General features: G+C 40.7%; 6 protein-coding genes and 1 non-coding gene across 17 annotated transcripts in view; 4 read left to right on the forward strand and 3 right to left on the reverse strand.

Annotated features, from left to right (window-relative positions):
- Window positions 1–25,632: 25,632 nt before the first annotated feature.
- Window positions 25,633–40,240, reverse strand: PMPCA (peptidase, mitochondrial processing subunit alpha). Of its 2 annotated transcripts, XM_007475317.3 has the most exons (13): window positions 39,864–40,240; window positions 36,179–36,381; window positions 35,844–35,923; window positions 34,724–34,806; window positions 33,555–33,649; window positions 32,799–32,899; window positions 31,669–31,932; window positions 30,004–30,096; window positions 29,797–29,915; window positions 29,535–29,625; window positions 28,846–28,908; window positions 28,133–28,277; window positions 25,633–26,884 (listed from the first exon to the last, which is right to left on the reverse strand). In XM_007475317.3, exons 1-13 carry the CDS (start codon window positions 40,238–40,240, stop codon window positions 26,715–26,717), a joined length of 1,884 nt encoding a protein of 627 aa, XP_007475379.3. In that variant the 3' UTR covers window positions 25,633–26,714. The 2 variants fall into 2 exon arrangements, with proteins under 2 accessions (XP_007475379.3, XP_016279772.1); XM_016424286.2 differs by lacking the exons at window positions 36,179–36,381; window positions 39,864–40,240 and having other exon boundaries at window positions 34,720–34,806; window positions 35,844–35,899.
- ENTR1 (endosome associated trafficking regulator 1) lies at window positions 40,239–52,692 on the forward strand. 2 transcript variants are annotated; one of them, XM_007475315.3, is made up of 8 exons: window positions 40,239–40,377; window positions 42,767–42,882; window positions 43,250–43,654; window positions 44,085–44,158; window positions 45,415–45,526; window positions 47,744–47,806; window positions 48,486–48,625; window positions 52,389–52,692. In XM_007475315.3, the coding sequence occupies exons 1-8, from the start codon at window positions 40,308–40,310 to the stop codon at window positions 52,504–52,506; spliced, it is 1,098 nt and encodes a 365-aa protein (XP_007475377.1). In that variant the 5' UTR covers window positions 40,239–40,307; the 3' UTR covers window positions 52,507–52,692. The 2 variants fall into 2 exon arrangements, with proteins under 2 accessions (XP_007475377.1, XP_001372882.1); XM_001372845.5 differs by lacking the exon at window positions 52,389–52,692 and adding an exon at window positions 49,155–49,720.
- Window positions 52,693–53,218: 526 nt separating this feature from the next.
- SNAPC4 (small nuclear RNA activating complex polypeptide 4) lies at window positions 53,219–112,882 on the forward strand. 7 transcript variants are annotated; one of them, XM_007475314.3, is made up of 24 exons: window positions 53,219–53,551; window positions 67,952–68,099; window positions 70,758–70,798; window positions 71,888–72,049; window positions 73,454–73,579; window positions 73,970–74,048; window positions 75,706–75,787; window positions 77,295–77,399; window positions 77,494–77,566; window positions 81,707–81,871; window positions 89,766–89,913; window positions 90,288–90,394; window positions 90,963–91,057; window positions 96,523–96,617; window positions 97,361–97,440; window positions 97,963–98,406; window positions 98,786–98,878; window positions 99,567–99,813; window positions 102,060–102,130; window positions 103,139–103,246; window positions 103,581–103,608; window positions 106,170–108,217; window positions 111,247–111,375; window positions 112,155–112,882. In XM_007475314.3, exons 2-23 carry the CDS (start codon window positions 67,961–67,963, stop codon window positions 111,355–111,357), a joined length of 4,647 nt encoding a protein of 1,548 aa, XP_007475376.1. In that variant the 5' UTR covers window positions 53,219–53,551; window positions 67,952–67,960; the 3' UTR covers window positions 111,358–111,375; window positions 112,155–112,882. The 7 variants fall into 7 exon arrangements, with proteins under 7 accessions (XP_007475376.1, XP_007475375.1, XP_007475372.1 ...); XM_007475313.3 differs by having other exon boundaries at window positions 53,233–53,551; window positions 98,783–98,878; window positions 112,237–112,882; XM_007475310.3 differs by having other exon boundaries at window positions 53,237–53,551; window positions 98,783–98,878.
- A 3,534-nt stretch (window positions 112,883–116,416) lies between these two features.
- On the forward strand, window positions 116,417–154,508 carry CARD9 (caspase recruitment domain family member 9). Of its 3 annotated transcripts, XM_056812694.1 has the most exons (14): window positions 116,418–117,223; window positions 128,856–128,961; window positions 130,463–130,719; window positions 131,972–132,109; window positions 133,540–133,844; window positions 134,501–134,680; window positions 138,213–138,356; window positions 139,947–140,072; window positions 142,039–142,230; window positions 145,567–145,608; window positions 147,045–147,093; window positions 152,121–152,182; window positions 152,653–152,729; window positions 153,347–154,508. In XM_056812694.1, the coding sequence occupies exons 3-14, from the start codon at window positions 130,536–130,538 to the stop codon at window positions 153,444–153,446; spliced, it is 1,599 nt and encodes a 532-aa protein (XP_056668672.1). In that variant the 5' UTR covers window positions 116,418–117,223; window positions 128,856–128,961; window positions 130,463–130,535; the 3' UTR covers window positions 153,447–154,508. The 3 variants fall into 3 exon arrangements, 2 of the variants coding, with proteins under 2 accessions (XP_056668672.1, XP_056668673.1); XR_008915371.1 differs by lacking the exon at window positions 147,045–147,093 and having other exon boundaries at window positions 116,417–117,223; window positions 153,347–153,407; XM_056812695.1 differs by having other exon boundaries at window positions 116,418–128,961.
- An 8,813-nt stretch (window positions 154,509–163,321) lies between these two features.
- Window positions 163,322–170,815, forward strand: DNLZ (DNL-type zinc finger). Its single transcript, XM_001372974.4, has 3 exons — window positions 163,322–163,618; window positions 166,291–166,430; window positions 170,539–170,815. Exons 1-3 carry the CDS (start codon window positions 163,373–163,375, stop codon window positions 170,699–170,701), a joined length of 549 nt encoding a protein of 182 aa, XP_001373011.2. The 5' UTR covers window positions 163,322–163,372; the 3' UTR covers window positions 170,702–170,815.
- Window positions 170,816–196,463: 25,648 nt separating this feature from the next.
- GPSM1 (G protein signaling modulator 1) overlaps window positions 196,464–248,171 on the reverse strand; it is a 151,235-nt gene continuing 99,527 nt past the window's right edge. The window contains 5 exon segments of the mRNA XM_056812696.1: window positions 196,464–199,633; window positions 202,673–202,881; window positions 204,366–204,522; window positions 236,413–236,574; window positions 240,796–240,866. Of these exon segments, the coding sequence (XP_056668674.1) occupies window positions 199,424–199,633; window positions 202,673–202,881; window positions 204,366–204,522; window positions 236,413–236,574; window positions 240,796–240,866 (809 nt within the window). The 3' untranslated portion in view covers window positions 196,464–199,423.
- Window positions 230,696–230,753, reverse strand: MIR12307 (microRNA mir-12307). The gene has a single exon (NR_162835.1). It is a non-coding gene; the product is annotated as a microRNA mir-12307 (primary transcript).

Genomic DNA, 248,171 nt, shown 5'->3' on the forward strand with positions numbered 1-248,171 from the left:
TCCTATAAACCTCATTCCTCTTGTTATTTATTCAATAGAATGCCATATGGACAGCAAGTTATTTGCTTTAATGGCCCATTTCTTCCCTTACCTAGGGCATCAGATTATGGGGGCTGTTTATCAGTTGTGCCTTGAGGAATTTTTAGAGGCTAAACTTGTGGCTTAAGACCACCTAGGATTGTCCCCAAATCCAAGAGACATTATTAAAAGGACAAGAGGCAACAATCTGGTTGCCCTTACCAAAATGACAATTTAACTCCAGAGAGGGAGAGTACATAAAGTGGTTATTCTCCAAGATTAGTACAGTACAGGCAGTGTCATCACAGAACTTTATTGTTTATCCTTAAGAATCTTATCAGCTGCAAAGATATCCATGAAGGTTACCTCCAAGTACCATTTTGTAGAACCACTTCAAAATTTTGGGGCAATGGGAACGTTTTAGAAAGGACGTGCCTGCAGATAGTCTTGTTGTTTGCCCTGTTCTTGTCATTTGCCTTTTTTATTCAAAGAATCAGCCATAGTATAGCATTATTATAAATCCTTTTCAATTATTTGTCTGATGGTTTGGATATTTGGAATGTCATTATTTTGCATTAATCTTGGAGAATCAACTAGAGATTTTTAAGAAGGTTTATAACTATTACTATTATTTTCTTGTCTCGTATCCAAAAAATGTTATGCCTTGAATATGTGGCAATCAAGGTATATTCAATCTAGACTTATAAATATTTATTTTTCATATTTATATATTAAAATAAATATATATATATATATATATTACAGTTTTTTAAGTGAACCTAGGTCTTACATGTAGGTGTGTTTCCTTAGTGATTTTAGAATGCTCACAGAAAAATAGATGTAATATTAAAAGTTAAGATTAAAAAACAACTGACCAGAATCTTTCTGTATTTCAGTTAAATGATTTTTGCTTACTAATCCATAAATAAAATTTAATGTAAATACATCGGAAAATAAAGCATATTTAAGTAAGACTCCCAGTTTCTGCCATAGGAATAGGTTACAATATTTGAATTTCCAGATATAAACTTCTGTTTCAATCAACAAAGGACTTTTAAAAAACAAAATATAGCATTTAAGACATTGGGAGAAATCCTATTTTATAGATAAGATCCTATTAGGAAGAATTCTAAGGAGCTGTTCAATTTATTTTGCTGGAATATTGTTTAAAATATTGCTTGAATAAGAGGGCCATACATTTCACTTAAAAAAGCTTTGTTATATTGGTTTTTGTTGTAAAGATTTGACAGAAAAATGTTTTTCCTCCCCAAATAATGTAGAGTAGGAATAAATTTTAGTTTTTCAACTTACAAGTATAATACATGAATTCACTTATATAGTAGTTTGTGATTAAGAACTTGAGAGGAAAAGCACTATATAAACCTGGTTTTTAAAATCACTGGTTCTATGTTGAGTAAATTACTTAACCAGGAACATTCAGATTCTTTGTGAAATAAGCCACTCCTGGAAAATTATAGTTAAAGTAATTTTGAGCAAAAATTACAATTGTACAAATTCTCCCTGAAAAGTAAGTTATTTGCCAATTTCCCAAACAATAATCAAATCTGCTTAATATTCTGATTAGTCTGAGTTGATTATTTAAAAGATTTTTGTGTGTCAGGTCTCTGATAAATTGTTTTTATCTTCGTTTTTTTTTTACTTAAGCTACACATTTTTTGTACTTATAGAATTAAAACTGAGTTGCCAAGAAACAAACCTAAAATGTGGTCTGTGGTTTCCTAATCTTCCCTTGTATTTCCTTTTTGATGAACAAAAATGTATGTTTTCCTTACCCACCCTTCCTCATAATATGGGTAAAAAGTATTTGTAGTCAAGCAAACAATTCCCATATTTTGAGCATATACAAAAAAAGTAAGTCTGATTCTGCATCTTGAGTTTATCACTTCTCTGTCATGAGGCAGGTAGCATGTTTCATCATGGATCCTCTGGAATTGTGGTTGATCAGATTTATTAAGTATTTCAGTTGTCTTTCCAGTGTCTTTCCAATAAACCTCTAAAAAAATATAATACTCCTTGCAGAGAGAAACTAATTTCTACCTGTCTCAGTCTCCCCAGTCTCCCCTAAATTTTAATCTTTACAACATAAGGCGAAGTTAAGAATTATAAGGATAATAGTGGTAATTTTATTTAGAATAGAATAAATTTGGGTTAGTTAGAGCAGGGGGTTAAGGTAGCTTGTGAAACACAGGAGAAACAGTTCCTTGTGGAACCAGAGAGTTTATTTGGGTGGATTTAGAATTCCTTAGAATTAGAAATCCTTTTTATCCTTATATATTTCAATAAATATTTTATTTTTTGTAATAAGAGTCTCTTTAGCATCCTTGCACCCAGTCCTGAAGAGTTGACCTTCACTTCATCACTAAAGATACTTTTGATTACATATATCAAAAGTATCTGAACAGTTTTGAACTTGTATTGGCATAGTTTTCCCATCTATTTTTATGTAACTCACCAATATTATTTTACAACACAAAAACTCAAATAGTATGAAGTAGAGATAACAATTTTATATAAAATTTTCTTGATGGATAATCAAGGCAGAACAAGATGGAAGTGAAACTACACAGATTCATCTGATCTCTATCAAACTACCCTACAAAAAACTGATGTAATGCCTCAGAATAAATTCAGGAGCAGCATAATCCACAAAAAGATGAGGTAAAGTAAAGTTTCAGCCCAAAATAACTTAGAAGGCAGGCATGAGGGATCTAATACACTGGATAGAGGTGAAGTGTAGCATGCTAGGGCCCCAGGGAAGACCCTACTATGGCTACAGCAACAGGCCCTGGGTGCAGCTGAAGCAACAGCAAAGGCTTCTGGAGCTCTCACCCACAGACTTAAGAAGGGAGGTCAAACAACTGCTCAGAAAGATATTACAGGAGTCCTTTTGCTGGTTCTGGGAATAAGACTTTTGTTCCACTGCTTATATCCAGATTCAGGATACAATCCTGAATAGTGCATACACAGGGGGAAGAGGATACCAGCACATACCAGTGCTTGTAGTCACAGGGAAGCAGGAAAGCCTGGTCACAATTGGGGTTACTTACAGACCAGAGCACAGGCCTGAAGAGTATTACATATACCTCTCCTTAGATCATACCACCTTGGAGGAATTGAAAGCAAATGGATTCCCAGAGCCAGTCTTGAAGGCAGCTGCACAAAAAACCTGAAGCTTGGCGCAATGATTACTTCATCTCAGTTACAAAGCCCAATTTTAACAGGTTTTTGTTTTTAATTAAAAGAAAATGACTGGAAAATGAGCAAAAAACAAAAAAAGGAACAACATAGAAAGTTATTCTGGTGACAGGGAAGAAGACCAAAACAAACTCAGGAAAAGACAACAAAGCCAATACTGTTGAATCCAAAGCCTCCAAGAAAAATAGAAATTGCTTTCAAACCCAAAATGAATTAGTGGAGGAGTTCAAAGAGGCTTTTAAAAATCAAGAGAGGAAGAAGAAAAGTTGGGGAAAGAAATGAAAATGATACAGGAAAATCATGAAAGAAGGGTCAACAGGGTTGGTAAAGGAGGCACAAAAAACTGAAGAAATTTGTATTTTAAAAAAATAGAATAGGCCAATTTGGTAACAGAGGCACAAAAATCCAACTAAGGGAAAAACTCCTTTGAAGGAATCACAAGGAATGAAATACCATGAGAAAAATGATGTTGCCACACTGGATCTAATAGCCAAAGCAAGGATTCAACAAAAAACAAGATATTGTTGCAAAAGCATCTTTCTTGCTATGACAATGTCAGAAAACCATGAGTTAATGAGCCCTGACCTTGTACCTACAAAAAAGAATTGGGGGACAATTCAAATTCCTAAAAGTCCATCCTTTGTAATACTGGCTGAGTAAACAATTAACCTTCTGTTTTTTTCTAAAGGTGTTTACATTAGCATTGAGATAATCAAGAGAGGAAACTTCCCATTTAGTATTTCAAACATTCTTAGATTCTTCCTATTTTTCATATCAGACATCCTTAACAGCAGTTGGACCTTGTGAACCTTAAAAATTCCCAGACCCTACTTCATAAGATTGGATTAAGACCATTCATTCCCCATTTGGGCAGAGAACTCTACTTAGATCAGGAATGTGAGAACTCTACTTCACCTACTTAAGTCTGCCCTAGGGGAAGATAAAGTTGTAAACTCTTTTCTGAACAATGAAAAGTACTTAAACCCATACTTATAATAAGGCAAAAAGTTCTTAAGATAAGTACCTATAAAGGTCAAGCAACTTGTGAATTTACAAGGAACAAAGAGCTGAGAAACTTACTCAGAGCTTTCCTGGTGTGAATTACTCAAAAATGTACACCTTCTTAGATGTGGACTAAGAATGGTCTGTCCTTTGAAAAATGTCTACTGTGATTGGTAGATGGAAGAACTTAGGGGAGGTGACATAGGAGAAAATTCCCTATATAAGGAGATGACAGGCTCTTAAAAAAGAAGGCAGTCTCTAAGGAGGCTGTTGGGAGAGAGCTCTGGAAACCAGCTCTTGGGACAGTCTCTGGCTGAAACTCCCTTTGAGGACTCAGGCTGGAACTCCCTCTGAGGAGACTCTGTCTCTCTCAGGACTCTCTCAGGGACATTCGGATTTACATTCAGATTCAGATTCAGGATTGAGCTGGTGAAGTCAGTTGAGATGATGCTGGCCTAGTGTCACTAGAATCCTTGCTTGGACAAATCTTGTGGTGAGTGATTAAAGACTGACTGATCTCTCTCTTAAGACTCAGGTCTAGGCCATGTTGGCTTAAGACCCTTCATACTTATTCCTTTCTTACTCTTTCTCTCTTTCTTTAATTCCTCATTGTATTATTAATTAAATTCTCTATAAAACACAGCTGACTTGGGTATATTTTAATAATTGGGAGATTCCTACAGTCACAACTTACTCATCCACTCTTATATCTACTACAATTTAAGTCTTCCACTATTTTAATCACTACAGTTTATGGCATATACTATTTTAATTATTATAACCTCTAATTTGGCTTTTTGTCAATGGGCCTAGAAAAACATTGGTTTTGCTTTCTCTATTTTCTATTTCTCCCTAGCTATTGTAATTTCCTCTTAGAAACTGAATATTGTATACATCTGAAATTAGAAATGTTTAGGACTACAAGATGATTATGTTAAATGATCAATGGGGAGACTAGTAGACTAGTCTCCCATTGGTCATCAGGGGGGATTGTGAACTTGGAAATTACTCCACCCTAATTAGACATACTTTAGGGGAAGTTAAAGTTGTAAACTCCTGATTGAACAATGAAGGTACTTAACTCATCTTATAGTGAAGCTAAAACTTAAGCTAAGTCTATTTTTAGATCTCATACAAAAAGGTGTTAAGTACCTATAAAGTTCAATTAATCACAAAAAAGTCAAGTAACTCACTAAAGGTAAGCTTAACAAAGAAGTGTGAAGTACCTCAGAAGATATAATCTAACCAGAGAAGGTGAGAACTAAAGAGTGGACAGTACTGGAGAAAATCTAATCAAAGAAGGTGAGAACTAAAGAATAGGCAGTCCTGGAAAAAGTGCCTACTGTGATTGGTAGACATGAAAATTTAGGGGAGGTGACATAAGAGAAAATTTCTTTAAAAGGAGGCTAAAAAGTCAGTTCAGGAAAATGAATTCAGTTAGGATTGAAATCAGTTCGGAGTGCAATTTGGGAATTGAGTTCAGTTTGGGACTGGAACTCAGCCTGGAGGATCTCCCTCAGACAGCTTCCTTGGAGACGGTCTCATGGTGAGTGATAAGACTGACTCCCTTTCCCTTAGACTCAGGGAGGCCACTTTGGTCAAGGCCTTTAAGTACTGCCTGGCTCAGCCTGAGCCAGAGCAGTTTAAATTAATTCTCTCTCTCTCTCTCTCTCTCTCTCTCTCTCTCTCTCTCTCTCTCTCTCTCTCTCTCTCTCTCTCTCTCTGTCTCTCTCTCTCTCTCTCTCACCCCCCTTCTCTCTTTTCTTTAATTCCTTCTCTCTATATTAATTAAATCACCAAAATTACATCTGACTTGAGTATTTTATAATTTGGGAATTTTCTCTGGTGACCAATTATTTAGATTTCAAGTCACAAAGCTAAAATTATCCTACACAAGTTAGAAACTTCCACAGATGGTCAATATCTCCCAGACTTCAAAGGCACCTCACCATAACCTCTGCATTTGTTCTTAGGGATCTTCTCACTCCCCATCCTCTTTATCCCTAGTCACATAGCCATGAGTTTATGAGCTTTACCTGTAATAAAAATTGGGGCAAACATGTTTAATTTGGACTTTGTATCTTGAAAATATTCCTTTGAAGTAGCTATCTGTATTGCTACATGTCACCAACCCACATCCATCAGGTATCAATGTGTAATGATTTTCCTATAAATACTTCAAGCTAGAGCATCAGCTCCAGCACTCTGCTCAATCTTTCCTTTGGCTCTCCACTTCATTCTTTCATGCTGAGCTGTCCTCCTCGTCAAAGAACCCTACCTTGGCCTGATTATGTGGGACATAACACTTCTTAAAAAGTAAAATTAGACAAATGTAAAAATATATACATGAATGCACTGAAAAGAACCTCTTAAAAGACAGGATTGGCCATATCAGAAAAGAGGTATACAGATTGACTGAGGAAAAGAACTCTTTACAAAGTAGAATTGGCCAAATGGAAAAGGAGGTGGAAAAACTTTCTCAAGAAAATCATGCATTAAAAATTAGAATTGGGCAAGTGGAAGCTAATGGCTCCTTGAGGCATCAAGAAACAATCAAAGAAAGTCAAAAGAAAAAAAAGAATTTAAAATATCTCGTTAGAAAAAAACTGGCCTGGAAAATAAATCTAGGAGAGAGAATCTAACAATTACTGAATTATCTGAAAGCCATGATCAAAAAAAATAGCTGACATTATTTTTCAAGAAATAATTAAGGAGACATTGAGAGGGGGTGAAGCCTCTCTGACAATGCTTCCAAACCAATCTTTAAAAAGCACCTCAAAACTTTAAAAAAAAATAAAAAATAAAAAACACCTCAAAATGCCAGGACTCAAGAACCAACAGCAAAATGGAGTATGGGGGCTCTCCTGCTGAACACAAGTTAAAAGATAGGAGGCAGAGAGAGTTGGCTTTCGTGGGATAAGGTGAACCAGAAACAAAACTACAGAGGAGTCCTGGCCAACACTCCCCATCCTCCCACTGTGCTAGGTTCTGCAATTGGGCATAAGATAATTACAGGGAACCCCAGGAAAGAGACTACATCAGCAAAAGAGCACCTCCAACCCATCCCCTTGAAGTTCCAGGCCCTGGCCCCAGCCTGCAGTGAGATCTAGGAGTCTATAGCACTGGGTTCTTTCAAGCCTGCATTGCTGTAGTGAAGATCTAGCTGGGGGCTACATGGCAAAATAGCTCACCCTGCTGAACCCAGTAAGTCAGCAGCAGAGGAGACAGATTCAGCAGCAGCTTTCAGAATTCCAAAACCATAGGCAAAAAAAGGCTAGAAAAGTGAGAAAATAGCAAAAGAAACAAAAATTTCTATGGGGACAAACAACAAAGGGTATGGTGAGATATAAGCAACTGCATGCACAGAATTTCAAAAATAATGGGAATTTGGTCTCAATCTCTGGAAGAATTTAAAAAATCAAATAAGACAGGTTGAAGAAAAATGGGAAAAAGAAATGAAAGTAATGCAAAAAAGAAAACAGCTTAAAAAGCAAAATTGGTCAACTGGGGAAAGAGGCACAAAAATCCAATGAAGAAAAGAGTGCAGTGATCCACAAGCAGAGGACAAACTGTGGAAGTAAAAACACTGAGGAAAACCAACTGCTAGACTACAGGGGTTGAGGGGATATGACTGAGGAGAGATTCTAAATGAACACTCTGGTGCAAACACCAACGACATGGAAATGAGTTCGAATCAAGGACAATTGTGATACCCAGGGGAATCGCGCTTCAGCTATGGGATAGGTTGGGGGTGGGTGGGGGGGGAATGATCTTTGTCTCCAATGAATAATGCTCAGAAATGACCAAATAAAATAATGTTTAAAAAAAGAGAGTTCATGAATTTAGAAAATAAGATGACAAATGGGAATTTAAAATGTATTTGCCTTTTAATATTTAGAGAGATAATGTGTTTTGCTTTTGGCCGAATAAAACAAATCATAAATGGAAAAAAAAGAGTGCAGTGAAAAGAAAAGGAGGATCAAAAAGTCATGGAAGAAATTCAATCTTTTAAAAATTAGAATTGGGCAAATGGAAGCTAATGACTTTAAGAGACATCAATTTTAGGTTAAAACTAATACTTTCAAGTTCTTATTTTCCATTAAGTTTATTAACAATCACTTGAAATAGAAAAAGCAGATAAGCACAGATTTATTCTCTTTCTTACTCTAATTCTGACCATGTGTATCTTATGCTTCAAGATTTTCCATCCATCTCATCTGCCTGCTCAGGGAAGTAGAGGCCCAGCAGGGTCCACCCACACCCTTTTATTTATGTTCATGGACACAGCACTGTGTAAAATGGGATTGGGGGGACTAGTCTCCTCAATTGATCACTAAACATAAGTGTCCTGCACCCCAAAAATTCCCAACTGCAGGTGTATACAAAATTTTACATTCTAAGAAGAGAACTACAATAGTTAGATAAGGGGGAAATAGAAGAGAGAGAGAGAGAGAGAGAGAGAGACAGCAAAACGCTGGGCGCGTTGACAAAAGCCAATTGGGGGCAGTCCCCTTTGGCATAAGAGTGTACATTCAAAATAAATGTTCAATCAAGCTTCAGTTCAATCAACCACACCCCAAGGTTCATTCTGGATCTTCCTGTAGTGTAAAGGTTTAGGTATCTTTCTGCAAACAGTTCATTCTCTGGGTTTAGGAGTTAGCTAGCTTCTTCTCTGAAGAGCTTTCTTGAACAAATTTTTTAAATCTTGGATTTTATGAAAATACAACACCCCCCTCCCCCCCAGTAGAAGGTGTTGAAAAACACTCAGGTCAGATCAGGATGCAAGGTTTAGTTATGGGGTTGTGTGTGTCAATTAAAAAAAAACAACAACTGTTATTTTGTGAAATTCATTTGCTCATACTCACAGTGGATCATGGCCAGATATGAAGAGGAAATGGATCTCATTTTTGGTGAGAAACCTTTGTATTCTATATTTTCTTAGCTGACACAGTGTTTCAATGATTATAAGCTATATTTTTGAAATTTAAAACTCTTTTATGATATTTTTCTTGCATGTGCAAGATATATACTATTTCATTTTTTCTCTCCTTTTTATATTTGAAGCACATGTCACCAGTATTAAGATTTTCTTTAACTTTTTTGACTTTGCAGTAATATGTTTAAAATACATTTGCTATAATGTCAATGCATGCTCCAAAAGCCTGAGACTATAAAAATGATGCCATTGATTGTTTTAAAAAATTATGGGACTTTGCTTAATGATTCTGTCTGATCCCAGGACAAGATATACAAAAGAGCCACTGCACAGGGCCAAAGAAGCACAAAGCTAAACCTGAATTGTGCCAAAAGAGCACACAGGTCAAAAGAGAACAAACCAATTCAGTTAGGATTGATGCACTTCTAAGCCAATACAAAGTATTTGAACCTAGTGTGAGACTCAAGGTGGCAATGCTTGATATACATTAAGATGTAGGCCTTCCTTGTGTCCACTCTTTGTGAAAATATTTACAGACAAGTATCTCAAATTTTGCTCCTACCTGGCTCCTATAAACTAGTCCCTTTTCTGTCTTTCATAGTGTGGCAACTTTCTGTAGTCCTGGCTACTGACTGGGTAAATGCTTAATTGCTTATATCATTTTAATTGGGCCCTGATTCAAGGACCTGTTATAGATTTATTTTCCCTATACTTAGACTTTTTACACATAAGACTTTGATAGTATATATTTCATCCAGAAATTATCTTTTTTTAATTTGGATTTTTAAAATTTGACTTCTCTTACCAATTGATTCATATACCTCATAACTCAGCCATACATCCCTAAGTGATCCCTGTGTTTTTCAATCACCCTCTTGGGGGGGGGGGATGTAAAATTACTATTATTTTAAATTGCAAAGTTTAAATTCCTTGAGAGAGAAATTTTAGGTTAAGAAACATGATACCTCTATGAATCCAGAAACTGAACTGTTTGGAGAAGACACCATGAAGATGCCTCCACAGACCACAAGCTGCAAGAGAAGATCAAGAATGAATTTTGGGTATGGTTGATTGAACATTTATTTGTATGTATACTTTCATGCCAAAGGGAACTGCCTCCTAACTGGCTTTTTGTCAATGTGTCTAGCAATTATTGGTTTTGTTCTCTTTTCTTCTTATCCTCAAATTATTGTAATTTCAAAGTTGGTATGTTTACAAGACCCAGCAGAGAGACTAGTCTTCCTCAAGCCTCAGGGGGAATGTAAAATGAAGATTTAAACCCTAGACTTCAATCCCCAGAAGTCCTTGGTATTTCCCAGAATTCCCTATAATCTCACCTGAGTCTCCACCTGGGCGAGATCACAAGGAGTATTTAACTGGCTCTCTGCCTCACACGCAGGCTCTCGGCCATTGCAATGATGTAGTAAGTAAGCTAAGCGCAGGCACTCTGAATGGGTTAATCAGCCCTAGGCACGTGGTTTTCTTATTTTGTATTTCTTTGTTCCTTGATTTCTAATAATCGTTAATAAACCTCATAAAATATAATATTTCTATTACTATAGACTAATTATTACAACTGGCATGTAAAAAATGGGATGGAATGGGTTGGCAATTCAGTAGGGGGAGGGGATGAAATTCCCTCCACACAATCCTCCTTATGATCCTTTGGGAGACTAGTCTTTCTACATTTTGTAAATAAATTGTAAATAAAATCTCTTTGGAATTAATTAAATTCATGGCGACCACACTCATAAAATATAATGTCCAATGCTTTCAAAATTAACTCCCTGTCTCCCTTACAGTCTAAAATGTCACCAAGAATCTAGATTCTACCTTGTGTAAAGGTAGAATAAACTGAAGAGTTACAAATATAATAAACCCATTTCAAAGCCACTAGGCTTTTTCCTTCACAGGAAAAATCATTCCCATCTCCTGAATGAGATTATAACCCATTTTGAGGTAACTAAGCCTCTTGGGAAACCTTCCTCCTTCTGGTATGAGACTGTAACAGCATAAAAGGACTGTCTCCAATATGTCCCATCCATTTCAATGTGGAGCCAAGGAGAAAAATAGTGAAAATCACTTCAGATGTCTCATCCATTACATTTTCAATAAATGCTTACATGCAAAAATACAAAAGTGCCATTGTACTCCACTTCAACTACAATGGACCCTTACCTCTTGTTACAAACAACTCAGAGGCAGGCAAATGATCAGTCAGAGGTAGGGATGCTACTAGATATCTAAAAATCACTTCTGAAGACCCATTAAAATCAATTGAGATATTTAGCTCATTAAGTTCTACAAAGGTAACTGATACAGGTTGTAACCAGTTTGATGGAGTCTATCCATCATCATCTATGTGACAATTAATCAAGGCAAAATGGAACAAAAGGCTGTTAAGGCAACATTTGATCTTGCTGAATCTTGTGACAAACCCAGCATCCATAAGGACTTATGGTTTTGCCAGGAAAAGGATTTTTGCAAGATGCTTATGGGCTTTTACAATGATATGTCCTTCAGTACAGTCATAGGGGAAGTACAAATAAAAATAATAAAAATAATGTAATAGAATATATAACTAATAGCCAAAAAACAGTAGCTGAAAATGACATAGTATAATGGAATGTGATAGATTAGATTAATATGTGAAATTAAAAACAAAATTAAATCTTAAAAGAAATAATCAGCAAATACAATATATGTGACAAGATACAGTCACTCGGTGTCAATACAAGGTACCCATGTGAGCAATGAATCCAAAAGTTCTTTTTTTTCCAATTTCAATAGTGCCGCGGGCAAAGTTCACCCTTGCCCACAACTCCAGGGTATCCCAACTGGTCGTGAACAATCAGTCAAAAATAACAAATGGAAGACAGCTTAATCATTACAGCCATGGGATTGCTTTGCATCTCAGAGATGTTCCACTATCCTGATGTCTGATCTTTATTTTTATACCCATTTTTTTTGGCATGCAGATACACAAAATCAAAGAGAGATAATTGGAAAAGTGATACATCAACTTTTAACAAATCACTTGATTAACATTCTATATTTTTTGTATTGTGATTACAGCCAGAATAAATACACACAAGATAAATGATTTTAATCACAGGTGGCTTAATTTTCTCATTACCCTGTGAGAAGTTTTGAGCTTACAAACAATCAAGGAAAATTACATATTGCTTTTAGTAAAATGGAATAATTAATCAGCAGTTCTGAGAAGACAATTCAACAATCATACCATTGAGGCTGAGGGGTGCTGGGAACACAATTCAAATTTAGACTAGTAGCTTCTAGGGAGTTCCTGATTTGTGTGATCGAGTCACTGAGGCATACTGAAACTTGATGTACTTGTACTTATCGCTTGGGCCTCTATGATTGATTTGTGTGTTGAGTTCATGAGAATAGGCTTCTGTGAGTGGGAAAGTTTGGGGTTTGGCCTGTAGCTGCAGTTTTGCTGGGAATTATGTACCTAAGTAAAAGTTAACCCATGATAGTCTTTTTGGGATTGGGTTTAAGGGTCTGGTCTTTTGGTGATGTTTTGGAGAATTAGGGTACAGGTGTTTTGCTCTTGCATTATTTCTTTTGAGCTTAGGGGGAATAATAATCATACCAATTCATAGGAAAGGGGCATTGATGAAAGAGGTCATGTAAAGGGGATTGAGTGGGCAATCACATCTCACCAAGGACTATTCTGTGGTCTCCCCAGTTACCACACGTGACTCTGTTAAGGCGTTGTGGTCTGATGGCTCCCAGCACAATAGTTTATGGAGTGGTTAACAATACTTGAAATGGACCTTCCCAAATAGGCTGAGTTCCTCCAGGGTTGTAGAGTTCTCACAATTTGACCTGTAAATCCTGAATACAGGAGAAAAAGATTTAGCCTGTTTGGGGGAGATGCCCAAAAAGCATCTCAAATGGTAAGATGTGTACATCTTCCCTAGGTCTGCTACAAAGATTAAACAAAGATAAGGGGAGGACTTTAGGCCATTTTAAGTGAGTCTCAGTACACAATTTTCCAATCATGGTCTCAAGGTCTCTCTATTCATTCTCTCAACTTGGCCTAATTCTGGGGGTGATATGGTACATGGAATTGGGGAATGATCCCTAGACAAGAATAAACCTGAGACAAAACAGAATCAGTAAAATGAGTTCCCCTGTCTGAATCAAATTGTGCTGGTGTGCCAAAGCAAGGACAATCTCCCTTCAGAGCATCTCAGCAACAAAAACTACTGTGGCCAGACAAAATGTATAATGTCCAACCTTAAGTATGGTAATAAAGTCAATTTGTCAATGATCAAAAGGTGTGTAAGCCAGGATGCCCATAGAAAGCTTTGTTACAAAAAGCATGTTGAGTGGGACAAGCTGCACACACTTTAGAGGCTATGGTGATTATACCAGAGGCTATCCATATGTTTTTAACAGAGTTTACAATATCCTGAGTGCCAAAGTGACCATTCTTATGAACAGATAAGCATATTTGGTGATAAAAACTTCTAGGCAGTAGGGGAATTCCCAATACCCCATTGTTTTGTTTTAAACTTTTATTTCCACACTTCCACTTCTTGTTCATTTTATAAGAGAGAGATAAATTTTTTGTCATTACTAAGTGTCAAAGTTAAAATCAATTCAGGTCCTTCTAAGGCAGCAAGCTTTCCTGCAATAACTGCCTAGTGGTTCCCTCTAGAGACAGAGTCAGTTCCATCTGTAGGGGCAGAGCAATGAACTATAGCTGGAGCTTCAGGTAGTTGGAGAGCAGAAAATTCTTCATTAATGGTCTCTGTGTCTGTGATACACTTTCCAGGAAGGGTTTCTGTCAGCAGGACCATGGGGTTATAAGAGGGGTAAATGCTTTCAAAATTAGTTGTCATTTCCTTAAAGCTCTCAATGTCTTGTGGAGAGAAAGGTGTATGATGGCCAATGTTCACCAAGCTCTCCTGCTTATTATGAGGGATCATCCCCTAGAGGGAATAGGCCTCCACTTGAATTGTTTGTGATAACTGCTGCTTGGCTCATAGACTGGATTGCAATGGAGTGGGTTGTAGTGTGGGTTGTTGTGGAGTGGGTAGGGGAAGGGGGAGGAGTGGGTGAGCAGAGAGGGAGGAGGGGGTGGAGAGGCAGGGCAAAAGGATCAGGGGTGGGATTGGGGGCAGAGTGGAGAGGAGATGGGGTGGGACCAGGGGCGGGGTAGAAAGTAACGGGTAGGGATGTGGGCAGGGAGGAGATTGAAGTTGGGGATTGGGAGGAGGAGAAGAACAAGGGAAGACTTATGGGGTGGGGAAGACAAAAAGAGGAGGAGCGAGAATAGACTGAGCAGGGTCAGGGAGGAGGAGGAGGAAAGGAGGAGTGAGGATAGACTCAGTTGGGGTGGGACCAGGTAGGAGAGGAGGAGATATAGTAGGAGGGTGGGGTCAAAAGGAGGAGTCATAGTAAGGTGGGTGTGGTCAGTGAGGGTAAGGAGGGCAGGGAAAAGGATGGCCAAGAGAACAAGGATAGGAATAGTTTGGGGAGAGATAGGGAAGATAGTTGGGGACTGGGTAAGGAGGGGGGAAGAAATTCTCTAGACTAAGGGTAGATTGAGAGTTATATGGTAAGTGAGGGTAGAGAGGTAGACTGGGAAGAAAGGAGATAGGAGGAGTGGGGGATGAGTGAGATCTGACAGGGGTTGGGGCTGGAGGGTCCAAGTCCTGATTTAGGTCAGTAGGAGGAGAAACTTTCTCAAAGTACAGGTGTGATGATAGGGTGTATTTCTTGCTAGATCTAATCAAGGGTTCAGGAGGAGGAACTGAAAGAGTTAAACCAGAATGGTCTGGTTCCAAAGAAAGAATGGTTTCCTCACTGGAGGGCATGGTTGATTTATCAATATGATATGCCAACAAAAGCAAGTATTTATGATCTGTGGAGTCTTTATATTTATAGTCTTTGGAATCTTTGTTTTTAATGGATAACTTTAAATCTTTTAATATCTTGAATTCAAAGGAACCATACTTTGGCCAGGTATAAGACTTGTCTGTCCAGGCTTTACAAAGTTTTGTAGCTTCCTTTTTTGTTAGCCAATCCTCCTTAGGAAGATTAGGATCACCCCAAGAATTTAAAAGTTTATGTGGGGTGAATCTGGAGAAATTTTTCCTGATTTCCCTTGATTTGATACAGTATTTCCCATAGTGTCTAGTCTGTCTGTCTTAATCTGCCTATTTAAGCTAGTCTGAGTATTACTGAATGGTCAATTTACACAATGAAAGTTTCCTAAAGCATAAAAAATGGAGACACAAATTTCTTCAATGTTATTGTGGAAAGCAACGAGAGTGGTGTTAAATCAGAAGCTAATGTAACACACTAAGTAATTATTGCATGGCAATAGTACCAATAATGAATATATATTATAATTATTATTGACATTAATAATAATAGTCAATAATAATAAACAGCTATCTATTAATAATTATTGATCATTAATGAGTCATTATCATAAGTAATTAGTTACTAATAATAGTTATTTTCAATTATTACATTGAATTAGTTTGGTTTAATTTTGGTTTGTTCAATTTTATAAAGTTGTTTTAAATTTAATTCAATATTATTATTAATTATTAATAATTATTTTATTTAAAAGTATTCAATTTTGTTATTATTTTAGATTATTATTAGTAGTAGTAGTATTTCAAATTGCCAGCAGCTTTTAATTCTCACCTGTGGGTGGTGCTATACTAGTGTATGGAGTGTAGGATACTCTCTAAGGGTGGGATTTCCTAAAGATTAGGGAGAGAGAGAAAAAGAATGAAAAAAAATGGTATGGTTGTAGATAAGCCCTAGGGAGCATGGTCAGTCTTTAAGGAATGTTTGAGGAGAGTAATAAGGAGGGTTGTAAGGAAGGTTAAACCAAAATATATATAAAAACAGGTTTATTAACTAAAGGGATAAGGGATTTGGAAGGGGAATCAGGAAGTGATTTATTTCTAACCCACCCAGATATTAAAATTTTAGCCTTTCTAAATAACCTTAAACTAAATAAATAAAAGGGGTAATACAAGATAAAGGGGTTAGTAAAGTTCACAGGGCCCAGATTCTTACAACTCCAGAGTCCTTGGTTGGGTCAAACTACAGTATCAAGATGAATAGTCCTCCCAAAGTTCAGTAAGGGAGGAGGTTCACACCCACTCACAGTGTCCACCAGTGTGAAAGTGTACACTCACTCAACCTCTCCTTAAAGATGATCTAAGTCTCTGGCAGCTCCAAAGTTGGTTTCCTTCAGAAAGACACTTTCACACTCACCCTCTGTCTGCTTCCCAGAGAGAGAGTCCCAGTTGCCAGTTTTCCAACTGCCTTAGAATGCTGACCCAGCCAGCTCTGTGGAATCTTTGTTTGAAAGGCTATCAGCCTTGCATGATTCCCTTGCTACAGGTGGTAAAAAACAAACACCCCCCCCCCCAATCCCTCCAAAAAACAAAACCTTCCTTGTAAAAGTTCTGTCCTTTCCCCTTCCCCAGAGGTAAAGCCAGTGGCCATGTGTTTTCAAGGTTGGGGGGCTAGGCGTTAGGGGAACTTGGTAAGGAGCTTCTAAGTGCCAGTGGTTTGCCCAGTGTCTGAGGCCAGATTTTGAACCCCGGACCTCCTGTCTGTAGGTCTGGCTCTCAATCCATTGAGCTAGCCAGCTACCCCTAGGTGGGATCAGGGTTTAGAGGGTCTAATGTGAGTCCCTCATGTGAGCTAACACCTCAGTCTCCTCACCTCCCCCCCCCCCCCAAGACAGGTAGCACCCCCAGGTTAATTTACTGTTGGTTTGGATGGGCTGCTTCCTGGGCTGTGCAGTGTTGAGCCCAGTGGGAGCTAGGAGCCTGCATCAATTTCCAGTGGGGTAGGGGGCTGGGAAGGATTAGGAGTTCCTTCTGGGTCCCAGAGTCACTTGGGATTCAAGTGGCTTTTTGGTACAGTTCAGCCTAGGCTCATCAATACAAACCTCAAGGTTTGGGCTCCTTTCTCCGACAACAACCCCCCCCCCCATCTAAGCTAAAAAGAGGAATGGGGGACCACATGGGGGAGAGTTCTTAACAATCCATGTGGCAATGCTCTCAAGGAAAGCCTCAGATTTAGAAATGGAGGCAGCAGCTTATCTGTCTCAGCAAAGGTGTTTCCAGCACATGAAAGTGGATGGAGCAAGCAGGTGAGGCTTTGTAAATGTAGCAGTCCAGCCCATAGGTATTATGGAGAGACAAGGATTGTGAGTGAGCACATGGCCATCCTGCGCATGGCAATGGGCTCTATTCCCAGCGTGGCTGAGGTTAGGCGCGAAACCTTGCTTCCTCCTGTCTCACTCACCTGAGGATAATAACCCCAACTTCACCTTGTCATAATTTGCAATTATCCAATGGCAATACACTAGGCAACTCATCCATATGTATTGAGGCATCATGTAACTGATCAATATGTATTGAGCTCATTTGTATATCAAAGAGAATAAAAGGAACGGGACGCAGCCAGCTCCGCCCACTTGGAGGACGTGGACAGGTTTGCAAAGGAGCAACTTCTCCCCTTTCTCTCTCCTCTCTGTCTTTCTCCCTGAGGCCTGGCCCTTCAGTCAGGCCTTCCTGTCTCTCTCTCTTTTCCAATGCTAATACCTAGCATTATCTACCTCCTTTAGTTTCTAATCTCCTTTCCTTCTGAGCTAGCATTATCCTCTGACCAGTGCAGTGTTAAATTGAGATCATTGGGTGGAATAGCCTGGATAGTAATGCCCAGTGGTCGGAGCAGGCTGTGGCTCCCGAATATTAATAATTGATTACTGACTCGTTTGTTTACATCTCTAAAGCTGGCTCGTTCACGCCCTTTGCGGAATCCAAAACTTCTATCCTGTTTCTATTTTCCTTCCTTAAAACCTCTCGCGGGCCAGGAGGTTTTAGTAAAAGTCACCCAATTCTATACTCAAAGACTTTCTCAAAAGAAAATTAAGAATTCTTTTTTCTGATAATGGTTGCCATTTTGTTAGGTTAAAATTAATATCTTCAAGTTCTTATTTTGCATAAAGTTTATTAATAATCACTTGAAATAGAAAAAGTAGAAAAACATAGATTTAAAGTCTCTTAGTCTACGTCTGACCACATGCAGCTTGCAGGATTCTCTGTCCATCTCACCTGCCTGCTGTAAGGATAATTTTAGCTTTGTGACTTGAAATCTAAATAATTGGTCACCAGAGAAAATTCCCAAATAATAAAATACCCAAGTCAGCTGGGAATTATGGTGATTTTAATTAATAGAGAGAAGGAATTAAAGAAAAGAGGGAGAGAGAGAGAGAGAGGAAAAGAGAGGGAGGGGAGAGAGAGAGAGAGAGAGAGAGAGAGAGAGAGAGAGAGAGAGAGAGAGAGAGAGAGAGAGAGAGAGAGAGAGAGAGAGAGAGAGAGAGAGAGAGAATTAATTTAAACTGCTCTGGCTCAGGCTGAGCCAGGAAGTAGTTAAAGGAAAGTGGCCTCCCTGAGCCTAAGGGAAAGGGAATCAGTCTTATCACTCACCATGAGACCGTCTCCAAGGAAGCTGTCTGAGGGAGATCCTCCAGGCTGAGTTCCAGTCCCAAACTGAACTCAATTCCCAAATTGCACTCCGAACTGATTTCAATCCTAACTGAATTCATTTTCCTGAACTGACTTTTTAGCCTCCTTTTAAAGAAATTTTCTCTTATGTCACCTCCCCTAAATTTTCATGTCTACCAATCACAGTAGGCACTTTTTCCAGGACTGTCTATTCTTTAGAGTTCTCACCTTCTTTGATTAGATTTTCTCCAGTACTGTCCACTCTTTAGTTCTCACCTTCTCTGATTAGATTATATCTTCTGAGGTACTTCACACTTCTTTGTTAAGCTTACCTTTAGTGAGTTACTTGACTTTTTTGTGATTAATTGAACTTTATAGGTACTTAACACCTTTTTGTATGAGATCTAAAAATAGACAGCTTAAGTTTTAGCTTCACTATAAGATGAGTTAAGTACCTTCATTGTTCAATCAGGAGTTTACAACTTTAACTTCCCCTAAAGTATGTCTAATTAGGGTGGAGTAATTTCCAAGTTCACAATCCCCCCTGATGAACAATGGGAGACTAGTCTACTAGTCTCCCCATTGATCATTTAACATAATCATCTTGTAGTCCTAAACATTTCTAATTTCAGATGTATACAATATTCAGTTTCTAAGAGGAAATTACAATAGCTAGGGAGGAATAGAAAAGAGAGAAAGCAAAACCAATGTTTTTCTAGGCATATTGACAAAAAGCCAAATTATATAGATCCAAATATATAGATCTTTCACCCTTATGTCCCCTCCTCTAAATTTTCACATCTACAAATCATATCAAAGGCTTTTCTCCAGGACTGCCCATACTTTTAGTTCTCATCTTTTGATTAGATTATATCTTTAGTTACTTAACACTTCTTTGTTAAGTTCACCTTTTGTTAGTTACTTGACCTTTTTGATTAATTTAACCTTTATAGTTACTGAACAACTTTTTGTATTACGATACTTGACCCTTTTGTGATTAATTTAACCTTTATAGTTACTAAACACCTTTTTGTATTAAGATCTTAAAATAGACTTAAAGTTCTAGCTTCACTATAAGATAAGAGTTAAGTACCTTCATTGTTCAATCAGGAGATTACAACTTTATCTTCCCATAAAGTACATCTAAGTAGGGTGGAGTAATTTAAAGTTCCCGAGACATTCCTGATTTTGTCAAACTAAGTATTTTCATTGTTACAAATTAGGAAATAGCTAAATCCAATCTTCACAATAGGGAAATAGAACCCAGTGGGGTCCACCCACACCCTTTTTATTTATGTTCATGAATGCAGCACTGGCAGGTAAAAAATGGGATGAACTGGGTTGGCAATCCAGGAGGGGGAGGGGATGAAATTCCCTCTACACATCAAGAAACAATAAAGTCAAATCAAAAGAATGAAAAAATAAAAGAAAATATGATTTTACTAAAAAAAAAAGAAAAAGAAAAAAAAACAGAGTTGGAAAATAGATCCAGGACAGACAATTTAAGAATTATTGGACTACCTGAAATGACCAAAAAAACCACCTAGACATCATATTACAAGAAATTATCCAGGAAACTGCCCTTATATGAATAAGAGGGTAAAATAGAAATAGAAAGAAGCCACAGATAAGTTCCTGAAATAAATCCACAAATGAAAACTCCTAGGAATGTTATAGCCAAGTTTAAGAGCTCCTAGGCTAAGGAGAAAAAAACTGTAAGCAGCCAGAAAGAAACAATTCAAATATCATGGAGCCAAAGTCAAGATTACACAGGATCTAGCAACTTCCACATTGAAGGATCACAAGGTTGGAATATATTCCAGAAGGCAAGAGAATTGGATTTACAACCAAAAATCACCTACCCAGCAAAACCCTCTATATTATGGCCATTTAATAAAAGATTTTCAAGCACTCCTGAAGAAAAGACCAGACTTAGAAAATGTGATGTCCAAATACTAAATATAAGTGAAGCAAAAAAAGGTAAATAAGAGAAAAAATTTAAGGGCTTCAATAAGGTCAAATTATTTATATTTAGATATTTAAATAGATATTACATATCTATAACTCTTAAAAATTATAATTATCATAGTAGTTAGATGTATACAGAGTGCAGTAGTAAAGCTGTTTAGGATATGTAAAAAAAAAAACAAACAAATCTAGAATTGAAAAAGAGGACTGTACCAAGAGAAATGGAAAGAGAGAAATAAAATGGGGTAAATTATATCACCTAAAGAGGTGTGTGTATATGAGGAGAGTTTGAGGTGGTGATGGAAACACTTAAAACGTTACTCTCATTGGAATTGGCTCAGAGAGGCAAGAATAGCCAGATTCATTGGGGTATGGAAATCTCTTATCCTTGAGAGAAATAGAAAGGGCGTAAGGATGTGGTGGGGAGGTGAATAATATAAGGGTGTTCAGTTCCAGGATGCTGAATGGGTCTTCACTTTGCTGGAGAAGCTTAGGACCAGTAGACTTGTTAAGAATCTGTCACTTTATCTACATTTCCCACTTTCAATTGTTCTACCTTTATAAGTAAAAGATAAGTCATTTTGACTCAAGCTTTATTTTAAAATCGGTGAACACAATATTACTTTATAACTCTCTTATTGAAACAAATAGCCCAATTTTAATCCTTATAAGGGCAATTTAGAATTGTGCCCAAAGTGCTAAATAAGAATGAATACCTTTTGATTCAGCAATACCACTCCTGGGTCTATATCTCAGAGATTTAAAAAAATTGGAAAAGGACCTGTTTATAAAAAAATATCTATAGCTGCTCTTTTTGTGATTGCAAAGAATTAGAAACTAAAGGGATGTCCCTCAATTGGGGAATGGTGGAATAAATTGTGGTAAATGATAGTGATGGAAAAACTACTGTGCTATATAAGGAACAATGAACAGGATTTCAGAGACAGCTTGAAAGATCTATGTGAACTAATGCAGTGAAACAAGCAGAACCTGAAACATTATGGGATGACCAAATGTAATAGACTTTCCTACTCATAGCAATGCAATGATCGAGGACAATTCTGAGGGACTTGTGCAGATGAAAACATGATTCATCACTTGTTTATTGGGGTAAATGACTTGGGGTTTGTAAATCTTGAAATCTCTCAGACTTGTGAATGTTAAAAATTTCCCCATCAGGGAATTCTTAATTGGAACAAATTCCCTACTGAGAAACATTCCCCATTTTGATGTGAGAACTCGCCAGGATCAGAAATGGGAGGACCTCTACTCCACCCATACTTAAGACTGCTTTAGGGGAGAAAACTCATTGCTAAACAAAGAAAGTACTTGGATCCATGCTTATGGTGGGGCAAAGAGTTCTTTGAGCCAGGCCTGTTTTTTAGAATTGATACAATGGGATGCTAAGTGCCTATAAACTTAGACCTAAAAGGTGAAAACTTACTCAGAGGTTTTCTCTTAATGAAATTAGTCAACACAACAGCATTTTTTTTCCCCCTCTTACTAAAGAGATTAATCTACTCAGCTGTGAATTCAAAATGGGCTGTCTTTTGGAAAACATCTACAGTGATTGGTAGATGTAGGGACTTAGGGGAGGTGACATGGGAGAAAAATCCCTATATAAGAAAAAACAGAATCTCTTGATATATATTCCTTTTGGAGAATTCCTTTTAGAGGATCTCTGATGAGGACCACTTGGGAATAATCTCTTGAGAGAGGCTCTGGAGAAGGGAAACTCTTGGAGGACAATCTCTAAGGAGGTCTCCCTGGAGCTCCTCTAAGAGGACTCTGTCCCTCTGGAGGCTCTGGAGAGAGGCCCTTTGGAACAGTCTCTGGCTGGAAGGCTCTCTGGTGAAGCCAGCTGAGATGGAGCTGGCCTGGTGTTACTAGAATCCTTGTTTAGTCAGACCTTGTGGTGAGTGTTAAAAAACTGACTGATTTCTCTTTTAAGACTCAGGTCTAGGCCATATTGGCTTGAGGCCCTTCATACTTACTCCTTTCTTACTCTCTCTTTCTTTGATTACTCATTGTATTGTTAATTAAAATCTCTATAAAACCCAATTGACTTGGGTATTTGAATTTGAATTGTGAATTGTGAATATTTCCCTGGCGACCACCTTATATTTGATTTTAAAACCCAAGACACTGTAGTGAAACATATTTCTTCGGTCAAATTTACTCACCCTCTCTTATATCTATCACAATTTATATCTTCCACTATTTTAATCACTACAGTTTAAGACCTCAACCATTTTAAATCTCACAGGTTTTGGTTTTATTAGTATTCACTTTCAAAAAAGGATAATATTGAAATGTTTTGCATGATAATACAAATATAACCCAGATTGAATTGTTTATCAATTTTAGGAGGGGGGAAGAAATGAGAAAGACAACACAAATCATATAACTTTGGAAAACTTATGTGGAAATTTATTAAAATAAAATAAAGGTGCAGTTGGGTGGCTCAATGCATTGAGAGCCAGGCCCAGGGATGGGAGATCCTATGTTCAAACTTGGCCTCACTCTTCCAAGTTGGGTGATCCTGGGCAAGTCACTTAATCCCCATTGCCTAGCCCTTACTGCTCTTCTGCCTTGGAACCAAAACACAGTGTTGATTCTAAGACAGAAGGTAAGAATACAAAATAAAATAAAACAAAAACCAAAAGTTTAAGAAATAATCAAGGAAAACTGCCTTGATATTCCAGAACCAGAGGGCAAAATAGAAAGAATCATCTCTTGAAAGATATCCCCTAAGTATAATTCCCAGGAATATAATAGCCAAATTCCAGAACTCCCAGGTCAAGGAGAAAATATTATAAGCAGCCAAAAGAAACAATTCATATATTGTGGAGCCATGGTCAGGTTAACACAAGATTTAGCAGCTTCTACATTAAAGGATCAGAGGGCCTAGAATATTATATTCTAGAGCAAAAGAGCTAGTATCTGAACTACCCAGCAAAACTGAGCATAATACTTTAGGGGGAAAAATGGGTATTCAATGAAATGGAAGACTTTCAATCATTCCTAATGAAAAGACTAGAGCTGAATGGAAATTTGATTCTCAAATACAAGACTCAAGAGAAGTAAAAAAGGTAAAAAGGAAAACAATTAAGACATTCAATGAATAAAATGTTATTACCCTTGTATAGAGAGAAGAGATCATTCTTATAACTCCAAAGACATTTTGTATTATTATTAGAGGAGTTAGAAGAAATATTTTTAGACAGAGTTCAAGGGGATGAATTAAGTATGATGGGAAGATAAAAAATTAAGGCATGAGAAAGAGGAATGCAGTGGGAAGAGGGGGAAGGGAAAAAACAGAACGGGGTAAATTATCTCACATAAAAGAGGCAGGAAAGAGTGCTTACAGTAGAGGGTAAGATGGAAGAGGTGAAAAGGATATGTGAACCTTACCGTCACTGGAACTGGGTTAATGAAGGAGAAATCTATCTTACCCTACAGGTAAGTAGGAGGGGAAGAGTTTTAAGAAAATGGGGATGGGGCTGATAGAAAAGAGAGCAAATTGGTGGAGGTATGGTCAGAAACTAAACAAGGGTAAATAGGACAGAGAGCAATACACAATAATCATAATAATGCAATTTTTTACAAGTCTCTTTAATAAATGCCTCATTTCTCAAATACATAGAGAAATGAGTCAAATATATAAAAATATAAGTTATTCCCCAATTGATAAATGGTCAAAGGATATGAACAGGCAGATCTCAAAGTAATTAATGCTCTCTATAGTTATGCAAAAATTCTAAATTGCTGTTAGAGAAAAGCACATTAAGCAGACTAAGGTACTACTTCACACCTGTCAGACTGATTATGTGAGAAAAGGAAAATTAAAAAACTTGGAGGTGAGACAGGAAAACTGATATGCTAATATACTATTAGGAGAGTTGTGAAATGATTCAAGCATTCTGGAGAGCAATTTATAGCTATGCCCAAAGGGCTATAAAACAGTATATACCTGTTGACCCTGCAATACCATTTCTAGGTTTGGATCCCAAAGAGACAAAGCACAAAAAGGACTTCTATGTACAAAAATATTTTTTGTGGGGGCAAACAACTGGAAAGTGAGGGGATACCCATCAATTGGGGAATGGCTAAGTTATAGTATATGTTTATAATGAAATACTATTGTGCTCCAAGAAATGACAAGCAAGAAGAGCTGAGAAAAACCTGAAAATACATGAACTGAAGCAGAGTTTGAAATAAGCAGAACCAGGAAAACTTTGGGCAGTGACAGGAATATTGTACAATCAACTGTGAAAAACTTAGCTATTTTCAGTAATAAAAATGATCCAAAACCATCCCCAAAGGATTCATGATAAAAAGTGCCATCCACTTCCAGTGAAAAAGAACCAATAGAGCTTGAATACAGACCAAAACAAACTTTTTTCACTTTCTCTCTTAATATGGAATAGAGAAAATTAATTATGGAAGATTAATATTGAAAAATGTTCTACATCATTGCACATGTAAAATCTATGAGACTGCTTACTTCAGTGAGGATAGAATTTGAAACTCAGTATTCTTTGAAAACTATTAGAAACTGTTTTTACACTTGAGGGGAAAAAATAAAATCCTTTTGATATTCCATTGTGTATATGGAAACGCTCTCATGTGTTTAAGTTAAAAATTAAAACAATACACAAACATTTCTAGCAACTGTAAAATCCACACATTGTATGTATCTACTATGTGATTTAAAAGTTTTGCTTCCTATTATGTGTGGCATAAGACCTGATATTAAAAGAATACCCCAGTTAAAATTTTATGTAGATATAACCAATCGGCCCCCTTTTTCTATGGGGTAAATGGGTTATTGTGGAAGAGGGGATTACAGATTTCATTGCAAAGACTTGATTACAAAAAATTGGTCCCTGACCCTCTAGAACATTATAAACAGAATACGTGGCCAAAAGGATAATTTTAAGCAAAATATAGATTACTTAGCATTAGTCATTTAAAAAAATCTTTATTTTATTTCCTTGAAATGTCAACCACAGATGAGACAAATTAGCATGACTGGCTATACCAATTCAGAAAGCTTTCAAAGAGTCAGGCTTTCTAACTATTAGTAAAAATGTTCGAGGGTCCATTCTGTTTTACAGAACAACAAAATACTTCTCCTTGATCATCATTTCATTTTGAATGCCATGTACATTAGAGTTTAGCACAGTGTTTGCTATTTCAATCAGCCATTCTGTTTTTTTTTAATATATTTCAAATATAAAAGTTGCACAAACATTTACTACAATTCTTTCTCCTGATAATATATTACCAATGATTCCTATAGCTGTCCTAAGTCTTTTAATTAAAAGTTTACTTTTCTTACAAATCATGCTACTATCCAGGTTTAAAATATCCAGATTAGATTTACTAATTATATATATTTAGTAACATACTATTCTAACCAGGCTTAAATTATTCTGAACAGATTTGCTAATGTTTGGGTCAAACAAGGCAGTTTCAAGGAAACCAAGAAAAAAAGTCTTCACTTATCCATTGCCTATGAAGTCCTAGGAAAGCTATAGGCTCTTCTGAGGTTAGTTCCCAAGAATGTGGACTAACTTTGGCTATACTTTCTTAGTTAAGGGATTTGTTTGCATGCTTACTGATGAAGTGGAAGAATTGTGTCTCATTATCATCACCAAGATCCATTAGATTGGAAAAGCCATACTCTTCTTACCTGATTCAAGACATCAATCATTTAAAAGAACAAGATTAAAGTTAAATAAATACTGATTCATCTCTACCATCAGAGATTACTTTTAGCTATTAGCAACCGCTTCTTTGCCATACAGAAAGAAAGCATTATGCATTTAGGTTATTAAACAAACATTTATTCCAATGGCCATCACAATTAATCTTGAGGGAGTTATACTTAAGTTGTGTGGTCTGGAAAGGTTTAAGTCTCATTTGTTTTATTCTGTATAATAAAAAAAAAATTTTTTTCATACTAAATTACAACATTTCCACAAATAATATGTAAAAACCATGCTCCCCTGGATTCTTGGGCTGGCTTAAGCTTCATCAGTTCCTTATCGGAAAAGCCTGTACATTCTTGGCAGTCTTCCATCTTTACTAGCTAGTGCTGCTTGAATGTGTTCATATGTGGGCAGATCTGTCAAGTCTCCCAGGGCAGCAACTGCAGGCTTACCCCGAAGCATCTTAGCAGCTACTCGTCTGATATCATCTGACTTCACATTACCTAGAACAGAGGAAAACAAGGAATCCTGAAAACTACTTTGATCTGAATATACTTTGGCTTAAAAACTAGAGCTGCTATTTTCAAGATGAAATTCATTTTGAGGACAACAAATAAAGAATACACAAAGATCCAACTAAGAGAGAGATGAGAATTTCCATGGGTTAAGAGGCAGCTAAGAGGGGCATTTGGGTGGCTCAGTAGACAGAGAACCAGGCCTGAGGATGGGAGGTCCTGAATTTAAATTTGGCCTCAGACCCTTCCTAGCTGTGTGACCTTGGGTAAATCACTTAATCCCAACTGCCTACCCCTTACCACTCTTCTGCCTTTGAACCAATGCTCAGAATTAATTCTAAGACAGAAGGTAAGGGTTAAAAAAAAAAAAGCAGCTAAGAGTTGCTTGTGCTACAATGAATTGGTCAAAAAGGGGTTTGGACAGTTGGGAAAGCTGGAGCTCTTTCCTGTTCTAATTAAAATCTACCTTTAAACTCATGGCAGCCAAGTGGCACAGTGGATAGAAAGCCAGGTCTGGAGTCAGGCACTCATCTTCCCAAATTCAAATTTGGCCTCCAGATACTTACTATCAATTATGACCCCAGGCAAGTCATTTAACTATGTGCCTCAGTTCAGAAAATGAACAGGAGAAAGAAATGGCAAACCACTTCAGGATCTTTACCAAGAAAATGCCAAATGAGGTCATATAGAGTCAGCCATAACTAAAATGACTGGACAACAACCACTTTTACTCCATATACGTTATGAAGGTTTTTTTTTACCATCTCAAAGCGACAACCTTCAATCCCTTGAGTGATATAAGGGTTAATGTGACTCAATAAAATGCTTAAATAATATAAAGTTTTCTGGTGATGAGTTCTGCACATAGTAGGTACTCCACTAATATTTTTTTTAAGATTATGAGGATGAAAAATCATCTAAGTTCTTTATTTAAAGGCAAATTAAAAGACAGCTAGGTGGCTCAGTGGATTGAGAGCCAGGCCTACAGATAGGAGGTCCTGGATTCAAATCTGTTTCTGGACACTTACCAGTTATGTGACCCTGGGCAAGTCACTTAACCCCCACTGCCTAGCCTTACTGCTCTTCTGCCTTAGCATCATTACACAGTATTGATCCTAAGATGGAAGGTAAGGGTTTTTAAAAAATGAAGTAATTAGTATGACAACAATGACTCTGTTATAATCCTTTGAGTCAACATAATTGCTGAATGTAACACATATAACATGTAATACTCACGAATGAGAGCACACAATTCATGAGGTAGTTTTCTGGAGTTTGTTGCCAGCACCTGCCTCCCTACATCCTCAAAAATTACAGGTCTGGATTCTAGGTTCATCATGAGCATTGACATAAGTTGTGTCTTGGCTCTCTCAAGCTCCACCTGGAGGTTTAAATAACCATTTTACAAGAATATAAGCTATGTTTAAGTTTATAAACAATACTGAATGCAATCAACTTTTTCTATTCACTTATGTCTATAATTGAGAATAAGCATGACCACAAAATCCTCAGAAGATGGAATGTTTTCCTAAGTTAAAAATCAGGAAAAGGTGAGACTGATTTCACCAATGTCCATGTTTACAAAACCAAGACAGGTTTTTTTCTCTTTTAACAAATTTTGGTAATATCTTTCCATTTACATTGATACTTCCTCAAATATCTTGGCATCAATTCCTATGACCTTTAACTTTATTCCACATCAAATACGGTTATATCTTAATTCTCATTATCACTCCTACCAAAATACCTCCATAATCCTGAACTCTGAATCTCAAATTCCAATTGTACTTCAACCCCTCTGCTACCTACCCCTTATTTCCATTTAATACTTAAATTGAGCAATGTTTTTGAGATAGTAAGAACAATGTTTTGCCTTCAGGGTTGAAAGTAGCTAAGATGTTGTAGCTGACTCTTCCAACTGCAAGATATAGAGAAAAGCATTAGCTTACCTCACCCACAGCTCCACCCATTGAAATAAATTCCCTTGTAATGATCTCTACCATTTCTCGAACCTAAAAAAAGATTATATTGGAGATACTCATTAAAAAGCAATGGTTTGTTCTTTAACTAGCTGGATCATCTCAATAACATTCTTAAATGCAATCTAAATGTTTAGCTTCTCATTGTGATAACTAACATTTGTACAGTATTACAGTTTACAAAGCACCATGTCAAAATATATAATCTCATATAATAATCAAACTACTCTATAAGTGTGCACATACATATACACATGCTCTCCATATATTATCAGTCTTATCTAACATATTTAAGACATTGTTAAGACACAATGACGTTCAATAATTTGTCTAAGGTCACAAAGCTAATAAATGGCGGAGCCAGCAATCAAATCTAGGTCTTTATATTCCCAAATTCAGTGTTTTTTCCATTACAGCACAGCTGCTTTACTGTATTTCTAAGGGACTCCCTAGGAAAGCTGAAAGCAGATCATATATATATTGAATAATGTACTTTAACATTTAATGAATTTGGCTGCCTAAATTAAATTAGTGAATTTAATGAAGATAAATGAATAAATAAAATTAAAATTAATAAAAAATTAACTAATTAATAAGATAAACCTCAGAGACTTTACTAAAGGCTTTATTTTAGAAATGACAAATGAACTACCAGTTACCTGTCTAGGATCAGCACTGGCATGAATACACAAGAGACCTGTATCTTCATAACTGTGGTGATAGGAGGTTGCATTGTACATCCAATGGTGCCTATAAACAAAAACTCAAATTTTAACCTGAGTGGATGGCTTTTCTTGCCAAACATAAAACGTGGGTATAAGAAAAACAAAACCTCCAAGGTATCATGGGTATCCTAAAATGCAATGGTTTACTTTGGCTTAAGATCCTTGAAAAAAACTGTTTTCTAAGATTCCCACCAACCTGTTTAGCACATTGAGATAGAGTCTGGTAAACATTCCCTTTCCTGGTCCACCAGCTGAAAAAGAACCTCCTCCTCCCATCATCATGTTTAGCACTGCAAAGGGGATGAAATCTTCCTCCTGCAGATCACAGAAAAAAGAACCATGTTATTGAGTAGATTAAACATTAAACAGCATAAAATCAGGCATGGTCCTACTTAACACTTACCAAAAAAGAACAGCTCTCCAAGCCTATCATGATATGTGTGAGTTCAGGAATTGGTGTGGGCCCCAGACTCACATCTGACATGTCTCTTTCTATCTGCAATGAACAGAAGTAAAAATGAGCCCAGCACACCTGAACAACTGGGTCTTACAAACAAGAGGTAGCAAATACAATGCTCATCATCTGAGCCAGTTTAAACAGATATAAGTTGAAACAGTTTTTTTTTTTTCTAGACATTAGCAAACTTCAGTAAATATACTCAAATTAAACTTAAAAAACTTTTAAGCCTCTATTAAAAAGAACAACAACTTATCAATATAGAGAGCTAAGACTGAAGATCCTGGGTTCAAATCTGAACTCAGACACTTCCTAGCTGTGTGACTCAGGGCAAGTCATTTTTTTTTTAAACATTATTTTATTCGGTCATTTCCAAACATTATTCATTGGAAACAAAAATCATTTTCTTTTCCTGCCCCCCTCCCCCCGCCCTAGCCGACGCATGATTCCACTGTGTATCACATGTGTTCTTGACTCGAACCCATTTCCGTGTTGTTGGTATTTGCATTAGAGTGTTCATTTAGAGCTGTCATTTCCCCTCCACCCCTGTAGTCAAGCAGTTGCATTTCTTCGGTGTTTTTACTCTCACAGTTTATCCTCTGTTTGTGGATAGTGTTTTTTAGATCTCAGGGCAAGTCATTTAACACCAATTGCCTAAGCCATCCCACTCTTCTGCATTGGAACCAATATTTAGTATTGATTCTAAGACAGAAGGTAAAAGGTTAGGGAAAAAAAAGACTTAGCTAAATAATAGTATGATGGAAAGAGTCTTGGATTAGAGGTCAGGAGACCTAAGTTCTAGGGTCACCTAGAATACCGAATAGCTGTCTAGCTTCAGTTTCCGCATTTATAAAAGCCTGTTCACACCACAGGGTTTATGACAAATGTGAAAGTCCTTTATAAACTAAAGTATGTACATATGTAACCAGCAATAGTAGCTTCATCATTAATACTGCAAGTAAACACTTTTCCAAGTGTCTGTAACAAATTTTAATCCTGAGTAAAATGTCAACTAAATCTATTGAATTAACTTCCAAAGGTGGAATCTAATTTTTAATTCTTTTTATAAAATTTCCTTAGTTTTACTGATGCCTTTTGTTTTCATATTACAGCTATATCTAGCTACTTTCTTCTACATCCTTCCCCAGAATTAAACCATTCCCTATAACCAAGAAAAACAGTTTGGCAAAATACGTTTTATTATTCAGTGCAGTGACTGAGCCTAAGAATGCATGCAGCATTCTATGCTTATATTCTACTACCTCAATTTTCAATCCATTAGTAATAAATATTTAAAAGTAATCTAGGGGGCAGCTGGGTAGTTTGGTGGATTGAGAGCCAGGCCTAGGTTTAAATCTGGCCCCAGACACTTACTAGCTGTGTGACCCTAGGCAAGTCACTTAACTCTCATTGCCTATAGCCCTTGCCATTCTTCCTGCTTTGGAACCAATATACACTATTGATTCCAAGATGGAAGGTAAAGGTTAAAAAAAATTTTTTTTTAAGTAATCTAAATCAGAATACAATTAAAAAGCTTTATGATGTCACTGAAAGTAGTTCCCCCCCCCCCCCCCCAAAGGGCTTTAATAGTTCACTTGGGCTTGGCATTACCTTGATAATCCCTCCGGTATACTGTGCAATAGATCTGTCAACATCCTTGGCCTGCCCACTACTCCAAACTGGATCTGTTCCAAGGAGATATTTTCTGGCACACTCCACCAATTGCTCATGTTCAATCCCTACACCAGCCAGTACCATGCGGTCAGGAGTGTAGTAGTTTCTCAGGTATGAATGGAGTACTTTTTGATCAATTTTGGGAATATTTTCTGCTGGACAAAAACGGTGCAAGCCTACTGTATTTTCCCTGTATGCAGCCTGATAAGAGAAGCATGAAGAACTGAATAGGAAAGAATTTTGCATTTGTCCAAATGTCAAAATAAACATTAACCTTGCTCTGACTTTTATCATTACAATGAATTTGAGAAAACATTACATGTTTATCATTGCCTACCTATTTCTAGTATATAAACTATATTTAGAAGTATCTAACTAATAAAAGTGCAATCACCTACTTATGTACAGTTAATAGTTCAAGAATCCATGATGGCATAAGACTCCTTTCACCTATGCAAAGCCCAGATTTTATTCTCTTTTTCCATGTCTTGGAAGACAGTCTTCATGTGTTGGTGGGGCCAAAAAATATTGATCACTTAGCAATCAACCTTCAGGTGATAATTGTCTCTGAATTTAGCTGGTTTGGTCTTTACAGGAAAACACATAAGTATTCTATTGGAAGGCCTGTATATGTATATGTATATCCTTTTCACTCAGTGTGATCAGTTAAAGCTCAATTTCCATTGCAATAACTTCTGAGAATTCCATTTTCTAGATTCTAGATGAGGCATCTAGAAAGTTTTTGGCATGTGTTATCAATATAATGATTAAATCTACCTCTCCAGGTGAAAATGTTAAAACTACACATTTTTTGAAGGAGGTATTTTAAAAGACAAATATAGGAAGTCTTTAACCTTTTTATATATAAGATATATATTCACACAAGATTTATAAGTTGTATAACTAATTCTAAGGAAGTTTTGCTTTCATATACAATGATAACAGATTTGTAATGGGTTCATTTGTGTGGATGAATTAACAGGTAAAAACCTGGGGGTAGGGAGTTGTCTTTTGGTGCTAACAACAGAAATAGATGATGGGTCTAAACCAACCATGGCTTATCTTACTTCATGAATCATTTCTGTGAGTAGTGGCTCTGGATCAGGCCTCATATTTAGGTCCTCTAATTCAAACTGGACAGCCATTCGAGTCATTTCAATTTCTTCATCTACAAAAACACCAAAAAATCCAAAGCATAAGAGCCACTATCCCCCTAGCCAAGAAAAGACACAAAAGTGTGAAGCTTACTCATTTGAGTCAAGGAACAAAGGAACATAGTATTAAAAATAGTCAAAACAACACATTATTTAATTTCTGCCTCCTCCAACTATATTTCTATGTGCTCTAGACACAGACGATCAGAAAATACTTAATGTGGTATCAGGTGAAAAGGAGGGAACTGGGACATATTCTACTTCTAGCTCTGTCCCTATCCACCTAAATGACCACAACTAAGTCAACTTCTATCTGCCTCACTTTCCTCATCTAGAATTTAGGATATTATCTTTCAGCCTATTTCATGGGATTATCAAAGGCTTAAGTGAAATAAAGAATGAGAAAATCTTTTAAAGTGTTGTGCACTTTAGTACATTAAGTAGCAATGGTCAACAAAAGGATCGATCCTGTCAACATATCAAGGATCTATAATTTCAGTGCTGTGGAAATTCTTTACACACACACAGGCTCAATAACTAGGAAGAAAAGTCTATACTATGTATTCTGAAGTAGAAGAGAGGTAAGGGCTATAGGCAATGGTAGTTAATTGGAATCAATACTCTAAGATACTAGGTAAGGGTTAAAAAAAAAGTTTGAACAATTCATACCTGATAACTTTGGTTGCAACACTACATCAGCTAATAAGCCAACCACAGTATCCAATCCTTTTGTATCAGCAGATACTGCATACATGGTAGTATCCCTGAAAAAAATAACAAATGACTCTTATAAATCTGGATGGTTATGTTTGCTTTTTTAAAAAGTCCTGTCACTTAGGCTGAAACATCCTAAAGGGAAGTTACTATTTCTGTGGAAAAGTCTCATTCTCAGTCATAAAATTATTATTTATTGGGTCAAAACAGAGTCAGTAAATACTGATGATAGTTTTATGAACACTGGAACTTTCTTGTTCCTTCCTATCAACCCAGGCATTTTTATTCTGTACCTTAAAATTTTACTGCTAAACATTTATGGAAGATATGCTCCATCCATGTAGTAGGTGCTAAGAGGAGGAGAGAAAGAGAAATGCAAACCAGAACTGAAGGAACCTAGAGCAGTCGAGGAGACAGTGAACTGACAAATTTGGCTGAGTGTAAAGTTCTTGCCACAGAGCAAGGATAGGTAAAGACAGAAGGGAAGAAACCAAATTTTTAAAAGTATTTGAATATAAATGTTCAGTTTGAGTATAAATTTTATCACATAGGCAGCGGAGAGTCACTGAAGGTTTAACCAGGAAAAACTGATTTTGATATGCTGAAACCACCTTATAATTTCTCTCTTGCTCTATATATTTGAGCTCACTAATATATAGCATTCTATTTTCCATAGAGATATGTTATTACCATTTTGTCTCTCCTAGCTTACAAAAATTGTAATTTAGGCAGTAACTTCATCTTACTTTGTAAAAACCTTGTGGCATCTTCCAGAGTACTATACAAAGAAGTTCCTTGTATAGTTTGAATGATGACCAAAATTATGACCTTTGTAGTTTCATCTAGCTCTAAATCTATGATCTTATCATTATCAAAAATGAAACAAAAGCATTATTTAAAAGCAGCTAATTTTTCTGTTAATAAGTAGTAAACTATAAAAGTAAAAAAAGATGGCATATCAGTATCTCATGCTATTAAGCAACATTGCTTAATAGTTTTAAGGGAAAGTGCTTTGAAGGGAATGTTTGGGAAATTTTTGAGAAGTATCTTTTATGTAAAAAATGAGCTGTGTTAAAAAGTAATCCCTTTAAAAAAAAAGTATTTTAGGCAAACAGCTGACATACCTTGATGTCTGGCAATCACAAATGCCCCCATGCTTTTCCAAGGTAAGGAGAATTTCATCTTTGCTGCCAAATCTGGCAGTAGACTAGGGTAAAAAAAAATTCCTTGTGAGTTCAAATTTTAAAAAACAATCTACTTTTAATTTCAAAGCACCTAAAAATAAGCATCTCCAGCTAAACTGCTTAAAAAGTCCTCTTTTTTGTGTTATTTGGTTATTTTGTGTTAATTTGGTTTCTTTAATGATTTCCTTTGGCTTTCTTTGCTGAGGTAAAAATTCTGTTGAAATGTATCCCTCCTATTTCACCAAGGTTGTTTTTAGTTATTAATATTGCTTCTTTACTGTTTCTATAGTAATCATGAAGTCTGGCTTGAAAAATCAACAAATGGCAAGCATTTAGGAGGTGCCTAATCTATGGTAAAGCTCTATGCCAGGCCCTGGGGACAGAAAGGCAAAATTGAAATGGTCTCTTCCCTCAAGGTGTTTCCCTTATATTCTGAAGACAACACAAACATATATGATTATAAGTAGATTATGTACAAAATGAATGCTAGATCATTTTAAGAGCAGGGGGTGCAAGGGGGAGAGAACTAGAAGTTGGGGGAAGAGGGAGAATTAAGGAAGGCTTCATGAGGAATATAGTACTTTAGTGGTTTTAAAGGAAATCAAGAATTCTAAGAGGTTGACATAAAAAGGAAATCAATTCCAGGTACAGGGGACAGCCAGTGCAGAGGCACAGATACAGGAGATAGGTAATGTGTGAGGGATTAGTAAATTTTGGTTGGCCTACAGAATGTGAGGAGAAGAGTGTATATATTAAGATTAGAAAAGTAGGCCAGCGCCCATGTTGTAAAGAGTTAAAGCCAAACATAAGCTTCTATTGGAGGCAACAGGGGACCACTGGAATTTATTGAGTAGGATACAATCAGACTTACACTTTAGGGCAAATCATTTGGCAGCTTGGTTTAGGAGGGATTGGAGAGAGAAGAGACTTAAAGGAGGAAGACCAATTAGGAGGCAATTGTAATGATCAAAATATGAGGTGAGGAGGGCTTCATAAGCAGACTATCTACTCAATAACCTTTTATAAGCACATTCTTCCAAATCACAAGCCAGATACTGACCGAAAATGCCAGTTTTTCCAGAAAGTGAGCAATTCCACCAACATATTTTGCTTCATGTCTTGATCCTGAATTAATTAGAACTGATAATAGAAAAAGAAAATTAACAAGTTAAATGAGATTTTCTAGATTGAACAAATGAGAGTGCTATCATTTAACCTATTTTATAAAATAACTAATGACTTTAACTATGTCTAAATAAAACAAACCTTTCCATCATTACAATGTCCAGTATATAAGATATATAGTCTATACAATTAACTGTTTACTAGTAAAAGACATTTATGTACAAATTAAATGAGGCAAACAATTGGCCACTGAACAGCCAATGTACTTACTTCCTACTGTACAAAATTGTCCAAATTTATTTTGGGATGCCACACGAAGTCCATTCTCCAGAGTTGTGACTTTGGTTTCAAATTTTTCCTGTCCATCTACTGTTGCAAAAACAGGTTTGGGCACTCCAGGTAGAGGAGAAGAGAGAGGAATGTTGGGGTACGCACTGCCACTACTAAACCGTCTGTACGTAGTCAGTCCAAACCTAAAACAGTGATGCATGCTCAATTAAAACAGTCACTCTTGATAACCAGTGATAGTTGATAAACCAGATCTGTTGATAAACAGATAACCAGTGATAGTCACCTTGATAGATGGTTAAGATGTATGCACGACCAAGATCTTTCTTTCTAGAGTATCACACACATATTTGTATCCTAAGGGAAAGATTACTAGTCCAGGAATCAGGCAACCTAAGTTTAAATCCCAGCTCTTGCACTTAAGAATAATCACCATGAGCAGGTCAGTTCACTTCTAGAGAGAACCTCAGTTTCTTCACCCTTGAAATGGGATGGTACTTGTTAAAGTCATTATGGGAAAAATGCCTTGTAAGTTGAAATGCATGATATAAATTAAATTGGTGGGTTTTTTGAGGCATTGTGCAAACAACAATGGATTTGGAGTCAGAGGAACGTATCTGGAGTACCATGTCCTTGGTGCCATGCTTTTGGAAAGACACTTGATAAGCAGGAGAATGTTCAGGAAGGCAAACCAAAACAAGGGTACTGAGTTAATGCTGTATGGAGATCAGTATAAAAAACCAGAGGTATTTAGCAAGCAGAAGTGAATACTTAAGGGAAAGATAATAGTTACATTCAAGTATCTGAAGAGTAGGACAAGAAAAATGATTAGATTCGTTCTACTTGGCCCTGTAGGGCAAAAGCAATGGGTGAAGTTGCAAAAGGACACATTTAGGCTTGATGTAAAGAAAGACAACAGAGCTCTCCAAAATTGAACTGGGTTGTATAGAGAGGAAATAGATTCTACCTCATGGAAGATCTTCAAACAAAAGCCAGATGACCACTCAGTCAGGTAGGAGATACAGTGTCTGTTTCCTTTCTCTCTTCACTACAACCCATATTCCATAGAGCTGTCAAAATGACAATTCTAAAAGAGTTGTGACCACACCTCTCGTTCAGTTGTTTTTTGAGTCATGTCCAACTCTTTATGACCCTATTTGGGATTTTCTTGGCAAAGTTACTAGAGTGGCTTGCCATTTCCTTCTCCAATTCATTTTACAGATGAGGAAACTGAGGCTAATGTGGTTAAGTGAGACTTGCCCAGGGTCACACTGTTACTGTCTGAGGACATATTTGAACTCAGGAAGAATCTTCCTGAAACTATGCTGGGTACTATATCTATATATCTATCCACTGCACCACCTAGATGCTCTGGGCCCTATTGAAGCTCCAGTGGAATTTCATTGTTTTTTAATTTTCAACATACATTTCTCAAAATTATAAGATCCAAATTGATATAAGATCCAAAATTCCCTTCCTTACCTCTTTCCTCAGAAATGGTAAGTAATTTGATCTGGATTATACATATATTATCATACAAAACATACTTCTATGTTGGTTATAAAGAGAATATGTAAGTCTCTAACTTCCCCAGATCTGAGTTTCTTCTTCATTTTAGAGTTAAGACTACATAGCCTATGATGTCATTTCCAGTACCAGAGCTATGATACTATGATTTCAAATAGAACTTTTGACTGTCCTGTGATGACATACAATGAAAAATCAAAGGGAACCAAATTATGCTGCAGTCCCCTCCAGCAACATCTGGTGGGTGAGAATTCTCTAATATCTATGACTCTATACATAAGTTCAAGTTGACTGGTATTCCTGAGAGAAATAAGGAAAGTAGCATAGTGAAAAGGGTAATAGTTTAGACACCAGAAACTTTAGAGTCAAGTCATAGCTCTGCTACTAATCTGCTGTATTACATTTAGTCATCAATTTACCCACCAACGCCTCAAGGTTTTTTTCTGTTTAAAAGTGAGGGCATTGGGCAAGGAATTCACTAGGTTGTTTATAGTTCCAATGCTCTTATGACATATGGGTTTGCCTAAAGACCTGTGTGGGATGATGGCTAGATAAAGTCTTTTTATCTTAGTTGCCAGCACAGTCTTAGAAGAAAAGCTGACTGCCTCTGAGAATTTCTGGCATATGGGCATCAGAGAAGGCTTACAGGGCTGATCAAGCCACATAGTTCTTGATTCAGGTCATAAAAGTACAGAGTGAACAACAACTCATTTAAAGAAGAGATTGCACAGCTCATGTCCAAGATGAAAAAAAGTCATTAATCAATCTACTGGCTCCCCAGTCATGGGGACAAAATCCTCAGGAGTAATAACAGTAGGAATGTCATCTGTGAATCCAACTAAGGAAAGACACATATATGTGGAAGAAATAGGAAGGCTTTTATGACAAAAATATTTGTACCCTGCTTCAATTCCAAGACAACCAGTAGAAATCAAGGAAGAAGGAATCAGAGCCTTTTATAGCTGGAAGGAACCAGGTAAATCATCTAGTCCAGCTCTTTTTGGTTCAATTTAACTCAACAAACATTTACAAATCACCTATTGTGTGTGCTATTAATACTAAACTGGGTCCTGGGAGATACAAAGTTTAAACACCACATGGTCTATATCACATATAGATTCGTTTACAGTCTATTATTGAAATAAGTCACATTAAATAATAATAATAATGCACAGTACCTGGAAAAAAATCTGGAAAAGTCTAAAACTAAAAAAAAAAAAAAGTCCCAGGTGTGTGACACTATACCACCTGAGGAAGAATAAAGAAAGTCTCCATGGAGAAGATGACTTTTAACCCGGACTTTAGGAAGATGGGCTCCAGCACAAACAGGAAGGGCAAAGAAGAATATTTCAAGTTTAGAGAATTTTAAGTAAAAGCACGAAGGTAGGGGAACTGACGTCGTTTACAGGGGGTTGCAAGCAATATATAGTATTACCAGTTCTTCTGAAAGAGGTATGGATAAAGATAGGAAAGCCATTCTAGGCAGAAAGAATCAAATAATGACAAGAAAATGAGAAAGCACAGGGCATGTGATGGTATACTCTGGTAGATGGAGTGCCTCATTTTTGTTATCTGAACCCGGTCCTTATGGACTCACGGAGGCTTTCAATGTGAAAAGACTAGCAGCATACTGCTTGAAAAACTGCATGTTTACAGGGAAGCTTAATCTTCAAGGCACCGAACGAAGAATTGAAATATATCTAAGAGCAACTATGGGTAAGTCGCGTTAGCCACACACATAATCAAGTTTTCTCCTCTGTTAAATACGGGCGTCTTTTACAGTTCGCCCAGTCCCACATCTAAGACTTTGCACATGGTCATACAGCAAGGTCTCGGTTTCCCATGTGCCCACTTCCTGTGGAAACGGCTCTGATTGGTCCGATGGCCGGCCCAGAGAAGGGGAATGGATGAAACGACCGCTGGCAGGCAGAGAATGATAGAGATTCCAGAGGGCTGCGCCACGAGCGCCAGGAGTGAGGCTGTAGGTACTGGCCGAGTCCTTAGAAGGGAGCCTCCCATAGGAGTCTCCGTCAGTCTCACCCGAGGTGCCCGAGACTGGGCCAGGTAGCCCTAATCTTCCCCCACTCTTGGCCCTGGCTTCTCCATCTGTCTGTCAGTCCTTCAGCCTCATCCCTCTCACCTCAAGCGAGAGCGACCCCAGACGCTCCTTCCACGCAACACGACCCCTCCAGCAGCTCCGGTTATGGACCCCACCGCCGCCGCCATCTTGAGCCTCCGCCCAGCGCTTCTGCGGTCACTTCCGCTTCCCCGCCCCTCTTGGCCACGCCCCCAAGGTCTGACCGCGGCGGCCTTCGCCGCCGCCGCTGCGCGGGTCAAGAACGCGCTTCCGGCGCCCGGTGGGCGGAGCGGAAGCGGCCGCGCGCGCGCGGGGAACCGCGGAGGGGAAAGGGGGAGGAGGCAGGAGGAGGGCCCGACCCTGGGCAGGAGCCGAGGGTATCTGAACCGGGCGGAGCCAAGGCGAGCTGAGCTGAGCCGAAAGGGGCTGAGCTGAGACATGGAACCGTCGCTGCCCAGGTAGTGGAGGTCTGGCCCCTTCCGCGGGCAGAAGCGAGGCCGTTCGGGGATGTCCGGCTACACCCGCCGCACGGGGCTCACTCCGCTTTCCCGAGCCCGGACCCTCGTCATTCAGGACGGTGAGACCTAGCGACCGAGACTGGCAGAGCCTCTTCCCGACTGTGGCGACGAATGCTTTGCCTTAGGAGCTAGCGCTGTAAGAAAGAGTGCTTAAGAGATTATCTAGCCAATCTCCGCCTAGTAAAGACATGAAAATTGAGGTTCAAGATTGGCCCAAACTGGGACGCCCCTCCTCCGGGGGTGGGGGAGTCGGGGAGCTGGCCTGGTTCCTAACAGCTCAAGGCCTAACCCAACTTTGTCGTCTGATTAAGTGAGTGAGAAGTTATCCACCGGGATTGCAAGTTATTTTATAGACCCAGTGTTGGCGAAAGCCCATTTTATGTAAGAGGAAACAGCTGGTGAGGGGACCGGGCTTGCCTAATTTAAAAGACATTTCTCTTAACTCCTAACTAAGCTTTCCCTTTGCCCCTTAATTTTGCATCTTAGTATTGAATCACAGAATCATTTAGCGTGTAAGGGACTCTAAAGTCCCAACCACTGTACAAATGGGGAAATTGAGGCCCAGAACAGGCAAAGGATTTGCCTAGATTGCTACTAGTATTAATTGGAAGCACCCATCTCTGAAGCCATAATCAGCCTAACCCTCTGGGCTTTGCAATCAGTTCATTGCCCTCTAATAGTCCGTACAGGGCCACAGAATCACCCTTTAATGAAAGGAACTTAGAAAAATCTAGACCCAATCCCTTTCTTTGATAGGACGGGAAAATCAGGAGGAAAAACATCCCATAAGTAGTTGGTGACAGAACTGTGAATTAAACTCAAGCTTTCTAGGCTAGTTACCTTTTAATCCCCACCACACTTATGCATTCGGGTCTTTCAAATGGGTGTACTCAATAAATGTTCAAATTGAATTGTGACTTATGTTGTAGTCATTTGAGTTCCTGTTGTGTGCCCTATGCTACATGGAACTTAAGAAGGAATAGAGCACTTAAACTTCCCATTTGGCTTATCAGGTATTGGTTCACGACATCTCTTGTATTATTTAATCTTTAATGTATACCATGTAATTGCAGCTGTGACTCAAACATTTACCTTAGCAGAGGCTACTCTGGGTAACATACTGTCTCTGCTATCAAGGAACTTATTCTATAGCACTAATCCTGAAGCACTTTTGTGACATGTTACATTTTTTACCTTTTTACTTTATTCCCCCAACTAAACTCTTGGGACTGTGTCTTTTCCATTTTTATCCTCTTCACCTAGTGCTATGTAGATACTCAGTGAAACACTTAGAAGAGATGCTGTGAAGTGGTGAGATCTGGGAAGGATAAAGGGAGATTTGATTTAGGCCTTGAAATATGGGTAGAATTTGCATAGGGCCAGACAAGCAGGAGGAGAAAGGCATGGGCAAAAGTATAGAGGTGGGAAAATGAAAAAGCAGGTGTGGATGACTAAATAAATGAGCCTTCAACACTTGGGGAGGGAGGGTGGAGTATCCCAAGTCAGGAGTGGGATGGAGCTAGACTTTTTTTTAAATTGAAAATTGTTAATTAATTTAGAATATTTTTCCATGCTTACACGATTCATGTTCTTCCCCCCGCCGATGCACAATTCCACTGGGTTTTATATGTGTCATTGATCAAGACTGATTTCCATATTATTGATAATTGCACTAGGGTGCTCCTTTAGGGTCTACATCCCTAACCATATACCCATCAACCCATGTGATCAAGCAGTTGTTTTTCTTCTATGTTTTTACTCCCACAGTTGTTCTTCTGGATGTGGATAGCATTCTTTCTCATAAGTCTCTCAGAATTGTCCTGGGTCATTGTGTTGCTGCTAGTAGAGAAGTCCATTACATTCCATTGTACCATAGTGTATCAGTCTCTGTGTATAATGCGGAACTAGACTCTTAACAAAAAAAAAGAATTGAAGATTAGATCTTGGATTGAGGAAGGAAGGATAAGGAAAACAAGATTGGAGATGTGTCAGTTGACAAAAATGCATAGAAAAACTAGAGGGAAGTTAATGAAGAGGCAACAGAGCTTAGGAGGTTCTGGAAATCAAGATAGTACTGTTTATATATAGGAGAGTGAAAGAAGTTAGAAGGTAGAAAAGTGAAGCAAGTCACAAAGTAGATATGGAAATTTGAGACAGTTGTCAGGTAAAGTCCTCTAAGGTAAAGGAAAAAGAATGATAGAATTTAGAACAGAGTTACTTGTAGAGGTGTCTTCTTGCTACTAAGTTTTAAGTTTCTTATGTTTTAATGGCACCTTAGTTCACTTCAGTTCAACACTTGATAAAATCAGTTATCCTGGGTCAATATGGAGTGTGGTGTTCTAAGTTTGGATTAGATAAAATATTGCTTATTAAAAACTAAAAGGAAAGTTTCCTTTTGATATCACTAAATGACTTAAGCATTTATGAAATACTATTTTCTTATTTTAGAAGATAATCTTGAAGATCTGGATGAGGCAAATCCATTTTCCTTTAAAGAATTTCTGAAAACCAAGAACCTTGGCCTGTCCAAAGAGGAGGCAACCAATGCTAGAATTTACACTAAGGTAAATTAAAGGGATTGTAATGAAGATCAATAAGGAGAAAAAAAATCTCATTTTTCTGGACTGGCTTATGTTTTCCCTTAGGATGTTGTTAATCACAGAATAGCTTGGTGGCAATGTTGCCATAAAACTGATTCATATAACTCATTTTAGATAAGTTTTACAGTAATGCCACATGCAGGTGATATATTCTTCTAGTGTTCCATATACCTTCTCAACTTACCTTTTTTTAAAGGAAGTGAGGTATTTTGTTATAATTCTGAAATCAAAACTACATTGAACAAGACTGCAAAAATTATTAACCCACTATTATTAACCTAGACTAATAAAGAAACTCTTTGTTGTAACTTTTGATTTTCTTCTTCTTTAGGAATCTACAAGACATACATTAGGACTTGAAAATAATTGCCTAACTTCTAAATATGGTTTAGACTATGAGGAACCTTTTTTTCAAGATCCAACTGGTGCTGGAGATTTGTTGGAAGAAGATGAAGATGATGATAACTGGAGTGGAACTTATCTGCCATCTGCCATGGAACAAACTCATGCTTCTAGACTTGCTACTAGCACATCACCACGTAGTTCATATATTTCCTTTTTTTCCAATCCATCTGATCTGTCAGGCATCGAGTCTCTAGCTCCATGGACCTTAAGTGAAAGTGACCCATGTATTTCTCCTTCATCTCAAGTGAACAACACAAACAAAGAATTTGCTGGTCATGGGGAATACTTGGGAGATAGGCATTTTCGGTCACTGCAGATAAACTATGAAACAGTAAGTGTGGATGGAATAGTCTTCACCTACCTGATAAATCTCAAATATCTTGGGAAGTTTCTCATGGAGAAAAACTAGTGATCTTGCTTTCCTAATGGCCTCTATGCCTTTGGAGTAAAGGACACAGTCAGCCCTGATGTGCTGCTGCAGCTTGTTGATGGTTACTATGGCTAGTTATATTGGTGTTGCTCACCACACAGATATGAATACAGCTGCTTTAAACAGTACTGTGTAATGAATGCAAGTACAGGAGATGTGAGTATAGTAGAATACTTCTGTCATGTTTGGATAAAACATCTTAAAAACCTAACCATCTTGATATACTGTCTTAGATTTTTTGCCTTTATAAATAAGAAATTTCTTGACTGTGTGCAGGTTATTTACCAATTTATAACCTTGAGTTTCTAATTTCAATTTTCTTTTTCTGCAGCTTAAAGAAGAAAACTCTAAGCTAAGAAGAAAAATTAGTGAGATTCAGAACTTCTCTGAATCTCAGACAGAAATGTATGTACACTTATATTCAGAAATATGAGTTTCATATCTCTTTCTAAAGTATTGATTTATGTAAATGATGGCAATAGCTTTGCTGTTACAGTCCACATTCCAAGGGATAACATGATACATTTCCTTTCAGTTATAAGATTTCCTGTGGAATTCTTTATACAGTTTTTTTGTTGAATTATTTAATAGAGGTACTGTGTGAAATGTAGCATGGCAGAGTAGATAAAGTGCTAGGCTTGGAGTTAACAACACAGGAGTTCCAGTCCTAGGTCTGCTACTACCTATGAGACCTTGCAGAACCCCATTTTCTCTTCCGTAAAATGGGAACATTTAATAAACCTGCAATATCTATTTCGCCCAAATGACAATGTGTATAGTGTGTTACAAACTTTAAAGCAGTACATAAATGTCAGATAGTATTAGAAATAAACATTTCACTCCTTAAATAATAAAATTGTCAGGACAAACTGACTAAACAAGAGGCATTATGCAGAGTGGAGAGACAATGGATTTGGACTCAGAGCAATCTGAGGGTCTTCAAGTTAGAACAAGACGGTATTTTAGAATGCATGTAGTCTTAAGTTCTTCATTTTACAGATGAAGAAACTGAGGCCCCAAAGGTTACATGGCTTTCCCAATTTTACATAGAAAGTGTAAGTGGCAGAACAAGGATTTGAACTCCTGTTCTTTGACTAGATATACTTTATCTTTTTCCAAATCTTCTTTGGAGCACAATGTCACTCTGATCAAGTCACTTAAACTCTCCGAGGCTCTATTTTCTCATTTCTAAAGTGGGGATCACAAGGTTGGTATGAGAAGCTATGAGATATATGTAAAGAACTTTGCACTCTTTTTTAATCCTTACTTTTCGTCTTTGAATCAATACTGTGTATTGGTTCCAAGGCAGAAGAATGGTAAGGATTAGGCAATGGGGATTAAGTGACTTGCCTAGGGTCACACAGCTGGGAAGTGTCAGAGGTCAGATTTGAACCTAGGACCTCCTGTCTCTAGGCCTGGCTCTCAATCCACTGACCACCAAGCTGTCCCCAAACTTTGCACTCTTAAAATAGTAATCAGCTTTCTTTTTAATTAAATGATGCTAATAAATTATTTGTGATCCAGTAATTCTCCTAATAGTTAGTGTGCTACAATTATCCCATTATGTTAAATACTCTTTGAAAAACTTCAGTTTTATTGAAGAACCTTTTTGAATGAACAATAGTCAATAAAATAACCCATTTTTTCCTTGTCCCAATAAGGGTAAGAACACTTGAACGGAAATTAGAAGCAAAAATGATAAAAGAGGAAAGCGACTATCATGATCTTGAATCGGTGGTACAACAAGTGGAAAAGAATCTCGAGTTGATGACTGTAAAAATTTTTTTTAAATTTTCTTTGAATTTATTTTTTTGGATTCTGTAAGGTAGATGGGCATGCTAAGAAAATTACTTTGGAGGAATGAATTATTATCTGTCAACTAGAAGATAGATCTAGCATCATCTCAATATTTTGTGACTTTTGTTCAACCCTACTATTGCTTATGTTACTAGTTGTACTTGGCAAAACACTTTCTACTTAATGTCCCAGAGTTGCTGAGTGGGTGCCTTATTTGCACATATTATGGGAGTTTCCTTATTGGAAGTCCTTTATGTCAATGAAATTCTAGCAAAATGTGCCAGGTACTCCCCTAGATTTTACATAACTTTTTGTAGTTCACTTGACTTACAATATCCATATGTAAAATAGGTTAAAAATAGGATCTTGTATATCAGATTTTTGGGGAAAGGTGATAAGAGAACTATGTTTGACCATTCAAGATGCCTGCAGAATACAAGAGTTGGCTTCTCCTGTCTAAGCTTACTAGGGCAGGAGTAGGATCTATTAATAAAGGTTTCAACATTTCTGCTTGATAGAAGTTAGAATTTTCTCATAATCCAAGCTATTCCAGAATGGAATGAACAAGAAATGAATATCTTGTCATTAGAAGTTCTCAGACAGTGATAAATGCCTATTTGGAATGTTTTAAAAATAGTTCCTTCTATGGGTAGGCAATTTGGAAAGGAACTCTTAAGGTCAATGCCTAGAAAATTGCATGGACTGCCTATATTTTAAGTGTATAAACTTCTTTTAGAGGGTTTTGTGGGAAAAATATCAATTTTACTTAACTATTTTAGTTTGAAAATTAATAAGCCGACAGTTTGGTATTAACCTGCAACATATATTATTTTGATGCTTAATTACTTCTATTGTGATAAATGCTCATGGGAAATGAACATGATTCTACAAGCATTTTTTAAGCATCAAGGACTGGAAAACATGTTAAAGCCAAGGCTTTTGCTTTCAAAGACCTATAATACCTTTTTTTGACAGTTGAGATTATTTCACAGGCAATTAATTTCCTGGGTAAAGAGCTTGCAAATTTAACTTTTCCCAAAATTTGGTTGCTAAGAATATTCAGGTGTTCTAGTAAGCCAGTAATAAAACAGTAGGCTTCCATTTCCTTACAGATATAACCAACTGTGTGGACATATAAGGAGAAACCATATTAAATTGCTTAGGAAACTTTATCAAATTTGCACATAACTAGCATTATCAAAACTTTTTTCATTTTTAACCTTCTGTCTTAGTACCAATTCTAAGAGAAAAGAATGGCAAGGGCCATTAGTCAATTAGATTAGTCAATTAGTCTGATTAGTCAATCAGAGTTAAATGTCTTTCCCAGGGTCCCACAACTAGAATGTGTCTTGAGGCCAGATTTGAACCCACATTCTCCCAACACCAGGCCTGGTGCTCTTTCTATTGGGCTACCTCATTGCCCTATCTTCTGAATTTTCTCATTCCTCACATCCAATCATTGGTCAAGTCTTGTTGATTATTTCTATAGTGTACCACCCCTTCTCTCCAGTCATATAGCCACCACTCGTGTTCAGACCCTTACCACTTCTTGACTTTTACTATTACGATAAATCTCCTAATTGATCCACGTGCCTTCAGCCTCTTTTTCCAGTCTATCCTTTACATAGATAGTAAAGTGGAATTCCTAAGGCATGGGACTGACCATATCATTTTTTCTGCTCAAGAAGCTCCAGGACCCATTCCCTCTTACTCTTCAGTTAGACTTTCACAATCTGGAAATCAGCCAGCCTTTATACTCTCAGCATTCTAGCTACTCAGACAGCTTGCTGTTCCTCATACACATGATATTCCATCTCCCCTTTTTGTGCCTTTGTAGACTGTTCCCCCCTCTGACCTGTGCTTCCCTCTACCATCTCTACCTGTAGAAACCCTTGACTTCTTTCAAAGCTCAGCTCAAATGCCACCTCTAGAAATCTAACCTAATACTCCCCAGTTGCTAATGACTCCTCTTGGAAATTGCTTTTATATATTTTGTATTTAATTTTTTAAATGTATATTTTACTTCCCGCAATAGAATAAATTCCCTGAGAGTGGCAACCATGTTGTTTTTATTTCTAGTGCTTGGCATATAGTAGACAATGAATGCTTGTTGAACAAATAAGTTAATAACCATTTTGTTTTAAATGGCTTTTAGAATTTCCCATTATAATATCAGTGGTTTTTTTGTAACAGAAGCGGGCTGTGAAGGCAGAAAATCAAGTTACAAAACTGAAGCAGGAAATAAATATGCTCCAGGTAAATTACATTTTTACTTCATCCCTGGAGGCATATTGTGTGTCACTATGCTATGCCACAAAACAATGCAAGAAAGAAAACATGGAAATGAACATTTTCCTCTTTCCTTTCCTTCACTCTTGGACCAAATTCAAAGGAATGGGGGATAAGTCCTACAATTATTCCATAACTTTAATTTTTACTTAAGTAAATTCAGGTCTACCAACACTTATCAAGCACCTAATATATAGGTAGGGAAGGAGATACAAATAACACTAATACTCTCACGTCTGTATTATTTACAATTTACAGATGTACAGTTGTAAAACAAATAACTTGTGAAAGGTCACACAGACAATAAGTGACAGGATTGAGATTCTGAACCTAAAATCAGTGCTCTTGTCACTATACTGTGCTACTTTAAAGATGACAAAGACAGTCCCCACCCTCAAAAAACTTACGAATTAGTAGAGGTAATAAAATGTGTACTCGAGTAGAATGTGGATGTGCCTAAGAGTTCCAAAGATCACTCAAAGGGAGAATGTAAGACATAGGGACATATTTTTATCATCTGATAACTCTATTTTGAGATTTCTAATGAGAAAACTATCATATGAATGCCCTTTTCCCCAGTGTTTTACTTTGTCATATGTCTTATGAACTAACTAATCTTAATTAGAACATATTTTTTCTTCTAAAGGCTCAGCTTACTAATTCAAAGAGAGAGAATGAAGCCCTGCGATCTGGTCAATGTTCCAATTTGACAGTAGTTAAACAAAACACAGATGTTGCCTTGCAAAATCTCCGAGCTGTCATGAACAATGCACATAGTTCGATAAAGTAAGTTTTGTGTATGGTATATGGAATATTGCTACAGGTGGGAGGTATCCAGTTATTAAAAAAAAATCTTCCTAGGACAGCTTGGTATGATGTGCAAGCTTAATGGGAATAAGAAGGATACTGTTCTTCCTGTCACTTGTGATGTATTCAATAGATGGATTTTTTTTTTTTAAGTCATAGGAAAAGAGAGCTAGTATAGTTGTTATCTTTTTGAGTGAGCCCATGATTTTATCTTATTGGTTTTATTTAAAACAAATATGAGCTAATCTAAATTTTTTTCTATTTTACTTGATCTATTTTCTTGGATTATAGAATTCTCTGCCTTTCTTTTACTATCTTTATGATTACAGTTGGGCATTGTAAATGACATGCTGATTAATTTTGCAAATATTTATTGCATGCCTACTATATACAGGGCTCTGCCATGATGGAAGAATTAAAGATGAATGAGATTTATCCTCAAGGAGCTTACAATCAAGTAAAGAGAGAAAAATTGTACATTTTATGTTTGTTTATGTTTTCATTCTAGGCAGTTGCTTTCTGGAGCTGAAACATTGAATCTTGTTGCTGAAATCCTTAAATCCATAGACAGAATTTCTGAAATTAAAGAAGAGCCTTGACAAACCGCTGAAATGTCTTCTGGCTTAAAGCTCTGCTTAAGTGCTGAAATCACTTCTTGCTTTACTTGGGGAATACAATTGTGTCTTTAAATATGCAGTTGTCTTCCTCAGTATTTATCATGAAATACAAATTTCATGACCTAAAATATGGTTATTAGCCTTAAAACTCAGTTGGGTGGTAACTGTTGGACTTGAGGTGCGTCTTTGATTTACATTAACTCTTTTAGGTAAAGTGTCATTTTTCACTAATTCTAATAAACAGAGATTCTCTTGCCAACAGTTGAAGAAGAAAGGGGGAAATTAATGTTTTTAGGGAATTTTCTAAACATGGAAATGAGTTCTGGAATAAGTATTGCTTTCTACTGTCTGTTATAGTATTTCCTGGATATTAATTGCAAGATTGAGCCCAATTTGAGTGTCATTTGTTAGCACTCCTTTAAAGAAAAAAAGAATAAAAATTATAACACAAAATGTACATAATAGAGACTATTGACTTTTGCCTAGAGAATCTGTGCCTCTTAAATATCTCCTGGTGTTCCTAAAGACTTGAAGGTTCACACTTGTGCCTTTAAGAAATATAGCTTAAAAAAAAAATACACACACACACATATACACACATACACACACATACACATATCCATAGATACAGGTAATAAGAATCAATTAAAGTGCTACAAGTTCTTTCAGATTCACTAAGTTTGCTGCAGGAATTGTTAATATTCCAGTGTTAAACTCATGAAGTGTATCTTTTTTCCTGGCTTAATATTTAAATACCAACTCTCCTGCTGTAGTGTATTGCTTAGCTTTTTCAAATCACTTTTATGCAGCAAAATTTAGGATGCAAAGGTTTTAAGATAATTCCAGGTTGGCATGGGAAAGTGCCTTTCCAGAATTTTTCTGTGATTTGGATAAGGGCACTGAAATTCTATAGGTCTTTTGCTGTTTATTGTTAAGTGTTGTTTTTTTTTTAAATAAATTGTAGTTTTTTTGACCTGTATAATGTGACAACTTTTGTGTTTGCTAAAATAGGATGTGATTGTAACTTCATTTCTTGCAAAATCAGCAGCCCTTCATTTCCAAAACATATTACTATTTCATCACCAGCAGGGTATTCCCTTTCAGCTGATTTTTTAAAAAACCAAATCAGTTATACACTTATTTGTTGGCAGGCTGCCTGATGCTTGGGACCAGCAGGGTGAATCTGCTAGACAACTGGCAGATATTAAGGGGATATAATCTGCAATTATTAAATAGTGAAGCTAATTGGCCCATCTGTGGATGCCTAAGCCTTGATGGTGTCCTTTTTTTTAGTACCATGTAGATAACTTTTTGCAATTTTGATTCTTACAGATCATATTGATCTTCCTGAGGATAAAAAAATTGGGTTTCAAACAAGAAATTTGTAAAATGCACACTGCTGCTAGGCATTATAATTTTGGTTTGCAGAAATGCCAGTCAAAGTACCCTGTCTGCTTGAATACAGAGTACAGACCACCTAATCTGATGGATACAACTGTTAAAATATAATCTGCTGCTTTTATCAAAATAGACTTCTGTCTCTTACAGTATGTCTAGTGGGAAAAGCACTGAACCAGAGACTAGGAGACTTGAGTTCTTGGGGTACTAAAAAGTACAATCTTAAATAATGCTTTAACTTTTTGGATTCTTATTCCCCATTTGTAAAAAGGGATAGTACCTTTGCTATTTACACCGACTTCTTACTGACAGTGAGATTATGTGAAAGTTATAATGCAACCTTTTATTATACGGTTGCCATATATTTCTTGTTTTCAGATGTTTAGTTTGGTATTTTTCTAAGAACATCCTGCATTGTGGTGGTAATGGGATGTCTCTTCAGTTATCTTACATTGGAAAGAACTTCAGGCTCACAGACTTCTATATAGGAGTAGACAGGAATTACAGGGCTACAGTTAGCAAGAGATAAGTAGTAATGGTAACTATAGAATGGTTTTCTAACAGGCCCCATTAACACCAAATACTAATCTCTACTCTCCCCACAATGCAGTCAGCAAAAGTTTGCCAGGTCAGCAGATTTCAGAGACAAATTACTATCACTGTTAGTCAATCAACAAATATTTATTAAGCCCCATTTGAATCCTTGCAAGATTGTTTCTGGTCATATCCCTTAAGAACCCCCAAAAGACCTTTAGATAACTTACAATGAAGGAAACTCATAGAAGGAAGTACTTGATTTGGAGTCAGAAGACCTGGGTTCCAACCCATCTCTACTAACTAGTTAAGTGATTTGTTCAATGTCACAGCTAATGAAACACTATATAAATCTAGCTGTTACCAATGTGTCAAGTTGAGATCAGGAACCAGGTCTTCTGGTTCCTAAGAATATTCACTATGGATATAGTCTAACCACTATGCTAAGCTACCTCCTTAGGATCATGTTTAGCTTTGACATTTTTTGCTTCTGGGAAAACCTCCCTCCTCTCCCAGGAGCATCATCATCCTAGTCCTAATAGAACTCGACCCTTGTAGAAGCATATTTATAATCTTGCTTATAACAAATTGAAGATGTCAAAAAGTACTATTTGCTACCTGTTGTAAAGGTGGCTGAATAGCTTTTCTTAGGGAAATGAATTAAGGGTGGTACCATATCTTTTAAACAAAGAATAATCTTAAGAATCATTGCTGTCCCTGCCTCCAAAGTATTTTGGTCATTGACTCATCTGTGGCCTTTTACCATTACAGTGATATACTAGCTAGCTCCAACTTGTCTCTATTTGGAAAGGATTCCAATAACTATGAAAGAGAACTGGCCACTTAGTTTAATTCCAGGAGTATAGTAGTTCAGGAGGAATGCAATAGTAAACTTTTTTTGCTCAATTTTAGAATGTTAAGCTATATTTTTCGATATCTTTTCCTAGTACAAGATTATTATATTATTTGAAATCTTGTGGCAGTCATACTTGAGTGTGTGGGGGAATATGCCTGATTGGACATCTCTCCAAACTAGAAATGGCTCAGTTACTGATTAATGTTGAATTAAATGATTTCTATAAGCCTTAAGCCTAAGTCTTAGTACAGTATTGGTATTAATATTTTTTCTTCAACACCCCAAGCCTACCTACATTTTTTTGTTAACCTCACCTTTTCCTTTCTCTCCACTAAAGTCCTACTCTAATGGCTCATCATGGATGGCATGGAGGTGATCCTGAATTCTTGAAGGCTGTGGCATCTGTGACAGCAGTTTTTTCAAGCTGGAAAGTGTTGGGGACGTGGGCCCAGTGATGGACTACAGGTGTCTTGTTCCAGCACCAGTCTAGTTCGGTTTGGAGAGGCTCATCAACAGAATGACGGCAGGATGAATAATTTTTCAGCCAAAGCAGCTCCCCACGAATACTAAATTATAGAATGGCTTTGCATTGTTGATAGAAGTACCCAAACTAATGAAATTATAGTTCTTGAAGCATTTAAGTGTCCTTAGCCTTTCCCGTACCCTCTCCCTTCGTCCTTTCAATTCCACAGGACTCGGATGCCAGGCGGGCGTTATAACTCGGATGCCAGGCGGATGCCAGGCGGATGCCAGGGGAGCATTGGCTTCCATGAGCGAAGACCTGACTGTAAGATCTGACTTCATCATTGGCTGTGTGGCTCTGGGTGCTTTTCTTCATCAGTATTAAAGGAAGCGAGGTTTCCCGACCTTCCGGGGTGGTGAGGAGGTGCGCCTCTCACAGGGATAAGGTCTGGATCATGATTTCTCTGGTGCGAGAGCTCCCGGGGGAGGAAATGCTCCGGACCAATTGAATCAACTTCTGCACCCGGTCTTGGAGACCCAAAGCAAGCAAAGGGGTGGTGCCGTGCCCAGAGCTACACATCCAGGGGCTGTCATAGAGCGGACAGTAACTGAAGTCTCACTGACTTCCGCCCCGCACGGCCTCTTCAAGTGACCAGGGTGTCGCGGTAGCAGTCACGGGGACACGCTGCCTCTTGGGCACTGGCCAAGTCATTTGGCGCATGCGCCGTGGCGATGGGAAGCCAACGACCTTGCGGTCGGAGATCCTACTGCCCGGGGATGGGGCCTCCCACCCGGAAAAGAAAGGAAAGGAAGAGATCCTTCTTTGGGCGAGGGTCGCTTTGGGTTCCTACCGCCTCCCAGCATTAAGGCTTTTTCCGCCTCCTCCCACGCCAGCGACCAGTGCTGCGCAGACTTTACACCGGCCTGCTGGCGCCGCGGCCGGGCCTTCCGGTACGTAAGAGGGGGCGTGAGCACCTTCCGCTCAAAGCCGGAAGACCGTTGACCTGGGTCTTTCCCCGGTTTTTTTGGAGCTGAAAGGTGAGCAGCAGCGCCCCAAGGTAGCGGGTACTGGATTGGGGTGAGACGGGAAGGGGATGGTGGCGGGGGGAGATAGGAAGATACCTGAAGCGAAATAATGATTGAGGTGGGGAGGATGCGAGATGAAGAGGAGAGGGACGCCCAGGCGGAGAGGTCGAAGGAGGCCCGACATGGAAATTGAGGACAATTTGGGGCAGAATAAAATGCTTCCAGGGGAGGGATTTGCTCAAAGCCACATGCAAACAACGGAGCCACAACGAACCCAATTGCTCATTTCCTAATGTAACCGTAGGCTAGTCACTTATCTCTGGGCCTGTTTCCTCATCTGCAGATACCTCTCTGGGCTGAAAGGAAAGCATTTAAAAAAACTTTAATAACAAAGTAAAATTAAACACCTACTCTGTGCCAAGCAAAGAAAGACAAAAGCCTTCCCTGTCTTGCCTTCAAGAAGCTGTCTAATGGGGGCAGAAGACACTGTATAAATGAGATATACAGAATGATTTGGAGATAATCAACAGAAGAAAGTCATTAGCATTAATGGGGATCAGCAAGGGCTTCTTGCAGGAAGAATTTTGGTTGACACTTGAAGGAAATCTGGAGGCTAAGGCTAAAAGGGAGAGAATTCTAGGCATGGAGAGACAACAGAGAAAATTCCTGGAGTAGGAAGATGGAGTGCCATATTTGAGGAACAGCAAGGCCAATGTCATTAAGTACTAAAGTAAGAGGAGTAAGAAGACTAGAAAGGTAAGAAGAGGCCAGATTATGAAGGGCTTTAAAAGCCAAACAAGATTTTATATTTGATCCTGCCATTGGGAGTCACTGTAGTTTATTGAATGGAGGGGAGAGAGGAACAGCATTTTGACAGCTAAGTGACAGATGGACTGGAGTGAGTAGAGACTGGTGATAGGGTAATCATGCTGAAGTCTATTTTAATGCCAGTTTAGAGATAATGAAAGCTTTTGCCAGGGGCATTGTATGGTAAGAGAAGGTACTAATGTAAACAGGACATGGCAATAGAGTGGTTAGGGAAGTTAGAAAGAGAGATGTTAATTCGGGGATGGTGAGATCAGGGTCTTGTCCAAATAATTAACAGCTCAGGCAATCTTCATGTCAGTCAAGCTTTATTGTTTTTAGGGGAAAATGGCAATGGTTTGGCCATGGGGATGGAAAGGGCCCGAGGTGATGGAGTGGTCTTGGCAATGGAAACACCTGGTGATAGACTGAACCTGACAGGTTTTCAGGAATGCTTTTTATCTTGATTAGTGACTAAGGAAGGAGGCATTCATTTGGATGGTTGTTCCCTGCTGTTTGATGTCACTTTACCCTTGGTCCACTTTGGTCTGCATGGCCTTATCCATGATTCACTCTGTTTGCTCATGCAGTGGTGGTGGGGAGAGAACAAACTGCAACGTAAATGGGATTCTCATGATATATTAAGGGCCTCAGGGCAACTTTAAGTCAAATTTTGCTCTTTTTCTGCACAGACCCTAAGGAAAGCAATGATTGTAGAAATTGAGCATTGTTTGAATCTAGTCCTGTATTACTGGGAGTCTGAACCCCCTTAACCAAGGACTTAAGTTATGTGATATAAGAAGTTTTTTCATAATTGTAAATCTAACCAACCCATAGGTCTTATCTGAAAGGTGTCCCAGCTATTGTTTCCATGTTCTTTTGATTGTTTACAGCTACTTGGCAGGATTAGTGGGACATTTCAGCCCACATCATTCCCCACTGCAAATAATATAAGCCCAGAACTGGGATAGAGGTGAAGGTCAGTCTTCTGGAACTACTTCCTGCTGAGTAGAGGTACAGGATCAGAGATGAGCACAGAGTCCTGTATTATTTGGTGGCATGGGGTTTATCACAAGACTCCTGGGAATGGAAGCGGTATTCAACAATTAGAGGTGTACTTGTTGCTCAGTCACTATTATCTGTAATTGGAATTGGGAAAGTTAAGAGGCCACAAATTTAACAAAGCAATTAAACAAGTAAAGGCCAAAAAGCAAGGAAAGCAATAGTAAGAACAAACAGGATATGAGGGAATACCACTAAATGCTCAAAGGATTTGAGGGAATCCCAATGGGATACTGGGTGGTATTTCTGATCCATTATGGTATTCCAGCAGTCTGTATGGATATAAATAAGAGAAAGGGGAACCAAATGCACTGTATACTTAGTCTAGAGAAAAGAAAACAGTTCATCTGATTGTAGGAATTCTCTTTAAAGTGTGGTTCTTAGATATCTTCTCTTGGACATTCTGGAATTGGCTTCATTCTCCAGACAGCTTTGATTCAATATAATCAAAATTATTCATTTTATATCTTATAATGTTCTCTATCTCTTATTTTGTCTTAAATTCCTCCCTTTTCCATAAATATGACAGTTAAACTACTCTATATTCACCTAATTTACTGATAATATCACTCTTTATGTTTAAGTCATATACTCATTTTGAACTTATTTTGATATAGGGTGTGAGATGTTGATCTAAACCTAATTTTTGCCGTACTGTTTTCCAATTTTCCCAGCAGTTTTTGTCAAATAGTGAATTCTTATCCCCAAAGCTGGGATCTTTGGGTTTATCAAACACTAGATTGCTTAAGGTCATTTATCCCCAGTCTATTCCATGGGTACACCCTTCTATCTCTTAACCAGTACCAGATTGTTTTGATGATCATCCAGACAGCTTTGAAGGAGGCTTTGCTTCTCTGGTTCCAAATCACTCGTAGAGATTCCTAGATTAAAATCTGTCAAATTCTGCCAGTAACAAGACAACACAATTTAGTACAATCTCTTCAATATGTTTCTGTATCCCTGAAACTTCAGAGAATTTCGGTTTTGCATACCATTTGCTATTTACATGACATAAAAATCTTTAAAAGTTTATGAGGGCCTAATTTGTAAAATGAACTCTTCTTTCCATACTAAATGCATTTGGAGAATATCATTCCTGTATTACAGTTTCACCACTTAAATTCCAAGATTTTTTCATACTTGCACTCTATTATAGTAACTCAGAGATGTTCCAGTACTTAAAAAAAACTTCTACTTCTTATCTATCTTGAAGATAGAAATTTTCTATGAAAGGAAGAAGTGGGGCATAGTTATAATAATGTCATATATCACAACAAGGGAAAATCTCCTTCATTTCCAGTTCCTTTAGGACAGCAGTTCTCAACCTCTCAATTTGTAGCAATGAGAATACATAATGCATATCAGGTATTTACATTCTGTATCATAACTGTAGCAAAATTACAGTTTTGAAGTAGCCACCCAAATAATTTTTTGGTTTGGGGTCACTGCAACATGAGGAACTGTATTGCAGGGTCATGGCATTAGAAAGGTTGAGAACCACTGCTTTAGGAGAATCAGATGCTATTTGAGATCTAGCCCTATGGCTGCACATATAAGCAACAAGAGATTTTTGCAAATAAATTTCTCCTTCCCTAGGTTCAGTCATTATACAAATGAATTAACTTACAAAAGATTGTACTAAAATTGAAACAAAAACTTGGGATGGAGTTACACTTACACTTAAGTATCTCTCAATTGTATATCGAGAATATGTGTATACCAAATAGGTTGCCTATAGTAAAACATGTGTATTCAAATGCACTGACTCTGATGGACTATGTATTAATAGGCAGATGACAAGTCCAAGTAATAATTTACTCTAGTTGTTCCCTACAGATTCAGATTGAAAACAGCTTACATATTTGCATTGGCTCATATCTTCTATTAACCACTTGTTTTAATTATAGAAATTTGCTATAAAAGGAAAAAGCAGGGACAGGATTATAACAGCATCAACACAATTCTGTTTGAGTCCAGTTAGAGTCATGGTTGACAATCATTCACTCAGTAGCAATTCCACCTCACAGTCAGACTCAAGAATAATTAGGTGGGAACACATACCCTCCAGGAACATCCTGTAAATCAGGAGGATCCCATCTTAGCTATGCTGAGATTGTTCTCTCAAGTTTTTCCAGATAAGGGCTTTCACCTATCATTATTCAGAATCACACTTCTCAGTAGTTTCTGTTTTATCAGACAACTGAACCTGAATTCAGGACTCAAAATATTATTAGTTGTAGTCTCAAGAATTTTTACTTCAAATAATAAAATCTTATTAATCATAAAACAGAAGTGATAAATCAAATCCAGCATGTTAGCTCAAAAATGCTGTGTTTGATATGAGTTAAGGAGGGCCTCCACAGAGTGAGGAGTGTGACCTGATAGCCTCTCACAACCACATCCATATTATAGCTAGAGGATCTTAACAGGTGGAAATTGTCTCCATGCTTTTATGCTAAGACTTGGGGTGCCAAGGCTTCAATGTGCCCCCCCCCCGCCCTTTAAATACCAGAAAAAGGTGAAATGGGGTTGCATGATTGGGTGACCTGTGGCAGGGCAGGGAGAGCAAGGTAAACTTCAGTTTCTTGCTAATAAATTAAAACTCACATCACTCAAAACATGTTTCCATATTATTCATGTTTGTAAGTGAATAATCTTATAAAATCCAAACCCTAAAACAAATAACCAATCAAACAAGTGATAAATCATATGCTTCCATCTGCATTCTTACTCCAGCAGTTTTTTCTCTGGAGGTGGGTAGTATTTCTTTTTCATAAGTCCTTAGAATTGTTCTGGATCATTGTATTGCTGTTAATAGTGAAATCTATAACATTCAATTGTTGTGCAATATTGTTGTTACGGTGTAAAATGTTTTCCTGAAGTAGGAGGTAAATTTAAACTGCAAACTGCCTGTATTTTTTCCCCTTTACTCTAGATATCTAGGGATTTTTGTTTTTGTTTTGTTCAATCCTGGGATTACTTCCAAACTAGCTTTCCTTAATTGCACTAAAACAATGGGGCAATCTTCAAGGGTACAGAATTTAACTTTTATTTTCCCTAATACAACTTCTACAGAGTAGTACTCCAAAACTTCACTGTCATGTTCTCTCTGTAATTCCAAGGTGGCTAGGTTATAATGACAAAGAGAAACTTGCAGGATCTTTATAACCGAATTTTCCACTAAGGTGGGAGTCAGTTCTGTTCACTGGGACAATACTTTCTTTTTTTATAAATTAATTAATAATATTTTCCCATGGTTACATGATTCATGTTCTTTCCATCCCCTCTTCCTTCCCCCCCTCTCAGAGCTGACAAGCGATTCCACTGGATTATACATGTAGGGACAATACTTTCTTAAGTATGAAAGTTCAATAATCTTTCCCAGCTTTTTGACTTCAGCTGTTTAGCAGTCTGTTTGACTACATTTTCACTTTCTAGAAATCTTTCAAGGTAGAAGATGTACAAATAACACTAAACAGGACACAAAACAAAGGTTCTCCTACAAAGCAATATAGCCAAATTAATCAAAACAAATTAACACATACTTGCTAGCCTTAACTTTTTCAATTTGTAATAATAAAAAGAACCAAATTTAGCTAAGATAAATTATCACCTGAATTTATTAAAGACCAGAGTTAAGTTTAGCTGTAAGGAGCAGAGTTGGTCCTTCATCTTGCAGCTGTCTGCTTTCAAAAGTATTCTTTTAACTAAAACCAGATTATTTATGGCAGCGGTTCTCAACCTCTGAATTTGTAGCAATGAGAATACATAATGCACATCAGGTATTTACATTCCAAATCATAACTGTAGCAAAATTACAGTTTTGAAGTAGCCACCAAAATAATTTTTTGGTTTGGGGTCACTGCAACATGAACTGTATTGCGGGGTCACGGCATTAGAAAGGTTGAGAACCACTGATTTATGGCTTCTTTTTTTAGGTTTTTTTAATTGCCATTTGTTAAAAGGCAATCATTTGAATGGTTTCATTTTCTTTCCTGACTGAGTCCCAAAGAAGTTTGGGAAAGAAGAGCAGGGAGAGATGGAGAGAGAGAGAGAGAGATGACATGAGATGACATGAGTCCTGCCAGGCCTCAAACAGGTGCAGCAGTTGTCAGCCCTAGCCCCAGGTGCAGCACCAGAACGAACTCTGCCAAGACTCTAAAACACAAGGTTCTAGTAGGGCCTCCCTTCCAAATAGGAACTTGCCAGCCATGAAGCCCAACCCAGACCCTCAACAAAACTAGTGTTCCAGGGGATGGAAAGAAAAAAGATAAAGGAGGGAGTAAGTAAGGGGGACAGAGCAAGGGGGTGCCTCTTATCTCAGGATTTTTTTTTCACCTTTTAGACTTCTGTTCACCTTTGTGCTTTGGCATTTTGTAGAGGAGAGGGATGCGTGGAAGAAACTGGTAGCACAGAGGTGGGGAGAGTTATCCAATATCCTCTCACTTTTCCTTACCCCACTCATAAAAGAAGGTACACAAAGATGGAACAAGGGGAAATGGAGGTGGGGTGTAACTGCGTGCGCACACACACACACACACACTCACACTCACACTTGCATTCACACGCACACTTTTTCTCTCTCACATTCATTGTCTCTTCCCTGAAGGGTCTAAGCAAAGGTACACCAAGAATCAAAAACAGAGTGGAAAAGGGTGTGGAAGACAGAAGGGGAATTGAAAAGATCTCATTATGGGAAGATCCTTTCCCCCTTTGCCCTCAGTATGTAGGGATGACCCCTACATTCCAAATTTCCCCTTAACTCAGCCATTTCCTCAAGGCCTATCTCAAGGATACTATAAGGCTGTGTTGGCAAACCTATGGCACATTTGTGCCAGAGGGAGCTGCTCCATTCCCCCTCTTCACAAGCATCTGGGAAAATTTCTGTCATCACCCATGCATCTGCCTAGCAGCCCAATGGGAGTACTTCCTCCCTCCCCTGTCTGGGGTAAGGGGCAGGGTTGAGGGGATGGCAGCTTGGGCACTTGGTCTCTAAAAGGTTCACCATCACTGCTATAAGGGATAGAAAGAGAAGATGAATGAGGAGAAGAACTGGGGTTCCTTTCCCTATCCAGCCTTTCCTCATGCCAGTGGTCTGTGGTCTACTGCTTTGCCTCCATTTTCAGGAGGAGGTGAGACAGTGTAGGCTCTTAACTGGTCACTCTCTGGTAGAAGTAAATATAGCCCAGGTCCTTAGGTGGCTTCTCTGATGCTTCCTGGTCATTGTAGATAACCCACTTGTTCTTGATATTGCAGGCATAATGACCTCATATAGTAGAAGTATCCATGTGACTGATGAAGGCAAAGAGCTGATACTTTATAGAACTATCTCAGACTTTGGGTCCCATAAGCACAGATTCAAAAGTGGAATCTAGCTGAGTGCCCCTCTGAAATATCCATAACAACCTCTGCATCCAGGTCATCAACGTGGCTAAAGATCCAGTCCACAGTCTGTACAAGATCATTGTTCATAACCTGAAGAGCGTTAATGGTCTTGTTCTAGGTGAAGCCCATGAAGACAATAGTAACCACACAATCTTCTGATGGTGGAGTCAGCCACTGCTAATAGAACCAGGACCCCTGGAGCCGGGCAGGACAGTGGGTTTGCAAAGTCTGGATCATCCATATGAGACATGATCCAGTTCATAGCGGCTTCAGCTCCACTCTTGTCAGTGTAGTAGACAGCTTTGGTAGAGGCATTCACGGAGAAGCCAATCTCCACTAACTAAATGACAAGGGGCCCCTTGCTAGGTGTCAAAAATGATGTGAGAGAAGCAAAATCAGGGTCTTGTCCAAATAGTTGACAACTCAGTCAATCTTCATGTCAAGCAAGTTTTATTGTTTTTAGGGAATAAGTGCAATGGTTTGGGTGGTTTCATCATAGTAATGAAAAAGACCCATGGTGATGGAGTAGTTTTAGTAATGGAAACACCTGGTGGTAGACTGGGCCTGACAGGTTCCAGGAATGCTTTTTTTTTTTATTAGTGACTAGGGAAGGAGTCATTCATTTGGGTGGTTGTTCCCTGCTGTTTAATGTCACTTTACCCATGGTTCATTCTGTTTGCCCATGCAGTGGTGGTAGTAGTGGGGAGAGAACAAATTGCAATGTAAATGGGATGCTAATAATATATTAAGCACCTCAGGGCAACTTTAAGTCAAATTTTGCTCTTTTTCTGCCCAGACCCTAAGGAAAGCAGTGATTGTGGAAACTGAGCACTGCTTGAATCTAGTCCTATGTGACTAGGAATCTGAACCCCCTTAACCAAGGACTTAGGTTATGTGATATAAGAAGTTTTTTCATAACTCTAACCAACCCATAGGTCTTATCTGAAAGGTGGCCCAGCTATTGTTTCTATGTTCTTTTGATTGTTTTTAACTACTTGGCAGGATTAGTGGGACATTTCAACCCATATGAATGATACCTAGATTATAGATTATTATACACCAGCCTGGGTGACTGGTAAGATAATGATGTCTTTGACAATAATAGTAAGTTAAGAAAAGGAAGATCATTTTAGAGAAAAGATAATGAATTTTGGATCTATTGGGAGCCTGTCTATAGGACATCTATTTTGAGATGTCTAATAGGCAGTTGTAGTTATGAGAATAGAGATCATGAGAAAGGTTAGGCCTGCATAAATAGATCTTATTTGCATAAAGTTAATTATTGAATCTATGGCAGCTGCTGAGTTCACCAAGAGAAGAACTATAAAGGGAGAAGAGAAGAGAGCCCAATACTATTTCCATTTAATACAAGTTAATCCAGACATATTGGGCTAGTGACTAAAGTGAGAGAATCAAGACTAGTGTTTAGGACTTCTGTCTCATAGGCCATAGTTCTTGTAACTTGTACTTTTCTCAGTAGAAGCTCACCATGTTATTTAGCCTGAAGGGGTTTGATCCATGTACTTTTTCCCAAAAAAAATTCAGGCAAGAAGCATTTTTGGGGGACAGGTAGTTGACTCATTGGATAGAGAGCCAGACCTAGAAATGGGATGTCCTGGCTTCAAATCTGACCTCAGATATTTCCTAGCTTGTGACCCTGGGCAAATCACTTAACCCCAATTGTCTAGACCTTTTACCTTGGAATTGATATTTAGTATTGATTCTAAGACAGAGTAGGATTCTTTAAAAAGAAGAAGAAAAAGCATTTTTGAGCACCTACTATGTGCTAGGCCCTATGTTAGATGCTGAGGTTAAAAATATACAAATACAGCAAATCCCTGCTCTTAAGAACTTACATTCTTCTAGGTTAAATAACAGCTGAAAACGTTTCATTTAAAAAGTTATTTAATGAACGTGGAAACACACATGTAATATATAAATTAGTTCTATGATACTTTCCACAAGGAAATACTTTCAGCTTGAATTTAAAAAATATATAATTAGTTCATGTTTTTTAAAAGCTGGTAATGAATTTACAAATTAATAGTTCATTTATCAGGTACTTTACAGTTTCAAAGCATGCTCATATCTCTTATCTCATTTGACTGACCTGGGGAACCAAGGAGTATAAATATTAACCCTGTTTTGTATACAGGGAAACTGAGACCAAGAAAAGGAAAACACCAAGGGCCAAGGTCACACAACAAGTAAGTGTTAGGGTTGACATTGGAATATACACCTGACTTCTGTGGAGATTGGATTTGGCTCTCTCCTGATTGTAACAATGAAGGTACTTAGCTCTCCCTTGATTGTGAAGATTAAATTGTAACCCCATCTATTTCTAGATTTTAATTCCCCAAAATGTAAGAACAGTACTTACCGTTCTTACAGTACTTACTGAGAATGGAGATCTACCCATTTTGGATTTTATCCACAAAAAGGTGTTAACACCCATATCATACATTTAGTGGGAGGTCTGTGACCCACGTGTGAAAGAGTGGGCAGTCCTGAAGTGGAGCATCGGCTGTGATTGGTAGACGTAAAAATTTGGGGGAAGTGACACAAGAGAAAAAGGTCTTTAAAAGTGGAAACAGAGATACACACAGACACACTTGGAGTGGAGAGGGACACTTGGAATGAAGACTCACACTTGGAGTGAAACCTCCTGTAAGAAGCAGTACTACTGGAGTTAAGGCTGATAAAGAATCTTCTGATTGAATTGACATGTGGTGAGTGTTAAGGCTGACTTTAGTAATTAATTTTGGGGATTTAGTAATTAAATCCCTGGCAACCAATTAAATCTATTCAGTCCAACCATTAATTTAACACTCCTAAGTCCGTTAGCTCTAATACAATGACTAAGTCATTTGTTGATGTTCTTTATTACATTGTTATCCTTATGAGGGCAGTGACTAGACTTTTTATTTTTTCCCTTAATGTCCTTTGTTCATGGAGCTGGGTAGTTTATACCTGCAAATTCATGTCATATAAAATTGGACAGAGTAAGATAAATCCTTGGAAGGCAGCATGGCATAGTGAATAGAGAGCTGACCTCTACCTCTATCATACACTAGCTGTGTGATACTGAGTAAATCACTTAACTTCTCTGTGTCCCAGGTATCTTTTAAAGACTAAAATTGCAGACCAGGTACAAATCTGCATTAGTAGAGTGAGTTTTTTCATTTGGAGTTTCCTGTTTCAATGAAATCATAAGCCTAGTTAAAAAAAACCTATGCGAAATCTAGGGGCAATGACAGAGGTCCAAGCCTGTGAGTTCATTGCTGGTAGCACTGATTATTTTTGGCAGTGTTGGCTTTTATTTCTTGGGAAAACCAAGGATCGGTCCATTCAGTAGAACTTTTAAAAATCCTTTCTGTGCATGTGACATTGAAAGATATAAAAATGAAATGAGATATAATCCTTACTTTATTTTTTATTTTAAATTTTATTTATATTTTTTCCATGGTTACATGATCCATGTTGTTTTTCTCCCCTCTTCCCTCTCCTCTCTCATAGTCCTTACTTTAAAGGAGTTTAAAGTCTATGTTTTCATCCTCTTGATTTGAAAGAAGAATTTGGAGAGAGACCAAACACATGTCATTAAGAGAAGTTGCTTTTTTGGGACAAAACTTATAGTGACTTGAATTCAGTTGCTCATCTCTTCATCAGTCCAATTCATTAAACATTTATTAAGCTCCTGTGTGCCAAACATTGTACTAAATATTGGGGTTCCAATAACAATTTTTAAAGCAGCCCCTGCCCTCAAAGAACTTACAGTCTAACTGGGGAGTTAAAATACACAAAAGAGAGATGGAGCAGGAGGACATAACAAATGGTACTGAGCTTGGAGGCATCATGTTGCCTCAAGTTAAACCAGAGAGAGTAGCAAATGGAAAGTGGAGTGAGCTCAAAAATTCAATTTCTGCCCTCAATAAAGCAAGACTTTGATAGGTGTTTCGTATGCTACCTTCCAGCCCTCTTAATCAGAGGGGAGAGGAGTCTGAGGGTGGTGGTATCAGTCAAGGCTTGAGTTAGTAGGTTGGTGGTGACATTAGAAGTTATAAGGTTATCCACATCCAGAGAAAGAACTGTGCGAGTAGAAACACAGAAGAAAAATATTTCCTTGATTACATGGTTTGATGGGGATACGATTGGGGATGTAGACTCTAAATGATCACTCTATTGCAAATATTAATACTATGGAAATAGGTCTTCATCAATGTAAATGTAAAACCCAGTGGAATTGCTCATTGGCAGGGGGGAGGGGAGAAGGAATGGAGGGAAAGAACATAAATCATGTGACCATGGGAAAACATTATTAAATAAATAAATTGAAAACAAGTCCTTTAAAAAAAGAAGTGATGAACTTAACTTGAGAGGAACAATTTATTCCCTGGAGTTGAAACTAGGCAGGGTACCAGGTACAGAGTGAAGCCTGGAAAGACAATATTACTACTCTGCCATCAAGACATGTATTTGGAGTCCTCACTTCAGGGTAGACAAAGGCTGCAGTAAACTCTGATTCAGTTTCCTTAATTCTCCATTTGTAGGATGACTATTAAGGGTATAATTGATTTCCCGAGTTAGGTGAGAGTCAGCCTGTGGCTGCATTTAGAGTCTTGGTCTGTGGACTAAAGTTAAGTGTAGTTGGTTGCCAGAGTTAAGAGTTCAGTCTAGGCAAGGAACAAAATAAAACCTACTTACTTATCATTTAGTACTGTGCTAAATAACTCTTCTGAGGTAGTGAGGAGGGGGGAGTAGAAAATGTACCGATATTTTGTAACTTGTCTTTTTCTTCAGGTGTTAAATATGCATGGTTCAAAATAAAACATTCTTTTACTTGTCTATAAGAAATTACATACAATTTGCTTTTATCTACATACACAGAGGCCCAGTGAGTAGATAGAAAGCCAGCTTTGGAGTTGGGAAGACATAGCCTCACCTCTGATACATACTAGTAGCAAATCATTTAATTGCTTAGTGTCCCAAGCATCTCTCTGATCTTATTAATTGTATATTTACATCAGTGAATGAAATTTCCATACTGAGAGCTTCCCATACAGATTACAGGTCTAGATCTGAAAAAGAAAATTGAAAGGTCCATTTTAAAAATATGTATTTTGAGGGGGCAGCTGGGTGGCTTAGTGGATTGAGAGCCAGACCTACAGATGGGAGGTCCTAGGTTCAAATTTGGCCTTAGACACTTCCCACCTACCTACTTGGGCAAGTCACTTAACCCCCATTGCCTAGCCCTCATCACTCTTCTGCCTTGGAATCAATACAGTATTGATTCCAAGACAGAAGGTAAGTGTTTAAAATATATATATGTGTGTATTTTGAGATTGATAGAATGTGTGACATTTGGGGAATGCTTCAAAAGTTTAGAATGCAAGTCTAGCAAAAAAAACTATATTGTCCAACACCTAACCTTGTTAAATTTGGAGTGTTCATTGTCAAGTTGATCACATGATTCATTTCTTAATGTTTTAATTATTTTTATTTTAATAACAAATTTCCATATAAGTTTTTTGAAGTTATATGATCCAAATTGTTTCCCTCTCTTCTTCCCTTTCCCCTTCTGGAGCTGGCAAGCAATTCAGTATGGGATATTCATGTATTATCATACAAAACATTTCCCTATTATTCATTTTTGTAAGTGAATAATCTTATGAAACCTAAACTCCAAAACATATACCTAATAAAATGATAAATAAGATGTTTTCATCTGCATTCCTACATTCCTACCCCAACAGTTTTTTCTCTGGAGGTGGGTAACATTCTTTTTCTTCAGTCCCTTGGAATTGTTCTGGATCATTGTATTGCTGTTAGTAGCAAAGTTTATCACATTTGATCATTCCACAATATTGTTATTGTGTGCAGTGTTCTACTTTGACTGCATGAGTTTATGTAGGTCTTTCCATCTCTTTCTGAAATCATCCAATTCATCATTCTTTATAGCAAAATAGTATTCCATCATCATCATATACCATAATTTGTTCAGCCATTCCCCAGTTGAGGAATATCCCTTTAGTTTCCAATTCTTTGCTATCACAGAAAGAGTAGCTATAAATATTTTTGTATAAATAAGTACTTTCCCATTTTTTGGAATAAACCTAGTGATGTTACTAGATCAAAGGATATGCATTGTTTTATAGCCCTTTGGGCATAATTCCAGATTGCTTTCCAGAATGCTTAGATTATTTCACTTTAACAGTTTTTTAAAAATTGATTTTATTATTTTGTTCATTTCACAAGCATTTGATTTTTCACCCTCCAACTGCTCACCCCTTTTTAATAAACATTTTTTAAGAGGGAGGAAAAGAAAACCCTCATATGCACACTCAAAGCCAATTCCCCAATTGGTCATGTCCAAAAATGTATGTCTCATTCTACATCTTGAGTCCATCAGCTCTCTTGCAGAAGGTGGAGAGTAAGCCTTATCTTCAGATATCTGGAATCATGGTTTGTCATTATATTGATCAGTGTTCTCAAGTCTTTCAGGGTTGTGTAGATATTGTATAGATTGTTATTCTCTTTCTGTTCACTTCACTTTATATCAGTTCACTTAGGTCTTTCTACTTTTCTCAGAAACTGCCCCATAATTTGCTTAGCCATTTTCTAGTTGATGGGAATCCCCTTACTTTTCAGATTTTGCTACTACAAAAAGAGCTATGCTAGATATATTTTTAATAGACATGAGTCTTTTTCTTTCTTTGATCTCTTGGGGGCATAGGCCTAGTAGTGGTATCACTGGGTCAAATGTGCCCATGCATATTGGGCACATAGTTCCAAATTGCTTTCCACTATGATTAGATCAATTCAAAGCTCTGCAGTGCAGTAGTGGTCCACAGGAATTTTCAAAGACTGTTTGCTGTCACAGAAGGATTGTGATCTGTGTGGCTAGAAGGAGTACCCATACTGAAATCAGAAAATTCTTGAAATATTGAATTAAGTTCAAAGTAGGGAAAGATTGCATTGTTACAGTTTATTGGGAGTGATGTTGTACTAAGTTAATTTTTGCCTCTTTATGAAATATAATGAAGTCATTGTTAAAGTAAAAGTTCTTCCATCTAAAATGTACTGTAGCCACATTCATCTCAAAAATTAAGAAATTAATTGAACCGTATGTTAATATTAATGCTTATTGTATTTTGGGAGCAGGCCAAAGTTATGTCAGACATGGATTTAGTTGCAGAAAGAGAGAAGATAACAAAACAAATCAAGAATCTGGAAAAGATTTTGGATCCTAACATTGCAACAATTGAAGTGGTTGTCTCTGATTCGAATCTTGATTCTACTTCAGAAGCAGGTGAGTTTATACCTGACTTTCTTCTTGTCACAGATCATTTTTGTTTAGTCATTTCAGTTATGTCCAACTCTTTGTGACCCCATTTGGAGTTTTTTTGGCGAAGATACTGGAATGGTTTGCCATTTCTTTCTCCAACTTATTTTACAGATGAGGAAACTGAAGCAAACAGGACTAAATGACTTGCCCATGGTCATACAAGCTAGTAAGTCTGAAACCAAATTTGAACTTGGGAAGATGAGTCTTCCTGACTGCAGGGCCAGCACTCCATCTTCTGTACTACCTCTCATAAATATAGGTGTAGAAATTTCAAGAACCTTAAAGACCAATCTTTGCCAATCCTATCATGTCTAAGGTTACACAGGTAGTCAGTGGCAGATCTGGGATTTGAACTCAAGGTCTTCTGACTAAAATTTTTCTGCCATACCACACTGTTATTCTCCTTGAAGGTACAAAGTTTGAGAAGTTCTTTTGGGCTTCCAAATGAATCTGTCTTTATTATTACTTTTGTACAGATTTCTTTTAAACTATTTGGAATTTTTTTTATCATTTTTTACTTAAAAAAAATTTATGTGGGAGGGCAGCTTGGTGGCTTAGTGGATTGAGAGCCAGACCTAGAGACGGGAGGTCTTAGGTTCAAATCTGGTCTCAGACACTTCCTAGCTGTGTGACCCTGGGTAAGTCACTTGACCCCCATTGCCTAAACCTTACCACTCTTCTGCCTTGGAACCAATACACAGTATTGATTCCAAGACAGAAGGTAAGGGTTTAAAAAAAAAGTTACATGCTTTTGACTAAGATGATACTGATGATAAGTATATATTTTAAGATTCAAATATTTTGAGATTTAGTATCCATTTTCTTTACTTTAAACCTTTATTTTCTGTCTTAGTATTAGTTCTAAGAAGGACTAAGCATTGGAAATTAAATAACTTGCCCAGGGTCACATAGCTAGGAAGTGTCTGAGGCTAGATTTGAACCCAGGTCCTCCCAACTCCAGGCCAGGTGTTCTATCCTCTATGCTACCTAGCTACCCCTTGAGTAGGGGGTATTATTATTTCTTTTTTACTATCACTATAATTTTTTACTATTACTATATCCTTTAATCAAGGAAAAAGAAGAAAAAAGACTGTTCCTCTTATCTTAGGAAATGGGATTGTTGATTATGCTATTTGTTTCCAAAAGGTTTAGGGGTTGAACCTAGGTTCATGTTTATCAAGGTAGTTCTGTGCCCAAGTTGTCTTCATCGAGGCAGGTTCTTTCACCATTAAAGGATAATTCAAAATCATGTTAGTTTTGCATGTCAGGTAGACTGTGCATTAAATGCCTGTCCTGTGCCAACCCTTAAATCACATGTTACAGGAATGAGCTCTAAAAAAACCTGATTCCAGATATTTATAATTTCATTTATTGTGTTTATAATCTAGATGGTACAGTAGGTAGAATTGTTGGACTTGAGAGGCAGGAAGACCTGAGTTCAAATCCTGCTTCACATGCTTACTAACTATGTAATCTTGGGCAAATTGCTCTCTTAATATCCTTCAGCTTCAGTTTCCCCCCCTCTGTAAAATTGGGATAGTAATGCACCTACCTCACATGATTATTGTGTATAATGAAATAACATGTAAAAGTGCTTTGCAAACTCTTGAAGCACTATGTAAATAAATTCTAGCCTACTCTCACTTATCAGACATATCCAGTTACTTATTAAATCGTATAATTTTCTTGTCACAGCATTCCTCAAATATGTCCCATTTTTTCTACTCCCAAGCTACCACTTCAGTTCAAGTCTTTCTCACTTCATGCCTGGACTTTTATTCTAGTCTTCTAATTGGTCTTCTTGCCTCATATATTCTTCCCTCTAGTCAGTACAGGTCTAATCATGTCACATCTTCTACACAATTAATTCCAGAGTTTCCCTTTTACCTTTGGGATCAACTATAAGTTCCCAACATTTAAAGTTCTTACAGCTTACCTTTATAGTCTTTTTACAGATACTATGCCTTAATATGCACTTTGTAATCCAGATATTAATGGTTTACTAGCTCTTTTGTACCCATGATGCTCCACTTCCTGTCTCTATAGCTTTACACTGACTTTTCCCCCATGCCTGGAAAGCATTTCGTCCTCATCTCTGCCTCTTGTGATCCCTGGTTTCATTCAAAACCCAGCTCAGCACCTAGTTCTTGAAGACTTCCCTGATTTCTCCCCTTTCCTCTCTGCCCAGCTTTCTGATAGTGTACTACTCAAACTACTTTGTATTCATTTTATATATTTCCTCAAAGGAATGTAAACTTTTTGAAGGCAGGGACTGTTGTCTTTGTATCACCAGCATTTTGCACAGTTCCTGGAATATCATAAAAGCTTATTTTACTTATTGCCTGTTTAAACTTGTATTTAGATACCTATTCTATACAAAACACTTGCTAGGCAGTGAAGATTCATAAAATAAATTAGATACAGCCTCTGCCCTCAAAGAAGTGACTATACCTGTCATCATAATGTGATTCCAGTCATATACATAAATTAAAAAAAAAACCAAAACCCATGCATGAGCAGAGGGTGTAGAAAAACTCATTATCCAAGTATGGCATATGACTTTGTAGTATATCATGTTTTCACCATTCATTCACCTAAACTCTTTACTTGCATTTCTAACAGATTCCCTGGAAGATGACGATTGGGATGAACACATTCCTATGGTAACCAAACTGCCTTACCCATCACTAACTGATGATGTCCTCTATGTCATTAGAGAGGAAAGAGGCAGAATGTTCTGGGATCCATTTGGGCTTGTCAGAAATCTTCAGGGACGGAGAATTTGTGCATATGTAAATGTTTCTGAGAGGTCATAGGATGAATGAAATAGAAAGAATTTTCAGGTTTCAGTAAGACAACATCTTTAAAATACACAAGACTTTTGTATTTTCCCAGGATGGCCAAATTATCTTATGCTTCACCATAAATATCCATTCATTCTTGAAATATGCAGTACTTTTCCAACTTCCATATTTATGTTAGCTCGTGTTTAGTTTATTGTGAAACCAAGATCAATTTACAGACATAAAGATGCATACAGCAACTTATTAAGCTGCACTTTAAAATTTGGGTGGTATGTGAACTAACTCCAAGTTTGTATTTGGAAACTTGTGGTACAGATGATGGCAAGCATCATTTAACCAAAAAACTATAGCTATTGTTTGCTGAGAATGCTACACTAAGATCCCTGGCTTCTAACCCATTTAAAATTTGGGTTGGTATACCTGTTAGGACTTGGACTAGATAACCTTCCTTATTTCCATCTGGAATCTGCTTTCTAATCTTACTTCTGGCATAGGCCCTTGATTGAAGAAAACTTTCATGTAGTGAAGGACCCAGAATTGAAACAGGAAGGAAAGCTTGTTTTGTTGTGACACCTCCTGGGAAACTAATATCAAGACTTCCTTGGGAGGAAAAAGTATCTTGGAGATGTTCAAATTGATATTAGATGTCCACTTGTAAGCTATATTATAACAGGGATTCATGCTTTGGGTGGGGCTTGAATCAGATGACATCTAAGATCACTTCCAGTTCTGAGATTCTGTAATTCCTTGAGAGTGTGATGAAAACTTCTAGTATTAAGTATATCTGAACGGTACTGGTCTGTAAAACAATCATAGAAAGTCAACACAAAAGGAAAGAGAGGATATTACATTGATTCAGGAAGAGGAGCTTGTCAGAAGCTGGAAGTAGAGAGTTCAGAGGGGGATTATATTTCATTTTCCTGCACATGATTTTCTGCTTTTAATCAGGAGGAAGAAAGTTGGGGAGAAAGCGATGAAGATGACTCAAAGGACCAAGCCCTTCCCAAAGACCCAGAGACCTGTTTACAGTTGAACATGGTATATCAAGAAGTCCTTCAGGAGAAGATAGCAGAAATTGACTTGCTGCTGGCTCAGAATAAAGAGCAACAGGTATGACTGATGATGGGGGTGAATGCATTCCTGAATTTGTAGATAGGGTTAAACCAAGGGAAACCTCCAGCCTTTTCCATGCTTATGAGTGTAGTTGTGTGTGATGGTACCAGTTGTCTAACTTAAATGAGATCTCTGTGTCAGTGATGTCCAACATGGCCCTATCCCACGCTGTCCTTCAAGTTTGTGTAAATAGAAATTTTGTACCTCTGAACTACATTACCCAGCAATCCTTTCCTTTTTGTCTCCAAGTTGCCTCCTTGTGTGTGTAGTCCTGCCCTCTGGCTCTTTTTCTGATGGTGCTCTGTGTCCACCCCCACCCCCCCAAGGGTGTGGTCCTAGGAAGCTTCTTTTCTTTACTGAGGCTATCACTTTCCTTTTGCTTCAAGTTATTATTAATAAACTTTATAAAATATAATACTTAGAGTATTTGGCTATTAATTTTTAATCTTACATAATTTTCAATCCAGCATCACCAGTTAATTGCCTAGTAGGCTTTTAACTAGATGTCCTGTTGACCTCTGAAACTCACTATGTCCAAAATAGAACATACTACTTTTCTGCCCAAACCCACTGCTCTTTTATTAGAGTTCCCTGTTTCTTTCAGAGATGCCATGATTCTTCCCATTTCCCAGTTCATAATCTTGACATTTTCTTTGATTCCGTATTCCCCCTCTTTATATTCAGTTGGTCATCAATCTTGTTGTTTCTGCTTCCAAAACCTGTTTCAATTCTGACCCTTCTTTAAATTTATACAACTACCAACTTATTGCCTCTTGCCTGGGTTATTGTAACTTCTGTCTAATTGGTCACCCTACTGCAAGTCTCTCTCCATTTTAATTCCTCTTCCTTCAAGCTACCAAAATGTTTCTCCTTTAGCAGTATGACTGTATCATCCCCTTGCTCAAAAAACTCCAGTGGTTTCCTATTTCCTCCAGGATCAACTGTAAAATCTTCTTCACAACTTGCCATTATTTCCAACCTCATTATCTCCACTCTGCAATCCAGCCAAAATAGCTTCCTCTCTGTCCTTCACACTATTCCATCTCCTATATTCATTCCAGGAATGCACTTCCTTCTCATCTCTACCTTACTTTAACAGCTACTGCTACCTTCCCCCCAAATCACTTTATATTGAACTACTTTATAGTTCTCCTTAGGCTTCTTTTCTGTCTATTCATTTATGTAATTGTTATCTCCCGTATTAGAATGTAAGCTCCTCAAGAGAGCAGAGATTGTTTCATTGTATTTCTATCTCCCATACCTGGCATGGAGTTCAGCACTAAATAAATACTTGTTAATTGATTGAATTTCTTTCTGATCCCAGGGCCAGTTTTGATTGGTCCCAGTGAGTTCATATTAATTACTTGGAGGAATTCCCATCTATCTGTGTCTATGTCACAGGAAGAAGTCATGTGGGATCTGGCTGGTTCCAAAGCCTCAAAGACAAAAGATGGAAAGAGCCTCCCTTCAAATGTGTTTGTGGGTCATTTTATGAAGCCATACTTCAAGGATAAGGTCACAGGAATTGTGAGTAACTTGTGCCTCTTCTTTGGTTGTGAAAAGAATGTGGATTTTGTACTTTCTTTTAGAATTACTATTATATGTGGATATCCTTTAATTCATTTTGGTTAATAAGTAGTGGAGCTCAGCCCTGGCTTGGCCAACCTGTGGCCTGGCCCCGCCCTTGAATGCAGAGGATGAAGCATGGCATGCAATGGGGGGGGGGGGGCAGGGCATGGCATGTAATGGCAGGGTGGGGCACAGCACTGAGTCCCTAAAAAGTTCTAAAAGGTTTGCCATCACTGCTCTATGACATCTCAAATGAAGGGAAACTGACCATTAGCATGGGATCCTGAGATGTACTTGTGTTGACTGCTTAGGTAAGTAAGCACTGACCTACATGATATTTTCCAACAGGGACCTCCAGCCAATGAAGATACCCGGGAAAAGGCTACACAGGGCATCAAGTCTTTTGAAGAACTGATTGTGACCAAATGTAAGAATTTGGGGTCACTTGATGACTATACCAGACGTAAATTAACCTTTACTTTTACCAATAGATAGATGCTGTTAGTTCTCTTCCTTGAGGTTTTCTTTTGGAGCTTTGACTCAAGCTGATCAGTGTTGTGACCCTTATGGAAGATAGGGCAATTGCAGACATACATTTACTTATAACTGTGTAGTGTAAGGATAATTTAGGGTTGTGACCTAATCTAAATTAATTTTGGTCACCAGGGAATGTCCCAAATAAAATACCCAAGTCAGCTTGGAAATTTATGGTGGTTTAATTAATATAGAGGGAAAAAATAAGAAGAGATAGGGAAAGGTATAGGATTTCTCCCACCTGGCCTGTGCCGGGGGAGTTCAAAATCCTCCACCACGAGGTCTTTGAAGATTAGAAGCTTTTTTTGAGAGGGTAGTGTTTGGAAGGCAAAGGAGGAAAGAATCAACCTAAAACTCCAAGAGAGCTCAGAGAAGACGCCTCACCTGAACTAGGTTACTAGACTTCTTCCAGTATGGTATCAAGGAAAACTCACCGCTAACCCGGATAATAGCTGCCTCCACACCAAGATGCTGAAATGCTCAGCATTCTGCCACCAGCCACCTCTCCACCGCCAAAGAGGCCAGAGAGAGGAAGTGACACGAAATATATAGATGGTGTTTATATCACTTTCCTGCATCTCACATGTACCAATGGTAGCTTAAGCTTGACTTAGGACAGCCCAGGGGTTTGTCAGTTGTTTCTGATTTGTCATTTGCTAGCACATGTCTGTCATAGTCCGTCCTCCTAAATACTTAATCCTTTAGTATGAGTGTAGACATTCCTGTTTTTGTTAGACTAGGGTGGGGTAATCTAAAGTTCACAGTAGGTACTCTCAGCCCAGTCACATTTTTGTTACTTAGTTTTTTCAATCTTGCCAATTCTTCATGACCTAATTTTTTTTTTTTTTGGCAAAGATTTGGAGTGATTTGCCATTTCCTTTTCCAACTCATTTTACGAATGAGGGATCTGAAGCCTGCAAGGTTAAGTGACTTGTTGAGGGTCACACAACTATAAAGTGTCTGAAGCCAGATTTGAACTCAGAAAACTGATTCTTCCTGATTTCAGGTGCAGCACCATATCTGTTATGTCACATTTTTACTAGCTTCTAAATTCTCTTCCTGCCTTTCCTATAATTAATAAAGCCTTGTCATAATGGATTTATAGATCTGGGAGAAATAAAGTAGTATAATACTAGTATTGTTACTGCTCTCCCTTTTTATTTTCAGTTAGCCTCTTACTGCTTTGATGAGGAAATTTCATGTTTTAAGAGAAGCAGAGGAAATGCTGGGTGGCTCAGTGTATTGAGAGCCAGGCCTAGAGATGAGAGGTCCTAGGTTCAAATCTGGTCTCAGACACTTCCTAGCTATGTGACCCTAGGCAAGTCACTTGACCCCCATTGCCAAGCCTTACCACTCTTCTGCCTTGGAGCACTGACTCCAAGATGGAAGGTAAGGGTTTAAAAAAAAAAAAGGGAGAAGCATAATTTTGTTAAGATTCTAGCCTAATGAGATGAAATAGTAATGGGTAGGAGTGGACCTTCTTATTTATCCCTCATCAGCTCTCCTTTTTCAAGGTCATTGCCCAAATACGTAATGCTATTTTTTTCCAGGGAAAACTTGGGAAAAGACTTTACTTAGGAAGTCGGTGATAAGTGACCATCTGCAGCGATTACTTCAACCCAAGTTATTAAAGTAAGGTATTTATTTAAATGTTTAATTTCCAGCCAGTTCTAGATTACAGTTTAAATTCCCATATCTGTTTCCTTTGCTGGTCTCCAAAAGACATAAGGGAAATTGCAATTCATTGGTATGGGGTATTCATGCTTCTTTTCCCATAGAGATTTTGGATGACTCAAAATAACTAATCTTTGGGTAAATGCTTGAAATTAATTATAAATATGGAAAATTAGTGGAGTGAAAGATAAGAATAGTACTTGGAAAAGAGAAAAATCTCACATGTTACATCATAGACTTAGACTCTATAAAACCCATGTTTTTAACTAACTGAAATGACTATATTGATACTTTGCTCCTGTGTACACAGCACTAGCCAACTATTAAAGACTGCATACTCTGCAGCATTTGAATAATTGTTTTAAATGTTGATTTTTACTCTTTGATTTGTTTACTCTTTGTTTTAAGCCTTTGTTTGAAATTTAGGATCAGAAAAGTAAAATGGTTAATGACCATCTTTTCAGTCTAGTTTGGATGATATCTTAAAGGTACCTTCAAGTATGATTAAACCTAAGATCAAATTTACATCTGTCACTACTTGTGGCTTAAAACAGTCAAAAGTTGGCTGTTGAAATATGGTGGAGAGGACTTGATTTTGCCATCTTTTATTTGTTTTGAATTGAAATTTATAGTTTACTTAAACAGGCAGTTACAGATTTTTAAAAAGTATCCCTTTCCCTGTCTTGCCTTGCCTTAGAAGGATTCTGTGACTTTGTTTAATCATTGGGCACTAAGGCTAGTGGATGTATGGGGGATTTCCTGCTTCAGATATATGTCAGACTGGATCATTGGTTCTCAAACCTTTTGGTTTCAGGACCCCAATTATTCTTTTAAAAATACTGAAGACCCCAAAGAGCTTTTATTTTTGTATTATATCTATTAGTATTTTCCATATTAGAAATGAAAACTCATACATTTTAAAAATATTTAATTCTTCTAAAATAATAATAAACTTATTATGTTAACAAAAATAACTTTTTATTACAAATAGCTATATTTTCCAAAACCAAAAAATTTTAGTGAAAAAGAATGACATTGTTTTATGTTTTTACAAATATCTCTAAAGTCTGACTTAACAAAAAACAGCTGTTTCTCACATGTACTTTCACATTCAATTTGTTACAATATATTTCAGCTGACAAATATGAAGAAAATCTGGCCTCACACAAATATCTATTAGAAAAGGAAAGAGTATTTAATAAGCAAATACTATCTTAGTATTATCATGAAAATTGTTTTGACCTCATAGGTCTTCCACGTGTCTCAGGGACCCCTGTGGGGATCATAGTTTGGAAGTAGCTGGATTAAATGATGTGTGAAATCACTTCCAACTTGTATATTGCATGATTGCATAGAACACCTTGTGATAGCATGGAAAAGTAACCTCTACCAAAGAGATTACAACATAGCTTGCCATCTCTTTCACTTTAATCCCCACTTCATCATGTTTCTAATTCTTCAACAGGCTTGAATACTTAAATCAAAAACTTGACAAAGTCAGTGACTCAGTGGAGAAGCAGATTTTGGAGAAGCAAATTAAAAACACTGAGAAGGAAATTGAGGATATCAAGTGAGATGAGACTTTACTGTGCCATAATTTCTTCGCCTGTAAATAGTAATAGATATGCCAGCATTAATGATATTTCTCTTGTCCCTGATTCTAGTCAGCTACCGGAAGAGTCTTTATTGGGGGACAGACTGGATGAAAGGGATTGGGAGAAGATCTCCAACATTAATGTGAGTAGATATGATGAAATTTAAATTATCCTAGGAGCAAACAGAGCATTGTATCATGGAGGAATAGGAAAATTTGGCAGTGTTGCTATTGTTGGCATCAGACTAAGAAAATACGCTGCTTTTTGTTGCATGTGTGTTACTCCTGACACACTTTTAGGTTCTGAACTTTTAATTTTGTCTTTAGTAGTGGGGATGACCTTCCCTTGCCTAGCCTCTTTCTTTCTTTTTAAAATTATTTTTATTTCGTTAAATATTTCCAATTTCATGTAAAAATTTTTAACAATAATTTTTTTAAATCTTGAGTTCTAAATTCTTCCCTTCCCACTCCCATCCCTCTTCCCTTCATCAGAAGGCAAGCAGTTTGATTTTATTTACACATATGATGTCATGCAAAACACATTTCCATATTGTTTAGTCTGTTTGTGACCTTCGTGACCTCATTTGGCGTTTTCTTGGCAAATTTACTGGAATGGTTTATTTCCTTCTCCAGCTCATTTTACAGATGAGGAAAATGAGGTAAGCAGGGCTAAGTTACTTGCCAAGAGTCAAAATTGCCATATTAACCATTTTGCAAAAGAAAATAAAACAATAATATAATAATACTAAAAAAAATTTTTTTTTAATATACCTCAGTCTGTTTGAAGTTTTATCAGTTCCTTCTCTGGAGGTGGATATCATTTTTCATCCTAATTCTTTCTGAATTGACTTAGATCATTAATCTTGCTCAAAGTAGCTAAGTCTTTAACAATTGATCATTGTACACTGTTGCTATTACTGTTTACAACACTCCTATTTCTGCTCACTTCACTTTGCTTTAGTTCATATAAAATTTCTCACTTTTTTAAAGCATTCTGCTAATCATTTCTTATAGCACAATAATATTCTATCACAATCTTATACCACAACTTATTCAGCCATTCTCCAGTTGATGGGCATCCCCCCCAATTTCTATTCTTTGCCACCACAAAAAGAGCTATTATAAAATTTTTTGTACTACCCCTTTTCTTTGATCTTTTTGGGATACAGGCCTCGTATTAGTATTGCTGGGTCAAAGATTATAACGTTTTTGGCATAGTTCCAAATTGCTCTCCAAAATGGTTGGAAGAGTTCACAGCTCCACCAGCAGTATATTAGTATCCCAATTTTTCCTCATTCCTCTCAGCATTTGTCATTTTTTTTTGTCATGTTAGCCAGTATGATAGGTATGAGATGGTATTTTGTAGTTGTTTTAATTTGTCTTTCTCTTAATCAGTAGTGATTTAAAGCAGTTTTTTTATGACTATAGAGAGCTTTGATTTCTTCTTTTGAAAATTGCCTGTTTATATCCATTGATAATATATCAACTGAGCAATGACTTATTTTTTATAAGTTTGAGAAATAAGACCTTTTACAGAAAAACTTGTTGAAAAAAATTTTCCTTAATTTCCTGTTTTCTGTCTAATTTTGTTCTCCTGAATTTTATTTGTGCAAAATTTTTTAAATTTCTTAAAATTATCTGTTTTACTTCCCTGTATCTCTTCTATCTCTTGTTTGGTGAAAGAGTCTTCCCTTGTCCATAAATCTGACAGGATCATTTTTTTTTCTTGCTCCCCCAATTTACTTATGATATCACCCATGGTGTTTAAATCATTTATCCATTTTTTAAAATAACTCTTACTTTCCATTTTAGAATCAATATTGTATATTGGTTCCAAGGCAGAAGAGCAGTAAGGGCTAGACAGTAGACATTAAAGTGACTTTCCCAGGATCACACTACTAGGAAGTATCTGAGACCAGATTTGGAAAAGATGATTTTAGGGTTGTGACTTAAAATCTAGATTTAATTGGTCGCCAAAATAAATACCCAAGTCAGTCTGGAAATTTATGTAAATTTAATTAACATAGAGGGAAGGAATTTAAAGAGCAGGAGGGAAGAGGATATAGGATTTCTCCCGCTTGCCCTGTGCTAGGAGGAAATTTAAAATCCTTGCCTCTATGTCTCTGATGAAGATTAGAGGCTTCTAAAAGGATAAAGTTGGAAAGTAAAGGAGGAAAACTCAACCAGAAACTCACCACCGAACCAGACAAATAGCTTGTAGCCATGCTAAGATGCCAGAAGGCTCAGTACACTGCTCTCAGCTAACTCTCCACCGCCAACAAGGGTTCTTTTTTTTTTTTTCTGGACACAGCTAGGGAGCCAAATATATAGACCTTTCACCCTTGTGTCTCCTCCTCTAAATGTCCATTCCTAGTTCTCATCTTCTTTTGATTAGATTATATCTTTAGAGTTACTTAATACTTCTTTGTAAAGTTCACCTTTTGTTAGTTACTTGACCTCTTTGTGAGTAATTTAACCTTTATAGTTACTTAACACCTTTTTGTATTAAGAGCTAAAAATAGACTTAGCTTAAAGTTCTAGCTTCACTATATAAGATGAGAACTAAGTACCTTCATTGTTCAATCAGGAGATTACAACTTTATCTAAGTAGGGTGGAGTAATTTTAAAGTTCACAGAATCAAGGATCTCCCATCTCTGTGCCTAGCTCTCAATCCACTGAACCACTTAGCTGCTCCCCATTTATCCATTTTGACCTGGTTTATGATGTGAGATGTTGGTCTGTGGCTAGCTTCTGCCAAACTGCTCTCCACTTTTCCTAGTAATTTTTCTCAAGTGGTAAGTTCTTGCCTCAAAAGCATGAATCTTTGGGTTTATAGTTTCTCCCCTATCCATTTTTTTAACATTATCCCAACATAATTGACTCACTTCCATATTGTCTTTCTTTGTAGAATTCTAACTTATAATAAAGTTCTCAACAGATACATGCATCATCTTCCTTGGAAAGGCATACATTTTAACCTTATTGAGTCCCTTATGATTTCTCTGACATGTTAACCTTTTTATGCTTCTCTTGAGTTTTGTATTTGAAAGTCAGATTTTTCTGTTCAGTTCTAGTCTTTTGCCTAATCTCTTTCCTGACCCTCAACATGCATTTATTAAATAATTATATAGAGGTTTATTTTCTCCTTGTGTTGTTGGAATGCAGCAGGGATTTTTCTCTGTGCAGAATTAAACAAGTTATTTTTTTTAATTTCTTTTTTTTCCTTTTAAACATTTTATTTGGTCATTTTCAAACATTATTCATTGGGGAAAAAAAGATCATTTTCTTTTCCTCCCCCCTCCCACCACCCCTCCTGTAGCTGACACACGTTTCCACTGGGTATCACATGTGTCCTTGATTTGAACCCATTTCCGTATTGTTGGTATTTGCATTAGGGTGTTCATTTAGAGTCTCTCCTCAATCACATTCCCTCAACCCCTGTAGTCAAGCAGTTGCTTTTCCTTGGTGTTTTTACTTCCACAGTTTGTCCTCTGCTTGTGGATAGTGTTTTTTCTCCATGATCCCTGCAGATTGTTCAGGGACATTGCATTGATACTAATGGAGAAGTCCATTACGTTCGATTGAACCACAGTGTATCAGTCTCTGTGTACAATGTTCTTCTGGTTCTGCTCCTCTCACTCTGCATCACTTCCTGGAGGTTGTTCCAATCTCCATGGAATTCTTCCACTTTATTATTCCTTTTAGCACAATAGTATTCCATCACCAACATATACCACAATTTGTTCAGCCATTCTCCAATTGATGGGCATCCCCTCATTTTCCAATTTTTGACCACCACAAAGAGCGCAGCTATGAATATTCTTGTACAAGTCTTTTTCCTTATTATCTCTTTGGGATACAAGCCCATCAGTGCTATGGCTGGATCAAAGGGCAGACAGTCTTTTATCGCCCTTTGGGCATAGTTCCAAACTGCCCTCCAGAATGGTTGGATCAATTCACAACTCCACCAGCAATGCATTAATGTCCCTACTTTGCTACATCCCCTCCAACATTACTTTCCTTTGCTGTCATGTTAGCCAATCTGCTAGGTGTGAGGTGATACCTCAGAGTCAGAATTAAACAACTTATATAGTGATTACTTTGCAAAAGAGACCTGCCTTTATTTTTACTGTGCAGAAGACTGGGATTGCAGTCCTCCGAAAGATAAAAACTATGTCTATATTAACCTTCTTTTAAAATTTCAAATACCACCTACACAAATGCTAGTGACAAAGATTAATTTGGTCATGTCTTTACAAAGTGTATTTCTGCTTTGGTGCAGTTTGAAGGCAGCCGAAGTGCTGATGAGATTCGGAAATTTTGGCAGAATTGTGAGCACCCAAGCATCAACAAGCAAGCATGGGTTGAGGAAGAGACCAAGCGCCTGAAAGAGATTGCCGCAAAGCACAATTATTTGGAGTGGCAGAAAATCGCAGCAGAGCTGGGAGTAAGGCTCTTTTCATCTTGATCCTAGTAGATTAGGCTTTCATTGCTACTTCTCTGGAGAATTCAGAAGGCTGATCATTAGAGAGAAGAAAATCTTCTACTGTATTATTGACTTATTCTGTCTTCCAGGTTGCTGGGATGAGGACCTTCCAATGGAATAGGAAAATTTCCCTAAAGCTGGCCTATTCATCAAGGCCAAGCATATAGGGATTGCTATTATCTTTACTATGAGAAAAGTAGAGGCCCTCTCCTATTTCCAGATGCTGATGCAGGATATTTGTCCCTCTGTCCTCAGGGAAAATTAAATCCTATATACCTTATGTTTTTTCTTAAAGGCAGAGTTTTTTTTAATGTTTTTTTTCCAATTAAAAATAATTTTCTTTTCCTTTCACCCTTCTAACCATTGAAACAAAAATTCTTAATAACAAAATATTTGTAGTCATGTAGACCAAATTCTTGCATTGGCCATGCCCAGTCAGTAAATGAACTAGCATTTATTAAGCACTTACTGTGTGCCTGGCACTATGATAAGTTCTAGGGATACAGTGAAAAGACCTCCAAAATCATATTAAAAAAGCATATACAATGCAAATATATTAAATTTTTTTAAATTTCATATTCTACTTCCTGAATTTATCACCTGTCTGGTGGGAAATACATAGCATATTTCCTCATCAGTTCTCTAAAATCATGCCATTGTACGTCATGGTCATTTGTATGTCATAATTTATTTGGCAGTTCTCAAGTTATGGGGGCTAAAACTGTAGGAGATGAGGTACCCATGATGTATGTCATATAACTCTTTAAAAACACTCTAAAACTTTATTTCTTCCTCAGGTAAATAATCTCAGATTTTTAGCTGATACCATGAGCTCCTTTATAAGTATCTAATTTATTTAACAGCCTTAGTGTCTGATACCTAGCAGCTGTAGGCACCTCTGTGGAGGGTTTGATATCCTTTCATATGTTATTTATGCCCTATCTTTTGGTTTGGATCTCTCTGGAATAGTTCAGTTGCAGAAGAGGAATAATAAGTCTAATGTCAATATATTTGTAATTTTTTATTTTTATAGTCTGTGTGCACCAGAATGCAACTTTTTTTGTTACTACAAAAAAATGCTATTTGTAAATATTTTTGTAAATCTGGGTCCTTTTCCTCTTTCTTTGATCTCTATGGGATACAAGTAGTACCAATAAGAATCAATCACTTAGGCATTCTCCATGGTGAGGGATCAAGCTTTATTGAGAGGGGGAGGAAAGAAATGGCCCTAGTGATAGAAAGGGTTCTCAAGGAAAAGATGTAGCTATGGAAAGGGCCCCAAGAGATTTGGGGGAATGCTTTTTATCTTCATTACTTAATAAGAAAGGGGTCGTTTGTTTGGGCAGTTGTTGTCCTATGTTTCCAGGGGACTGATGCCACTTTATTCATGCTCTACTTTGGTCTTTGTGGTACCGTGGTTCACTCTCTTTGGGGGGAGGAGGAATGGAGAGGGGGAGCAAAGTACAACATAAATGGGATGCTAATGATATGTTAAATACCCCAGGGCAACTTTCAGCCAAATTTTGCTCTTTTCTATGCAGCCTCTAAGGAAGGCAGTGATTGTGGAAATTAAGCATTGTCTGAATCTAGTCCTGTGTGACTGGAAAACTGAACCACCTCTACTTGCTGTCCAGAGACCCCCAATCAAGGACCTAGGTTATGTCTAAAGGTTGATGTGAGGAGTTTTCTCATAATTGTGAAACTAAGCAACCTATATGTCTTATTTGAGAGGTAGCCACATTCTAATTGACTAGTTATTTTCCATGTTCTTTTAATTGTTTACAACTATTTGGCAGGGTTTGTGGGACATTTCAGATCACATCATTCCCCGCTCCAAATAACAAAAGGCCCAGAACCAGGACAGGGCTATGGTCAGTCATCTGGAACTATTTCCTGCTGAATAAGGGCACAGGATCAGGGATGAGCACAGAATCCCATATTACTTGGTGGAGCAGGGATCATCACAAGACTCCTAGGAATAGAAAGAAGCAGCAATAGTGGCCAGTGGTCAGAAGGGTACTTGTTGCTCAGTAACTACCATCTGGAACTAGAACTGGGAAAGTCAAGAGGAAACAAATTTAACAAAGCAACTAAACAGGCAAGGACAAGATAGCAAAGGAATCAATAGTAAGAACAAAGAGGATATAAGGGAATACCATCAGATGCCCAAGGAGAGGAAGGACTTAAGGGTTCTCAAAGGAATAATAGACTATTAAACATTTGGTAAGATTCTCTCCATGGGCCACAGTTCTGGAGAGCTGGAAGATTGCATTTTGGGTCCATTGTGGTATTACAACAGTCTGTATTGATGCAAATAAGAGAAGGGGGAATCAAATGCACCTAACTTAGGGAAAGAAAACAGTTAATCTGATAGTTGAAATCTGGAATTGACTTCATTTTCCAGACAGCTTTGAAAGGAGGCGTTGCTTCTGTGGTTCCAAGTCATTTGTAGAGGTTCCTAGATTAAAATCTGCCAGTAACAAGACAGTACAATTTAGTACAATCTCTTAAATATGCTTCTCTAACCCTGAAACTAAAGGGAATTTCAGTTTTACATACTACTTGCTATTTGCCTGGCATAAAAATCTTCTGTATAAGTACTTTTAAAATGGTACTTGTTAAAAGATTGGTACGGAAGAATAGTCAGAGGGTTTTTGGCTTTTGCTGCTATTAAGCCACCATCTTCACTCCACCACCCAGTACTTTAAAAATGGGAAAATAAATTTACTTTCTTTAGGATTATCCATATTAAATTCATTTGGGGGAGAGTGTCAACCCTATATACCACAGATTAAAATTCCAAGATTTTTCATACTTACAGCTTATAGTAACTTAGAGATGTTCCAGAATCAACTTATCAATTAATAGGTTTAATATTGTACTTACAAAACTACCACTTATCTGTCTTGATGAAAGAAATTTGCTATGAAAAGAAAAGAAAAGGGACATAGTTATAACAATGTCATATCACAAAGAGGAAAAACTCTCAATTCCTTTAGGAGGATCAGATGCTATTAGAAATCTAGTTCTATAGATAAAAACATAAGCAGCAATACTTTTTTGCAAATAAGTTTCTCCATCATTAGGTTCAATGATTACACAAATGTATTAGCTTACAAAAGACTGATTATATGCCATTTGAAACAAAAACTTGGGGTGGGGTGCAGATACACTTAAGTAGGTGATTCCCAATGGTATACAGAGAACAGTGTATACTAAATGGGTTGCCTTTAGTAAAACATTTCTAGTTGCTAACCATATTCAAAGGAACTGAATCTTACGGACTGTGTGTTAATAAGCAAATGACAAGTCCAAATATTATTTTACTCTAGATGTTTAATACACATTCAGATTGAAAACAGCTTGCATATTTGCATTGCCTCATATCTTCTATTACTTACTTGCTTTGATTATAGAAATTTGCTATAAAAGGAAAAAGCAAGGACAGGATTGTAATAGTATCAAAACTAGTCCCTTTAGGTACAAGCTGGAAAGGCACAGCGTGGTTCATCACATGTAAACTAGCACCTTTAACTCTGAGTTCACGTAAGTATCACAGTTGACAATTAGTCATGCATTAACAATTCTGCCTCATAGCAGACTCAGGATTAATCAGTCAGGTGGGAACATTCCTATTCACATAAGTCAGGAGGATCCCATCTCAGCTGTCTTCTCAACTTTTTTCAGATAAAGACTTCACATATCATTCAGGATCACATTTCTTCTGAGTAACTTGTAGCTTTTTCTCTTGTGGTAGATTTCCAACTTAATGATCTATCGGACAACTATACCTGAATTCAAAACTCAAAATAACATTAGTTGCAGTCTGAAGAGTTTTTACTTCAAATGGTAAAATTTCACCAATCATGGAACAGAAGTGATGGCTCAAATTAGTTAGCATGTTAGCTCAAAAATGCTGTTTGATGTGAGTTAAGGAGGGCCTCCACAGTGTGGGGAGTGTGACCTGATAGCCCTCTCACAACCACATCCACATTATAACTAGAGGATTTTAACATGTAGAAATTGTCTCCATGCTTTTGTGCCAAGACTCCCAGTGCATTCTCCCCTTTTAATAACAGGAAAAGATGGAATGGGGGTGCATGTTTAAGTGGCCTGTGGTGGAGTAGGGCAAGTAAGGCAGACTTCAGTTTCATACTTTTAATTAAAACTAAACACATTTTGATATCGCAGCAAATATAGCAATAATTGGCTCATATTAACATATTGAAGTTACATCTTTAAACATTTTTACAATTTTTAAGGTAACTATAATTTTCATCATTAGGAAAGGGTTAAGTACTAAGTTAAATTTAAACTGTAAGCTGTTCATTTTTTTTCCCACTCTGGATACCTATCTTTTTTCCCATTCTTGGATTACTTCCAAACTAGCTTAACTTCATTGCCCTAAAACAATGAGCCAATCAATCATCAGGGATACAAAATTTAACTCTTTATTTTTCCTTAATTGTAGTAGTTGTAGTAGTACTTGTAGTACTCCAAAATTTCAACATGATTTTTCTCTGTAATTTCTACATAGCCAGGCTTGCAATGACAGAAGCTTGCAGATTTTTTTTACTGTATTACCACATTTACTGTTTATTTACTCCTTGGGCATAATTCCAAATTGTTAAAGCCAGTATTGTACTTTGAATGTGAGAAGTGCCTTCAATGTACTAACCTGCCTTGAATGTAAGATGTTATCCATGCAAGCACAAAACCATAGCAGTCTAGAAAGAATCTCCTGTCTTTGATTTCTATAATGAGACCAGCCACCCTGACTTAGTTATTTTTTCTGTGATTGAAATACAGTGGCCCAGAAGGGAGAATCTCTCATTCATTTAGGAGAGAAGAAGCAGCAATGGCCTTAATTGTACCCAGGATAGTTTAGATTAAACATTAGGAAAATATTCATGCTAAGAATTGCACAGAACACAAAATGCAGTATTGGGGGAGGTTATAATGACTTTACCACCTTAAATATTTATGACCTCAGGGAAACACTCATTCCTAGGTTAGAGGCACATGCTGTTCAGAGTCACAGGAAAAAAAAAAGTAAATTCAAAGACCCTATAGTCCTTTGATTCCTTGAAAGCTGTTCTCTTACCTGGAAGATCTCAGTTTGGTCATCATAGCTGTGGCCTGCAGACAAGGTGGAGCTTTACATTTGTTACCTTGAGAATTTTTTAAAATCAAGATGAATGAAATTGAGTTCTATAAATCTATTTGAAAAAGCAGGAGGAAAATTTATTTTCTTTGTCTAACCTGAAATGGCCCACATTACTTGTTTTTTCAAGGCTTTGCTAGGGAGTTGGGGGCAGAGTCATTTCCCCTTTGCAAACTCCTCTTCCCCTTTCTGCTCCTTAAATTATTTTAATGAAAAGAGATGGATTTCTTCTGAGAAATTTTTTTACTCTAGCAATTTACATTTTTACCACTGGAGGGCAGGCCACACATGATTTGGGTTAAGGGCATTTAGTTATGGAGTATTCAGCTGATGTTTCTGAACCAGTAGGTTTAAACTCTGATAGATACAATCTTTTTCTCTATTAGTCAAGGAGTTCTTTACATTTTGAAGTGAAACAAGGGGGCAGCTAGGTGGCTCAGTGTATTGAGAACCAGGCCTAGAGACAGGAGGTCCTGGGTTCCAATCTGGCCTCAGACACTTCCTAGCTGTGTGACCCTGGGCAAGTCATTTAACCCCCATTGCCTAGCTCTTACCACTCTTCTGCCTTAGAACCAATACACAGTATTGATTCCAAGACAGATGGTAAGGGTTTAAAAAAAAAAGTGAAACACTTCTAGATAGAGAAATCATTTTCATTATTAGGTCAAGTGCTGAGGATACAAATACAAAAATACCCCTGCCCTTAAGAAGCTTACATGCTATGGTAGGGACACAGTAGAATATAAATACATATAAATAAATAGAGGAAATAAATATGTATTGATTTTGACAGAGGGATAATGGGTGATATTAAAAAGAATTAAGAAGGACTGGAGATTCCAAGAGATGAAAATGAGAAAAAGCATTCCCAGCATGCAGATACTGTTGATGATGAAATATCATGTAAAACAAATAGCATCTAACCAGTTTGGTGAAAGCAGAGAATACTTGGGTGGTAATTCTTTGTGATCAGCTTAAAGAATAGTAGAGCTTAGAAAGGGCTGCAAATGCCAAGTAGAGGAGTTTGTATTAAGCATGTGAGTGTGTACCAAACTCAAGTGTTGTTAGGTATTAGAGATTAGTAAAAGCTTGCAGTAGGGTAGCCCAGGATAAAGGAATGGATTGTTAATTTCTGTTACTCAGAGAATTTAGAGAATATGTTTTCAACGCTGACATGAAATTCATGGGGAGAACTATGACTGATGTACTTTTTAAAATTGCAAAAACTTAGGAACACACATTGTTCTCTGTATTAGAAAGCTTGCAAAAAGGTATAGATTCAAATAGTGTTAGACATTTCTTAAATTTTTTCAGATTTGGGGCAGCAAGGCAGCTCAGTAGATAGAAAGCGAGGCCTGGAGATAGGAAGACTTGGGTTTAGATCTGGCCATAGATACTTCCTAGCTATATGACTCTGGGCAAGTCACTTAACCCCCATTGCCTAGCTCTCACTTGTCCTTTGCCTTAGATGGTGGAAGGTAAAGGTTTTTTTAAAAATCTTTCAAGATCCGCATAAAGATATAAGGAAGCAGAAAAATTCTTTGCCTTGAAGGTTTATTCACTGAAAGGAAAGTATACACAAGTTAAGAAGTAACAAATTTTAGGAAACATCTTTTTATTGGCTGGATGGATATAAATAATTTTTGCATTGTTATCAGGTTTGTTAAAAATAAATCATAATTGCATTCTGTTGCTCACAGACTGTAAAAATGGAAAATCACAAATTTATAGATATTAGACTTACTACTTCTCTTCTGCAACCAAACCATTCCAGAGAGATCCAACCTCAAAAGATAGGGCACAAATAATGTACAAAGGGATATCAAAACCTCCGTCTAGGTATCTACAGCTGTTAAGTATCAGACACTAAGGCTATTAAAACAAATCAGATTCTTATAAAGGAGCTCCTGGTATCAGTTAAAAATTTGAAATTATTTTCCTGGGAAAGAAATTAAGTTTTAGATTGCTTTTAAAGAGTCATAGTACATATATCATGGATACTTCACCTATAGTTTTGGCCTAAAAGTGTTAAGGTTTCTCTGATTTTGATTTGTGGTTTGGCAATGCTCTTTTGTGACCTATTAAATATCAATGTTTTATCAGAAATTTCAAAGTTAACATAGCCAAAGTAGTCACCAACCTCTGGTGATGAAGCTCTGAACTTGGACTAATTCTTGGATAGTAGATAATATTGTCTGTCACTGGGACCATGCTCAAAACTTGGTTGAAGCTGTCAGACAGATCTTTTCCCCTCTGCTCAGGAGCCCTCAGAAACCCAGAGTCACTTCTACGCAGGAGGAGACATCAAAGAGCTTTTTCATAGCTGTAATTTAAAATTTGCTACATTATTAGGCCATTCTTTTTTTCAATTCTTTGGTATGCATTTTTCCACCTGGGAATACATTTCCAGTTTTAAAATGGTAGTTGCTAAAAAAATATGATTTGATGTATAGAAGTCACAATGACTTCTCAGAAAGTTGTTCACTATTTTTCTGCATTATATCTGTTTAATCATTGTTCCTCCACTTAGCCCTGCCTCCTCATACCTCATCAGTTATACCAAACTTAGTGTTAAGGGCTCTTGAGAATTGGTGGAGGGAATTTAAGAAGGAGATGCTTTATACTCTGTCTTTTCACACTCAGACAGTGGAGTAATTTTCTCTTTACTTTCAATTTGGGTTTCTTCAAAAGACCAACCGAAGTGCCTTCCAGTGTCTACAAATGTACCAGCAGTATAACAAAGACTTGAAGCGGAAGGAATGGACAAAAGAAGAAGACCATATGCTCACACAATTAGTTGAGGAAATGAGAGTTGGAAACCATATCCCTTATCGTAAAAGTAAGTCTGTTACTTCTTCACTCCTCTCATTCTACTTCTCTCTCAAGGTAGTGCTCTACTATAGAATGTCTGTGGTTGAGAAGCATTGGGTTTAAATCTTAGATGTTGCATTCTTTTTTTTTTTAACCCTTACCTTCCATCTTGGAGTCAGTACTGTGTATAAAATATTCTTTATGAGCATTGTTCATGAGAATAGGATTCTCATGAGAAGTATATAAATGACATACATTTGAGACATTCATTATATAAATAAATAAATGAAAAATGTGTGTGAGCACAGATTATAGATTTTAATAAGTCATGAAAATTGTATTTAGCCATCAATCTAGAAACATGCTTTTCAGAATTTGTTTCAAAACAATCCTGTTTCCTAGTTGTCTACTACATGGAGGGTAGAGATTCAATGCAGTTGATCTATCGTTGGACCAAGAGCCTAAATCCCAATTTGAAAAAAGGATTCTGGACACCAGAAGAAGATGCTGTAAGCTTGTTCACCCCTTATTCTCTATCATTGTATACCCATCACCATTTCATGTTTCAACTTCTATGTCTGTATGCATTTTACGTCAAAAAGATTATTTTTCTAGGCCAGTATGCTGGCTCCATCTATGATGCCAAAGGACTTTTTGTGGCAAAGCTTGATTGCCCTCTGTAAAGTTATGCTTATTGTATTAAGTCAGAGGTGCCACATACATGGATTACAGGACATATTCAGCTCACATTCAGATCACAGGACACTCTTGAGGGCAGCCAAAACCAAATTAAAATGTAATGGGGACATATTTAACAAAATAAATAGCAATACAATATAACACAGCTCATGTTAACATGTGGTTTTCTCAGTCACTATATATCTGCAAGAATCCTTGTGTATGGTTTGGTGACCCCTATTTCTATTTGAGTTTGACACCACTGTTCTAAGTGGTTAATTCTGTCTTTGCTGCTGTTTCTGGATTCCAAGACCTTTTCTAAGTCATCTTCCATTCATCTAAAAACTGGATGTAGGCAAATTGTAAATTTCCTTTTGATTTGTGTATTCCTGCCCACAGAAATTACTCCAAGCTGTTGCCAAATATGGAGAACGTGATTGGTTTAAAATTCGGGAAGAGGTGCCAGGTAGGAGTGATGCCCAGTGTCGAGATCGGTGAGTTGGATTGAGCTTTGTGGCAAATGAAGTCTCCCTATTGGTGTGTTATTTTAAAATGTTTCCGGAGTATAGGAGGCCTTATCTATTGTGAAGTAGAAGGCCTGGGGTTTTTGAAGCCAAGTGACATGATTGAGGATGTTTGCCATTTGGTGACCTCATGTTTGCTTAACAATCACAGTCTGACTGGAGAAGTGCTCTTAGAATTCATTTCTTGAAGGGATGTCTTTTGGGCAAGATGTACAATTCCCAGTTGGATTGAGAACTAACTTGGCAGCATAGTCTACGCTTTGAGCACAAAGACCCTGAAGCTGCTATCTCCCATACATTTTCCTATGTAAAAATTGGATAATCTTCCTTTGCTCTCTCCTTTGTCAGGGCAAATGAATAATTTATCTGAAACTTCTGTAATTTCTCCAAAGAAACTACTTTTCTTTTTAACCCTTATCTTCCATCTTAGAATCAATATTGTGTATTAGTTCTATGGCAGAAGAGTGGTAAGGGCTAGGCAATGGGGGTTAAATGACTTGCCCAGAGTTACCCAGCTAGGAAGCATCTGAGACCAGATTTGAAGCCAGGACCTCCCATCCCTATGTCTGACTCTCTATCCACTGAGCCACCTAGCTGCGCCATGAACTACTTTTTAAAGTTGGTCATGGGATAGTTTTTCCTTTCATCAAACCTTGGAAATTTGGTATGACATATATCATCCATTCCTGTAGCAAAACTGAGGCTATGAGTGAAGGATTAAATGAATGGTTCCCTTTAGAACAAAAAGTAGAATTGCAAAGTTGAATTGTTGTGATCTTAGTGGCAGTAGCAGATGTAGCTGGAAACTTTACTCGATTCTTATTCTCTTCTCTCTTCTGGAATAGTTAATAATGGTAATTTTAATATGATTAAAGCTTGGTGATTTTAACAAGTAAACTTGTCATAAATGGGAGGGTTTTTCCCAGCCATCATTATTGGGTGCCACCTGAATAAAGTTTACAATAAAATCTTTGGGACATATTAGTTCTTGTTGATTCTTTTTTTTCAATTCACCATACTTTTCCTTGAATTTCATTTCATTAAGACTTTTACATAATTGTATAGTTGGGAGACTTCAGTGTATGTCAGAGCTGACATGCTAATTGGTCTGCCAGCTACTCTTCCTTTCTAGCCTATCTTCCACACCCCTATTAAAATGACATTTCAAAAGTATAAATGTGACCATGTTTCTCCTTTGCTCAAAAAGTTTTAATGCCTCCTTGTCTATAAAATGCTTTTTTGATTTTTAAAGCCCTCATAGCTTTCAGCTTATTTATATTAACTGGTATTACTCTTCATCATACAGTTTGTTCCAAATTAGCCTGCTTGGAGTAGCAATCATGATCTCAGATGAATCTAAAGCAAAAATAGATATGATTAAAAGGAAATTATATCTTGATTAAAGGCAATATAGACAATGAAGCAATATCAGTACTTAACATATATGCACCAAATGGTATATAGCCTCCAGATGTTTAAAGGAGAAACTAAAGGAACTTAAGGAGGAAATAGAAAGTAAAACTATACTAATGGAGGCTCTCAGCCTTTCCCTTTCAGAAGTAGATAAATTTAACCAAAAAATCAATAAGAAAGAAGTCAAGGAAGTGAATGAAATTTTAGAAAAGTTAGATTTAATAGCTATCTGGAGAAAATTGAATAGGGATAAAAAGGAATATACCTTCTTTTAAGCAGCACATACTTCATATACAACAATTGACCATGTACCAGAGCATAAAAACTTCACAACCAAATGCTGAAAAGCAGAAATAATAAATGCAACTTCTTCAGATAATAATAGTACAATACAAATTATAATCAGTAAGGATTCATAGAAAGGCAAATTAAAAATTAATTGGAAACTAAATAATCTAATTTTTTTTATAAACTACCTTCTGTCTTAGAATCCTGTATATTGGTTATAAGGCAGAAGAATGGTAAGGGTTAGGCGGTGGGGGGTGGGGGGTGGGGGTGGGGTGGGAGGGTTAAGTGACTTGCCCAGGTTTGCACAGCTAGGAAATGTCTGAGGTCAGATTCAAACCTAGGACCTACCATCTCTAGGTCTGGCTGTCAATCACTGAACCACCCTACTGCCCCCTAAATAATCGAATTCTTCAAAACTGGTGGGCCAAAGAACAAATCATAGAAACAATCATTGATTTCATTCAGAAGAGAATGACAATGAGGTGATAACATAGATTTTATGGTCTATAGCTGAAGGTGGGGTGGGGGGAGATTTATATCCTTTGAAAGGGAATTTTTTATCTTAACTTAATCAAGTACTTGGAGCAGTCCACCCTTTTAACTTAATCAGTCAGAAACTTGTGAATCCTTTTGATAAGAGTTCACACCCTCAGAGGAGGAAAGGTAGATCCCATAGACATGGACCTCTGGGCAGTGCTAGGCAAATTGAGAGACTTTGATTGGTTCCTGAGATGTGATAGACCAGCCCACAGTGAAAGGAAGGAGGAACCAGAGAGATAGGAAGTGATAAAAGCCAACCCAGGGCATTCTGGGTCACTTCTGCTTCTGCTGTGCTGGTGGCTCTTTGCTGAGGGAGGACCTCTGCACTGTTTTCTGTGCACTGGAGGACTTCTGCTTTGGAGGTTGAGACTCTCCTGCTCCTCTGGCTCGAGATTGGAACTTAGAGTGGTAGGTAGTTAGATTTCTTCAGAGCAGACTTAGAGTGGTAGGCTAGACAATGTATAGTGGTGAGTATTCCCACCTGTCATGTGGGAGACTGGGGTTCAATTCCCTGAAGGGGGAGCCACCACCAGGGGCGGTTGTGTAGCCTACCACTCTAAGTCTGCTCTGAAGAAATCTAACTCACTCCCTGACAAAGTTCCAATCTACAGCCAGAGGAGCAGGAGAGTCTCAACCTCCAAAGCAGAAGTCCTCCAGTGCAGAAGTCCTCCCTCAGCAAGAGCCACCAGCACAGCAGAAGCAGAAGTGACCCAGAATGCTCTTGGTTGGCTTTTATAAACAGTTTTCTGCATGTCACTTCCTGTCTCTCTGATTCCTCCTTCCTTTCACTGTGGGCCGATCTATCACATCTCGGGAACCAATCAAAGTCTCTCAATTTGCCTAGCACTGCCCAGAGGTCCATGTCTATGGGATCTACCTTCCCTCCTCTGAGGGTATGAACTCTTATTAAAAGGATTCACAAGTTTCTGACTGATTAAGTTAAAAGGGTGGACTGCTCCAAGTACTTGATTAAGTTAAGATAAAAAAATTCCCTTTCCCACTTACATCAATAAAATTGAGAAAAAGCAGATCAATGAATTGGGCATGCAACCAAATATGCCTACTTGCTATTTAGAGAACACAACACTGCAGCTTTCGTTATGTTTTTGCCCAGACTGCCCCCACCATGCTTGGAATATATCTTTTCCTCATTAGAATTCCTAGCTCAAATGTTGCCTTGTGCAGGAAGCCTAATTTTATCCTCTCTAGTTGCTGGTAACAACCTTGTGGTAAATAATTACTTTGTATATGTTTTGCTTAATTTTCTATATAATATGTGTTTCCTGATCCCTCCCACCCAGAACAAGGCAGGAATTGTATGTTTGTCTTAGTATCCCTGGCTTCAGATGGCACTTGGAGTATGCTCAGCTACCTAGCACATAGTAGGTGCTGTCATCTATAGACCCCCAAATCATTCCCCGTCTTTCTTCAACAAGTTTGGTATTTTATTTACAATTTCTCTTTCCTCCTAACATTTGCCCTCTTACCTTGAGACCTCAGCATCTGTATTTACTTTCTTTCTAACACTGACCACTTGGTTACTCAGCCTATTTACTTCCTATGATCTTCTCCACCCTACTTCAACCATGTGAAAGAGAGTCATACTCTTGATCTTGCCATTACCCACAGATATTCTACCTTTATGTTCAAGAATTCTAAAAATTTCCTTATCTGACCATAATTTGTTGGCTTTTCACCTTTCTCACTGCCTTATCTTACTTTATCTAGCCCTACTCCTCATTCATGTCCTGACCCTTTACTTCCCTTCTGGGACTTCTCCCCTAACTAGGCACTCTCTCCTCTTTTCCCCCTATTAACTCCTAGGTGAGCCAGTTCAGCTCTGCATTGTCCTCTTTCCTTGAGTCCTCAGCCCCTTATCATTTTGTGACCATTGTGCTGAACTTCAGTTTTCCATCTTCAACTTCCTTCAGACAAGTCAAACTGGATGTCCAGTAAACATCTTAAACTCAGTGTATCCAAAACAGACCTCATTATCTTTCCTCCTAAATGCTCCCTCCTCCTTCCTTTCCTTTTTCTCCAGAGGGCAACATCATCCTCCCAGTCTCTCAGACTCACAACCTAGGTGTATCCTAGACTCATCACTTACTTTCACCCTCCATATTCCAGCTGTTGCTAAGATTGTAGATTTCACCCTTGTAACCTCTTTCCACCATTTCCCTATCTCTTATAGCACTGCCACCATCCTAGTGCAGGCCCTCCTTACTTCATGACTGTTGCAGTCAGCCTGTTCTCTACTCCAATTCCTCTTCCACTCATCTGTCAAAATGATTTTCTTAAGGTTCAATTTTAATTCTGTCTCTGTCTCCCTCTCCCTCTCCCTCTCCCTCTCCCTCTCTCCAACTCTCCTTCCCTCTCCACTTCTCCCTCCCCTTTTAGTTATTTCCTCTAAACTCTGTACATAGCTATATATATCCTTTATAGATTGGTTTCTTTGTTATCTCCTTCATTAGACTGCAAACTCCTTAAGGGCAGGGACTATCTTTTACCTCTTTTTCTATCCCTAGGGTTTAACATAATGCCTGGCACTTAGTAGTAGTTTAATATTTATTGGCTGACTTAAGTGTTATGGAATGAATAAAGGAAATCAGAATACAGATAGCCCAATTGAATTTTTAAGCCTTCTTCTGACTGCCTTCTGTTTCTGTATTTAGCTTATTTCTGAGGGCAAAATGCTTTTTTTTCTCTTGTAGATTAATTTCTTTTTTGGCTTTCTATCACATTGCTTGGAACATTGTGCTAGCAATAGGCATGGTAAAGTTTATGCTCTAGTTCATTTTTTTCCCCCTAGCTTCATGTTATAATTTTAAGGCCCAACCTCAGAGTTGAGTGCTTACCTTGTCAAACATTCTCCCATTTGATGCTGATCATATGAAAGGTGAGAGAATGTAGATGTGTCATCGAGATTCATTTCCTCTTGCTATGGCAGCACTTTCAAAGAATTGTTGATGGTGGTGATGTATGTCATGTCAGATAGATCTTATTTCCTGATGTCTAGATTCTTACTAAAGAAATTATAACTAAGAATAATGCACTAAAGAACAATCGAATCCTAATCTACTTTTAGAAGAAAATGGGACTTGTAATCCTTTGACTTTAAGGCCTAACTAGCCTGTAGAAAGAGGAGCAAGAACAGACAACTTCTAAAATGTCCATTATCTGTCTTTGACTTTTAGATATCTAAGAAGATTACATTTCAGCTTAAAGAAAGGGAGGTGGAATGCAAAGGAAGAAGAAAAATTAATTGAATTAATAGAAAAATATGGTGCTGGTAAGTTAGTGCTTGTGTATTTTCTTTCACTATCTAACAAATTTGAATTCATTTCCATTTGCATTAAAAGTTTAGGGAAAAAATGTAGTAATAACACCGCTTCGACTTGAAAAACAGATCATAATGTGTAGCATATCTTGTTAGTGATTTTACATACTACAGTTCTCATTTCCTATTAATAGATCAAGGTTCAACTGTTAGACGTGTCATTTTTAATAAATTCAGTTAAATTCAGCAACTTCTGCTTTGTGTTAGGCACTAGGGTTACATAGATGAACAGAGATACAGTCCCTGCTCTCCTGCTTTATTTCCTGTCAAAGGAAAGAGGTGGGGAGTTTTAGATCTGAAATACTGGTTGCAGTGGGTGTACAAAAGCCACTTCTAGGCTACAAATGAAATTCATTGTGATCTAGGGAGTTGTTTTCCTCTCCCTAATTCTATAATTGCCACAACTTGGGTGAAGGGTAGAATGTATAAGTCAGAAGGTGTCCTTGCTGTCCCCCAGCAGAATGGTCACTAAATCTGGTCTCCATTTCACTGGGGTTTCTCTGATCACATTGTTGTGATGGAGTGTGGCATAACTATGCCATAGGAAGCTCTAAAATCACCACTTTCTAATGTTTCAAAAAGCATAAAGCCCCATACTAGAAAGTTGCCCTTCAAGTATGGATTCTTTTGCTCTGGTCTGTAAGCCCCAGTCCCTTAAGAAAGATTCTCTGTGTTGTTTTCTTTGATGTTGCTAGGTCACTGGGCAAAGATAGCCTCTGAATTGCCTCATCGGACAGGCTCCCAATGTTTGAGCAAATGGAAAGCCTTGATTAGGGTAAGGCGTGGGAGTTGTTTTTTTGTTTTTGTTTTTTAATTAATTTCCTCCTTTGCCAAGACCTAGGAGCACAGCATCTGACAGAGAAGGCTATTATGGTCTTTAGAGCTGGAAGGGACCTTAGATGACATCCTGGAAAGCATGGTGAAGGTCAGGGAGCTTTTCCTTCCAGAGAAAAGGCTTCTTAACTCTGTTGATTCATAAGCAAAAGAGCTTTGCCAAACTCTACCTTGTTGAGTTTTTTAACTTGACTTAGAGCTGTCAAGCCTCTGTTTAATGAGCCTCTAAGTAGCTTAGTAGTGATATTACTGCTTTGTAAGAGGGGCAATCTCTCCAGAACCATGCCCAATTTCTAGGTGGAAATTCTTCATCCTTGAAAAGTCCCCTTTTGTTATTCAGTTATTTGTTATTTGTTATTCAAATTATTCATTTGTAGGATTGAGCTTTATTATTGTTTCTTAGCAAAAGAGGGAGAAATAGAGACTGGAAAAAGATAGAAGCCAAACCTTTCCTTTCCCACAGAAAAAGAAAAGGCCCCGAAAACGTCAGAAGTCTCGGAAGAAATGCAGCTCTTGTTCCTCCAGTAGCAGTAGCAGCAGCAGCAGTGAGGATGCTCAGCTGGAGTGGCACAATGACCTGGAGAAAGAGAAAGATGCTGAAGGAGCACTAGATGAACACCAGTACACAGTGCCCAGCATAGACTTGTGGATGCCTACCAGACACAGTCATTCTGAGCCATGCAAAGATCCAGGATGGTGCTATTCCAGGCCCTCCACTATTTCCCCTTGCCTTTCCAAAGCATCAGGGCCTTCCAAAGATGGCAGCCAGGCAATTCCAAGTGTAGCAGTGGCAAAAAGAAGGGACTTTAGCCAAGACAAAGACATTTTGACCCCCACTATGGACATGGAGTGCACAACACTTTCAGCTGACATTGGTCTGGAGAAGCCACAGGAAGAATTAGAAGAGGTAAGCCATTTGACCAGATGGGATGTCTCAGTACATACTGTCCAGAAGAAGACATTTCAATGTGTGTAGAAGAGGGGCTGTTCATATTCCTTGACAGTTACTGACCCTTGAGTTTAGATTCAGTATTTACTGAATCTGATATTCTTGTCACTTGATGGAGAATGAAGCCAGTGTGTCCTCTCGAGAATGGAGTACAAACTTCAGAAATAAAATGCAACTTTTATGTACACAGTGTAATTGTGTATTGGAAAGGCTTAGCTTTCTGGGAGGAAAAAAGAACTCATTGCAACATGGTGAATGAAGGGTTTTTCTACAGTTAGTAAGTAGAGCCAGCTACTCTTTTTTTCTCTTGATTATGTTTATTTGCTTTTTCAAGCAGGCCTCCAAAACTGGGAAGCGTATCTTAAAAGTTCCCCTGAATGATGTGAAAAAGGTGATAAGGATCAATACCTGTCTAGAATACCAGAAACTAGTAAGAACCTTTGTTTGTGTGATTATTATTATTTTTTTTTTTGCTTTGACTAAGAATATTGAGTTTTCATATTGCTTGGTTTTGCCAGTTTCACTCTTCTTTCCAGCCATAACCATGACAAATCATATGCAACCTATGTTGGTTTCTTTGTTTTTGTCCACATTTTGAGTGCCCTTCAGGGACTCACTCTCATTTTGGATATATCCTATGCTTGGACAGATTTTTTTTTTCTGGGCTTTCCCATTTGTATGAGAAAGATGAAATAGGCAGAAAGATCTCTTTGTGCTATAATAAGGAGAGGGATGGGGAGAGCAGGACTTAGGAGTGAAAGGTGTCTTTTGGATAACAAATACCACCACTATCATCTGGACCTAGAGGCAAATGGTTCACCACAGGTTGCCATCTCTCCTCCAATCCAGTATTCAGTACCATTACCTTTATTCTAGTCAAGTCTTTTCTGGCACCTAAAAGTAGATAGCTACAGAGAAAATTTGAGGTGGCCAGAGTAAATATGAACTGTGATTCTCCTGATTTTGACTCAAGTTCATGTTTGGAACTTGCCACAAATATAACAATGGTGATTTGGAGGAAAATGTCTTCTATTGCATGTGTCCAAAAAGTACTTCCAAGAAGTGCTGTGGTGTTGTAAGATAATCCTGAGCACCCCTCCCCTGTTTCTGCTTCATAGAAAGAGAGGCTAAAGAAGACCCATCTATTCACCTCATCTCTGGCATCCAAAATTGACAATGGAATGGCTATAGAGAAAGTGGTACAGGTGTGGCACAAAACTTTTCTGAATAGACAGCGGCAACAGAAGGTTGGCATACAGAGGAAGAGACTGGACCGCAAGCTCTTAATGGCCGTGACTCCTTGGGTGGGTGATATCGTCATCCCTTGTTGGAGTTCCAGGAAGGCTGTAACAGTGCAGACTCGAGGTACTACATAGGGATAAGGGAGCAGGGGGTAGTCAAGGGTTTCCTTCTAAGCCTTTTGTCCTGGGCAAGAGAAGTCAGATCAGTTGGACTGATATATATCTTTTGGACTAGTACTTTCTGAAATCAGAGGATTAATAAATTAGGTGATACATGGAGATAACTGTTTTTAAGAGAATACCAAAATGTTTTAAGAAAATTAAAGTTCCAGGGGAAAACTCCAGATCATGAAAGAGGAAAAAAAACAAATTAAATTCTAGGTAACCAGAGTAGTTAATATACATGGAATCTTATCATGTGTAGAATAGTTCATAGGATCCTAGGATTTGGAGTAGGAAGGAGGATATAAAGAATATCTAGTTCAGAGGTTCTCAGAGTGTCATCCCCAAAACCATTTCAGGAGATCCACAAAGTCAAAACTATTTTAATAATAGTATAAAGATTTTTTCATTTTAAATGCAGTGAATATTGATAGATATAATCCACATAATTAAACTGAAGCTGTGGTGAGGGAAGGGAAGAGAAAGAATTTCCTTAGTAATTTTTAAGTTTGAAGAGATCCTGAGACCTATAAGTTGGAGAAATACTGATCTAGTCCTATAGGTCATTTTAGAGATAGGAAAATGAGTCTCGATGTTAAGTGACCAGCCTAACATGAAATAGCTAGTGAGTAGCTAAAATCGGACATGTTTAAGACTGAAAGGGAAAACAGTTGGGTGGTGGTGTAGAAGATGCTTATAGTTGCCTTTTTTATAAATTTGGAGAGAGAATTGTCACATGGAAGATGGGTTAGTTTCAGAGGATAGAATGGAACCTGTGGGTAAAAGACCCAAGGAAGCAGAATTTGGCTTAATATAAGGAAGAAATTTAACTGTCCAAAAATGGAACAACTCCTTTGCAAAGTAAGGAGTATTCAAGTAAAAATTCCAGACACTAGAAGAGTTGGAAAAAAGAGACTAGGTAGATAAACCAGATACTACCAAGAATGTTCATAGATGAGATTTTTCTATACTAAGTGGGAGGTTAGACTTGATGACTTCTAAGGTATCCTTAAGACCAATTCTTTGGGATCCCATTTCACTGGAATGGGAACTTTTAGAAGACATAGGGCAGTTTTTCAAAGATTTTAATATCCCTGTTGGTTCTCAAGCCTGTGATCCTATTCTTGCCTATATGCATTCCTAAAAGAATAAAAGAAAAATTTCATAATTATTGAGTGCAGAGCACTGGGGTATAATTAGGAAAGCACGATCAGTCACTCTTGGACATTCTGACTGGGACAGGATAGGGACACAACAAATAAAGGAAGCTTCAGCTACCACTCTGATGGAAAGGCCATGTGGTCCTTAGAGTGCAGCAGCAAGGCAGGTCATAAGGCTTCTTTCTTTCATATTATCTTACCACTGATAAAACCTTCTTCCCTTCTGATATTGAACTTTTGACAAGGTCAAGGCATGAGACCTTTTCTTTACCAGGTCTTCTCATGGTAGCTGCTAAAGAAGCAGGGGTTATATAGCCCCTACAGAAGTCATTGCCAAGTCCTCTCTCCATAAGGGTCAATTCTTCTGGCTGCAGGCCCTGGGATGGAAGTAGGCCCAATGTCCTGAGGGTGCTGCTTAATGTAGCAGCCAATTTAATTTTTAAAAAATATAAAATTAATATCTCACAAGAGTTGAATTAGGGTCTGTTGGTGATTGTTTTAACTGGAATTAAGTTCCTCAAGGGTAGAAACCTTATCTCAGGCTTTTCTCTATACTTGGCACAGTGTTCCTTTGCATAATAAATGTTTGTGAGGAAAAGAGCCCTCAAAGAGGGATATTTCCATGTTGTCTTTTCCAACAACACTTTAATATTAGAGGAAGGTTAATGATAATCTGCCTTCCTTGCTGTTCTCAACTCAGTAGGTAGCCAAATTTGGAAGTCTGCAGGAGTTGGGAATGACTGTGACAGGTCCACAGTTTGGTAATTTCTTGATCTCTTCAAAGTATCTGGATAGATAGTACAGTCAATAGTGTCAAACTTCCTAATTATGGGACCCTGAGCAAGTCACTTTTGCTGCTCTCCTGTCTTAGATTTAACTCTAAGACAGAAAGTATAGGTTTTAGCCTTGTTCCCTCTCACTCCTGAAGATGAGACTCTCCTTTAACCTCTCCTCTTAGTTTACAAACCAGGGAGCCCCCAGAGATTGCTGAAGGAGAGAGGTTTTGTGGCTGCAATTATTTTTACATTGGACTTTTTCCTTTCCACAGCAGAAGCCATCATGACAAAGTTGCAGACTATCCATCTGACAAGTACACCTGTGTTTACATTGTTTATTCAGGTAAGCAGAGGTTGGCTTGGCTCTGATGAGTTTTTGAAGATTACACTAACCTATTGGAGTAGGAAAAAATAAGGAAAGGATAAAGGGATAGTAGTTTGATAAATCTTGTACTAGTGGGAAATGGCTCCCAGAGATTGTCAGAAGTGATGTCCCTAGGACACGTATCCTAATGCCATGAAATTGCAAATGAAAGCAAAGTTGAATAATTGAGTCCATCCCATGAAGTCAGGGATCTAAGTCCAAGTTGGATAGAGGGAAGCATTTATGAAATGTAGGTGTATTCCACTGAAGGACTCCTGGTGGATTCAGGTTCTCCTCATCAGAGTTACTTCTTGCTTTCCACTTCGTTTTCTTGTATCTTGTTGTTTCATAAAGTCATTCAAAAGGCAATGCCCTGGCATTCTTCTTCACTCAGAGTCTAGCAAGAAGCATCACCTCAATCCCTTGTACCCAGAACTGAGACTGAGATCTCAATCCACTCTCTATGGTCAGAGAGATGGTATTGGGGCCTCCCTGGGTTTTGGTCTGTAATTATGGCCCACCCCTCTCCCTGTTTACTTGCCCATGATAAAATTTCTGATATTATGCTGGAAAAATGACCCACTACTTTCTCCATAGATTTCCTATCACTACCCAGCTGGCATTCTCAGATCTTTGTTGGAATAGCTGAGCTACACCTCTTTCTCCTCTTCCTCTTGGTTCCTAATATTTCTGGTTAATCTCCCTACTTTTGTAGCATTCTTAACGACCTTGTTTAGTGTCATTTGAACTCATGGTCTAAATCCCTGGTTCTTTAAGCATTTCAGAAGAATCTGAAACCCAGATGCCCACCCACTGACATCCTGCCCACTTTGAACATTGTGATTGTTGTGTAAACCCTAGCATACATCATTATCTTAGCCATTTGGTAGGATCAGTTTTGACAGGGCTGAGTTACCATGTCCACAGCAAATCAGAAGAGTATCTTCTCCCTTCTTTTAAAGATTAACTAATGGATTATGCCATTAGCTGTTGCAGATTGATACTGATGGCTGCATGAAGGTGATTGGAGAGAGGAAGACCAAGCAGTCAGAGCTGCTCTGGGCTATTACTGGAAATCCACAGCGACCTCAGCAGGTAGGGGGTAGGAAATGGAGCACTTGAATCCTATTTTTAAAAACTAGAAACTAAATAAGTAGTTTGCTCTTCTTACCTATTATATCCAACCAAAATGGGCAACATGGACCTTGGACAAGTCAGTGAACCTCTAGGCATCAAAAGCCTCATTAGTGAAATAAGAGACTTTTACCTTGCTGTCTCTAAGCAGGTGGTCTGACCAGATTATCTCATAAACATTCATACTTTTCTGGACTGTGTAACTTGAAAGAATTTTTCTGCAAGCTTTTAAGTCTAGAAAAACCTTGACAAATAACATATTGTTAATTAGTTTGCATCTTTTCTGTTTTTCTAGGCATCCTCCAGTTTACAGAAAACTTCAGGTACAGTTGTGTTTTCTCCTTGCTTTTTGCCATTTACATTTTACAAAGGAATTTCCACAGATGGAGCACTGTGGTTTAATTTCAATACCTTTTTAAAATTCATAAAATTTTTTAGGCTTTTATTATGTTTCCACATAAGTTTTCCAAAGTCATATGATCCATACCATCTCTCTCTGTTCTTCGCTCCCCACTCCCAGACCTGACATACAGTTCAATCTGAGTTGATTTTATTATCATGCAAAATATATTTCCATATTCATTTTTGTAAGCAGTCTTTTAGAGCCCAAACCCAAAAACATATGCCCAAATAAACAAGTGATGTATCTTATATTTTCATCTGCATTTCTACTTCAACAGTTCTTTCTGTGTAGGTGGATAGCATTCTTTTTCATAAGTCCCCATAATTGTCCTGGATCATTATATTGCTATTAGTAGTAAAGTCTTATCACATTTGATGGTTCCACAGTATTTCAGTTACTATGTATTATCTCCTGGTTCTATTTATTTCACTCTGCATCAGTTCACATAGGTCTTTCTGAAATCATCCTGTTCATTATTCCTTATAGCACAATAGTATTCCATCCCCATCATATACCACAATTTGTTCAGCCATTCCCCAGTTGAGGGATGTCCCTTTAGTTTCCCATTCTTTGCCACCACAAAAAGAGCAACTATAAATATTTTTGTACAAAGAGGTCCTTTCTCATTTTTTAAATGAGACCCAGTAGTAGTATTACTGGATCAAAGGGTTTGTATTCTTTTAAATTCCAAACTGTGTTCCACAATAGTTGTATTAGCTTACAACCACCAGCAATGCATTGGTGTTCCAATTTTGCCACATCCCCTCCAACATTTATCATTTTCCTTTACTGTCATATTGGCCAATCTGATAGGTGAGAGGTTGTACCTCAGAGTTGTTTTAATATGCACTTCTCTAATCGAGAGATTTAGAACATTTTTTCATGTGATTATTGATAGCTATTATTTCTTCATCTGAAAACTGCCTATTCATATCCTTTGACCTTTTATGAATTAGGGAATGATTTGGATTCTTATAAATTTGACTTAGTTATTTATATATTTGAGAATTGAGACCTTTAGAGAAATTTGTCAGAAAAATTTTTTCCAGTTTGTTGTTTTCCTTCTAATCTTGGTTGTATTGGTTTTGTTTGTACAACCCCTTTTTAACTTAATATGATAAAAATTATTCATTTTATACCATCTTGTAATGTTCTCTGTCTCTTGTTTGGTCATAAATTCTTCCCTTCTCCATAGATCTGACAGGTAAACTGTTCTATGTTCTCCTAATTTACTTAAAATACCACTCTTAAATCATATACCCATTTTTTTAGGGTGTGAGATATTGATTTAAACCTAATTTTTGCTGTATTGTTTTCCAGTTTTCCCAGCAGTTAATACCTTCTTGATTATGATCCTTTCCCTGTTTCCCCCATCCCAACCCCCCCCCCCCCAATTAACTAGTGTGGTATTGTCTCACATCAGCAAGGTTGAGTGCTAGGTTCCAACAAGGTTGTATTAATTCTCTTGAATAGAAATAGCAGCTTTCCAGGCAGAATCCATTGAGATCTCCTCAGCACAGCTTGTCATTCATTACCTCTTGGGCTCCTTCTGACCAAAGGAAGGAATAGCTGGAACTATGGTTCTTACCATAGTTCTTACCACATTTGACAAAATGAGAATAGAGTTTTGGATTCCTACATTAGCTGTGCTCATCATTAGTGAGAGAGAGTTGATTCTCCCTTTTCCATGATAGTGAAGGGGAACTCTATTTCATGTAATCTCAAAGTAATTTTTCTTTGGAATGTTTGGTATGATCTTTTTTTGGAGAGATTTGCCTAGATCACAGTAGGCTTCAGGCTAAGTTTAAAATAAATTTCCCTTTGAATACACACAATCTCTGATACATGAAGTCCAAGAAGCATGCTGAATATGCAGAGAAGACAGGCTAGGAATAAACATTTGAACTGGTCAATTTATATTTGGATATTTAAAAGTTAATGTTAGAAACTAAATAGGCATATTTGGCCTAACATCTTGTTCCCCTCCCAAATAGAAAAAAAAAAACAACCCGAAAACTTTGAGCTGATTCTGAGACAACTGTATTTTCGAAGTGTGTCTTGTACCTAAAGGTAATAGTTAAAGTTTCTGGTGCAGAGGGGAAAAAAATAAGCATCTGCCAAATATATTCACCATTTAATTCGTTTCAGGACCTGAATCACATTTATGTCCCATTTTCTCAGACATGATTGTACACTTGTTAAAATATGGTCCCTTCCACATTTGCTCCATTCTGGCTCAGCATAGTGTCTAGAGAAGCTGCCTTCTCCCCTATAACTAGATTAACTTCTTAAGAACAAGTATTTTACTTTGTCTTCTTTCTTTCCTACAGTACCTGACATATGACTGATCATATAGTAGGTACATAAATGCTTGTTGAATGAATATTATAAGAGGTTCCAGGGTTTATTTAGGCAGTGGTTTCTGAGATTGGATTATGATTGGTCTGCCCTCAATCTACATATTTTTTGTGTCTCTCACAGGCTGTCTGATGATGAAGGGAGTGAGCAAAGAAACACAGAAGAAATCTATCTCTAAGATGAAAGATTTGCCAGAGTCTACCCAGCCTGGGCCAACAGTGTTACCAACTTCTTTCGGTCCCATATCAAAGCCCAAGACTGTCTCAGAACTTCTGAGGGAGAAGAGGCTAAGGGAATCCAGAGCCAGAAAGGCCTTGGAGAGCACAGTGATCCTTGCCCCTCAGGTGCTGATCACCCCACCTGTGATCCTTCAGCAATCTCTACAACCACTTATCCCTTCTACTCTTGCTATGACCCAGCCACTGGGATCAGGGTCAGCTGGGAAACCAGTTGCTGTGGCTTCAAGCCCAGTAGCCACATTTCAAACACCTTCCCCCATCATAGCTTCCACCAAATCCCCTGAGAAAAGTTCTAATACAAATAACTCTGGCTCCTCCCAGGGAAATGAGGTAATTGCTAAAGAGAAAGTAAATGAAACAGAGGGTACCTCTGCTCCCCAGGTTGGGGCCCTCATCTCAGGTCAGTCCTCATCAATGAGGTCTGAAGGACACTCTGTTCCTAGTGAGAGCCCAGTCCCTGCAATAGCAGCTAATCCAGTCCCAGGAATAAGCCAAATTTCTACCAGCTCAGGGCCAGCTAACCTCCTGTCTTCCCAAGCCACTACTGCCTCAAAGAAACAGGAATTGCCCAATGCTCCTGTTCTAGCTCCATCTCAAGTCTCTATGCAACAGCCCAAGCCCATCAGCCTGGTGCCTGCCCTTTCAGTTCCTACCTGTGGTCCACAGGTTATCTCCAGCAACATGTTTCCTATCACTTGGGTAGTTACTACACAAGGGCTTGTCCCTATGTCCATGTCAACCTTTGTTGGCCTTCCTGGACCAGGCAAGCCAGCTGGAACCCCTGTGCTTCCCATTGTTGGGGGAGTAGCCAGAAATCAGTCTACCCTGAAGCTATTGCCTTCATCAATAGTTAAGCAGAGCTTTAGGGCCCCTCAACCAAGCCCCACTTTAGCCAAAAGACCACTTATTGCCAGTAAAACTCTTACAGGAGAATTGCCCTCAGGCATAGCTGGACCAAATCTTCCAATACAGCTTCCCACCACAGCTTCATTAAATACAGGAAATCACTCAGGAAAAAATAGTCTTCCTGAAGATCAACCTTCTTCCAGAGAAGTGAAGACAGCTAGAGAGATGTCAGCACCCCTTTCCCAGCCTGAGACACAGCCCCAGACCAAAAGTCCCACAAACCAACCAAGGACAGAGCCTGATGGCTGCGATTGTGCACCCACCCCAGAGGTAGAAAACCCAACTGGAGTGACTATAGGAGGCCCAGATCCCATGCAGAAAAGCCTTTTACTGGAGACAAAAGACCATCTTCCTGCTCAAAATGGTAATCCTGGAAAATCATTTCCCATTTCAACAGAGATACCTAAGCCCATTACCCAGCAACAAGAAGGGTTGGCTGCCCAAGACAGTCAACCTAAAGCCATGGAGCCTGGGAAAAGTATTCTGGACCTGAATCTCCTCTCATTAGAGAATGAGGCTTCCATACGGGAGTGGCTTAAAGGAAAGCAAGGTGTCTGCTTGCCCCCACTTCAGAGTACCCTACCCTATCTGCCTCCCTTTCTGTGTAATCTGAAGACCCTTTCAGGGCTTCTGCTCCAAAAGAAATCTCTGGAGCAGAAAGCAGTTACCATAGTGGCACAGGGAAGTATCCAAGACAAGAATGATGTATCCAGAGAAGATGTACAATCAGCTCGGCATCTGGTGCAACAGCAGCTTAAGGAGAACCCTGCATATCTCCTTCTGAAAGCCAGATTTTTGGCAGCTTTTGCCCTCCCAGCTTTTCTTGCCACTCTTCCCCCACCTAGGGTTCCAACTACCCTTTCACAGATCTTGGACAGAAACAGTGGGAGTGAGGAGGAAAAGGAGGAAGAGGAATACTCTCAGTCAAAGACAAGACCCAAGGACAGGGATTGTGGTGAAAAGGAACAGTTAGTGAGCACAGCTGGAGATACCCAATCCACCCCAGAGACTGTGGCTTCTATCCAGGTAAGGTCAATAAATGGACAGGGAAGCTACCTCAGGGAGGCTGTTGTCTAGGAAGGTTAGGAAGGATATAGAAAGCTGGAGAGGAGCAATTCCACTTAATGGATTTCCAGCTGTCACCCGTATAATCCAGTTAGATTAGGGAGAGTAAGAATACTTTCCCATTATCTTTGCTGTTCTGTTACCTGTCCATATTGACCAGAACTCAACCATGGCCCAGATCTACTAAAGGTGTCCAGGAATGGGAAACAGCCTTATTTAAATACTGTCTTCATTTAGCATGTGTCTGGGGTCTCATTTCTTTAGAAGAAGGAGCCTTGTTCCAAACCAGCCTAGGTTTGTGTAGGCATTGCCTCCAGAATTCGGCTAGTTTTAAAGATGAGTGATTGCTTCTCTCTCTCAACTCCTTGAATTTTGTATGATTTCATCACATTTCATTCTCTGCAAAGTTACCAGTGATCTCTTAATTACCAAATTTAATGGCCTTTTCTCAGTCCTCATCCTTCCTGACCTCTCTATAATATTTGACATGATTGATCCACCCTCTTCTCTGATTGGTCTTGCTCCTCTTAGTTTTCTTGATATTGCTCTCTTTGGGTTCCTCTGTCTGTTTGGATGTCAACTCCTCGGACCCCTCTACTGGGTCATCGATCTATATTTACCCCCTTACTGAATATGCCCCCCCCCCCATCTCTGACGTAGGCCCTTTTCTATCTCTAGTGATCTCATTGGCTCCCAGGAATTTAATTATCATCTCAATGTAGATGACTCCCAGATCTATATATTCATCCCTTTTCTGTTTACTGTGTCCAACATCAACAATTGCTCACTAATATTTCCAACTGAATGTTCCTCAGACTTAACATGTCTGTAACAGAACTCATTCTTTATCCCCTAAGCCTTATCTTTTCTCAGTTATTGCTGTCAAGGGCATTATTGTCCTTTAGTCTTCCAGATTTGAAGCCTCAGAATTATCCAAGACTTCTGACTCTTTCACTCCCCTATATCTAAGCAGGATAACATGTATGCTCCTTGAGGGCAGAGATGGTTTTCTTTCACTTTTGTATTCCCAGTATTTATTGGTAAGTGTACTTTAACAAATGTCTTATTGATTATTACCTTGTACAAGTCAATCTCCTGGGCCACAGTTGCCTCATCTACAAAATGACTCTAGATCAAGGGTTCTTAACTTTTCTGTGTCCTGGACCCCTCTCTGAGTCTGCTGAAGCCTGTAGACCTCTTCTTGGAATAATATTTTTAAATACATAAATCACATAGGATCACAAAGCAAACCAGTTATATAAAGAATTCACAAACACCAGGTTTAGAACCCTTGCTCCAACAAGATCTTTTGGCTCTTGCTGTTTTGAACTTTGTGATTATGTATGTGTGTGTTTCTTTGTTTATATACCTTCTGACAGCTGTTGTTTGTTCAAAACAGTTTCCTTTTTTCCTGATTGTGGTTAGTTCCTGTCAATAGGAGGTAATATGCTTAGACCTCAGAAGAATGCATAAGTTGCATAACTTGTGTTTTGATAGAGGAACATAGCCTCTGTGTGGGGCGATGTTATGGTGTAATGATTGCTAGAATGATACTGAAGCGACTCGAGTTCTATTACCAGCCAACACAATATAGCTCACTAGGTGGGAAAGCATGTTGTCTTTCTGTTCTACTGGAAAATAAGGGTTAGATTAAATGATCACTAAAGTTCTTTTCAGCTATAAATCCTGTTCATATTTTAATGTAATTCCTGCTCTCCTCATACTGTCTTCCTTGATTGTTATTTAAAGAAAACTATAGATAATCTGTGTTTTTCCAATATCTAGTCCTTTATTTATTGGTGTTCTTTAACCATTAATTAGTAATTATGTTCATCATATTTTTCCCCTTGAGATCAAGCACATTTTCTTGGTTCCCACCCTCAAAATGATAATCTCTTTCTGAGATAGCTGGTTTTTACCATAGAAAGAAACTTTAGCATTTTCTTTAGCATTTTCCTAGGTTGTCAGAGCAGAAGCTCTTTGTATTATGGCAGGGATGTTCTCAACAACCTTGACAAACAACACTCACAGGAATCATGGAGTTTGATAGTCTCATGCTCTCTCAGGGCTTTTGTGACCTCATCCACAGCTTTGAAAGGTATTTAAGATATTGGGGAGGAAAGCAATGGCAAATTTGAGAAAATTATCTTAGAGGTACTGCTCTAGTCACCTTGCCTTCTTTTACTGATGTAGGGAATTTTTGGAGTGGAATACTGCATATAATGTCATATATATTCATTAGGGTTTTTTCCCTCTTATTTATTGTTGTAAGAGATAATTCTCAGGGTGGGAAAAGAGTTTAGGAAAAATTGTGAAATGTAAGTAATATAAACCCCAAAGATCAATACAAAAAGTTCATAGTGGTACTGGTTTGTTTGTTTTTTTTAACCAACAACAAAAAAGTGGTACTTACTGCGTTGAAAATCTACCTCCTTAAGTTGGTACTGCTGAACACTTTTTTTTTTTTTTATAACCCTTACCTTCCATTTTGGAATCAATACTGTATATTGTTCCAAGGCAGAAGAGTGGTAAGGGCTAGGTGACAGGGGTCAAGTGACTTGCCCAGGGTCACACAGCTAGGAAGTGTCTGGGGCCAGATTTGAACCTAGGACCTCCTGCCTTTAAGCCTGGCTCTCAATCCACTGAGCCACCCAGCTATCCCCTTGCTGAGCCGTTTTCATACCATGACATAACTGAACACAAGAGAAAGAAAGATAACCTTTCTCTCCATCCCCAACCACCAAACCTAGACATGAGGCAAACCTATAGCTCTAGATTCTATTTGTGGAAACCTCCTTAAACACTCCCTGGGTTGGGGTGGGGAAGAGGGGGATCGGTGTGGGTTGGGACAGGATGACTGGCAGGCCATTGGGCCAGATCTTGTCTTCCTTGTAGCCCTACAAGGGGAATTACATAATTCCTTTCCCTCTACTTTCCTCTTTGTCACTCTGGTACTTTTGATTACTCTTTTTTTCTGGATTTTGCTTTAGGTTTCTCCCCATCCTGACCCACATGCCATGTCCAGTGCCCTTGATGCTGCTGATTTCAATGTGCTGAAGACTAGAAATGCTATACATGCCAGGAAGCGGAGGAGGGTATGAGAAGGGGCAGGGCTGGAGGTAGGTCAATTGTAAATGGGTTCAAAGAGTCCTGAACACAGAAATAATGCCATGATGATATCTTACAGTGATTTTGTACCCTCCATTTCCTCCTCCCTCTCCTTTTCCTCCATCCTCTCTTCTTTCTTCTCCTCCTCCTCTTGCCTTGTTGCCATCACTTTGCTTTGGAAGCAGACAAATTCTACCTTTAAAAAATTCCACTGCAGGGAACATCTAAATGTCTCAGTGAATTGAGAGCCAGGCCCAGAGATGGGAGGTTCAATTCTGGCCTTAGCCACTTCTTAGCTGTATGATCCTGGGCAAGTCATTTAACTCCCATTGCCTAGCCCTCACTGCTCTTCTGCCATGGAACCAATCCACAGTATTGATTCTAAGACAGAAGGTAAGGGTTTAAAAAATTCCACTGTACTTTTCATGTAGATGAGGAAGAGGAGGCCTAAGGCCCTCTCCACTGATGCCTTCAGAAAATATGTTCTCTGTTCTCTCTTAAACCCTTACAGCAGGGGCTCTTAATCTGGGCTTTGTAAAAATGGTTTTTAATATTTTGATAATTTCAATATTTTGATTGATATTTCAAGATAATTTAATTCCTTTATAATTCTGCATATTCTATTTAAATTAAATAAAAACATTATTCTGGCTTCACCTGACTACCAGAGAGAATCAGGACACAAAAACAGTTAAGAGAACCACTGGGAAACTTGTGGGATAGCTAGTTTGTCTGGAGTTGTCCACTTAATAAAGTCCTTAATGACACTTCTCCTCATCCATTCTGTCAGATTGCTTGTGTTCTACATATCAACAGTTGGATGGAAGCATTTTGGCAATCCTTGGCAGCCCCTGCTTGTTCTTCTATTGCAGGATACCTAGCCATGAAAACTGCCTTTGGAGCTGAGAAAATCTTAAACTTGCTTAAAACCTACTGACTGTGCAAAAATTAAGAAAAGGAAAAAATCCAAGAAACCATGAAGGATCAGAAGGCCTTTTCCTCAAGAAGGTTTCCTCTGTACAAACAGTATTGAGTCAACATTTCTCACATAGCTCCTCACTGAAGACCAGTTATCACACTAATCACCCTGGATTATCATTCATACTGTAAACCCTGGAAATTGGACTCTTCTACAAAAGGCTCATGCCACTGCTCTGTTGCACTAGCACACAGGAAGGCCAGGAGCCCCAGCAGGGCTGTGGGCTAGGAAGGAGGAAGAAGAGAGAAATGGAAGATTATTTATTTTTGCTGTCAAAGCTCTATTTTGTGTGAACACTTGGTGTTGGATCAGAAGAGATGACTGGGATTCTCAGTTCTTCCATCTTCATTGATGTTGGTAATGGTCCTTTGGCTGCTTTGAAGTGATAACACTTCTTTAACTGGAGGGGTTATTTTTTTATGCAAATAACAAGTCTGAATGTTTGGAGGGAAAGATATAAGTATTTATATATATGTGTGCGTGTATGTGTGTGCATAGATGCTAGATGTTCTATTTTCTCATTAAAAACCAAAAAATTAGCTTTATTTTCTCAGTGGTGTAACTGTAAGTATTCACACACTCACAATCAGCCTCACACTTAGCAATATTAAGTTATACATAAAAGCCTCAGACTGGTGCTCAAGGCCTCCCATACTTCCTAGTTGGTCATAAACATGTGAAAAGTGGCTAAATATGAGAGCTAGAAGAGACCTTGAAGGCGGGTGTCTGGAATCAGAACATGGATCTGTATCTTTTCCTTGTGTAGAATCTTGGGTAGAACTATAACTGGGTATTTTCTTCATTTAGTCAAACCATTTAGGAGTGGGGACAGATGGGGAAGGTGGGGGAGAGAAATGTACCATTGGATATCAGTCTGGCAGGGTTGATTGGACAGTAGTGGTAGTACAGAGAAAACAGTCTAGCAAACAGTGGGTAGGTAGGGTGTGGTCATAGAGGACAGTTCATTCTTCAGAGACCTGCCACTGTCTCCAGTGAGCCCTGGGAAAGGAACATACATGGTAGATCCTGTCTCCCCCCTGTCCCTTGTCAGAAACCTGGTACAAAGCTTTGGTTACTTTACCCTAGTTATAGCTCTGGTCCTTTACAAGACATTTAATGAGTCTGGGCCTCAGTTTTTTCATCCATAAAGAACAGGGAAGAATAATACTTGCACCATCTGTATCACTGGGTTTTTGTAGGGAAAGCACCATGTAAACCCTAGTCCTATATGAGGTTTAGACAAGATCAAAGATGTCAGATCAACTTGAACTCAATAAAAGTGTAATTAGGAATATTTAATAAAACAAAAATACAATAAAACATAAATAATGTTACATTTTAAAACTAAGTTAAAGGATCTTTATTTATAGATTAGCGTGACACCACTGGGCTTTCAGTCATGTCTAACTCTTCATGACTCCATTTGGAGTTTTCTTGGCAAGGATACTTGAGTGGTTTGACATTTCCTTCTTCAGCTCATTTTACAGATGAGAAAACAGGCAAATAGAGTTAAGTGAATTGCCCAGGGTCATACAGCTAGATTTAAACCTAGCAAGATGAGTCTTCCTAACTATAGGCCAGGCACTATCCATTATTCCACCTAACTGCCCAACACTGGATTAGATGATCTCTAAAAGTATCTTCCATTCTAAATCCTGTTACTCCTTTATGTGGTCTGGGCCCTTGTCTTCATATACATAATGACTAGCCATCGTGGATTTTTGAGTTCTTTGTTTGTTAGACAAAATGGGGAAGTAGATTGTTTTTTTAATTGTCAAAAACTGGTTAGTTCTAATAGGCTAGAAAATGCTCAAAATAAGTAAGGGCCTCTGGAAGAAAATCAAGGCATGAGATCAGGCTGAGCAGAAAATGAAATCATGGCATCCTTTCAAGAGGGGAAGAAGACAGTCAAGTGCCTTTCCTCCTCAGTTCACTATATAACAGAGAGGAAGATGTCTCTATTCCTTTTTCCCTTCCAGACAATAGAGACTGATATCATTCTTGTTTTCCTAGAATCTGATGGTAGTTGGGCCTTGGTATAGTGCAATTCTGTCTAGAATTACATCTTTCAGAGTGCTTTGAGCCAGTCCTGGTGTTGACTCATGCTACGAACATACTATACTCACACTCCCTGGAAGAGTGATGGTTTTCAGAGCTCTTACATTTTCTTTTTCTTGCCCTCTTCCTAAATCATTATATTATAGGGTTTGCTTTTATTTGGACACCTGACCAAACTCATTGCCAAACTTAGAATAATAACCTTTCAGATTTCTCTTTCTTTATAAAAAATAATACCTGGTAGTTTATTTTTGTGTGTGGTCCTATGATTTAATCCTCATAGGGAAATTCTCTTCACTGGTGCAGAGCAATTCATGTGGACCTTTTAAAGACTTTTCAGTCAGCTAGGAAGGACAACTAAGATAGCACAGTGGATAGAGAGAGTTGGGAGGCCTGGAGTTGGGAGTTGGGAGGACCTGGGTTCAAATCTGTCCTCAGACACCTCTTAACTGTGTGAGCCTGGGCAAGTCACTTAACCCCAGTTGCCTAGCCCTTACTGCTCTTCAGTCTTAGAATTGATAAGACAGAAGGTACGGGTGAAAAAAAAGTTAACGGGGCCACTGAGAAGTTAAGATGTACTCATGGTTACACAACTAATACCAGTCTGAGCAGGACTTGGGCTCAGATCTTCCCAGTTCTATTGCCTCTGATAAAATTATTTTGGTTTCTTAAGTTTCATTCACATTCCTCCAGTAAGTCCCATGTGCTTTTTTCTTTTCAACCTTTAACTTGGAATCAATACTAAGTATTGGTTCCAGGGCAAAAGAATTACTGCAAGGCAGTTGAGGTTAAGTGACTTGCCCAGGGTCATACCTAGGAAGTATCTGAGGCCAAATTTGAACCCACCTTCTGATTCCAGGCCTGGCTCTCTATCCACTGAGCCACCTGGCTGCCACCCCCCACCCCCATCCACTTTAAAAATAAGGGCAGCTGGTTGAACTAGAGATCTCAGAGCCCCTTTGAAATTCTGCTTCCTGTGCCACAAAAGCAACAATTTCACCTTTCCACTCAAATGAATTTCTGTTCATTATTTCTGATATTATTTCCACATTATTATCAAGTTGGTTTCAGAGCACATTCCATTTCTGCTTGCCTCCAGGCAGCATTTGCCCCAGCCTAGTTATGGCACTGGAAAATAATGTAGATTTTGGAATTAAATGACTTGGGTTTTAATCCTGATACTACTACTCATTACCTCTATGACCTTGGATGAGTCACTTAAAATTCTTTGGGTCTCAGTTTCCTGATTTGTAAAAGAGACGTGACTAGGTGACCTTTAAATACTCCATCCGTACTCCTAGGATTTCACTCTTTTTCTGACTTCTCAGGTGGGAGAGATACAGCTGTTGACAGCTTTTGAGCAGAGCCTGAAGGGGGAATTCTTTCTTTGGGAAAAGTATGTGTGTCAGTTGCCAACTTGTGGCCACCCATATCTCTTTCAAGTATCAGGAGAGGGGATGGTAATGGCACAACCCAGTTACCCATGTGATGATAAAAAGCAAGCGGGCCATCTTTGGCACCTAAGTAAACCATACGTTGCTAATCTCTGGGCCTGCTATTGCTTATGGTGTTGGCAAGTTCACTGATAATGCAAAATAAAAATGTGCCAGTGGCTGCTTAAAATGTGACCAAGGCCACAACCAGGGGTTTAGTCTTTGTTGTTTAACCTGACTATAGTCTATACTCCTTAACCAGAGCTGTGACTAGAAATTCTTTTACCTGGGAAGAATGCTAAAGGTAGTGTCAGCATAAAGGATGCTCTAACCCCAGAAAGGGGTGGCCGTGACAGCTCAGACAACAATCTGCCCATGAGAGTGAAGGGAAGGCCTGTCCCCGAGGAAATACTATCTGTGCCCACTTTGGTTTGGGCCGCAAACAAGAAACACTGTGGTGATGGAACCTGCTGAAACAAAGTTGGCACAAGCCAGCAGAAGACCTTGAGGTGTGAAGTAAGGAGGGAGGGAGGGAGGGGTCTGTGGAGGAGGAGACCATGAAAAAGGGAAAGACCTCCCCAGTCACAAAATGTTGGTGCCCTGAAGTAAAGCCCCAACAATCCTACCCTAGTTACAGTTACTGTTTACAAACAGGGCAGGAGGAGCAGCTAGGTGGCTCAATGGATAGAGTACCAGCCCTGAAGTCAGGAGGACCTGGGTTCAAATCAGGCCTCAGATACTTCCTAACTGTGTGACTCTGGGCAATTCACTTAACTTCAATTGCGTAGCTCTTGCTGCTCTTCTGCCTTAGAATCAATACTTAGTATCAACTTTAAGACAGAAAGTATGGGTTTAAAAAGAAGTGACAAGAGAACTGGCATCCATCCTTCCTCCTGAAGTACCTTAGTACTCCAGACTTTAGTACAGCTGGCAGGTCATTCGCATTAATGCTTGACAGGACACTCGCCTTGCTTGGAAGTTTATGATGCACAGCCAGAGATCTGGAGTTTCTATGTGGATCTTAATCCCCCATAGAACACAACTAAGGAGCCCAGAAGTGCCCTTTGTGCAAAATATTACCCCAAAGAGTGTTGAAATAGCACATGCCTCCGACAAAAAGACTACTTCTCCTTTCCTATACTCCGCCTCCCACCCCCTCCAACTCTGGTGGACGAATCAGAAGAAATGCCATCAAGGAATGTCTGTCTCTTGGTTATAACCCCATCAGGAAGTGCCTTATAGCAGAGGTTTTCCCAGCTGACTCCACCCTCCCCAAGTTCCCATATTATTTGTAGGGTTTCCTATTAAGCTTTGAGGTCCAAGGAAATGCTCCAGGACATGGAAGGCAGAATTATAGCCAAGCTAGAAGCTCCAAGAATCAATTGAAAGGTATGATGGTTTTGTTATCCTAACGGAGAAGTGGGGGAGGGATAGGTGAAGAAAGTGGGAAATGTTTGGTCAGAAGAAATTCACTCAAATTGAGGCAAAGCCATTCACTCATCTCTCAATGAGTGGTCTCATAGGATGGATGGATGGAAAGATCACTGACAGGAGCCAAAGGATCTGGGCTCAAGCTCTACTTCCAAAACTTTCTATCCATGTGACATTAGCCATGTCGCTTAGCCTCGTTGGCCCTCAGTTTCCTCATATGCAATACGATGAGGTTGGACTAGATGACTTCTGAGGTCCCTTCCAGCTCTAGAACTTCTTCAAAGATGCTGTGATAGGGTCTCATATCCCCAAAGAATCAGCCAACCCAGCTGCTCCCAGGCAAGACCAGAAACTTCTATGCTGATTTCCTCTCACCCCAAATTAGAATCCTGGATATCAGTTGCTTAATATCTATTTGTTACTTTGAACCAAATTAAATGTCACGAAGTTGTGTGATGCTTTTGGATTTGGCCCAGCAAGAACAATGAGGTTCATCTATCAAGTCCCTCTGACAAAAAGGGCTGGTGTTCTCAGTGCCAGTCTCTCGTTGATTATAAGAAGCAACTATTATTTTTGACTGAGGTCCTATAGGAAAAGGAAAAACAGGTGAAAGTTGAGAAACTAAGATAAAAGGTCTCTTTCAAGTTGTCAGCCAAAGCTGACTGGGGTGGATTTCAACAATAACTTGAGTCCAAAATCTACTCTGACCAAGACCAGCTGGCTGATCCACATAAAAGCCAAGGTTTCATCTGGGTTATGAAATGTCACTGGCTCACACTGCCCAACCTTGTGCTAAGCACTGGAGATTTAAATAAAAAAGGCTCTCAAGGAGCTCCAATCTAATGGAAATTGCTTGTCTCCCTTGCTTTAGCCTCAATCCTTCCAATCACTTCTGTGACTGACTCACATAGCTGAAGATCTTCAATGTCTCTGGTTAGTGAAAAAGAATTCCCAGAGCTTATAATAGTAATAGAAATAGCATTCTAGAAACTATGATGAATTATGAAAGTAATCTTAGTCCTAGAAAACTGCTCATGAAACATACCTCCTTCCTCTCAAATCAAGGGATGAGGGATATGATACATGCTGCCAGATGAGACACTTGGTTGACTTTGCTGAAATGTTAAGGTTATTGGTTAGAGGGGAGAGTGGAGAGGGGGAAGTTAAGGGAAAATGTAGTATGAAAACAAAAGGTAACAATAAAGCTTTAATAATATTCATAAAACTACCTATGAATGCAACAAAAACTGCCACTACATGGTCTCTCCAAGCCCCTATTTCTAGGTAGTTTGAGGTAAATGATTAGGTTTGTATTTTCAATGAGTTATATAAAATTCAGAACAGGAAAAAAAAAGGCTCCAGAACCATAAATTATTAGAACTGAAATTAATCTTAGAGCTTTTCTAGACCAGTGATGGTGAACTTTTTGGAGACTGTGTGCCCAAACTGCAACTCTCATGCCATGTGAGCTGCTGCTACCCCGACCCCTTACCCCAGATGGGAGGGAGGAAGAGCTCCCATTGGGCTGCTGGGCAGAGGAGTGGGTCATGTGAGAAATGCCCTGAGGTGCACATTGAGCAGAGGGGAGCAGCCCCCTCTGGCATGCTTTGGCACACGGTCCTATGTTCTTCAACACAGTTCTAGACCAAACAACCACCTTATTTTACAGATGAGGAAATCATGACTCTATGAGATTACATGACTTGGCCTACTTTTTTTTTTAAACCCTTATCTTCCATCTTGGAGTCAATACTGTGCATTGGCTCCAAGGCAGAAGAGTGGTAAGGGCTAGGCAATGGGGGTTAAGTGACTTGTCCAGGATCACACAACTGGGAAGTGACTAAGGCCAGATTTGAACCTAGGACCTCCCATCTCTAGGTCAAGCTCTCAATCCACTGAGCTACCCAGCTACCCCTTGGCCTACTCTTATAGGGCAAACCAAGGACAGGATCTCAAGTCCAGCTTCTCTTCTTTTCCTTCCTTCCTTCCTTCCTTCCTTCCTTCCTTCTTTCCTTCCTTCCTTCCTTCCTTCCTTCCTTCCTTCCTTCCTTCCTTCCTTCCTTCCTTCCTTCCTTCCTTCCTTCCTTCTTTCTTCCCTCCCTTCCTTCCTTCCTTCTTCCCTCCCTTCCTTCCTATCTTTTTTTCTTTCTTTCCCTTAGCTTTGGAATAGATACAAAGGACCAATTTTAAGGCAGAAGAACAGTAAGAGCTAGGCAATTGAGATTAAGTGACTTGACTTAGAAAGTGTCTGAGGCTACCTTTGAACCCAAGACCTCCCATCTCCAGGTCTGGTTCTCTATTCACTGAACAACTTAGCTGCCCCTCCACTTTCCCTTCTAATACTTTTTCTTGAAGAGACCAGTCAGATGGGCTTACCATGTGCTTCTGAAGCCTTTTTTTTAAGGCTAGTTCCTTAAGAAAGAAAGAAGATTGGGGGAATTGAGTGCCTGCATCTCCGTATTTAGTACTAATCCAGCACTTTCCATTTTTGCTAAAGGGTCAAGTTTAATGCCCTGGCTTTTGGGGAGACAAAGATCATAAAAAGATATTTCATCACCCCACAGCTAGACAATAAGAAAGAAAAAAGGCAATGGAAAAGAATGAGAGGAAATGAATTTGATCTAAGTCAGAGGACAGAGAGGTGGGTCCCTGCCTCTCTAATGAGGAAGTTGCCTTGCATAGCTGATTTCCTTTATCAGCTGTAAATAGTGGGAAAGTTTCTTTCAAAAAGTAGAAGGTTCTCCTGTCCCCATTGGACAACATGCTTCGGGGAGAGAAGTCAAGCTTGCAAGTATTTATTAATGCACCTACTACATGCCCAGTGTTTAAAATCTTGTTGAGGAGATGAGACTTATGTACTCCCATTTAAAGTAAATTGGGTTGTTTGTTTTTTAAACCCTTACCTTCTGGAGCCAATACTGTGTACTGGCTCCAAGGCAGAAGAGTGGTAAGGGCTAGGCAATGGGGGTTAAGTGACTTGCCCAGGGTCACACAGCTGGGAAGTGGCTGAGGTCAGATTTGAACCCAGGACCTCCCGTCTCTAGTCCTGGCTCTCCATCCACTGAGCCACCCAGCTGCCCCCTAAAGTAAATTGTGTATGACACATTTACATTGAAAGTAAATGAAACACTACAAAACAGAGTGTTGGTATAGATAATATGTTCTTTAGGATTCTAGTGAAGGCTGAGGTCATTGGGACTGGAAAAGCTGGAAAAGGCTTCTTTGTGCAGACCTCACATAGCACTTTTTAAACATTTAATAATGGAAGAAGATTTTTTGTAAACCCTTACTTTCCATCTTAGAATTGATACTATGTATTGGTTCTAAGGCAGAAGAGCAGTAAAGACTAGTCAGTGGAGGTCAAGTGACTTGCCCAGGGTCACATAGCTGGGAAGTATCTGAGGCCAAATTTGAACCCAGGACCCTCCTGTCTCTGGGCCTGACTCTGAATCCATTGAGCTACCCAGCTGCTCCACCACAAAGTCTTTTGCTAATTAATCAATCAATCAATCAGCGTTTAATAGGCACCTACTATATGCCAGGCACTATGCTAAGCACTGGAGATGCTTTAAAGAGGCAACAGATAGTCCCTATCTTCAAGGAATTTGCAATCTAATAGAAGTCTCTCTCTCCCTTGCTCTGTCCCCAATCCCTTCCAATCAAATTTGCCCTAGATGTTGGAATTCCTGATTATAGCTCTGCATACAGTAAGTGCTTGCTCTTTTTTTTTTTTTAATTTAATTGAATGAGTTGGAATGTAAGTTGACAAATCTGAACTGGGCTGAGCAAAGGAAAGTGGGAGTGGGCATTCCAGGCAGCAAGCCTTTCTGCCATTCAGAAGGCATCTCCGAATGGACTGTGCAAGTAGCTCTTTAAACCCACTCACTAGGACATACTCAGTTTTAGAGACTTGCAGGTCAGGGAAGCTTGGATCATCCAGAGGCATTAATTACCTTGGTTCTTTTTCTGGGTTGCTGCTAGAAGCACCAAAAAACAATCTGGGATCATGAACCAAGGAAATGGGCCAGATTTTATGACTTGGCAGGAAGTCAAAGACTAACATGAATTAGATGGAAGGGACCGAAGGTCCTCTAATTCCGCTCCTCATTTAACAGATAAGGAAACTGAGGTTTAGGGTCACACAGATACTAAACATCTGAGACAAGAATCGAACCCAGCGCCTCAAATTCCAGAGTCAATACTCTTCACTACACCAGAGGAGTTTTCAGGAGTGAATTAGTGGTGATTTGATCAGGGTTCTAACACGGAGTCCCTGCTTTTAAATATACAGGGGTTGGGGGTGCACAATCTGAGAATCTGAGCAAAAATTTTTTGGCCCTCTCTTTGTGCCAAAGAAGGCTGAATTTTTTTCTTTTTCTTTTATGGGATGTTTACAGTACCTTATTGTAAAATCTGGGCCCAGTATTCTGTCATAGGCTAAATCTGGCTTTCCACTCTTAACTAACTTTTTGATTCTGGCAAATCACTGATCTCAGTTTGCCTCAATTCTCCGATGTCTAAAATGAGCTGGAGAAGGAAATGCTAAGCCAAGAAAACCCTAAATGAGGTTTCAGAGAGTCAGATACAGTGAAATGACTGAACAGCAAAGATGTGCCAGGCAGGATTCCTCTAGGTGGCTCAGTAGATTGAGAGCCAGGCGTAGAGATGGGAGATCCTGGATTCAAATCTGAACTCGGACACTTCCTAGTTTTATTTAACTCCCATTGCCTGGCCCTGATGGCCCTTCTACCTTAGAACCAATACATAGTACTGATTCTAAGACAGCAGATAGGGTTTTTGAAAAAATGTGCCAGGCACCGAAGATTAAAAAAAAAAAAGTAAAATTATCCCAGAGCTTGTCTGTGGAAGAGATGACATATATGTATAGACAAAATAAATACTAGGTAATTTTGTGGGGTGATGGCAGTAGCAGTTTGGAAGACTGCAAAGAGCTCTGCAAAGAAGATGGTGTTTGAGATGAATTTCAAAGGAAACAAGAGATTTCAAGAAACATAGGTAAAGGAGAACATTCCAGGCATGGGACACAGTCAGTGCAAAAGTGTGGAGAGAGGAGATGAAGTATCTGGTATGGAATAAGAAGCTAGTTTCACTAGGGCCAGGGAGCATGTGAAGGGGAGTCAGGTGTGATTAGTTCGGAAAGGGGGGCAGGTTGTAAAGGACTTTAACTGTCACAAAGAGGATTTTGTATTTTATCCTGGAGCCAATAAGATCCCACTGGCACTATTGAGCAGGGGAGCAAGGTCAACTCTGAGCTTCAGGGAAAAAAATAAGCATATTCTTGTGGGTTCCTCAAGAGACCAGTGCCATTCCTACACCAAGACTAAGGCCTACAGAGTTGGAACCTACTCTTGTTCTATAGGTACCCAAGAGGTACAACTGGTCAAAGACAGGCCAGGGGTAATCGGCCTCCCTTCCTGCCAAAATTCAGCCTATGAGATCCACACCCCTAAACCAGGAGAACCCTTCTTCCCCCGTTCCAAGGCTGATTTGACTCCATGTCACCCCAAGAGGCAAGGCCTTCTAGGAGTAGCTCTCTCTAGAGGCACAATTTTCTAACGGAGGCTCCCTGAGTCTCATAACAGCTCACCCTGTCAAGAAGCTCTTCCTTCCACCTATCCTGATCCTTTCCTCTGTAGTTTAAGCCCATTTGTACTTATTTGGTTTCATCCTCTAGAATGCTTTACCACCTCCAGTAGTGTAATGTTTCATACCCATTTCAAGATAAGGGAAAAGGGGAAGAAGAGAACTTAGTGGGGTAATGTGAAGGCTTCAAGCCCTCTCTCTGTCTCTGTGTCTGTGTCTCTGTGTCTTTCTCTCTTCCTCCCTCTCTCTCTCCCCTCCCCTCTCCTGATTTTGGGGGTATCTCCTTGATCTTTCTAGTGGCAAGAACATATAAGGAGAGGACTCCATAAAAATGAAGGGTTCTGTTGAGATAAAAGCTATAGCCATGCAGCGATGACCCTTGCTGAGACTGGCAAATATTTGGGTAAAAACAAGTAAAATACAGTTCTAGCTTAGCAGCCAATCAAAAGGCTTTTTTTTTTTTGCCATACAGTAATTGGTTAGGAAACAGTCCTACAGTAGCACTACATGCTCAAAAATAAGGAGTATTTTTTTTAAATTTTTATTTAATTAGATGCTTTAGAATATTTTTCCATGGTTACAAGACTCGTGTTCTTCCCCCCCCTCCTATATCTGAACCACAATTCCACTGGGTTTAACATGTGTCATTGTCCAAGACCCATTTCCATATTATTAATATTTGCACTAGGGGGATCATTTAGAGTCTACTTTCCCAATCATGTCCCCATCAACCCATGAGATCAAGCAGTTGTTTTTCTTCTGTGTTTCCACTCCCACAGTTCTTCCTCTGGATGTGGATAATGTTCTTTCTCATAAGTCCCTCAGAATTGTCCTGGATCACTGCATTGCTGTTAGTATAGAAGTCCATTACGTTCGATTATACCACAGTGTATTAGTCTCTGTGTACAATGTTCTCCTGGTTCTGCTCCTCTCGCTCTGCATCACTTCCTGGAGGTTGTTCCAGTCTCCATGGAATTCCTCCACTTTATTATTCCTTTTAGCACAATAGTATTCCATCACCAACATATACCACAATTTGTTCAGCCATTCCCCAATTGAAGGGCATCCCCTCGTTTTCTAATTTTCTGCCACCACAAAGAGCGCAGCTATGAATACTCTTGTACATGTCTTTTTCCTTATTTTCTCTTTGGGGTACAAACCCAGCAGTGCTCTGGCTGGATCAAAGGGCAGGCAGTTAAAGAGTATTTTTTTTTAATATTATATCAAGTGCTTCCAGAAGTCAGCTCATGCATCCAGGATTCGAGCCCTCATTGACCAGTTCCCTGTAACATTATTCCAAGTTGACAGAGAAAAAGGTACCCTCCCCATGAATCAGTCCTGGACTATTGAAATTCCATGATTTTATTGCTATTCTTTCTGCTTTCCCCATCTTCTGACTTCAAAGTCTGCACTCAATAGTATTATTCACTGAGAGGTTCCAGCTACTTCTTGGTTTTTCACCCAAAATGCCAAAGAAGTAGGATGTCCCCTTGTTGCTCCAAGATGTTGCTACTGACCTCTGGGGAAACCCTCCCCCAACCTCTTTTCTCTCCAACACTGGACACTGTCTAGTCTAACCATACCCACTAGCTCTGGGTTAGAGAATGAGATCAGAGTTTATCTCTAATTCTTTTCCCTGAAGGCCTAGATGATGGAAGAAAGGGTAAGGACAGCTATCTCAAAGCCCTGTGAATAGACTTGAAAGTGAGTGTTGAACTTACTTGACATGTAAATGAACTGGCTAGCCCAGAGACAAAATCTGTAGGTAGATATGGCAGAATGCCCCCAGTGGGAAGCAGCACATGCATGATGTCTTGGCCAGGCAGTGAATATCCTCTATGTGTGTGTGCCCCCTAGGCATGACCACTCTTCCCACTAATAGTATATTTGTAGGAGGGTGAACCACAGAGTTTCCAGAGGAGGAATTTCCTTCTTTTCTTCCTTCTCCTTTTCTTCCTCCTCTTTTTTCCCTATTTCATTAATCATCTTTACTTTTAACAAATTGTATCCTCTGACAGAGGCTCCTAAGCAATGGTTGTGAGTGAATATGGAACCCTGGAGTTCATTTTTCTGGAGGTGCATGTATGAAAGTTCATGTCAGGTGCCACACTCACTTTGTTTCTTTGGGTTGGGAAAGCACAGAAGCATTCAGACCCTGCCACTTTAAAAACATATTTTTCAGCAACTCCCCCCTCATCTCTGAAAGCTGGTCCCTCTGAAATAGCATTCAAAGATAACCATGGCCTGATACAGGACAGTCCTACTCTCCTTTGGCCTGGTCAAACCAAGAATGAGGTTCTGTGTTTAGCCCTAGCCTCTACCTTTTAAGAAAGACTCTGGCAAATTGCAGAGGTGTCTAAGTAAAGTTAGAGGATGAGGAGGTGCCTAGAGAACAAAAATTAGTCAATTCAAATCAGCAAACATTTATTAAGTGCCTACTTATGCTAGGCACTTTGTTAAGTACTGGTAGTATCTTCAAGGTGGTATATTCTACTTGAAGCATACAGGGTATATTTAGCTTAGAGAAGAAAAATCCTAGAGCAGACAAGATCACTGGATTAAAAAATCTAAAGGCAGTCTTGTAAAATAAGGATATAACATTGTTCTGGCTAACTAGGAGTAAGAACAATAGGTAGAAATTTCAGCAACTTGAAGTGGGGTTGTCCAACTTTTCTCAGCATCAGAGGGCAAGACATGAATGATGAGATCTAGCAAAGGAGACTGAGAAGAAATGATTAGATAGATGGGAGGAAAGATCAGTGTCATGAAAGTGCACAAAGAGCCGAACTCTCCCACATGTATCTCAGCAATGATCTAAAAAGAGCTCCATATCCAAAATTATCAAATTGCCCAAAGTGAAACATTAGTGTTTTCCTTATCTATGTCCCATAATTGGAGTACTTTGACAAGAAGAGTATAAAAATATGGAGGGAAAGAGAAGGGAAGTAAGTATCTAGTGAACCTCACTTTCATCTGAACTGGTCAAAGGAGAGCTGAAACCATATGCATGCACATAAAGTCTTTTGTAAATGCCATCTAATCTGATGCTTCAGGCAACCAAAAGGAATAAAAAGAAACCATTTTATGCTTTTAAAAAGCACTTTCACTTTTGACAATGAAACTATGTCTACTTAATAGTGTACTGGGTGTCTTAGCATCTTAAAAAAAGTTAATTAGATTATAAGAAGAAATAACAAAAATCAGTAGTTGGGAACCTCAATGTACCCCTCTCAAACACTGGCGATTTTAACAAAAAAAGATAAACACAGCAAGTGGTAAAGATTGGAATAGGACTTTAGGAAATTAGATAATAGATCTTTGATGATTAGTGAAATAGGAAACGGAAGGAATTGACTAATTTCTAGGCTGTACATGACATGACACTTTTACAATAATTGTTCTTGTGCTAGGGTATAAAAATCTTATAAAAGCAAAAAAAGCAAAAATATTATTGAAAAACATCCTTTATTTGATCATACCACAATAAAACTTATAATCACTAAAGGACCTTTAATGAAAGGATTTGAACTGAAATGATGACTTGAACTTTAAGAGTTTGTGGGTCAAAGAAATCAGAGAAACAATTTCATCAGAAATAACAAATATTGTATTTTCAAATGGCAATAGTAAGACAACATACCAAAATTTTGTGGATGTGGCCAAAAAATCTCTGTGGGAAATTTATATCTGTAAACACGAACAAAAGAGAAAAAGAACAAATAATTGAATTAGATATACAACCAAAAAAAATAGGGAAGTGACAAAAACCCAACTAATTAAGCATTTAAGTAACTATTATGTACCAAACCCTTATACTAAGCACTGGGAATATGCACAAAGAAAGATAGGGCCTGCCTTCAAGGAACTCATATTTTAGCACCTCTAGGGAACTGAAAAGCAACTGAGTAGAGAAGAGATGAAGGTGCTAGGTTAGAGGAAGCCTTACAGTCAAGAGTAAAACTTAGAGAGAAATAAAAACATAGTTGGCCAGACCTGGGTTCAAATGTGGCCTTAGATACTGTCCAGCTGTGTGGCCCTGGACAAGTTAAAAAAAAAAATACATAATTAGCTTGGGTAATCTCCTTATGAAAGTTCCAGGAGGAAACAGCCAAACATAGGGAGAAGGTGTAGAGGTATTTCCAGTGTGTGAGGACCAGAGATGGAATGAATTTGCGGAGAAGATATTTCTATGGCATGGTAGGGAAGGTACAGTTCAGAGAGTCAGGAGTGCATCATGTGGAGGATTGAATGAACTAAATACTAAAATAGAAACTCTGAACATAAAAGATTAACAAAACTGAAAGAAAACAATTGAATTGACAAATATGTGCCTTTTTTTCTAAAGTAAATTTTCTATTTATACTTTCTGTTTTTATATCAGTTATTTCCAAATATACTTCTACCTACCATTCCAGTGAGTTGTCCATTGTAACAAAGAAAAATAATTAAGAGGGCAGCTGGGTGGCTCAGTGAATTGAGAGCCAAACCCAGAGACAGAAAGGAGGTCCAGGGTTCAAATGTGACCTCAGACACTTCCTAGCTGTGTGATCTTCTGCCTTGGAACCAATACACAGGATTGATTCTAAGATGGAAGGTAAAGGTTTAAAAAAAAGAAAAAAGAAAAAAATAATTAAGCAAAACTAAACAACTTAGTGGGGCATCTAGGTGCTACAAATAGAATACCGGGTCAGGGGTCAGAAAGACTCATCTTCTTGAGTTTAAATTTGGCCTCAGACACTTATTATCTTTGTGACCCTAAGTGAGTCATTTAACCCTATTTGCCTCAGTTTCCTCACTTATAAAATAAGCTGGAGAAGGAAATGGCAAATTACTCCAATCTCTTTACTAAGAAAACCCCAAATAGAGGTTTGAAGAGTTGGACACAACAACAACAAAAAACCAACATAGCGGCTACATCACCCAGCGTGTCATTCCCCTCCATAGCTTCCCACCACTCCAACAAAGGAGATGGATTCCTTTCTTAATCTCTTCTATAGGGCCAAGTTTGGGCACTATAATACAAGTGTTCAGCTTGGTTTTAATGTTTACATTTTTTTTTAAACTCTTACCTTCCATCTGGGAGTCAATACTGTGTATTGGCTCCAAGGCAGAAGAGTGGTAAGGGCTAGGCAATGGGGCTCAAGTGACTTGTCCAGGATCACACAACTGGGAAGTGACTAAGGCCAGATTTGAACCTAGGACCTCCCGTCTCTAGGCCTGGCTCTCAATCCACTCAGCTACCCAGCTACCCAGCTGCCCCCGATGTTTACATTTTTGTGGGCATTTTATACAGTATTTTCTTGGATCTTATTTCATTGTATAAAACTTCATATTGAGTCCTCTCATCTGTGAATTCCTCATATTCCTTTCTTATGGTGCAAATATTATTCTGTTAGCAATTTGTTGTTTTTGGTTTTTAGCTACCACAAAAAGTCTTACTATAAATCTTTTGGGATATATAGGACCTTTCTTTCTGCTTTTGACTTTTCTGAGATAAATGGCTAGTAGTGGGATCTGTGGCTCAAAGGATATTAATAGCTAAGTGAATTTTCTCCCAGCCAATTTTTCAGAACCATCTCCCCAGTGCAATATGAGAGCAAAAAAAACCCCTTGAGTCAGGCCCCTTTCCCTTAATTGCTACTACTCCCTCCTCAATTGATTTATCATCTTCATATCCCACCCATCATCATGTATTGTAATAACTCACATTTATATAATACTTTATGAACAAAATACATTTGTAGGTAGTTCATTTATTACTTCCATTTTGTTGATGAGGAAGTCGAGGTTCACAGAATGATATGCTTAGATGGGTAGGTCCAAATTATCACTTACTATGAAGATATCCTGGGTGAGCAGGTAGCTCAGTGGATAGAGTGCCAGATCTGGAGATGGAAGGTATATACTATCAAGATCTTCGATACATATTCATACACTGTTAATAACAAGCCTTTCATTTTAAATTCATACCGCCCTTCCAATGCAGGCTCTCTGAAGCTCTTTAGCACTCGCTTTTGCATTTCTGTGTCTGACATCCAGAGCTGGAACTAATCCAGGCAACCGGACCTTTGCCCTGAGTGCCACCATCTAAGGTAATGTGCTTCCTCCTACCTGGCAGAACACCTGTTCTCATGACCAGCCTCTGGACAGATACCCCTGTACCCAGGTTCTCATGACTGTCGAAGGCCCTCTTCTGCAGCTCACCTTCCCACGAGGATGTATTTTCCCTATGATGTGGCCTGACCTGGGTCCTGTATCCAACAGATGCTGAAGTAGGAGAAAAGAAGGGAATCATATGGGCTCCTTCCACTCTCCACTTAGTAAACTCATCCTTAGCTCTTGTCCCTATTCTTTCTCTGCCCTCCCTTCCCATTGTGCCCTCTTAAATTGTCTTTTATTGTTATGTTGGGATTTTTTCAAACCCTTACTTTCTATCCTAGTAACATCTGTAAGACAGCAGAGAAAGGGCTATAGACAATTGGGGTTAATTGACTTGACCAGTGTCAGAAATCTAGGAAGTATCTGAGACCACATTTGAACCCAAATCCTTCCAATCCCAGCCAGCTCTCTATCTAGTGAGCCATCTAGCTGTCCTGAATTGTCCTTTATTGTTAACAAACTCCACCTCATTCTAGGTGTCCTCCTCTCATGCTTCCTTCTCCTGGCGCTACCAGGAGTAGCTTTCTCCTGAAGTTACCATAAATCTCTTGGTGCCATCTTCAAAACCAGATATTCCTCCCCTCTTACCCCTAGACAGCTAAGGACTGAGAAGAAAAGATGCCATCTTCTTCCCTCTCCACTTTTTTCTGACTCCTTTCACCATTGTCATTGAGCAACTTTCTCTTCCACCTTTACAGTCTTTCTTGAATTGTATACTATACAACTCTTTTGCGCCATTGAGGGACCACATGCTCTCACTCCTCCCACTCCTAATAAGTTCAGGACCTGGCTCAGTCTTTTTTTCTGTGTAATTCTCTTTCCTCTTCAACCTCCTCACCTCCTATGGCCTCTATCTATTACTCTAACTGTGTATAGTAATTATTGCATCTTATACCCTACTCCTTTAACTGAATATGCCCCAGAAATCAGAATTCTTAGTTATGATCCTGCTGATACCTACCATTCTTGGAGCATCTTCAGCAAATCATTTCCCTTTTCTGTTTCAGTTTTCCTTGTCTACAAAATGGGAGGACAGGCTGTTTAGATTTTCTCAATGGTTCCCCTCTCTCTCTTCTCTCTCTCTCTCTCTCTCTCTCTCTCTCTCTCTCTCTCTCTCTCTCTCTCTCTCTCTCTCTCTCACTCTCTCTCTCTCTCTCTTCCTCTCCCTCTCTCTCCTTTCTCTCTCTCACACACACATACTCTCTCTCTCTCTCTTTCCTCTCTTTCACCACCTCTCATTACCCCTCTCCCTTCCTCTCTTGCTTTCTTTCTATCTCTTTATCTATCTACACACACACACACACACACACACACACACACACACACACACACACACACACACACACACACACTCTTACACCTCTATGATCTTTGAGGAATGGATTGTATAACCAAAGCAGTGAAGGATTTGAAGTTCTTTATACATGTCCACAGGTGATTTGGTCCAGCTCCTGTTTGGCTTTCTCCAGCATCAGTGGTTATTTCCCAGGAAGTCATCTTTCCCACCATGTCGGACTATGAAAATGATGAAGAATGTTGGAATATGCTTGAGGGCTTTCGGGTGAAGCTTATCTCCATCATCGACCCTTCTAGGATTACACCATACCTCCGACAGTGTAAGGTCATTAATCTAGATGATGAGGAACAGGTTCTCAGTGATCCCAACCTGGTCATTCGAAAAAGGAAAGTAGGTCAGTATCCTTCCTTCTTCCCTCCCTCCCTCCATTCCTTCCTTCCTTCCATCCTCTCTCTCTCTCTTTCTCTCTCTCTCTCTCTCTCTCTCTCTCTCTCTCTCTCTCTCTCTCTCTCTCTCTCTCTCTCTCTCTCTCTCTCTCTCTCTCCCCCCACTCTCTTTTTCTTGTTTGTTTTTGACCGTGTGCCAAGCAGCAGATCACCCTGACAATCTAATACACATATGTGGACTTGTAACCTTAAAGCATTTTGGTAAGATAGTTTATGTCCTATGAGTTTCAAGTGCTCAGGTTTGGACAGTTTCTTATTGAACCAAGATCTCAAAGCATAGCTCAGTTCTAATTGGAACATGTAGGAAATTTGTTTTGATTTCACTGCCCCCTTCTGAATCTGTGCCTGACTCATCTTGATCACCATAATAATTTTCTATGGTTGTAGGTTTTTGTTTTTGTTTTTTGCTGTTTGTTCATTTTTCCAGCCCCCCCCCGCCCCCCTTTTTTAACCTTTATCTCAAAGATGGGCTCTATTCTCAAGGGAAACTCTCTTAAACTTCAGTTTTTCCTTGATGAGACCCTGAGCTTTAGTTCTGCAAGCTTTGATTCTTCCAAAGTGGTATGATGGCTTGTGGGCTAGGAGTTCTGAAAGCTGTTGATTCAATCTCCTTGAGGGACTGTTGATGGCTTGTAGGGCTCAGAGCACTGTGAGCTACCTTGTGCTGGGGCTCAGGGCCTCACCTCAAGCCTGGGCAGGGGCTCTGGGCCTCACTCTGGGATTACACAAGCCAGTTGCACTACAGAATGTCTTCCACTGGGGCTTGAGGCCTTAAAGAAGACTTGCACTATGGCTTGGAACTTCAAGTGGTGGGTGTGGGGTGCTTTGCTGTTGGCTTAGGCAGTCTTGGAGTCTCGAAGTTGGCTTGGGCCCAGGTTCAGAACCTGGAGCAGAGGGGTGGGTGGCTTGCTGTTGGCTTGTGCCAGTACTCCTTGGTACAACTTTGCAATGGCTGCTCTTCCTTTTCACCCCAGTGAAATAGATCCTTTTTGCCTATCTTCCAAGTTATTTTCTGCAGGATAGTTGGTTCATTTTGGCCCCTTATTGGTTCTGTCACTCTAGTATTCATTTTAAAGTTCATTCAAGAGGATTCTTAGAGCAGTCCCAAATTTCCATGCTTCTACTCTGCCATCTTGGCTCTGCCTCTCCATTTTAGGAAATTTGTCTCCAGTTTTACCCCTAGTTCTCTTTGTTTTTTAGGTGTTCTCTTGGACATTCTCCAAAGGACCGGCCACAAGGGATATGTGGCCTTTCTGGAAAGTTTGGAACTTTACTATCCACAGCTATATAAGAAGATCACTGGGAAGGAACCCACCAGGGTTTTCTCCATGATAATAGGTAAGGTTGGTCCAGACAGTAAAGCTCAGCTTAGAGTAATAGAAAGTGTGGTTTAAGGTTAGTCAGGAGCCTTGGATTTCAGTCTCATCTTTGTTACTGACTTTCTGTGACTTTGGACAAATAATTTAAACTCTCAGGATTTGTTTCTCCCTTTGTAAAATGGAGATTATAATCCCTGCCTGTCTTCTAGGATTTATGAGAACACCATAGGAGTTTATGGAGATAAAAATATTCTGATATGGTAAAAGTTTTATACAAAAGTACATGATCTATACTTTGAACTGATCTTTATTTGTCCTGGAGACATAAATAATCTAGAGAACAAAGTGATGTTATTCTTTAGGGTATTTAGATGGCAGAGTGGGGGTGGAGAAATTCTTAAGCAGCCATTTAGAAAGTTGGTAAGAGGGTTATGAGTTCCATTCTCAACCTTGTCCCAAATCATCCAAGTCCCCCTTTGCTTATGTGTTCTTTTCCGCAAAATGTGCATAAATATCTTAGCTCTTGCCTTGAGGGGAGGTATTATGAAGATAAATGCTGCCTCATGTAGAATCTTGAGTCCTTTTATTTTTAATGAATGAAAATAGGCAACGGCAATAGCTCCCATTTCTATAATTCTTTAAGATTTATAAAACCTTTTCTTTCTTTCTTTCTTTTTAAATTCATTTAAAAAATTTTGAGTTCCAAATACTCTCCCTCTCTTTAGCCCCATTGAGAAGGCAAACAACATGATATATGTGAAGTCACACAAGACATATTTTCATATTTGCCATGTTAAAATACTTTTCTTATAATGGCATTGTAAAGGTAGATAGACCCCAAGTAATATTATCCCCATTTTACAGATGAGGAAGTTTTAGCTCAAAGATTGTGATGTCCACAGTCCCATCACAAATCATGTACTCAGGTCTTTTGACCATTAAACTAATACTGCACTTTCAGTACTCTGAGCATATTGGAAAAAGGTAAGGACATATACTTACTAAATAATGTCATAGAAATGATCATATTGGGCCTTGATTTCCTCTTCTCTGAAATGGGCAGTATAGCCATGGAAATTATTTCATTACTAATCTGTGTGAGGTCTACTTGCTCTTGGTGGATCCTTTCGGAGGATTTGGAACATGTCCTGTTGGTGATTTTCCATCAGAGAGGAGATGGAATCAAAATGGCCTTGATTCTTTTTTTTTTTTTAATTTTTTTTTTGGCCTTGATTCTTAAGCCTTCTACCTGGCCTCCTGGGGAGAGGGTTAGACACCCTTATGTTCTCTAAAGCAGGAATAAATATTAACTGTATGCAGTTATGAACAATGAGTGCAAGTGTGGGCCTCTCTTGACAGAAAGCTGGTGGTAGGGGGTAAGTGAAGGATAGATAGGCTTGAACCAAGAGGGATATAACTGTGTGTTTGGTAATTCCTATGCCTGGACAGATGCTTCTGGGGAGTCAGGCCTGACACAGCTGCTCATGAATGAAGTCATGAAGCTTCAGAAGAAGGTACAGGACCTGAACGTGATGCTTAGTGCTAAGGATGACTTCATCAAGGAAATGCGGGTGAAAGACAGCATGTTGCGCAAGCATCAGGAGCGTGTGCAGAAGATGAAGGATGAGTGTGAGGCCTTCAGCCATGAGCTCAAGCGGTGCAAGGATGAGAACTATGACTTAGCCATGCTCTACGCCAGGCAGAGTGAGGAAAAAAACATGGCGCTCATGAGGAATCGTGACCTGCAGCTGGAGGTGGGCCCTTCCATCTCCCAACCCGCATGTTCGGGCTGTCTCTGGGCTTGGATTGGTCTGTCTCTCTGTCAGCCTCTGGCTCTGTAACTCTGGATATCAGTCTTTCCATTTCTGGTTGTCTAACTCTAGATTGGGCTTTATCTCTGCCTTTGGACCTAGATCAGTTTATGTGTCTATCTCTAGGTCTGTTTCTTGATCTGAGTCTTGGCTTTGGGTCTGCCACTAACTTTTTGTCTGCCTCTGAATCTAGGTTAGTTTATTGGTCTCTAGATCTCACCTTCTGGGTCTATCTTGATTTAAACCTGTGTCTATCTGTCAGTCTCTCATTTTTCCTAGTTATCAGTGTGGTCTAAAGCAAGAGTTTTAACCCTTTCTGACACTTGGAAGTGGAGTAAATCTCCCTAGTTCATAGGTAACTTTCATCCCAACTATGCCATTCCCATGCTCTCATCCAAAAGAATTCCAAGCCTAGTGAAGGCACCATGGCTATTATTTCTGGATAAAAACTAAGGTGAGAGCAAATAGAACTGCTAATAAGTTGAGTGAGGGTCTTTTCCCTTTGACCTCTCAGAGAGCAGAAACAAAACCAGCCAGAACTTCAAGGTCCTGGAGGGTATGGGAAGAATCTAATGGAGGTGAATAATCCTGTTTTACAGATAGACCGATTAAGGCACAACCTGATGAAGGCTGAGGATGACTGCAATGTAGAAAGGAAGCACACAATGAAGCTTAGGCATGCCATGGAACAGAGGCCAAGTCAGGAGGTTGTGTGGGAGATACAGCAGGAGAAGGATCTTCTTCAGGCAAAGATCCAAGAACTGGAGAGCTCCATCAGGGTAGGTAAGCCACCTGGTTCCAAGAATTCAGATCTTATTCACAGAAGAATTAAGAGAATGCTTTGATGATATCTTGGGATCTGTAAAATGATCTTCAAGAGGGAATAATAATATGTGCAAAATATTTATAGTAGTTCTTTTGTGGTGACAAAGAATTGGAAACTGGGAGGTGCTAATTAATTGGAAGATTGCTGAACAAGTTATGAAATATGAATGTGAGGAAGGTTTGAGAGAAGCTTGGGAAGACTTGTATGACCTGATGCAAAGTGAAGTGAGAAGAACCAGAAACCTTTTATACAATAACAGTATTGTAAAGACAAATAATTCTATCTTTCCAAAATAGACTTAGGAATTCTGGTTGACACAATGACTAACCATGATGACACAGAACTCCTGAAAACACACCACCCACATCCCGATAGAGAAGTGATAGAGCAACGACTGAGACAATTTTTTGGACTTGGTCAATGGGACAATTTGTTTTGCTTGACTATAGTTATGTTTGTAATGGAAGGAGGTGTGTGATTATTTTTCTTGCTTTCTCAATTTTGGGGCAGGGAGATAGGTCAGAAAGAATGAAGACTTAAAAACAAAATAAAATTGAATTAAACTAAGAATTAAATTAAATCGAATAATTTATAATAATTAAAATCAGTTAATAAAATTGAATTAACTAAATATCAGTTCAAAGGCAGAAGAGTGGTAAGGGCTTTACAACTGAGGCTGAGTCATGCCCACACACAACTAGGAAGTATCTGAAGGTAAATCCTGGACCTCCAGGTTCCAGGCCTAGCTCTTTATGTATTGAGCTACCTAGAAGCCCCAAAGTGGAATTTTTTTGAAAAGGCAGAAGGAATATTAACAGGTTTCAGATTCCCCTAAAAGCTCCAAGACCTATTTCCCAAATAGATTAACCAGATCACAAGCTCCCTAAGGATAGGACCCGTGTCTCATACTTCTTTATATTTCCCATACTTCCCCAGCAGAATTAATAATAATAACTTATTATTATTAGATCTTATTTCAACTTCAGACTTTTAATTTCATATGACCCTATCCCTAACTCCTTGCAGCCCCCAATCCACTAATATAGCTCATAGCTTCTCTGTGACTTTGGAGATGATTTTAAGAGTTGCTACAACACCCCTACCTTACCCCCCCAAAAAAAAGCACTCTGCTGCTGCCATTCTAGTGATGATTCTTGAACAGGAGGCATATGTTCCCTCACTGGGTCTTTATTGAAAAGCTCCCCAGTTTGGCACAATCCACCAGAGCTTGCATTCTTCTGGTATGGTCTTCAAAAACCCAGGGTTGCATCCAAACTATGAGGATATATCAGAGTAGGACTGAAGTAGAGAAATAATAATAGTACCAATTTTGATGGTGCTTTAAAGTTGAGAAAGCATTTTCCTCAAATTTCTGCTAAGTGGGGTGTACAAGCATGATAGACCCCATTTTTTGCAGATGAGGAAAATGAAACCCCAAAATGAGATGTGACTTGTTAAGGTCACATAGCTAGGAAATCTCTTCAAAGCCAGAACTTCATCCAACGAAGTTTAATGTTTTGGATGCTCAGCAAATATATCTTGAAATAAATAAATGAATAGATGACTCTCCAAGACATTATACTATAGACTTCTTGAGGGCAGGGGCTGCTTTTTGTCCCCTTTTGTATCCTCAACACTTAGTACAGTGTCTGGCATATAGGAAATGCTTAATAATTTTTTTCTTTATTTTAATAATAAATCTCCACAAAAGTTTCCCAAAGTTATATGATTCATGTTGTTTCCTTCCTTCTTCCCTACCCCCTCCCAGAGCAGACAAGCAATTCAATCTGGGTTATACAAATATGATGCAAAATTTTTTTCTATATTATTCATTTTTATAAGTGAATAATCTTATAAAGCCAAAACCTCAAATTATATACCCAAATAAACAAGTGATAAATGATATGTTTTCATCTGCATTTATACTCTAACAGTTCTGTCTCTAGAAGTGGGTAGCATTCTTTTTCATAAGTCCCCTAGAATTATCCTGGATCATCGTATTGCCATTCATTACTAGCAAAGTCTATCACAGTTGATCATTCCACAGTATTGCTGGTAGTGTGTATAATGTTCTCCTGGTTCTGCTTATTTCACTCTGCATCAGTTATGTAGGCTTTCACTGTGCTTTCTGAAATCATCTTGTTCATCATTCCTTATAGCATAATCATATTCATTAATATATGTTTTTTTAATGTGTCCTGGGTTCCTGAGCATCCCTTTGCAATGTAAAATGAGAAAGATATTGCCCAGAGCCCACAGTGAATATGTGAAGTTAGCAGAATTAATCCTTGCAGACTTTCCCTTCTGGTCTCTTAGCTCCTCCTGTAGTGGACATCTGGCCATTGCAGAAGAGACAAAGCTTAATTTTCACAAATTGACCTTTGTCAAGCCTGGGATATACAACCCTGGACTACAGAAATGCCCTTTCCTCAGAATTGGTCTTCCCACTTCAAACAGTTCTTTTCATCTTTAAACCCTGTGATCTCCAGGAGGCCAATTTAGTCATTAGACAGCAGTCAGTCGACCAGTTGATAAATTTTTATTAAGCTTCTACTATGTGCCAGGTACTATTCTAAGAAAGAAAGATCCTGCCCTCTAAGAGTTTACATTCTAATGGGGAAGACAGTACACATTAGAAAACTGAAAAAGGAAAGAGGAAAAGAAGGTGCCCACACCAGAGGCCTGAGGGGAATGTCCAGTGGGAAATGAAGAAATGGCTGGCCTGGGGGCCTTGCTCTGAGATCTAGAGCTCAGGCCACTGCTGCTCCTGTGCCTCACCCCTCCTGCTGACTTTGTCCAGGAAAAGGCCAGAAGGGGAAGGCTCCTCCTTACCTCCTTCCAAGATGCATTTCCCATTGTCCCCTAAGGGAAATTCCCCTCACACTCCCCACCTCAGTCTCTCCTAATGTCCCCTTGTCCCATGGATCCCTCCAGACCTGAATGCCACTTGCTATGGCAGAAAGATTCAGAAAAAAATGAATCATTAATGGTAGGATTTCATGCACCCAGAGAAGTGGGTATAAGGAGACTTCCTTAGGCAGCAGGACCTAGCACTCATTTTGGGATCAAACAGCATGATTCAGGGGAATGAGTCCTGTGAAGTCAGAGGACCTGCTCTACCCACATCTTACCTATGTGACCTTGGATAAGTCATTTATTCTCTAAGGCTTCAGATTCCTTCTCTGTAAAATGTAGAGGTTGGACTAGATGATTCCCAATGCCCCTTCCACCTCTAAATATAAGATTCTTGATTCTTATGACCTGAACTCATGTCTTGGCTTAACCACTATCTGTAATGAACTTGGACAAATAATTTTTCCTTCCCTCTGCCTCAGTTTCTTTATCTATAAAATGAGGATAATAATATTTGTTTTATGTGTTTGGGGATAATAATATTTGTGCTACTTACATTAAAGGATTTATTGAAGTGCATATGATTATGATTATTAAGCTATTTTCTCCCTGCTGGCTCCCACATCATTCAGGAAGGAAGACGGGATAAGAATAATGCTTACATCCAGGTTCTGGAAGAAGACTGGAGGGAGGCCCTGAAGGATCACCAGGAAAAGGAAAACACAATTTTCCACCTGCGAAAGGAGCTTCGGCAAGCCGAGGCACTTCGGAACAAGGTGGGCTCCTTGGAGGACAAGGCTCCATTCTCCTCCGAGCAGGGTCTCTTTTGCAGTATGGTGCCTTGTCCCAAAACAGGCCAATCCAGAGCTCAGCTGTGGGTGACTTTGGGCCCAGACGCTGCTCAGCGCCCCAGCCTGTCCTGGAGTTGGTCAAGTAGTCAGAAACTCCTGAGTGCCACAAACCACTTTGGATTCCCCAAGTAGGAGAGCAGAATTAGAAGAAAAGGGAGGGAGATGCAGAAGCAGATTTAGATTTAATGTAAAGCAAAGCTTCCCAACAGATAGAGCTGCCCAAAGCTGTCCTGGGGACTGAGGAAGGAGTTCTCCCTGCTTGGAGATTTTTGAGTGACGGCTCCATGAGCAGTTGTTGAGCGTATTGGAGAGTGTTCCGAGTGTTGGTTGAATTAGATGACCTGGAAGACTTCTTTCAGTCCTGAGGATCTGTGGTACCTGTGATACCTTGCGAGCGAGGGAAGGGCTTGGAGAGGACTTGGGTTCCGCATCACAACTTCACATGCTCCTGGGGGCAGAGGGAGCTCTTCTCTGTCCTTCTCATTTACTCATATCTCAGCAGCTGCATGTCTCTGACCCATTAGTTTACTTTGCCAACAGTCAGGGGACACCAAGCAAAATAATTTATATTTGGGCATATATAAATTCAGGGCAGCTAGATGGCACAGTGGGCAGAATGCAGGGCCTGGAGTTAAGAAGACTTGAGTTCCTCGTCTGTCAAAATGAACCAGAAAAGGAAATGATAAAATACTCCAGTATCCTTGCCAAGAAAATCCCAGCTAGAGTCAGGAAGAGTCAAACACAACTAAAATGACTGAACAACAACAACACGTATAAATATAATTCATTAAGTAAATATAAATATAGGAATATTTGATATAGGTTTACATATTTAATAAAATGTAAATATAAAGCATAAGATAATTTACATTGGCTCTTTTAACTCTTCAAAGCACTTTTATACCTAATATTTGTCTTTGGCACCCCTAAAACTTATCTCTGCATACTTTTCTCTGTATCTCTTTTCCTCCTCCCTCCCTCCCACTCCTCACAGAATAGCACTATCATAAATTCCTTCATACTGAAGTATGAGAGACTGAATGTGTTGACAGGGGGATGATGTCTTAAAAGAGGAGTCAGGAGAGGGCAGTGCCAAATCCCCATGGAATGAAGCCCTCCTGGTGGGGTTTCAGGCATTGGGGCAAGTGGAGATAGGGAGATTCTTGTGGGTAGAAGGCCTTTGAGGGATCTCTCAAATTAAAAAAAAAAAGGTAACAGTCTCTACATCCTCCAGCAATGCATAAAATCCTCTTTTTATACACCAAGCTCAACCTTAAACAGTTTTGTCACCCCCCTCCTTTTCCTGTCTGTACTTCCTGTTTTTCCTTCCTTAATCTGATCTGTCAGGCTGCTTCTGGGAATGATGCCTCTTACCTTCTTTTACCGAATTGTTGGGGTGAGGAAGAGGGAAAAGCACGATGAAGATGGTCCTTCCCTGCCATGTGCTCAGAGGGGCTGGGGGAAGATGTCCAGCTGGAACCCCTCTGATGCCCATGACTTCTCCTTTCTCCTCAGAGTATAGAAGAGAAGGAAATGTTTGAGCTGCAGGGCATGGCCCTGCGCAAGGATTCAAAGATGTACAAAGAGCGCATCGAAGCTATCTTGCAGCAGATGGAAGAAGTAGCGATAGAGAGGGACCAGGTAGGTGCAGGCAGGCCACCCAGGCTTGCCCCTTGGCAGCCAATATCTGAAAGTTCTGGCAGCAGAAATGCAGCTGGGCTGGGTGGCTCAGTAGATTGAGAGCCAGGCCTAGAAGTGGGAGGTCCTGGATTCAAATGTGACATCAGACACTTCCTAGCTGTGTGACCCTAGGCAAGTCATTTGATTCCCATTACCTAGCCCTTATTTCTTTTCTGCCTTGAAACCAATACACAGGGTTGATTCTAAGATGGAAGATAAGGGTTTAAAAAATTAAATTTAATAAAAAAAAAGGAAGAAAGAAATGCAGCTGGGGTTTCCAGGCCCCTGCGCAGTGGGAGCAATGCCAGCTGGAAGTCACGCTAATTTCTTAGTGAGCTGGTTGAGGTGTGCCTCCCCTTCTCTCTGGCATGGTTTAGGAGATTCCCCCTCCCCCTGCCCACCCGATAGAGAATCGGCAAAGGGCAGGCTGTTAACCATGGGGAGGATTACAGTGAGAAACGGGAAGTGTTCTGGATTTGGGGTCAGAGGCCCTACGTCTGAATCCTGGGTCTACCATTCCTCACGCAAGTTTGGGCCAGGCAGTTTCCTCATGTAGAAATACAGTGGTTGGTGGATTAGCTGTCCTCTAAAGTTCCTTCCGTAAGGGCACCTAGGTGGTGCAATGGACAGAGGATGGACTTACAATCAGGAAGATTCATCTTCATAAGTTCAAATCCAGCCACAGATACTTACTAGCTACGTGACCCTGGGCAAGTCCCTCAACCCTATTGTCTCAGAGCTGAAGAAGGAAATGGCCAAGCACTCTAGGACCCCTGCCCAGACAACCCCAAATGGGATCACAGAGTCTGCCACAACCAAAAAACTAAAAAGAAGGGCAGCTAGGTAGCACAGTGGATAGAGTGCCAGGCCTGGAGTCTGGAGGGCCTGGGTGACCCTGGGCAAGTCACTTAACTCCAATAGCCAGGCCTTTACAGCTCTTCTGTCTTAGAACTGTTGCTAAGACAGAAGGTGGGATTAAAACAGTAACACAAAGGGGCCTTCCAACTCTCATTCTATGCTCCTCTGACTTTTTCATCTGCCTTGAGATGGGAAAATGTCCTAATTCATGAGAGGGGGAGTGGGGGCAGCAGAAATAACAATGGGTGGGGATTCCTTAGACCTGAGTTCTAGTATCCCTTAGGCTCTGGAAACTTGGGAAAGTCATTTCCTATGGCCGTCCTGGGATGTCTCTGGGCCACATTCTCCCATGTATAAGGCTGAAATGATCGGCCTTCCTTCCAGCTCAGGACTCTTGTGACTCCTCACTGACTGTCACTGGTCTTCAAACACTAAGGATGAACAACAAATATTCTGTTCCCCTTTTTGAACAAGATCTTTTCATAGTAGATCTAGAGCCGGAAGGGACCTCAGAGGACATCTAGTTCAATTCCCTCATTTCTCATGTGGAAAAACTGAGGACCAGAAAAGTTGTGGCATGCCCAAGATCACACTGCTGTTTCAGAAGCAGGATTTGAACTTTGGTCCTCTGGCTCTAAAGCTTCTTTCTTTCCTTTTTTAAAACCCTTACCTTCTGACTCAGAATAAATACTAAGCATCTCTTCAAAGGCAGAGGAGGGGTTACAGCTAGGTGATTGGGGTTAAGTGACTTGCCCAGGATCCCACTGATAGGAAATATCTAAGGTCACATTTGAATCCAGGATCTCCAGTCTGTAGACCTGGCTCTTTACCCACTGAGCCACCTGCCATCTAGCGAGCTCTGCTATTTGTCCACAATGCTGCCACCAGGGAAGTCAGACCCTGGTGCCCATCTCTGTGCTGGCATCCCACCGTCTTTATCAGGCCCCAAAGTTCAGGATGCATCCGGGCAGCTGCCCTACCTCCAGTAGGGTTAAGAACTCTGCTCTGAGTGTGGCGGGGGTCCTGGGACATCTCCCAGCTTCCCCGTGTGCCACCCTTCCCACCCTAGGCCATCATGACGAGGGAGGAGTTCCACCTGCAGTATTCGAATAGCCTGAAGGAAAAGGATGAGCTGCGGAAGCAGATCCGGGAGCTGGGGGAGAAGTGTGATGAGCTGCAGCTCCAGCTGTTTAAGAAGGAAGGCGAGTTGCTGTTTATGGAGAGCAAGCTGAAGCGGCTCCAGCTGGAGACCCCCATCCTGGTATGCCTGTGTGGGAGGGATTGTTCGGGCCCCCAGGTGATTTACTCTCTCCCTCCAGACCCGGGGCTGCCCTGTCCCTCTTTCTGGAAGGCCAGTGGCATTCCGTCCCTCACCCCCAGGATTCTGTTTTCTTTGGAGTCCACTTTTTATCCGTCATGCCTGAAGGCATTTCTTTGAGTGTCAGGGGATCAGGTTCTAGTTCTGAGTCTGCTACTAACTCACCTATGGTCTTAGGCAAACCACTGACGCTCTGGGAGCCTCAGGTTCCTCATCTGTTAAGTGGAGACGTTGGGCTAGTTCATTGAACCACTGGTGTTCTGGGACTTTTTGAGGGGGCAGTGAGGTGGCTCAGTGGAAAGAGAGTCAGGCCTAGAGGCAGGAAGTCCTGGGTTCAAATTTGACCTCATACACTTCTTACCTGTGTATAACCCTGAGCAAATCACTGAACTCCTATTGCCTATCCTTGACCACTCTTCTGCCTTGGGACCAACGCACAGTCTTGATTCTAAGGTGGAAGGTAAGAGTTTTTTTAAGTAGACTTTTTGAGACAAAGATAGTTCAGGCCTTCGTCACCCCTTGACGGATCACTTATACAACCTTCTACTTTGACCCTGGGCTTCACCTCTTTCCCCACTCGAATTCATCCACCACATCATTGCCAATTGGATTCTCCTAAATCATAGATTTGATGACGTAACTTTTATTCCTTCAATAAACTTGGACAGCTTTTTATTACCTCTAGAACCAAATCTGAAGTGGTCTCTTTGGAATTCAAGGCTCTTCACCACCTGATCCCTTCCTACCTTCCTAGTCTTCTTCCTGACACACTCTTTGCAGTCTGAAGGTGATAGCAGCCTGCTTGTTGTGCCTTGCACATGAAAATGGCTCCTACTTTTTCACTGCCTGTTCCTTCAGCTTTCCCTCCTCACCTTTTTTTTTTAAACCCTTACCTTCCATCTTGGAGTCAATACTGTGTATTGGTTCTAAGACAGAAGAGCAGTAAGGGCTAGGCAATGGGGGTTAAGGGACTTGCCCAGGGTCACACAGCTGGGAAGTGTCTGAGGTCAAATTTGAACCCAGGACCTCCCGTCTCTAGGCCTGGCTCTCCATCCACTGAGCTACCCAACTGCCCCCCCCCCCCTCACCTTTTGACATCCCTAGCTTCCTTCAAGACTCAGTTCAAATATTACCATCCAAGGGCCTTCCTGGTCCTCCCCCTTTTCCATCCCTTTCCCCCAGCCTTCACTTGTCCCTTCACCTCCCACCTCCAATTATCCATGTATAGACCCACTTATTTATATGGTATCTTTCCCATTAGCATGGAAACTCCTTGGGGCTAGGAACTTTTTTGTCCTTTTGCCTTTCTTTGCATCTCTAGCTGGGAACATATGTACAGGTATCCCTTCCAGACTGCAGCTTTCCCCATCACAGTTTTGATATATCACAGGTCAGCATAAGAAATCAAATGGGAATTTGGGGGGAGTTTTGGAGAAGCAGTAAATGACACAGAAGAAGTTTAGAAACTCAGAAATGTATAAAACATACACAGAGTATTGTATAATAGCAACATATTTTATCTTTTGATATCATAAATATATGCAGTTTCTTTTATTGTAAACACCCCATAAAAGAAAAAGAAACAATTGCAATTTCTTTTCTGGTATGAAGGGAGGAGCAAAAAAATCTCAACATGAATTTTCCAGATTGTGGGGGTGCCATGATGTGGAAGGGATGTCTATACTTAACAGCTTAATGACTAATTCAACCAACCCTACAGGTGTCAGTGTTAATCAATGAAGAGATGAGAGAGAAGGGAAAACTCTATAGAAAAGCTTATAATAGAGAAAGCAAAAGAAGACTGACTCACAAGAGAAACTATACCTGGCATAGGATCCTTACCCAAAACTGGCTCAGTAAATGTGTAAACAGAATAAGGAAACAATAGGAAGCCACATGAAATTAAGTGCTAACCTTAAATGGGGGGGCAGGTCAGGGGTAGGACTTAAGCTGGAGGCTTTAAAGAATAGAGAAAATTGGGAACTGGTAAGTAGAAAGGAGGAGAGAGGATATTTATTGAATCAATCCATAAACATTTATTAAGCACCTACTATGTGCCAAGCACTGTGCTAAACATGAAGATGCAAAAAGTGGCAAAGGGCCGCCCCTGCTCTCAAGGAGTTTACAGTCTAATGGGAGAGACCACATGTAAACAAACATGTACAAAGCAAACTCTATACAGGATGAGTAGGAATAATTAACAGAGAAAGGGCACTGGAGGCAAGAGGGGTTATAAAAGACTTCCTGTAGAAGGTAGGAGGAGAACCAGGACACAATAGTGTCCTGAAAATCCAGAGAGAAAAGAATACCAAGGAGACGAGAATGATCAACCATGTCAAAGGCTGCAGAGAGGTCAGGGAGAATAAGGAAAGAGGAATGAGAAAGGGTCATTATATTTGGCAACTAAGAGATGATTAGTAACTGGAGAGAGCAGTTTAGTGGAATGATAAAAAGGCCAGAGTGTAAGGAGTTACATTGTGTTTAGTATATGCCGTGCATTGCGCTAAGTTCTGGGGAATACAGAGAAAAGTAAAAATAGCCCCTGCCTTCAAGGAGTTTACAGTCTAATGGGGAAGACAACATGTATATAGAACTAAGTATGTACAAGATAAATCTGAAGGGGGAGGCAGGGAGCACGGCGGGGGGCAGAGTTGGAAAGTTGAAGGGAGGATGGGATGAATAAAGGCAAGAAGGGATGGGAATGAGGTGTGTGCAAGTGTGCGTGTTGAAGACTCAGAGCAAGCTGAGTAGAGGGAACATGACCATGAATTGTGGAATATATGGCAACAATCACCTCTAGTCCAAATGTTCTTTTTTGTATGGCCTAGAACCCTTTGACAGTCTGGTAAACCTTATGGACTCGTCTCTGTATTAAAATGCATTAAATATTTAAAATATATCGAATGTAAAAAATAAATAAAATGCATTAAATAAAAAACATAGGATTATAATGAAAGCTAATTCTACTGAAATAAAATTATCAAAAAAAATTTTAAGCCAAGTTCATAATCTTCAGGTCAAGAGCCCCTGATGACAGAAATAGGAATGTAGTAAAAGGGCTTAGAATTCTTCCTTCTTTCCTTGTTTTAGAGAATGTCTGTGAATGATTTGCCTTTGGATCCCAGTCGCCATCATGCTGTCTCTTGTCCCAAGCCCATTCTCCCATCATGCTGTCTCTTGTCCCAAGCCCATTCTCTTCTTTTCCTCTTTCTTTTCCCCCTCTCTACACAGGAGGGACAAAGGCCCTGATAAATTTTTTTCTCTTTTCTTGTGACCCAGAGTTCAGACTTAGAGGACAGCTCACCCAGAAATTCTCAGGAGGTGAGTATTATGATTCTTCAACATTAGTTTAATTCTGAGTATTATCTTTCCCTTCCTCACTAGACCCATAACTTTGCCTAGACCAAGAGTTAGTGAAGAACTATCTTTCACCTTCCTCACTCTAAAGAGTTTTGGATTATCCAGTGTCTATTGACTCATAATAAATGACTGTCCTATAAAAAAAAGCAAGGATTTTAGAGTCAGAGGAGGATCTGGATTCTCCTCCCATCTCTGCCATTTAACAATTGTATGACCAAGGGCAGATCACTCTACTTTGAAGCTTCTAGTCTTCTTTTGAAATAATAGCAACAAACCATTTCCAAAGCATTTTAAGGTTTACAAAGCCCTGTGAGATGGTAGTATAAATATTAAGTTCATAAATGCATTTTAAATGTGTATTATATAGATATAAATTAAATTTATAAATATAAAAATATGAATATTTATAATAAATAAACTATACATTATTATTCCCATTTAGCAAACAAAGAAATTGAGGATTAGGGAGGAGAAATGTCTTTACCATGATTACATATCTTGGAACTCAATTCAAGTCAACAAATATTTAGGAATTTATTGGGGATAAATAGGTAGCACAGTGGCTAGAGCAGCAGGCCTGGAGCCTGGAGGATCTGGGTTCAAATCTGGCTTCAGATACTTCTTAGCCATGTGACCCAATTGTCTAGACCTTACCGTATCACTCTTCTGCCTTGAAACCTGTTTAGTACCTATTCTAAAATAGAAGGTAAGGATTTTTTTAAAGAGTCTATTGTATATGACACCACTATAAACGTCAAAGGCAGAATGTTCAAACCCAGATCTCTGCTGACTCAAAATTTAGTGTTCTCTCCATTATTTCCAAGCTTAAGTACTCTGTGACTCCTGGGGATGTTGGGGGAATTGAGGAAGATCATGTGAGAAGGTACTTTACAAAGCAGAAAGTACTGACAGCGGGAAGTTTGGAGGCTGGGGCCAGGCTGATAGAAACGTAAGAGGGACAAGCTGGTGGTGTAACCCAGAAAGACTGTAATTCAGTGACAGGCCAAAAAAAAAAAGGAACACTCCGACTATGACGGTTTGTGGGCTCCAAGGGTGAGGAGGGGTGGGAGAGGAGTGGGAAAGCTATAGTCTCAGGAAGGAGTTTAGGGCTATTCAGAAAGGTCTGTTGGAGGCCTCACTCTTTATGTGGGCTAAAAGGAGAAGTTAAGGGCCAGCAGGACCCTCTGGTACACCTCTTTCACATTCCTCGGATTTTGTTACATGATTTTTGATATTTTTGTGGGGTCTCAAATACATCAGCAAGTTTGGGGGGAGGTGTGCCTTGTAGAGAGCCTAAAAGGGGATAAAGTTGGCAGAAGTTATTGTATTCTAGTTTGAGGTTATGGGTGAGGGTCAGTATTGAGGTCTAAACTAGGCTGTTTATCTCTTTCCCAAAGTTAACTCTTCCCAGGGACCTGGAGGAGGATGCACAACTCTCCAACAAAAGTGAGCCCATCTCTACACTTCAGCTCCCCAGCAGTGTGGTACAGTGGGAAGGGAACTAATTCAGAAGACTTTGGTTCTCCAATTCCATTTTTATCTCTAATACCTACTACCTGTTTGTCTTTGAATACATACCTTCATCTCCCTGGGACTCGGTTTCCTTATCTGTAAAATAAGAATTGAACTACTTAATCTCTAGTCTCTTTCACTCCAAATTCTATGGTTGTCCTATGTCTTTAAGCAGCCACCTTGGGAGACTTTGGGAGAGTCTGCATATATGGTTGGTAGACTGTATGGGTATGTAGAGGCTATCATGTGGTACAAACTGAGAGGATATAAGTCTCTCTCAGACCCTTCCCTCACCTCCCCCCCCTCCACTAGCCTGTTACTGATGCCTAAAATACTACTACCATTAGGGTCTCTCCTTTTGGTCAGGGATCTGAGAGCCTGATTCAGATGCAATGAATTACCCCTAGAAAAGAGAACTTGCTTAGTCACGATCATCACTCACTTTCACTTTTAGCATGATTTTGTGTGACACCCTTTTTCCATCCTGGCAATATCTGGGGGTGGGTAGGGGTAGGGAGAAGTTGCAAAGGCCTGTGAACCAGTTTCCTCATTTCACATATCTGTCCATGCTGGACCTCAGCTCTAATTTCTTGGGAGAGAACCATTCACATTCCCCACACACAGAGTAAAGGTGTCAAAAAGATAAAGAGCTATGTGTGGCTAAATAACTAGCTGTTGTTCAGCTGGATCTGGGAGGGAAATCAGACAGGAACTGAGTTTTTCTTCTGCTAGACTGTTTGGGACAGAGCAGGAAGGCTTGAGGAAGAATGGAAGGAGCCCTTGAGTTGGCAAGGGCAGCAAGGGAGATGCATCCTAGGGCACAAGTTTAGAAGGATCTTTAGTCTGGAGGAATATCATGAGTTCAGCTTCTCATTTGGCAAGGCTCTGAGAAGGTTAAGCTCTGACCCCCAGGTGCCATGGCCATGGGAAGGCAGCTTGTGTGGGCTTCTCAATCTTTCCAGCATGCAGAGCTCCTTTCAAAAGGAGATCATCTACTGAGAGAAATCACTTGTGAGGAGCCTCAAGGAGAGAGAAGACAAAATCACAGAATTTCAGAGTAGGGAGGAACCTCAGACATTCATCAAATCTTTCCTGTTCCTATAGATATGGGGGTTCCTGCCACCTCTACTCCTTCCCCAAGAAGTGCTCATCCAGCCTTCCCTGTGAAGCTCCAGAGCTGGGAAGAAGCTCCTTTCTCTTAGAGCCAGCTCTGGCTGTTACAAAGTTTGTCTTTACATTTAGCTTAAAGCAACTTTGGTGTAACTTCTACCCAAAGTTCCTTGTTTGGTTCTCTGGGGTGGAGCAGAACAAAACCCAATTCCTCTTTCACATGATGGATTGTCATGACTTAGAGACAGTAATTATTTTTATTTGAAATTTTTTATTTAATTAATTGATTTAGAATATTTGTCCATGGTCACATGATTCATGTTCTTTCCATCCCCTCCTCCCACTCCCCTCCCATAGCCAACTAGCAGTTCCACTGGGCTCTATATGTGACATTGATCAAGACCTATTTCCATATTATTAATATTTACACTAGGGTGATCTCTTAGAGTCTACATCCCCAGTCATATCCCCATTGACCCATGTGACCAAGCAGTTGTTTTTCTTCTGTGTTTTTGCTCCCACAGTTCTTTCTCTGGATGTGGATAGTGTTTTCTTGTAAATCCCTCCTAATAGTTCTGGATCATTGCATTGCTGCTAGTAGAGAAGTCCATTACATTCAATTGTGCCACAGTGTATCCGTCTCTATGTATAAGGTTCTCCTGGTTCTGCTCCTTTCACTCTGCATCAATTTCTGTAGGTCTTTCCAGTTCACATGGAATTCCTCTAGTTCATTATTTCTTTTTTTTTTAATTATAAAAAATTTTAAACCCTTACCTTCCATCTTAGAATCAATACTGTGTATTGGTTCTAAGACAGAAGAGCAGTAAGGGCTAGGCAATGGGGGTTAAGTGACTTGCCCAGGGTCACACAGCTAGGAAGTGTCTGAGACCAGATTTGAACCCAGGATCTCCCATCTCTGGGCCTGTCTCTAAATCCACTGAGCCACCCAGATGCCCCCTCATTATTCCTTTGAGCACAATAGTATTCCATCACCAACAGATACCACAATTTGTTCAGCCATTCCCCAATTGAAAGCATCCCCACAATTTCCAATTTTTGCCACCACAAACATCACAGCTATAAATATTTTTGTTCAAGTCTTTTCCCTTATTATCTCTTTGGGGTAAAAACCCAGCAGTGGAATGGCTGGATCAAAGGGCAGACAGTCTTTTAAAGCCCTTTGGGCAGAGTTCCAAATTGCCATCCAGAATGGTTGGATCAATTCACAACTCCACCAGCAATGCATTCATGTTCCAATTTTGCCACATCCCTTCCAACATTTATTACTTTCCCTTGCCAATCAGCTAGGTGTGAGGTGGTACCTCAGAGTTGTTTTGATTTACATTTCTCTAATTATAAGAGATTTAGAACACTTTTTCATGTGCTTAATGATAGTTTTGATTTCTTTATCTGAAAATTGCTTATTTATGTCCCTTGCCCATTTCTCATAGCTTGATTTTTTGTACAATTGATTTAGTTCCTTATAAATTTGAGTAATTAGACCTTTGTCAGAGGTTTTTGTTATAAAGATTTTTTCCAATTTGTTGCTTCCCTTCTAATTTTGATTGCATTGGTTTTGTTTGTACAAACCCTTTTTAATTTAATGTAATCAAAATTATTTATTTTACATTTTATATTTATATTTACATATATTTTCTAACTCTTGCTTGGTCTTAAAATCTTTCCTTTCCCTTGGATCTGACAGGTATACTATTCTATGTTCACCAAATTTACTTATAGTTTCCTTCTTTATATTCAAATCATTCACTCATTCAGAGTTTATCTTGGTGTAGGGTGTGAGATGTTGATCTAAACCTAATCTCTCCCATACTATTTTCCAATTTTCCCAGCAGTTTTTGTCAAATAGTGGATTCTTGTCCCAAAAGCTGGGCTCTTTGGGTTTATCCACACTGTCTTGCTGAGGTCATTTACCCAAGTCTATTCCACTGATCCTGTCTTCTGTCTTAGAGACAGTAATTATGCCCACTCCTAAATCTTCTCAGAGCAAAATAGCCACAGTTCCTTCAACCAGTCCCCAGAAAGCATGATCTTCACATGTTTTTACACTTAGCTCAGCTCCTCTGTCTTGCCTATCTTAATGCTCCCATTACTAGTATCCTTCAAAATTATTTTGTATTTATTTGGTGTCTCTTTTATATTTATGTGTGCATATATTGCTATGTAATCCACCTCCCATGGAATGTAAACTCCCTGAGGACAGGGATTATTTTATGTTTTCTTTTTGTATCTCTTGAGCCTAGGATGCTTAATATGTTTAATTAATTGATTACTCTCTAGTTTCTTCACCACTTTGTTCATCTTCTCTGAACACTCTCTAATTTATTAATATCTTTACTAAAATTGTAACAACCAGTGGGGAAGAGATATTATCAGAAAATGACTGCCTGAAAAGGATTAAATTACATCCAGTTCAGTTCAATTCAACAAACCTTCAATGAAGGCTTAATATGTAGGGGAAGCTGGATGACTCGATGGATGAAGAGCCAGACCTAGAGATGGGGTTCCTGGGTTCAAATCTAGCCTTGGACACTTCTTATATGTACAGCTCTGGGCAAGTCACTTAATCTTAATTGCCTAGCCCTTACTGCTCCTCTGCCTTGGAACAAAGACTTAGTATTGATTCTGGGACAGAAGGTAAAGGTTTTTTAAAAAATATAAAAGCCTCACATGGGATTCTGTAGCTGGACTCCTGGTGAACTCCTCCTCCTCCTCTTGCAATTCCCAGTGAGGAAACTCCCTCTGACCAATGCAGATTGACACTTACTTGAAGACTTAAGAGTCTTTCACAGTGGCTTGAGCACTGAGAGATCAAGTACCTGGTCCTTGGGTCCACAGCTAGTAGAAGTCAGAGGCTGGACTCATACCCAAGGCTTTTCTGACTCCAAAGCATGGCTTCTCCTCACAATGCAACAGTACTGCTCTCATTTATATTGGCATAAGAGTTTTCCATTACATTCATGTCAACCTGTTAGTCAACAAGCATTTATAAAGGGCCTCCTCTGTCTGGCACCGGGCTAACTAAGCTCTAGGGATACTAGAAAGACCAACGATAGTCCTTGTCCTCAAGGAGCTCATGGTCTAATGGAGGAGGCAACATGCAAACCACTATGTGCAAACAAGACCAGATAAACTGGAGGTAATCGGCAGAAGAGGAGATTTAGGAAAGGAGAATTAGGAAAGGCTTTTTGGGGAAGATGGTATTTTAGCAGAAGCCAGAAAAGCCAGGAGGTGGAGATGAGGAGGGAGGCTTATGCAGTTTTTGTGCCTATCTTGATTCCAGTTCTTTGTTAATACAAAATAAAAAGACTGTCATAAATATTCACAGGGATCTTTTCCCTCAATTTTTTACCGTTTGAGAAATAGAGTCAACTACATGGTATAACAGATAGAATATTAGACTTGAAGTCAGGTTGACCCAAATTCAAATCCTTCCTCTGATACTGAGTCACTTGTCCCTGGGTAAGTTACTTGTTCTCTTTCAACCTCAGTTTCCTTATCTGTAAAATGTCTCACCAAGGTCACATGTATATATCAGAAAACCAAAAAGAAATAGTATCTTATGCTGTTAGAGAGTAGTTGGGATAAGTTTATTAAAGAAAAGTGATTTTGCGAATATCAAATAAAATAACATCTCTAAAGAGCTTTGGGAAATTAAAAGCACTCCATAAATTGTCATTGTTATTAATATCATTATATTATGTCTAGTGAGGCATGACTGTTATTTCAGGGCACACTGCTGGCAGGAGACCTGTAGTGTAGAGCTATATTACCGGACCCCGTGCCTAGCCCTATGGACTGACGACACTGTGGTTCCCTATTGTATGTTTCAGGTCATCCAGCTAAGGAGAACCTTCTTGCCACCACGAAGGAGAAGCTTTTTCTGGCCCAAAATGTAAGAGAAATTGAGTGACCCCTGGATGAATCGAAACTAGATGCAGTATGTCTGATGCTCACACAAGTCAGCAAGCTTCCCCCTGTGGTGGATCCTGGTTCCTTTGTGTAATCCTGTGGCTCTGTGTTGGCATGCATACGAGATTGTATTTTTGCTTTCACATGTGCACACAGCTTTGTCTTTTTTTTTTTAACTTTTACTATTCATTAGGTCTAAGGCAGGAGAACAGTAAGGGCTTAAAAAAACAAACAAACAACGTTCAGAGTTCTTTCTCTGATCAGCTCATCTGAGCTGAACAAGAGATTCATGGCTAGAGCAATAACCGCGGGAAAGGGCCTGGAAGATAGGAAGAAAAGAACTAAAGATGGAACCCAAATCATCCTCAGTCTAGGCTCTCTGAAATGGTGCCAGTTTTTAGCCCAGATCTACCCCACTCACCTGACTACCACCTCATTCTTTTCTCTTTCCAGGGAAGTAGATTGAGCAATGGAGATCACCAAGAGAAGGAACGACGCCGTATCAAAGAAAGCTTTGAGAATTATCGTAGGTAAGAGTGATTTGGTTCAAAGGAAGGAAGGTGCCCAGTTGGTGTCATGCATTTGGATTTTAAATGCTCCTAATAAGTTCCCACCCATATGACTTTGAGCAAATCACTAAGCCTCTTTTGACCTCGGTTTCCCTACATGTAAAATGAAGGGGGCAGGGCACCTAGGTTATACAGTGGATAAAGCACCAGACCTGGAGTTGAGACACCCTAGATTCAAGTCTGGGCTCAGATGCTTCCTAGCAATTGCCCTGGGCAAGTCAATTAACTCCAGTTGCCTAGACCTTGTCAATCTTATGTCTTAGAATTGATACTAAGACAAAAGGTAAGGGTTTTAGATGAATGGATGGATGAATGGATGGGTAGATAGATAGATAGATAGATAGATAGATAGATAGATAGATAGATAGATAGATAAACAGATGTACAGGTAGATAGATAGGTAGACAGACACAAATGGATGGATGGATGGATGGATGGATGGATGAGGGAGTTGGGCTATAAATTCTTTTCCAATTTGTCCATAGTTGAGTTACCATCAGTTCTTTATTTGTGGTTCAGACTTTCAATGAAATACTGAAATGTGTTCTCACTTTTGCACCCATTTCTCACTTTCACAGGAAGTGGGCACACAGAAAGGTTCACCATAGCACTCGGCAGGGAGAAGTTGACTGGGAAAACACCACAGGAAGTGACAACACAGATACTGAGGGCTCCTAGCTCTATATTTGCCTGTTGAACGCACAGTCTGAAATCCCCCCAGGCAGTTATTTAAACTCTTTAAGAAGCCCTGTACTTCCAGCACCATGTGGACAGAATGGAGTAGGAAGGTAATTTATCAACAACTTCATCTAAGCATAAAAACCATTTCTGTTTGGCTTAGATTTAAGAAGAAAAGTCATTTATTTTGGACTATTGAATCCAAGGTCCTAAACCCAAAGATTTCTGTTCTGAATTAGGATTGACTTTAGATTGGTATTAAAATGGATTTGTGACTTTAATGAAGGATTGATATGAAGAATTCTGAGAAAATAAAAAGCAGACTAAATAAAGAAGACTGAGGCAAAAAAAACTATAACCATGTGTTTGAAGAAAATATTAAACAGCAACAAAACTCAGATCAAATCCAATAGAAAACAGTGGAACCAAATTATCAAAGTTAAAGGATGTGACCATTTTTTTTTGTTAAATAAAAAAACTGCAAAAAAATGGAAAGTAGTCTGTGCTGTCAGTGTACTCAATCTTTGAGGCTGTTTTGCTCAGTTGTTTGGGGCTAATACATGTGTCCCTTCCACATTGCAATGACTTCTTCATTTTGGTTTTGATATATCTTGGGTCACCATAAGAAATTAAATAGGAATTTGGGGGGGAGACACTCAAAAGTCAACAGACAATACAGAAAAAGTGTAGAAACTCAGAAATGCATTAAATATATGTATAGTATTGTATAATATCAATATATTTTATCTCTTAATACCATAAATAGACATGATTTCTTTTTAAAAGTTAAAACAGAAAGAAGTTAAGGTTTGTGAAAAGAATGTAAAAGCCAGCACATGATATACAAAGGCTAGAAATGTAGAGATATCTTAACATCAACCTACATATAGCCTATGACCAAATACTGAACCCACATTTTACAATGAAGTACTGTAAATATCCCATAAGAGAAAAAGAAAAAGTCAAACCTTCTCTGGTACAAAAGGAAAGCCAAAAAAAAATTTACTTGGATTTTCCAGATTGCCAGGCACTATACTCATAACCCCCATGGTGTGAAAGGAATATCTCTATACAGGAGGGGTCTTTGGTTGGGATGTCTGTCAAAATTTAAAAAAATTTTTTAAATGGATTTGTGTTTAAAAAACAATGAACAGTTGGAGGCATGGCAAACTATCTTCCACAGATAATGTTTTTAGTACTCTTCTTAATCATCACAAAGCAGATAAGTGAGAATTTATTGTAACTTTAGTGGTCTGCTTACAAAAAGATCTGGATGTGTTCTATTGTTTTCCTTGCCTACTTGGCTGTAGGATGATGGGAAATCAATTGTTTATAATAATAATTAGAATTGTGGGACAGTATATTATAGTAGAATATATAATTATATATATATAAAATAATAGAACATTTGCTGAAGTTCAGGCCAGGAGAAGGCTGGGTTTGAATCCCGATGACTCTTAATAGTTGTGTCACATCAGTCAGTCAGTTAACTGACATTAAAATAAATACCTACTTTGGGCCAGATATGGTGATAAGAATACAAAGAAAGGCCAAAAGCCTGGTCCCTGCTCTCAGAGAGCTTCGAGTCTAATGGAGGAGACAACATGCAAACAAAAATGTGAAAAAAAGAGACAGACAGGAAAAATAGGAGTAGGAAGTAGGGAGGTTTGACCCCAGGTCTTCCTGACTGCAGTCCCACTGTGCCACCTAGCTGCCTTTATCCTTTTGGAGGATTACAGTGGCAGTGGCAGCCCAGGGAAGCAAGGCAGCACAGTAAATAGGGCCTGGAATCAGGAAGGCTCCTCTTCCCGAGTTCAAGTCTGTCCTCAGATACTTATTAGCTGTGTGACCCTGGGCAAGTCACTAAAATCTATTTGCCTCCATTTCCTCATCTGTAAAATGACCTCCAGAAGGAAATGGCAAACCACTCCAGTATCTCTACCAAGAAAACCCCAAATGAGGTTGACTGAAATGACTGAACAACAAAAATATTTCAATATATTTTGTTTCCTTTGTAATTATTGGTTTTGAGAAGCGGTTCCTAGACTTTCCTGTGGTCTAAGATACAAAAAAGATTAAAGACTCCTGGCTCAGGGGATGGAGGGCCAACCTTTCTTTGCTCAGGTCTTTGCTTTGGGCTCTTAGTCACTGTGTGACCATGGGCAAGTCTAGCTAGGTAACCATTCTCTATGAATATAAAGATGAGTCCTCATTCTGCAACAGAGAAAGCAGTTTCCACACAAAAGAGTTCCTTAAATCGATGCACTCACAAGCCCAAATCAAATATAGTATTAAGAATAGCACCATTAAACCATCTTATTAAATATCTGTGCTATGCAAGTAATTGTGCTGGGCACATGAGTTATATTGGCTTTCAAGGAACTCACTGGGGGCAGTTAGGTGGCTCAGCAGATAGAGTCAGGCTCCGACTCACAAGTCATTTGTCTGCCTCGATCTCTTTATTTGTAAAATGGGGATAACGTTGAGAGTCAAATCAGATATTTGTAAAATGCTTAGCATAGTGCCTGGCACATAAAAAGCAATGGATAAATGTTTATTCTTTTCCCCATTACTTGAGAAGGAAGAAAGAGATCTACTTCAGGGCATCAAGGAAGACTTCCTGGAAAAGGCATCATCTCATCATCTGAACCGAGCCTTCCAATAAGATAAATCTTCTGGGAGGCGGCTTTGAGTAGGAAATGCATTCTTCACATCAGGATGACTGAGAATCAGGAGAAGCAGGTCAAATTTAGAGGAAAATTAGTAGTTCAATTCATAATAATTCTTATCTATTCTCCATAGTGATACAATGCATTTTACATTTCTTCAACAGTCCTGTGAAGTATCCAGTACCAGGCTTATTATCATGAGATAAATTACCACGTGCCTAAAGACTCTTGGCCTTATTCTTCATTCGGAGTATGGATAGCTTTCCCTCATTTCATTTTTAAAATTTTTTCATTTTTTCCCCATAGTTACATGATTCTTGTTGTCTCCATCTCCTCTTCCCTCTCCCCTCCCAGAGTTGACAAGCAATTTCACTGGGTTATACATACATTATCACTTTCATTCATTTTAAATAGTATACACAAGTGTGTGTATTTACTCCTTTGTCCCAAGATACCCTCTGCTCCCTGAGGGGAGAATGGAAAGATTTTAGTCACTCACTGACCTACTTGTACAGAAGGAAGAAAATATGTTCTGAATCTGTCTTCAGGAATGAGTAGGAGGGGTAGTCAAATTTTGTCTTTTTTCTTTTCTAATGTTAGGTTCATAAGCTTTTTTTTCTTCTTCTAAAACCTTCGATGGGGATATGATAGGGGATGCAGACTCTAACACCCTGGTGCAATTATCAATAACAGGGAAATAGGTCTTGATCAATGATACATGTAAAACCCAGTGGAATTGCTTGTTGGCTATGGGGGGGGGGGTGTAAGGGGAGGGAAAGAACATGAACCATGTAACCATGGAAAAATACTCTAAATTAATTAAATAAAAAATTTCAATTAAAAAATTTGAATTAAAAAAAATAAAACCCTGACCTTCTCTCTTAGAATAAATACTAAATATTGTTCCAAGGCAGAAGAGCGGTAAGGGTTAGCCAATGGGGATTAAGGGACTGGTCCAGGGTCACACAGCTAGAAAGTGTCTGAGGCCAAATTGGAACTCAAGAACTTCCACCTCCAGGTCTGGCCCTCTATCTACTGAGCCACCTCACTATCCCAAGTCCACAAGCCTTTATTAAGTACATATCAAGTGCCAGGCATTGTGCTAAGCTCCAGCAATGCAAAGAAAGGCAAAGAACAGTTCTTATTCTCAGAGGAGCTCACAGTCTAATGGGGGAGACAGCATACAGACAATTATTCACAAACGCACTAAATTAAAGATCATCTTAGAGGGAAGGCACTAACATTAAGAAAGGTTTTTATGTGGAAGGTGGGATTTTAGCTGGGACTTGAAGGAAGCCAGGTAGAAAGGAAGAGGGAGAGAACCCCAGGTACAGGAGACAGTCAATGACAATTCCTGGAGTCAGGAGATGGAGTGTTCTAAAGCAGGAAGAGCAACACCAGTTAGGAAGTAAGATCAGAAGGGTAGGAAGGGGCCAAGTTTTGAAGAGTTTTAGAAGCCAAACAGGAGTTTCTCTCTGATCCATGGGAGGTGATAGAGTCAGTTTAGGAAGATCATGTTAACAGATGAGTGGATGATGGATTGGAGTGGGAAGAGGCTTGAGACAGAGCGACTAATCAACTACCAGTAGGGTATGGTGGAAGTGTCAGAGAAGGGTGAATATTCTAGAGATATTGTGAAGTCAATTTGACAGGTCTTGGCAACAGATTAGATAAGGGGGATGAAAGTAAGAAGTCAAGGATAACACACATCTAGGCTGTAAGCCTAGATGAAGAGGAGAATGTTGGTACCTTGACAATAATAGAGGGGCAACCAGGTGGCTAAGTGGATAGAGAGCAAGGCATAAAGTCTGGAGGACCAGGGTGGGTGATTCTGGGAAAGTTACAATCCTGATTGCCTGGCCCTTGCCCTTCTGTCTTAGAAATGATACTAACACAGAAGGTAAGGGTTTGTAAAAAGAGAGAGACAATAATGGAGAAATTTGGAAAAGAGAAGAGTTTGGGAGGAAATAGGAGTTCATGTTGAGTTTGTCTGTAAGGAATCCATTTTGAGAGGTCCAACAGGCAATTGGAAACATGATAATGGTGGTGGGGAGAAAGGTTAGGACTGGAGCATCATTAGCATGGAACAGTGTTGGTGAACCTATGACACAAGTGCCAGAGGGAGCTGCTCCCCTCCCCCTCTCCACTAAGCTTGAAGACATCTCACCTGACCCACCCCTCTGCCCAGCAGCCCATTGGGAGCTCTTCCCCCCTCCCCTGTCTAGGGTAAGGAGGGATTCACATGAGGTGTGAGGGTTATAGTTTGGGCACTCGATCTCTAAAAGATTTGCCTTCACTGGCCTAGAGAAAGAAATGAGCTAAAGACAGAAAGGAGAGGACAGGAGAGAGACAGGAGAGAAGATGAGCTAGAGACAGAGAAAGAGAGAGGAGAGGACAGAGAGAGGGAGAGGGAGAGAGAAAGAGAGGTTCTTCATGTGAGAAGACCAGAAATAATGTGTACTAGGCCTGGAAAAGTAGGTTGGATATAACTTGTGAAGGGTATAAAGTTTGGTTTTAGGGAGCTACTAAGGTTTCTTGAGTAGGTCACACTTGGGCTTTAAGCATGGCACTCTGTTATCTGTAGTTAGGTTAGCCTGAAAAGGGAGAGAGACTTGCTTGAGACAAGGAAACCAATTAGGAGGCTACTATAGTAACTTTGAAGGTAACTAGAAATTCTGATGAGGACCTGAATTAAAGTGATCTCTGAGTGAATTAAATGTTGTGTTTAAGAGATATATGGAGAGAATGGATACAACCTGGAAGGTGATTGGGGGGTGGGGGGTGGCTCAGTGGATTGAGGGCCAGACCTGGAGATGGGAGGTCCTGGGTTCAAATCTAGCCTCAGACACTTCCTAGCTGTGTTATCCTGGGCAAGTCACTTACCCCCCCCACCCCCCACCCCCATTGCCTAGCCCTTACTGCTCTTCTGCCTTGGAACCAATACATAGTGTTAATTCTAAAACAGAAGGTAAGGATTTTTTTAAAGTGATTAAATGGGAATAAGGTTGGCAGTGGTAAATGGTGCTTTAAAATCTTAGAAACATTTTCAAATCATTTTTCTTTAATGGTGCTTTTAGATCTTATGCTTTTTTCTAGGTAGCAGATGTTAGAAACTCTGTACTTTCCCAGCTACTCCCAGCTGATAAGCACTTGCAAGGTCAAGCCTGGAGGGGGAAAGCACCTGGAATATTATGACTTTGATAAGAGTTTTATGAGGCTGAGAAAGGACACTCAAGCATTAAAACAAGCTTAACAAATACATGGGACATGGGAGGTGGACTGGGAATCTTAGCATTCCTTCCCTGTCCCTTCCTCTGGAATGTCCTGGGAGGAATAATCTGAGTGGAGGGCAGTACCCCAGACCCATAATAAAAAAAAAAGGCTAGAAACCTGAAATCCCCACTATGGCTTTTCCATCACCCTGACTACACTATGTGTAACATCTTTAAACAAATGCTGTCATTCCTCAAGATGGAGTCTGAGCTGCGATTCTTTGGGTGAGAACCCAAACGTATTCACTCTCCCACAACAAAATTTGCTCTCCTACATCAGGAAGTAGAAATTATAAAAGTGAGGAGGCAAGAATGATTTCTAGTTTGTGATCCCATACAACTGGAAAGGCGATCCCTTGACAAAAGTAGCTAAGTTCAGAGGGCAGCTGGGTGACTCAGTGAATAGAGAGCTGGTCCTGGACACAGAAGGCCTTAGATGCAAATGTGACCTCAGATACTTCCTAGCTGTGTGACCCTGGGTGAGTCACTTAACTCCAATTGCCTAATCCTTACTGCTCTTCTGTATTGGAAACAATGTTTCTAAGAGCTCTTTCAGCTCTAAACTCTCAGAAGCTAAGGTCTTGAGGTAATGAGTCTCTAAGGTACTTCCAGGAGTGTGTTAATTCCATGTGAGCATTTGCACAAAAATGAGCAAATACTATAAATCAAGGCTTGATCTGTTTTACTATTGTCTGAGTAATCGATGGGAAAAAAAGATGTTAATAGATTGAGAGCCAGGCCTAGTGATGGGAGGTCCTGGGTTCAAATCTGGCCTTAGACACTTCCTAGCTGTGTGATCTTGGGTAAGTCACTTAACCCCCATTGTCTAGTCCTTATAATTCTGCCTTGAAATGGATATTTAATATTTATTCTAAGATAGAAGGTAAGGGTTTAAAATTTTAAAAAGTTCATAAGACAGTTGAGCTCTTGGAGAAAGCTAATGAATTCTGTTTTGGAAATGTTGAATTTGAGAATCCTATGAAGCATCCAGTTCAAAATGACTACTAGGTAGTTGGTGATGTTGGGCTGGAGCCCAGGAGATAGTCTAGGGATGACTAGATAGAGTTATTTACACAGAAATGACAATTAAATTCATGGGAATTGATGAGGCCATTGAGAGAGAAAACAGAAATAAGAAGAGGACCCCAGATGAAATTCTGAGGTACATAGTTCAGGGGCAAAATATAGAAAATGATCCAGCAAAGAAAGCAGAAGAGATCACAGGTAGGAGAATAGAGAGAGCAGAATGCAGGAAGGGAAGGTATTCAACAGTGTCAAATGTTGCAGAATGGTTGAGAAGGAATTAGGATAGAGAAAAAGCTTTTAGATTGGCAATTGAGGCTATTAAGTACCTGGAGAGAATAGTTTCAGTGGTGTGATGAAGTTAGAAAGCAGGTAATAACTTGGTTATCAATTTAACCTGAATGCTCTCAGACAAAGTATTTTGAATGCTTACCAAAAATGAAGGAATGTGACAGCCCATGTACCTAATGGAAGCTATGCCTACTCCTTTTCAAAAGCTCCTGAAAGAGCTTAACAAATACTAGGATCAAGCAGAAGGAGCAAGATCAATTCCAGAACCACGTTACATCACCTGGAGTAGAGAGGAACTCCCCCCTTGTGAACTGCTCTGCTTCACTAGAATACCCAGGGCTCAATTTCTTGTTGTTCATTGTTTATTTTTTCCCCCAATTACCTGTAAAAGCAATAAATATTTTGAGTTCCAAATTCTGTTCTTCCCATTCTCCCTCCCTGAGATGGTAAGCAATCTGATAGCAATTTTACATGATAAAACACTGTTTGTATTAGCTGTTTTATAAAAGAAAACTCAAAGAAAAAAGAAAAAAATGAAGTGAATATACTATATTTCAGTCTGCATTGACTCCATCAGTTCTTTCTCTGGAGGAGGATGGCATTTTTTATCATGAGTTCTTTCCAGTGGTGATTTTACAAATAGTCAAGGAAGAGAGTACACAGTTCTCTATGACCTCCAGGAGCAAATCTAAACTCTTTTGTTTGGTCTTTAAAGTCCTCCATAATTTGGTTACAGCTTACTTTTCTATCCTTATTGAATGTTATTTTGTTATTTCCCATCATGCACACTGTACTCTACTTGGACAGGCCTTCTTCCTTTTTCTCATCCATGACCTGGTTTCACTCCCCTTTCAACTTTTTCCCTCAGAATTACTGGCTTCCTTCAAGGTTCAGCTTGTGTAACCTTCAACATGGTGCCTTAACATGATGCCTAACTGTTAGCACCTTCCCCTCAAAATCCCCTTTTTATCTATTTTGTCTCTACCTAAATATGGACATGGCAGCTAGGTGATGCAGTAAATAGAGCATAAGGTCTGGAATCAGGAAGACTCATTTTCCTGAGTTCAAATCTGGTTTCAAGACACTTACTAGCTGGGTGACCCTGGGCAAGATTCAACCTTGTTTGCCTCAATTTCCTCATCTGTAAAATAAGCTGGAGAAGGAAATGGCAAACCACTCCCATATCTCTGGTAAGAACACCCCAGCATGATGAAGAGTTGGACATGATTGAAATGAACAACAGCAACAACAAAATATGGACATCTCTCCCAGGTCTCAACTCTATGTTCCTAGAGGGGATTGCTTTTCATTTTTGTATTACCAGTGCCTGGCATTTGGAAGGTGCTTAAGAAATGCTTGCCAATTGATTAGTTGACAATATAGGCCTGGTTTGTTGCCTTCCTGCAGCCTAGGTCTTCCCATGTTCTCCAGATGTTCTCACCTCATCTCCCTGAGTGGAGATTGACAATGAGGACTTTAGAGGGAGCAATGCTGTCACTTGGGGGAAGACAGGCCAGAGAGGTCCTACTTGAACTTATCTTCTTGGCTATGGTGCTCAGTAGGGTGTTGTTTTTTGTTTTTGTTTTTTTGCTGTGTCTAGATCACAGCAGGCACTTTAAGAATTGTCAAAACAAGAGTTGTCACTCCTCTAAAACAGGTTCTGACCTGAAGAGGAAGTCTCTTGACTTGTACTCTTAACCCCTAGTCACAAACTGTCTCATGAATGTTGGTTACCAGAGAGCTATGGGAAGCAAGTTGGTGATAACAGGTTCTAGAGCTGGAAGGGATCTCAAATCAGCTAATGCAACTCCATTTTACAGATGCAGACACTGAGGTCCAGAGAGGTAGCACAGAATACTGAAATGAATTCTAGCTCTGCAGTTAGTCAGACCTGGGTTCAAAATCTTATCTCTGATGTTTGGGCAAATAACCTCACCTTTCCTCATCAGTAAAATGAAAGAATGGGATCAAATCCACTCTGAGCCCTCTCCCAGCTCTAAATCCATCATATAAGGATCCTTTCTTTCTCTAGATTCTGCAGTCCTACCCCAGAACTGGAGAGTTTGAAAGAAAATATTTGTGGATTGATCTCATCAGTCATTTAGTAGAATCCACACATCAAAGAAATCTGCTCAGAGGAGCCTCTGAAAGGAACCCATTCCACTTTTGGACAGTTCTTTACAAGCTGAAATTGGCCACTTTGCAACTTCTACTGGTTGTTCCTGGTTCTTCCCTCTGGAATCAAAGAGAACAAATACATGAAAACAGTTATCAGATTCCCCCTGTCTGATCCTCTAGCGTCTTCTTTCCAGGCTAAATCCCCCCCCCCCCCCCCAAGTCCCTTCAACCATCCTTATGACAAACGACTCAAATCCCTTCTCCATCCTGGTTGCCCTCCTCTGGACATTCTCCAGGTTATCAGTATCCTTCTTAAACTAGGACGTCCAGAACTTTGAAGGTCTTGAAGAGTCCTCTCTACCCCTAATCCTAAAAATCCCAGGAAGTCTTCCCTCCTTCAGCGAGGATGGCGCTGCAGAGTCCAGCCAGCCAGGAGAGGGCAGCGCGACAGGAAGCTTGTCAGCCGGCTGAAGTTGCCCTAGGCAACGGCGTTGCCCAACTCCAAGATGGCGGCGCTGCGGCTTCATCCGCCCTTCCGGGAGTGGGCGGAAACATGCAGCGGGCGGCGGCGTGGGGCTGGCGGTTACTGCAACTCTCCCGGACCCTAGTCCCCGGTGCTGGGCCAGGCCCACGGCAGGGGTGCGTTCGACATGCCATTGGGAGAAGGTGGCTATGCCCCAGCCCGGAGGAAGGGAGGCGGTGCTGGCGGCGCCTGTTGAGTTCCGGGCCAGAGTCAGGACACGGGACTGAGCTGGGCAGGATACAGGCCTCTCATTACCAGCTGGTCTACACCTGCAAGGTGGGCCTGCGGTTTAGGGATGCAGATTGAAGTCTGCGGCGGGGGAAAGTTGTTTCTCGAACCCGAGCTGGGCAGGGCGGGAAGGGATTTCGGACTGTTGGATTACGCGGCATTCGAACCTCGTGAGCAGCCGAGCGGAAGCCGCGTGGCTGTGAAACTGTCAAGAAGCCCAGCAGAGAGGGGCCAGGCGGAGCTGCTGCATTCCCCGCCCCTTTGCCTTTTGTGCGCACCTCTGGGAGCCTAGGTTTTGTGGTTCTATGCCCAGAATCCAATGTATTAGAGAATAAGGTGTCATTGAAGTATTAGGAAAAAAATCTTGGCCTTCAAAGATTCCCAGAAGTGGGCTCAAGGACCCTCTCAAGGCTGCACTTGGAGAACTGTTAACTTGGGATTTAAGTTTTATCTAGTTTCTAAAATTACTATCTTTAAATCGCTCATTTTTCAGATATAGAAAATGACTTGCTCAGGGTAACACGGTAGAGTTGGAAGCGGAGCCAGAACTAGAATCCACTTCTGACTCCCTTTTTGTGGTGCTCTTCCCATAGCAAATGTTGGCCTCTTCCATGGAATGAACTCGAGGGATAGAATTATACTACTACTAATAGCTAATATTTTGATGTCATTATGTGCCTGGCATTGTGCTGAGTGATTTACAATTATTATCTAAATAATAGCTTATATTTATATAGCATTCTCTTTGTGCCCGGGGCAACTAGGTAGCCAAGGGGCCTGGACTCCAGGCCAGGACTGGAATCAGAAAGACCATAGTTCAAATGTGGCCTCAGGCACCGGCTGTGTGATCCTGGGCAAGTGAAGTAACATTGCTTGCCTCAGTTTCCTCATGTGTAAAATGAGCTGGAGAAGGAGGTGGCAAATCACTCCAGTATCTTTGCTAAGAAAACCCCAAATGGGGTCACAAAGAGTCAGATACAACAGCATGACAAAAATGTACCAGGCACTATGCTTAACGCTTTATATTTAACTCATTTAAAATTAATGATAATAGCTAATGTTTATATAATGCTTACTATATTCCAGGCATTGTGGTAAGCATATTACAATTATTGTCTCATTTAATAATAATAGTCAATATTTATATAGTGCTTGTTATATGCTAGGCACTGTGGTAAGCACTTTACATTTAATGTCTTTAATAAAAACTAATATTTATATAGTACTTACTATGTGCCAGGAATTATGCAAAGCTCTTTACAATTCACAACAACCATGGGAGGCAGGAGCTATTATTATCCCCATTTTACAGATATGGAAACTGAGGCAGAGGTTTAAATGATTTGCCCAGGGTCACCCTGCTAGTGAGGGTCTAAGATTGGATTTAAATTCAGGTCTTCCTGACTCCAGGCCCTTCCAGTCCCTGTAGCTGCCCTTAGGGCAGAGGTAAGGCTGAGGTAGGGGCTCTGGAAACCAGAGGCATTGTGATTGTAATAACTCATATTTCTATTGCTTTAAAGGTATCCAAGGGCTTTGGGCTGGGGGAAGAGGAGGGAGGAATAAGCCCCAGAACTAGGAACCAAAGTTTGTGGGTAACAGGGACTTTAAATTGGGGAGAAAAATCTACAGGCCCAGGCCCAGGGATTGTCACAGGTGGGGCAGGCCTGAGGCTGGATAAGGCAGGGAGCATTAAGAGGAAGAGGAGAAGTGGGGCTGAGGGATTTGGGAAGATAGTTTGGCATAGTGCTTAGAGGAAGGTGTGGCTCAGGGCACACCAGGTTGAGGGATAAAGGGCAAATAGGAGGGGAATGGAACCCCTAGCACTATACTTGGTACTTACAACAAATATTAGCTGTTAGTAGTAGTGCAAGCACAAGCCCAATGGGGGCCAAGAAGGTAGGAGTGAGTCGCAGGGCACCGGATGCCTCAGTGGGAGTGGGACTTGGAGTATGTAGGGGCTGTAGGTGATTTCAAGGCAAAGGAGGAAGTGGGCAAGCCTCTTCCCTCTGATCCTTCATTTATTCATCTGTAGGATGGAAATAGTATTCCCACCATCTGCTTACTACATTATTGGGAGTGGGGCAAAAGGCCTTATAAACCCTAAAAGCATTATTAATATGAGGTATTATTAGTGTTCAAGGCAAATGGTGGGAGAAGAGCCAAGATAGGCTGGGGGAATGGCCTGGAAGACACTGATGGCGAGAATAGGGACATGGTGAGACAGCGTTGGGCAAGAGGCATAAGCTACATGCGAGGATACCTGTGCTGCTATGCCTATGCTGGGATGCTCATAAAACATTATGTGAATTTGGGGAGCACCTGTTTAAGTTTAGCCCTGACCAAGGCAGTCAAAGGAAGAGTAATAAAACTGTTCAAGTTTTACATAGCACTTTTGTTATAACAATGTGTGAGGGAGATAGTGAAAGTAACTATTATACCCATTTTATAGGTGAGGAAATGAAGGCTGAATTTCAGCAACTTTCCCAGGGTCACATACAACTAGTAAACAAGAGTCAGGTTGGACTGTCCGGGTCTCTGGACACCAAGTCCAATATTTTTTCCCTTAACTACATCATGCCTCCTGTCTCAGCATGTATGTCCCCCACGTAGAGGGCAATAGCGCCAAGGCCAAGCTGTTTCAAGGACAGAATGTTGTTGGGATGGGCCATGGGTGGGAGTCAATGATGGTGGCAGGTTCACAATCCTGCTTTCTCTCCAAGGTCTGTTGGACAAGGTCAGCTAAAAGGATCTCCAAGCTTGCCTATCATAATGGCGTGGTGATTGTGACGTGTCCCAGCTGCCAGAACCACCACATCATTGCTGACAACCTGGGCTGGTTTTCAGACCTGGATGGGAAGAAGTGAGTACTCAGTTCCCACAGAAATCAGTTGAATCCCTTTGGGTGTGAGTGTTGGAATCAATCCCAGCAATGATCTAGAAATGAGCTCCTTTTGGTTTTTTAAAAGGAAGTTTGCCACACAACATCCAAACTCATGAACTCATCAATAGCCACAATTCTGATACCCACCAGAACACGATATGTGAAAACATGTGATAAATATAGATGCCCTTCATGATAGTTACCATTCCTTTCACCTTTGAAAGTTTGCCAAGTGTTTTATCTTTGCAGTAATAATGAGAGGTAGGCAGTACAAGCATTATCCCCATTTTGTAGATTAGAAAACTGAGGCTTGACTAGAGACATCCAGTCGACCTAGTAAATGGCAGTTCTGACTGGAACTTGGTTCTTCTGACACACAGTCTGGTACACTGTCTTTCCCAGATTTACTGTGAATGTCATTTATTTCTCCCACAGTCACATCCACATCATTTGAAATACTTAGAAACCAGTTAAAACAATTATAAGAAAAATCTTTCAAGATATATTGTTAGTCCTGTATTAAACTGCTTGCTTTCTCAATGAGGGGAGGAGACGGGAAGGAGAGAATTTGGAACTCAATATTTTAAAAATTATATATATATCACATATATATAATTGGTTTTACATGTAATTAAAAAATATTGAAGTGAATCTTTAAAAAAAAACATTCTGGAGTTAGCTATACAGAGAGTTCTCCCTTACTTACAGCTGTCACTACAGGGTTTCTTTCACTGCTTGTCATTGTGAATAGCAAGGACTTATTAGGAGAACTGATCATATGAAGGTCAGATTTCTGGCACTACTATTGCCTTTTTTTAAAAATTCAGAGATCTTTTATTTTCCCAATTACATGTAATAATAATTTTCAGCATATATTTTTCAAAATTATAAAATCCAAACTGTCTCTTGCCCTTCCCTCAGAGATGGTAAATAATCTGACCTGGGCCATACATATATTAACTTGCAAAAAGCACTTCCATATTGGTCATTGTTAAGAGTACACTCATCCATAACCAAAACAAAACCCCAAAATATAACCCTAAATACACTGATGTGAAATATGACTCCACCAGTTCTTTCTCTGGAGGTGGAGAGCATTCCCCATGATGTCTTTCAGGATTGTCCCACCTCATTGCACTGCTGAGAGCAGCCACGTTTTCACAGTTGATCATTGTGCAATATTGCTGTTACTGTGTACAGTGTTCTCCTGGTTCTGTTTATTTTTCTCTGTATCAGTTCATTTAGATCTTTCCAGCTTTTTCCAAAATGATCCTGTTTATTTCTTATAGCACAAAAGTATTCTATCACCATCATATACCACAACTTGTTCAGCCATTCCTCAGTGGATGGACATCCCCTCAATCTCTAATTCTTTGCCACCACAAAAAGAGCAGCTATAAATATTTTTGTACAAGTAGGTCCTTTCCTGTTTTTTATTATCTCTTTAGGATACAGACCTAATCATGATATTATTGGATCAAAGGGGATGGATATGCCCTTTGTAAAGATTAAAATTTTGGGGATACTGAGGCAGGTAGAAATTAGTTTCTCTCTGCAAGGAGTATTATATTTTTATGAGGTTTATTAAAGGTTAAGGATTAAAGAAAATACAGAATAAGAAAGCACATGTCTAGGCCAGAGAGGCCTAGACAAGATAACCTCACATCATGAAAGAGATGCGTCTGCTCCAAAACGGAAGTCCAAAAGAGCCTGAGCCTATTCACAACCAGGTTTAAATACCCCATCTCGCTCTCAGCCCAGGTGAGAATTCAGTGAGATTAGAGGGCATTCTGGGGAAGTGGAGCAAGGATTTCTGGGGATTGAAGTACTGGATTCGAGTCTATTTTTACACCTTTGGGCATAGTTCCAAAATGCCCTCCAGATGGTTGGATCAGTTCACAACTCCACCAACAATGCATTAGTGTCCCAATTTTGCCACATTTTCTCCAACATTTACCACTTTACTGTTGTATTGGCCAGTCTGCTGGGTGTGAGTTGGTACCTTAGCATTTTCATTTGCATTTCTCTGATGGAGTAGTAAAGAACATTTTTTCATATGATTATTATTTTTTTAAATTTTAAACCCTTACCTTCCGTCTTGGAATCAATACTATGTATTGGTTCCAAGGCAGAAGAGTGGTAAGGGCTAGGCAATGGGGGTCAAGTGACTTGCTCAGGGTCACACAGCTGGGAAGTGTCTGAGGCCAGATTTGAATCTAGGACCTCCTGTCTCTAGGCCTAGCTCTCCATCCACTGAGCTACCCAGTTGCCCTCTATCATATGATTATTGATAACTTTGATTTCTTCATCTGAAAACTGCTTGTTCATATCCTTTGACCAAAGACTGGCTTTTCTATGTGGTGTCCCTTTTGCCCAAGACTATTATTCCCCTCTTGGTTTGAGTTTTGCACTTCCTTTGTTAAGCCGCCTAGAATGCTAACAACTACAATAATTTTATTGAAATAACATTGTGTTAAAAAATGAAAAATGTTCTTCTGAGAGTTATGGGGATGTCATTAATTATGCCTTAGTGAGAATTAGTTCAGGAAGTTTGGTTTTCTCCAACATCTATTTGTGAGAGCTACACTTATGGATTAACAGTTTTTGATTAGGGAATGTGGAGGTGAGAGGGAGAGAACAAAGCATTTATTAAGTGCCTACTGTATACTAATGTAAAGGATAATTTTAGCATTGTGACCTAAACTATATTAATTATTTGGTCGCCATGGATATCCCAAATAAAAAAAATACCCATCAGCTGGAAATTTATGGTGATTTAATTAATATAGTGGAAAGAAATTAAGAAGAAGGGAGAAGGAAAGGGTGTAGGATTTCTCTCGCCTGGCTAGTGATTAGAGGCTTTAGGAAGGTAAGGTATTGGAGAGTAAAAGAGGAAGGAATCAGCCTGAACTCCAAGAGGGCTCAGCCAAGATGCCTGAACCTGAATTAGCTTAACGGAAAACTCACTGCCAAAACCCAGTCAAATAGCTGCCACGCTTAACACGCTGCCAACCAGAGCCACCTCTCCGGGGAAAGAGCCTGAATAGAGGAAGTGACGTACCCTATATAGACGGTTTTATGTTGCTTTTTTGCGTCTCATCTGTACCAATGTTAGCTTAGCTTGACTTAGGAAAGCCCAGGGGTCTGTCAGCTGTTTCTGCACATGTCTGTTGAAGGCCATCTTAGATTCTTAATCCTTGAGTATGGGTGCAGACATTCCTGACCTTGTTAAACTAAATAGGGTGGAGCAATGTAGAGTTTCCAAGATCTGATTCTATTAGACCAAGTATCTCCATTGTTACAAATCAGGAAATAGCTAAATCAAATCTTCTAACGTACGGTCTGAGTGGGGTGGAGTAGTTTTAAAATTCACACTAAGGATAGCAAAAATCTCATTTGAACCTTCATTTTCCTTGAGAATTAGGTACTCTTATTATCCCCATTTTTACAATTGAGGAAACTGAGGCAGATAGAAATTAAATTACTTGCCCAGGTCACAAAGCTAATGCCTAAGGCTGAATCTGAATTCAGATCTTCTGGATTCCAGACCCAGCACCCTATCTTCTGTGCCACCTAGCTTCCTATGCTGGTATTTTGGAATTTGGAGTTTTTTGTGATGGCTTGTTAGGCCTCTTTTGGGTTGCTTCAAATTTTGTGGACTTTCTAAGGGCTAGGACCCTGGAAAGAAGGTTTCCTCAATATAGAGAAAGGTGTGGGAGAATATGGAAACTAACTCTTCCTATTTGAAAATTTTGTTTATGGGCAGTCCTGAACTTAGGAAGGAATATTTAAATCTTTCTTCTAGTACTACATGGCTCCCTGTTTGCAGATCAGAAACTTAAGTGGTGACAGTTTGATTTGTTTGTTCATTAAGCAAACCATTTTTCAACCCTGCCATAGGTCTTCTACTCTTGAGATAGGAGGTGATGCTGGCAGAGACCAGCTAGAGTGAGCAGGAATAGGGCAATGGGTTTGCATCTGGTCAGTGAAGCCAAAGGCCCAGGCCTGAGCATTGTTCTTCAGGAGCAGATCTCATGGGGAGGGAAGCTAACAGCTCTGGCCTAACATTGGGACATTTTGTCTTTAGGAACATTGAAGAAATCCTGGCAGCTCGAGGGGAGAAGGTGACCCGTTTGACTGGTGAGGAGATTCTGGAAGTTGTTTTGGAGTCTGAGGCCCAGCCTGCTTCTCCCTCGGAGGGGGAAAGCAGCTCAGATCCTGTAGGGGCCACGAGGAAGGATCCGGCCTGATCCAGATGAATGTTGACTTTTTTCCCCATTTTCTCTCTGTGCTATAAAAGAAAGGAATCTTGGCTCTGAGTTTCCTTTGTTTGTTTTTATAAACAAAAATGAATCATCTTCAAATTCCAGTGTCTGTTGTCTAGTTTGAGGCTTCATAAGCTGTTTAGTCTCAGGTCTTAGAACTTGGCAGTCAAAAAATCAGAACTCTGAAAATGCTCTCAGGCCTTGGGTGACCACACTAGCCTGTATGGGCCACAGGGCACTTAAGTCACAGACATATGCCTTTTAAAAAATTATTTCTATTTACCTTTTTTTTTTAATAAACTCTTACACCTTCCATCTTAGAATCAATACTGTGTATTGGTTCCAAGTCTGAAGAGCTTTTTAATTTTCTTAAAATTTTAATTATTTTTTAAAGGTATTTTTTAAAAAAAGGCATTGTGCTGCACTCTCCTTACCATCTGTTAGTGGGGTTATGAGGATCAAAGGAGACTATATAGAGGGGGTGTCCCAAAAGTCTTACTGCAGTTTTACACTTACTAAATAAGGCTTAAGTGTAGACTTCAAGCTTATTAATGCTTGAAACTGAAGTAAGACTTTTAGAAGACCCCAGAGTAGGTGTGCTTTACAAACCTTAAAGTGATATATAAATGCGATTTATTTTCAAATGAGGAAAGTGAGCCTGAATGATTCAGTGATTTTGATCAGATGGGATATTAACAATGTTACAATAATTAAATTAAACAGTCATTTCATCGTTTATTTAAATGCTATTTTCTATCAATAATAATCAATACAATAATAATATCATAAATAAAATGATATTTTAATCAACAGTAATAATCATGGCCAATGGAGGTTGATCTGGTAGTAGAGGCCAGATTGGGATATTCCTCCCACCAATCTAATATTACTTCCGGTGGCCCGCCCCCGGGATGAGAGGCCCCCATTCCGCCTGTCTCAGGCAATGCTGTCCAGGTTCCACAGGGCTGACTCCCAGTTTTCCCACTCAAGACCCGGGCACAGCCGGCTTTAGGAAACTCCTGTGGCAGCCTCCCATAAATATCACGCTTTACAATCGAAAGACTTTGCTTCATTTGACCCTGGTGAGGACTCTCGGAGGAGGAGGTGGCACAAGGACCTCGACCCCTTTTTATAGATGAGAAAGGCTCGAGCAGAGAAAAGCACTTTAGAAAGGGGACGGAACTAGGCCAGCGCCGCACAGTAGGTAGCACAGCCACATCTGCCTTCCAGGCCTAGGGGAGTCCCTTCTCTTTCGCCTAGACAGGGACTGAAACCATCCTCTTAAATCCATCTCCAGGGCTTTACCAGGTGCTAAAAATGTATTTATTCCTACAAGTGCCCTGGCACGTGTGCCCTTCAGCATTAATTGCGGAGGACTTTCTCCTACAGATATAAACTCCGCCCAAGTCAGAGAGCTGGAGAATTAGCAATTTAAATGAACACAATGGTCCCAGAATGCCTAGGCAATTATTCTTGCCCAGGAATAGGCCTGGGGGGTTGAGCAGTGCCCGGGTGGGAGGCAGAAGAATGCTTCTCCATTGTTCTCTGCAGGGTTTGGGGGGAGTTCTATGGCGGATCTGTTACCCTACCCTGTCCTTCCCTTGGTGAACAACCAGCTATTATTCCCCTCCACTGTAACCTTTCCCCAGATGGGAGGTTTGGGGTGGTGGGGTAAGGGGACTATTATCGTGTCCTTTACTCATTTATTTCTGAAGCTGAGCAATGCCTATGCCATCAACTGCCAACCCCATGTTGAAAGGATACAGGACTGAAAGGGCACCTTAGAGAATAGTAGTTCAACCTTTTAATTATACAGAGGAAAAATGGAGGCCCAGATAGGTAAAACGATTTGCTCAAGATCATGCAGAAAGTAGTAGGATTTGAACTCAGGACTTTTGACTTAAAATTCTACATTCTTTATTCCTTCTTGGGGTTTCCTGAAGGTCTTGCTTTTCCCAAGCTGATCCATCCAGAAGTAGACTCCTTTAGAGGCAGGAAAAGAAGTAAAGATAGGGAACATTATTTTGAATGACGAATTTATCAACTTTTATTATTTACTTTTCATAGTTATATTTTATATTTATGTATATTATTTATATTGTAATATTTATTGTTAAAGATAGGGGAGTGAAAAAAACAGGGAATAACGATAGCTTCCTTTCCACAATATATAATTTTTTTTTTTAAACCCTTACCTTCCATCTTGGAGTTAATACTGTGTATTGGTTCCAAGGCAGAAGAGTGGTAAGGGCTAGGCAATGGGGGTCAAGTGACTTGCCCAGGGTCACACAGCTGGGAAGTGTCTGGGGACAGATTTGAACCCAGGACCTCCCATCTCTAGGCCTGGCTCTCAATCCACTGAGCTACCCAGCTGCCCCCCCCCACAATATGTAATTTAATATACATTTATTTATATAATTACAATTTACATTTAAATTTACATTACATTTTATTAACTACTTGTTATCAGGTAGTATGCTAAATGTTAGGGATACAAATGAAATAGACTATCCTTACTCTGAGGGAATTAACATTCTGATAGGGGAGACAACACCTATAGGGTGAATGGTGGCCTAGGAAGGGTGTTTTGTTCTGGAAAGTCACAGGAATGAAAAATGGGGTCACAAAGAAAACTTGATAAACCCTTTCCAGAAGTAGCCATAGTGTTAATTTTAATACTCTTCCCTGAGCAAGAGAGGAAAAGGGAGTGAGAGCATAATATGAATGGCGGCCTGGCCAGAAGGTTGCTGGAGTAGAGTATAGTCTAGGATCTGAGGTTGCCTAGATAAAGTTGACTTTGTGAGAATTTACCAGGCAAGACAGCATGACCTTAGGTGAGAATTCCCTGGCTGCATGCCCTATTGAAAAAGAAAGAAAAAGGGGGCAGCTGGGTAGCTCAGTGGATTGAGAGCCAGGCCTAGAAATGGGAGGTCCTGGGTTCAAATTTGTCTCCAGACACTTCCCAGCTGTGTGACCCTGGGCAAGTCACTTAGCCCCCATTACCTAGCCTTTACCACTCTTCTGCCTTGGAGCCAATACACAGTATTGACTTCAAGACAGAGGGTAAGAGAGAAAGAAGGAAAGGAAGGAAGGAAGGAAGGAAGGAAGGAAGGAACGAAGGAACGAAGGAAGGAAGTAGGGAGGGAGGGAGGGAGGGAAGAAAGGGAGAGTAACAAATTTAGCCAATTGTCTCCTGAGAGAATCAAATTCATTTATTAATCCTGGAAATATTATCTTTTATTATTTGGGACTCAGGGCCATTCCTCCTGCAAATTTTGTTTAACTAATAATCTGTTTTCTGTTAATATTAACCTTGCCTGGCTGAAATCTAAGTCATGGAATAATAATATTATGGGAAGATCAGAGCCATTTATCCAAGTTAAAAAACTCTTGAGTTGACCAAAACATCCATGGGATGTGAAAATGTACTGAAGCCTTCAATATTACTTAGACAAGAAGCCAGAGGAAGCAGCTTAACTATTCCTGAATCCATGGCAATGTGGGAATCTTTCTTCTCTCAGTCTATTTGTGAACCTTCTAAATGTATTTGTTTCTTTAGGGAATATATGAGATTATGTCTTTAATTGTTTGTTCAACTTTTATGACATTGAAAGAAGTATATTGTTATGAATTTATATTTTTTAAACTTCTATGAAATAAGACTGCAATTTGTAAACAAATTATTTTTCTGTCACTGACATAATTTTGCTTATAAGAGGACTTGACAATCCTAATGGTCGTTCAGGTTTTCTCTGGACCTATGTTTGAGCATAATAATAAAACCCAAGTTTTTACTTCTTAGGTTTACTTATGATTTCTGTGTGGAGGTAAATATATTTTGGTGATGGTTATCCACCATATGAACTCAGAGAGGAGATATTTCTCCCATAACAGTCTCAATGATGCCCTCTAATTTCTGTTTCAGCCATCAGTCACACAGTGTGGTCTCTGAATCTTTGGTTCTCAGGATAAACCAGCAGTAACTTGGTACATGGCAGGAAGGTTGTGGGAGTAACTAGCTTGCCTATCTGACTGCCTCACAGCCTTATCCTCCACTTTAGGATCTGGAATCTGGCATGACTCCATTCTTGACCCTTTTTACTTGTCACTACTCTAATCTCTGTATGTTCCCTGTATGTTTTCTGATGTTACCTAAGTAGAATATCTCAATCAGACCTTCTATTTAGGCAAAATCTTACGTACGTATTTCAACTCCAATCCCTCTTTGGCCATCTTCCTATTGAGTCTTAGATTCATAGGCTTGGGAGGGGAATGTTCCTTAAAATACCAGGAGATGGTCAATGCTTGCCAGTATAGAAAGCATTGTAGTTGCTCATACCACTGGGATGAGGTGAGAGTCAACATGTCTGTTTCTTCCAGTGCCACCAAGCCTGAAACTGCTTTAAAGGGTCGCCATTCATTTTAGGTTTGGTTGGGGGGTTTGGGGAGATTTTTAATCATCTAATCAGTTTTAAGGTTATCTTCAGAACCTCTTTCTTGAGTTACCCCACATGGCTAAGATCTCAAAACTGGATGATCGTTGAAGATTCCAGGGGGTGCCAACCAATTAGGAAAGCTTTTAGTTTGGAAGGGAATCTAGAATCGCAGAGGTGAGTGACCTGAGAGCTTGACCCCACAAGGAAATACCAGGGAATCTAGCTCTCTGTGGTTTCTTGGCCAGTAGCAAGAATTAGCACTCCTGGTCCCACTCAGTGTTTAGGAATGGGCCAGGATCCCTGAGATCAGTCCTTAGTTGTTACTCCAATATTCATTCAGTGCACCTGAGTTTTCTGGCACTACTCCTGTTGTGTTGCTTTGGAAACCCGGAATTGCTATCACCTTATTATACCTCTTGAACAGGTTTAAATAGATCTTTAATTCATTGTCTCTCTCCCTCTGTCTCTCTGTCTCTCTTCCTCTCCCTCTTCCTCTCCTTCTCTCTTATTTTTATTTTAAATTTATTAATTATTATTACTATCAAATTTACTTTAAATATTTAAATAAATAAATGTATCTGTTTACATCATTGGGCATTTACCCTGTGATTGAATCCTAAGGTTGTCTGACCACCTTTTCTGAATCAATACCTTCCAGACCCTTGACATTATCATCTGATCTACCACTAATGTGCCCCAAGGACCCCATGTCCTTCCATCATGCCTTCCCATTGTATTCTGAGGAATTCTGGGTCTTCCCACTTGCCTTATAGCTTCCCAGTTGAGGTATGAGCTCATTGGGGTCAGTTACTGTCTCATTTAATACATAGTAAGTACTTAATAAAAGTTTTTCATTTCCTTTCAAATAAATTCATTCATTCACCTTCTGCTAGAGGCCTTTCCTAGTCCCCTTAAGTTGCTTGGGATCTGCCCATTGTTAGATTTTAAATGGTTGATGTCTTAAACTGTAGTGAGTTAAAATGGTGGAAGATATAGAGAGGGTGAGTAAATTTGACCGCAGAAAATATGTTTCACTACAGCGTCTTGGTTTTTAAATCAAATATAAGGTGGTCGCCAGGGAAATATTCCCAATTATTCAAATACCCAAGTCAACTGGGTTTTATAGAGATTTTTAATTAATAATATAATGAGGAATTAGAGAAAGAGAGAAAGAGTAGGAAAGGAATAATTATGAAGGGCCTCAAGCCAATATGGCCTAGACCTGAGTCTTAAGAGAGAGAATCAGTCAGTCAGTCTTTTAACACTCACCACAAGGTCTGCCTAAACAAGGATTCTAGTGACACCAGGCCAGCTCCATCTCAGCTGACTTCACCAGAGAGCCTTCCAGCCAGAGACTGTTCCAAAGGGCCTCTCTCCAGAGCCTCCAGAGGGACAGAGTCCCCTTAGAGGAGCTCCAGGGGGACCTCCTTAGAGATTGTCCTCCAAGAGTTTCCCTTCTCCAGAGCCTCTCTCAAGAGATTCTTCCCAAGTGGTCCTCATCAGAGATCCTCCAAAAGGAATTCCTCCAAAAGGATCTCTCCTCAAGAGATTCTGCTTTTTCTTATATAGGGGTTTTTCTCCCATGTCACCTCCCCTAAGTCCCTACATCTACCAATCACTGTAGACGCTTTCCAAAGGACTGCCTATCTGAATTCCTGCTAAGTGGACCAATCTCCTCAGTAAGTCTGAATCAGAAAAAATGCTGCTGTGTCGACCAATCTCCTCAGTAAGTCTGAACTAGAGAAAACACAGCTGAGTCAACTAATCTCATCAAGAGAAAACTTGCCCGACCCTTTTAGGTACCTAGCATCCCATTGTATCAATTCTAAAAACAGGCATGGCTCAAAGAACTCCTTGCCTTATTATAAGCATGGGTCCAAGTACTTTCATTGTTTAGCAAGGAGTTTTCTCTCCTAAAGCAGTCTTAAGTAGAGGTCCTCCCATTTTTGATCCTGGCGAGTTCTCTCATCAAAATGGGGAATGTTTCTCAGTAGGGAATTTGTTCCAATGGAGGATTCCTCAATGTGGAAATTTTTAACATTCACAAGTCTGAGAGATTTCAAGATTTACACCATCCAAGGTGCTGGGAGCCATGACGCCTTGACAGAGTGAGGTGTGGTAGCTGGGGAGATCACAGAGTGGTCCTTGGCAAGATGTGATTGCCCACCCAGTCCCCCTTTTACATGTTCTCTTTCATCAATGCCCTTTACCTATGAATTGACATGATTATGATTCCCCCTGGTCTCAAAAGAAATAATGCAAGAGCAAAACACCTGTACCCTAATTCCCCAAAACATCACCAAAAGACCAGACCGTTAAACCCAATCCCAAAAAGACTATCAATGGTTAACTTTTATTTGGTACACAATCCCCAGCAAAACCGTAGCTACAGGCCAAGCCAAAAACTCTCACATACAGAAGCCTATTCTCATGAAGTCAGCACACAAATCAATCATAGAGGCCCAAGTGATAAGTACAAGCACATCAAGCTTCAGTATGCCTCAGTGACTCGATCACACAAATCAGTAACTCCCTAGAAGCCACCAGTCTAAATTTGAATTGTGTTCCCAGACCCCTCAGCCTCCATGATATGATTGTTGAATTGTCTTCTAAGAACTGCTGATTAATTATTCCATTTTATTAAAAGCAATACATAATTTTCCTTGATTGTTTGTAAGCTCAAAACTTCTCACAGGGTAATGAGAAAATTAAGCCACCTGTGACAAAAATCATTTATCTTGTATGCAATCTTTATTCTGGCTGTAATCACAATACAAAAAATATAGAATGTTAATCAAGTGATTTGTTAAAAGTTGATGTATCACTTTTCCAATTATATCTCTTTGATTTTGTGTATATGCGTGCCAAGAGAATGGGTATAAAAATAAAGATTAGACATCGGGAAAGTGGAGCAGCTGTCAGATGCAAAGCAATCCCATGGTTGTTATGATTAAGCTGTCTTCTGTTTGTTATTTTTGTTGACTGATCGTTTGCCACCAGTTGGGATACCCTGGAGTCTTGGGCAAGGGTGGACTTTGCCCGTGGCACCAAGGCTCTCTTGATTGACTCTATTCTGATGTATCTTGTACATATGCACCTATCCATGGGTACTTTGTTTCCTTCCTTAGAATGTAAACTCCTTAAGGTCAGAAACTGTTTATCTTTCCTTTCACCTTGAACTGTGCCTGGTGCATGATCGATGTTCCATAGATACTTGTTAATTGATTAATTGGCATTCCTTGCTCCTTAATGCCACTTTTAGATCTTCCCTTTGATGCCGTTCTCCAGCAAATACCTTTAAAGGGAGCTCATCCTGTCCATATCCCTGTTACTATTATCTATGAACCTATGGACCATTCTCCCTCCTACCCAATAAGTGTATTACCTGTCTCAGTATTTTTCTTCACCCAAATTCCTTCCCTTTCAAATTTCGTGCCCTCCCAGGTTCTCAGCTTCCTAAACTTTCCTCCTCCTCCTTCTCCTCCTCACTGGCATTTCCATAGCATATTAAGGTTTACAAAATCCTTTACAAATATTATCTCATTTATTACTACAACAATCCTAGGAGGTAGGTGCTATTAGCCCCATTTTACAGATGAGGAAACTGAGGCAGGGAGGGATTAAATGACTTGTCCAGCATTGCACACCTCATAAGCATCTCAGACCAGATTTGAATCCAGCTCTCACCTCTCTCTTCAGTTTACTTCAACTGCTCGCAGGAATATTTGTACCATACGCTTTCCCCTTCCATCCCCAATTTACTTTGATTCCTGCAATTTCTAGTGATGACTATACTCCTATCACACCCACAGTGGAATATAAAGGGAGTGTCAGTGCTCAGGTAGATGGTAGGTCCTAAATATATGCTTAGTGAATTGAAGAGCTCCAATTTCTACCACGTGGACTTTTACACAGACTGTCTCCCATGCCAGGCAGGAAGGGGGCCCAGGAGGAAGAAGGAAAACCTGAGCTTAAATCTGGTCTCAGGTGTTACTAGCTGTGTGACCTTGGATAAGTCCCTTAGCCCTGTTTGTCCCCATTTCTTCATCTTCTGTGGCCATAGATCAGAGGTTGACTTGGAGATGCTCCATGGAGCATGCATGCCCACATGTGCCCGGGGATAGGTTTTCACTGACTCCTGCATCCCCTTGAATGCAACCCCCCCATCTCCTCCTCTCCCACCCTTCCTTCAGGGCCCCACTCACTTGTTCCTTCCTTTCTTGATATTTGGAGTTCTTGGTGCTCCTCTGGGGGTTACTTTGCATTTACTTATGTACATGTGCTCTTCCCCTAGGACTGTGATGGCAAACCTACAGCATTTGTGCCAAAGATGGCATGTAGACCTCTCTGTGGGCATGTGCATCGTCCCTGACAGAGGAAGTTACTAGAAAGGCAGAGGACTCTGGCAGGGTTGCTCTGGTCCCCCTCTTCCCCTTGCCTCCCCCCTTCTCTGGGCTTCCTCCCTCCCCTGAGCGGAGCACTCAGGCCACTCTCCTCCCTTTTCCCTACCCTGTTTGGGGTAAGGAGGGTGTGGGACACAGCGTGTGGTCTTGAAAAGTTGCTAACAAGTTAGCCATCACTGCTCTAGGAGAAGGTAAACTGGAAGGCAGGGACAATTTTGTCTTTCTATGTACATAGTAGATTCTTTTTGGAAACCCTTGGTATTGGTTCCAAGGCAGAAGAGTGGTAAGGGCTAGGCAATGGGGGTTAAGTGACTTGCCCAGGGTCACATAGCTAGGAAGTGTCTGAGGATAGATTTGAACCCAGGACCTTCAGTCTCCAGGCCTGGCTCTCTCACTGAGCCACCCAGCTGCCCCCTTGTACATAGCTGATTCTGAATAAATGTTTATTACATTTAACTGAGGGCATGCCTATGGCCCAAGCCCTACCTCTCTTGCAGTGGACCCAGGGGCTTTAAGTTGGGGTTAAATTGTACAGAACAAACTAGTCTAGATGCCCTTCCCTTGGAGCTTGGATAGGTGGGAACTCTTCTTCACTTCTATTTCCCTATTAATCCTCATTTCGACCTTGAATTTTGCCTCATGCTGTGATTTTGTGAGCAAGCATGTGACTTCTGGGCAAGACGATGATCCCTCTGAGGTCAGAGTTTTTTATTTTATTTCTGTCCTTTCTGACCCTCAGTTCTGAGCACAGAGCATTTCACTTAATAGATACTTAATAAACATTTGTTGAATTAAATTGCCTCTTAAAGCAAGACGGCAATGTGCCATAATAACAAGAACCCCAGAATGGGGACAGATGCTCCTGCTTGTCCACTTAAGAGGCCTGACATCTTTGGCAGATCATTTGACTTTTCTAGGCCTTAATTTCATCATCGGTAAAGTGTCTGGGGGGTAAAAATATGTGCATTGCCTACTTCGAAAGGCTATATGAGGATCAAATGGGATAATGTATGTAAAGTGCTTTTAATCTAATCTCATTGTTACATAAATGTGAATTTTAATAATTAGAAATAGATACAACAGATATTAAGGAGGCAGAGAGGTGATGGTTTTGGCTTTAGAGAAATCTGCATTTAAATCCTGCCCCAGACATCTAATAGCTGTATGACACGAGTTCTCCTATCTTTATTTACTTCATCTGCAAAATGGGGATAATAGCAGCCCCTACCTCACAAAGTAGTGGTGTGCATCAAATGAAATAAGATAGGGAGCAGCTGGGTGGCTCAGTGAATTGAGAGCCAGACATGGAGTTGGGAGGTCCTGGGTTCAAAACTGGTCTCAGACCCTTCCTAGCTGTGTGACACTGGGCAAGTCATTTAACCCCCAATGCTTAGCCCTTGTTACCCTTCTCCGTTAGAATCGATTCACAATTCTAAGAAAAAAGGTAAGGTTAAAAAAAAAGGAATGTGAAAAAAAGTATCAAGGATCATAGGATGCCAGATTTGGTTCTGTAAAGAATGAAAAAGATCATCTAGTCCAACGTGCTCATTTAACAGATAGGGAAACTGAGGCTCAGAGAGAGAGGAAGTCACTTTCCAAAGTTTATATAACTAGTAAATAATAAGTCACATTTGAACTCAGATCCTCTATTGTCAAATACAGAGATCTTTCCTTTATACCACAACAGCAGAAACATCCAAAGGACATAGTAGAAATAGAGGGTAAAGAAGGGTAAGGGCAAAGGATAAGTAGTGCTGGGTTTATTTCAGAGGGGCAAAGCAAGAGGAGGCAAGCTGGAGCCCTTTGCCAATGGTCCCTTTCATCACTCCCTGGAATGGTTCCTCAGGCCAGGGAACAGCAAGTAAGTGATCCCACTCTAGTAAGAAAGCAGCCAGGCCAGGGAAATAGACATGAGGGCCACAGGATCCTGGGGGTTGGGGGGAGTGACCCAGCATCCAGGAGAGAGAAAGCAAAGGGAGCAGATCTGTTCTAAGACCTAGCCAGTATGGGAAGTCCCTTCACTGGCATGTGGTCTGTAATCATTTTCTGTTAGTTCTGTAATAAATCTGGAAAGGTAAAAGGAAACCAGAATGTGAGGGCTTTAAATGTTATACTAAAGGGTTTGTATTTTATTTCAGAAGCACCAGAGAGCCACTGAAAATTATTTTGAGTGAGTGAGTGACTGGATCAGACTTAATTTGACAGCTATGCGGCTGATGGATTGGAGAGAGGAGAGGTGGAAACAGGGATTACAATGGGAGGGGATTATGATGAATCAGGCAAGAGGCCATGATGCCCTTAACAAAGGGTGGTGGTACTGTGAGAGGAGAGAAAGGGAAAGATGTAAAAAATTGTGGAGGTAGAATCAACTGGACTTGGCAACTGATCCGAGTGAGGTTGGACAGTGATGAAGAGAGGAAGAGTCAACTAACATCATAATTCTATAAATTAGAAGCATGCTGCTGCTTTGGCAGAGATACAGAAGAGAGATGGGTGGGATTTGGAAAGGTGGTTTTCATTTGTCCTTTGTTTTCAAAGAGGATCTGTGACAGTAGGGGGTGACGTCTTGACGTGTGTGAATTGAATTTAAAAGAGATAGAGTTGTACAAAGTCCTCAGCCTCACCCTCTCTTCTAGATTTCTACGAGTCCAATAGTGATACAAGTCAGGGCAACTGATGCAGTGGATGACCTCTTCAATGTCTGACCAAGCTCTAAGCCCTCCACAGATCCTGTTTCAACTGCCTTCATGACTGTTGGAACAAATTGTTTTCATCTACCTATTCCACCAGAGGTAGTCTTCACATGCTTGGGGTAGACACCCCCTTGGCAACAGACTGGTTTGAAGCCTGTTGTTACCTTCAACCTGGTTTAGCTCATCTGCCAACTGGCTTTTACCAAGGTGTGGCTTCTGGGCCAGCTACAGCTTCTTGGAGCCACAAGTTGGAGTTGGGTGACAAGTGAACACCAAAGGTGAAAGAGTCACCCTGAAAAGTTCTCAGCAACCCTTACACCAGAGGTGCTAGTCATACCTGAACACCCCATACACTCCATTTGGAAAGGTGAGGAGTAAAGGAGAGCCTAGAGCCTGGAAAACACAAGACAATAGCCAGTCACTGGATTTTGAGATTGAAGCTACCTTATTTTATTTTTGTTTATCATTGTCACTATTATTATTACCAGAAGTCACATAGGTACCAAGTGGCAGAACTAGGATTTGACCAAAGGTCTTTTGGTTTGAAACTCCTCCATCTTCACTACAACATCTGTTTTCTTAATCTAAATCTTATTCAATGCACTCCTGGGACTATCTCTTTTGAATTTAAAATCTCCAAAACAAAAATTCTCATCTCTTAAATTTTCTCATATCTTGGACCCTTGTCATCAGAGGCACCCTTTTTGTATGTTTCTCATTGTTTTTTAGACCACATCGGAGTTTTCTTTTTTTTTTTTATTTTTAGAGGATACTAAGTGCTTTTTTTTTTTCATTTTAATTGTCATGAAAAACAAACTTCTCTATTGGTCATTGTTGTAAGAGCAAAGTCATATATAATCAAAACTCCAAAATAAAACCAAAGATACCCTGATGTGGAAGATGATTTCAATAGTTCTTTCTCTGGAGGTGGATAACATTCTTTGCAAGTCATTCTGAATTGTCCTGGATCATTTTATTGCGAAAAGTAGCTAGGTCTTTCATAGTTGATCATTGTATAATATTGCTGTTACTGTGTATAATATTCTCCAGGTTCTGCTTATTTCGCTCTGTATCCATTCCTGCAGATTTTTCTGGAGTCATCTTGCTTATCATTCCTTATAGAACAATAGTATTCCATCACCAACATATACCATAATTTGTTCAGGCATTCCCCAACTGATGGACATTACCTCAATTTCCAATTCTTTGCACCACAAAAAGAGAAGCTATAAATATTTCTGTACAAGTAGATCCTTTCCCCTTTTTTATTATCTCTTTGGGATACAAACCCAGTAATGGTATTACCTAAGCAAAGGGGATATTCAATTTTGTGGCCCTTTAGGTATAGTTCCATGTTGCCCTCCAGAATGATTGGATCAGTTCACAAGAGTTTAATATTATTAACATGCTCTCTCTTACTTCTAGACTAGTTACTTCCCAACCACCCAAGCCCTAGGCTGTATGACACTGTGTAAAGAATCCCAGATTTGGAGTCAAAGCATTGCAACTCTATGACTTACTACCTGTATGATCTTGATCAGGTCACTTCATTTTTCTGGGTTTCAGTTTATCAATATATAGCACCTCTGGGGCACTCTCTCAACATGAACTTGCATTAGCAGGTGTGCCCCCACAGTACTGCTACTCATACTCTAATCATCTGGAGCAGGCCACCAGGAGAGGTTGTTGTTTTAGTACTATTGTTCTGTGTCCCCACTGGTGTGTTCCCCATCAACATTCAACCAGTTGGCTCTATTACTGAGATTTTTTGAGAAGGTATAATAAGAACAGCTGAAACATTCTCCTTAAAAATTTGGGGCATATGCACACAGAATCTTTGGGGGAATAGGCATTAACTTAAAGAATAATGGTAGGGAAATACAGAGAGAAAAACATGTATGGCAGAAGAATATCTCTAGACTCTTGGGTCTGGAAGTCTTTATTTTCCCTTTGTAAGGGTTAAATTAAGGAGTTTGACAAAGTGAGAGCAGTTTAACAGAAACTTTGTTTAATTAAAGAAGTATAAATAGAAAGATAGAAAAGAGGAAAGAGAGATTATTAATCTTAAGCCCTATAAATATACCTAAAATTCCTAATAACTACCTAAAATTTCCTAAAACTATCTCTGTCTTCTCAAGACAGGTTCTTCTGCCTGGCATACCAGGCCTAATCTACTCTATCTGTAAAATATCAACTACCTAACTCCCTAAAATAATAGACAGCTACCACTCACTCCTTCAATCAGTTTTTATAGCAGCCCAACTGTCAGTTGCCAACTACCAGCAGATCCTTGCCTCAAAGACAGACCTCCCATTCTCTAGGGATCTCAGAAGCAAAAGACCCTTTCCCTCAGGGGCTAGCTACTTCCTTTATCACCTCACTGATCAACTGTCCCCCCCTAACTTCCTGTCAGAGGGTTGGCTACTTCCTCTCCTCAGTCCTGGTCACCCTGGTAACTGAATCTTCAGCTCTCACTCACTGACTCCTTTAGAAATTCTGCTCTCTAGCCTCTTAAGGAGACAGAGGGAGAGATTAAGAAAATCCCTTTAACACCTTGTAGAGTTCTCATGAAGTTTGCTATGGTTTATGAAAAGTTCCCGATATAAATGAATCATGAAGATATTAAAGATGTATTCAAAAGCTGACTCTTATGAGCAAAGTGTTCATGGACCAGACTTATGGATATCTTTTTAATATTTCACATGATTGATTTCTGAATCCTGAAATTGGATGGGGCTCAAATTTTGTGGAACTCAAACCTCTACTAATATCTGCAATCTGGAAGGCTGGCAAGCAATTTCAATAGCTTCTTTGTAATGTCAACATCTGAATGAGATGGTGCCAGTGCTCTGGAGGAATAAGGACTTTAAAATGAGCTTCTTTTTGGGGGCACTGGCTATACCATTGTGTTGGTATCCCTTTATCTTGTAATTGATTGCCAATATTATGCTAATATTTCTGTTATGTCACCTGTTTGACAATTTCACATCCCCCATTCCTTGAAGCCTCAATAAAAATCAGTTCAACTGACTCACCATATGAGGAAGAACTGACAGGCTGAACATGACAATGATGACTGCTGTGTCTCCTTGTCTATTTCCTCTACTTATGTCCTTCCTCCCTTAATTTTTAACCTTTCTACTGTAATAGGTAGTTGTTCTTTAAGGATTATGGTAAGGAGGAATCAGATCTTCCACCCTCCTCCCTTGGTCTCCTTCCTCCCTTCTCCCTCCCTCTTCAGTTAGTCTCTTCAATTGATGACAAACTGGAAGTCAGTTCTGAGTAAGTTTCTTGGTATATATAATAGATAGCTCACTCTTTGAATGCTTGGAACAAGGGTTTTATTTAGGGAAGGGGAAGGAAAAGGAAATTGAATAGGAGAGAGGGTTTAGGGTTTCCCTGATCTTAAATAATCCTAAATTGAGAATAATATTGTAGAGTCTTGAATGAGGGATGTGGCTAACAGAGTTGAAGATCTTTGAGTCATTTCCTGATACAATAGAGAGAAATCAGTAAGAAAAGGATCTTTTCAGTCCTTACTCCTTTCTGTCTCAGAAGAAAGAGATCTCCAACAGTTTTGGTGTTTCTTTTTAACAGTCTCCTTCCAGTCACATTCTCTTCTGGAATGCTCCTTGATTGACAGCTTCTGCAAACCTTCATCCATTGCCTCTGTTTGCAGGCTTTCTTCAATTTACTCATCCACAACACCCATATTCCTCAGTTCCTGGCTTCCCTTTCAGGTGCTCAAACCCACGCAAGGAGATCATGGAGTGACTGGACTGCGTCAGTTTATGGTACCAGTGATGGATAAGTCACTCTATTATCAAATCGTCAAAAAGCATGGCATTGTGCTGGATGGACTGAACCAATCTGTGGCTTGGCTAGGTCACTTTGCTGTTGATAGGCTAGGTTCACATTGGTGAAGCCATGGCACACATGCAGAGCTGGCATTCAGGGAGCTACTCCATTGCCTCTCTCCCCAACACTGAAGGACATTTTTTGCATGCCCAGTGGCCTAAAGCTAGCACTTTCTCCCTCAGTTCTCTCTGGTAATCTGGGGGCTTACAGATAGCTTGAATTTGCCATCTGGGCACTCAACTGGGAAAAAGTTCACCAACCATGGGGCTAGGTCACTTGGCTGTTGCTGGTATTCTCCCTCCACCTTCTGCTCCTGTGCCCTAGAAGGGGAAAATACTAGCAGTCTTCCTGAAGGCTCTCCAGATTTGCAATGCTCACAAGATTACTGCTATGCATGTTGGGAGCAAACACAAAAGAAAAAGAGCAGATGTGCTAGTTGGGAGAGAGGGCTACTGCCTCTGTCTTACTCAATTCTCAGGACCAGCTTTAGATTGCCTCCTTGTAACCTCCAAAGAAAGAGAGCAAAGAAAGGGCACATTGCCCCTTAGGTATTCCCATTCAGTTCTGACTCACCAATCCCTGAGTCATCAATTATTTCAGTTCTTCAGCCAATTAGAAAGCTTTTTATCATTCTCTATTACAAATCCCTGAGTCATCAACATGGTCTCTTGGACTGAAATCAGGCAGAGGATAACTACATATTCTCCAAGGATTGTTCTTATAGGCCAGCCGGTCTTCTAATGCCCCTGACAAAATGGGAAGATTGAACTAAATGTCTTCAAAGGGCACCTTCCACTTCTAAGTCCACAATTCTGATTCTAGTCATATAACTGACTATAAGAGGGCTGGTCATATATCAAGATTGGAGATGACATAAATAGTCCAGGAATTTTACTGGTATTTACAAAATATTAAAAGAGTCAAAGGGGAAGGCAGCTGGGTAGCTCAGTGGATTGAGTCATACCTAGAGATGGGAGGTCCTAGGTTCAAATCTGACCTCAGATACTTCTCAGCTGTATGACCCTGGGTAAGTCACTTAACCCCCATTGCCTAGCCCTTACCATCTTCTGCCTTGAAACCAATACACAGTATTGATTCCAAGATGGAAGGTAAGGTTTAAAAAATAAAAGAGTCAAAGGGAAGTCTCATTGGGTAGCTCTTCTAGGGAAGATTTATGGAAAGATAGGAGGGGCAGCTGGATGGCTCAGTGGATAGAGAACCAGATCTAGAGTCAAGAGAATCTGGGTTCAAATCTGGCCTCAGGCATTTATTTTATATATAGCTATATTACTGAGCAAAGTTACTTAATCCCAATTACCTGGCCCTTACTACTTTTTGATATTGATTCTAAGGCAAAAGAGTAGTAAGGTCTGGGAAGTTGGGGTTTAAAAAAAAAGAAAGAAAGAAAGATAGGAACACCAATTATATAAAATGAGACAATGTGGATGGGTTTTAGTCCACACAGGATTTAGTACCCACACATAATATCCCCCCAAAATCTAAATGAACATCCTGGTGCAAACATCAACAACATGAAAATAGGTTCTCATCAAGGACACATGTAAAACCCAGTGGAATTGTACCTTGGCTATGGGAAGGGGTAGAGGGAGGGGAGGGAGGCAAAGAATATGATTCTTGTAACCAAGGAATAATGTTCTAAATTGATTAAAAAAAGAAAAAGAAAAAAACAAAACTGCAAATAAGTAAATGAAAAATAAAAAGGCACCAGAATAGGAAAAAAAATTCCCCAAATCTTAGTGCAATTTTAAGCTTTAGAGCATATGTATATGGACATAAATCAAGTCATAAAGTCTATTGGTATGAAGAGTCCTCTTCTCACTGGTTGGAGATCAGTATCCCACCTCTCATATAGGCTGTGATAAAGGATGAAACGTTTGCAAACACTGTTGCAAAAACTGAGAGATGCAAACCTTAGAGATTGATTGATTGACAGGAGCATGTGACAGGGTCACATGAGAGCCTGAGCCTTGGGATCTGGCAAAATTCTATTGCCCAGCAGTTTCATCTCAGAGTCTGCCCTCTTGTAAGGACCTAAGGCTTGAAGAGGATTTTCCTGTGACCAACAGGGGAACAGAGTTTTCTGGACCTGGCTGCTGGCAGCATCTGTGGGAAGATCTCTGGACCTACTTGGACATCTATCAACTTAAGATCCTGATCCTATTGTATTGGACTCCTGGTGTGAGACTTGGATTTGGGGAAGTTAATTTTTAGCTTAATAATATATTTTAGTTAGTTATAGATATTAGCTTTTAAATTAAGTATAAATTTATTCCTAAACCCTTATTCCTTCCTATCCTTCCCAAACAATAAATCAAATTTTATTTATATGTTTCCTCTCATTTTTTCCTCACCCCAAATCCTACTATAACAAGGCAAAGGTCATTGATCTCCACCACTGACGAGAGAGTCCCATAGCAATGGTCTTTGGTTCTCAGGTTACATGTGTGTACATATGTTGTCTTCCCTGACAGAAGGGAACTCCTTGAAGTCAGAGGTTATTTGATAACTGTACCTTCAACCCCTGACAGTGCCCCGGACACACCCTAGATACTTAGTACATGCTTATTGATTCACTGATTGAATGGGTAGAGGGCTCAAAGGAGGGACTATCAATTCATGCCAGTCAGCTTTTGTTTCCTCCCAAAGGTGGACATAAGGACAAATCAGCTCACAGCAGCCACAAAGGACTAGAGTTAAACAAACACCTCAAAAGCCCCAATCAAAAACCAGGGTTGTAAAACTGGAGAGGAACTTAGAGAGTCCAACTCATGTCTAAATTAGTTATCTCCTCTCTAACATCCCTATGAAGTGCTCAGTCAGCACTTCCTTTTCTGGAAGTCCAATTATTCTTAAATTATCTCTTCTCCCTCTATTTTCCAGATCTGTCACCTTGTCGGTGAGATATTTTATGTTCTCTTCTAATTTCTTGGTATTTTGGCTTTGCTTTATTAATTCTTGCTCTTTTACACGATCGTTGTCTTCCAGTTGCCTGATTCTGGCCTTTAAAGCCTGGTTTTCCTTTTCAGTTTGATCACACCGGTTTTGTAGATGTGTGAATTTCTTTTGCATTATTTCCCATTTTTCCTCCCAGAAGGCTTCCATCTTTTTGGTCATTTCTGATTCAAATTCTTCATGGGTTTGTGGAGAGTTTCCATTTCCTTTGGGAGGTTTCAGAGCATTTTCTTGTGTATCGTAGTCTATCTCCTCTGTATTTTGTATTTTGGCTCCATAGAATGTGTCCAAAGTCGCCCCTTTCTTCTTATTTTTCTTGGTATTTTGTGGCTTCTGTGCTTCTGTGGAGTTTGCCATCTCTGAATCTGGAGGATTAGCTTTTCTTATCTCTGTCTGGTGTTCAGAGGCTTTAGTCCTGGGCAGATTGTCGGTTCTATGAGCTTTCCCTGGGTTGAACTGAGTATGCCTTAAGGCAGTGACTTTCACTGGAACTGGAATGGAAGGATCCGGCCAGGGGGTTACACTCTCCCCCAGCTCTCTCTGTTTCCCTGCTGTTTGGGTGCCCCCTCGACTGGGTCGGGTTGCTTTCCGGAAGTTGCCTTCAGTTGCCGGCCGTGAGGCTGTCTTTTGGCCCTGAGGGTTACTGTTGTTTCAGATGACCCTGCTCTCTGTGGGGGGAGGGGCCGCGGCTTCCTGGAGCTCCGAGGGCAGTGACTTTCACTGAGACTCGGATAGAAGGATCCGGCCAGGGGGTTACACTCTCCCCCGGCTCTCTCTGTTTCCCTGATGATTGGGTGCCCCCTCGACTGGGTCAGGTTGCTTTCCGGAAGTTGCCTTCAGAATAGCTGGCCGTGAGACTGTCTTGTCGGCCCTGAGGGTTACTGTTGTTTCCGAGGACCCTGCTCTCTGAGGGGGGAGGGGCCGCGGCTTCCCGGAGCTCCGAGGGCAGTGACTTTCACTGGAACTCAGATGGAAGGATCCGGCCAGGGGGTTACAATCTTGGGTCTAAGTTTCCCTCTGTAGCCTTGGACTTGGCGCTCCTACCCCTTAGGTCCGAGTGATCTCGGGTTCTGGCTTTTGAGGGGGGCCGTACCTTTTGATCCAGGTCCAGGACAAGGAGGAGGATTCCCAGGGTCTATGCTGTTGATCATTTTGAATTTCGGCGCCCTAGGAGTATATAGTTTGAGATCGGTAGGGAAGGGTTTCCGGAGATCTGAACTTTAGCTTTCTCTAAGCCGCCATCTTGACCGGAAGTCCAGTCAGCACTTCCATTGGAGGACCTTCAATGATGGACCACTCGCTTCCTCCTGAGACTGCCCCTTCCATTCTTGGGCAGCTCTAATTGTTAGGAAGTCTTCCCTTATGATGAGTCAGAGATAAAACAATTTCTACCCATTGTCCTCTAGGGTGAAAAATAAGTTAAATATCTTTTCTCTTGTCTGTCTTTTCATTGCCCTCTCCTGTGCTCTCCATCAACTTTCTCTCCTCTAGGCTAAATATTACTGTCTATCTCACTATTCTGGTTACTATCTTTTGGATATGTCCTAGCATGTCAATGTCCTCCTGTGATAGTTAAAAAAAAACAAACAAACAACTCAGCAACTTCGGGATTGATGGGTCTGTCCCATAGGACTCTCTTGTAGACAGCTGTCTCTTCTCTGGATAATTGGTATAACCTCTCTTCCTAACAATCTTGTTCTGGTATTTTCTTTTCTTTTCTTTTATAAACCTTACCTTCCATTTTAGAATCAATACTATGTGAGTTCCAAGGCAGAGAAGCAATAATGGCTAGGCACAGGAAGTGTCTGAGGTCACATTTGAACCTAGGACTTCCCATCTCCAGGTCTGGCTCTGTCCCGGTATTTTCTAGAATCTTCCAAGCTATAAATTACACTCCCATATTTATTCTCTAGGCAATACCTAATGTTTTTCTGTGTGTGATGTCAGAGAAAGTGATGAGCTCTATAGTTATATTCTCTCTCTATTCTCTATATAACTCTATAATTTTATGTATTATTAATATATGTATATATATAAACTCTATAGTTAATCCACTTTTAAACTCTTCTAGCCCCCATATTTAGACTGTCTGAGTGACTGTGGTATTCAAGGTTAGTCATTGCAACCTAAGTGGGGGGTGGGGTATTCCATTTAAAAATCTGAAGGGACTTCAGAAATCTTTTGGGGATGGGGAATACATTTGTGAGATGTTGAGAAGTGGTAAGATCTTTGCCTAGGTACGCAGGATTCTAGAGTTCCCAATTTCCTTCCTTTGCCCCTGAGAGAGACTTCCTGTCAGCAGCTAATGATGGAATACTATTGTGCTGAAAAGAATGATGAACTGGAGGAATTCCATGTGAACTGGAATGACCTTCAGGAATTGATGCAGAGTGAAAGGAGCAGAACCAGGAGAACATTGCACACAGAGACAGATACACTGTGGTACAATCAAATGTAATGAACTTCTCTACTAGCAAGCAATGCAATGACCCAGGACAATTCAGAGGAACTTGTGAGAAAGAATGCTATCCACATCCAGAGAAAGAACTGTGGGAGCGGAAATGCAGAAGAAAACATATAATTGATCACATGGTTCTATAGTGATATGATTGGGGAAGTAGACTCTACATGACTGCAAATATTAATAGTATGGAAATAGGTCTTGATCAATGATACAAGTAAAACCCAGTGGAATTACTTGATGGCTCTGAGAAGGGGGAGGGAAGAAGGGAGGGAAATAAAAATCATGTAACCATGGAAAAATATTCAAAATTAATTAATTAAATAAATGAATTTTTAAAAATTTTGAAAGAAAAAAAAACACTTCAAGGTCCAGAGCTGGGATCCAAAACTCAGACAACTACCTTTTTATTACCCCTCCGTGAACTGTAGTCAGGAATATTTCAAGATCTTGTCCAGGACCTGAGAAAGAGCAGGTTAGTTGGAAGGAACTACAGGGGACAGTTGAATGGAGGCTTAATCATTTCTCTCGAATTTTTGATAAGTCTAATAAACCATGTGTCCATAGTAAATTGAATGACTATATTCTATGAGTATGTTGAATTTCCAGATCTGGGTTGGAAGCTGGAAAATTCATCTATTTTTCATATTCAAGAGCAGTGTGTAAAGGAAGCTAGGTAGTGCTAGGTCTGGAGACAGCAAGATTTGAGTTCATCAGACAGTTGATAAATATTTTTTTAGCATCTCTCATGTACCAGGCATTGTGCTAAGAGCTGGGATGCAAATACAAGTTTAAAAAAAGATAATTCTTGCCCTCAAGGGGCTTACAGTCTAAAGGGGAAAGACAATGCACAAAAGGAAGCCGAAAAGGGAGATAAGGAAGGAGGGAAAGGTACTGCTATTAGTAGCAATCAATCACATTTGATTGTCCCACAATGTTTCAGTTACTGTGTACAACTGATTCTGCTTATTTCAGGGAGTCAGCTAATTTAATAGGGGCAGGTCCTTCTCTGATTCTTTATCCTACTCAGAGTGGCAGAAGTAGCAGATCAGGAGGAGGAGGGAAGAGCTGCTGTTCCTACTGAATAATGAATGAGAACTCAGAGTGTTAATCAGAGCATCCCTCCTTGCGAATCTCCATTTTGGGGTTGGGAGATGGAGCCTAGGAAGGCACAGTCCTGGGTACCTATTAGCATCCCTTGTCCAGCTTTCTCAGGAGTATTTTACACTATTCCTTTCCAGGACCTGAAGAAGGGCAAACCTGAAGCCCTGAAATGTTCTCATCCTACTAGGCCTGGGACTGGAGGCAATAGAACCTTTAAAAAAAAAAAAAGCCCTGCTCCCTCCATAAACATTTTTCTTAATTAGTCCTTTTCCTCTAACTTGTCATTATTTCCTTCAAAATCCAGCTTCACTGTAGTAGTTGGTCAATATGTTTAGTAATAGAACCTGGGACAGATTATTCTTTATTCTCCCACAACTTCTGGATAAGACCTCATGTTTGTTGTGTATATGAAGATGTGCTTTTGTGTGTGTGTGTGTGTGTGTGTGTGTGTGTAAGTTCAGAATCAAGAAATGTTAATAAAGAAATTAAAGGTCCAGATGGAAATAAATTACACCCATCCTGACCTGCTTGGGGCGGCTCTATAGTGATGGATCCAGCCCTGCCCTTCCACAGAATGAATGAAAGCAGGACGATTCTAACTAGCCTGATGGTAAACTGAAACTTTTTCTACCAAGACAGGGAGACTTAATAGAGTCCATCATTGTACTACAGCCAAACCTATTGCTGCCAACACACCTGATCTAGTGCTGTTTTCTGGGAAGATCTTGGTGGGAGATGAGACTAGATCTGTTGGAAAAATTCAGCCAAGCTCTGGCTGATCTCTCTGTGCTCAAACACCCCGGCTCGTGGCATTGTTCTCACCGAACTGGATAGCGCTGACGACGAGATGGGTGCTGTCACTGCTCTGATGTGCATCCTGAGCAAAGCCAGTGTCTTTGTTGGGACTAGACAGGCCTACAGTGACCTATGTGGCCTCAGTGCCAAGCTGTGGTGGCTCTCCTTGAGAAGGTCTAACTTGGTGCAGCACCCCACACCAAATCACCACTTTCTCCTGCTCTTTCCACAGGAACATTTTTTGAGGGGCAGCTAGGTAGCACGGACCTGGAGTTGGGAGGACCTGAGTTCGAATCTAGCCTCAGCTAGATAGCTGTGTGACTGTGGGCAAGTCACTTAACCCTAATAACCTAGTCCTTGTTGCTCTTCTGACTTAAGACAGAAAGTAAAGGGTTTATTTTTAAAAAATCATTCTTTGGGGATATGAGATCAGTTTGTTGTGAATGTACTGCAAACATAGAATAAAGGAGACTTGCAAATTTTCCCAGAACCTCCCCAGTCAGCCTAGATTCTCCTTCTGCAAGGAGGGCCCAGTCCTGTTTCAGTCGCTGCCTGTTGTCCCTCAGAGCAATCCTGTGGTCCTCCTCTAGTCACCTCAGGGATCCCCTTCCCCCTGCCTATGCCATGCTGCTTCCTTACAGTTCTGACTCTGTGCCCAACGAGCAGCTTCAGATCCAGGCTCAGTTTGGGACTGCTTCCGAAGCCTTGATAGGCACTCATTTTTGAGACATAAGCAACTTTCACTGTTGATTTAGGTGCTGTGACTTCAGTTTAAGGCATATTCTTTTTTTAAACCCTTACCATCTTGGAATCAATACTAAATATTAGTATTTAGTAAGTATCTGAACTAAGTATTTGAAGTCAGATTTGAACCCAGAAACTCCCATCTCCGGGTCTAGCTCTCTATCCACTGAGCCACCTACCTGCCCCAAGACATATTGTTAATGGCTGACTCCAACAACCGTAGCTCACCCATAGCTTAAAAAAAAAACCCCTGGTATTAAATATTAGTTCCGAGGCAGAGGAGTGGTAGGGGCTAAGCAATGGGGGGAGGGGGAGTTCAGTGACTTGCCCAGGGTGACACAACTAGGAAGTGTCCGATGCCACATTTGAACCCAGGACCTCCTGACTCTAGTCCTGGCTCTCTATCCACTGAGCCACCAGCTGCCCCCTCACCCATAGCTTTTAAAACATGCAATAGGCCACAGTGACCTGTTACAAGTAAAAAGGCAGAAATGAGTTCCTGTTTCCTTCAGAGCTCAACTTCCCAAACAAGGGCAAGTGAGCTGGGGTGTGTGTGCATTGGGCTTGTTGACCCTTTGACACTCTCTCCCGGCCTTTCCTTAGTGGTCATCTGGGAGCTTTGCATGCAGCCCTTCCCAGGATCCTGTTAAGGGAGGCTGACTTGACTTTATCTCCTTCTCCGGAGTGCCTGGTACCCAAGTGCTCTGCTGAAGAATACCAGCTCTGCTTAAGATTTGTCTTGTGGCCCAGGGTTGCAGATATGCTGTTAGTGCAATAAGGTAAAGGCTAGGTGGCCCAGAAAAACCCCCACATAATTTATACAAATAAATTAAATTGCATAAATAATGCTGCCAAAGAGTTCATTGCTAGAGCTTTCTTTACCACTGGGAGCTTTTATTTTTGCATCTATTCCCCCCCCCCCTGCTTTTTTTTGCACAATCCTCAAGGAATCCTTTTAAAGTTAGTATTATGAGTACCAGGTCTGCAGACACTGAAGTCCTGGGTTCAAATTTGGCCTCAGAAAATGCCTAGCTGTGTAACTCTGGGCAAGTCACTTAACCCTGACTACTTAGTCCTTGCTCCTCTTCTGTCCTAAGACTGAAAAAATATATAGTTAGTATCATTCTTATTTTGCAGATGAGGAAACTGAGAAACAAAAAATGTTCTAATACAGTAATGTTATCTATGGAGTCAGGTCTCAAACCCAAGTCTCCTAATTCTCAATGTACCCTTCTTTATCTAATATGCCTATAGAATGAAGTGGTAAAGTTAAGGTAGATTCGTGGCTACTATAGGATTGGATAAAGAGTACAGACTAAATTAGTTGAATTGTGATGGCAATTATTAGGGAGGTCCTATAAAGTCACACTACCTTGGACATGGGTGGCAAACAGTGGATGGATTGTGGATCTTCCTGCAACCCCCAAACCAAATTATCTCATTAAACTGCTTCTTCCAGGGGGCTATCAGAACCTCATGAAATGATAACCTCTTTTTTGTAAGTTCTGGTCCTCAATTTTGCTTCAGGTTTCTCCTAATATGCTGACTATTCATTAAGGGGTGGCTCAGTGGATTGAGAGACAGGCCTAGAGAGGGGAGGTTCTGGGTTCAAATGCGGACTCAGATACTTCCCAGCTGTGTGACCTTGGACAAGTCACTTAACCCCCATTGCCTAGCCCTTATTGCTCTTCTGACTTAGAATCAATACAGTGTTGTTTCTAAGGTGGAAGGTAAGGGTTTAAAAAATACTCATTAATTTAGAATTTGTCATTTTTTGCAGACCACGGCAAAATGACTATTTCAATAAATAAATTATTTACCAAGTAAATTAACACAGTAAACAAAATTACAGAAGAACTACTGAACCCATTTAAGAGGATGTTTCAAGCACCCACCTTATACAATTAATACACTAATAAATCACTCATCTATTTTTTCAAGCAGATCCTCTAAGGAGCTCTACTATGAAGATCACTCTGGTTTCTTTGTGTGTTTGAAAGAACAAACTTCAATTCTGTAAAAATCTATAATTCAAGCCTGCTATTGGTTCCAACTAACCTTGGTCCCTTGCCTTAGAGGGACGGGGACAGTCTGCTAAAGGAGGTCGAGCACACATCCCAGGATTGGTGGTACTCGGTGTATTCCAAGGTCCTCTCCAGCAGGCCGCCTGATGGGTTGGAGAAGTCACATCGATTCTGAAGGATGCAGGTTAAACCACAAAAATCTTTTATTGTGCACAAACCCCCCAAGGCTTTAATTACATACTTACACATATATTAATTCGTTTGGCAGATCTTATTTATTTTTAGAGAAAACAAAATGTACCTCCAGGAATGGGAATGGCCCACTTACAACACAACCAATGCAGATGTAAAAAATAAATAAACTTCAACATTCAAGTATATAATGTTTTGCTTGTTTTATTATTATTATTATTGTTGTTTTCCCCTTTTTTGAAAGCCAGCCCCTCCATTTCCGTTTTTTTCTGCTTAGGTAGTGATACATCCAACTTCGGTCCAGACTCTGCTTTTTGTCCTTTGGCCCCTTAAGGTAGGGTCCTTTATGTTCATGACTTGATGGCTAATGAGTCAGGCCCAGGCCTCGGTAACACCTGACCCTTCTCTCTTCATGCCAGGATAGTAGAGAGAAGGGAATGGATTGTCAGTCAGCAAACCTGGGTTCAACACTTATACATTTGCTCTATGACCTTGGGCCATTTTCTTTTAATTTTGCCACTGTTGGAACTGTTCTACCAACTTCTCAGGCCTTTTGTGATAATCAAATAACACACTGGTTGTAAAACTGATGACTTATTAACTTTATAGTTACTAGATCCCTAAGATAAGCCAGAAACCATCTAATTGTTCACCTAGGACTTGGAAACCAAACCAGAAAAGGGGAAAGATATTGGACTGTCAGCTTAGTGAGGGAAAGGACCTTGCCTTCCTCTTCTGTCTTATTTTCTCGTCTCCCCAAGCTTCTCGTGGAGGAGGTGGCAGAGAAGCTGAAACCTCAGGGGTGGGGAAGAGAAATAGAGCAAGGGAAATCTTGGCCCTGAGCTCCGGTCAGCATCTCCCATGACGGCCCTAACCCAGATTCCTCATTCCCAGTGAGGAAGACCCTCTTTGTGGCTCATTGCCCTGCTAAGACACACAGCTCTTGCAAACTGACTGAAGGAACGTCATTCCAGCCTTTCCCAAGCAGCCCAGGGCACCAAAAGATTTCATAGAATCTGGGTGTCAATGGCCCGAGGTAAATGCTCTTGCTGGGAGCCAAGCCTCGGGAAGCACTATCTGTAAAAAGCCTAGGAACACAAAGAACTGGCCTTGGCCAACAACCAAAGCGGCTGTCCTTATCTTGAGGGACGGTGCTGGGTTGCCTTCAAAATCCCAAACTCTGCTGGGAAGCACGTGAGAGGGCTCAGGGTCATAAGTCCACTCTTATCCCTCTCACCCCAGATCATCCTTTCTCTATTTCTACCCTGCAGTTTCCTCTTGAGATTTAGCTGGACGGGAAGGTTGACTCATGTTTTTCACGTTGGTGGAGTGAAGAGCTTCTACGCTTACCCTGGAGTCGACCAAGGGTGAAAGTTAGCATTCCCGGGGTGGAGACACAAAGGACAAGCGCACTTTAGTTCATTTCCCGGCTCCCCCCACTCTCCTTCTGGGACCTTGCTGATGGAGGGAGGGTGGAGGGCCGGGTGACTGCGGGAGAGCTAACCGAGTCCCCCTTCCCCCGGAGAGGAGGCGGTAGAGAGTCCGTCTGGTTCAGACCTTTTAAGTCCAACTTCACTGTTAGTCTTCTGTTCCCCAACTAGATCTTCCCAAAGTCTGGGCAACCCATGAATATCTTTGCAAGTCTGAGGAGCCCACAAACGCCAGGGCAATGGGTAAATAGAGCGCTGGCCCGCTGGCATTCCTGGGCTTTAAAAACAGTGCCCGGATTGATCACAGTCCAGTGTTTACACTGGGTCCATGTGGATGCAGGATTCTTTTTCAAGCTTTAAAGGGAAAAAAGAGAAGCCCAAAGAGCCCTTCCTCCAGCAGCCCTTCCTCCAGCTCCTGCGGGAAGAAGCCTGGAGGGCCCGAGCGGCGGAAGAGGCCCCAGGAAGGCCTCCTGATAACCTGGGCAGGCATGACGCATTGGTCTTTTCTTGGCCACCCAGGACTGCCACGCATGCCTAGGCTCTATCAATCCCCGTCCCACCTCCCACTTAGGAGATTACAGTTTCATGGCTGAACTGGCAGCACTGCCGGGCTCCTGGTGGGGGCATCTCTTCCTAACACCCTGTTGGTACGGGATCTTCCTTTTGGTGCTCTTGGTGGCTGGGGAGTTCAAATGGATGCTGGGAAAACTGCCAGCCAGAGAGGCGCTAGGAAGAAGGGCATCCGGGCTTTGGCTGTGGATTGACCGGGCACAGATGAGGTGTGAGGGTTGCGTGGCCACTTAGCCGGCGACCCTCAGTGGGCACACAACTGGACAAGAACGTCTTCCCCCCTTGATCCCGCGCCTCAGGAGGCGGCTTTAGTTCTGGGATAGAATCCTCTGCCGGCATGCCAGGTGGGGACAGGAGAGGATCCTGGGAGCGGAGGGGCACAGTGGGCTCACAGGGGCTCACACTCTATTGCACTTTGTCAGGCTTCTGGTCTCAGGGGATTGGCTGGAGGTTGGGCCGAGGGGAGGAGTGGCCAAGGGGGATTACATGGGCAGAGAGCCAGGGCCAGCTTGGCTGCTTTGTCAAGGCATCTCCTGCCTACCTCTTACTACTCATGCACCAGGGCAGGGAAAGCAGCAGCGATGAAGCCACCAGCACAGGAGGGGCCCCATCCTTCCCTGTGCTTAAGTCTGGGATTTCTGGGCTTGAGAGGGTCAAGGAGAGGCTCCGTCACTTCCGTGTAAGATTCTAGCATGTGCTGTCTCCCCAGACACCTACCCCTGCCTGAACCCCGGGAATGCCCCCCCGAAGCTACGGTGAGAAGGGCCAGCTGTTCACATCTCTCTGGGTGTCCAGTGCCTAGCCATGACCATATCAAGCTCAGCCATAAGTTCACTGGGGTTTCTTGGCCTCTCCTGGAACATGAGGATCTGCACATGGTTGGTGGTTTCCCCTAGTGGCTGGAGACAGACAGGTGGAAGAAGATAAGGTCGTCCCTCTTTCCCCAGATCCTAGGTGAAGGCTCAGGGATGCGCAGGTGTGTTCCAGCGGCACCTGTCCTGGGGTGTCCTCCGGCAGAGGGGCCTTAGCTGGCACTAGGCCGGCACTGCTGCGGGGCGTCTGACCGCATGTTGGCCGCCTCCTCCTCCTGGCCAGAGGCAAGATCCACTCGCTGCTCATCCATCCGCTTGGCTTGCACCCTCTGTATGAGGCTGAAGAAGTCTTCATCTGGCATGGTGGGGCCATGGGGCATGGTGTCAGGTGGGGCGCAGCGCTGGTCGTCTATTCTGGAGGACTGCACCGAGCAAGAAAAAAGGGACAGGGTTAAAAACATTCTGCACCCGGCCATACAGACTCCACTTGGGCCGCCTCTGGTAAAACAGGCTGTTTTTTGGTTTGTTTCTGGTGTCCAGGATGCCTCTTTGCTGTCCACAGTTTGGCCTGGGTTCCCCGATAGCTCTCTTGTTCACCCCCATCCTTATCAAAATTCACCCTTCCCGTGGCCCTTGGAAACCCTGCTCTCAGCTAGGTGACTGTCAACCAGTCTGGTAATAATAACTACTACCAACCCGCGTATAGCATATGAAGATTCACAAAGGCCTTTCCTCATCAACGTACGGTAGATAGTATAGGTATCTTACAAATTTCATAGAGATATTTTACTTTACCAATTACACGTAATGACAAATTTATAAGTTTTCCAAGGTTATTTGATCCAAATTGTCCGTTTCCTCCCTTCCTTCCCCACTCTTAGAGCTGGCAAACAATTTGAACTGGGTTACACATATGCAAAACATACTTCCATAGTATTCATTTCTGCAAAAGAATAATCATTAGTATAAATATTTTAATTAATTATAATTTTTGCCAACTAGGTTGTCATTTACACAGTTGAGTTCTATGTCCCTTATTTTCTTTTTTAAAAAAAAATCTGCCTGGGGGGGTCATTTTATAGTTTTAGGAGCTCCCTTCGGTGCTTCGGTCTCGTCCCCATCTGTGCCTGGGGGGGTCATTTTATAGTTTTAGGAGCTCCCTTCGGTGCTTCGGTCTCGTCCCCATCTGTGCCTGGGCACTCTCAAAAACATCCTACAGCAGCCACAGGGGGTCCAGCCACTATAAGCCATATCACCAGAGCTAAAATTCCCTGCGAGCCACACCACCCATAATTGGGCTGTTTCCCTCTGGATCCTGTAACGGCCTAAGTGGAGCGCCACTAGACAGAGAGAGAAATAAACAAGAAGAGGAGAATGGAGCCAGAGGTTCAGGAAGAGAACTCCTCGTTTATCTGGTTGGAGGGAGCTGCACTGGGGGCAGGATGGATGGTGCTTCATCCCAGAGCCCAGACCTGGCAGCTGCGGATGATGGGGGTTTTGCTCGTCCTCTGGGTTTCTGGCTCTCTCAAAGCATAATTCATAGGTGGCTCCTGCCCTGGAGCCAGCTTAGTGTAAATTGTCCATGACGGAAAAGGGCAGTGCTTACTTCACTGACATACAAATGGTGATGGGATAGCCAAGTATGAGGGAGACCACCTCAAGGCTGCATTGCACACCAAACTGAGGGCCAAAGGCATCCAGGGGACCCGGGTTCTAATCCTGCCTCTACCACTAACTTTCTGTGCAACTCTGCCAATGAGGCAGTGTGGCTAAATGGGTAGAGTGACGTCAAACAGAGGCCCCTAAATTGTATAGAAGGAACCCTGGAGGACACACATTGACAGCATTAAGTAGGCAGTTTTTACACATGTAGATTTCATGGTTCAGTGCACCTGTAGTGGGGTTTCTTTGTTTCTAGGAATTTTTTTTGCTATTTTTTCTGAAATAAGTTTGGACCACAGGGCTTCCTCTGTTGGCTCACTGAAACTTGTATTTTGTTGGTTTGTTTGGTTTCTGTTGAAACAAACAAATTCTGTGCTTGGTGGAACGTAGCCCCGCCTTCATCACTGCCGGTTTGGGTCAGGAGACCCTGAGATGTCACAATTTTTTCCGAAAGCCCAATGGATCGGAATCTTTCCTTTCTTTCTCCTCTCTTTTCCTTCTAGTTCTAAACCTCTGATTCCTGTCTCCTTGGCTCTCTTTCCTAGTTTCTGCTATTCTCCTAGCCTGGGGCATCCTTCCTCTTCCTCTTCTTCCCAAGTATCCAAATCCTGTCTAAATTGAACTGTGTGGGGCAGACCCTGTGGCTTATTCATCTCTAGCTTCTATTACATCTAGTGTAAGAGGCACACAAGAAAAATTTGCTTCTGCCCCCATGAAGCCTGCCCTGACTGTTCTGACCCACAACGGTCCTGTCTCCTGAGCCCTTGAGGCAGTTTCACAGCAGATCATGGACTATCTTTATAGCTTTCCAATTGTTCTAAGTAGGTTAACTTAATCTGTGCTAGGGAGCCTGTAAATTTCGCATGGGCGGGAATTTTAATATCCCTGGAATCATTTGCTCCTCTGAATTCCTGGAGCACTTACTTATTGCTTGTATTTTTCCTAATAGACTTTTTTGCTCTATGGGCTTTTTAGAGAACAGGCTACAGGAAGTATGCCTCTCTGTAGATTTGCTGGGACGTGGGGTTTTGAGCACAGCCTGCCCAGGATTTCTTTCTTTTTCTTTCTCAGCAAAATCTCTCCTGTCTTCTTGGCCTGCCTCATTTTCTAACTATTCCTTGTGTGCCTTCTCTCCCCAATGGGACTGTTTAAGTTCCATAGAGGCAAGGATTGTGTCTCCTCCTTCTTTGTCTTCCCCCAAATGTAACTTGTTGCAGAACCAGAAATACAGTGGGTGCTTAGGAAATGCTTGTTAAATGGGTAACCAGCCAAGCCCCTTCTTTTTTCTGGGCCTCAATTTTCTCCTCTATAAAATGAAGTAGTTGGACTAGAATCAGAGTTATAATCTTAAGTTCATTAGTTTGTGTTTAAAAAAAAATTAAACCCCTTCCCTTCTGAGTAAGAACCAATACTGCGTATTGGCTCCAAGGCAGAAGAGCAATAAAGGGCCAGGCAATGGGGGTTATTATATGACTTGCCCAGGGTCACCCAGCTAGGAATGTGTGAGGCTAGATTTGAACTTGAGACCTCCCATCTCTAGGCCTGGCTCCTAGAGCCACCTAGCTGTTCCCCAAACTTGCTTTTTAAATGTTCTGATAACTGTATTTCAGTATAATTGATTTCCTTTATAGTTCTCTACACTTTATGTTATGCATTTAAAAACCTTATTCCCAAAAGAGGCAAGTAAGGTTCACCGGGCAGCCAAAGTGATCCATGATACAGAAAAAGTTGAGTTCCTGGCCTCAATGATCCCTAAAGTTCTTTTTGGTTCTACATCTATTTATTATTTCTGCTCCTACCTGGCACTTGATCAGCATGTTGAAGAATTCATCTCCGGGCTCCTGAGCATCACCCTCCCCACGAAGGTGGCCCAAATTGTTATGGGTGATCCGAAGGCCTGGCAGGCTGCCCACACTGGCACGCTGGTCATCCAGCCGGCGGCTCTGGGAGCTGGCAATGAGGTCAAAGAACTCCTCTGTCTGAGGGGAGGCCATCAGGGACGACTGAGCTGGTGGAGAGACAGAACTGTGAGAAGTGAACGAAGTGGGGAAGGTCCCCCTGGGGCTGGACACCTTCCTGCAGCCTTCCTCCGACAACTCCAGAGGGAAGGAGGACCCCTCCTGGCTGTAAAGCCTTTAAGGCCTCCTCAGGGGCTTTTGAATTCTTGGCCTTATTTGGAGTCACCAGAGGCCGGGGAAGTAGGCAGGCCAGAGGTTACTGCCTCAGTTTTATATCTGGGGAAACTGAGAACCAGAGAGCAGGAGGAGGAGCCCAGGCTTCCTAAGTCCCAGGCAAATGCTGTTCCTAGAGAGCTCTGGCTAGCACAAGGGTATCTGCTGAACAGACGTCACCCCACCACGGCTATCCCTGCGTCTCCGTGGGGGCTGGGTGCGTCCTCGTGATCGGCTGTGACTTTTCCTAGTATCAACTACGGTTACCGCCACGGTTAGCGAGCGGGGAAGGGGGAACGAGGGGAGTGTTTCTGAGGTGCGGGTCCGAGCAGGCCAGATAGGCTTATTCTGTTCTCCTCACACTCACACGGATGAATGGACGGAGGATTTCCCTCACAGCTGTTGAAACTGCGATCGTTTCCCTTGCAACTGTGTGTGCGAAACCCTAAGTGCCTTTCCATCTGGTTCCCTGGGAATCTGGGCACATCTGTGTGTCCCCTGGCCTCAGCTCCTTAGCCTGTCAGAAGGTGACAGAAGGGGATGGCCTTTCTCCTCCCACACACGCTCTGGGGGACGTGTCTCCTGTGCCCTGATTGCAGGAGTGTGCTAGCAGGGTGGGGGGTAGGGAACAATGTAATTACATGCTTTCTCCCCATTATTAAACCTAACTTTAGGGTATGGGGGATGGGTGGGGGAGTGGGGGAGGTCCCTGATATTGCTTCCAAAAAACCCTCTGCCATTGATTTGCATGGGTTCTTTCTTTGTAAATCGAGGAGCTTTCTGTTTTGCACATTTACAACCCTGTAACAGCCACCCAATCATTACAAGGAACTGGGTGTAATTATGGTCCTCTAATCAGCAAAGGGAAAGCAGGACTGCATGATTCACCCATCTGCCTGCCCTTTCCTCAGCTCTTTAATCCCCCCGTCTCAGAATCTCTGGTGCTGATGCTGCCTCCATCCGCATGGACGAAAACATCAATGCAGTCGTGGCTGAGGCGAGGGGCCTTTGGACTCAGGCCGCCCCATAAGCTTCTCAGGTTGGTCCCGTTTAAATCAGACTCAGAGAAATCTTCCTGCCCAGAAATGGAGTGAGGGGCTGAGTGGAACCTCGAGTTTTAGCTCTAGGTCTGTCACTGAGTAACTGTCATCTTGGCAATTCAGTTCTCCAGTTTGGGCCTCTGATTTGGCCCCATCAGGAACGTGGGAGGCTTGGGCTTATCGGGACGGACCCTTCAAGTCTGTGACCGCTCCGATAGTCCATGACCCCAACTTCTATGGTTCCATGACCTGCCTTCCTCCCTCAGCCCTCTTCCACTTACATATTCTTTCGTCCAGGGTGGGAGTAGGGGTGCTGGCCTCAGCTGCCCCAGCTTGGCCCTCTTCTAGTGGGCAGCGTTGATCATCCATCCGGTTGCTCTGAAACTTACTCAGTAGGTCAAAGAAACATTCCTCATCAGATGGTGCTCGTGGGATTTTCTGGAAGGATAGGAGGGATGGAAGAGACGTCAACACGGTCGAAGAGGGAGGGCAATAGTCCCTGGAGTCCCCTCTCCTTTTGCTTTCTCTCTTCTGGCCTCTAGCTCGAGGCAGTTCAATGGCTAGAGTATAGGCCAATGAAACCACACTTAGATCTTCCTATTTCTAGAACCCTGTCCTCCTGGGACAGTCAAATGCACCCCAATCTTTCCCAGAGTGACTCTTGTGTCATTTTTTTTCCTTTTTTGGCATGGGGCAGGGATTCTCTCCTTTAGTACTTGGAAAGAATTAATATTCATGTAGGAGGTATTCCGTAAATATCTATCTGGTTGATTTATTTGGAGTCTTTTGTGAACAGAATATTGTTGTTGAACATTGGGAGATAAACAGCTAATATACTTAACTGAAGATTTTATATGAGCAGACAAGAAAGAGATGATGTGGGGAGAAGAGTGTTGGTCTTGAAGTGTCTGATGTTTTGCTTTTTTCTTTGGACTTCTAGGTTTAGGGGCTCTCAGTGGACTGAGAGCCAGGCCTAGAGACAGGAGGTCCGGGGTTCAAGTCTGGTCTCAGACCCTTCCTAGTTGTGTGATCCTGGAAAAGTCACTTAACCTTGACTGCCAAGCCTTACCACTCTTCTGCCTTGGGTCCAATACATAGTATTAATTCTAAGATGGAAGGTAGGGTTTTAAATAAGTAAAATAAACTTCTAGGTTCATCCCACTTCCCACCCCCATGTCCTTATGATGCTCTATCTTTGTTCAATGTTGTAGACCAAAACTGGGTTGTGAAAGTGAAGGCAGAAATCAGTGACTGGCATAACTCAGATTTCCCCAATAATTCAATACCATTCTGGATGATCTCAGGAAGGAGCTACAACTCATCAAAGTCAAAATGAAATCCATTCTCTTGCTTGATTCCTAAGGGGAACATCCATCTGGGCATCTCTAGGTCACGGCCAAAATCCATTTAAATACTTAGTAAGCACCAAATGGAGGAGAAAACTTCCTTTGGACTATTTGCAGATAGCTCAGGCCTCAGGCAGCCATTTATGGTCATTCAGAACCAACCAGGGTACCATACCAACATTCTTGGAAAGAAAGCTAATGGATAGCAATGCAAAGGCCAAGTTGCTTCTAGCTTGTGATAAGCAGAACAAACAACTGGTTCTTTAATTGTTTTCAAGTGTTTGAAAGCGGGAAGCTTAGATGACTTTGCAAAGTGAAGAAAGACACCCAGTCTAGTGCCAACGAGGGTTTATCTGGCTTATTTCATGCTGGAGCTAAAGATTCTAAAAGTTTCGAACGACCCTAACCATTCTCTCAATTTGGTCCTGGTCTATAGGACACTCTCAGCCTATGTGAGTGTGAGTTGTGTGCAAGTTGTGTACACACACACACACAATAATATATATAAATAAATGAATCTGTATAAATAAATAATAAAAACTTTTAAGCCTTACTTTTTGTCTTAGAATTAATACCGTGCATTGGTTCCAAGGCAGAAGAGTGGTCAGGGCTAGGCAATAAGGGTCAAGAGACTTGCCCAGGGTCACCCAGCTGGGGAGTGTCTGAGGCCACATTTGAACCCAGGACATCCCATCTTTAGGCTTGGCTCTCCATCCATTGAGACACCTAGATGTCCCAGGAGCTAAAGATTCTAAAGGTTCTGAAGCTCCCTAAACTGTTGTCTCAATTTGGTCCGGGGCTACAGGATACTCTCAGTCAATCTTTCTGCACAGAGATTGTAAAAGGACAAGTGATGGGAGCAGAAAGGTGGGAAAGAGACCTTACTGGCCAGAAGCTTCCAGCACCGAGAGATTGTGACTCCCTCTGGGTCACAGTCAGCACCTGTATCCAGATGTTCCTGGCTCAGCAGCCAGCTGCCTAGCCGCCATACCACAGTGCCTCTCTACTACGGGGGCTTCTTGGGTGTGGGTGGGGATGGCTCCCACTACCTGAACAGGAGAGCGTTCAAAGGCTGAAGAAGGGAAAAGGAGGGTGAGGAAAAGCCCTGTCTGGGTAACTTGGATCCCAGAGCCAATAGAAGGCTCTCCTTATGTTTGATTCCTTTCATGGCCATCTATCCATCGTGGACAACGGCGTCGGGGGCAGAAGCTCTGATCTAGAGCCCCGAAAACGGCTTCTAGCGATTCTGGTGGCTGGTACCATTCCTCTGGGGCTCTACCATTGCTCTGGGGCTCTACCATTGCTCTGGGGCTCTACCCTTCCCCCAAACTCCCGTCCCACCAGCCGCAAACGTCAGACTCACTAGCACCAAATTGTAGGTTTGGAGGCTTCGGTAAAGGAGTCTTTAAATGACTCCTGTCCTATATTTAGTCTGGGTCCCCGGAGAAGCCACGGCTGCTGGCCTGAGCAGGCTGGACAGAGCAGGGCTTGAGACCCTGGAGCCAATCCAGCCGCAGAGCCGCATTCAGGGGGCTCGGGAGGGCATGCCCTCCTATTGGAAGTTCTCCTCCCTGTTACCTTCTTGGAGGAAGCCTTTGGGTCAGTTTTACAATGATACTCCTTCATGAGTGTGCAAGACTTTACATTTTCCAAAGCAGCCTTCAAAGCTCTGCTCAAAGGCTGCCTCCTTCGTGAAGCCTCTCTTAATTCTTTCTGTTGTTAGCGCTTCTCCCTCTCCTCCATTCCCACCAATCACTCAGGATTTATTTTGCCTGTGTTTAGATGGACACGGGTTGTAACGTAAAAAAAATAGTTCCATGAGGGTAGGGGCTATTTCCTTTCTTTTTCTTTATATCCTTAGTGCCAGTACACAGTTGTCAATTAATTAATGCTTGTAGGTTGACTGATGAATGTTTTGAGAGGTTACTATTCTTTGTTTTACAAATGAGGAAAGTAGGTCTTAGAAAGGAGAAATGACTTGTCTACAGAAAGGTTAGTGGTCAGGCTAGGGGGTCCTTTCCTGGATTTAGAACCAGGAAGACCTTAGGTACTTACTAATTGTGGAGAGAACACTGGGCTTGGGGTCAGGAAGACCAGAATTCAGATCCAGCTTCAGATGCTTTCTACCTGTGTGACCTTGGACAAGTCACTTAATTTCTGCCCAGGAGGCAACCAGGTGGCTCAGTGGGCAGTATTCTGGGCCTGGAGTCAGGAAGACTGGAGTTCTTTCTAGCTGATTGCCTGACAAAAGGATCCACTGGAAAATGAAATGGCAAACCACTCCAGTATCCTGGCCAAGTAAACTCCAAGGGGTCCAGAAGAGTTGGACAAAACTGAACAACAATGACCCTGAGCAACCCATACCCTTCTGTGACTCAGCTTCCTATTCTGTAAAATGAGAGTTGGAATCCACGGTCTCTAAGGTCCCTTTCAGCTCTCGATGATTTTATTATCAAAAAGTCTTGAGAGGAATAAACTCCGCTGGGCTCATTACCCGGCCCCAGACCTCAGAGCAAGGCCAGGCGCCAAATCCTCGGGTCTCCCCTCTTAGCTAACCCCCACCAGGGATCCCACCTATTGAAAGGGTTGGAGTCTGAGGATTGTGCCCACTTATTTCCCCCCTATAATCAACATCCAGAGCCGGAGGGGAGAGGGGATGAGAGAGGAGAGAAGGAAAGAGATCCAGGGGAGCTGCTGTCCTCCGTCGTCATCCTGACCGAGGCTGAAAGCAACGTTTCTGGCCCCTCAAGCCAGGGTGGAAGGGGGCTGCCTTGAAAGAGGACAGAGGCAGGAATAGGCTGGACTCTGGGGTGTGTCCTGCTTTGGGGATGATGCTAGATCAGAGTCCTGGAAAGAGAGTCAGTGCGGAGAGAGTGGGACAATCACTGGCCTGGGAACGGGGAGATCTAGTTCTCGTCTCTTTCCTGTTATGAGGATGCTGCATGATCGACCCTCCTCCATAAAATAAGCCTGCTGGACAAGATGTTGGTTAAGGTCTCCTTCTGAGCAGCTAGGTAGCCCAGTGGATAGTGCCAGGAAGACATGAGTTCAAACCCAGCCTTGGAGACTTCCTAGTTGTATGACCCTGGGAAAATCCCTTCACTCAGCTTGCTTTGGTTTCCTCATCTGTAAAATGAGCTGGAGAAGGAAATGGAAAAGCGCTCCAGAATCTTGGCCAAGGAAACCCCAAATAGGGTCATGAAGAGTCAGACACGACTGAACAACAAAGTCTCCTTTGGCTCTGCCACACTCTGTCCTATGATTCTATGATCTTTTTTTTTTTTTTAACCCTTACCCTCCATCTTAGAATCAATACTGTGATTGATTCCAAGGCAGAAGAGTGGTCAGGGCTAGGCAATGGGGGTTAAGTGACTTGCCCAGGGTCACACATCAAGATGTCTGATCCAGATTTGAACCCAGGACCTCCCTGACTGAGTCTCTTGCTACCCCCTGAATCTATGATTTTGAGATTCTAAGATTATATATAACAACCCAGGATTCTGCTTCTCCTCAAAAGGAAAGACTAAATGATGTTTCTTCAATCTGAAGAGTTAGCAGTGAAGAAAGACTGAGTAAAGTCTAGAGATTAGGAAAGGGGGAGGGAAGAAGCATGCTTAAGTTCTCACCAAGTGCTAGGAACTGTTTAAAGCACTTTACGGATGTTATTTATCTGATCCTCACAACAGGTAGGCATTGTACTCACTCTCATTTTATAGTTAAGGAAACTGAGGACAGAGAGATTAAGTGACTTGCCCAAGGTCACACAGCTAGGACGCATATAAATCAGGACTTAAACTCAGGTCTTCCTCACTTCAGACCCAGCCCTCTATCCTAGCTGCCAGACTTGGCTCCTTCCAAGTTATGGGGAGGAGAGGGACCAGTCTTAGGAGAATTAGGAGGCCCTTACATCCTGAAGGAGGTAGTCACATATAGGGTGGGGGGGTCAGTGAGGTGGCTCCGTGGATTGAGAGCCAGGCCTAGAGATAGGAGGTCCTGGGTTCAAATCTGGCCTCAGACACTTCCCAGCTGTGTGACCCTGGGCAAGTCACTTAACCCTCATTGCCTAACCCTTACCACTCTTCTGTCTTGGCACCAACATCAAGTATTGATTCTAAGATGGAAAGTAAGGGTTAAAAAAATAAAAATAAATAAATAAAATCAATCTCATGAGCTGTCACCCTTCCACTCGGCAATGAAGAGACTTAGGAAACTAGTTCTCCAAGAGGTAAGACAGGATGGGAGTGTAAACAGGCTCCAGACAGGTTTGGGTAAATCCCTGGATGACAGATTGATGGCAGGTTATAATGAAAGTTAGGGATGTTTGGGGATGGCAGCAGGGGGTGATCTCCGCTCCCCACAAGTCGCCCCTTAGAGGGAGTGAGGCAGGTGGCTTGGAGGGAAGGTGAGGTTGACCCAGAGGGTGTTACTCACATCCTTAGGATCTCCCACTTTCCAAGTTCAAGCAGCCCAGCAGCATTTTCCTCCCCCTGGAGTTACGGGCTGAGGCCATCTCCTCAAGCCCCAAATCACTGACCCACAACCACCTTTTCGGAGGCACCAGGGAACTCCCCACAGAGCTAATCCCAGGGAAGGGACTGCGCCACAACCAGAAATACTTGTCCCTGACCCAAGCAGATGGTGGTTTACAGGCGAACAGAGCTTTGTGAGGCCCAACTATTTTTGTAGCTAAGGTCAAGGAGAAGTGGCAGTGTACTCCTTTGTTTTGACACTGACCTTTAAAGAGGGAGGTTGGTTTGAAGTCACATTATTCCACTGGCCTCTACCCCCTCAATCCGTCTTTGGCTTAATCTGACTTGGACTCGGACCCTGCCAATCTTAGGTCTAGCTCCCCTGATCTCCTACTTGGAAAAATTCCCCAAAGCCCTTAAAAAGGAAAGAATAGGGGGAGCTGGTAATAAGCATTTAGGGAGGAAGGGAGGGAGGGAATGAAACATTTATTAAGCACCTTCAATGTTTCAGGCACTAAGCTCAGCACTTTAAAAATATTATTTCATTTGATCTTCATAATAACACTGTGATTTGAGTGCTATTATGATTCCCAAGTAGAGGAAGCTGAGGAAGAAAGAGATTAAGTGACTTGCCCAGGGTCACACAACCATTACCTTTCTGAGGCTGGATTTGAACTCTGGTCTCCCTGACTTCAGGACTAGGACACTCTGCTCATCTAGCTGCCTCTCAGACTGAGAACAGACCTTGTCACCAAAGGAAATGTGACACTGACATTCTTAGGTTGGTGGGGCAACTCCAAATCCAATACCCAGAGATGGCATGTCCTGGAATCTACAACTGGGGCTTCATTCCTTATGCACTGCCCCTTGACTCCATGAAAATCCAAATCCTCTGGGAAGGAGCATGTACATGACTGAGTTTCAGACATTGGTTTGCTCCTTTGATGGAAAGGCTGAAACATCATGAGAGCACCAAGAGCCTCTGATGAAAATGGTAGGAAACGTAGTTTTAAAAAATGGTCCAGAAAAGCACAGGAAGCCCTGAAGGCAAACCTTGCCAACATCATCACTCTTTCCCATCATCTCTCTCTGGCTTTCTGGGTAATGGCAAGAGTTCTCCCACTCACTTTCTCCTTGAGAATTAGAGTTAAAAAACAAACCGACAAACCCTTGTTTAAAATCCTTGGGGGACAGAGAATGGTGCTGATCTGGGAGGAAACCAGGTGGCCACTGGACTGTTTGTTTTTCCTGGGCACCTGGCCTAGGACAAGATGCTGAAGAAGCCGAAGCTGCCTCCGGGGGAATTTTCACTGTCTCTTTTGTTACCAGCAGACATAGAAGAAGCAGGTAGGAGTGAGCTGAGCTTAGAGCAGACTCCACCTTACTCCTGATAGGGTGAGGAGAAAGGTTTGATCAGACCTTAGGAGCAGGGAGAAGTATATTCCCTTCCCCCAATTTCCCATTCCTGGGGAGTTTCTGGCATAGCATATGAGTCTTTCAATTTGCTCTCGGAATCTGTTCATGACCTTTGGGATGGGATGATTTTACTAGATCCCACAAAACTAGGACTTGAGCTCACAGCATTCAGGGTTTCCCAAAGAGGAGGCATGGGGCAAAGGTGACACCTGTGATCTACTCTGAAGAAATCTTAGTAAAGCAAGAAGTGCAAAGGACTAAGCTTACATCAGAATGGAGCCCTACAGGTTGGAGGCCAGGCAGGATGTTTAGCCCTCCTCATTCCCATTGTGGTCTGGGTTGCTCACTTTTCAAGGCTTCAGTTCCTTTCTCCCCACTTCTGGACTGCCTTTTCTCTCTTTTCTGACTTTGAGATCATGGTCTTTTCTGGATTTAACAACATCCAAGATGCCCTTCGAGATCCAGGATTCCTCAGACCAACATATTTTCTCTTGTGAAAACACCAGGAGAGACCCAGTTGTGGGTGTCCCGACCTCAGCAAAGCCTTGGAATCTTTCACCTGCTCATTACCCAGACTAAATGAAGCTGTGGATTCATTTTCAGGATGTCCTGTGGTCCTCACCAGAGTTGGTCCTGAGCCAGCTGAGTTGTAGAATGCCTACTTACAGAATGCCCAAGCTGGCGTCCCTTCGTCTTTCTCAAAGATCCTCTTTTCTTCCCAACCTCTGCTCCCCAGACCTGGACAGTTTTCTGTCAGTGAGTCTGATTCAAGGTTCCCTTCTAAACACTGACAAGGTTATAAACTGATGTTAACATTTTAGAGCACACACAATTTGAAGGTCAATTCATATCCTTATTCCAGCTACCAGTGCAATTTACAATTAGCTCATGACACTAGTTACTTAGCAATGACCATTTCCATCCAGGCAGGCTTAGGAGCTCAGCAGAAATTTGACCCATCAGGCAGAGGGATAGACAGGGCACTCACTCATATTGCAAAGTACTGATATTATCCTGATTTTGAATCAAGAAAACATATTTCAAAGCTATGTGTAACTATATGAAAAAAGCTCTAAATCATTATTTATTAGAAAAATGAAAATCAAAACAAAACTTTGAGATATCATCTTATACCTGACAATTTAGCTAAAATGATAAAAGGGCAAAGTGGCAAACACTGAAGGGGATGTGGAAAAATGAGGACACTCATACATTGTTGGTGGAACTATGAACTGATCCAGCCATTATGGAAAGAATTCTAGAATAACGATCAAAGAATTTCAAATCTGTGGATACTTTTTGATCTAGCAATACCATTAGGTATATTTCCTAAGATGATCATAGGAAAAAGACTTATATGTTCTAAAATATCTATAGCATCTCTCTATGGTGGCAAAGAATTGGAAATTAAAGAGATACCCATTGCCTGGGGAATGGCTAAATGAGCCACAGCATATGATTGTGATGGAATGCTGCTGAACCATAAGAAATAATGAGCAGGTTAATTTTGGAAAAATATGGAAAGACCTACTTGAAATTATGAAGACTGAAACTAGCAGAACCAAGAGAAAATTATGTATGGCAACAGAAATATTGTTTGAAAATTGACTTGTATATGTCTATCCTAGAGAAAGAACTGAAAAAGAGAAATAAGTAAGACATAGTTTTATATATAGATATCTTCTTGTCTAATGATACCTTTTCTAATGCAGGGAGGGTAAGGAGGGAGGAACTTGACTGGGTATTTTAATGTAAGAAACAAATAAATAAATTTAAATTAAAAAATAAAACATAGAGTTAGAGTCTTTTTGAAGTAGTAGAAAGAGAGCTAGGGCCTCCATACTATTCTAGATCAGTCACAATTCTAGATTAGCTGTGTAGTCATGAATAAATCACTAAATCCAACCTTGGTTTTCTCATGGATAAAACGTGGATAATAATCCTAATGATCACCTTATTAGTCTGTTCTTTGTAAATGAAGGTTGTTAGTATTAGCCCATCTCCTTAACACTAATATTTTCCCCCTAGTGTTACCATATAATACCATAGCTCAGAAAAATCAACATTGTATTTGTTATAAGTGAGGGTTCTTCTCTGTGGAGTGGGAGGAGGTTGGGGGTGGAAGGGAGTCATTGGGAAGTGACAGCCATGTACAAAAAAGAGCATCAATAAGAGGATTTTTAAAAAAAGAAATAAAATTACAGATGACTCAAAGGGTACCAGAAAGACACCTGGTGGTAAGTACGATTCAGCATGTTACTAATGACAACTTACATGTGAAAGATAGCAAATAATATATCATCAAGAAGGCATATTATTGGGAAAAGAGGTAGACGGGTCATGTCGCAAGAGTGAGAGATCACAGATAGACTGATTGTTGTCTTGGTATCCCCCAAATAGTAAAAGAACAGCTTGAGGAAATTCCTAGCTATATAGTACAGTGTAGTCCAATATGTTACAAATCATGAAGATCTGAGTTTAAATCAAGGCTCAAATACTTAGTAGCTTTGTGACTCTGGGTGAATCATTTAAACTGTCTGCCTTAGTTTCCTCAACTATAAAATGGGGATCACAATAGCACCTCCCTCACAAGGTAGTTGTGAAGATAAATTAATATCCATAAAGCACTTAGTTATATAGTATATCCTTTCTTCCTTCCCTGGGTCATAAAGAAGATAGCACAGGATGAGAAGGCACAAATAGGTCTCAATATATACCACCTGAGGGACTATCTTGGCTACAAGTATTAACAGTATTAACTTGACAAGATTAGCTAGGGATGAGTTAAAGTTTATAGCCAACATGTCTGCTGCTCCTGGGACATTATTTAGGCACTCTCTCTGTCTCTCACACATACAGACACATTCATATCCTGATCCCCTCATTTAGTAAGACCAAATGCTCACAGTAGTTCCAATAGTATTTTGCCTGATCCTTTCCTCACTGATGAAAGCCAGACCATTATGAACCTGTGGTGGGAATCTCTCTGCAGGATCATGGTGGGGGGAAGGGGATGATCTATTCTCTTAGTGCTCACTGAAATAGTTCTCTTCCTTCAGATGGTCCAGAGACTGTTCTTGCCTCCTGAAAAGCTGCAGGGGGAAATACCCTATATATTCCAGATCCTCCTAGGTATACATTTTATGGCCCCAAAGGAGACCATAGTGAGGAAACTGATTAGAATAAAATACTTCTAGTTTCCAAGTTTTTTGACCTAACAGTGGGGATCACTTCCCATGGTCCTGTTTCCACTCCAGGAACAAAGATGCTGTTCAGCCAATGTTGATGACTCCATGGACAGATGCAAACAAAGATGGCACTTGGTACTGGAATCTCTTATTTCCACCCCTACCCCCAGACCCAGACTTGGAAGCCATCCCCTTCCTACCTCCTTTTCATGAGGAACACATAAGATTTAGTGTGTCTATATCTTTAATAACAACCAGCGGAATGCCTGCGTGACAAACTTTCTCAAGAAAATCAGGTTGTGAGAGTCGGAAGGGGCTTTGAGAGGGCATTGATTCCAGCCTCACTGCCTACAGGTTGGTAACAACTACCTAAACCACCTGCGTGGCCCAGACGAATGAACAGATTGGAGTAAAAGGGGTAAGATCCCAGCTCGGCCACCACTACCTGGATGACTCTGAGAAAGTCATTTAATGCTTCTGGGCTTCAATGCCATCATCTGTCAAATAGGGAATTTGGAGAAGATGGTTTTTAAGGTCCCTTCTAGCTCTATGAAACCCAGATGGTCAGGAAGTTCTTCTTTAATGAATTATTCAAATCTTTCTTGCTTTAACCTAGCTTCTTTCCATCCCCAATCATGGATAAAGTGCCTAAGTGTCACCCAAGCCTCCCCACCAGTCCGTGTATAAAGAAAGTGCCTAGCAGCCCTCTCACTGGAGCTCTTTACTGCAATCAAGTCTCAGAATAGTATTATCCCACAGCCCCCACCTCTTATGACTAAACAACTGTACTCTTCCCTTTTAGGTGGCTCTCTCTTTTTTCTTTCTTTCTTTTTTTCCCCCCAACCTCCTGTGCCCAGCTCTCTCACTCTCGCAGGTATAGACCTCCTGAGAACCAAAATGGAGAAAGCAGGAACTCTTTTAAAGTGGATAGACTCCAAATTCCCTCCACTCCTCTCCCGCCGGCCCCCTCAATGGGCCAGCCTCAGAGAATGTAACCGTCCAACTCCAGGGTTAAAACATGGGATAATAGGCACTCACTCAGATGCAAATGTCTTTCCTGACAAAAGGGAGGGAGACTGGCTTTGGGGCACTTTCTGGTAAGCAGGGACCTCTCAGTGCAGGCACAGCTAGAGCCCCAGACCAAATACACACAAGGCAGGAAGGATAACAGGGCACCCCACGGGCTCTTCCCCTCCCCAGGGAAAGGCGAGGTCTTTATTAAGCTGTCGGATCAAGTTTGGAGAGGGCAAGGGAGCTTCGGAATTTCTCCTGGAGGGGGTTGTTCCAGCATCCCAAATTCCACACAACAAAAGAGACAATGCCCCCGCTCCCAAGCCTCCATCTGTCAGCCTGCTCGCTTTCCCAGGGGCCAGGGGACACTTACCCAGAACAGAAGTCAATTGCTTGTTCTCTGGTCTGCAGCCAGCCAGGGCCAGGCTCTGGGAGCAAGGTCAGGTTGGGCTCAGCTGAGCTTGGCTAATTTAGCGCTCCTCTGGGCTGGCCAGTCCAGCTCCCGCGGCGGCCACAGCGCAGGGAGCGAGCAGCTGGAGCGCCCCAGCCATGTGAAAGGCGACCCCCGTGCCAAGATTCACCGGCGGCAGCCGGGAGTGCCACCACCGCCCGCTGGAGGCTTAAAGAGACAGCCGAGTTCTCCCGGAGCCAGGGAATTGTATACTGGCGCTCAGAGCAGGGATGGCGAGGGGTCCCTCCCACTCTCCAGCTCCCCGCCCACCTTCTCCAAGCGCGCACACACAAGCCTCTTAGAAATCAATTCAAAACGATTTCCCCCTCCAGCCCCCGGGGCATAGAGACCTTGACTCCTACAGCTCCCAGCCCCTCCGGGGGCCACAAGTTGACCCTTCCTTTGGCTTCTTTGCTGGAAACTCAAAGCTAGCCCCTATCACTCCAACAGGAGAAAGCCCAGTGTATCTGAGATGAACACCTCTTCTCTCCCTACCTATCCGGAATTCTGGAAAGCTCAGAATCCTGTCCTGGGCTTGGGGAGTGAAAAGAACAGGCTTGGGCCCAAAGAAAAACGAGGATAATCCTTTCTCCCCTTTCTTTTGCAGAAGTGAGAGGAGGAGGGGGTCCACGGGCGGGTAATATTGCATTCACTGTCAAAGCTTTTCTATGTATTGATCTGTTCTGCTTATTTTTTCCTCTTCTTTTTCTTTTGTCTTTTTGTTAAAAGAAAATCTTTGTTGTAAGGCATAGCACTGGAAAGGGAAACAGAGAGGTCATGCAGGTGTATTTAGAGGGGACTTGTAAAGCCAAAATATGGCAATAGAATTTATTTTAAAATAAGGCTGAAGTGGGGAGACAGGCTAAATCCTCAGATGATCTCAACATTTTACTGAAACGAATGCTTTGCAGAGAGTGGGGAGGCTTCCCAAACTCTATGAACCTATCATGCATAACCATCTAGTCAAGCCACAAATGGGTGAATAGAGGCTCCCTGAGATGGAAGGAGGACCACTAATGAGCCTTTATTTCAAACCAAGTTTGTAGTCTTTGTTGGATGCCAGGCTTCCACCTACTGTTCTGACTGGCCAAATCCAACATTTGCAAATAGGATATTTCCTGCTAAAGGAAGACTAAGGAAAGTATTGAGCGTAGTTGTCACCGGGGCTGGGATAGATCCTGCTGGACTTGGATTCAGGTGATAGACAGGGTTTACATCTTAGAATTGCCTCAATAGTTTGGGGCCCATATGCAAGTCATTTGTTCCCTCAGAACCTCAGTTTTGTCATCTCTAAAATGGGAATAATAAAAATCTCACTTGTTGTGAAGAAAGAACTCTGTAACCCTATATGCAACAACGAGCTGTTTTAGTGTTCTGAAAATGAACTGATTTCAGTGATATGAGAATTGACACACTGGTCACTCCCATTTCTCCTGGCCCAGATCTTGTCCAGAGTAATTTCCTGGCATCATCTCAGATTAGGGACATCCTCAAACAACCTACTCAACACTTTAATAGCTCTACCTACCCCACTGCTGTGGATCCAAGGATTTATATAGATTCATTTAGAATTGTTTATACTCATTAAAAATGCCATAAATTCATTCCCTTCTTGGCTAAAGTAAGATGTCTTGAGATTTGTTCTTCAGACTTCAAGGAGTCTTTCCTAGTAGCTGACCCATCTCCTTTTCCAACCCTTTCATGAGACATTGCTACTCTGGTTAGCTGTGCTGTGAGAGCAGGTCAATAATGAGTACTTAAACAAGTTGGCAGAATAGAAAAAACAGACAAGGACTATCAGGAGACCTGGTTTTATCCCTGATCATTCCAAAAGGTGGACCTTTTGACCAAAGATCCACAAAGGACAAAATTTCTCATCCTGCCATTCAAGGCTCTCCATGTCCTGGCTTCAACCTAACTCTCCTAGTTTATTTAACATGATTCCCTTTTATGCAAACATTCTCTGTCCCAGGTCAACTCGACAACCTGATGCTCCTTGAACTTGACATTCTATCTCCTGTCACTAAGCACTTGCACCCTATGTCAGGGAAATGTTTTCTCATCTCTCTGTTTTAGAATTGTTATCTTTCTTCAAGTATTCCCTCATCCCCCTTTCTTCTTCTCTCTCTTCTCACATTACTTTCTTTCTTGTTTTAAACTCTTACCTTCCATCTTGGAATCAATACTATGTATTGTAAGGGCTAGGCAATGGGGGGTTAAGTGACTTGCCCAGGGTCACACAGTTGGGAAGTGTCTGAGGCTAGATTTGAACCTAGGACCTCCCATTTCTAGGCCTGGCTCTCAATCCACTGAGCTAGCCAGCTGCCCCCCTCACATTACTTTCTATTGAACTTCTCTGATCATAGAATAATAGAGGGGATGGTAGGGATGATGGTAGAACTGGAACCAAGACCCAATTGTTAATTTTCTTTCTTTTTTTTTTTTAAAACATTACCTTCTGTCTTAGAATTGATGCTAAGTATCACTTCCAAGGAAGAAGAGTGGTAAAGGCTAAGCAATGGGGGTTCAGTGACTTGCCCAGGGTCCCACAGCTAGGAAGTATCTGAGGACATATTTGAACCCAGGACCTCCAGTCTCCAGGTCTGGATCTCTATCTACTGAACCACCTACCTGTGCCCACTTCCCCCCATACTGGTTAATTTTTAGTGTGAGCATTTACAACTCAGAAATTGGTAAATGTCACAAATCAGAGCTTGATATATTGTTTTATTGATTGTCTAGATTTTAGAAAATAATGGAGAAAATGTTAATGCAGATTAATGTTAAAAGTGTGACCTAGGTGCATTTTTCTTCCCCAGAGAGTTGGCTGTTAACTATTTATCAGCATACCCCTGATTCTAGAGCTGGAAGGGACCTCAGAAGCTAGCTGGTCTAACACTCTTCATTTTACAGATTAGGAAACTGAGGTTCAGGCAAGTTCGGTGTATTTGATGCCCACTGAAAACCAAAATTTTTTGACAGCAAATATTTTGTCTTCTAAAATTTGTAGCCCAATTCCCAGCACATTAAGTGCTCACTGTTTGTTGAATTAACAAGGTTACAAAGGTAATCTTCTGGCATTAATTTTGTGACCCACGTGTTTCCCTATCTGGAAAATGGGGAAAATAATTCCATTGTGCTAGCTTCACAGGGGTTTTCTGAAGATCAGGTAACAAAACAAACATGAATGTCCTTTGAAAAAAGTTCCATAAGTTATATAAGCATAGAGGGTAGTTTTTCCCCCCTTGAACTCATGTCCTATTTGTCCAAATCTCCCCAAAGACCAGGTGTATCATTGCAGTGACAACCAATGTGGGGAAGAATGGGATCAGGTGGTTGGGAGGGGACCCTTGGAAGGAAGAGGAAGTGGAAAAATAAATAGTTTTATAGGGAACTAAAGCTGGTAAGAGAGATCTGAAACCTAACAACAGCCTTACTAGATACCTCCAAGAATAGGCAGTGCAAAAAACTAGACATTTATGGAGTGCTTTAAGGTTTACAAGTGTTTTTCCAATTTATTTCATTTGATCTTTATACTCACCTTGTGAGATGAGTGCCACTGTTATTATTCCCATTTTATAGACGAGGAACTTGGGGCTGAGAGAGGTTAAGTGATTTGCCCAGGATCACACAGCTAGTGAGTGTCTAAAGTAGGATTTGAGCTTACACCTTCCACACTATAAGTCTACCGTGCCACCCACCCACTGTGCCATCTAGCTGCCCTGCTGCCTCATTGCCAACCTTCTGTCGATCAATCAGATTCTTGCCTCTCACTCTTCAGCAGGCCAGAAGATCTCCTTTGGGGCAATCTCAGAGACTTGCTGCAGACATCAAATATCTTCTAAAATCCCAGGAAAGGGTTTCTGAGCTACACCTGCACGCTGTATTTTTTGGAGATCTATTTTCTTGGAACAACTTTAAAAACACACACACACACTTTCTGGCCTCTCCTCTTTCCTGCCCTGGGTTGAACCTGGGATCTGTGAGCAGGCCCATGTAATTCCTGGCCTATGCCGGTGACAGGCTCGCCAGGGCCAGGTGATGGACGATGTGTGTCTGCAAAACGGCTCAGCCTCTCTGGGGGGGCCTCTTCCTTCCTGCTGTCCAGCTGCTGCTCGTCAGCCCAAGCCCCCCAGGGACAGGAGAGCAGCTTTGCAGGGAGCACACCTGGTATGGGATTAGCGAGGGAGTTGGGGAAGAGGTCCAATCTGTAGGACAAGGTGGTCTCTTCTGTTCCCCCCTCTATAGCCTCCTTCCTGCTTCTGGAAAATGGAATCAGGTGCTTTTGATGGGAACTACCTGGAACCGTGACATCTTCTGTCTATGGGGAGAGTCTCACAATGGGCCATCTTTCTCATGTGAGGGTTGAATTCCTGATCCACCACCAAAAGGCGCTCTCTTGCCCAGCCCTCTAGTGCAACCAACTCCTTTGTGAGACACCCCTCAGGGGTTCTCAGATCATCTAACAAAATAAGCCGGGGGAAGGGACCAGTGAGTGCCTGGGCTCTGCATGCTGCTGGGATTGGGGTTCCATCTGCAGCCACAGAAGAGCGTTGTTCTCTGTGTGAAGCCAGCCACTCCTTCAAGATAGAAACTGTAGGTTAAAAACTTTTTTTAAAACCCTCATAAATTCTGTTCTAGTAGCTCTAAGGCAGAAGAGCAGCAAGGGCTAGGCAACATGGGTTAAGTGACTTGCCCAGGGTCATACAGTTAGGAGGTATTAGGCCATGTTTGAATTCAGGTCCTCAGGACTCTGGGTCTGGTGCTTTATCCACTGGGCTACTTAGGTGCTACAGGCTGAGATTTTAATGTTTTCACATCTAAGGACTGGAAACTAAAGGGATGTCCCTCAATGGGGAATGGCTGAACAAAGTGTGGTATCTGATGGGGATGGAATACTACTGTGCTATAAGGAATGATTCACAGGAAGATTTCAGAGAGAGCTGAAAAGAACTACATGAACTGATGCAGAGTGAAATAAGCAGGACCAGGAAAACATTGTACACAGTAACTGCAATACTGTGTAACAAACAGCATATAAACAAGAATGCTATCCACCTCCAGAGAAAGAACTGTGGGATTAGAAATGCAGGTGAAAACATAGGACTCATCACTTGTTTATTTGAGTATATGTTTGGGGGTTTTGGTTTCATCACTTACAAAAATGAATAATATGGAAATATATTTTGCGTGGTAATACATGTATAAATGAATTGCTTGTCAGCTCCAGGAGTGGGGAGGGAAGAAAGGAAGGAGATAATATGGATCATATAACTTTGGAAAACATGTGGAAATCTGTTATTAAAATAAAAAATGTTGAAAAAAATAATGTTTTTGCTTCTGATATATTCTGTAAAAGGTGTTTCTCAACCTAGGACAAAAGAAAGCTGGAGGAGGGGCACAGCTGAGTGGCTCAGTGGATTGAGAGCCAGGCCTAGAGACAGGAGGTCCTAGGTTCAAATCTGGCCTCAGATACTTCCCAGCCATGTGACCCTGGGCAAGTCACTTGACCCCCATTGGAACCAATACATAGTATTGATTCTGAGATGGAAGGTAAGGGTTTAAAAAAAAAATTTAAAAAAAAAAAGAGAGAGAGAGAGAGCGCTCAGGAGGCCCCACCTGCCATGTCTGTCTCATAAGAGTCTACTGGATCACAGACTTAGACCTGGAAGGAGCTTTTGAGTCATCTGTTCCAGTCCCCTCATTTTATAGGTATGGGGCATAGATGAAATTGACGAGAAACCTGCCAAAGGTTTAGGGCAGAACCAAGATCCAAAGCCAGGTTCTCTGGCAGCAAATCTAGTGTTCTTGCTATCATTCCAGAATGCCCACCTATAACTAGGGTCAAGCCCTTGATTATGCTGGTCAAGGTTTAACAACTACCCCTCCAAAGAACAAATGTACACGGGCATACTTTTAAGTTTCATCTTCATTGCTGACATTTTCCCATCACTTTCCCAAGTCTAGATCATCATCAAAATAAGTCGTCAAGGCTCAACTTACAGCATTTGCTGACTTCCCAAGTAAAAATGCTGATGCTGAAAATTTAACAATTGGCTCTGAGTCCCTGTGAAGTGGCTCCTGCACACCACTGGTCTGGTTCCTGGGTCATAGCCCTTATCCTGGAAGTCTGAGTCACAACCAGAAAAGTTCGCTTACCTCCAGTTGTTCCTACAGGGAATGTGGTGAAACTTCCAACTCTTATATATATAAATGACACAGTGCTAGTCTCTGAGAATATAAAGACAAAACCCCAAATACCTTTGCCTTCCAGTGGCTTCCCTTGTATTGGGAGATCCCACATATATAAAAAGATAAAAATTATATACCAAGTATATACAAAGAAATGCCAAGGATTTTGTGGAGGTGCTAGGTGGTTCAGTGGAGAGAGAGCAAGGCCTAGAGATGGGAGATTCTGGGTTCAAATCTGACCTCGTACACTTTCTAGCTGTAGGATCCTGGGCAAGTCACACTACCCCCACCGCTTAGCACTCGTCCTTCTTCTGCCTTGGAACCAATACATGATGTTGATTCTAAGACACAAGAGAAAGGTTAAAAAAAAATGTGAGCTCTAACAACCAGGGTTCCAGTGGGGAATCTAGAAAGACTGATATAGAGGATGCAAGGATTTTGTTTCCAAAATACCAGGAGTTTTTGTTTGTTGAGTTCTAATTATTTCTGGGAAAACATAAATTACTGGACTGAGAAGAGTCTGGCTGTGTGCTGAGTACGAAGGGTTTTTCTCAGTATTTGTAAATGCTGCCTGTGTCACTTCAAAACATAAGCATCCTCTCTAAGCCTTCTCCCCCATTGGCTCCGACCAATGTAGAATGAATTGTTCCTGAGGCACAAAAGGCAAAGAAAGTATCTAACAGCCAGAGGCAGTGTGGTTCAGTGTGCAAAGAGCACTGGATTTGGGGTCAGAGGACCCAGTTTCAGATTTCCTCTCTGTCATTAACTACTTGGTGATCTTGGGTTTCCTAGGCCTCAGTTTCCTTTTCTGTATGCTGAAGTTAGACAAGGTGATGTTTCCATTGTGGGTCCAGGATCTCTCCACTCTGGCTTCCTAGACTCCTCTATCTGGGCTCCTATTTTCCAGCCCATTGTCAAGCGGGCTGCCTAAAACCTCAGAGGATATAACAGTCCCACCTGCCCATGAGGTTGACCTCAAAACCTCACGTTGAGAAACTCAACCCTAGATTACTGCCACAACCTCTGAAACAAAAACATGCAGACTATGTCCCTTCCCAATGTCTGGGATTTGGGTCCTTACTGGGACAAGGTCATTCTTCTTCTTATCCTCCCCAAACAAATTCTCTATTGAACATTCCAAAGCTTCTCTTCTCTGGTGAAGCCTCCTATGACACCCATTCCCTCTCCCCACCTCCTCAGTTGAGGACTTCATTTCTTATTCCCCCTACCAAAAAAAATTGAGGCCATTTGCTGAGATCCTGCCTTATTCTTTGCTCCTAAGGAATTTATCTTTTTACTGTTAGAAGTACTCCCTCTGACAAATACAACTCTCCCTGAAGCTCACTATTCCACAGTTTCTGGGACTAAAAAAGGAAATACTCTGGAATTCTTAATCTTTTCAGTTATTGAGCAAATATTTATCGAACACTTACATGATGTATACAATGTGAATAAATTTACACATTAACTTTTATTTATACAAATAAAAGTCACAAAGTGCTTCACAAACACTTAAAAAGAAAAAAAAAACCTTCCTCTTCTTCCTTTCTTCTGTCTCTACCATCCTCTAACAACACCCCACTCTCCTCTTCACTCAGATCTGGGCATTTTCTCCAGCTGTTCCCCATTTTTGGAATATTCTCCCTCCTTTACTCCAACTACTGACCTCCATGGTTTCCTTTATGTCCCAATGAAAAATCTCACCTTCTATGGAAAGTCTTTCCTAATCCCTCTTAATCCTAGTGCTTTCTCTCTTAAATATTTCCTATTTATCCTGCATAAAGTTTGCTTTATTTAAATTTGTTTGCATGTTGTCTCCCCCATTTAGATTATAAACTCCTTGAGGGAGGTTTTTTTGGGTCTCTTTTTGTATCCTCAGTGCTTAGCATAGTACTTGTAGACACATAGTAGGTGCTTAATAAATGTTCCTTGAATTTATTGGGTTGATGAAGAGTAACCCTTTTCCTTTCTAAAGTTAATCCTTCTATGTTGTTGTTCAAGCAGTTATGTCTGACTCTGTGTGATCTCATGGATTGTCCATGGGGTTTTCTTGGCAAAAATACTGGAGTGGTTTGCTAGTTCCTTCTCCAGTGTGTCCCCAATTTATAGATGATGAACTGAGTCAAATGGGGAATAAGAGACTTGCCTAGGGTCACACAGCTAGTAAGTGTCTGAGGTTGAATTTGAATTCAGATCTTCCTGTCTCTAAGCTCAGTGCTCTATCCACTGCACCACCTAGTTGCCCCAAATCCTTCTATATGTACCCTGAATTCCATTCCTTCCTTTCTTCTCTAGTGGATAGCTCTTACCAGCATTTCTTCCTCTCTTTAATCTTCCATCTCTCTCTATATGTTGAGTCCTTCCCTGCTGCCAATATTCTCTATCCTTAGAAAATCCTTGTTAGGTATTGCTATTCCCATGAGTTAGCATTGTCTCTTTCTCCTCCTCTCAGCTAAACTTGGAAAGACCATTTGCCCTAAGTGCCTCTCCTTCCATGATCTTCTAAACCCTTTGCAGTTGGGTTTCCAATCTCATCATTCACCTGAAATTGCTTTCTCCAAAGCTAATAGAAAAACCTCCTTAATTACAATATCAAATGGCCTTTTCTAAGTCCTTCTTAAAAAAAAAATTTAAAACCATTACCTTCTCCTTAGAATCAATCCCAAGTATTAGTTCCAAGGTAGAAGAATGGCAAGGACTAGGCAATGGGAGTCAAGTGACTTGCCCAGGGTCACCTCGCCAGGAAGTGCCTGAGGTTAGGTCTGAGCCCAGGACCTCCCATCTCCAGGTCTGGCTGTCTATTCATTGAGCCACCCAGCTGCCCAGTCCTTATCCTTCTTGATTCTCTACTATTGACACTGTTGATCGCCTTCTCTTTCTGTATCTCATCTCCTCTCTGGATTTGATGACACTCCTACTGCTAAGGGCTCCTGAATATGCTTCATCTCTACTTCTCAGGCTTTTGGGGATCCATCTTCATTCATGATATATGCCCAATCACTGTAGAGGCACCCAAGGCTCTCTACTGGATCTTATTCTCTTTCCTCATTACTTCACTTGCTGATCTCACCGGTGATCATCTCTAAGCTAATGACTCCCTGACTGTTATGCCCACCCCTAGCCTCTCCCCTGAATGTCCGCGTCACCAAGTGCCTAAGGAGCACGAGAGGTACGAGTCCCCACGGCATCTCAAACTCAACATGCCCCAAACTGAACTCATTATCTTTTCCTCCAAACATACCTCTATGCCAGCCTTCCTTATTACTGTTGAGGGCTGCCATTCTCTTGATCCCCAAGTTCATAATCTTGGTGACATCCTTAACCCCCCAATCCCATTCATCTCATCCATCTAATTGGGTGCCAAATCTTGACATTTCTACTTCTACAACATCTCTCACATCTGTTTCTCAGACGGCCCCCTTGTCTTAAACCCTCATCTCCTCTCACCTGGACTACTAGCCCTCTAACTCCTTAGCTGTCACTCTATTCCAATCCATCCTCTACTCAGCTGCCAAAGCAACGTTCCTAAAGCAAAGGTCTCATCCCCTTCTCAATAACCTCCAGTGGCTCCCTATTACCTCCAGGATCAAATTATTCTCCTATGTTTGGTATTTAAACCTACCTTCTCAATGCAGCCCCTTCCAATCTTTCCGGCGTTCTTATGCATTACTCCCTTCCATGAACTCTATTGGCCAGTCATACTGGCCTACTTGTTCCTCACATATGATGGACGGCTTATCTTGCAACTCTGTGCATTGGCATTGGCAGTGCCCCAAGTCTGAACTCCTCTCCCTCCTGACCTCCTCCTCCTCCTCTGGGGATCCTTGGCTTTCTCCAAGGCTCAGCTGTACTCCCTCCCTCCTTTGCAGAGGTGGGTGTAGAACACTGCATAGTCTGTCAGATGGCTGATGTGTTGGTTGGTTTTGCTGAACTGATTTTCCCCCTCTTTTCTATTCTTTGGTACAAAAGCGATGGCTCTCTGGGTGAGAGAGGGGAGAGGGGGATTTACTTGCAAATGAAGAGGAAAATAAAAGATATCAATAAAAGAGATGCAATGATAAAAAAAGACCTCTAAAATGCCACTGCTTACAAGAGGCCTTTGCTAGTAACCCAAGCTGCCTTCCCCTCCAGGGTTATTTTCCATCTTCTAGATGCATGTGCTAGATGCACTTATTTACATGTGCATTGTCTCCCCCATTAGAATGGAAGTTTTTTGATGATGGGGAATGTTTTTGATTTCTCCAAATACATTTTTGGTATAACCTCAGGGTTAGGCATGTAGAAGGCACTTAAATGCTTATTAATTGACCAACCGGGTAAGTTGATAAGGGAGACACTTTCATTTGCTTATTTTTTACTCTTAATGTCACATAAATAATTTTTACTGTTTAACTCTTTGAAGATTTCCCAAATAGACAGAGAGGCACTTCAAAGCCTACTTTTCTATCTTGGTAACAACTCTAAGATAGATGGGCAAGCAAGGACTAGGCAATGGGTGTTAAGTGACTTGCCCAGGGTCACTCAGCTAGGAAGTGTCTGATGCTGGATTTGAACCCAGGACCTCCTGACTTCAGGCCTGGTACTCTATCCACTGTAACACCTAACTGCCCTGGACAGTTCAGTGAGAGCAAGGGCCATGACAGTTGCCTTTGTTTCCCCAGCTATTCTTGCTACTGCTCCCAGACTTAAATGTTTGTTGGTAAGGCATTGATACATAGAGAAATAATCAGTTCTTTAGCTATCTGAATCCTGTGGCTTATCTGCAGCAAAGCTAATGTTGAACTCCTTGTTGACATATCTATATAGTTCTGCTTAGCTTTGTGACAGCCTCCATACTGGGACTTGTGATGTCTTCTCTCTGCTCTCTCAGCAAAGGGGAAAAGAGGAGAAAACGTACACTTTCAGGGAGGAAGTGAATGTTTTTCTCAGGTGTAGAAAGAGAGAGGTCAACTTTTAGAGGCTCTAAAGTCAGTCTAGCATCACCATGTTCCTTGATCTTTATTCTATGATGCTATCACTTTTTTCCTGTTGGTTAAGATCAAGTATTTATTCTATGACCAAGCTTGGGTTGAGATGCTCACTTAGAACTTGATTAAATTTTAAAAATTTCTGGGAAAACTGGAAAGCAGTTTGACAGAAATTAAGCATAGACCAACATCTCAACACTGTATGCTGAGATAAGGTCAAAACAAGTACATGATTTAGACAGTGTGATTATTATAAGCAAATTAGGGGAGCATGGAATAAATTGCCTGTCAAAATTTATGGATAAGGAAAGAATTTATGAACAAACAAGAGGTAGAGAGAATTACAAGATAGAAAATGGATAATTTCAATTATGTCCAATTTAACAGTTTTGCACAAAACAAACCAATGCAGCCAAGATTAAAAGGGAAGCAGGAAATTGGGGGAAATGTTTGCAACAAGTTTTTCTGATAAAGGCCTCATTTTTCAAATATACAGATAAATGAATCAAGTTATAAGAATATGACTCATTTTCCAGTTGACAAATGGGCAAAGGATCTGAAAGGCAGTTTTCAGATGAAGAAATCAAAGCTAAAGTCATAAAAAATGTTCTAAATCACTAATGATTAAAGAAATGCAAATTAAAACAACTCAGGAACCACCTTACACTTATCAGGTTGGTCAATATGACAGAAAAGGAAAATGATAAATGTTGGAGGGGATGGGGAAAAATTGGGACGTGAATGAATTGTTGGTGGAGTTATGAACTGATCCAATCATTCTGGAGAGCAATTTGAAATTATTTCATGAGGGCCATAAAACTGAGCATAATGCCCTTTGATCCAGAAATATTGTCAAAGAGATCAAAGATGGCATCAGAAAAGTCTGAGATGACTTACATGAACTAATGCAAAGTAAAATAAGAAAAACCAGGAAAATATTGTATACAGCAATAGCAGTATTATAGAGTGGCCAACTGTGAATGACTTTGCTATATTTAGCAATACAATGATCCAAGATGATTCCAAAGGATTTATGATAAAAAATGCTATCCATCTCCAGAGAAAAAAATGATGGACTCTGATTGAAGATTGAAGCATACTATTTTTACTTTCTTTATTGTTCTTGTTTTTTTTGGTCCGTGTTATCTTTTGATGTAGTCAAAATTATTTATTTTACATTTTGTGATTTTTTTCTAACTCTTGCTTGGTCGTCAAATCTTTCCTTTCCCAAAGATCTGACATGTATACTATTCTGTGTTCACCTAATTAGTTTCCTTCTTTATGTTCAAGTCATTCACACATTCTGAGTTTATCTTTGTGTGAGATGTTGATCCAAACCTAATCTCTCCCATACTGTCTTCCAATATTCCCAGCAGTTTTTATCAAATAGTGGATTTTGGTCCCAAAAGCTGGGATCTTTGGGCTTGTCAAAGACTGTCTTGCTGAGTTCTATTACCCCAAGTCTATTCCATTGATCCTCCTTTCTGTCTCTTAGCCAGTACCATATTGTTTTGATTACCACTGCTTTATAGTAGAGTTTGAGATCTGAGACTTCAAGGCCTCCTTCCTTCACATTTTTTTTCCATAATTTCCCTGGATATCCTTGATCTTTTGTTCTTCCAAATGAACTTTGTTATGGCTTTTTCTAATTCAGTCAAAAAGTTTTTTGGTAGTTCAATGGGTATGGCACTAAATAAGTACATTAATTTGGGTAGGATTGTCATTTTTATTATGTTAGCTTGTCAGTCTGTGTTTTCTTTTGCACTATGGCTAATATGGAAATTGTTGCTTGATTACACATATATAATCTATATCAAATTGCTTGCCTTCTCAAGGAGGAAGATGGGGAAGGAGGGAGGGAAAGAAAAGTGAACTCAAATTTAAAAAACAACAAATGTTAAAAGTTTTTTGTTTACATGTAATTGAGAAAAAAATTAAATGAAAAGAAGACATTTGAACAAGTTTAAAATACCATTTTAGGTGAAGGGGCAGACACCTGGCCTGGGAAGTGGGGAGCTGTTTATGCGGGTGCCTTAAAAACGCTTCTAATTTGCACTTGTTGTTTTGGGAGAAGATTTTCAAAATAGCTCTCCTGTGGGAAAGCTAACTTGGGTTTGTCTGTGAATCATTAAAAAGCAAAAGTCTCTTGCTCCATTTCCCAGCAGCGATGCTAGGTGTTAATTACAACTTTAGTGTACTGGGTTCCACCAGGATTTGTCTCCTCAAGATGGCCCTACAGGTCATTGTCACTCAAAGTGCCAGACCAGGAAAGAAATCTAGGTAGTGTAGAGGAGAAAGCACCAGACTTGAAGTCAAGAAGAAATCATTTAAATCCTGCCACAGATGCTTACTGCCTGTGTGACCTTGGATAGATCACCTAATCTTTTTAGCCTCAATTTCCTCATCCATTAAATAGTGAGGGGGGAACAAGCTGGACTTATCGGTCTCTAAGGTCCATTTCAGCTCTCAATTTATGATCCTATGAGATAGTAAGGAGACAAAATGGGAGTATTCTCTCCAGATCGGGGAGTTTGGAGTGGGAGTGGGGTGGGAGGAGGCATGACTCTGTTTCTTTGTGTGACTGCTGCACTTTAGCCTTTACTCATGTCACTTGTCATCAGTAATGTCTTCTCTTATCTCTGTTCCCCACTTACCCCATCTTGAACTCTACTGAACAAAATCCAACCTATTCTTCAAGGCTGGCTCAGACTGAGGTTTCTGATAGGGACCCTGGAAACTATGTAGCTCAACACCACTCTCTACCTCCATTGTATAGATGAAGATGCTTGAGAAAGGAAATCATTTGCCCAAGAAAACCTAGCTAGGTGCCGACAAAGACACGGTGAGAACACAGGTCTACTGTGCTGTTGCCAAAAAAAATGGAGAGAATCTGTCTGCAAAAGACAGGAAGACTTCTGGTGCCTTCCAAGGATGACCCATTCCTTCTCCCATTTTTGGGAGGACTCAGTGCTGATTAGCTCCCAGACATCTGCCCTTCAACATCTTTGAGCTCCTGGGGTTTGGTTGGTGGTGGTGGCGGCTTTGGGGGAGGGGGTGCTCCAACAAACCCCGCTCCTTGAAGCTTCTGCCATTAAAATCATGCCTTAGGAGCCTTGCCTTCACTAGGTCCCTGAGGAAATGCAAGGGCAGCTTAGCCAAGGGGCCAGGAGATCCGGCCAATTCCTTCAGGAAGGAAACTAGCGTTCATATTCCATCAGTAAAAAGAGCTCTTTATTTCAGGCACGGTTCACCCACCCCTCTTCTAGAATTCCCTATTTCTGTCAAAGGCCCCATCATCCTTGTAGCTGTTCAGATTTAAAAACGGAGCATCATCCCCGACTTCTCACTCTCTCACCCCACATGAAGCAATCATTTGCCACATCTTGTCACTTCTGCCTCCACAAATCTCTTTCTACCGCCCGCTTCTCTACACTCATCTTAGTTCAGGGCCTTGTCACCTCTGTCCTGAATGAAGCGGAGCATTGCACTAGCCTTCTGACGGTTCTCCTTGCACAAAGCCTCTCCGCTTTCCAAAGGCTCCTTTAGAGAGCAGCCAAAGTGATTTTAGAGGCAAGATGAAGCAACCGGAGTTTACTGATTGGGAAAGCAAACTCTAGATGCTTCCTCTTGCCTCTAACATCAGATACGAGCTCCTCTTTCCAGCATTTAAAGCCCTTCACGACCCATTTCTAGCCTAATTGTACAAGCGTACCCTTGCAAGGATATACAAAATAAATGAAGGGAATAAAATTCATAATCAATAAAAATAAAAGAATGTCAAAATTTTTAAAATTAAATTAAATTAAAATTTCTTTATTAAAATTTATTTTTATATATATTATATATTTTTTATATATATATAAATTATATAAATTTATTTATTAAAATTAAATAAAAAAATAAAATTAAATTTAAAATTAAATTAAACCAAGTGAAAAATAGAAAAATAAATGAAAGATGATTAGGCTTAGTCTAGAGTAGAGTTGTCAGATATACAGGTGATGTGCACAACTTCCTTTTCTTTAACCCATTACCTTCTTAAACTCTATAATAAGTACTGGTTCCAACACAGAAGAGTGATAAGGGCCAGGCAGTGGGATTAAGCAACTTGCTCTGGGGCACATAGCTAGGAAATATCTGAGGCCACATTTGAATCCAGGACCTTCTGTCTCCAGAATTGCTCTCTATCCACCCCCATTAGCTGTTTCCTTTTTGCCTTTGTATCTATCCATAGCACTTAGCCCAAGGCCTGGAACAGAGTAGGAGCTTCCAAGGCTTGTAGATTGGTTCACTCCAGCTCTCCCATTCTCTGCTTCAAGGCTCTACTCTAATTCCATCTCTACCACCCCTTCCTGGTCCCTAGAGAAGAAAAGAGTTTGGGCAGGACTAATGACGCTAATAATGACACTTCCAAGAAAATCGTCAGTTGAGGCTGATTCCTGGAAAAGGTTCCATGCTTAGATCATCTCAGATAGTCTAATAAGATGGTCAAAAAGCTTCTAGCTTTTCACAAATTGATTTTCAATCTCTCTCCGCTACCTCCATGCCCACCAAATATCTAATTAGCTGCAGGCTCACACACATCGACTGATGCAATCACAGTGCATGCAGGAAGGCCTAATTATATAACCCAGCTTGTTATTAAGGAGCCTGAGAATAAAAAAAAATCTCATCCCAGGCCTACCATCAACTAGGGGTGGGACCTTGAGCAAGGCCCGTGGGCCTCAGTTTCTCCATCTGTAAAATGAAGGGGTGGGATTTATCTAAAGGTCCTTTACACAGCATATTTTCCACAAGTAAGAATTTTATAAGAATTGGTCTGGATCACATAGGTTCAGAGTTAGTGGACCTGGGTTGGAACCTCAGCTCTGCCATTTGCTACCTGTGAGACCTCTCTGAGGCTCAGAGGGTGAGAGGGCTGACTAGATAACTTCTAGGGTGCAGACTAGCTCAAAGTCTATAATCCAAAAATATGACATGAGACGGGGCAGCTAGGTAGCACAGTGAGTCAGGCCTAGAGTTGGGAGGTCCTGGGTTCAAATCTGACCTCAGATACTTCTTAGAAATAACCCTAAGAGGGGGCAGCTGGGTGGCTCAGTGTTTTGAGAACCAGGCCTAGAGATGAAAGGTCCTGGGTTCAAATCTGGCCTCAGACACTTCCTAGCTGTGTGACCCTAGCCAAGTCACTTGACCACCCATTACCTAGCCCTTACCATTCTTCTGCCTTGGAGACAATACACAGTATTGGTTCCAAGACAGAAGGGTTTAAATAAAAAAAATTAAAAAAAAAAAAGAAAGAACCCCAAGAAATAAGGTAAGTGTTTTAGGATGTCTCCTGGCCAGACCATGCTATGGGTTTTGGGTGGGGTGTAAGGATCTGACCCTTCCTACAGACCCCAAGTTAGAAAGGGAGCAGCCTCTGTAAAGCCAGCTCTCCTTGGCTCTGGGGTTGGGGAAGTACCTGACTCAGCCCAGGTGTTAGGGGAGCATCTGCTAAAGTTCTCAAAGAAATCTAGCAAAGCCCCGTGTTAGTTCTTTTGGAGCGGCACCCTCCGCTCTGGGGGAGCCTCAACAGAGCCTAGGAAAGTCTGGAGGCCAAAAGATAACAGCCAGGTGGTGGCTGTCCCCCCCTTTTCTTTCCATCAGTCTGAGATTTTTTAAACTTACTTTCTATCTTAGTAACAGCTCTAAAGGCTAGGCAATGGGGGTTCAGTGACTTGTCCAGAATCACACATCGAGGAAGTGTCTGAGGCCAATTTGGAACCCAGGACCTCCCATCTCCTGGTTTAAAAAAAATGAGATAAAAACAAAACAAAATGACAGTTTACAAAGTTCAATACCTCCGGCACCCTTATCACTCCCTTCCCCAGCTGACATAGAAAATACCTGGGGAAAAGAGTACAGCCTCCCCACCCCTCCTGGGCAAAGACCCCTTTGCTCCTCAACTATAGCTCCAATGGCGGGAAGAAGCCTGGCCAGCATTTAGAGACAGGAGAGGCAGGACAGTAACCTTGGAAGGCCAGAGCTCCCAGTCATGTGCCATGAATGCTTGGCCCCAACATAGGCACATAGACGTACACAAAGACACGCTCCCTGAGGATGCTCTAAGAGACTCCCTCTGGCCCTCCCTGCTGCAAGTCTCCTTTCCCAAGAGGCGTAGGGCCACAAACACCACCCTCTGCTCCCCCATCCCATGCACGGCTCCTTCTCCTGGACCATTCTCCTCCTGATCTACGGTCTCCAATCCAGACTTTCTGGCTGCTCACTCCCGCTAAGGCTCTGGGGCCGAGGAGGGTCCCACAGGAGTTGCAGCTGCTTTTTATAAGAGAATGAGAAAGAAGGGGGAGAGGGCTAGATCTAATAATACAGCTGCCACACTGTACCCCACCGTGATCACACTTCTCTTTGGAGAGCTGGGAATATGTTAATTAAGCCTTAACACCCCTTCTTCCCAAACACAGAAGTATTTTTAAACTCCCCGTTCAGGTGGGCTCTCTGGCCCAGGGAGCATTGCAAGGGAAGCTTCTGGGCCCCCCCTTGGGTCCCTTCTTGTTCTAACAGTTCTATGTTCTTCCAGATGGGTGAGGGGGAGAGGGTGATAAGGGTGAAGGGGTTAGAGCAGTGTTCGGAAGGGCTACAGTCAATCCTATGCCCCTGATCTGGCCTGATAGGAGGCCAAGACAGCTTGGGGTGTCTGGGTTGACTTCAGGACATCTGTGATATTGGATGGGGGGAAAATCACATCTTTAGGTCGACGTAACTGGTTTCCTTTGTCATCGCATGGACTATATTTTATGCATATTAAAACATTATTCTGATAAAGGGTTCACAGGATTTACTAAATTGCCAAAGGCCTCCATGCCACAAAAATGGATACAAACCTCTGAACTAGACCAATATTCCAATTTTATGGGGGAAACAGACCCAGAGAGAGACAACGAATTGGCTAATGTTAAGCAGGAAGTACATAACCAAAATGGCAATTGAACCTGGTCTTCTGACTAGACCCCATGCACGAGACCAAATTTCCCCCCCATGAAACAAGCACCAAAGATATACTTTCATCTTGAAGCAGGGTGGTACAAGAAATCCTGCCAACAGTACCGAACACAGGCGCCTCTGCCAGCTGCCTCCTCCCTTCACAGTCTGCCTTGATCCATGGGGGTTGCGGGGAGTTTTCTTTCCCCAAGGGCAGGCTTGGGATCTCCTCAAAACTCTCTCCTGTTTGTTTCACTCAAGGGGCTTAGGAAAGCCCTGGGTAGCAGCTGGTGGCTCCCTCCTAGCTAGAGACTAGGTGGTACTCTCACGGGGTGCAACCCCCAACTCTGGGATAGAGCTCAGGGGAGAAGATGGGGGAGGATGAGTGTGAGTGATGGGGGCTGCCAGCTCAGCAGGTGATTGTGTTGATGGGAAGACTTGCCTAGGAGTATCTCTTAGTCTGCTGGGAGCCCCCACTCAACAAAATGCCAGTTCTAATCCCCCTCCTCTCACCACTTTTCCATCCTGACACTGGGGCTCAGATGATTCACAGCAAAAGGAGCAACAGCTTCTAACTGGATAATTATTTCTATTACCTGGGCTCTGTTCCCATCTGGGTTTGCCTTTTTTCTCCTGATCCTTTGGAGTTTGCCCCCTTCTTCCCCTTCCCTACCCCAATGGCCTTTCCCATTTCTTCTCTTTGGCTTCAGAAAGGTCGCCCTCAACCACTCCATGAACTAGAGGCAGCCACAAGTGTCCATCCACTCTCTTCAGGAGATCTCCGAGTACTCTAAAGATGTCCACGTTCATCTGTCACACTCATTTTGTCCCTGCTGCACCCCTTTCCCAGAAAATTATATTTAGGGAGTACTCACAAGGGATGGTCTTGCAAGTGCACTTCACAAGTTGGAAGAAAACCTGGAGCTGTTCAAACACAACCTTCTCCCCAAACTCATTCTCTTCTCCTTGGATGGTCTTTTTATGCACTAACAAAGACTTGCATATGAGAAGTGGGTGGCTAGATTCTCATCCAAAAAGACGGATTTGTTTCATATTGGGCTTCATGCCATCTGCTGAGACCTGGGGAGGGCACTCAGTCTATTTTTGGCGATTGCCTTTTTGTGAATGTCTAATAGATACCTAGGGAGCTTGGGACAATTGGAGGAGAATCACGTGGGTGAGGAGACATCAGAAGAGAGATTGATCTAAGTAAACTGGCTCCGTCCAAGGGAGTGGAGGGTGAGGCTGGGAGAGCCAGAGGAGAATGATATAGGAAATAGGAAGCTGGCCCCCCTGCCCTGCAGGCAGCCCCTCTTCTGACACTCAGTGCTCCTGACCAAGGTCACAAGGAACTCAGATGAGCCTCGCGTGCGTAAAAACTGAGCACTGGTCCTGTTCCTAAGGCAAAGCAAGGGACTCTGTGATATCTTAAGAGCCCTGGAAGATCTGACAACACTGTATGGTGTCCATCTCGTATCCTCTAAGCTGTCAACCTTTATTGCCTAGCTCACCCCTCTGACGCTTCGCCACAGCTACCTTGGAACATCCTGCTCATGATGGCACTGTTATTTTTTGGGGGGAGTGTAGGCCCTTTTATGGGTGTAGGTCTTGTCTTCAAGGACAATGATTAGGCATTACAAAGATTCTTTTGTATCTCCTGCAGCACCTCATGTAGGGCTGTGTAGGCATTCAATAAATACTTGCTGAGTGAATGGGAAAAATCATTTCCACTTTATGGGCCTCAGTTTCCTCACCTGTAAATGAGGAGATGAACTCCAAAGTCCTTTTGGATGTTAGGCGGTACAATGGAACTAAGTGGCACAATGGATAGAGTGTCCAAACTGGAGTCAGGAAGACTCATTTTAATGAGCTCAAATCTAGCCTCAGACACTACCTGAGTGATCCTAGGCAAGTCACTGATATAAGTCTCAGTTTCCTTATCCATAAAATGAGCTGGAGGAGGAAATGGTCAACCACTCCAATGTCTTTGCCAAGAAAAGTTCAAATGGGGTGAGAAAGAGTTGGACAGACTGGAAAACAAAGGTCCTTTCTAATTCTGAGGTCCAATGACTACCCCTCCACCTTCAGATTCCACTTTTCTCCCTCCATCTGTCCCCACCAGATGATTTACCCTGAGTTCACCAGGATACAAACTTTGATGGAGGGATGAGGGGGCTGACACAGGAGGGATGATTGATTGGCTTCAATGTCTCCTCATCAGGGACAGTTCTGAGGGTTCAGGTGCCCCCTCAGATCAGGTCATGCCACAGAGGGCATGGGCTCAGGAAAGTGAAATAACTAATATCTTACCGCCTGGGGGATCTGGATTTGAATGTCACTGGTGCTGTCTAAGGGTAAGCTGCTTCCCTCTTGGGGACCCTCCAGGTATTTCTGGCCTTTCATAGAAAGGGAAAAGAAGTCCTTGCCTGCCATCTTCAGCTCTACCATGTGGTGGCTGTCTCCATTTTGGTTCTGTCATGGGAAAGAAAACAAGGAAGGAATGTTGAACAAAGTCCTGGAAAATGGAACACATTTTTCTTTTCTTTTTTTAAAATCTAGGCAGCTTACTTGTTCAGAAATAACTACCAGTATTTGTATAAGGCATTTAAATATTTTCCAGTGCTTTAATATATGTTATCTCACTTGATCTTCATATCAGCTGGATGGGACAGGCAGGGAAAGCATTACCTCTATTTTGAAATTGAGGAAATAGGCTCAGGGGTGAAGTCCCAAAGTCACGTAGGCATCTCTGACTTTCCTTTGGATGGATTTTCAGCATAGTTATGGTAGTTAAAGTCCATCAGAAATGCTCCCTAAGGTCAGACTCAAGGTCTATCCAATTCAAATTCTATTGACAGGAAATTAAAGACCTTTGAGGAATCCATGGTAGTTATTTTCCATGAGTTATTCCTTAAAGATTAGGGGTTTCCTCTAATTCCTTATACTCCAAAAGTCCTTCAGAAGGGTTAATCATGGAACTGAGCTCAATAGGGATGGGGGTGGGAGTGGGAGGTGGGTTAGACATAGGTTTTAGTCCTACCTCTGACACAAACTGGCTATGTGATCCTGGGCAAGTCACTCCACTGGCAGTGTCCTAGGCAACCCTTTAAGACTGTAAGTTATATAGACTATACTAGATGGTAATGATAGAGAAAGCTTCTTCCCTTTACCAATGAAATCATAGGTCTAGTCTCTATTCTTATCTCCTGTGGTCTGGAAATTATGGCAAAAATAAGAATATTAAGAAAAAGAAATAGTTCCTATTCTCAAAGAGGTTACATTTTATTGAAGGAAACAATTTTGCTGTTGTTTAGTCACTTCGGTCATGTCCAACTCTTCATCACTCCATTTGGGGAACTCTTCATCACTCCATTTGGGGTTTCCTTCCTCCCTTCCTTCCCTTCCTTCCTTCCCTTCCTTCCCTCCCTCCCTCCCTCTCTCCCTTCCTTCCTTCCTTCCTTCCTTCCTTCCTTCCTTCCTTCCTTCCTTCCTTCCTTCCTTCCTTCCTTCCTTCCTTCCTTCCTTCCTTCCTTCCTTCCTTCCTTCCTTCCTTCCTTCCTTCCTATTTTTCTGAGGACATAATTCATTTGGGGTTTTCAGGACAAAGATCTTGGAGTAGTTTGCCATTTCCTTCTCTACCTCATTATACAGATGAAGAAACTGGGGAAAACAGGGTTAAGTGAATTGCCTAGGGTCACATAGCTAGTAAGGCTTGCATTCTTTTGGAAGGAGACAATCTGAACCCATAAAATTTAATACAAAATATATACAAAATAATTTCCTGGGGGAAGAACTATTTAGGGGAAAAGAGGAATAGAGATAACCTTCTTATAGGAGGGGGCACTTGAGATGAACTTTGAAGAATGCTAGCAGTTCTAAGAGCTGAGAAAAGGGTGCCTTCTAGACCTGGAGGGGGGGCAGAGTGTTTTGTATTTGGAATGGAAAGCAGACCAATTTGGGCAAAGAATTAGAAACTGAGGGGATGTCTATCAATTGGGGAATGCTGGAGCAAATTGTGGTATATGTTGGTAATGGGATACTATTATGCTATTAGAAATGAAAAGTAAGATGATTTCAGAAAAAGCTGGAAAGGTTTGCAGGAACTGATGAAGAATGAAATAAGCAGAACCAAGAGAAAACTACACACAGGAATAGCAATATTGTACAATGATCAGCTGTGAAACTGTGAAAACTAGATTGCTCTCAGAAATTCAATCAATGATCTGGGACAATTCTGAAAGACTTATGAGAGGAAATGCTATTCACCCCCAAAGAAAGAACTGTTGGACTCAGATGGATGCAGATCAAAGCATACTATCTTTCACATTAGTTTATTTATGGTTTTATTGTAGGATTTGGGGTTTGTATGAGTGTGCTCTTACAACAATGACCAATATGGAAGTATGTTTTGCATGATGATAAAATTAAAATTAAAGAAGAAAGCCAATTTGGCTGGAATATGGGGACCAGAAAGGAGAGTAAAATGAAATAAGGGTAAAAGGTAGGTTGAAATCAGATGGTGAAGGGCTATAAAAGCCAAACAGAGGAGTCTGTATTTACAGGAAAAAATAGGAAACAAATGGAACTTTTGAGGAGGAGAGAGGTATGATCAGATCTGTCACCATAGGAATATCCATTTGGCAGCTGTGTGGAGGATAGATTGGAGAGGAGAGGGGATGCAATCACTCAAACAACTCGCATTTATTAGACACTTAGCATATGCCCAGGCATTGTGCTGAGATGCAGGGAAATAAATTAGAAGATTACTGCAATAGTTCAGGCAATGGAGATGGAAAGTGTGAGTTAGGATGGAGGGGTGTATATGTGTAGATGTGAGATTTACTGAGGAAGAAGGATCAACAAGACTTGGCAGCCAATCTAGTTAGGAGTAGAAAAGGATGGTAACTCCAAGGCTGCAAATCTGGATGACAGAAGGACGATGATGCCCTCAACAGAAATAAGGAAGTTGAAATGAAAAAGAAAATAGTGAAGATAAGAGTATAGACAAGTTGTAAGTCTGTGGAGAAAAAGTACTATTATGGAAACAAATGAGGTGATAACGTTTTTTTTTTTAAACCCTTACCTTCTTTCTTGAAATCAATACTAAGTATCATTTCCAAGGCAGAAGAGTGGGAAGGGCTAGGCAACTGAAGTTAAGGGATGTACCCAGCTAGGAAGGGTCCGAGGCCATATTTGTACCCATGTCCTCCCAAGTCCAGGCCTGGCACTCTATCCACTGAGCTGCTTAGCTGCCCCAGTGGCAACACACTTTGAAAGATAAGTGATAGCAATATCCATGCAAAATCGCTAGGGCTGAGTGATTAAGTGGAGTAAGCTAACAGCAAACCCATTACAAAATACTATATTCTGATGACTGAAAAACAGAAAATGGTTCATTTGGTTGGTTTAGGATCTGCCTATAAGTTCAAGTCAAAGCTAATGAAACTAAGGGTGAACAATTTCCCTCAATAGGCTTCTTCCTTTGGGCTGGGCCAGTTTGGACCTCAGGCACTTGTTTACAAATGGAAATATTTCTCTATATGGATTGTAGAAAATATGCAAAACATTCTGGATCCAGAAATAAAACCCAGTATTTAACATGTAATTTGGGTTGCTTATTCTAATTAGAGTTTGTTGAATGAATGAATTTTTTTCTTTCTTTTTGATTTAAATAACACTAAATAATTAGCCTGACTGAATTTTTCACTTTTCAACTTTGTTGTGATTGTTGCAGACATAGTCCAAGGGGAAAGAGAAGGCAAGCGGTTTTTATGTTTCCTTGAAATGGCTTAAAAAAACCCAAACTCTTATTTTCAATCTTAGAATCGACAGTAAGGGGTAGGCAATGGGGGCTAAGTGACTTTGCCCAAGTTCACAGAGCTAGGAAGTGTCTGAGGTTATATTTGAACCCAGGACCTCCCATCTCTAGACCTGACTCTCAATCCACTGACTCACCTAGCTGCTGCCTACATGACTTCTTTTAAAAATGAACAAAAATGGAAAAAGCTACTAGGGCAAGCCATTTTTGGTCAATGGTGACACTTTCTATGTATGTATCCAAATACCCTTTCTCTCTTGCCTAGGAGTTCTTTTCATGAGAGGTTTGGGATAGGGAAAAGGCAATGATGTGGGACCAATAGGCAAAATAAATTCAAATTGATTCTTTTAGTAGAGGAAACACCTTGGGTGTCAGGCTTAAGAACAGGGACAGATGGACTTCTTTTAAGTAGTTCTGTTTGACCTCTCTTCAGTCCAACTTAGAGCGATAAAGGGTCCACATTTATCATCTAGAGCTAAAAGGGGAGAAACATTAATGCAGAGATGGTACTAACAAAAAGGGTCATTTTACTGCTCTGTAAACAGCTCTTTGGGCTTTCAGGGGCTGAGTGCCTTTTTTCAGAGTTCTCAGCAGTTCCCTGCTCCCTGGAAACCCTCTCTCTTTAATCCTGTTGGTGATGGTGATTTCTGCTAATTGCAGACTTCAGATGAATGAGATAGGTCAATAAGCCACTCCACTGACATTTAATCTCCTCAGCCCAGTGATTCTAAAGTGTCTCTCTTGTCATGACCTTCCCTCTCCCTAACTCTAAACACACACACACACACACACACACACACACACACACACACACACACACACACACACACGCATGCATGCGTGCCATTTTCCTTGCTCAACCCAAGCATGCTTACCTTTTCCAGTGGGAACTTCAGCAAATCTAGGCTCTCTACACTGTGCCTCTGGATCCTCTTAGGCCTGGCCCCTGGAAGACAATGGAACCCACAGTCAATACACAGGCGCTAGCATCTTGGTCAGCAGAAATGTCCAGGATCTGGGCTATTTGGAGTAATCAAATTTTGTTGTTGAGTTGGGATTAAGCAGAAAAGCTTTTCAGCCCTTGTTAACAAGCTTCTCCAGTCCAATGAACAATCATTACTTCCTTGTGTGTTTACTAATGGTTTTGACTAGCCCTAAAAAGATTTTTCTCATTTGGGCAGAGCCCTGCGGACTCTACTAGGCCTGGGATCTTGGCTCTGAACATTAGTGATTCTCACAAAGGCCTGGGGTTGGAGAATATATAGGAGACTGGGCTAAACCTACTAAGTTATTTTAAAAATAAACCTCTGATATTAGCCTTGATATCTCATTTTCCTTTTTTTTCTTAGAAATGAAATGTAGACTCCAATGAATAATGCTTGGAAATGACTGAATAAAATAATGTTAAAAAGTAAAAAAAAAGAAATGAAATGTAGAAAATGTTTTTTCTCTTTTTTTGAATAGAGGAAAACTATAGATCTAGACCTGTAATTGAATTTTCTCATTCTAGGGGAGAAAACTGAGGCCCAGGAAAAATAACTGGCTCATCAAGATTTTTACTCCATGTGGTTACGACTCCATTGTACTCTTTGGGCACATGTCTGAAAAATGGGATGCTAGTTGCTTTTGATGAATTCAAATCACTTGGACCAGATCAACCATATCCTTGGGTCTCGAAAGAGCTGGCAGATGGGATCGCTGAGCCACTGTGGGTAACAGTTAAAAGTCTATGGAAGGGACAGCTAGGTGGCACAGTGAATAGAATGCCAGGCCTGGAGTTGGGAGGACCTGGGTTCAAATGTGGCCTCAGAGCCTTCTGAGCTGTGTGACCCTGGGCAAGTCATTTAATCCCATTTGCTTAGCCCTTCCCCTTCAGTCTTAAGGCAGAAAGTAAGAATTCTTTAAAAATCATGGAAAAGAGTAGAGGCACCACAAAATTGGAGAAGGGCAAATATTGTCCTAATTTTCAAAAGAGAAAAGAGATTGGGGGGATAGGATAGCTATGTTGAAGGCCTGCCATGTGGAGGGACTAGACTTACTTCTGTTTGGCTCCAGGACAGAGCCACGAGTAATGGGGACCCTGGAGAAGTTTGCAAAGAGGGAAAATTTGGCACGTCAGATAAAATATGCCAATTAGAGATAACTCACAGTGGCACAGGCCATTTCAAGGAATGGTGGGTTAAGAGTATAAGCTCCATGGGGCCAACTAGGTGACTCAGTGGATAGAGAACCAGGCCTAGAGGTAGGAAGTTCTGAGTTCAAATGTGGCTTCCGAGTCTTTCTAGCTCTTGGCAAGTCACAACCCCAGCTGTCTAGCTCTTACTGCTCTTCTGCCTTGGAATTAATATTAAGAATTCATTATTATATGGAAGGCAAAGGTTTAAAAAACAAAACACTGACTTGAAGGGGAAATGAGGTAAGAAAGTATATATGAAAAGACTAAACTGAAGCCAGGAAATGAACTTGTGAATTATTTTTTTGTTGTTATGACTGTTCTTGTATCAGCATTGTACATTTATCCAATTAATTTTTACTTATCTCTGCTAAGGCAATGGAGATGTGATTCAGATAATGGAAAACAGATGAATTTAAAAAATGCATTTCTGGAGTGAATTCTATAAGGACTCGTACCTGTGGATAGATTTACTTTTCTCAACCAGCTTGGCCCCATCTACTACTCCGAGGAGTAGCTCATATTAGCCTGTTTTGGAGTGGGAAGGGAAGTGGGGAAACTGACCTAAGAATGACCATTTTTAGTCGATGTTACGCAAAGCAATGACTTCAGTGCTTTATGGGACTTCACCACTGACTTCATTCAGTGGTCCCTGGGGCACGGGTCATTCTGGCCACTGGAAAAACTAAGATGTTAAAACACGGGATGATTTAGTGATTTGCCCATGGTTAAACCTTGAGACTTAACACGGTGGTGGGGAAGAGAATACAACCTCAGGCCTCCCCGACTGCCCCTCTTGTCACTGTCTTCCTACAGAACATCAAACATCTCTCTCTATGTTCATGGGTGGTCACTTGCCTGCCTGAGGCAAGGAGGGGAGGTACACTGTTTGTTTCTTTGAATGTCTGAAGCTGGAAGGAAGGGTAAACGATTGGCTAAGGTGAAGGGACCTGTGAAAACTTGAAGACAAAGGTATTTGGCTGGATTATGGGTCCCCAAAAGGGATCCTGTCCTGGTCTCCTGGAGGGACCTCCATCCCTGCTCTCAGAGTGAAGCTAATTGACTGCACCCTGGAGGAACATAACCAGAATGGCTTGCTTCCTCAGCCATGATTATTCCCGGTCCCCCAAGGATGCCCCAGGATGTGATGGCTTCTCCAGCTCTGAAGAGTTCCCCCCACCCCACTCTATGCTGTGGATGAAAAGAGAGTCACTTTTCTTTCTTTTTCTTTTTTTTTTAATAAACCCTTACCTTCCGTCTTGGAATCAATACTGTGTATTGGTTCCAAGGCAGAAGAGCGGTAAGGGCTAGGCAATGGGGGTTAAGTGACTTGCCCAGGGTCACACAGCTGGGAAGTGACTGAGGCCAGATTTGAACCCAGGACCTCCCATCTCTAGGCCTGGCTCTCCATCCATTGAGCTACCCAGCTGCCCCCAAGAATCACTTTTCAAAGAAGTATTCCTCTGCTTAGAGGATTGTGGGTTTAAGGTCGTCCCTTGGTTCTGTATTCCAGTTGGAGCCAAGCCCAGGTTTGGGGTCTAGTAAAGGTCCAGAGAGGGTGGCTGTGTCACACAGGGGCCTTTCCGTTTGTTTCTAGGCCCACAACATGACAGGCTCTCTGATATGCAGTCCCTGTGAAAGCTAAAAAGGAGAAAGGAACAGCCTGTGCTTTAAAAACACCATCGCTCCCCCTTCACACTGAGGCAATAAATCTCTCTGGCAGCTTGCCTGCGATAGACGTGTGGAGATAACGTCTGGAGTAACCTTGGAGCTGTGGGAGTGAAGCCCGTGTCTGGTATCCCTGGGGTGCCGGAGGCGTGTGGCCCCTGGACGCCCTGGGCGACCATCCAGGACACAGGGCAGAACAGGATGGACTCAGTGGCTCAGCATCGGAGGCCTTCCGTAGGGGGTTGCCCAGCGATGTTCCCGAGGCCCCTCATCCTTGGGTGCCGCCCAAGGCCCTTCCTCCTCCCCTGCCCCAGGACTCGGCATCTTTCCTCAGCAGCAGCATGGATTAGACTTCCTTAGACTATTAGTCGTTTTTCCTTCCTGAGTTATTTTATCTGCCCCGCTAGACTAGGAGTACCCTGAGAGCTCTTAGAGTTCTTTTTTTATCCTTTCCTAGTGCTTAATAAATGGTTGTTGAACTGAAAATAAGTGTTCATTAGATGTCTATAAATTGTGGAGAGGGAGGAGAGTCTTTAATTTTGGAAGCTCCCACCTATAGCTGATCTCTGACCAAATGAGCAGGCTAAAGGACAGGCCCCCTCCCACTCCCAGGTAGGTGGCAAGAAGCTAAAAAAGGCCCTCCGATTTCTTGGGGTTCTTTGAGTTGAAAACGGTTTGGCTAAGCTGGGGCCATGTGCTCTTTAGCAAAAAGATAAGTTTTACTAGTCAACTCCATTTGTGCATGCTCCATAAAGGAATCATGGGAAATGTTTAATCTCCGCCTGGCTGTTCACCGATCAACCTTTTCATTGATTCGCTATCCTACCCTTCTGGGACGGGGCACTGAGGATTTGAGCTTTTGGAGGTTGCCTGAGTTCCTTTTAAAAAGCTACGTTTTAGGGGGGCAGCTGGATAGTTCAGTGCACTGAGAGCCAGGTCCAGAGATGGGAGGTCCTGGGTTCAAATCTGGCCTCAGACACTTCCTAGCAGTGTGACCCTGGGCAAGTCACTTAACCCCATTGCCTAGCCCTTACTGCTCTTCTGCCTTGGAACCAATATACGGTATTATATAAAGGCTAGGTTTTAGGATGGAGACAGGAGTTCTCAGTATCTCCTTTTCAATGGGGACTGTCTGTTCTAAGGGGAACTGAAAGTCCAGAAAGGGAAGTAATTTGTTCCACAGAAGAGTGTTGAGTCTGGGTGGGAACCATGATTCCAACCTATTGTCCACACTTCCCTGGGGCCCAACATGTCCTGGGCATATTATGATTTAGTTTATTTTGAGGGAGATCTAGATTGTCATCTTGGCTTTGTCACTAACTGGGTGACCTTGGGCTAGGAACTTCCCCATCTGGTCTTCAGCTTCCCCATTAGTAGAGTGAGAGGTTGGACTAAAGCTGTTCTTAACCTCATTTTGGTGTGTGTGATGAACCCTGCTGACATTCTGGTGAAGCCTATGCAAATGAATAAAATGATCTTGGTAGGACAAAGGAAACCTACTATACTGAAATTAGATTATCAAAATATTTTTAAAAAGCAAGTTCAGGGGGCAGCTGGGTAGCTCAGTGGATTGAGAGCCAGGCCTAGAGATGGGAGGTCCTAGGTTCAAATCTGGTCTCAGACACTTCCCAGCTGTGTGACCCTGGGCAAGTCACTTGACCCCCATTGCCTAGCCCTTACCACTCTTCTGCCTTGGAGCCAATACCCAGTATAGACCCCAAGATGGAAGGTAAGGACTTAAAAAAACAAAAGAACTCTTGGATTCTAAATATTTGAGGGCAGGTGGGAGATCCTATAATTTTTGAATTCTGATGTGACTACATAAAAAAGTCTAATAAAATAAACATATCAGACTACATACAGTCAGTCAGAATGAATACAGTCAGGCTAAAAATGCTCTCGGGAAAAGGTCCCTTGCAGGTAAGATGGTCAAGTAGAACTTCATGGAAGAGGCTGGATTTGAGTTAAGGTTAATAAACTCACACCAGTGGATATGCTTTACTCTCTCAGGTAAAACAACTCCCAAACGTGCTTAAAATGATTATGTATCCTCTTTAAAATTTATTTAATTTTTTATAATAAATTTTATTGATATATTTCATTTTTATATTATCTGTAATTTCCCAAATAGCCCTCTTTCGATCTCCTCTCAGATCATTAAACGAGTGTGTAGCCTTAAGAAGGACCAGATCAAATTGTTTACCATTTCTGAGTGGGGGGAGGGAAGGGAGAGATGGAGACGGTTTGGATCTTATAATTTTGGAAAACATTAGGTTGAAAATTATTACTACATGTAATTGGGAAAATGAAATATCTTTGAATGAAAAAAAAAGAAGGCCCTTGAGGAGTCACACAAATAGTAATATCTGGGATTATGGTTTGCTAAGAAGTCATCAGATCATACATGTGGGTGGCCAGTGGAGAGAATGCTGGGGAAGAACTGAATTCAAGTTCTATCTCAGCCACTTATTGATCGTGTGATTCTGGGCAAGTCACTTCAATTTTCTGTGCCTCCTCTTCCTCGTCTATATAAAACGGGCATGAAAACAATAGTACCTGCCACACTGGGTAGTGAAGATCCAACGAGATAATATTTGTAAAGGGCTTTAGTATAAAGATGTTTGTATTGAAATTTTTTTCATCACACGAAGATCTTTTAAGGTCTAATATGGTCCATCGCAATAGATATTAGTGACATAAACAAGAGCTCTTCGGGCGATCTTCAGGCATTTTTAAGAGTACAAAGGGATCCTGAGACCACAGAGCTTGAGAGCCATAGATCAAATCCAGCCATAGTCTACAGATGAACACCAGAACTGAAATGACTTGCCTAGTTACATTTGTTTATAGCAGACCTTAGAAGAGAATCCAGGAATAGAAAACAGTCTTTCCTCCCAGTCCAGTGCTCTTTCCATGACATCAAGCTGGTCAATGCTCTCTGGGACATAGGTCTTACTGATGAGATAGCTCAGCATTTAACTAGCCCCTACGAGATGTGTGGGCAGCTACGTAGCAAGCACAGTGGATAAAGAGACAGGACTGGAGTCAGCAAGATCTGGGTTCAAATCTGGCCTCACTAGCTGTGTGACCCTGGGCAAGTCACTTAACTCTGCCTCAGTTTCCTCATCTGTAAAATGAGCTGGAGAAGGAAAAGGTAAACCACTCTGGTATCTTTGCCAAGGAAACCCCCAAAAGGGGTGACTGAATGGGACACAATTGAATAGGACAAGACAACCAAACTAGGTTTATAGCCCAGCTAAGGAAGGGCTCAGGGGAAAAATGTAAAAATGACTAAGGCCTGGGCCCTGTCCTCAGGAAATCATCTCTGGCTGAAGAGGCTGCCTGTCATCTCTAGGGGTACAAATGCTGGCCTGGAAGCCAAACACTGCCATTTCTCTAGCTTCCAGTCACTTGGGTCACATCCCAGATTGCTTTTTCTCAAATACCAGATAATGAAATTGCCTGGGATGGAAATGAATTGGTTTTTTAAAAGGGCATCTTGCCAAGTTCTGAGGGGAGATGAAAGGGCCCAATGACACTGTCTGCAGTGTAGGATGGCCCTGACCCAACTAGTGGGCAGCCAACTTTTACGTTAAAATAACCACCGTGTCCTAGGCACAGGATTTGCTGAGCTGAGGTACACTCGGGTGGGAGGAGGAAGGGGGGAGAAGAAGGGCCATGGGGTGTGGTGCAAATCGGCTACACAGCCATAAAGTGGCTTAGAGTAAACTGGGGGCTAGTAAAAGAACAGAGGCCCAACAACCACACACTCCAATCATCGCTCAGTTAAGTGACCTGGGTTCTTTTTAAAAAGCCACTTTCCACGCATCTCCCCTGCTTTCTGGCAGACATGGGGCACTCTCAGTATAAAATACTGCAAAAATATTGTCACACGGTTTATTTGTTGGTTGGTTTTGAAAAACTGCTTCCTCCACCCCTCTCTTTTTTCTAAAATTGTGTTTAAAAATGGCTTCCTGGGGAGAGAAGTATTCAGAAATGGAGGTGATGTTCCAAAAGCAGAGATATCCACAAAAAATATTTTTAAAACGTTTCCCCTTCCCCATTTTCCAAATTGTTATATGTGGGGAATTTAGGCATTTGTTCTCTACCCCCCCTCCTTTTTTTTCTTTCCAACTTGGCTTTGGTTTGGAGACAGAGAAAGGCAGCCTTTATTTGCTTAGGGCACTGGCAACACCCTCGTCCTGCCAGACCTAAAATGGGAGGGAAAGAGGCCAATTAAATGCTCTAGGATTTCTAATCATTAAGGAGTGGTTAATTACACTTCTCCCTTCTTTTCTTGGGCCTGCAATAGCATTAGGTTAAGGCAATTAATCTCTGTTCTTCCTGAAAGCCTCCTGCTGGTAATTTCATATGGGTAATCACCAGAAATTACCCGGGCCATTCAGACTA

The sequence above is a fragment of the Monodelphis domestica genome, chromosome 1 (assembly GCF_027887165.1).
Source record: "Monodelphis domestica isolate mMonDom1 chromosome 1, mMonDom1.pri, whole genome shotgun sequence".
Classification (NCBI taxonomy): domain Eukaryota; kingdom Metazoa; phylum Chordata; class Mammalia; order Didelphimorphia; family Didelphidae; genus Monodelphis; species Monodelphis domestica.

Excerpts from the sequence above, each read along its gene's own strand:
- SNAPC4 (XM_007475313.3), top strand. The coding sequence starts at position 67,961 with ATGTCAGACATGGATTTAGTTGCAGAAAGAGAGAAGATAACAAAACAA. Across the intron at positions 70,799-71,887 it reads GGGATGAACACATTCCTATG|GAGGAAGAAAGTTGGGGAGA; the intron begins GTAACCAAACTG and ends GCTTTTAATCAG. Across the intron at positions 98,407-98,782 it reads CACAGGAAGAATTAGAAGAG|CAGGCCTCCAAAACTGGGAA; the intron begins GTAAGCCATTTG and ends TGCTTTTTCAAG.
- ENTR1 (XM_007475315.3), top strand. The coding sequence starts at position 40,308 with ATGTCCGGCTACACCCGCCGCACGGGGCTCACTCCGCTTTCCCGAGCC. Across the intron at positions 44,159-45,414 it reads TCTGAATCTCAGACAGAAAT|GGTAAGAACACTTGAACGGA; the intron begins GTATGTACACTT and ends TGTCCCAATAAG. Across the intron at positions 48,626-52,388 it reads AATGCACATAGTTCGATAAA|TCCTACTCTAATGGCTCATC; the intron begins GTAAGTTTTGTG and ends TCTCCACTAAAG.
- PMPCA (XM_007475317.3), bottom strand. The coding sequence starts at position 40,240 with ATGTCTCAGCTCAGCCCCTTTCGGCTCAGCTCAGCTCGCCTTGGCTCC. Across the intron at positions 34,807-35,843 it reads TGGAAAAACTGGCATTTTCG|TCTACTGCCAGATTTGGCAG; the intron begins GTCAGTATCTGG and ends TTTTTACCCTAG. Across the intron at positions 28,909-29,534 it reads CCAGTGCTGATCCTAGACAG|GTTCGAGAAATGGTAGAGAT; the intron begins GTAACTGGTAGT and ends ATCTTTTTTTAG.
- DNLZ (XM_001372974.4), top strand. The coding sequence starts at position 163,373 with ATGCAGCGGGCGGCGGCGTGGGGCTGGCGGTTACTGCAACTCTCCCGG. Across the intron at positions 163,619-166,290 it reads AGCTGGTCTACACCTGCAAG|GTCTGTTGGACAAGGTCAGC; the intron begins GTGGGCCTGCGG and ends TTTCTCTCCAAG. Across the intron at positions 166,431-170,538 it reads TCAGACCTGGATGGGAAGAA|GAACATTGAAGAAATCCTGG; the intron begins GTGAGTACTCAG and ends TTTTGTCTTTAG.
- CARD9 (XM_056812695.1), top strand. The coding sequence starts at position 130,536 with ATGTCGGACTATGAAAATGATGAAGAATGTTGGAATATGCTTGAGGGC. Across the intron at positions 132,110-133,539 it reads GGTTTTCTCCATGATAATAG|ATGCTTCTGGGGAGTCAGGC; the intron begins GTAAGGTTGGTC and ends ATGCCTGGACAG. Across the intron at positions 152,183-152,652 it reads AGCTTTTTCTGGCCCAAAAT|GGAAGTAGATTGAGCAATGG; the intron begins GTAAGAGAAATT and ends TTCTCTTTCCAG.